The sequence below is a fragment of the Nuphar pumila genome, chromosome 2 (genome assembly GCF_984573655.1).
Source record: "Nuphar pumila chromosome 2, dmNupPumi1.hap1.1, whole genome shotgun sequence".
Classification (NCBI taxonomy): Eukaryota; Viridiplantae; Streptophyta; class Magnoliopsida; order Nymphaeales; family Nymphaeaceae; genus Nuphar; species Nuphar pumila.
In genome coordinates, this window is record NC_143250.1 from 128,236,565 (window position 1) to 128,480,357 (window position 243,793).

The window sequence follows — 243,793 nt, forward strand, 5'->3', positions numbered from 1 at the left end:
ACAGGGTAAAATTTCTAATGCTTTATGTGTTTAATTCCTAGATGTGAAATTGCATTCTTGATTACTGTTATTTCTGTTTAAAGTCTATTGTGAAGGCCTTTTGCTTTGTTGTTCTGTGGAGTTGTTCCTACTGCCACTAGCTAGTCCTATGCTTGCTTTCATAAATTCTTGGTGTATGACTGCCAATTTTTAATTCTGATCTTACTGGACAAGTTCTGGTCACAGTCTCAAAAAAGAAACCTATTGTTCTTTACATCAGAGATATTGAGAATCTTATCTTTAGATCCCAGAGGGTCTACTCCTTATTCCGAAAGATGTTGAAGAAACTCTCAGGACCTGTTCTCATCCTTGGCTCCAGAATGTTGGATCCTGGTAATGATTACAGGGAAGTGGATGAGAAGTTATCTCTGTTGTTTACTTACAACATTGAGATTAAGCCACCTGAAGATGAGACCCACTTAGTTAGCTGGAAAACTCAATTGGAAGAAGACAAGAAAATGATCCAGTTTCAAGATAACAGGAATCACATTATAGAGGTTCTGGCATCAAATGATCTTGATTGTGACGATCTGGGTTCTATCTGCCTTGCAGACACAATGATTTTGGGTAAGTACATAGAAGAAATAGTAGTATCTGCGGTCTCTTATCACCTAATGAACAACAAGGATCCTGAGTACAGAAATGGGAAGCTTGTTATATCATCCAAGAGGTGAGAACAATTGCCTGTTTTTGCTTTGTTTTAGTCATGTATCTGTCATTTCACGCTTCATATCTTATATATAACAGTCTGGCACATGGCTTGAGTATTTTCCATGAAAGCAAGTTTGATGGCAAAGACACTCTAAAACTGGAAGCAAATGCTGATGCCCCAAAGGTTGGTTTTTATTTAGAATATGAGGTCCAAAGATTTCTTCCTCCAGCTTCTGTTTATAGCTTCTACTTCTTTCAGGTGAATGAGGAGGAAGATCCAGCGACTAGGATGAAGCCTGAAGCAAAAAGCGAAGCATCAACACCTGAGAACAAGAGTGATGCAGAGAAGCCAGCTACAACTGTAAAGAAGGATGGTGGGAATTTGGAAGCACCAGTCAAGGTTTGCCATGTCGTTAGCCATTTTGCCATTTTTTTTTCCTTTTTCATGTAGCTACTTTTCTTTTGAGGTACTACTAATTTTTTTCCCTTTTTCTTCTCAAAATATAAACGATTTTTTCATTCGGGTGCTTGTTATCTGTATATGTCTCTACATGAAAAGGCTATTTTTTTCTTCTTTTAATCTATGTGTTCTCTGCAGTGTTTGTTTCTTTTCAGAAAAATTTGCTAATATATTTGTTTTTTTCTCTTTTTTGGATGGCATAATAGCATGCAATTGCTTATGTTGAAGGCGATAAATATTATGGAGCTAAAGCCACCATAAACGTCTGGGAACCTACAATTCTACAATCCAACAAGTTCAGCCTTTCACAGCTTTGGATATTAGGTGGCTCCTTTGGTCAAGATCTCAACAGCATTGAGGCTGGCTGGCAGGTGACAATAGATTTATAAAAAAATTGAAAGACTGAACATATTTTAGTATATGCTCTCTGTGAAAATTGTTTTTTCTCATTTTTTATAAGGATTCTGGAAATTCTGAACTGAAAGAAAAGAACAACTTATATCTTGTGTATTTCTGAACATTTGTTTTGACTTTGGCAAATACACAGGTAAGCCCAGATCTTTATGGGGACAAAAACACCAGGCTCTTTACTTACTGGACTGTAAGTTTCTTGAGTGAATGTTTGGCCTTTCTTTTTACCATGTTAATTCCATTTTGTGTTCATAAACAAGTTCCTAATATTTTGGTGTATTGTGCTTTCATTATTTGATTCAAACAGAGTGATGCATATCAAGCTACAGGGTGCTACAATCTCCTATGCTCTGGCTTCATCCAAATCAATAGCAAGATAGCCATGGGGGCTAGCATTTCCCCTATCTTTGGTTTTGGTGGTTTCCAATATGCTATCAGTATACTGGTGTGGAAGGTAAAAAAATATAAATCAGAAAAATCCAAAACAGAAAACACAGAACCAAAGAATATATTTAACATGTCTTTGTTTTATGTTAAAATTTTAAAACCTCCTTGTTCCTTTCTTGGGTTTTCTATTAATTTTTGTTTTTCTTGACTGAAGGACCCCAAACAAGGAAATTGGTGGATGCAGTTTGGGAATGACTATGTTAGGAGTCATCATTTCCATTGAAATGTTCACATCTGAGATGATTCAATTGTAGCTATGGTGGTCAGTTCAAGCTTCATTTCTATTTTCTTTTTCATGGTCAGTTCAAGCTTCATTTCTATTTTCTTTTTCATGGATGTTCTGCAGCTAATGAACCATTCTCCTTTGCTGGTCCAGTGATTTAGAGGAGAAACTTCTGAATTCCTACGGTGCATACTTAGAACACATATAAGCATGATTTCATCACTATAAAATTTTTTGACTACCTTATAACACATATATGCATTATTGAATCACTATAAAAGTTTTTTGACAACCTTAGAACACATATAAGCATGATTTCATCACTATGATTTTTTTTTGACAACCTTAGAACACATATAAGCATGATTTCATCACTATGAAAGTTATTTGACTGCCTTATAACACATATATGTATGATTGAATCACTATGAAAGTTTTTTGACAACCTTAGAACACATATAAGCAAGATTTCATCACTATGACATTTTTTGACTGCCTTATAACACATATATGCATGATTGAATAACTATGAAAGTTCTTTGACAACCTTAGAACATATATAAGTCTGATTTCATCACTATGAAAGTTTTTTGACTGCCTTATACCACATATATGCATGATTGAATCACTATAAAAGTTTTTTGACAACCTTAGAACACATATATGCATGATTTCATCACTATGAAAATTTTTTACTGCCTTATAACACATATATGCATGATTGAATCACTATGAAAGTTTTTTGGCAACCTCAGAACACATATATGCATGATTGAATCACTATGAAAGTTTTTTGACAACCTTAGAACACATATAAGCATGATTTCATCACTATGAAATTTTTTTAACATCCTTAGAACACATATAAGCATGATTTTCATCACTATAAAGTTTTTTGGCTGTCTTATAACACATATATACATGATTGAATCACTATGAAAGTTTTTTGACAACCTTAGAACACATATAAGCATGATTTCATCACTATAAAATTTTTTGACTGTCTATTAACACATATATGCATGATTGAATCACTATAAAAGTTTTTTGACAACCTTAGAACACATATAAGCATGATTTCATCACTATGAAAGTTTTTTGACTGCCTTATAATATATATATGCATGATTGAATCACTATGAAAGTTTTTTGACAACCTTAGAACACATATAAGCATGATTTCATCACTATGAAATATTTTTGATTGCCTTATAGCACATATATGCATTACTGAGTCACTATGAAAGTTTTTTGACAACCTTAGAACACATATAAGCATGATTTCATCACTATGAATTTTTTTTCACAACCTTAGAACACTTATAAGCATGATTTCATCACTATGAAAGGTTTTTGACTGCCTTATAACACATATATGCATGATTGAATCACTATGAAAGTTTTTTGACAACCTTAGAACACATATAAGCATGATTTCATCACTATGAAAGTTTTTTGACTGCCTTATAACACATATATGCATGATTGAATCACTATGAAAGTTTTTTGACAACCTTAGAACACATATAAGCATGATTGAATCACTATAATTTTTTTTTTTGCCTTATAACATATATATACGCATGATTGAATCACTATGAAAGTTTTTTGACAACCTTAAAACACATATAAGCATGATTGAATCACTATGAAAGTTTTTTGACTGCCTTATAACACATATATGCATGATTGTGATACATAACACATTTATTTGACAACCTTAAAAACCATATATGCATGCTTGAATCACTATGACATTTTTTGAACAACCTTAGAACACATATCTGCATGATTGAATCACTATGAATTTTTTTTGTCAGCTATAGAACAAATATATAAATGATTGAATCAGTATGAAATTTTTTTGACAGCCTTAGAACACATATATGCATGATTGAATCACTATAATTTTTTTGAACAACCTTAGAACACATATATGCATGATTAAGTCACTATGATTTTTTTAACTGCCTTATAACACATATATGCATGATTGAATCACTATGAAAGTTTTTTGACAACCTCTGAATTCTGTTAATGTCCTTCACTTTATTGCTAGTCTATGTGTTATTCAGCCATGTTACTTTGATTGCCTTAGATTAGGTGCATTGCATATAATTTATTTCATTATATTTTGTTTATCAATACTAACATTTCAGTTCTCTTGTATGATGCTGGAGATTATCTGGGTAGAGGAGCTGATGGAGGCATGGATGAAGGGGCAGATCGAGGCAATGAAGAGGATGATACTTCGAATCTTGGCGAGGATTAGATTCATGTGTTGAATTTGTTTCACGTACTTGTTGTTTCAAACGAAACTCTTTGTATATGTTCACTTGTAACTAATTAGAACTTGGCGATGATTATACTGTGTATCATTTAATTTGTTTCACTTATAACTTGTGTTAAAGTTGTTTCGCCTGCTTTGTATATGTATTTTTTATGTGTACTTTGTAACGCCCTAAATTTCAAACTTGCGAACCTTTTCAGAAAAACAGGCAAGAGACTAGAAATATCTCTTTCCTTCAGAGTTTGTTTATGAAATCAGCGGAAGATTTTTCTTTTGTTAAATCAGAAGGCAAGCTGACAACTTTGGGCACGTTAGCTAAAAGAACCAAAACTCACAAAATTAGGGTATCATAAGGAAAATCCGTTACAAACCCAAAGCGTCTAGGACGCGAGCTAAGAGCAGGAAGAAGAAGTCTTGAAGCCATCTTGCAATCGCGCAATCGCCCGTAGTGTACTTAATCATCACCTGTACCCATAGAATGGGTTAGTTTCGCGAAAAACTAGTAGGTGCACAAGAGAGACTACAGGAAACTGAATTAAGTACATTTAATTCAGTAAGTTACGCAGTTTAAAGCAGATATGCAGTTAAACAGGTAAGCAATACAACAAGGTAAGCAGTGCAAATGGGTAAATAGTGCAAACGAGTAAGCAGTGCAAACACGTAAGTAGTGCAAAGCAAGTAAGCAGTTCAAAGCAAGTAAGCAGTGCAACTGACAAACGCAGCATACGATTCAAGTGATCGTAGTCTGAGAACCACCACGCAACTAGCTTGATCTCGTTCCTAGAACGAGGTATCTGCACTGAATCAGTATCAGGACATCGTTTGTCGCTCTCACGACTTCTAACAAACGCTTTGTCCTGATCAATCTTAATCTATTCCCATCTCTCAAAGCCTTACGCGGCCAACAGTCACCGGTTATGACTGACTAAGGCGTCATACTTCCTCAGAAAAGCCCACCCTTCCGTAGAAGGTCCAAAACATGATCACTAACTCAAATCGCTAACGATCTGATCCTCACATCTGAGTCCTGCATGTAATCATGCTAAAACAGAAAGTCGAAGCTATAGATTTATAACTGGCTATCTCAAACAATCTCAAAAGAGCATTACAGCTCACCATAACTTTTTATGGTAAGCAAAAACACAAGATCCACGTCGGATCGCTCGGCCCGGGAGATATACGACCTAACAAGGAATTTTTGCCCTCAAGGGTAATACCTGGTCTTGGACCATACACTTCCTCACAGGAGTTCATCGTCTTCGCGGCTACCCGTTCGTGGACAATGTACATCCTCACATAGATTCTACCGCTCTAGCCGGATTACCCGATCTGGGAAATGTACAACCTCACAAGGAATTACCACCCTAGATGGTATACCTGGTCTTGGTCATACATACCCTCATAACGAGACCTTTGGGAAATCGGTCCCCAACAAACGCCATATCCAATGAAAATCATTGGATACTCGCATCAACACAAATGACCGCTCTCAGGGTCGATAGCCACTAATACAATCAACAAGATCAACGTCGGATCACCTGGTCTGGGAAATGTATAACTTCACAAGGAATTCCGCCCTAGATGGTATACCTGGTCTTGATCATACACGCCCTCGCAGATAATCCTTTAGAGATCAGGTCCTCAACAGACACCCCACTCAGTGATACATGCATCATTAATCAACTACTCTGAACCATTGACCGCCTCGGGGCCAGTAGCCACAATATGGGCACAAGCATGTATATCAGCAATATGCGTCGTATCACTCCACACAGAAGCATATAATCCTACGCATCATATTATTGCCACAAGGAATATTGCAATCCTCAAATAGGACCTCAAAGCATGCGTAAACGACACATGAGAACAAGCAGATATGGCAATCCAATTGATTATATAGGCGAAGAGTAACTAACTCTATCTGACAGCCAAACAAAACAACTGAATAAGACAAGCACTCGTAACAATGCTCGTAAAACATACAATTGCCATCAAATAGCTCAGTTCATCAGCAAGTAATTAAATTAATCGTAAGGCACAAACCATTGCATCACAAGCCATTCATAAGCTATACACGATAAGCAATCATACGACAGCACTTATATCACAATATGTAAGCAACTTAGAAAATCATGTCAATCATCGATGCCTTCTAAATGCGGCTCAAAGCAATCCTGAGAACAAAAAAAACAATTCTGTTCTATCAAATTTATTTACTAACTCAGCATTGAACACCATTCCCAATCTATGATGACTGGTTAGGATGAGGAAATGCAGCATTGAATGATCCAAAGTCCAACTCAAGGACAATCCACAAAACAAACATGTAGAGCCAGAAAGAGAAAAACAAAGACCAAATGTCTAAACACATTAACAACTTAAAACAGAACAAAATAGAGATACACTTACCTTGATCAACATACCTGCAGTGAAAACAGAAAAACAATGTTTGCAACAGTCTATAACGGAACACAACTTCGTGAGAGAAATTCCTGCAAGATATTGTTATCATTGTTCTCCATAAAGGATATGCGCTGCCAGCCGGAACTTTGAAATGAAATACAAAATTATCTACTCAACATCAAACTTAAGATAAATAAAATGCAATCAAACCTCAAGACAATATAAAGAACTGTAAAAAAAAGAGTAGAATAAAACAAAAGGTTCAATAGAACACACACAGATGACTTGTCTGAAACACCAAAGATACAAACAATCACTCTGACACTATTCGAGCACAAGCATCCTAATACGATGAGTTTGCAGAAAGTAAAGAAAACATTTTAAATGAAACCAGAAAAGTGCCACTGGTATTAAATAGAATCATTTTTTTGGTAGCATTAGTATGTACACAAAATTATATGGCTGATGTCATCCATATAAAAGTACAAAATCACCTTAAAGCCCATAGAAAGGATTAAATAGAATCAATACATGTTCAGCAAGTTTAAAGCAATGGGTCTGCATGTATTCCATCCCCAAGTATAGAATGGGCAAATGACACCTATAATAGGAGTTCAGATCAACGAAGTTATATTTACTTTTGATCAAGATGAATGGTTTTGAACACAAGTATCACAACAAAACAGCCAATACTGAAGCAAAAATGATGAATCCACATTAATTTCAAACAAATTGGGAAGATAGACATTGTCAAGCAATGGAACGTAGCACCATCAATGGCAACAGTTGTACAATATTGCATGAAAGAAGCCATATCACATAAATCAAATTCACCAAATAAAGCAGCCCAACAAGCTTTTGCGCATTCTGGACAATAGGTCATGTAAAAGGCTACAATCTCTACAACCTTTTGCAAAATGATGCAGGAATAATGACTTAACTGCCCAGAAATGCATCTCATCAGCTACAAATAGCTATAATCCAAAGATATTCAACTATAAAGACTTGTTAAAAATAACAGAACTTGAAATTTTTCATGTTGTCAAAAACTAAAGTCATTGATAAATCAAGGTAATAGCAGATCCCACAGATGGATTGAATGACATGACGTTATTAGTAAGTGAAGTCTCTTAATAACATAATATTATGCATAAGTCCGTATGTATAACCCATATATGGCATAGCAGCTCCATAAGCTGGCATATATCCATCCAAACCAAACTGCATCCCAGGCCAATATTCAACATAGGCAGCAGGACCAACATGCATGACAGAGTTCTCGGCACCAAAATCTTGAGAAAGTCTTCATTGCATGTCCATTGCTGCAATAAAAAAAGAAGGTAAAATTATACCACAAGCCATACAACAATGTTTGGTTAATCAGGTTTGCATACTAAAATATAGAAAGATAAACATGAGAACTTATGATTGGAAGGTGGTCTGAGTCACTTTTTCTTATTTTTTCATGTACCATGAAATTCACAAATTAAACATATTCACAAGCACACACTTCACCAGCCCATGATCTAAAATCATAACATTCAAACTTAATTACAGAACAATCATAATGAATGTGTAGGGAACAACATCCACGAGAATCCAAACGTTCAAATGCATAAATGAATCAGACAGTTCTACAGAGAGATTCTGTTGGACTTTCTCCTCTGGCTGTAGAGCACTCTCCTGAGAAATTGGATCCTTCATGCTCATAGACTCATGTGTGACCTCCATTTGATCCACACTTTTCACTGCTTTACTTTTCTCGACCGATTATTGAGGACCACTAATAACCGCTGTTGTCTCAAGGCCCTCGACCACTGTAATGAGATATTGCGGAAATATAAAGAGTGCATACAAGCACTTACAACAATGAATAAAAGAGACAATATCACAAGTCCACAAAGGGACAATACAAGCACAAGCCTTTAAGAAGGCAACAATATAAAAAGCCTCTTATTGAGAAGAGAGGAAGCTCTCAAGAATGAAAATATACAAGGGGTTTACCCCTATTTATACAAAAAGGAGAGGAGCAAAGGGATGGCCAAAAGGCTTCAAAAGGAGAGCCAAAAGGGGGCTCCCATAGAGTCGTTGGGGGCTCCAATGACTCTAAGGTTGGAGCCTCTTTAGGTCCTCAAATGAAATAAAAAAAGAATTTAAAAAATAAAAAATAAAATTACATTTATTCAAAAAAGAAAAATAGTTGTTTTTTAAAACAACTATGTGAAATTACAAAAATACCCTTATCGGGTATTGATGTAATATATATATATATATATTAGATACATTTTAACACCCCCCCTCAAACTTTACGGGGAAATGACGGAAAGTTTGCCAAGAAGAAACATGAAGCGAGGAGCCAGAAGAGCTTTAGTGAAGAAGTCCGCCAATTGATATTCTGAAGTGACATATGGAAGAGCAATAGTTCCTCGTAAGAATTCGTCACGAACATAGTGGCAATCCATTTCGATATGTTTTGTACGCTCATGAAAAGTATGATTGCTTGCAATATAGATAGCACTCTTGTTGTCGCAACATAGTTTTGAGGCTTCGGTAATATCAACTCCCATGTCTTTAAGCAGACTGCGAAGCCATACAAGTTCCATTGTCGTGGTTGCCATAGCCCGGTACTCAGCTTCAGTGGATGATAATGAAACTTTCTGCTGCTTCTTGCATCGCCAGGCAATCAAAGAGTCACCTAAAAAGACACAAAAACCAGTAGTTGAGACTCGATCATTGGGATTACCTCCCCAATCTACATCAGTATAAGCAAGAAGATTCAAATAAGAAGAGGAGGATAGAAATAACCCTTTATTGATGGTATTCTGAATGTAGCGGATGATTCAAAGAACAACACTCATATGCACAGTTGTAGGAGCATGCTGAAATTGGCTAACTGAGTGAACCGCATGAGTGATATCTGGTCTGGTGATGGTTAAATAGGTAAGAGACTCAATGAGTTGTCTGTAAGGTGTGGGATCTTCCAGAAGAACCCCATTCTCCAACCGCAATTTGGCATTAATAACCTCAGGAGTCTCTACTTTCTTATCATCAGAAATCCCAGACTTAGAACATATATCTACAGCAAGCTTCATCTGTGACAAAATATATCCTCTAGGAGAATATGCAACTTAAATTCCAAGAAAATATCTGAGAAAACCTAAGTCAGACATATCAAAATTATTTTTTAACATATTTTTAACATTAATAATACTATTTTGATCATTCCCAGTGATAATCATATCAACAATATAAAGCAACAAAATTACGATACTAGAACCTGCATGTTTAACAAAAAGAGCAGTGTCAGTATAACAAGAGTGAAATCCTAACTTTATCATGATATCACGGAAACAATCATAGCAAGCCTTAGGAGCTTGTTTAAGACCATACAATGCCTTCAAAAGCCGAAGTGTTTGACCTTGCTTAATATTTATTCTGGGTGGCGGATCCATATAAACTTCTTCACTTAAACTTCTATTTAAAAAAACATTTTTTACGTCAAGTTGATAAATAAGCCATTTTTTGGTTGATGCGACAGCTATTAAGGTCCTGACACTAGTCATTCGAGCTACGGGAGCGAATGTTTATTTGTAATCAATGCCATATTCTTGGGAGTATCCCTTAGCAACTAATCTAGCTTTATATCGTTTTAAATAGCCATCGCTTTTAGTTTTAACTTTGAAGACCCAGCGACAACCAATAGGTTTTTTATGTGAGGGTAGATTAACTATTTCCCAAGTATTGGCCCCAATGAGGTATAGATTTAGCTTGATTATAGTGGGCCGGTTCAAAATAAGAATGTAGGGTTATTAAACATGCCTGATAGTTGGGAGTTAAGGAGTCATAGGATACAAACCTATTTGGGGGTATTGATATTCTAGAAGAATGCCTAACCTGTGGTTCCTTAGTGGATTTAGAAATTTGAGAGTATTTTTCGAGGGCACTAATAGGATTTTCTTGATTTCTTCTTGAGTAAACATTTATATTGCTATCACTATCATGAACATTTATATTTGAATCACTATCATTTGGGGGTGTTATGTCAAGAGGGGATACCTCACGAGTATCGTCTATGTTTTCAAGAAAATCTTCTTGTATGTCATCAATAAGATCATATAAGAATATATAATCAATTTCATTTGTTTATTCTATTTTATCAAAACCGTTTTCTTTTTCTAGAAATGTTACATCTTTTGAAACATATAGTTTATCATTCTTAAAATCATAACATCTATACCCTTTTTTATTTTCACCATATCCTAGAAAAACACATTCAATTGCTTTTGGAGATAACTTATCCCTTTTATGTAATAGGACAAAACATTTGCAACAAAAAATACGAAGATGATTGAAATCGAGTGAAAATTTAAAGAGTTTTTCATAGGGAGAAGCATTTTTAACTTAGAAGAGGGCATTCTATTGATTAGATAGGTTGAGGTTAGAACGACTTCGGCCCAAAACTTCTTTGGAATATTCCTAGAAACAAGTAATGTTCTAGCGGTTTCTATAATGTGGCTATGTTTCCTTTTTGCTAGGCCATTTTGTTGAGGAGTCCTAGGACATGACTTTTGATGGCAAATGTCATTTTGGGTTAAATAGTTTTGGAATTCGTGAGATAAGTATTCGCCACCGGAATCAGATCTTAAAACAGATATGTTACTTTGAAATTGATTTTGAACCTTTTTATGAAAATCTTTAAAGAAAGTAAATACTTCCGACTTATGACTAAGGAAATAAATCCAAACATACCGAGTAAAGTCATCAATAAACGTAACATAATATGAATAGCCCCCTTTAGACATAACCGGAGAAGGCCCCCAAACATACGAATGCACCAATTCAAAAGGCCTTGATGAGAGAAAAGTTCTAGTTGGGAATGGAATAGACTTCATTTTTCCAAAAATGCAATCTTTGCAATTAATTTCTTTTTCCTTACAAAATTTGTTTCCAAAAGGAAAGAGATACATTTTGGAATAACTTGGATGACCAAGTCTTTTATGCCAAGTTTCCATGTTTTTTTCTTGGACATAAGAACAAAAAAAGTTTGTAGGGAGATCAAGATGGTCCATATAATAGAGGTCTCCCTTTCTATGGCCTTGCCTAATCCGCTTTACGGACAGGAGATCCTGCACAAAGCAACCATTAGATGAGAAAGATATTTCACATCCATGGTCGGCAATTTGAGAAACCAAAAATAGGTTTAAATTTAGTTTGGGAACAACTCTTACTTTTGGAACACAAAAATTTTGTGAATCTTTAAAAGAGCCAATACTTGAAATTTTTAAAAAGGTTCCATCGGCCGTAGAGACACAAGAGTCCTTTGAATTGGTGCAAACATCACTAAGTGCATTTTCATGAGGGGTCATATGAAAAGAAGCTCCAGAGTCAAGGATCCAAGAATACGTACCGGGTGATGATGTTGAAGCAATAGCCACACCCGATGTGGAGGAAGAAACTTTTAGCATTTGTTGGAGAGCCATAGATATTTGTCCAAGAGTTTCTTTGATGCCATTGTTCTTGTCTTCATCTTCTTTGGTGGTGGTTTCTTCAAGAGAGATCACTTTAGGCTTGAAGGTTCCAATAAGCTTTGGACAAGCGGGTCTAATGTGACCCGGCTCATTGCAATAATGACAAACAATCATTTTTCTTCCTCCATTGTAGTTTCCTTGTTTCCCAAAATGAGAAGGCTTATAGGTTCTAACATTGTTACTCGGTTTTGATACGGCAAGGACTTCATCAACATGCTTACTCATGCCAAGCCTTGTCTCCTCTTGAGTGATTTTGGCAATAGCATCCTCAATAGGAGGAAAAATAGATCTATGAAGAAGTGAAGATCTCACTTGCTCAAATTCGGGACGTAGCCCAAAAAGAAATTGAAACAATCGCTCTTGTTCCATTTGTTTTTGCCTTAAATCAATATCTTCCATAGAAACCCATTTTGGCTCCAAGAGAGCCAATTCATCCCATAGTGGGTTTAGGGCGCTATAATAGTCTTGAATGCTAGAATCACCTTGCTTGGTGGTTCTAATCTTTTCTTGTAAGAAGTAAGCTCTTGCAAGATCCTTTTGGGTATACATACCCTTCATAAAGGACCAAGCCTCATTGGCTCTACGAAATTTAGCTATATTAGCACATACCTTAAGCTCCACATTGTTCATAAACCACGTAAGGATTTTTGCGTGATTGCTTTCCCAATCTTTCACTTCCTTTTGATGACTTTCAATAGCCTTGAGGCGAGCATCTCCTTCAAGGGTCTTTTCTTGACCTTCTTCTACCTTCGTGAGCATAAGCTTAGGTTCCGGAACGGTACCCATGACAAAACCCCAAAGCTTCTTTCCTTTGAGATTATTTTCCATTGCCGATGCCCACATCATATAATTCTTTCCATTGAGCTTGAAAGATAGGTCAATCTTTGTCTCCTTGATGTTGCCAAAAAGTGAGAAGATGTCCACTAAATATGAGATACACGAACCACACCTTTCCTTCAAGAATTGAGTGGCTCTGATACCATGTAATGAGATATTGCGGAAATATAAAGAGTGCATACAAGCACTTACAACAATGAATAAAAGAGACAATATCACAAGTCCACAAAGGGACAATACAAGCACAAGCCTTTAAGAAGGCAACAATATAAAAAGTCTCTTATTGAGAAGAGAGGAAGCTCTCAAGAATGAAAATATACAAGGGGTTTACCCCTATTTATACAAAAAGGAGAGGAGCAAAGGGATGGCCAAAAGGCCTCAAAAGGAGAGCCAAAAGGGGGCTCCCATAGAGTCGTTGGGAGCCCCCAACGGTCACATTTGTGACCATTGGGGGCTCCAACGACTCTAAGGTTGGAGCCCCTTTAGGTCCTCAAATGAAATAAAAAAGAATTTAAAAAATAAAAAATAAAATTACATTTATTCAAAAAAGAAAAATAGTTGTTTTCTAAAACAACTATGTGAAATTACAAAAATACCCCTATCAGGTATTGATGTAATATATATATATATATATATATATATATATATATATATATATATATATATATTAACAACCACAACCTCCTTAAAAACTTGAGAACTTTCTTTAGGGGTGGTTTGCATGTTCTCTTCCTTTGCAGTAGCAGAAAGAGTGAGGGAGATGGTGGTTTTGGTTGAAGGCAGCGAGCAGATTCCATATCTATAATACAAATGAAACTTTCTTATACTTGCCATCTAGTGAAAAAATTATATGCTCATAATCACATAATATTGTTGATCTATAGTTGTGTTTGCATAATCAGAAAAAATAAATGCAAAAAACAGTAAACTATTACTTTAAGCATCATTAACAACAAAAATATCAATAATAATTTACTTACCTTGAACCTGCAACATGTTTTCAGCATTTTCTGCATTGCTAGTATTTTTTGTTTCTAAGGTTTGATTGATCGCCTCCCTAAGCCTTTTATTAGGCAGTAGATCATCTGCAAGTGCATTGGTTGCTCCATAAACACATTTTGATTGCGATATTATATACTCCCTGATACCTGAAGCAGATGCATAATATTATTAAGGAGCTAAGACTTGGCAGCTATAAAAGAAAACAAATCGGCCCACAACTACAAAAACTAGCAAACCTTGAGCTTGGAAAACAGAGCCTAATAAGGAAAGGCACATTTATCTTACACATTCTAACCAAACATTGTAAAATCTTACAGAAAATAATTGTATGTAACAATTTTCCAGCAGATAAATGCCAACTGCCATCTAAATGAACCCCAAGAAAGTTTAACACAAAAGGTCCCTTCACAATGCAAAATGATTCATAGAGCAAAAAAACAATTAAATCCTGCGAAATCCAATCCTATAATCAAAGATCAAGCTTTCTGCATCTCCTCATAAAAAATCCCTAACCCCACTTTCCCCCCTCCCCCAACATCTAATGCTCCTTTCCTACGAAAAGCCCTAAATGATTCCTTCCTTTTCAGGGTGATTAAAGCGCAAGAAGAAAAGAGGATCGAAAAAATAAAGAAAATGTCGAGCAAGGAAAGAGGAGGGATATCAAAGATTACGTGGTTCTGTCTTTAATAGACCTACATTCACGATCTAAAAAGCTCTGGTGCTCTGCGTCTCAATGCAATGCAATGCTACAGAGAACAGGGGGAAAAGTAAAAAAATAGAAGATTCCATGATTTTAGCAGCAATTCAACGATAATCATGGAGTGACAGTTTTGGTAGAGGATTAGTTTCTATCTAAAATCCTTATCCTGGCATAATTACGATGACTGTAATTGCCATCTTTATTTCAGCTCTTGCCATCTTTATCTATATCTTTAGTATCCTCAAGATTAAGCTTGCCTCTGATAATTCAAACTATGCTGATATCTCCAATATCTCCCAGCAAACTGCGTCGTCTATGAAGGCCAAGTTTGGTGTGGAGCAAGTGATGCCGATCTTTGTTAAGCGCTTTTGTCATAATATCAACAAGCTAGAGATGAGAGGGAACATACTTAGTTTTAAGGCTGCCTTGAGCTACCTTTTCACGCATATAGTGATAGTCGATTCTGAATGTGTTTGGATTTTTTGTGAAACACAGAATTGACTGTTAGGTGCAAAGCGCTGAGATTATCACAAAAAAGTGTTGGCGGCTGGAATTGAGAAATTCCAATATCTTGCAGGATAAAAGATATCCAAGTTAACTCGATTGCAGAGCAAGCCATGGCCCGGTATTCAGCTTCGATACTGGACCGAGCAGTTGTGCACTGCTTTTTTGCACTCCAGGAGATGCAATTGCTGCCCAAAAATGTACAAAAGCATGTAGTGGAGTGTCATGTGTCTCAGCACCCAGCCCAGTCAGCATCGGAGAAGGCATAGATATCAAGTGCACTAATAAATTTGCATTCCATTATCAATTTTCCCCTTGACGTATCACAGTATTCGTTTAACAAGCTGAAAATGTCCCATGGTAGGAGCATGCATAAATGAGCTGATGAAGTTTACACTGAAAGCTAGTTGTGGCTGAGTGATGGTGAGGTGTCGAAGGCCTCCAACAAGACTACGATAATAAGTGACATTAGAATAAGATGTCATATTGGTTTCCTGAATGTTAAACTTTTGAGCCATTGGTGTGTTGACAGGTTTAGAATCAAGCATATTAGCTTTGATTAACAAGTCCTGCGCATATTCGCGCTAAGATAAGAACAACCCATGAGAGTTGGTTGTCACCTCAATTCCCAAGAAATAATGGAGGTTGCCAAGATCCTTCATGGCAAAAAAAAATCCAAGATCTTTTGTGAAATCACGGATACGATGTGGGTCATTGCTAGTCAAAATAAGGTCATCGACATATAAGAGAAGTATCACAACCTTATTATTGAAATATCTGATGAACATGGAAGGGTATGCTGAACTGCACAAAAAACCTTGATTAAATAAAAAAGAACTAAGCTTTTCTAACCAAGATTGGAAAGTCTCTTTAAGGCCATAGAGAGCTTTCTATAGTTTACAAACCTGATTAGGATGCTTTGGGTCCTCATAACCAGGTGGTTGTATGTATACAGTTTCTTTGAGGTCCACATGAAGAAACACATTTCTTACATCCAATTGTTAAATTTGCCATTTTTTGACCGTAGCTAAGCTCAAGACAATTCAAATTATAGTTGGATGTATAACAGGAGCAAAAGTCTCATAGAAATCAATACCTTCGATTTGCGTAAAACCATGGGCAACCAGTCGAGCCTTGAGTCTTTGAAGGGAGTCGTCGGCATTAAGCTTAGTCTTGAAAACCGACCAAATTTATATTAGGTTGTTTGTCAACAAGCTACCAAGTCTGGTTAGCTTCTAAGGCTCAAATTTCTTCTTCCATGACAGCCTTCCATCCGGCATGTTTAGAAGCCATTTAAACGGTTTTTGGTTCTTTTGGAATCTCAGCTTAATGGTTATGAAGTAGTGCATATTTGGGGTTGGGTTTGTAAACTCCCATCATACTCCTAGTTACCATGGTTTGGTTTCTAGCATCCAAATTGATGGAAGGTGGTCCTTCCTCTCCATTGTGTTGAGTGAAATCAATGGTATCTTCATGATCAGCAGAAAAATCATGAGTACCTGCAGATTATATTTCTATGTTGTTTTGAGAAATAACATTGGAAGGAATGTCGTTAGGAGGTTCGGCTTCTTGATGTGTAGGTTCAGCTTCTTGATGTTGAATAGAAATGATATTTTGAACAGTGGTAGAGTCTAAAGTATTTTCCTCTGAAGGTTTAGAACTGAACTTTTCCCATTCAAAGGTAAACGGACTGCTATGTTCTGTGCTTCTCTTAAATAAGGAGCTGGGATTGTGATAAGAGAAAAACTTTTCATCAAAAATCACATGCCAAGATATAAAAACTCTTTTTGTAGGAGGGTATAAACACTTATAACCCTTGTGTTCAACACTATATCTGATGAAAACGCATGGGAGCAACTTTGGTTCGAATTTGTTTTGGGTATAGTCCCTTAGGAAAGGAAAACAACGACACCCAAAAAATCTTAAACTGGTATAGTCGGGTGGCTTGCCATAAAGCTTGTTGAATGGTATGTCCATGTTTAGAGTGATTGAGGGAAGCCAATTTATCACAAAAAATGATGTGGAAATGCTTTGACCCATAAATATTTTAGAATTCAACCATGATGCATCATATTTATCCCTAATTCTGTAATATTTCAGTGTTTTCTCTCGAATACTCCATTATGTTCGTGGGTAAGCGACCAAGATATTTGTCATTTGATTCCATGATCAACAAGATATTATAGAAATTCGTTGCTTGAAAATTTGCCTCCTCCATCACATTGAAAGATTTTAATTTTTTTATTGAACTGGAAATCAACATACTTATTAAAGTGCTCAAAAATAGTAGACAACTCAGACTTCCTTTTGAGAAGATAAAACCATGTAAATCTCAAGTGATCATCAATAAAGATGGCATAGAATCTAAAATTTTCTTTGAAAACAATAGGTGTCAGACCCCAAAGATCCGCATGAATTTTCATAAAGGGTTCTTCACAAATACTACCATTGGAAATGAAAGGAAGTTGACATGCTTTTCCCATTTGACAACTAGAACAAAGAAAGTTTTTATTTTCTCTACGATCAACATCAATAAAATTATTCTTGAGTAAATAAAAAATTGTGCTCATTTGTGGATGGTTGAGAGGAGCATGCCACTTTTTTGTTGTGGCACTCTTAGATTGATTGGAGAATAAGGCTGCTAATTCCTCGTTTATAGCATATAGATTTTTCTGCCTACTCCCCTTGGCAATCACTTGTTGACTTCTCTTGTTCTTAACAAAACAACCAAACGAAGTGAACTCCACATCATATGGAAAATTGGATGTCATCTTGCTAACAGATAAGAGATCTTTCTTTAATCTTGGAACATGTAAGATATTTTTTTAAATAATAAGAGAAGGGTAAGATTGAACTTTAGCATCTCCTACATGACATATTTTTAGACGTTCTCCACTGCCAATGATGATAGAGTCATTACCTTTGTAAGGTTTGAGATTGGATAGCTTACCTGCATCATTTGTCATGTGAGATGAAGCCCCTGAATCAATAAACCATTCGGATTCCTGTGAGTCTACAACTGACAAAGAAGCTAAAGCTTGAGAAATATCCTTAGCTTGGTAAGAATGGTTAAATCGATGGTAACAGTTTATGGCAAAATGATTTTTTTTCTACATATTTGACATGTCATACCAAAATACTTTCCTTTAGCAGAGTTTTGATTTGAAACTTGAGATCATTCGTCTTTCTGATTCTAATTTTTTTGTTGTGTCTTGTTTTGATTGGGATTCCCTTGAGTGAATCCTCTTTCTTTAGAAGAAAAATTAGAATATGAGTTTTTCTTCTTGCTGCCATAGTTTCTTTGGTTGTTGAAATATGCCATTTGAGTCGGTGACTCATTAACATGAAGAGAGTTCCTAGTTTCGTGGCTTTAGAGAAGAGGGACAATATCACGATAGTTGGGGACAGGCGGCTTCAATATACTCGTGACAAAGCTCTCATACCCATGGTTGAGCCCTTGTAGCAACCAGAAGACTTTAACCTTGTGTACGACAGGTTTGCATATGATGGCAAGATCGTCGCACAAGTTTATAAACTTTTTGATATAGTCGTTCAAAGAATCAACAACTTTCTTTATAGTGGAAAGCTGCTGGATTAAACAAAATTCTCTTTCTTGAGAATCCTGAGCAAAAAAATTGACTAAAAATTTCCAGATTTCCATAGAGGTGTCGAGACCAACAATAAGTCCCATAACTGATTCTGAGAGAGTGGTTGTTATCCAGCCCTTCAGTAGTCACTCTGATTTCTTCTAAGAGATATAGACACGATTTATGATCTTGCTCTTAACAACCTCAATACTGCTGGGATCAGGCGACATCCTAGTACAATCGATTAAGAAACCTTCCATATATTGGCTTTCTACAAGAGCCAAGACCTGTGTTCTCCAAAGAAGGAAGTTTGAATGATTGAGCTTTAATGAAACAAAATTGGGATGTTCAAAGATGCAGGATATGGGTATGAAGTTGTTGATGACTGAGCCATGACAAAGGGTAGAAAGATGGATCGATCAGTAAGAAAATGAAGCTTACTGAAAGTGCTCTGATACCATGAAGAAAATACTGAGCAGGGAAAGAGAAGGGACAACAAAGATTGTGTGGTTCGATCTTTGATAGACCTACGTCCATGATCTAAAAAGCTTTGGTGCTCTGTGTCTCAATACAATGCAATGCTACAGAGAACAGGGGAACATAAATACAGAGAGAAAGTACAAAAATAGAAGACTCCATGATTTTAGCAACAGTTCAATGATAATCATGGAGTGAGCATTTTGGTAGAGGATTAGTTTCTATCCAAAGTCCTTATCCTTGTGGCAAGATTACGACGGTTGCTCTTGCCATCTTTATTTCTGCTTTTGGCATCTTTATCTATATCTTTAGTATCCTTAGGATCAAGTTTGCCTCTGATAATGTGAACTATGCTAATATCTCCAATAAAAATCACTCACCTCGAGAGAACACCACGCGAATATGTTCCCTTTGAGATCTCCTTTATCTATGTCTCTTCTACCTTCGACGTCTGAGTTTTAAACACCTCCGACATCTTCAGCTTTTAGAGAGTCTCTCTCTCTCTCTTCTCCCTCTAGCGTCCGAGTGTTTTTCCTCTGACATCTTCAACTTCAGAGAGAGAGAGAGAGGATGTGATATGTTGTTGCACCAAAGAGAGAGATAGAGCAACAAAGAATGGGGGAATGAAGATGAAAAAAAGGGAGATAGAGAATGGGGAATGAAAGGGAAGACAAGGAGAGGAAAAAATAAAAAGTTCTCTCCAGCAAAAAAGAAAAAGCGTACGAGATGAAGTTGCGCCAAAAACGGTTAGGGCTCACTGATGCTAGGTCAAACTACGCCAAAAAATATAAACCATTTATGGTGTGTTTATCGGTTGCACCATTGAAACCCTATAATCTATCTAGCGCACACCTCCAACTGTGCCAGTAAAGTCTATTTTCACTGACATTGGGGTTCTTGCGTCAGTGTTCATTTTTCACAACTCATTTATGTGCCAGTAAAACACGTTTTACAATGATCCTATCACCAAGGTGTGCCAGTAAAACACATTTTACAATGACCCTACCGCCAAGGTGTGCCAGTAAAACCCTGATTTCTTGTCATTTTCATAACCGAGTGTGCTTAGAGTTATCCCTTATAGACTAGAAGTCTATTTCTGAGCTTTAATAAGCTAGGATAGACAGCTAAGAGAAAGAGAGACCCATCATGCCATTAGATGTCTAGCAGCAAGACCACTTTTTTCACCAATCATCTGATGGCAAGACCCATCTTTCCATCAGAACCGAGCGACATGACCACTTTTAGTATTGTAGAGTAGCACTATAAAAAAGTTCACCTTTACTGGCATCAAAATTAAGCCAGTAGTAGTAAAGATCTTTACTAGCATTATGTGTTGTCTTATTAGTATTGTCTTTACTAGCGTGATTTGTTTGCACCAATAATCATTGTTTTTTTTTGGCACAAAATTTGTGCCAATAAAAACTCTTTACTGATGCAAAATTCTTGTCATATTTTTAATCAAAAAATATCTTTATTGGCACCAATAAATAATTTTTTCACATTTTAATTAAAAAATATAATCTTTACTGACACAAAAGATTTTTGCACCAGTGTTTTCCAATATTTTAAATAAAAAAAATATCATCTTTATTGGTATGAAAATTATTCACTTCAATAAAGATTTATTTTCTGGCACAGTTTTTATACAAATAAAAATGATATTTTTTTATCAATATGTTTATATAAACATTCATTCATTTGCTTATAAATTCAATACTATATACGTTGTTTATACATTCAACACTAGCACTGTTTTTCTTAGCGCGTAGTAAAATTCATTTTTAGCCAGCGAAGACTAATGTTTCCTAGCGTACTGAAAATATGCGCCAGTGAAAACTAGTGTGCCACTGAAGACTCAACTTATGGTGCTCCATATTGTCACGTCGGTCAAGCTGAAAGCGTTTGGCGGAGGGAAACAATTTTTTTCCCTCATTTTTCTTTTCATTCTCTCATTTTCACTGGACGACCTTCCCCACAAAACTCCATCGTCCTCTTCTCCTTCATTCTCCTCTGCATCGTCGTCTCATCCTTCGAGCCAAATTTTTTATCCTCATCTCTCTAAGGTAATGAAATCTCACCACTCTCTTCTTCCTCTTTTCTTTTGTTTTCTTCATGAGCTACTCCCCATCTCATCTTTCTTGCAGGACCGGACTATGCGAGGTTCATCTTCAATGCGATGGAGTCTCTCTCTCTCTCTCTCTCTCTCTCTCTCTCTCTCTCTCTCTCTCTCTACGCAGTAGCATATTCATCCATGAGGTCACTTTCGGGGAGGTCATCTATGAGGTCTCTTTTGAAGAGGCATTCATTGGGTTCTTGAGTTCAAGAAGGGATGGGCAAGTAGGAGGAAATAAAGGATTTACAAGGGATTTCTTGGGTGTCGGGGATCCTTCTGGAATTTCTGGTTTTAGGGGTCTTTCAAATAGAGATATGCATAGAATGGCTGATATAGGTCAGTGTGTGAACCCCCCATTTGGTGATGAGAATGCAGCAGCCACCAACCACTCCAACCTTAATTACGACATTGCATCCGGTGCCCACTTCTCCAACCCAAGACCATGGTAAGGTTATCACAAAGCCCAGTAGTTCCTGATCCCTTTAAGCTATTTCTTCTTTTTTCTTGTTTTTTTCTTCTTTTTTTGTTCCAAAATTTTTAGTTTGTGATTTGGAGACCGCCAAAGCCTAGACAGTATTTTTTTTTCTTCTCTTTTTTCACCCACTCTTTTCTTTACTCCCCCTTTCTTCTCTTGCTTCTCTGAAAGGGAGTCTTTTCTTTGTGTTCCTTTTCTCCAATTTATCTTCTTTACTATTGTTGTATCCCTACTGCTTGCTTTCAAAATTCTTTTATGCATTATATATTTCATTCATTGCATCTTTTGAGCCATTTTGGAAAATATACCATCTGGGAACAAAATTCTTCAGTTCTCAACAAATCAAAAACAATCATAAGGTTATGCTCTAATAGTCTCTGTGTATAGCAAACTAAGCATATCTTATGAAGTTTAATTAACATATTTTGTTTTTTCTTATTTTTGTTTTACATTTAACATGCATTCAATAAATAAATTATAAAATAGATAATTAAAATATAAAATCTTAACAAATTTAAATTATATATGAAAACATATATTTAACATGTATTCAATAAATAAATCATAAAATAAGCAATTAAAATGTAAAACTCTTAAAATCTAAATCATATATGAGAAAAAAACATTTAACATTCATTCAATAAGTACATATTTGTAGGTTGACATTTGGTCAGGTTGTCATGACTTACAAAAGAGTTATTAAGTAATTAATTAATTAATTTTTTATTATTTTTAATAAAACTAACCTTATGGATGTCATCTGCAAGGTTTACTTGGTGGGAATCAGCTCTTAGAAGGTCTGATTACAACTTATGATCCACCATTAATCCCCTACAATGGTCTAATTTTGGATCCATAGTTGCAGGTAGCTTTTCCTAATTAATCACGACAAATTTTTGTTAATTATTTCCTAATCCCATTGTGGATTCAGTTTTTTAGGATCTGACATTCAGACCTTGTTGAATCATTGCATCAATAGTTCTTGTACCAGACACAACGCATACACACAAAGGACGCAAGATAGTCCATGAAGAGCAAATTCACAATCTCTAAAATGTTTTGATAGTCAATTTTAGAATTACAAAAGTAAATATCTTCAAGGATTTGGATATAATACATTGTCCACACTTTGTGGGAAAGAGTAGTTTCCTGTTAAGAAATGCCTGGACATCATTTGAGGGCATATAAGTCATAAATACCACCGTACTGCATCAAAAGTGGCCTTTTGTACTCGGCGAGCCCAAAGGATCAGGCATTGAAGAAATGCACAGCCGAGGACAACACTAATAAGCCACCCAGTCCGTTGGACAGCATGTCCCTTCGAGAAAAAACCAACTTTTAAACCATCATAGAGCAAAACAGTGGTTATATATGCAAGGATAATGAAGAAGATGGCATTGTAAAGATTGCTCACACCTTCCTGTACTATGGCTAGTGCAGGCTTAGAGAAGGGAAACTTTGGGCGACGACCCAAAACCATGAGGAACAAAAGCAAAGCATAAAAGGAGCTGCCCACTGATAAAGTGACTGCAATAATGAAAACAGTGAATCGGACTTTGTCCGCGAACTGGGGGGAACCTGTCTTTTCGTTGGAGCCACCAGGGATAGCATAAAGGGAAGCTGAAGCAACGCTGGCCACAAGGGCAGCAACCACTGAATAAGACGTAGCTGATTGCTTTGCCCATTCATCATCATCCTTCAAGGCAGCCTTGTGGCTGCTAACATACAACATTTTGGCTGTCTCCCCATTATTGTTTCTGTTTTTAAGTAGATCAGAAGGCGTGATATTCTTCACAGACTGCATCATGGTCAAAGAGACGGTAATATTGCAAATAATTAATTAAATATCACACACACAGATTTTATATATATATATATATATATATATATATATATATATATATAGAGAGAGAGAGAGAGAGAGAGAGAGAGAGAGAGAGAGAGCATGCAATTTATGTTTGCACTGAATTGAATCCAAGACTCTTTGGTAAGAACGTCCTTTCCTAAGAAGAGATATAGGCACAATGTTAAAACTTTGGGTCTCTCTATAGTTGACACCGAATCTAAGACCGTAATCGCAATTGCCAAAGCCATGGATGCTTGGGTGATGTTTGTCATGGTAATCAGCAAGATTCACAGGTGTTGATGTGCATGCTATGCATTGCATGGAAACTTGTAGGAATGGAAAGTGGTGCTTTCACCTTATACCATCGATGCTCCCAGTACATTGAGTGTTTAGTTGATACTTCAACTCCTTGTTGAGCAGGTGGGCATTGCGCAGCATGGTGGAGGACCGTGTTTCCACTCTTGTCAATTGCCTTGGCTAAATTTTCGGTGCGGTTCGTATACTTCAAGAAATTGAAGATGAGCCTTTGGCGGTGCTTTATTGCCAGATGCAACAGGTTCTCACCTCTATCGTTCACATAATATGTTTGATTCGTGTCCTTCTTCAGGATCTCCTTCACGACTATTATCATGCCATGTTTGACGGCCATCTCTAGTGGAGGTTCTACGCAAGCACCCTTGTTGGTAACTGTGTTCCTGCTGACGTCAGGATCATTTTTAAAGATGGCATTTCGGTTATTATTATTCACCAAAGCCTTCACTAGTTCTTCCAGAGATGCATCTGTAATTAGAAAGCTCTTCAATTAACAGAAGTCTTGACATGCTTAGTAGTGCACCATAAGAAGGCTTGAAAAAGCTTGTAATGTAATGTAATGGCATAGTGGAGTGACATCTTGTCATTCCTATTGTACTGATTTCCATTTTTATGAACGACAAACTTAATATTTTTCTTTCAAAAACAAATAAAGATTTATTTCATCAGGTCAAAGTGTTAGGCTGCTTGGTATTTGAATGAATAGATTACTCTGCAACCCATGTTGTTTTGTTCAGTGTGATATCTCATCACTCACTTATGTTGGAGCCAATTCTTCCGATCAATAAAATCCAATTATTTTTCTTTAAAAAGAGTTATTTCCCTTGAGTGTACCTCATCACTTAACCTTTAGTACTGGTTAAATGTTTCCCATCATTTGAATAATATTTATTTTCTTTCAAAAAGAAAGAAAATTGATAATTTCATATGACACCCCAACCTAAGCATGAATCCACATTATGATGCATTTCTCTCTTATTACGCCATGCGTTCCAGTATCTGGAAGATTAGAGCATTCTTAGATTAGAACTTTAAGTACCGATTTATCTTTATGCGTCATGCGATGAAAGCATAATTGTGTCAGTCAACCTTGGAAATAACCTTCTTAATTATGCCCATCCTACTCCAATGTTGAAGGCACTATAATTTTTGTTATATTTTCTTGAAAAAAATAGAATTTTATAAAAATCCTAAAGATAGGTGTAAAGATGATCAGTTGTCGGATGTTGATCCAAAGGGTAGCTTCTCCATTCCAACGGGGACGTTGCCGATCTTACCTCCAATCCACATCATTGGTTAGATCATAGAGCCTTGGATTATGCCCGCTGTAGGTTTCAAACTCATGACATCTCTTCAACTTGATGATGTTCACAAGCCGGCCCTACTAGATTAGTGGAGCCCTTCACGATCCTTTCTTTCCAAACCACAAATAGCCAGCCATAGATGACCTCCCAGTTCTTTGCCACAAATGGTTTGTGTTTGTTGCTCTCAATAGAAGGAGCATCTAAGGTAACTGTTAGATTATAACTAATTGTCATAGCAATTCCTTCTTCAAAAATGCATGCAATGCTAAGAGCTAATCAAACTCGAGAAATGATCCTCTCCAATGACATATGAATGCCTTGCATCATATATTGATCCTAGCCATCCAGCAGATGCATCTGGACAGCTAAGATTATTCCCCATTCTCGGTGAGAATACGGAATAAACCTAGCCATGGTTAGACAGCTAGGACCGACATGTGTTGTGATGGTTCCCATCAAATGTCGTATGATGGAATCCGTGTTCATCAAACTCAAGCATGCTTGTCTCACCTATTTTGTCAGGAGCATCACATGGCTAGAGATTATGGCGAAGTAGTGGGTCCAAAGTTGATCTAATAGAGGCGTGGTCCAGTGTTCGGGACGAACACTTTATAAGTGTTCAGGGGGACACTACGCGACAACCTCCACATTGGAACGAACACTTTATAAGTGTTTGAATCTAATAACCTGAAATGGCAATGAATAAATAAATATATACATATATTACTTTATGTACCAGTGTTTGCAGAAACAGCCTTGAAGATCATTCCACGTATTGGGTCACGTACAATATGGAAAACGAGGCTCCAGAAATGCTCAGATAAGAAACCAAACTCTACGTCTTCTCCATGAATGATGTCAGTGTCAGTCTGCGAAAATAGAAGGAATGAGCCATGGTGAGCATGATGGCTATTAGGCAAGAAGTTTAATCTGACATTTACATTGACGCACGCATCGAAAAGCACAATTTCTACCTGTTCTAGCCTGAGAAATAGAAATCTATGGGGCATAATGGCCATTGATACGCTTGCAATCAGGTGTAAGGCTGTCATGCCTTGCACATTACGCTCTTGAATGAGATGGGAATACAAATTGGTAATCTTCAATGCTGTACCTGCTTTGCAAGAAAGAAAAATCAAACTTTTTTTTTTGTTGTTGTTAAAGGATGAAGAGAGACTACATTTGTTGCAAAAGAGATAAAAGAGGGTAGAAGAGATCGAGGAAACAAGAACAATATATGTGGTTCGGTCAGGTTCGACCTACATCCACGATAAAGGAGATATGTATTTCATATATCTCTCACATATGATGAAATACAAGCTGAATATATAGACTTCAACAGAATTCTAGATAGAACTACCTAACCACCAAATATATAAAGTCAAATCTTAGCAAATTTGAAAGATAATACAAAAGGTAAAAAATCAAGCCATATGAAAGGTAAGTATTCAGCTAGATATCCAACCGTATGAAAGATAGTACAGTCAGGCGTGAATTCTTATCTCCAACACTCCCCCTCAAGTTAGAGTGAGAAGGTTTAAAGCTCCTAACTTGCTCGTGATCGCCTTAAGCTTTTCTTTAGTTACGGCTTTTATGAAAATATAAGCAAGTTGTTCTTTACTTCTTACGAATGGAGTAGATATGTCCCCACTTTGAACTTTCTCTTGGATATAATGACAATCAATTTTGATATCCTTGGTTCTTTCATGAAATATTGAATTTGCGACTATATGAATTGTTGCAGTGTTGTCACAGAATAACTTCATGGGAGTCATCACTTGAAATCCCATTTCAGTTAGAAGAGCCTTCGTTCAGACCAATTCACAAGTTGTGGAAGCCATGGATCGATACTCGGCTTCAGCTCTGGATCTTGATATAACCTGTTGTTTTTTACTCTTCCAAGCAACAAGATTGCCACCAACGAAAACACAATATCCACTGATGGATTTTCTGTCCAAAGCACTTCCTGCCCAATCAGAGTCTGAATATCCTTCTACTTCAATGTGTCTTAAGCGCTTCATCCATAGTCTTTGTCGTGGACTGCTCTTTATATATCTGAGTATGCGATCTATGGCTTTTAGATGAGAATTTCGTGGTGAATGCATGTATTTGCTCACTTCACTAACCGCATAGGATATATCTGGTCTAGTAACAATTAGGTAAATCAATTTACTAACTAACTTTTGATATTGCTTGATATCTGTAAGAGGTCCATCTTGAACCACATCAAAATGATGATTAACTTCAATAGGAGTTTCAATCGGTTTTGCCCCCAACTTGCCAGTTTCTTTTAGCAAATCAATGGCATATTTTCTTTGTGAGAGAAATAAGCCTTTATTTGAGTGCCCAACTTTAATTCCCAAAAAATAGCGGAGTTTACCCAAATCTTTTATATCAAACATCTTATGAAGATAGTTCTTGAGCTTTTCAATTTCTTGAGAATTGTCACCAGTAACGATAATATCGTCCACATAAATAAGAATAAAAACTTTTGATAGTTGATTTACAAATAGTGAATTGTCAAAGGCACATTTCTTAAAACCAACCTTTTTTAGAGCACTACTAAGCTTAGAATACCATGCCCAAGGAGACTGTTTTAGTCCGTATATAGCTTTTTGGAGTTTACAGACTTGCTTTCCTTCGGTGTGAACGCCAGAAGAGACTTCCATATAAACCTCTTCTTCAAGGTCACCTTGAAGAAAAGCATTCTTAACGTCCAATTGATACAATTTCCAATCGAAGTTACATGCGACAGAGATAAGAATTCTCAAGGTGTTCATCTTTGCTACTGGGGCAAAAGTTTCGGTATAGTCAATACCTTGAGTCTGAGTGAATCCCCTTACAACAAGTCTAGCTTTATACCTTTCTAAAGTGCCATCGCTCTTATATTTTAGTCGATAGACCCACTTACATCCAATGACCTTTTTTCCCATAGGGAGAGTAGTAAGAGTCCAAGTCTTGTTTCTTTCTAAGGCTTGGATTTCATCTCTCATGGCCTGACACCATTCGAGAATGGAGTTAGCTTCATCAAACAATTTTGGTTCCTTTAACTCATCTATCTTGGTCAGATAAGCACAAAACTCCTTAGATAGATGGTTGTAGGAAATGTGAGATTCTATAGGATACATTACCGCTTGATAAGTAACAAAATCCTTAAGTTTGTTGGGTGCTCTTATCTCACGAATGGATCTCCTCAAGTTTGGAGCCATGGGTTGTTCTATCTCTTCTTTTGGCAGAGTAGAACTAGTTTCAGGCTGGGGTTCAGTGTCTTGAACCATCAAGGGTTCATCATGAGTCAAATTTGGAAGAGCAACTTCTGACGTGAACCTTTTTAACTCCCCCTGAGTTGTATATCCCTCATAATACATGCGGTTTTCATCAAACTTGACATCTCTAGAAATATGAGTTTTATTGTTTTTGACATCAAGGCATCTGTATCCTTTTTGTGATGGGGAGTAACCAAGAAACATGCATTTAGTGGCTCTTCGACCGAATTTGTTTCTAGAATTGGGAGGGTTCCAAGCATACACTACGCATCCAAATATGCGAAAGTGTTCAATGGAATGATGTCTGCCCTTTAAAATATCAATTGGAGTTTTAAAACCCAATTGTTTGCTAGGAAGTCTATTGATAATATAGCTAGTTGTAGCAACAACTTCGCTCCAAAAAATTTCACACTGTTCCTCTGAATGGTTTTAATTACCTCACTAAACAGTGAGAAATCAATGAAGGCAACCTGGCTTTGATACCATGTTGCAAAAGAGATAGAAGAGGGTAGAAGAGATGGAGGAAACAAGAACAATATACGTGGTTCGATCAGGTTCGACCTACTTCCACGATAAAGGAGATACGTCTTTCATATATCTCTCACATGTGATGAAATACAAGCTGAATATATAGACTTCAACACAATTCTAGATAGAACTACCTAACCACCAAATCTGTAGAGTCAAATCTTAGCAAATTTGGAAGATAATACAAAAGGTAAAAAATCAAGCCATATGAAAGGTAAGTATCCAGCTAGATATCCAACGGTATGAAAGATAGTAAAGCCAGGCATGAATCTTTATCTCCAACAATGTTCCATAATTCCAACGGGAATAAGAGGTCGTAGGGTATTTGAAAGTGCCTATCATATCTTGACAAAACTCAGTATTGTTTCAGACTAACCGAAAGATATATTTTGGGGCCTGCAGTTTTGCCAACATTTTGTAAGAACTCGTGTGCAAAAAAATGTAAACTACAAATTTTGAGATCAGCTTGCGAACGTGTAGAAACATAGTCCATTACAACCTCAGCTCTGTTTGTGTACAGTTTGTTGCAAGAACTTGGCCTACTGCATTTTCACATCTTCAGCTTAGTAACTCAGGTTTTGGCTTCTATTACACTATTGTTCCACTGGACTCTTGCTTTACTATGTAACACATTATCGCGATATATAAATATCACCAAAAATGGTAATATAAATGACTGTAAAAGGCTGATATTTTTTTACGTAAGATATATAAATATGAGCAGATCATTACAATCATGATGAGGGGTGACAAGTCAGGGGTGGTAATGTGATCGAGTCAAGAAAACTCATGTAATATTGGGTTGCCAAAAAGGGGTCCATTTTTTGGCTTGATCGGGAGCTGGGGTGAAAATCTTCATGAGGTAGTTTAGATAGGCCTCTGACCTTATAATAAGACCTTTGAGGGTTCACTCTTCTGTAAGGAAAATGGCATTAACGCTTTTGAGGTATTTTGATGAAGGAGTTCCCGGTAAGAGCTCTTCTTCTGTTAGGGGAGCGGCAGCAAAGGCACTCTCGGGGAGAGGGCCGAGCTAAAAGGTATAAAGTGTTTTTGAAAGATACCAAAGGATGGCATTCATGCAGTCTATCGGCATTATAAGAAAATCAATCTATCTGTACTTCTGTCTCATAGACGGTAGGCTTTTCTTCCTGATGAGTAGGTAAGAGCTCTTATCTAAGTAGTCACTCACGAACAATTGTTGTTTGAGGGAGTTGGAAAAAGGGAGCGCTTAGATGGTCTGATATTCCCCCCTCAAATGAAAGGGGGGTAGGGAGCAAGATAAAGAGAGCAACGTACCCCTCTTTGTCAATACAGTCTACCACCATTTTCTTTGAAAGAGGTTCATAGTGATCCATAGTGAAAGAAAAGTAGATTGACAGATTGAGCAGAAAAGCCCACAAAGATGTTCATTAGGAAGGATTGGTCGGCGAAATATGAACTAGAGATGGAAGATTGATATATCCCATAACAAGACATTTTTGTTACCACGATATGTATTGGTTGTTGCCGATCATTTGATCGAAATGAAAAAAAGAATAGGTACACTTGATGATATTTATCACTTGAAAAAGAAACTTATTCATTCTGTAGAAGATCTATTACAGGATCAATTCGGATTGGCTTTGGTTCGCTTGGAGTAGTTCGAGGAAAAGTGGAGCAATTCGCCATTGATATCGACTCCTCATAAAAAGGTAAAAACCATTCCATTAACAACAACTTAGGAATAGTCGGCCTACACCTACTAGGCTCAAGTCTTGGATCAAACTAATCCTGTAACTTCTAGTTCATGGGCAAAAATTGAGTTCTTTGGATCCCGAGGGATTGACAAGATGAACTGCTAGTTAAAGTATAAGAGATATCCATCCATTTCACTATGGACCTCTTTCAAATGCCCAATTGACACGTTCGAAGGAATCCATGTTGGACTTATTGGGTCCTTAGCTATTCATGCAAGGGTTGGTGATTGGGGCTTTATAGAGAGCCATTTTTATGAAATATTTGGGAGATCAAAAAAGGAACAAATGGTTTCTTTATCACCTTTAAAAGATTCATACATTTTGGTGGTGGCGGGATTCTTTGGCGTTGAATCGGGGTCAAAAAGAATAAGTAGTTGGCTCGATACCATCAAGAATGATTGACTATTGCATGGGAACATATGCCTCTTCGAAACATTTCTCCCTTCCAACTACTTCACTATGTTTGCTTACCTCATTCCTTTTATCGATCATAATGATGTGAATCGGGCTTTAATGAGTTCTAATATGCAGTGTCAAGCAGTTTCGCTTTCTCCATCCAAAAAAATGTATTGTTGGTAGAATGAAAAGCATTATTACAATCATTGGCAATTCCCTTATCGTGGCATGACTAAGTGAAATAATGATGGCTTCTGTAAAGGAAACATGGGCCATGTAGGAGGGGGTGGATGAGTGCGAGATAGCAAGGGCGTTGAGCTCTTACTGGCGCTCTCTCACTATTCTGGTGTTGCTCAAAGTATTATAATTGAAGTATGAGCGATTCTGGATGGACTATGTTACTCTCTGGCCAGTGAAATAAATGTGAATTATATTGAATCTGATTCCCATATAGTAGTGAATGTTCTCAAGAATCAATGTGTGGTCCCATGGAGGATTTCACACTCGATTAGCAAATTTTGTCCATTTTAAAATCTGCGATCTCACATTTCCTAGGGAATGCAATGTCGTAGTTGATTGATTGGCTAATTCCCTAGCTCTAGCCCCTGCCTGCTTCGGAAAATGCCTTGCTGGTGAACTATAAAGAGTATAGCGGTATCGTATAATAGATATAGGCTCGTCGTCTCTTTTCTATTGATTTTGCAGCTCCTTCTGTCCCTCAATCCTCTTTTGGGCATGCATGTCTTATAGTTTAGTGGAATCAGTCCCTTGCTTTCATTCCCCACTGTCAATCCCTTCGCCTTATTTGGGCAAAAAGTTCCTTAAAAGATATGCCTTTGGAATTGTAATTGGATGCTTCCTCAACTGTAGTTGATTCTATAGCAACCGTTATTCACCATCAACCATGGATAGGGTAAGAGTTGGTATTTACTCAACAACGGCTAGTCTTGCAGCAACAACAGAAAGAGCTGGAACTCAGACTCATATTGTAACAACGACAACTGGTTGAGCTGCTACTCTCACTGCGGTTACAAAGACAACAACGAATATTTCAAACAGGGAGCACAAGAGCTCTTAGTCATCCAACAATGGTTACTGGAAAAGAAAAGACTAGAACAGGAACATCATCAGTCCCAAAGCTCCTTTTCTTGCTAACTAGTTGTCCAATAACTATGCCAGTTGCTGGTCTTATTCCTTATACTATTGGATTCACTCTAGCTGCCTATTCAATAGCAATTGATCCAAAAAGTCCCACAACTGATTCAATGGTTGTCTATTAACGCTCGGATTCTGATCCCTATTCATGTGCATATTCTTCTCTATGGGTGGGATATCTAAACTATTGATCCTTCCTCTCTAGCAACAGATTTCTTTGTCAACTTCTCTTACGAAGCATTTGATTCTTTTTTCTCTATTTAAAAAAATTCCGCAAAGACCGAATAAGGCGCAAAGTGACCCTATATAGATGCAAGATGCCTAAGAGCCTATTATCGAACAACGTAAGATAGGGTTTATGACAAGAGATATTTGAATTCGATAGTAGCTACTTCTGTCCATGTAAACTATTGATTAACGTGCAAAAATCAATAATCCCACATCTAAAACAAGAGCGGATATTCCCATACATAAGAAAGGAAATGGGGCATTCTTCCTTTTCTGATTCACATGAAAAATGCATTCTAACAACTCCTTCCTTGTCCTCCTCTGAGCATGATGAATATGAGTGCCTTACTTTCTTTTTAAAGCTAAATGTGATCAACTACATGTGGACATTCAAAATAAATTGAATTTATGGAGGATTTTAAACCACAACTGATGATTCAAATCTTTCAAACCTGACACCAAGATTATAAACCTTGTCTTTCCCACTTCCAGGCATGAATCCCATCTCTCAATTGACTTTTATTTCCTACTTTTAGTAGTTGTATTATTTACCTCTTCTTCAATGCTTTCTTTTATATTATAAAGAAAGAGAGATAATACAAATTTCTTCCTCTACTGAAGGAACTGTTGGAAGGTCTAGTTTGTTGCGAAGAAAGCTTTCAATCAGTTCTTACACCAATCAGAGATCGGCTTTAAAAAGCACTTTTGACATTGGCTTCTCGAATATGATTCTTACTCATCTGAAGATGATTACAGATGGGTTCCAAACCGGAGCAGAGTCTCTTCTAACAAAAATGGGATCAAGTAAGGACGCAACTACAACTGATTCACAAAAGCCAAGATGATTTATAGCCACATTCCCTCCTTCACTTTAGCTTCAAGTCAACAAAGGAGGATTTCATTGCTTGATCATTTGGATCATGCATTACTTTTCTTTGGTTTGCCATAACATCCCAAAATAAGGAAATGTCATCGATGGTGAACACGAAAAGCAAGAGTGGCCCACCAGTAATAGAAGGTGACAAGGCGAAAGCAGACATAAGAAAGATCAGATAAAGTTGATTTGCAGGTAGCAGTTAAGTGCATTCTAGGGACATTTTCCTGTCCTTGGAATGCCAAAATCTAGCACACGAGGGAGAGTAAAGTTCTCCATTTGCTGGGTTCAGATCAAGTTTGACGATGATGTATCCGAATGATGTTAACGATGTTATGCCATTAGATAAATGTTGGTGCATCACTGCCTCACAGGTGGACATGTCGGTGTGGATGCTACTGCAAGGAATCATTGTTTGGCAGGTCTATCTATGGTGCCAACGTTATTTTAGGAAAGAATTTGTGCATTCCTGTGATGCATGTCAACAAACTGGCAAAGCAAGGATATCGAACCCTGAAAGGAGTTGTGGCTGATGTTGGGAAAGCTTATTTGATGCTATGTTGTTGCATCCATCCATGCCACATGGAATCTTTGAACTTTGGGGATTCTCTTTGATTTGATCCTATTACACCCCCTTCGTGTGGAAATCGATAGTTGTGGGTACTTAATCTATGAGTCAATGAATGGAAGCCCGTGGAAGGATCACTGGGCTAATATGCTCGCTTTATCTGAATAAACGTGGATATTCTTGTCTAATTTTTTTGTCCATTAGAGATCACAAGTGCCTGAGGTAAGATGAAAGGCCCTTCTATTAATAGAATGGAATGAATACATGATGCTGGGAGTTGGGAAGTTTTTCATCACTCTGAAGACAACAAGAGTGGCTTTGGCCTTACCCAAAAAGCAAAAGAACATGTGTTTGTTCCTTCGGAAGGAAGGATGGAAGGGGTTGGAGCGGAAGGAAGATCTATAGTTAATTCAGTGAAGTTCCCCACTCATGCTCGGTTGGAGCGAGCGACACCCACCCAAAAACCTTGGTTGGTGCTTTTAAAAGGGCACTATATGAAGAATGAATTTCTTCTTTTTTCAAAGCTTTGCGATCCCCCGTAACAACAAGTCGGGTGCGACGAGACTAGCCTAATATGTGTAAAGCTCTGGTTTGAACTGGCAGGGTCTTTTTCCCGATCCACCATTTCATACAGTTCTAATCCACATAGACCCAGAGATATGTAAGCAAAATGGTCGAGGCCAAAGGATAGAAAGAGTGGCTAGTTTCTGGCCGGTTGAACCGGAGTCCTATGGATTGTAGGAATTGGTATGTTCCAATTGAGTTGAGTCAAAGTGGATGTGGGTAGCTCGATCGATCGCATGGCTTCGATTGGTTTCGGTCCACTCGATGGTTAGGGGTCCATCGTCTCTTTCTGTAGGTACAACCTAGATTACCACATTCCTGTTATGGGGCCTAATCAATCCAGCGAGAATCTTGCTTCTGCCCGTTCTAGTCCCGATTGATGACCCATCATATCCTTCTCCAGTCTCGTTAGAGAGGTAGATCCATTCCAGTACATTCGAAAGGTTCTGCCTCTCGCGCCCTTACCAGTTCCATGTCCAGGGATCGTGTGCCACCAATAGCAAATCCACTTGCGGTCGGATCCAGTGTCAGTCCCCGCAGTAGACTCAATTGACCGAGTCTAGGCGCCATCATGCCCTGCCAAGAGACCCGTTGTTTCGGGAAAGGGGAGAGGAGTTGTTGCGAAGAGATCAGGGATTGGTTGTTGCTGAAGAGACAGAGAGACTGAGCTTGATTGATGGACAAACCCCCGTGCGTGGGATGAGAAGCGGGAACCTCCGACAAAATGATCGAAGGGGAAGGAGAAAACCATCTTTGGGCCTTTTTTTCTGCCCTGCCAATAGTGGGGCCTTCCCATCAATAAAATACAAAAAGAATAACATCTAGTGTAAGCCCTACTTAAGAAAGAAAGAGAAGAGTTGGAAGAGCGGTTTACCGTGTTTTCTTTTTTTTCTTTGTTGAGTCCAATAGTGACCTCGCTTTTGTTCAATTATAAAAAAAATCATTCAATTCATCTATTCTTTGATGGAGATTTGTAGCTTACTTTAATTCATCTATTCTTTCCAGCAACCCAATATTACATGAGTTTGCTTGACTCGGTCATATTACCACCCCTGGCTTGTCACCCCTCATCGTCATCTATGTTATTGGCTACCCATAAATCATATATTTATCGTCCCTAATAACCTGTTTTCTTGTAGTATCAGATGTTTCCCACAGATACAATCATAGATGTATACCTTTCTTGAAAATGGGTCAAATGGGTTGGTGGGTTGGCATACCCCTAACACGAACACGACCCGTTTAATAAACCGGTTAGGCAGGTTGACTCGTTTATGACACGAACCCATTTAAGCCAAAACCCTAACCCGGCTAAGAAGAGGGTTGGGGTCAGATTTTGCCACCCCTAAAAAACCGATACTAGACTTCACATGTGCCACAACTTTACCCACTATGTGCACGGTACACATCTTTGTCACTTTTCTCATGCTTATGCTGTCCATATAATTTTTTTTGTAAATGCTGCCATTTCCTTAAAAGACTCTACACATGACTCTTTTACCAAATTACCCAAAGCATCTAATTGCAACCCAAATTTGACACTTGACTTTGACTATTAAGCCGAAATGGGTACAACACCCATTAATCTCGTTTTGGAGAGCGCTTAAGAAGAATTCTTACATGACAAAAGGTTTTCATCTTCAATGGCTTTTTAAAGACATTTACCACGTGCTCTTTCAAAGGCATCTTGCTTTGTGAAATTTGTTTGAATGATATATTAGTTTTCTTTGCATGTCTTTGTTCATGAGGTTGAAGAGAGTTTATGAGTTTATCTATAATAGTTTTTAGATATTTAAATTTTTTTATAGCTATAATAATGAAATCATATTTTGTATCAAAAGATCATAAAAAAAAAAAATCATAATCTGAATGTCACTCTAATTTGTACTTCTTTTTAAATGATTAAAAGCTTCCATAATTCTTGAAAAGTAATTCAAATTGACTCATCTTCTTCTATTGGAAGTGTTGTGAACTTGGCTCTCAAAGTTTCAATTTGAAACTTCTTTACTTTTTCAACTCTTTTGTAGTAGTTTGGAAAAATCTCCTACACTTGTTTTTAAATTGATTACCTATACAATCATCTCAAATATAAATCCATCTGCACCTTAGTAGACAAAGAAGTGGTTGGACTTATGTATAATGAGTAAATAGGCCCATCGTTGCTCAGAGAAATGTACGACACCGGGTGGCAATTGAAAAATACGGGTAATTTTTCATTTAAAAATAACCTTTTTACCTGATACTGCAAAAAGAGCCCATTTTCTGAGAAGACCTTGGACCGAAGTTTTCTTTGAAACTATCAAATAAGAATCTCAAGTGTGATTAAGTTCTGCATAAAGTGCCATTTTTAACCTTCAGTTTGGGAAGGTGTGTAGCTCATAGTTATCCTGAGTTAAACCATTTGAGGTCTCCCATTGACAATTTCTGTGAAAAGAAGGGTTCTAAAACGTATAAAGATGTGCTGAACCAAGCCCGAACCCGTTGACACACCTAATTTATTGTGCAAATGGTGGGGCCAACAAAATGTGCTGATGTCATCATTGTATAAAGATGAAGGTTATGGACGGTGGTGATTTGAAAACACAAAAAAATTGTGTTTCTCAAAATGCACACAAGCAAATTAGCGAAGAAGAATGAACACGTGTGTGGACTAGGGGTGGCAATCAGGTCGGGTTGGCGGGTCAACATACCTCAACAGAACCCGACCCATTTATTAAATGGGTCGGCTGTGGCAAACACGAACCCGACCCATTTATTAAAGGGGTAACCCGTTTAATAAACGGGTCGGGTCGGGTAAACGGGTTGGCTCTCCGCCAGGGAGAACTCCGTGAGACGGCCGAACCCCTGCCACAGCTGCCCGGTGAACCTGTTCCTGTTGAGGTCGAGGGACTGATGCCCGGCTAACCCGTCGAAGCAGCCGAGTATATCGCCGAAGAAGTGGTTAGACGAGAGGTCGATGGTGATGAGGCTGCCACAATTGGGTGGAAAGCTCGACTTGATCCCCCTGCTGAGTCGCTTCACTGAAACGTCAAGCGTCTTGAGGTTCAACCAGCCCGGAGACGTGGAGCTCTCCCTCGAGGATGTTGGAGAGGTTCAGTTAGCGGAGGGCGGCGCACTGGCCGAGATCGGTCAGAATTCGTCTGCTAAGGGCATTGTCGGAGAGGTCGAGGAAGTCGAGCGAGGTAAGCGAGAAGAAGTGCGGGTAGAGCTTGCCCCGAGACATGGAGTAGGAGAGGTTGATCCCAGTCACACGTCCCCCTGAGCACGTGACTCCCTGCCAATGGCAAGAAGACATGTTGTCCTCCTTCCATGCCTCATACTTCCTGTGGTTCACCGTGTTATTCAGGCTGAGGAACCTCTTGAGGCTTAACCCGTTTATTAAACGGGTCAGACGGGTTGGCAGGTTGGCATACCCCTAACCCGAACCCGACTCGTTTAATAAACGGGTTAGGTGGGTCAACCCGTTTATGACACGAACCCGTTTAAGCCAAACCCCAACCCGGCTAAGAAGTGGGTTGGTGGGTCGTGTCAGATTTTGCCACCCCTAATGTGGACCAGTTTGAGAGAGAGAGAGAGAGAGAGAGGGTGAAGCAGCATCTGTTAGGCAGTGATACAAACCGTAGAATTGGCCGATGACAGAGAGATGAAGGAGGGTGCTCTCATCCTGCCTTTGCGTACCATCGTTGGAGTTGGCACCTCCTCTTCTCGTACTCATTTCGTCATGAAAATACTGAACCAGCTCTGTCTTCCCATTAGCCGCAGCACATAAGAGCGGAGTCTCACCCTTGTTATTGCGTCTGAAGAGAAGAAAAGGCCACTTGACCACGATCTTCTGGGCCATGGCCTTGTTACCGAGCAAGGCGGCTTGGTGGAGGATGGTGTTTCCTGCTGCTTCCTTGTCCGCTTCATACAGCTGCCTCATCACCTGGGTGTCGTCGGCCTGTCCTAGATCGTAAAGCATGTCTTCCAGACCTTGAGCTTCCCCCGCACGAACGGTCTCGTGCAGCCCATCTCCCGTGGCAGCCCTAACAGGTGCTGCCCTGCTATTCCCTTCCTCGACTCTTTCCCAGAGTCGTGGATGGACCATTCCCATTGGCTGCCGGTGCCCTTCACCACCTACCCTTAACTCTCTCCCTTTCTCTAATCTCTATCAATTAAGACTGTGCTGCGTTTGTCTAGGGTACCCCGCTGAAGTGTTGGCATTATTAGTAGCGTAATTCATGTGTTTAGAAAAACAGTATATATATATATATATATATATATATATATATATATATATATATATATATATATATATATATATATTATTCTTAAGAAAATTAACAATACACTATTCAGCAAGTAAATGGTCAACTCTATAACATATTCCATGCAAGGATATTCACATCTGGAAGCAGATCAGGTCATGCTGGACATGAGCGTTTTTGCTCATGCTGACATCGTGGCCATCCGATTTGCATTTTAAAAAGCTCAAAAGTCAACAAAACCACGTGGCATTCATCCAAAATGCAAACAGACGGCCACGATGTCGGCATGAGCAAAAACGCTCATGTTCAGCATGGCCTGATCTGCTTCCTATTCATCTACGTTAGAGAGCTGATGAGTGATGATCCATTCTCTTGAAAACAGGACATAGGGGACGAGTGGAACCGATTTGAGTACAAAGACTTATTTTACTTGATCCACTATTTCTTATGCGAATGTCATTTAGGGTGCCCGTTTGCATGACAGGACGTGGGCACGTTCGAGACACCTGTATTCTGGACACCATAGCCGACTTTGGTCTCCCTAGTTTCTGTGACAAATCTGCCCCAGCAAGGGCCGTTATGCACTTTGCTAATGCAGATAAACCATCCACGAGAACCGCTTTGTCCACAAGCACGCAGCATTCAATGCTGCTATCCGTGCAACGCAAGCCTAAAATGCTGACTGACTGCTGTGTGCTGTGCATCATTCAATGCAAAATGAGCATTGAATGAAAAAAAAATAATTTATCAAAGTATGGCCTGAATTTTTCGTGTTTTTAAAAAAAAAATGTGAGAAATTTAGTTTGAATGATATTTTTTAAATATCCTGATTTATTCGGTTAAATCGTGTTTTGTAATTTTATCAAATTTAATTTGTGAAAAAATCAATAATTCGGATGCAAAAGTATTTCTTGGGAAAGAGAACCTGGCAGGTACGTACTTTGCAAACTAGGGTCAACCCCATGAAACTTCATTACTTTCAATGGGAGGAAAATAAACAGGGCCTTAGAAAATGAAAGCGCTACTATACCAAAATCAGGAATTGAATGGAAAAGCAGTTACACAGGCCATATACAAATACCACAACTCAGGTCAATGATTAGGCCTTCAACTAGGGCGCATTTACTAATTAAGGTTGGGTTCAACGGTTAGCCCTATGTCATCCCCGTCGTCATCTATGCCACCATTTATGATCTCATCGATGCAACTTGCTTCCATAGATGGATTTAGGAAGGTCAATTTGATAAGAATTAACATGTGGACTGGTTTTTTTTATCAAAAATGTATGATTCTTTTAATTAACAAATTTTGGCATTTTCATAGCTGTTGACTTTTTAATTAATTAAAACAACTTGCATAATAATCTTTTTCCTTTTTATTGGCAAGCAAGCGTTAGGTAGGCCCCAATCACATCTCATGTTGCGTATCACTTAGGAAGGAATAGGGATGGCAGTGGACCGGGGGGAAAGCAGGGCCCTGCCCCGCCTCACCCCGTTTGGACCGGAGATGGAGGCGAGGATGAAGGTTAAAATTCATCCCCGTGTGGGGATGGACTGACACTTTCCCCCTCCCTGTTAATGATATTATTAAAATACCCTAAATAAAAAAATAAAATTACAAAATAACTGCATTCATAAATACCCTTTTCTTATTAACCCTAACCCTATATTTCTTTATTCTATCATCACAAAAAATCAAAATGCAAGATCGCATGCTTTGTTATGGGGTTTAACTTTCGATTGACTTTCATTGCTAGATTTCTCCCCCAATATCCCTTAAACCGTTATCTCCCGATGATCGTTCGTGGATTTGGCGTCTAATCATGATTCTGGGGCTCCAATTCTTATGGTGTTTCATGGTTCTGATTCTTTGTCGTCTGTGGAATTAGGGTTTTAGTCGTTCGGTGGAAAGGAAAGTTATGGTTCTGGGCATGTCGGTGATGGTTGCTTTAAGGTTTTTGGTGTCTTGAAGAATCGTGATTCGGGTTTCTTTCTGAGTGTTTGGTATCGTCGATGATCATCATTGGGCGAAATTTGATGAGTCTTGTGGAATTAGGGTTTCTTGTTGTTGTTGGTAAAAATTTAGGGTTTTCTGGTTGGAACAAGAAGGGAGAACGTGTGGTGGAAAAGAGGGTTTAGGTGTTTTGAGCTATTTGAATTGGGGTTTTATTTTCAATTGAGATACGGAGCATGCGATCGGTGGTAGGTTTCAGCTCGGCCCGAAGATTGGAAGCGGATCCTTTGGTGAGCTTCATCTGGGTATGGCTTCCATCCTTGTTCTTTAATTATGCTTCTTTTGTATTTCGTTCTCTGTTATTGGAGTTGTTAATTTTGATTTTCTTTCTAATTTTGTTTCAATTTCTGATTTTTTCTATTTGTTTAAAAGCGCGATTTTTTCTCTGGGATGAAAATGCATTCTTAGATTATGAGTTTTGCAAAGATTTTAGATTGTTGATCATTCAAAAGACTGATATTTTTGGGATTTGTGCGATTGAATTTGTTACAAGCCTTAATACTCAAACAGGAGAAGAAGTGGCTATTAAACTGGTACGTCTTTATTCATTTTTCATTTTTTTTGTTCTTGTGTGCTTGTCGTAAAGTTATATGAGAGATGTCTTATTGCTTGTGCTAATTACCTTGAGTTTTTTGATGGGGCGGGGACGGAGCGGGGATCGTGGTGGTGGCGGTGGTGGTGGCAGTGGCAAGGCGGGGGTGGGGACGGGGATGGGAATTAGGGATGGCAGTGGGGCGGGGCAGGGCGGGGGACAAGGTCTCTAGCCCCGCCCTGCCTCAAGATTAGAACCTCCAATCCCCGCCTCCATCCCCGGTGGGGATGGATTTGAACCTTCATCCCCATTTCACGTCCTCCATCCCCGGTTCAAACGGGGATGAGGCGGGATGGGGCGGGGTGGAGAAAAGTATACGCCCATCCCTGCCTCCATCCCCGGACGGGAATGGATTTTAACCTTCGTCCCCGCCTCCATCCCCGTTTCATACCCTTCATCCCCGGTCCAAACCGGGCGAGGTGGGGCGGGGCCCCGCTTTCCCCCGATCCACTGCCATTCCTAATGGGGATTCATATATTGAGACGGGGCGGGGGTGGAGGTCCAAAGTCTCCTCCGCCACGGGGATGGATCGGGGATGAAGGTTAAATTTTTTAGATGGGGCAGGGGTGGAGACCTTGTCCTCTGCCCCACCCCGCCCCGGTCCACTGCCATCCCTAGGAAGGAAAGGTGTCTCGACTTTCTCAATAAGATTTCAAGATAAGAGTATGATGATAGGGATGAGGTTGGCGATAAGTGGAATAATTAGGCGTTCGGGTTAGACACTTGAGCTATTTTATATAATTAAGTACCAAAGGCTTATTTTACTTGATCCGCTCTTTTTTATGTTGCGAATGCCATCATTGATGAGAGGGTGGTGTATGTTCCCCCCGGATGATTCACTGAATCCCACGTCTGTGTTCGAGGCTTTGAATGAGCACCACGTATACAAGCACATGGGGCTCGTATTCCCGTGTATGTTGACATAACTTTGCATCAGACTCTGTTGTTGTTGCAAAGACTTAAGTACCCTTTCTTGTTATTCTTCTCATAAAGTGATGGTTTGAGAAAATGACAAAAATTCCCTTTATTCAAAAAAGAAAAAATAAACAGTTCAAAAAAAGGACAAACATGTCCTCCATTCAGAAAGTCGAGGATGATGTTGACTCTTCAAAGTCTTCTTCTTCTTTCTCCGTTCAAAAAAAGGACAAACATGTCCTCCATCCAGAAAGTCGAGGATGATGTTGACTCTTCAAAGTCTTCTTCTTCTTTCTCCGTTCAAAAAAAGGACAAACATGTCCTCCATCCAGAAAGTAGAGAATGATGTTGACTCTTCAAAGTCTTCTTCTTCTTTCTCCGTAAAACACTGTAAAACCCTCTCTCTCTCTAGAGAAGAAATCAAGGGAGACAAAGAGTTCTCCCTGAAGAAGGCCATGAACATCAACTCTCTCACTCTCTCTCCATTCTCTCTCTACTTCTGTGCACATCCAACAGACGATCCTACATTGCTCCATCAAACACCGACTCATTTGCACACTGACTATAGCATCGTTCAACTTGAAGAGTTGTGGAGTCTGATTCAGAGTTTTTGCCCTTACAGAAGAAGGATTTGGAAACTCCTCCCAACGTGGGTAGCATCGTTCAACTTGATTCGTTGTGGAGCCTAATTTAGAGTTTTTGCCCTTACAGGAGGGGGGTTCAGGGGCTCCCCTCCGGCGCGGATCCCGCTGAGCGGTCAGCGGGCGGGGGTCCAGGGGGGGCGCATCTGGCGGGGGGCTCGGGGGGCAGCGCCTTCCGGACCAAATTTTTTTGGGGCCTTCCAACAGCAATTTGTAGTGTTATCGGGCTTTCCTACAACGATTTGTAGTATTTTCGGGTCTCCAAGGAGCCCCACAACGATTTATAGTGTTATTCGGCTTTTCAACAGCGATTTGTAGTGTCTTCCGCAAATCGCTATAGCGATTTATAGTGTTTTTGGATCTCACTATAGCGATTTGTAGTGTCTTTCGCAAATCGCTATAGCGATTTATAGTGTTTTTGAATCTCACTATAGCGATTTGTAGTGTCTTTCGCAAATCGCTATAGCGATTTATAGTATTTTTGAATCTCACTATAGTGATTTGTACTGTTTTCCGCAAATCGCTATAGCGATTTATAGTGTTATTTAGTAAGCAAATCGTTGTAAATCGCTACCCGAATTAGGACCAACTTGTTAGGGCCATATCTCCTTAACCGGAGGTCATATTTCAAATCATTAAAAAATGGTGTCTTTGTTATTGAGTCTAGTTTATTCTTGTAAATTTTAAGCAATTTCTATTGTCATTTCATTCTCCATTTTAACTAAAAAACAGACCCTTATTATTTTGTGTTATTTGAGTTGCACAACACCATTCTCGCTTGACATCCACATCTTGATTCTGACATGCTCCCTGTTGGATTTTCCATTGATTTCTTCCAACCTTTCTTGGAACAAACATATGTCTTTCTCACCACGACACCTTGTGCATTTTTTGACCATGACACCCAGGACCTGTGTCGAGGGGGAGCCCCTGGACCCCCCTCCTGTAAGGGCAAAAACTCTAAATCAGACTCTACAACGAATCAAGTCGAACGATGCTACCCACGCTGGGAGGAGCCCCCAAACCCTTCTCCTGTAAGAGCAAAAACTCTGAATCAGGCTCCACAACGAATCAAGTTGAACGATGCTATCCACGTTGGGAGGAGCCCCCAAACCCTTCTCATGTAAGGGCAAAAACTCTGAATCATGCTCCACAACGAATCAAGTTGAACGATGCTATCCACGTTGGGAGGAGCCCCCAAACCCTCCTCCTATAAGGGTAAAAACTCTGAATCAAACTCCACAACTCATCAAGTTGAATGATGCTGCCCACGCTGGGAGGAGCCCTCAAACCCCCCTTCTGTAAGGGTAAAAACTCTAAATCAGACTCCACAACTCTTCAAGTTGAATGATGCTACCCACGCTGGGAGGAGCCCTCAGACCCCCCTTTTTTGTAAGGGTAAAAACTTTGAATCAGACTCCACAACTCTTCAAGTTGAATGATGCTACCCACGTTAGGAGGAGCCCCCAGACCCCTCTCCTGTAAGGGTAAAAACTCTGAATCAGACTCCACAACTCTTCAAGTTGAATGATGCTACCCACACTGGGAGGAGCCCTCAGACCCCCCTTTTCTGTAAGGGTAAAAACTTTGAATCAGACTCCACAACTCTTCAAGTTGAATGACGCTACCCACATTGGGAGGAGCCCCCAGACCCCTCTCCTGTAAGGGTAAAAACTCTGAATCAGGATCTACAACTCATTTAGTTGAATGATGCTACCCACGCTGGGATGAGCCCCCAAACCCTCCTCCTGTAAGGGTAAAAACTCTGAATCAGACTCCACAACAGTCAATGTGCAGGTCAGTCGGTGCTTGATAGAGCAATGTAAGATCTTCTGTTGGATGTGCATAGAAGCAGAAATAGAAGGGAGAGAGAGAGTGAGAGGGTTGATGTTCATGGCCTCCTCCAGGGGAGATTTCTTTCTCAGATAATCCTGCAGTGCAGAGACTGAGTCTTAAATAATCATCTTCGGGGCACTTAAGTCTTTACAACCACTCCTTTTCAACAATCGTCATTTTTTTTGGCACCAATGGAGGAGAGGGTACTTAAGTCTTTGCAATCACATCAAACTCCAACGCTAATTAATGCTGACAAACATGGGGATACGAGACGCACATGCTTACATACGTGGTGCTCTTTAAGACCCCCGAACATGAGATGTAGCTAACTGCCCTGTTCGGGGGGGGGCATATAACCTGCTTCGATCATTGATGGGGCCCCAACTGCATGACAGGATGTGGGCACGTTCGAGACACCTGTGTTCTGGACACTAGAGCCAGACTTTGGTCTCCCTAGTTTCTGTGACAAATCTGCCCCCATCAAGGGCTGTTTTGTCCTTGGTTATCAACTTTAAAAATGCAGACAAACCATCCATGGGAACCGCTTTGTCCACAGGCAGGTTTGTCCCCCGCCGCTTAATGACATAGAGTAGACCGGATGATTGTGTTGAACCTTTGACCTTTTCTTGTGAGAAATTGAGGCCATTAGGTCCTGTTTGTTTCTTGCCACTTCTATGGCCATTGAAAGTTCCAAATTGGCTCAGCTGGCCCTAACCCTTTCCCGCCTCCCTCTGCCTCTAGTTTATATATGTGTAAACGCGGTCATAAGGTATTTTCCTGGGAAAAAGAAGCTGGCAGGAGCTTTGGAAACTAGCGCCAGCCCCATGAAACTTCATTACTTCCCATGGGAAGAAAATAAACGGGCCCTTAGAAAATGAAAGCCCCTACTATGCCAATATCAGGAATTGCATGGAAAAGCGGTTACACATGGTAATATATATATATATATATATATATATATATATATATATATATATATATATATATATATATATATATATATATATATATTGGCAAGGAGGGATTAGGCAAACCCCAACCAGTGTGCAAAGGAATCAACTTACATGTCACTTGCGGAAGGAAATCACTCAGGTGGCTTGTCTTTCTCAATGAGATTCCAAGATGAGCATGATGATAGGGATGACATTATTGGGGATGAGTGAAACCAAAATGCAATAATTAGGCCTTGGGTTGGAGACTTGACCTAGTTGGAATGATCAGCTTCTTTGAGATCTTGTGGGAAATTGAGTTGAAGAACCATTTGAAATATTGAATGGTCTACTAACTCACGAATCATCCAAAAATAGGGAAGTATAGATGGGACCACATCCATGCCTCGTATTAGAAAAGAAAATGTCAACTTAGTCAATATCAAGAATTGCATCCAATAGTAGGAATACATTCTACCTTGGGCTGGCAACTGGCCAGCGTGGCCCATCCATTAGATGGGCCAACCCATGCCTCGTATTTTTTATATTGGAAAATTGTGAATCTTAGTTGGAACTTGAGTCGGACATGGGTCTAGTACGAAATTTCACAAACCATGCTTCGCTCCATAAACTAATTGGATTCTATAAATCCAACCCAAATTCTAATAGGACCCCCTTTACCACCAAACAATCCTTACCCTACAGGTTCTGTACAGGTCAGGTCTGAGTCAAACCCAGCACATTGACACCCCTTTTTTCCACCAAGATATTATTGACAAGCCGTGAATTTACGAACCATCTGGTCAGCTTTCCAAATTTCACCAGTTTCTAGTACAATAGCACTATTGCATGCCAAGGTTTTTCGTATCCAATTTCTACCACGACGACCATCGTTATATTTTAATTTTTTAATATTTCCATGTACATCTCGTCCAGCAAGTAATCGTGAGCATGGTCTTATCTAAAAAAAAAAGTAAACGTAAGCATGAGCTAATCAGGCTATATGGAATATAATAACCGGTCGAGTGGTTATATTCAGGGAGTGTTTGAATCCCTGTCAAGGTTAGGACAAAACAACTTACACAGAAAGAACAGGTCAGTGTTCTTGTCAAGGATACACAGTCAAGTTTGTAGTGGACAGTTTTTTTTTTTTTATCATCCCCACCGTTCCAGGGGGTCGGTACAAAGAAACAGTGTTCCCTGCATCCCACAGACATGTGTAATGCTGTCTGTGTGTTCGCTGTTTGATAGTGGGCGTGTGACCAACATCCACAGCACCCCGTGCAATGAGCAATCAAGCGCACCCCATTGCCTACTGTCCATCTCTCTTTCGAAATGTGAAGTGGGGTCATGCACTTCTCGATCAAGTGAGATGTGCAGTGGTCATTGAATATACAAAAAATAACAGTATTGTCCTTATAAAATAACATATTCTTCAAAATGCCTCACAATTTACCGAAATCCTCCCCATGTCCAAAATTTTTTATTTTCGATTTTTGTAGGACATTCTAATTCTTTGCATAAGCAAACTTGTTGATGTGCACGCGATATATACATATGTTGTCCAAAACTTGCGACATCTCAATAAAAATAAGATTCACATGAACATTTCATGGACCTGATGAAATTCGCATAAACAAATTTGTGAACCTAGCTAACTTGAATCCCAACAAAAGAGGTTCGCATATCAAATGTGTGCATCTTCTGAGGTTTGCAACCCTTATGCGAACCTTTTAGAATTAAAAAGTTATTACTCGACAAGTTCACTTCATACATTTATGATTGTCCTGACATTCGTGAAAATGTCATGTGAACCTCCTTTAACTGAAAACTTGCATAAAGTCAAAAGGTATGTTTACAAATATATGTCTGGCATTTGCAAATCATTTTTGTGAATGTCCCAACCTTCCAGCAAATTAGGTGTCATTGGAAAGATCGTTTGTCTAGTTTTTCTGCCCTTTTGAGTTTTTTCAAAATCTGCAAGGGGGTCCAAAATCAATGGCAAAGTCTAACATAGATATTGAATTTCAGAAAATCCTGGTGAAAACTCTAGTTCTGGATCGAATTCGCCTTTTTGGGTCTCGAAATCTCATGATTCCATTACCCACTGAGTTCTTGTTTGCTTGTGTGTTGCGTGTGAATCCGGAGAAGTCTTTGGGTGAAGGTTTCTTTTTAAATCCGATATCCAATCCAATTAGAGGTCTAGTTTTCTCCAAAAAATCGGTTTTCTTTAAAAACATAGTGTTTATTTGTCTTACTTTATAGATAGATACCTTAGGTAGACTCGGTGTTTATTTACTTATTTTAGCGTTAGGAAATATAAACTTAAAAATCCTTGTTGAAGAAATTTCATGACAAGCTAGAATTGCATCTTATAATACCCTGTTTGCATCGTCTTTGCTCTCTCTTATTTTATCTTCATATTATTAGGACTTTGATTATACAGCCATCATTTTCCTATTTGAATTTTTCAAAACCCTCCATCTTGTTTTATATTTTGAATCTTTGAATCTCCCAGAAGCCATCAACTTGGCTATATCGTTGGAGAACCAAAGAGACTCGAAACCTGCTTGCATGTACCAGAAGCCATAGCTCAAGTATATACCTAAGGTCCAACAAGAAAAAACCTTTACCTATTATAACCCATTTTAAGTGGCCTCATATATCCATAGAGCACTCAAAGAGACTTAAGAAGGCTGATTTTAAAAAAAAAAAATCTGATATGTTGATTTGTGTGCTCTTCTTTGTTGGTAGATCTCATTCCATAGTTCATGAGAAGAATTCTCACATGGAACCTCTTAAGAACCTATCATATTTGAGCCAAAATAGGGTTTTGAAAACCCCTACACAAACATGCAACCTGAGTTTATGCCTCAAAATCTACCTATAAACAATGGAAAGAAACCTAGGAGAACCAAAGAGTTATAGGCCCTGTTGGTCAGAGCCCCGCTTTAAATGAAAGGAACCAAGAAAAAAAAGATACCCTGAGAAATTCAAGACTTCATCTTAAGTCAATACATTAAACCTGAGGCTCTCACTGCTCGAAAGTTCATCAAGTTCAATAGGATAAGGAACCACATACTCACTGTTTAGACTGTCTGAAAAATGACTGGGTGTTGATTTGATGGTTCTCAAGGAGTCTTGAGGGAGAAGCTTTGTCTTAGTTCTCTATCCTAGATGCTTATCGAATAAGACAGATTTAGACCCTCATAAACTTGTTCATTGAGCGGTTTAAATTCAAGATGGGCGATCAGTCAGCTTTATGATCTTAGGCAAAAGAAGGACGATAATGTTCAAGACTTCATAAACATATAGAGATCAGTATATCATTACATGAATGACTTAATCTGGGAGTCTCATGGTATTACTCTCATTATGAACAACTTCAATCAACCTCTCAAAGTTCTCTTAGCTACATAGAGGTGTATCTGATTGATGTTATCACTCAGATGGAAGAAAACCTTAAAAGAGACATGTATGATGGGATTCTGGTTAATACTGGGTCTGAAAATGATAGATCCCAAAATGATGAATCACCTAGGAGCCAAGTTAGTGTGGCTACTCCTCAAAGAGTAAACAAAAAGTCTAAGTCTCTCAAGTAAAACCAAGGACAAACCCAAAATCATAAATGGCAACAGAGAGTTCATTGTGATCCAACAGACTTCATCTCAAGTCTTGGATACTTGTTGCAAAATCAGGATTTTGAATTGCCCAAAGTGTCAAATCCACTTCAAAAAAAAAGACGGTACCTAATAAAATTATGTACATATCATCAGGCCCTTGCTCATGATACTAAAGACAGCATTCACCTTAGGAAAAAAATTTGTTTCCTTTTCATCCCTCACCATTGTCATCACCAATTTATCCTCATTATTTCAAGTTCAATAGCCCATGTCTTATTATTTTTTTCAAAGTTTTTGGAAAATGGTTGGTTACTTGAAAATATTCAATATGGATCAGTTTGATACAAAGCCTTGAAATGAGGAGTTTAAAGTCCATTGGAATGGAAAGTCTCGGGCTTTGATGCACTTAGAGCTTTCATTTTCAAACTTAGATGGCCAAGGATGTAACACCCTTATTTTTTAAACCAAAATTTTAGGAAAAAATTTAAATTTCTTTACACGATTTTCAAGAACATAGCAAAAACTCTTTTTAAGTTTAGTTCAAGCCTTGGGTGGGTTACGAATACAACATACATGCAAGACTAAAATAACTGAATCAAACCATCAGAAGTATTAAACAAATCAAATGCTAGTCTAAAAAATTATCAGAGTTTACAGGACTTAATAAAATAACCAAATAATAAAATATCATATCATCTCAATAGCCTAAAGAATTGTGACCCTCTTGGCGCCACCCCGAGCCTTCCTTGTCATCACCCTCTAGCCTACTTATTACTTGAAATATTAAAAATAGAGGCATTAGACCACAACCTCAGTAGGTAACATCAAAACACATGAATACAAATATATTTTAATCATAGAAATAAGCATTAGCATATTTTCAAATTAACATCTAAATCATGAAATAGTTGTGTTACATAACAGAAATAAGCATAATTTACATTTACATACATGCTTACATTCATATTTTCAGAATAAACATGCTATCTTGCATCATGTCAATAAAATAATAATTCATGCACAAATTGAAACATGCAATGATTCCATTCTTGATTCTTTTGTTCCTCTTTTCCTTCTCTGAAGGTACACTCAGGATTCTAACTCTGATTCAATAAATCCAAATGAGGGGTTTATTATGCCATGTATTTTATTAACCTTATTAAATTGAAGAATTTGTAATCTCCCATGAAAGTTTCACTGAAGCAGTCCATGACCGAGTGAAAATCTAGTGGTCCAACATGAAATTGATTTCTACTCTGCAGAGATTCTGGACATACCACCTAGGACACTAGGTAGTCTGGCCCCATACGATTGAAGATTGGGGACCAAGGGAGATGTCATTGCCCTCAAAAAACCAACAATGGTCAACCAGTTGTGTGTATCATCATTCTCTCTAAAGTGATCTCAAGTCCAATGAACCAGGTTTGAATGGGTCAGGAGTGATATTTAATTATTAGGCTCATCAATTAAATTCCATGTGCTTGCTGCATACACACTCAGGCTCACAAGCCCAATCTCCACACCGAAGATTCCATAACAAGTCTGTTTTGACCCATTCAAATAGCTCGCGGTTCACACATTGACCACAACCTTCACGAGGCAATTATGCAATTATGTGTATGGATACATTTCCTTTTCTTCGTGCACCATAGGCACCCATAGGTTCCATTGAACTCAGACTCACACTTCAGCCACACACATGCTTATATCACACATCTTTATCACCATATCATATGCCCTCATGTATACATAAAGGTTGCATACACATGCTATTATGATCATAATTTAATAAACCAACAACATGTGTAACCAATTATTTTACATTGATTATGCCTTATAATTCATCGTACTCTTTAACATGCTTGTCATATGAATGGTTATCAATCAAGAATAACATAAAATGCATTCAGTTTACATGCATATTAGATCAAATTCCAATATAAGGATCCATAATCATGTTGTAAAAAGTAAAACACAACTAGACACCAACACATGACATACAGTACAGTTCAGATCCCTGTTAACTCAATTTTTAAAAACCCATTAAAAATCATAAAAACCGTATTTCACTCTCAAAATTTGACTAGGACTGCCCCAACATCTCAGGAACACAGTCCAAAAAATGAAATTGCAAAATCAGTCATAATAAAATCAAAAAAAAATTGGGACTGAACCCTCTTCAGGAAAAATATATGACAGATTCTGTCAACTACAGAAATCCATCCTGAATTGGAGAATTTCCCAAGACTTACAGAGAAAACTTTTAATAAAAACCATTTTAGAGAATCTTCTTATACATATTAGCTTTCACCCATATTTTTCATAATTTATTTTGATCAATTTTGATTGGGTTTTTTGAACTTCTAAAATCTCTTATCAGAACAGTCTTGCTGATAGGACAGAAAATATACACTTTGTTGCAATAGATATTTTGACCTCAAAACTGTCCCAAACATAATAAAACAATATTTTCATATCAAGCCCTGGATGTGTAGAACACTCCAGTATTTTTTTTTTATTGACTTTGGTTTCACAAAGTATCGATTTTTTTCAAAAACTGGTCAAAACTAGAAATGAAGACAAAATATCTAAGATTTCAAACCCATTCAAGATTCATTAAGCAATAACAAGAATCATGGTATAATCCATACAATCATGATTTTTTATGCTTTAAACATATTTACAACATCATACCACATCTTTAGTCATATTTATGTTAATCTTGCTAAAACATTAACATTCATTATCCAATAATCACAAAACTTTCATGAAATATCTCAAATACAATTTCATCTTTGTAAAAATCACAAGAAACCTTAAACAACATGAAATCATTATTTATTTATACAGTAACATATTGTTTAATCATGCTACACATGAACTAAACTGCCATATATACTCAAATCAATTTTCTTTATCATAAAACATTAAAACCCTAAAATGTTTTTGTCAAAACCTTCTTCAAAACGATTTTTCATATAAGAACATGGATTCAATCATATATCGAATTTTCAGAACTTTTAGAACTTATATTTCATCAATATAATCTAATATGACCTTCGTCTCTCATTTTCAAACCTTGAAGTAGCTTCAATGACTGCTGAAAATGCTTCAAAAAGAAGGAAGAAGAAAGAAGAAGATGGTAAAGTGAAACATTAAAGAATTTTAAGGAAAATGGTAGATGGAGGGAGAACTAACCTTGTTAGTCCTCCTCATGAGGGTCTCCATTAATAGATGAGCTTAGACAAGAGTGTCATCTCTAATATAAGAGGTTAATATTTATTAATCTTCTTTTATTGATAAAACAAGTAAATAAATTATAAGTCTTATTTCATTAGATTTCAAAATTAATTAAGCTAGAAAAGAAATGTGTGGACTTATTACCCTAGCTTGAACTCTAGTAACATGGTAATCTTTCAAGAGGCCTACAGACCCAAAGGCTCAACAGAATTTGATGTTTAAATAGTTGATTCGATAGCCCTTGAAATGTAGATCATTGTGGTGGTTTTCTATTTAATTATATGCACAGATATCGACATAAAAATTTAGTCGATGTCAAAAAAAATTGATTTTTGACTTAAAATTAGGCATGAACTTCGGTCAATGATAAAATGTCCAAATCAACACCAATTTGGTCATGTAGATAGTCAATTTTGATGCACTCGAAATGAAAAATGGCAAGATCAACTCTGATTTAATAGATGAGTCACTGATTGGCCAATATTTATGTTGAAGTAATAATGATGTTGTTCAGAGAGTTTCACCCTACGAGTCCAATCCAACGAGATTGGTTCCAAAGATCCTAAGTTATATCCAATCCAATCTATCTCTAATTAAATCCAAATGTCATAGATTATATTTAGCCTAATTGGGTTGGATCCAAATACCATTAGTTGAATCTGCTACCCAATTTAAGGTCTAAATTCATATTGGACCCGAATGCTAGGATTTAGATCCAAATCAAATATCTATAATATAAACATATACAAATTATTTACTTTCTTGTTTAGTCCACATACTTTAAATTTTATAATTATTTTTGCAATGTTTTTCATAACTTAAGACTTAATTTCATAATAATTTGAAATCAAAAAAATCAAGAGTTTCAAGAAAATCAAAAATTGCACTCATATCATAGATGCAAATAAAGTTTATCATTTATTCATTTTCATTCCTAAAAAAAATCTTAAGTTTTACAAAGGAGTCTTGATTAGTTGGAAGTTTTTAAAGTTTCAATCTTTAAGAGATTAGATTGAAAGTTATTAAAGCTTGAGCTTATACATGCGCTTTTATGACTAATTGCTTTGAAATTTAAAGGTCAAACAAAAGATTTATTCTACTGAAGAACATCGAGCTTATCTATTTTATAATAACTTCAATTAAGGGCAAAAACTAGAAAGTGAAGGCATATCATCAACATTGGAAAAAAATCAAATTGCTACTAAGTAATGCAAGTTGCAAACATCCATTATGCACCATATCTACAACACTTTTCATTGCAAGTATCTGGTTAGATAAAAAAATTCATTTTCAGTATTTATTTTTATAAATTATAGCAAGGGAAAAAATCTTCTTTTGAAAAAAAAAAGAGCATCTTTTTTAGACTTAAGTCATTATTCACATTGCATTTCATAAGTTCCGTTGTGGTATTGAGCATTATGTCATGCACCCTTGTTAGTCATAAATGTTATATTTGCCTTGTCATTTATTTTTCATAAAGTTCTTTAATGTCATGATTTGATTTTCTTATTAATAACATTCATATATCATTCAATCATAAGTTGTCTCATTTGACCCACAATGGTCTACAAGTTGATCCTACAGTAAGATTTGTTTTGACAAATTTTTTCTACAATCGTTTATGATTTTTATCCAAAATTGAGTTTTTCACAATACACAAGTCATTGTCATAGCTTTTGCAAGATGTATCACTCTGAGCCAATTTTTAAAATTAGGTTTTTGTCTTATTGCATTTCATCTTGCTTGATTCATTTTGAAACTGATGGTTGGTCATCGAAAAGACATCCAACCTTGAACGGCTACTCATTATGCTGAGAGACCCTCGCTGAAAACAAGGCTCTTGCTTTGTCTTGAGAACTATGGTTGGTGAGCGGCAAGACCCTCTTACCTTGAATGGTTGATCATTAAGCCAGGGAATGAGGAACATCTGAAGATGCATTTTGTCAACATAGTCTTTTTTCATCAAAGATGACAATATCGACTTCAAGCAAGCTAAGATCAAGTATCTTCTACATTGTTTTCTCAAAAAATTGATCTTTCATGCATTAGAAAAATTTCCTTAAGAACTTGCTTGGTGATCACCTTGATCAAAATAAGTCAAATCATATTATTTTATTATTCATTATTATGTTATATAATATACATTTTTTTCATGTTACTAACCAATTTTCTTGCAGTTGACATAGTTTTTAAGAACCCAATTCTTCTATTAAAAAAAGTCTATCCAGACTTATCTTAGGATCATCATGTTGATAGATGGAGGTTAAGTTCATAGACTGTCCCACAAATTGATAGAGTAATCTGAAACGCATTTGACGAGCGCATAATCCATCTCATTAACCTATATCTCCAAGGCATGTTCAGACCAGGAATGTCATTTCAAAGGTCACTCATATTTTGATATTTTTTGTCTAAAAGTTTTTTTTCTATATATCTTTTCAAAGATTTAGAATGACTGTGGTTCACAAAAGAAAGATTTTCCTACCCAAAGAGTCTAAACTCATCTTTAAGCTCATGAAGCACTTCTATAGCTCTCTTTTAAATAGTCATGAGGGATTTGAAGACGAGGAGGGAAAGAAGAAGAATATCATATGTGAGCCGGTGTGACATGCAAACGTATAAAGTATAAGACCGCTTCCCTGGCCAGTTAGCTTCATCCATTGCCCATTCCCAAACAAGTTTAGAAAAAGATATCCCTAGACTTCATTGACAGATGGACTCGAGTTATTGGGCACGCATCTATTCTTGTGGTGGTCAACTAACTCACCAAACATGGCTAGATCGGTAGCCAAGTCATTCATGAAGCATGTGTTCAAACTCCATAGGATGCCCAAGATCGTCGTGAGCAGAATATCTATTTTATGAGTTCATTTTCAGTGGAATTCTTCAAGTTTCAAGTCACTACTCTTGCCATGAGTACTACCCCCAAACAAATGACCAAACTGAGGTGACAATTTGAAGCTAATTCACCGGTTCACGTGAGATTTGGTTGAACCCGTACTGCCTTACTGTAACTATTCCTAACCAGTTGGCCTAATGACTCTAGTCCTTTGCAAACTGCACTGGTATCTGCTTTTTGAGTGATATAGTTACGTCAAGAGTATCCATGCGAGCGTATCAACTGAGGCAAGTTCTTTTTCGTCTAGTGCATGAGATATGGAATCCCATGTTGGACACCATCCTTGAAGATTTCTAGTTGCAATATCATGGTCATAAGGAGACCTAAGTGATGGGCATATGGTTAGAGACAAGGCCTAATCAAGAGACTTGATTCATCCGATCAGACAAGGTTCCACTGTTGGTTCCTGACCTCACACCAATCGTCTTTTTGCATCCAGGAACCTTGGGTTAAAAGACCCTCAGAACTGGACCCATAGGGCAAGAAGTGGCAACAGTATTTAAATTGCTAAGCTAGTGCTTAGCGCCTAAGATATTAGGCAGTTATTTTGGAATAGGTGTTGCTAACTCATATGGTGCTTTTAACCTTCTGCATTGGTTATACGGCTCTTCCGGATCCCACCATGCCAACAAGTTGGCTGAGACCAACATATTTTTGTAGTTTCATTTCATTCTCTAACACTGTACACAGCGAAGGCTGGAGACCAGCAAAGCTTGATATTATCCGTCCCAGCCAAGTCGTAGATGTTTGTTGCAGGGTTATGTAAATAGTAGGGACCCTTGCTACAACAGCATAACAATTAAGCGTATGCAGTAAAGATGGCAATGATGAAAAAATACTAAGCCAGTACACTCTCCAAGGTTTTTTTTTGGATAATCCAATGAAAAAAAAAAAACCATCACTGACGGCACATTGGCTGGCCTCAGGTTGATAAAACCCTTGAGGCTCCCACAGACCACTGGGGAGTACACCCAGCTTCAACCTTGCGGCAAGGGCTGCCACCCGTGGTTTTCGAACTTGTGACATCCCGTCAACTTTGTCATTCATAAGTCGCCCCTACCAGATGAGGGGAGCCCTTGTGGACACTCTGAATTTGACCGCTATAGATTAGGACCAATTGTAGGTCATGAACATGGTAGGTTCCTCGTCATATATATATATATATATATATATATATATATATAGAGAGAGAGAGAGAGAGAGAGAGAGGCATTTCTCGTCACATGGAAATTGAAATATGCAGCTTCATTTCCTCAAATCTCTGCTTTAATCATCAGAGATAAAGCCGGTATTCATGAGTCTTGCACTTAAGCCCTAAAAGTAACTCAGCCAACCCAGAACTCAAAAAAAAAAAAATCGGTCCAGGTCAAGATGAAACAAAGGAAAAATCCCTACAGCAGCGTGAGAAACAAACCACAAATACAAAACCAATTTTAGCAATAAACATTCAATCAAATCACAGAACCTAGAGGGTAAGCTCTTTGGGATCCTCAATGATCTTTGCCAAAGTTTGCAGGAATGAAGCCAAATCAGCGCCATATATTACTCGATGATCAGCAGTGACATTAACCTATAAGAAATCAAATAATTGTCACCTCAGGGTAAGCAGTTAATTATTCTCCTCATGTCTGGTCAAGATGCTAACAGACCACGCAATTACCAGTCCCAACTGGAAGCTAGTCCATGTGGGACTTGAGTGATGGGGTCATGCTGAGCAGCTAACAAACTTGACGAAAAGGGATGGCACACACTCATATGGTATTGGCCCATTGGGTCGAGTCCCCAATCAGTCTTTGGAGCTTAAAGACTAGCCGGTGGAGATATTCTACTGGGGAATCCAAACCATGCAATGGAGATTATCTCACCTGCATCTGGCTCTTCACACCAATCCGGCCATCCTTGGTTGCAACAACAGTAGGCTCAGATGCTCCCACTGCCATGATTGCGCCCTGCAATCAATTAAATTCAGTTCAGCGGTCCAAAGTTCTAAATATTACAAATGAGTCATGTTAATAACTTAATGAACAGATAAGTAAGCAGAATTATAAGCTGCTTACATTTCCAGGAGGCAATATTGCATCAAAACGATCTACACCGAACATACCCAGGTTTGAGAGAGTGAAAGTCCCTGCAAGAGCAACAGATAGTCATCAGCATAGTATGAACATAGGTAGTTAAAGCTATTTGACAAAAAGAATAATAATAGACTTAAAACACAAAGGCTCATAGATCAGCAAGGTTCTCCATGTCTCCTCATTGCTGAATGGTTTGTTCACAAACAACAATACTTCAGAAATCAAAACTCTTTTCTTATTTTTCTTCAGAAGCTGCTGAGCCAATTGTTAGTCAAGCTGTGACAAAATCGAGTCCTTTGTCAAAAGTAGACCAAGTCCAAGTAGGATTTAACTGGAAAACATATACCAACCTTGGCTTGTGCTCATTCTAATTCAGGTCAGACTGCCAGATCCCATATTTGCACTATACGAGACTTGGCCCATAAGCCTGCATTTATCCATGACAAGACGTTTCCTGCCTTCACATTCTAAAACATCACCAAGATCTACAGTATTGATTACTTCTGACACTATCATGATAATTTTACATACAAAAGAAAAGCACCAATGTGTTTTTCTAGAGAACAGATCCAGACTGTCTTTAAATGAAGGAAAGGGTACAATAGTCTCATCTGAAACATCTTTTTTAAGAAAACACACTGGCTAAGAAAACCAAGAAAACAGAGTCAAACTAGCCTATGAATCCTCAATCTTGCACCTAAGAATGGAAAAATATTTTGTATGGTTGGAAGATCAGACAAAAGCCAACAACTGCATACAACAACAACAACAACTACGCCTTCATCCCAAAACAATTGGGGTCAGCGATATGAACCAAAAAAGAAATTCATTTTGGGTCTTCCACATGAATCCTTTTCCTCCAATCATTTCTATCCAACGCCATGTCCTCGGTGAGGTTCAAAGCATTCATATCCTTTCCTATCATCTCCATCCAAGTCTTCCTAGGCCTACCCCGACCTCTTTTAACTAATATATTTTCCCATTTCTCCAACCTTCTAACTGGAGCATCATTAGGCCTTCGCCGAATATGTCCAAACCACATCCAAGTCCTACTAATGTTTATTTGCTAGATCTCACTTCCATGATGGTTTTCTATTGGTATTATCTTCCTTTTGGTTAGGTTGCTATATCATGAATTGGATGCAAAGGACATGATAATGTGGGTGGGAAGTTATACTGAGAAAGGCATTTTAGAGAACATGATGTAAATGGAATTACAGAAACCCTGAGTGTTCACAAGCATCAACTGACTTTACGATACAACTTAACAATACAATAATTTGTGCAGGTAGTTTTATTCTAGGGCTGCACCATTCATAAATTTGTTTCACAGGTTATGTTTTCTTTGAGAGCTTGCTGAATTGTTTCATTGGATACTTCTCCCTTTTGATTCTTTTACTACTCGGCAGTGCAACTTCCCCCTTTTTATGACATCCTACTTGCTAATATTTTATAAGCATTTTTCTCTTTTTTTATAAATATACAAGTAAATAAGCCTTTTCAATGTCAAGAAGAATGGATTGAAGATGCTGTCATTAGTAGCAACTTTGACTTTCCTATTCCAAATGAGATCCACCTGCTTCAAGAAAGCTTCTAATAACATATGCTATCTTCTAGCTTCCACTATCCATCCCCATGGGTTCTAACAATTTCAATCAAACTCGATACTCATTATTTTGAGAAAATAATTGGTTCTACCAAAGACTCTTTTTACCTAACCTCCTGTAAAGAAGATTTTACGTTGTATGATATTTCTTTAAAAAGATACAAACAACTAAAGTACTTGAAGAAGAGATATTCAGATTTTTTTCCTTTTTCATAAAGGCTAATGCGACAGTGCATCAAGACAAAGAAGCCTGAAATTATGACTTCACCCTGTATCAGTGCAAGTTTCATATCGTTGTGATAAAAAGAGAAATCCTTGCATGCCAAAATTAGAGAAGGCAATGCATCATGTTTTTATTATAAACAAAGTGATTGGTAGGGCTGGGAACAACATGAGCAGCTCATGGTTCGATTCTGCTCAGCTCATCCAAAGCTCATTCAGGCTCGTAAAACGGCCTCTGCCAGCCAAGCGGCTAGTTGATCATCAAGGGTTACTGAGCAAGAACGGTTCATGTAGGCTCATTCAAGTTACTGAGCGAGAACGACTCGTAGGCTCATTCAAGTACACATTATATAGATGGTATTATATGTCACACACTGGTATGGGATATTTGGTGGGGCATATGCCTTGGAAATAGGAGATCCAGTGCCTTGATTTCTACCATTGACAATGTAAAATAATAATATTTTTTAGAAGATACCAACTTGAGATAAGCTCTACTCATTACGAGCTCAAGCTGGGTTTGGCCTAAACAACTGAGTATGAACAAGCCAAGCTGATCTTGCTCACCTCTAATGATAGGATGTATTTCATGAAGGCAGATATTCACAGTTTTAGGAATCCATATACATCACCTTATATGAACATAAAATTACATATGCATGCCATACATATATACTTACCTTTTAGAGGATAAATACTTGATTAAAATGCATGACAAGTTAAGCAGTTTCTATATGCTTCATATACTGTAAAACTATACAACTGGCAATAACTTTATCTTTTTTCCAACTGCGCATTGATGGCATTTTTCAGGTTTCTTTACTTGAGAGAAAATCTGAATTATATCATTGTTGTTATGGAAGAATTCAGGCCAAACATGCAAAATTTGCTATTTCTTACAGTTCATGTGGCCCATGCTGTTTCTTGGCAAGGCTTACAGTTTATGATGGTTTTCTCATTGGATCTTGCTTTGTCCTCTTTTTTTCTGAAAGGTGAGTAGCAAGAAGTCAGCTGATGACTTCTGGCATGTTTGCTTTGGTCACAGGTGGGGATGAACAATCACAGTTGAGAAAGTAGTTGTGATTGTTGGTCACAAGGTCAATCTTATGATCAACTTTCACAACATTCTAGGCAGAAGCAATCACAGCTGGCAATCACAACCACAACTTGTAGTTTTCCCATGTTTTACTAACCTTGAGAAAGTATTGTGATTGTGATTTACAATCACAGGATCTTGAGAAAATCCAAGAATCACAGGCCATTGCAAACATTCCATTCATCTACATCATAGTGATACGGTCCAGCAAATCTACCATGACGGTGTACAGCGCGATCCTGTTGAATATCATCCAGTTTCATGCAGTAGACAAGAAACACCATGCTCCAGATGCATCATATGTATCTTCCAATCATAACAGCCACCATATTGGTCCAACGGTTTAACATTAAAATTTGGCACTCTTATCCAATACCCAACTAGGAATTCAAAGGACTCTAGATTCTCGCAATCTATCCATTATCCATCATGATGCAATGAAAATCAGGTAAATAAGTCCCTTACAACTGACAAGTGTTTAACTGACCTGACCCCATGCTATCCATGTTGCTTTGCTTACTGGATGATATGCTCTACTGTACGTGTTGGGGACTTATCCCAAGTACTAGCTGTACAAAATTCCTTGCACATCATATGTATCTTGGTCTGACATGAACCATTCCAACTAATCATTCAGTAAAAACTCTACTAACAGATTTTAGACTTTTAGTCAAGAATACATCTTTGATGCTTCTTCTCCAAGGAAAGAATCTTGTTATCCTTCGCTTCTTTTCCACATCTGATACCACCACCAGATCTCCCGCTGTGTTATTATATGAAAGCCTGGTGAAAACCTATACTTGTGGTCTTTGTATAAGGCCCTTCTATCAATTAAACAAGATCACCTCTTCTACAGGTGATCTTGCCTTTGGGGATTTGGTTAAGGACCTCTCTACTTCGATGAGTTTTCCACGAGTAGCGTTTGGATGTACAAGGGTGTGTGTGGATTAAGGCTAATTCTCCCATATATCACCTTAGATAGTTCTAACCGAGTATGGTGACTCAGGGCTAGGCGAGAGAATGCCTAGGTGTCGGCAAACTAATCTAGGCGGTGCTCTTCGTTATAGCATGCAATCATCAACTGGTCTTCGGGCTTGGGGTCGAAAGGCCTTGTCCCTTTGGTGATGAGGTTATACGGGGGGCGTGCCCATAGGGTCGCGATGCGCTCCATGGCACGCAAGGCTAAAGCATCTGTGTGTTGTTTGAAAGTGCTAGCCTATATGAGAATGGCTATGCACGCAAGTGGCATGGACCAGACAGAATACGCATTTGGAGATGCGCTTGATTAGCTTCTACTAGGCAATTGTGCACGGAGTGGTGTGCAGGGCCAATGAAATGATTCAGCACATTACAAAGTGTTGGTGTGCGGCCTTTGGCAGTTAGGCTGGTCAAATTGGGCAGTCTCGCGCATCGCGGGTTTGCAAAAAAATCTATGCCCATGACAATCTCTATGCATTCATAAGAAGACCAATCTTCAAGAATGTTGGTAGGCACGCTTCCTGAGGCAAGGCCCGATCTTCACGCTACCTCAAAATATGCTTGAGAAAAAGTTGAATAACACAAAGGAGTCGACTCGCTCTGATACCATGTCACGAATTGAAGGATATGCTTTTGGAGTGCCACTTATGGGCAAGAGAACACTTTGCAAGTATAGCCTCTTATGGGTCAATACATGAAAACACAAGAATGGGCCACAGTGGGCTGAGAGAACACACATAAAATAAATAATGTTATTGGAGAATAATCCCTTAGAGAGAATTACGAATGAGAGAGAGGGTAGACCCCTTTTATATACACAAGAGGCTCCTATAGAGCCAATGGGACCTACCCAACAGCCAGAATTCTAGCCGTTGGGTAGAGTTCCAACGACTCTATCAACATTCCCAAAAAGCCCATGAGGCTAGGAATAAATACAATAAAAAATAAAAACAGAAAAATAAAATATAAAAATACTTATTTTTGTTGTACATGTGAAAAGATTAAAATACCCCTAAACTCTGAATATACATAAATGCTCAGATATATATATATATATATATATATATATATATATATATATGTTTACGTTTAACAAATATTCCAACCCTTTCTCTTCAAACGAAATGATTGTGTTTTTATCATCCCAAGATTAGGGGGAGTGTTGACAATATAATGTCCATATCACATAATTGTGTGCTATCATCTCACTTGTATATATGTTAATTCTTGAGGGGTAAACTTATAACATAAAAATTAGAGTGTAGTCAACTGATTTTGTCATTTCGAGCATCTAGAAGGATCGAACCCTATTTGTTTTGTATTCATTCATTTCTTTCAAGTTAATGAAACCATTGTTTTTCTTCTCCCTTTGTGACTGTTTTCTTATGCTTTTTGGTTCCTTATGCAATCTGAAACACGTTAACAACTTAACATGGATCATGTTTTTCTTATATATATATATATATATATATATATATATATATATATATATATATATATATATATATATATATGTCAGATTCTACAAGGGTTGAGAAAACAATGGCCTACGATGTACCAAATTTTTAAACTTCAAGAAAACATATTTTTACATCAAAAAACTATGATCCAAGAGTGAATTCCTACTATTTTGGCCATGTTGAACACAACCATGAGGTCAGATTTGGTCAAAACAACCTCTTTCTACGGGTTCCAACCAGGGGGTCCTTACCCACGAGGATAGCAAATACTATCCCTATATATATCACAAACACAGAAGCAAGTGTAGTTGCAAACATCATATTGCATACTTTACCTACATCTGGCAATCCTTTGCATATATATCTAAACTTAATATTCACAAAGATTCTGATTTACTAATTAATGAAGGTGAAACATTGACAATATCCAATTTTCAAGGTCAAGACTCAAGACCTCCAAAGAAAGCATAGGCACCAAAAAAGGTGGGTCAAATAGGGCTTGTGAAATGAAGACAGAAAAAAGGATTTCAAGGTCGTAATAGTAAAGTTATATACCCTTTAAGTGAGAGGGAGGATCAGGTGCAATATGATTGCACACTTTTAGTGTGTTGCTGCACCTGATCACCCTCCATCTTTGGGATACAGCTTGGCAGCTGTGGGGCCCAGACAATGACGGAGGGTGATCATGTGCAACAGCACAATAAAAGTGTGCAATAACAATGCACCTGATCCTCCCCTCCTTAAGTGAGCAAGATCATCATGCATGGATCCCAGAGGGTTTTGCAGCCAACCTTTACCCTACAAGTGATGTCACTTCTAGCATCAGGTAATAGAAATGTGGAATCTTGATAAAGATGATGACGATTGCAGATACGGAATACGGATGACATATAAAAGTCAAAGTGCTGAAAATCCCTGACATACAGGTAACTCTTTTTAGGAAAACCAAAAGAAAGTATGCAAAGAATCTCTCTCCATGTTCATAGCTTTCTACAACAACTAGAAGTACTATTCATTAGTCCTTTTTCTGCAAGCTCAAGGGGAGTATTGCATGTTTCAGGTTTGTTAGTGGCAGCTCACTAGAATTTTATCCTAGAAAGCAACATCTACATCCACAACATGCATACATTGCAAAGCTGCAAGAGGTCGAGAAAATATGTCCTTTGACAGCATATTTATTGAGGTCTTTGTTGCAAATAGGAAATAGAATCTCATATGAAATTAATTTTACACGTCAAGGCTTTCGCAGCCAACCTTTACCCTACAAGTGAATTCAATTCAGGCAATTGCGATGCAGAAAATTTGATGAACATGAGTGTTGCTGATAGAGAACAAGGGTGACATAAAATTTAATGGTGCCGGAAGACGAACGTTGCTATCAGGCAGAGACAGATAGATGGTCTGGTAGTCTTCAAATTCATCAAAATATGGGAAGATAATATGCCAAGAATTTCTCTCATGGATCATCACTATCTTCAACAACTAAAAACCAGTTATCATGAAGACTCAAAGATGATGTTCATAATCTAGCTGCAGACTTGAAGGGACTATTGCTAGTGAATCGCTGGTCGCAGCCCATTAAAATTTTATCCTAGCATGCAAGCAACATCTACAGCCATCACATACCCATTGCAAAATTGCCAGAACATCACAATAAACATGTTCCAAGGAAAAGATACACGCTAACAGCACAGAAAGATGTAGTACACAATTGAAAACATTATGTAGAAATACTGATTATCACCATCCTCAATCAGAACCACTCTCAACTTAATCGGAACCACTCCTAATATGACTGAAATTAGTCACAGGCATCCAAACAGTACCAAGAAGCTTAAGCAAGAAATATTAGGAGGCAAAGAAGGATGGGTGCATTTAGTGAAAAGATACCTGTGGCGTATTCGTGTGGCTGCAGCTGCAGCTGCTTGGCACGAGCCTTATCAACCAATTCTTTCCATTTCCTGGACAGCGAGTAAATATCAACCTAGCAGAGCCACAAAATGCAAGCAGCAGATATATATCAGCATTAACAAACCAAAGCCAAGCCTATTCATCTTCCTTACCCACAAAGCATTGCCCTCACAAAGACGACCAACAATGATAAGAGAACGATTTAGCGACACAATTAACTCACTGCTTATGTTATTCAACTAACCTTGTCAGCATCCTGAAGAACTGGAGTAATCAACCCACCATCAATAGCAACGGCAACGGCAATGTTAATGGAGCTATTGTACGTGAAACTCTTCCCGTCCCTGCAGCAAGAATTAACGACCGGGTGCTTAACCAACGCAAGTGCAGTGGCCTTCGCAAGCAACGCTGTCATTGTCACGCCCTTCGACTTGATCTGTTGAAAACACCCATTTTTTGGCACCAATTAAGTAATGCACGCATCGTCAATTGTTGCACAGTTCTATCCTCTTTCCGCTCAATAATCAGTCAATTCACATATACGTGCAAAATCAATTTAAAATTTAACCGTCAATAAGCACGATTAGGACTACACCAATAACCATTTACAGAATTGAAGTCCACAAGCAACAAGAAAAAAATCCACATTTAATACGTTTTTTTAGGCATTATCATTGAGAAGAGGATCAAGAAGAAGAATGAAGGAAAATCAAACCTTTTTGTACAGGCTATCAAGAGCGTCGGTGGTGATGGTGTACCCAACTCTAAAGGTCGGCACGGAGAGACTATCCACCATATTCCGGCTCACCGCACCCTGCATTGTCGTAAACGGAACAGTCGTCGACAAAGCGGGAGCAGCAGCGGAAGCAGAAGCAACAGCAGGAGCAGGAGCAGCACGCGCTCCAGATGCAGCAGCAACTGAAGCGGCATCCTCCACATCCTTCGCTACAATCCTTCCCATGGGCCCGCTCCCGACGACAGATCCCAATTCAACCTTCAATTCCTTAGCAAGCTTCTTCGCATAAGGCGTCGCTACGATCCTCTTTCCCCCTTCCGAAGCGGGATGCAGCGATGCGCTAGGGCTCGGAGCTGAGCTCGAAGCAACAGGCGATGGAGGCGGCGCAACCGGCTGGACTTCCGGTTCCCTCGAAGGAGAAGCAGGGGGCGGCATCGAGGAAGAAGGCAAGGCCTTTGCGGCCTTCGATCTCGCTTCCGGGATCTCGTCCTCCGTCTCGGCGAGCAGAGCGATGGGGGATCCGACGGCGGCGACCTCGCCCTCCTCCACCATGATCGCCGCGAGGTAGCCGTCGTAGAAGGTCTCGACTTCCATGTCGGCCTTGTCTGACTCGACGACGACGACGCTCTCGCCCTTTTGCAGCTTGTCGCCCTCCGCCTTCACCCAGGAGACGACCTTCCCCTCTGTCATGGTGGAGCTGAGCGCCGGCATGAAGATCTCCCGGACCTTCGCCTCCACGACGCATCGCCGTCCGCGGTTAGGGTTGGGGTTTCGGTTGCAGAGACGCAGGAAGTGGCTTCTCCTGCCGAAGGACGAGCCGGGCGTTTGATTTCCGAGGAATGGGGAACGAGAGAGCGCGTTTGGGTTCCTGGCGTTGATGATGATGCCGCTGCCCACCATCGAGAAAGGTTCAGGAAAGCGGAATTCCGATTCCCTACCTTTTCCTTTCTTCTCTTTGCGACGACGATCCCCAAGAAGATGAAGACGAAGAAGAGGATTCGCCCACACAAGTACAGAAAGAGAGAGAGAGAGAGAGAGAGAGAGAGAGCGTCTGTATAAGCGACACTACGTAGATTTCTTTTTTAAATATCGAAAATGTCCTTTCTACCCTTGTTTTGTGCTTACTTTGTACTGCTATTAGTATGATTTTTTACCTCCCTATGTAAATAATTAATTTTTTATATTTTATCTTTGGTTGTTAATGTGATTATTACGTCCCCATTGTTTTTCCTCAGATTATTAGTTTTTGCAACCCTGCACTAAATAGTTGTGCTTACTCTTAATGGTTTTAATATGATTTTTTATGTCCCGGTGTATTTGTGTAGGTGTAAGTGTCGCTATATATCAAAAAATGATTTAAATTTTTATTGTTCTTTAATATGTATATTGGTGCGAGTGTTTTTATTGAAAAAAGTTGGTAGTGTCGGGTAGGGATGGCAGTGGGGCGGGGCGGGGGACAAGGTCTCCACCCCCGCCCGGGCCTCAAGGTTTTATCCTCCACCCCCCCCCCCCCCCCTCCATCCCCGGCGGGGAATGGATTTTATCCTCCATCCCCGCCTTCATCCCCGTTTCATGTGTTCCATGCTCTATTCAAACGGGGATGAGGCGGGGCGGGAATATTGCGGGGAAAAGTGGTCGGGCGGGGGGGGGATGAGGCGGGGCGGGGAAAAGTGCACGTCCATCCCCGCCTCCACCCCCGGACGGGGATGGATTTTAACCTTTGTCCCCGCCTCCATCCCCGGTTCAAACGGGGATGAGGCGGGGCGGGAATATTGCGGGAAAAAGTGGTCGGGGCAGGGTTGGGAGGGGGGGGGGGGATGAGGCGGGGACGGGGTGGGGCAGGGAAAAGTGCACGTCCATCCCCTCCTCCACCCCCGGACGGGGATGGATTTTAACCTTCATCCCCGCCTCCATCCCCGTTTCATACCCTTCATCTCTGGTCCAAACGGGGCGAGGCGGGACGGGGCCCCACTTTCCCGGGTCCACTGCCATCCCTAGTCGGGCAGCAATGGGAAATTTTGAATAATACTTAAACATCTGAATATTTACCAATAAGAGGAGAAGAAATTTGCTTATAGGTGGCCAAGTACTTGGTCCTCGGGCTTATCGAAAGTAGGTCCAACCATACATTGGGCATGTCGCCTCAAAAAGAGCCACGATGCAAAAGCGTTAGATCCAGTGGGTCCGAACCTGGACCATTGTAGCCGATGAGCTTGGGTCGGGTATGACTTAATTGGGTAAACCCTCTTTATTATGTAAATGCATGTAAGATTGTAAGGTGGTAGACGGTTCAGATTCGGGTCAGATGTATGACTGAACAAGAAGCCCGAATAGTAAACAGCATCTCGCTATAATCGGATTCGGATTCAGTAGATAGCTTCACATTGGAAGAGGACGGACCACATGTACAAGTTATCAGATGCGGATCTAATATTTGCTTTTTTTTCATTCAAATAAGAATCTAACTCTTTGAATCTAATTTGGCAATTTCTAATTAGGTGGATTCAGTAATGCTTAAACGCCCGGCCCGTTTAACATTGCAGACAGTGAATTGGACTCGGATTACTTACGTCTCACTAGTTTCTAAAGAAAATTTGGATCGAATGGTACCCCAATAAGCTTATTGAGCCACAACGGTGGGCTGGATTCATCGTCTAGTTGGACGTGGTGACTGAGAGATCAAGGTTCAAACAAATGAATAATGTGGAAATGCACGCCATAACATGTTCTTCCTTTAAAAGCTACACGAATCCCCCAGCCAAATGGCAAGGTACAAAATGAAGAAATAGTAGGAACCAACTACCAAGTTTGTCAGTGTATTGTGACCCGTATCGGTTGGCGGAAATTAGTATAGTAAACTTATTATAATTTTTTAATAAAAAATTTTAAAAATTATAAAAAGTCAAGAAAAAAATCTATAAAAATTATAACACATGAAACAATGATGAATTTTGCACAGCATACAACCATAAAATCACATATGAAGCATTTATGTCTCTATAAAATACACAGGACTCATACTTTCATATTACAAAAACAAAAACAAAAATATTATAAAAATCTCAATAATCATAATCATCGTCATCTTATTATTATTATTATTATTATTATTCTAAAATTAATAATAAACCATGCAACTGACAATGTAAATAAAAAGCTACATAATTTAAATTTTGAGCACAATTAAGGCAGTAACTAACAATATTAAATTCACATCCAAGTCATACTAAAATGTCATAAGGCATAATTAAACTACTAAGAGTACATAATAACTAAAAACATTACATTTAACCACTGTCTTACATGTCAATATTCATCTTGAAAGTTTTGAATTGTAAAGATCTTAAAACTAAACTATAGTGTTGCATTCAACTATCGTGCGATGATCTTTTTATCTTTGGTTAATTTTTTGGCAAGTGGGTCATCATTATCATCTTCAGAATATGAAACAATGGTTGGAAGTTCTTCTTTACATTTTTGCAAAATTCTTCTTTTTAATTTTGTCTAGTTCTGCAATATCAGCACTAAAAGTTGTAGGAATATATGGATAATCATATGAACGTACATTTTAACGATGACTTGCAATATGTTGCTAGAATCTATGCATTATGTCTCTAATAATAGCACCACAAAATAGACATCTCCATGACGACTTAGTCATGGTACATCATTTATGCTTATGTAGTATTGCCATGCAGGATCATCTTGATAAGATGAACGTCAAGACGACATCGAAAGATCTAAATTAAAACTCAACCAACTAACCACCAAATAAAAATATAAACATACAAATATTCGACAATAAGTTTACACACATAACAAACTTAAGTCCTAGTTGTATGAATGTCAACAACCGCAACATTCGCTTACCCAACAAAATGCACTTTTGCTTGAGAAAAAATGCAAAAGTCCTCTCGCTTACGCACGAATCAACCCCCAAATCGCTCTCATGGCTCCTAGGGTGTGTGGGTTTCCCTTTCATGGCCTTTACACAAATGAGGGAGTCGACCGTTAAGAGGTATTTAAAACTCACAAACTAAAAAAAGTAACTTTTTTATTTTTTAAAGTGCATTAAAGGTGTATCGATATAGGTCGATACAGGGTTGTATCATAAGATACACCCGATACAGATATGATACATACTCATATCGCAATACAAGTGTGTGTCATGTCGGTTTCTCCCAAATTTATGATATGTATTGTACCATATCAATGATACTTACAACACTGATAGGAACCCAAATGACAAAAAAATGGTCAAATATTTGATTAGGACTCGACGCAGTATTTTGACGCATAGATCTTAAAATAAAATTTCAAAACTAATGTTGGAGTTTGCCTTACACATGTCTTAAACCAAAATTGATGCATTTTGCACTTTTGTTATGTCTTAAACCCTTGTTTTAGCATTCTTTCACTAGATCTATAAAGTATTGTACTACTACATTAAACTCTGCTTTAGACGTTGAAAAGCAACATCCAAAATATATATTTTGGAAATGACCTATTGTCCTAAAAAATAGCATGTTTTTGCTAATGCCTAGAAATATGTCAAATTTTTTTACATACCTAAAATCATCAGTTCCTAACTTATTTAATATCATTTTGAGTTTCACATTTTTTATATTTACATGGAGAAACCACTCCCATAATCAGAGACCTAGTTGCATTGGTTTTGCCTACTGTACTAACGATTGTTCTGGTTGTTTAAAACTTTATGGCATTAACCCTTGCCCCCAGGGAGTCGCCATGCTTCTGTTTGTGCAAGGGGTGATGCCCATAATATTTAAACCTATACCACCTGCTTAACAATCTAGGTCTCATCCCATTGTGCCAAACCCCTTTGGAGCTTAACGTTCACATATAATTTATGTTGATTTGAAGATAATTGTACAAATGTCTTTTGAACATCTGAAAAATTAAAATCATAACTAAGGAAATTTGTCTATTATTTGTGTGGACTTTTTGACACTCGCACAAATATCTTGTGAAACACTAAAAGACTAAAATCAAACTAAGGAGATCCACATGATATTTGTATAGACCTCCTAACATTCACACAAATGTCTTGCAAACCTTTGAAAAACGATAATCAAATTAAGGTGATTCACTTGATATTTACACTGATCTCTTGACATTTGCACAAATATCTTCTAAACCTACAAAGACTAAAATCAAACTAAAGAGATTCACTTCATATTTGTGTGGACCTCCTGACATTAGTATAAATATTTTGCAAACATTCAAAACATAAAAATCAACAAATGAAATTTGCACGATATTTATGCAGTCCTCTTAACATATAGACAAATATCATGTAAACCTTCAAAAGATTAAAATCACAAAATAAGAAGATTGACATGATATTTGTGTGAACCTTCTGAGATTCACATATATATCTTGTGAACCTTTGAAAGACTAAAATGGCTAAATATAGATATTTGCATTGTATTTATGTGGATCTCCTAATATTGTTATAAATATCTTGTGAACCTTCGAAAGATTTAAAATCATAAATACAAAAATTTGCATTATATTTGTGCAAACCTACTGATATTTAAAAAATTATTTTATAAACTATCTTAGTGACACCCCAAAATTGAAAACCCAAAAAAATGATTTTTTTTTAATATTGACAGCGGAAAATGATTTAATGTTGTGTCTAGGTTTCGACAATTTTGAGTGGGTCATACAGATGAATCAACACTAAACATTATGAGAGTAAAACCAAAATATTATTTACAACATCTTTGTCAAAATATATAAAATATTCAAAACACAAAACTTGTAAACTAGACATTATGAACAAAATCCCAAGTTCGGCCTTGGATCCTCTGAAGAGTGCTAGTCCTTGACGTTGCACCTGCCTCATAGCATTTAGTATGCTAAACTTGAACAAAAACCCTTGAAAGGGTCAAACTTATGATAGTCTGGTAAGTTTGGATCTTAGGTAAGATCCAGATCTATATCCATATAATCCAACTAGATTTAATCTGGTTGGTCTTTAGTTAGGTTAGTTAGTTTAGTTTAGTTACATTTTGAATTTTTTGTTACCAACTAACTTACTAGTTATTTTTTCTTAATTTCATTTTGCAACCAAAATCAAAACTTTCAACAAAATTTTTATGAAAGTATGAATTTTAATAATTGATTGAGCTTGGTCAACTAGGTCATGGACAACTATAACCCTTAGGTCTTGCTTGCCCCCACAACTTTTCTAAAATAATCGAAATGCCTCCAGAACTTGTCGGGCATGTTTCGAATGCATTTCAACTCCGTTTTTTATGAAATCACTTTCCTTTTTGTTAAATTTTTAATGGAGATGTATCCACGCATTCAAAAATTAGTAATAAGTTATTAAAAATATCCCAACATTAGATATTTGTAATTGATCAGAAATACCAAAAAATTATTGATTATTATATTCTACCCCTTTAAAGAAAAATTTCATCCTCAAAATTTCCTATACAAAGTCCAGATGAACATTTCAGGGTACTCTTGCATACTAGATTCAGGCTCTCAAGTGCATTCCTCTATTCTGTGATGTTGTCACTTTACTTTTATAAGAGGAATCATTTTTGTCCTCAAAACATGATCCCTTCAATCGATGATCTTTATTGGTTTCTCTTCCAAAGTCATATCCTCTCGAATGTTCATGTCTTTGTATTGGATGATATAAAAACAATTAAAAAATGATATAAATTTACAATATTATTGAAATTTGAAACTACTGGTTAAAACAATACAAAACTTTTAATTTCATGTTGAATGTTAGGAATGTTGAGCACTTGTAATTACCTTGTTTTAACTTTAGTTTCATTCACAATCGTCATCTTCTAGTTATAGTTTACAACTATTATTATGATTTGTATCATAAAAATAGTTAGAATGAATTGAAGACAAAAAAACAAGTCTTATAACTGAAAGTCCTTGCATGGTCAAATTAAGAACATGTTGGCACAAATTTTATAACTATTTAATTGATTAAAAGTTTTTTTTATATATAGTATCTATAATACAATACATATATATATATATATATTTATTAAATATATTATTAAAAGTTATTCAAAAATATTTTAAATGGACAAAACATTATAGCACGTCATAATGTGTCATGTGTCATTCCAAAAACCAACAAATAGAAATAAAACAAAGAATCAATATTTGGAACAAGCATAATGTGTATATAGTTGGGCTAATATATGCCCAAAAAAATTGACTCATTCAATTTTGAAATATTTAAGAAAAATGCTTACCTTTTCAAGAGATCCATGATTGACTACTTGAGTTACTTGTTTGGTGAAGTTGGTAACATGAAGAAACAAAGTTTTTGGATATGGGTTCTGCCAGTTCGGGACCCAAGCCAACTTGTTTTCATTCATTCTCTTATTGTCGTGTGATACGGTGCTTGTGACGATTCACCTTCCAAAAGATAAATATAGCATGGGGCATTCATCAATAGATCTCTTGTTTCTGAATAACAGAAAGTGATACAATAATTTCATTCATTAAATATTTATCCAAAATGTTATGGTTAATAACTACTTTTCATTGAATACATTCCCAAAATGCAGAGATTAATTTATATTTATCCCTGTAGTAGTTTCTAGAGAAAGCAACAAGTAGAAGTTATTGTGAATTAAATAGAGTACCACAGTGCGTCACACTGAGCCACCACTTTATGCATATTATCAGTTTGATTAGAAATACGATGATGACATATCTCTTCGATTCAGAATAAAAGACGGCTATACAATAACTTCATTCGTTGAATATTTATCCAAAATACTAAGGTTAGTAATTACTTTTCATTCAATATATTCTTAAAATACATGTTTATGTCTATCCCTTCAATAGTTTCTTGAGAAAACAAGAGTTCAGTAACCTCTTGAGAAAGCAAGAGGTAGAAGTTATTATGAATTAAATAGAGTACTGAGTGCATCACGTCTAATCACCGCTTTAAGCATACCATCATTTGATTAGAAATACAATGACAAGCTACATGGTCCAAAGAAAAACTAATCAAATGATCTACTCATTAACAACAATATCGAAAGCATATGGGGAGAACCACATGCTAGAACTCACACATGCGATACAGACATATCCAACAACAAGAACAAAGGTAGAAAATGTTGAAGTACTTTAATCAAACACAATAATTATCCAATCTTGCCAACTCATTTGTACATAAGCACTAATATCATAGCTATAAATACCACTTGTGTACACACACATTGTTACATTCCTCGGGCCACTGGGTTGGTTTGGGTTCAAGCCTAGTTTTGGGTTTGGTCAAGTAAGCTAAGACAGAGTCAAGTTCAATTTGGGTTTTGACATGGTTTATAAAAAAATTTGGTTCTCACAAATTACAGCATATAAATTGCTAAAAATTTATGAGGAATTCTAGACAAATTAGGCTAGCTTGGGTAAAAAAATTAAAATTTTAAGACTTGTCTTTTGAGACCAACAATGAAACCTTAGATAAAAATTTGCTATTAGTTGCTCTCAATAGTCTCAACCTGAAGTAGAATGAGCAGGGGATATGTTACATTGACTCAAGGTCAGCCAACCACATCAATAATGATATTGGTAAGTTTTCTGACTTAATTCCTTATCATTTTAAAGTCAATGTTGTGACTGAAGATGGAACTCAACACCCCATATCTCATGTTGGTCAAGTATTCATTTCCATTTTTGGCTCTAAAGTGCTTTCCTTATCAAATATTCTTTATGTTCCTTATATTAAGAAAAACTTGATTTTTGTTTCTAAACATGTAGATAATACAAATCCAAGCATCTCATTTACCCCTAATTTTGTTTATGTGAAGGATCTTTTCACGAAGAAGACGTTCACTGAAGGAGAAAGATGCAGAAATATGTATGTGTTCAGGGAGAATCAAGTTAGAAATATAATCATCTCAAGAGTGCTGCCCAAATTGAAGTTGTTGTCGTCCTCTTTTATTTATGTCTCTAGTATTGATAAGTCAAATAAGCCTGAAATATGACATGGACGTTTAGCTCATTGTAATAAGTCTTTTGTTGAGGAACTTGTCTCTAATCATCTTATTCCTAAGTTCAGTTTATGTCAAATGTCTAAAGGTTCTTTATGCTCAAGTTGTCAAATATGTAAGTCATGTTTTGCCATTTTATTAGTAAAGTAATAATACTTCCAAATCTTTTTAAATAATACATTATGATGTATGGGGTCGTGCACCCAAAAATTCATTATCTGGAAGTAAATATTATGTCATATTTGTGAATGATTTCACTCATTATACCTGAATATTTTTCATTAAACATAAATATGAGGTATTCAATATATTTTGTAAGTTTAATATGTTCATTAAGAACCATTTCCTTAACCCTATTATTAGTTTTCAATGTGATAAGGGTGGAGAGTTATGTTCAAAGCAATTCATTGATTATTTGAATAATAATAGAATAATCATAGAATAACTTATCCATATACACCTCAATAAAACAGTGTTGTTGAAAGAAAACATCATCATATTGTGGAGAGTAGTCTTGTGATGATTCATGCTAGCAATATGCCCTTGTTTTTATGGACTGAGGTCTTTCATTTTGTTGTTTTTGTGATAAACAAGATGCTAATGAAAAGATTGAGAAATAAGTCACCATTTTATAAGTTATGTGGGAAGAATTTAGATTATGATGAATTAAGAGCTTGGGGATTCGCATGTTATGTGCACATAGATAAGTCTTTGAGAACCATGTTCAATAAAAAGGCATATATATGCAGGTTTGTTGGGTATGCAGATAACTATAAGGGGGTACCGTTGTTATGATCCTGTTAAAAAATGCATTAGAATATCCCAAAATATGGTGTTTGATGATTTATTTTTTTAGGACATTATCAAAGATAAATCTTTTCAAAATATGCTCAAATTTGTAGTACATACAAAGTATTATCACCTGTGGTTGAATGCTAAACTTTTTGTCCTTCCCAACCTTGAAAATTATACATAGGGGAGTATCAAAGGCCCGTCCAACTTAAGTGTTGAAGAGTTATAGCCTAATGTATTGAATAGTGGTTCTAATGATGGACAACCACCAATTGAATTTCAAAAATTCAAAGAAGGTGTTGTATATACTAGAAGGCCTAGAGAATCAAGCACATAGTCAGTTTTAAAAGAAACCCCACATGTTCCAACTGATATTGTTGAGCCAAGAAAATCGGCAAGGATTCAACATCCAATTGAAAGATGGGTAAGTTATGACAGTTTTTTTGCATATCAATTATTTTTAACTGAAATAATTAAACATGAGGAGCCCAAGTCTTATAGTCAAGCAACCAAACATAGAAGATGGGTAGAAGCCATAAATGAGGAGATGACAACCTTATAAGAGTGCTAAACATGGGAAATAGTACCAAGACCAAATCATAAAAATGTTGTTGGTTCAAAATGGGTGTATAAAATAAAATATAAGCTTGATGGAACAAGTAATAAAAACTTTAAAAAAAAAATCCTAACTTTATGAGGAAACCCCTAACCTACTACTTAGTGGCAAGCTTAACAATCACTGGAGCATGAACCTTGTTAGTTTTCCATTTTCAAATAAATACTCGAATTATGAAAACTCTTGCCAGGTCATCAATATTGTCATTATAAATTGAAATTTCAATGTTAACGTAAATATAATATGTTTTATACATTTTAGATATGATGGCTTATACAATCTAATAAGCCCAAATTTGAGTTTGCCATTCAGAGTCATTAACGTTAGTGAGATAAAAATATGGGAACACAGAAAATGGGTTTGAGTTTGGTCGAGTTCTGGACAAAGATTTCGTAAAAATGGGTTTTGGTATAAGATTTATTTCTCCTCATTGAGATTGAGGATTGATCCAATTTTTGTTAGGTTGAATAAGGGTAAGTAGGTCTATGGTTAAATACTGAGGCTCTGACTAGGTAAGGCTTGGGAGAAACATTCGAGTGAATTCTGGTCAAATTTTGCTAGTTATAACAAACATAATATGGGCTAGACGGGTTCAATGATTTGGGAGAAAATTGGGTGGTCTAGGCTTAGGTACAAAGTTAGTTGACTTACTGGGACTTACAAGGAGGTCAGACCAAGCTTCGGTTGGGGGTAAGGTGTTGTTGGACTCCAGGTTTATGGTGAGTTCACGAGCTTAGCCGTTGTTCTTATGGTTCTACCACATGTTTAATTCTTAGAGCTTGTTGTGAGCAGCAACCTAGAAGACCCCTAATTTCCATACCTAGGTTTGATCTTCTGAGCCTTAGAGACATCAACCAAGAATGACAAAGTCACTTTAAGAGATTGAGAGAGAGAGAGAAGAGGGCCTAGGGCCAAGGGGCAAGAGAGAGGGAGGGAGAGACATACCTTAGAGAGAAAAACATTCTAAGAGAGAGTGAGAGAGACAAGCATTCAGTTCTTTCATTTCATATATGATTCTTGTTCATCCTACAAAACAGTGGCCCTATATAGCCCTTACAAAAATATTAACCCCAAATTATAATTGACAAGAAATAATAACTCAAATGCTAAAACCTAAGAGACACACAAGTAGAACCTCTAGGGCCTTAGATAACACCTAACTCCCAACTTAAATGGCTAGGGATGCCCAACCATGCAAATTCAAGAGGGGAGATCGACCGTCCTAGGTGAGGCCTACCTAGCTGGGTGGCCCTTCATTGCTTCCTATATCTGAGTTTGTCCAAAGAGGTATGGTTTTTCTTGCTTTGTCCTGTCCAACACTGAACTGGATTTGGGTCCCAAATGCAGAATGAAATGATGCCCCAGATCAAATCTCTCATGGCTAAAGATGTTGCAAATGTTGATGTGGCACCTTAGGGATAGGTCCCGTTGTAGGATGAAACTTGAATTTGGATCTGCAGGGAATGGCTCCTCGATATTTGGTTTTGCTATAATGCTTGGATCCACCCTAATCACTTGGTGTAACAGATTTGAATATGAGTATACCATACATGGATCAAATTGGGCCAATATATGTTGATCAGGGTCTTCTATAGTGGGATCCACTTGGCTTGACAGGGGCAATGGAACTAGAGTAAGGTTGTCTAGAATTTGAATTGTATCATCCCCTCTCCCTTGCGAATTGCCTAGTCCATTAGGCAAGGTTGCACTACAAAGGTTGGCATCCATCTTTAATGTTGGCATGATCCTTCACAGTGTTTGGCAAACTATCTTCAAGCCTTGAACACCACTCGACACTGATGCATTCTTCTAACACACGAGCAATCTGCACTTGTGAGCCTCAATAAGAGAAAGCTTTGTTCATCAGTGGTGGATTCGATATTGGCCTCCACCCAGATCTAAAATAGTAATTGAGTTTGATCCAAACACTATGAGCTGCACTTTCTTGTTGAGGGCACTTTCATTGAGATTCAAATTCAAGTCACGATTTGCGCTTGCCCATGAGAAAATTTTAGGATAGGGCATGACAAAGTTGACCATTCACTTCATCTTCTTGAGATGACACCTCAGTGGTGCATAGGCGATTGCAACCACATTATCAATAGTATATATTATAAGATACGAGACACGATTCATCGAGAAACAACACAAGCATCAATGTTTCCTTCTATTGCGCCACCTTGAATCCAACAACTACCATGCCATAATACCGTGTTGTGGTACTTGTAGCCTTGAGGTCTTTGGCATATTGACAATCAGGGTGCGAGACCCTAACACTCGACCATATCAAATACTGCACACAAAGAAGTCAGGTGGCCATGTACAGGTGCAACACACAACAAATGAGGTATTTCTTTAATAGTGCCATCGAGTAGGCACCACTTCCAATTGGTTGAGACCTCCAATGTACAACAACTTGAGTCACAATGCCCCAATGAGTTGAGAAATTCTATGACCTAATTTATTTGTAGCAGAGTCGAGGTGTAATACCCGTAAAATTTGAGTGATGTTATACATGTTGGGCCAGGATCCGTTAACCGGATCCAAAAAAAAAAAGAAATATAAATATGAGTATTAAAAATATATATGTAATAGTAATGTATAATAAATAAATAATTAAAAAGTAATATAATAAAAAATTTGAGTAAATGGGGTTTGGATCCATATTGGAGCCAACCAGATCCAATTTATAGATCCATTAACCGAATTAAGGTGGATCCATGTGGATATGTCAAATGGCGGCCAACCCGGATCCACATTAGAGTGGATCCATAACTTATTATTGACCCGGATCCACGTTAGAGTGGATCTGGTACAGTGGCGCCGCGGGTCGCGAGACCCGTACCGGACCCCATCTTAAAAGATTTAAAGATGAAGAATCGTGCAAGGGGCACGATTCTTGCCCAATACAGAAAGAATGGGGAAGGGTTACAGAGAGGCTACAACCCAGTTTTTCTGTCATTCTCGGAGAAGGAGGGAACATTCACTCCATAAAAGGGGAGAAGAGGACCTCACCCTTCGGCAGATCCCCTTTCCCCTCTCATTGTTCTCTCGTCTCTCTCTCTCTCTCTCGGCTTTTCCCTTCCACCTCGCTGGAGCATTCTCGTTGGCAACGATCTTGCACTTGCCTGCAAAAGAATTGGCATCAGAGGAAGCCGACCACCTGCAACTGCTATTGCCGGCGACCTCTTTCTCACAATGAGGAACTGACGCCAGAAAACCTCCTCTCGCTACGGCAACCTCCTTCCGTCGTCGGAAAAAGGTAGGATTCTGTGCTTTTTCTGTAGGTATCGAATGACATTGGTTTGTGAATGGGTCTGTCGCGGAAAAAGGAACCGAGTGTTTGACTCGATTCTTGGCTGTTGGAGAACCCCAAATCTGAGTTGAGGGTTTCGGTAGCTACAAGATCCGAGCCGTAAGAATCATGGAAGTATTTCTTGATTTGCGGGGTTTAGGTTTGCATACTATGTTGGATATCTGAGAAACTCCGAATCCATCTGCTAATTTGGGGATTTGTGGTGTTATGGAAAGAAACCCCAACCGATCTTGCAAATTGGAGATTTTTGGTGTTGTGGAAAGAAACCACAACCGATCTTGTTAAGTTTGGGGATTTTCGGAGGACCTGCAACTGTATTCAATTAATGAGTGTTGGTATTTTCTTCAACTTCCAAATGAGAGCATTTTGATTTTTCTCTTAGAGGCAGATGTTCAGAAATCTTGGAATCAAAGGTACATGTCTGATTGCTCTGTGTTGGGGTTACGGTTGAATACTTGATGTTAGCAGATTCGTGTTTGATTTATGCTGAGAAACGCAATATGCCTATGTTAAATCATGTTATCGGATTTTTTATATCTGCTTCCTTTAATAGTACATTAGCATGTTTACTTAAATTCTGGATTTAACCCTATGTATGTTTCATTTAGCCAATCCTATTATGTTAAGTAAATCTCTATTAGCCAAACGGGTCTGCTGTTAGTCTATTGTGCATCGGTATCATGTATGTTCATTTTAACATCTGTTAGTAGATTTTTTTTGTATGTTTCATTTAGTAGTACACAGCATGTTTATGTAACCTCTTGTTAGCCTAATATGGGTTTGACTCATTTAGTAAAACTTACCATGTTTTAGGTGAATTTCTGTTAGCTGAATGGGTCTATTCATTCTGAAAATTTTAAACTGGCTTATGTTAGCAGGTTGAGTCTGGTCCATTATGGACAATATGGCCGTGAAGTTTGCACACCCCACTAAGTAGATGACCAGGGAAAACTCCTGAATGAGGATACATATCTGACTTAGGAGCTTTAAATATGGCAAATGCCACAAACATAAAAACAATGGAAACTTATGGTTTATATGATGGTCTGTCGACAGTTTAAATACTTGAGTAATATGATAATTTTATGGATTGTATCAAATCTGTTTTCCTGTTAGTTAGTTGACGGTGATTATACGATATCTAGAGTTTTGTCATCAAATCGGATTTCTATATTATTAGGTTGACTGATATCCAAGATAACTATGTCATTTTACTGCCTATATCAAATCTGTTTCAATGTTGGTTTAACAAATGATATCAAATCTGAACACATGTAATCATATATAATCTTATACAAGTTGTATGCATGATATTGTGAAAAATCAATATCAGTTTAATAAGCTTCTTCCTCATAAATTCTTACACTGTTTTTTTTTGTCAGACAATTTGTGATGTGAGTTGGCCATATACAACACGTTATCTGTGTTTGAAGAATGAGAATGTTATGTTAGTTTCAAATATATGAAGGTGCACTTAGTGACATATAGAAATGTGTGTTGCCAAAAAGGGGCAATATGAATGGATTACCCAATGCGGGTACTTAGACTATTAGCTTGTGCTATGGCAATCAAATGATGAAAACTTAACTGTAAATATTGGGTGCTTGACTGGTTTAAAGGCACTAAAATATTTTAAGTGGGTTTATAAAATCAATACTATAAATGATTGAGACTGTTTTATGAACATTGGTAAAATTACTAAGGTTGTGATTAACTGCTAAGGTAGTAAGAGAGAGTGGGGAAATGCCCTGAACTTCGGAACAATAACTAAACAATGAAACAAGTTTATGAGGCTTACCTTGGAGAGGGTACGTGGTACAAAACTTCGAGGACTTGTGTTGTGTTTCGAGCGTGAAGCGGCTCGTTGGTCCCCGTCCTCGGAGTTAGGGACCAGGACTACCTATGTGTCCTAGGTAGTAGTTCCATGTCTTCTGCAGAAGTTAGGGATGCATCCTGTCTTAAGTTGAGCCCTTGGGAGATTCTCTCGGCTATTGGTCGCTCCCTTGGGGATTCAGTCTCAGTTAGAATGTTCGGGTTAATAAAATACTTTTGAATAATATACCCCTGAACGTTCTCTTCTGCGATGGTCACCTGTGCTCGTGTGTACCCGCGGAGTAAGATAATTTAAACAAAATTTAGTACAGTTAGGTATCACAGTGAGCGGGGTTATTAAAGAGACATTGGCATATTCTTTCAGCATGCTTTATATTCTGAATTTGTAATGAACTGAAATCCTGAAATGTGCAGATACGAGATAATTGAACTATTACATGAAAGTTATGCATGTTATTATTATTTGTTGTTGCATAACATACCTCACTTGCTTGTTAACGTTGTATATTATGCTTTACTTGTTCAATTATGGTTGTTGGATAACTATTTACATGCTTATGTATATGGATGTTGGTTTTTGTGGCATAAACTGCTTACTTGCTTAGACATATGTCGAGAATCACCTTTAACACCCACATCACATGCTTGATTCATGATATACTTGCATTTAGAGTTACAGTTTTCCTACTTAGACGTGGTAGTCTAATTCCTATAATTTTTACCATTTTTCAGGTAAACGAGTTGACCGATGAGCGGTTGCGGGATTAGGCATTGGATCACGATTGTTGATATACTGTTCCAGTGATTCCTTGGGTTGATGGTAAGTTAAATGTTCATATCATAAGGAAATGAAATGCTGTTAGGTATCACAGTGAGTGGGGTTATTAAAGAGACATTGGCATATTCTTTCAGCATGCTTTATATTTTGAATTTGTAATGAACTGAAATCCTGAAATGTGCAGATACGAGATGATTGAACTATTACATGAAAGTTATGCATGTTATTATTATTTGCTGTTGCATAACATACCTCACTTGCTTGTTAACGTTGTATATTATGCCTTGCTTTCTCAATTATTGTTGTTGTATAACTGCTTACATGCTTAGGTTTATGATTATTGATTTCTGTTGCATAATTTGCTCACATGTTTAGATATATGTTGATAATCACCTTTGACACCCACATCACATGCTAGATTCATGACATACCTACATTAAGAGTTACAGTTTTCCTACTTAGACGTGGTAGTCTAATTCCTATAATTTTTACCATTTTCAGGTAAACGAGTAGCCTTATGAGCGGTTGCGGGATGAGGCATTGGATCGTGATTGTTGATTTACTGTTCCAGTGATTCCTTGGGTTTATGGTAAGTTAAAAATTCATATCATAAGGAAATGAAATACATGTGTTGAGTTTTATCTCAAAAGTAATGTTCCGAAATGCTTAACCCTATGTTGGTTAGCCTTTCCGCTGTTATATATAAAAAAAAATCTACATAAATCTGGGTTAAAATTTCAGGGCGTTAAAAAAATCCACATAAAATTTTGGGGCGTTACAAATAGATCCAACCTGTGGATCCACCATCCACTTTAGACCCGGATCCACGTTTCTTGTGGATCCAGCATCCGAAAATCGACCCGGATCCATGTTAGAGTGGATCCGGTACAACAGCACCGCGGGTCACAAGACCTGTACCCGGACCCGGTGCGATAATTATAAAACATTATATATAAGAATCGTGCCTGGCACGATTCTTGTAACGAAAAACAAACAGCCAGAAATGAAACAGGGAGGAGAGGACCTCGCCTAACCCACCTCGCTCGCCTCCATCTCGACTCTTCCCTCCCACCTCGCTGGAGCCTTCTCGCTATCGACAATATTGTGCTTGCCTGCAGAAGCACCGACGTCAGAGGAAGCCGACCATCTGTGTTGCCGACACCTCCAACAATTTTTCATCCGGAAAGAGGTAGGATTTTGTACCTCTTTGTGCTAGGTATAGATTGATGTCTGATTGTGGTTGGGTCAGTCATGGGGAAACACGATCTTTCTCATTTTCTGGGTGTTCCGATGGGGTTTTGGCTACCGAAAAACTCAGATCTGTGAGTTAGGGTTTCCGGTAGTCGTGAGTTTAGATTTGGGGGTTTCCATGCCTAACCCTAATTTGTTGAATCCCCAAATCCAGTCGATCTGGGGTTTCGGCTGATGTATTGGATAGCCTCAGCCATAGGGTTTTCGTTTTCTTGAAATGGATAACCCCAAGTTCAGGGGGTTTTCCATTTTGGGGACTCGATAAACCAGATAAGGAAGGGGGGGGGTCGATTTTCAATAAAATGATGTTTCCGATTAAATGAGTTTCAGCATTCTTGACTATAAATACTGTATTTCTTGACATTCGGGTTCTAAGAAGTGGATCTGTTTATAACCATGGTCGTTATTCTTTTTCTAAGTCTTTTGTCGTTGATATCCATAATACTGCATTTTTTTCAAACTGCACCGAGTATGGAATATGGTTTAGAGTTTGCACTGGGTGTTTTGTTGCCTCTGTTGCACATAGCTCTGTGGATGTGAATATTGTTAGTTTTCAAGAAAATAGATTAGAATCTCTGTTTTCTGTAAAGTGTATTTTCATTCTGGCGTTTTTGTTTCTCTTATTATATGGAAGATATTTATGTTGTTCAGTCCAAGGAAATGTTGAATTAAACTTGGGTTGTTGTTGTTGTAATTTTTCATCTTTTCCTTATTAGTATGTTTCTTGAGCTGGAGACTTTGCACTTGTGTTGAAAAAAAACTGCGTATATAAAGCCAGAATTTTTGTGAGATAAATGGTTTGCCAGAAATATTCAGCAGATTAGAGGAAGTCTACATGGGGGATATTAGGGCTGTATTTATTTACATCAATCGGTCATTATATGTGTAGAATATGTCCTGCTTAGTATAAGAATGCACATGATTGGGTATTTTTAAATAATTGAAGTTGTATGAGTGTAAAACACGCAGCTCACGATAGTTTACTTGTTACAAATTGTTGACGTAGGGGTGTTGTGATTCTCCTTGCTAGGCCATGGATTTAGTCCAGGTGTGGTTGGGTTAATCACGTAGGGGAAAAAGAAAAAGATATCCTACTTATATGTTGCACTCTAGATTATGCAAATTGTTTATGTTAGATTTTATTTAACTTAATGTATACGGTTTCTTTATTGTGCTTGCTTCCCTTAAATGTATTGCTCTGATACCATTTGTAATGCCCCGAAATTTTTAACCCACATTTATGTAATTTTATATATATATATATATATAACAGCGGAAAGAATAAGCAACACAGGGTTAAGCATTTTGAAACATTACTTTTGAGAGAAAACTCAACACCTGCATTTCATTTCTATATGATATGAACATTTAACTTACCATCAACCCAAGGAATCACTGGAACAATAAATCAACAATCGCGATCCAATGCCTAATCCCGCAACCGCTCATAGGTCTACTCGTTTACCTGAAAATGGTAAAAATTATAGGAATTAGACTACCACGTCTAAGTAGGAAAACTGTAACTTTAAATGCAAGTATATCATGAATCAAGCATGTGATGTGGGTGTCAAAGGTGATTCTCGACATATGTCTAAGCAAGTAAGCAGTTTATGCCACAAAAACCAACATCCATATACATAAGTATGTAAATAGTTATCCAACAACCATAATTGAGCAAGTAAAGCATAATATACAACGTTAACAAGCAAATGAGGTATGTTATGTAACAACAAATAATAATAACATGCATAACTTTCATGTAATAGTTCAATCATCTCGTATCTGCACCTTTCAGGATTTCAGTTTATTACAAATTCAGAATATAAAGCATGTTAAAGAACATAAACATATCTCTCCAGTATTTTCACTCACTGTGATACCTAATTTCACTAAATTGTGTTTAAATTATCTTACCCCGCGGGTACGCACGGGCACAGGTGATCATCTCAGAAGAGAATGTTCGGGTTAATAAAATATTCTTGAATAATATACCCCCGAACGTTCTCTTCTGATATGGTCACCTGTGCCCGTGCGTACCCGCGGGGTAAGATAATTTAAACACAATTTAGTGAAATTAGGTATCACAGTGAGTGAAAATACTGGAGAGATATGTTTATGTTCTTTAACATGCTTTATATTCTGAATTTGTAATGAACTGAAATCCTGAAAGGTGCAGATACAAGATGATTGAACTATTACATGAAAGTTATGCATGTTATTATTATTCGTTGTTGCATAACATACCTCACTTGCTTGTTAACATTGTATATTATGCTTTACTTGCTCAGTTATGGTTGTTGGATAACTATTTACATGCTCATGTATATGAATGTTGGTTTTTGTGACATAAGCTGCTTACTTGTTTAGACATATGTCGAGAATCACCTTTGACACCCACATCACATGCTTGATTCATGATATACCTGCATTTAGAGTTACAGTTTTCCTACTTAGACGTGGTAGTCTAATTCCTATATTTTTTACCATTTTTCAGGTAAACGAGTAGACCTATGAGCGGTTGCGGGATTAGGCATTGGATCGCGATTGTTGATTTACTGTTCCAGTGATTCCTTAGGTTGATGGTAAGTTAAATGTTCATATCATAAGGAAATGAAATGCAGGTGTTGAGTTTTCTCTCAAAAGTAATGTTTCGAAATGCTTAACCCTGTGTTGCTTATTCTTTCCGTTGTTATATATATAAAAAAAAAAATCACATCAATTTGGGTTAAAAATTTCGGAGCATTACACGAGGAGTGTTGATCCATGAGATTTTGGAAGCTCATGTAGTGCCTCCCACAAGGATTTGATCTTCTTTCCTCACGTGCCAACTTGTAGACATTTAATTCTTTCACGTTCATCAGGGGCCTTGGCACAATTAGTGATGTTTTCAAAAGCCATTGGTTGGCCTTCAAGTATTAAATGGGTTCTTCTTCTGATGTCACACCCATCAGAATCCACAATGCACACTTTGGTCACTCCGAGCAAGGTGAGCATTGAAGTTTTGCACATGGTTCGCTTGAGCTCTCCAAAATCGAGTTAAGCTCCTTTTGACTTTGCTTCCAAGGGTCAACAATACTTTCATTATACACCTTGCACCCTTGACTCTCCATGATGAATCCAAAAAATCTTCTCAAGGCCTCGAAGGGTGCAGGCTTAGGCCAAGAGGTCATGGAATCGATTTTCTCAGGTTTAATTCATATGCCTTGTTCTTTGACATCATGGTAGGCAGGACATTATAGGGTGTCCTAATTTGCAGGGAGCCCATAGGGCCAAGAACATACACTCCTTCAAGGTGATAGGATGATTTTGATATCCTTGGGAATGTAGGGAGGTAAACATGTATTCACTCTTGACATGAATCACCTCTTTTAGATTGCGGACCTTCGGGGGGTCGACTAGGCCTCTTTACAAAGGCTGAAATTCGTTGTCGATCATCCTCTACTCCAAGCTTGGTGAAGTGTCCTTCTAGGAGTTGGGGGTCATGAGTCATGGGCTCGATCAACCCTTCTTCCCTAGTTTTTTCCCACTTGCATTTACCGAGGTGGGTTTGGACCAAACCTCATGCATGGTACATGAGTCTTTGCAAGTCAAGGGTCCAAACTCCCTTAAGAATCTATTATCATTGCAAAATTTTACTTTTGCAAGTCAAACTGACATTTGCAAAAGATTTTGAAAATAACTCACCTCTGTTTTAAAATGCATGATAATTCCGAAGAATGGGACTCGTATGTCGGTACGAGGTTCAACCATTCCTGGCGCCATAACCAGGGTTTGAACCAATGATCAATCATGTACTTTGCTTTGCTCAACTTGTCTAAATCGATGTTCTATTCCTAAATGCACAAAGAATCATATAGGTGCTATGACTTTCAAAAAATGCATATTGAAAACATGATGTTTGTTTGGAATAATTTAAAAATACTTGGACAAAGAAATACTTTGAAAATCGTGAATCACATTGGGAGAGTGTTTTTTAAGAAAAAATAGTGGATTTCTGAAGAAATCTTAAATTTTTGAGGAAATCGATTTCTGAGAAAACTCAAAATGACTTAGAGAAAGTTGATTTCTCTGAATTTGAGCTTTAAAATTGAGAATATAACTTGGAAAATCGTGAATTGAGTTTGGAAAATACTAAAAAAACTAAGGGTTTTTGAGAAAATCGATTCTGAGGAAAATCAAGGCAAATTTAAGGAAAATCAATTTTCTGAAATGAAGTTGAGAAATAAATCAAAAGAAGGGGTGTATGGCCCTGTTAAATATGTTCATGATGCAATCTAAACCTAGATGGTGCATGAATGCTACTTGAAAAAATACTTTTCTGAATAATTTTGAGAAAATTATTTAAAAATGGAAGTTTAGGTGCCTTATAGAACTTCAATAAAATAAATTCGCCTCATATCCCTGACTATGGCCACGAATACGTATTGAATAATATCTCATTTGATTCTTAAAGGATAAAATATTTGGAAAAGTTTAAAAAATATGCTATGGTTTTTGAAGATAGCCTAAGAGTGTAGGTTGATTGTGACTTAAAACAAGATGATAAATCTGGATCTTGTTCGTATTCTGACTATGGCCATGAATATGAACTCAATCGAGTTTGTCAACTCCTTAGAAGTTAGTGCACGTGTCATTCCTGTAGACCATGGTGAATTTGAACATGCATGAATCACCATCCATCACACATTAACATTATTAAAAAAATTAAACTATATGCACATGCAAACCTATTCTAAGCATAAAGAGTAAATTTTTATTCCAAATTTATAATTAATTTTACATCACTAATTGAATTGAAATAAAGGAAAATAAATAAAATACAGTCTTGAATATCCCTACAAAACAAGAAAACAGTTTAGTAAAAATATGTAGGCTTTTCTGAATTTATCCAACAATATTTGGAAATTGAGGGATTTATCCAGATATAAGCCTTTTTCCATGTTTTCCTAAGATAAATGTAATATAAAATAATATAAAATTAAATAAATAATAAATATAAATAACTTTAAAATTCAAAATTTTGGGAAAAATGACAAAAATACTCCTGAAAATAAGACTATGGCTTTGAAATCAGGGTTTTCAGAAAAGATTTTTGTAAAACTTTGAATTTAGGGATCAAATGGATTCAAATCAAAGCCAAATCAGGTGTGAGGTACCCTAACATGATCAAACCCTAAAAAAAAAAATTGCATAAAAATTTGAAATATCATAAAAAGAGCACTTTTTGCCAATGTTTTACTCGAATTGGGACACCCCGAGCATCCTATTTTTTTAATTTAATCAAATAAAGTCTCAAACGAATTCCAAAATCTGTAAAAATTAACATGGATATTGTTGATAACCCCAAAATTAAACTGGAATTGAAAAACAAAATTTTTGAGATTATTCTAATACAAAAATTGAAATAAAACAAGGAAAATAAGTGATTTTACCGATGGTCACGAACCTGTCACAGTCTTAGACCCGAATCAGATATCAATACACCATAAAAATTCATAAAATTTTATACAGAGAAGCTAGACATAATGAAAGAGATTTCCATTTTTACATATTAGAAAAATCATCTTTGGTTAAACAGATATCACTCTGGCAATATATGCTTAGTTTTGACGAACATGTAACGACTCAAAAATAAGCAGTTCTGGTTTTGGTTTAATAAAAAATAGCACACAATATTCAAAAATTATAGAAATTAGACTAATAAAACTAGACATGCTACTGAATCTGTGATTTTTTATGGATCATAAACCGGATCTTTGGTTAGGGCGGTACGATTTACACAAGTTGGCCTAGGGTTCAAAGAATGCGTAACAACTTGACATAAATAGATTCTAATTTCTGACAAAGGAAAAATAGTAAAATAATACATGAAAATATAAGAACTTTACAGTAAATACTAAATATCAATACAAAACTATTGAAACTTACTGATCGTCAATCAAATCTTTGACTAGGGCGATATTGCCTCTGCAAGTTGTTCCTGAATCCCAATAGCGATTTCATGGTTTAAAAATCATGGTTCGGTTTCTTATTTTTTTTGTTTAGTTACATAACCCAAAATAATCTGATTTTTTAATGGGAAATCACTGACAAACCCTTGAATCAACCCTAAAAAAATCATATTTTTTGACAGAAATTTAAACATCAAATAACGTGTTTTCAGCATGCACAGGATTGAAATACATGGATATTACAATAAAGCATGAATAAATCTAATTTAATCATGTAAAAACCCTAAACAAAATATTAAAAGCATAACGAATCATGATTTGATGCTTGAATACATGAAATAAGCATTAACATGGTAAAATAAATAAAAGAAATTAGGGTAAGCATGGTTAAGATTTGATTTATCCATTAAAAGAAGGATTTGACCCATTGAACGGGCAAATCGTAATCTTTTCCGAGCGTTTAGCATAATAAATAAAAAAATAAACATTGTTAATGGATCAAAATGTGTAAGGCACCATCAAACATCAGATTAACATCATCTTGAGGTCCTCACATGATTTTTTTGAAATAAAAGAAAAGGAAAAGCATGCTAAAAGAGGCGATAATGATGATTTTAATGAAATACAGTAATAAAAATGATTAAAATAATAAAATAAATTAAATAAAACCTTACCTTGGGGCTGCCACAATGGAAGAAGGAGAGGAGGATCCTAAGGAGAGAGGGAGCCATGAATTTAGGGAGGGAGAAAGGAGAAAAAAATATGATATGACCCCCTGCTTTAGAGACCCTATTTATAGTTTTTTCAAAACCCTAGAGTTAGGGCCTAATTAGTACCTAACTTTGACTTTTCAACCCTATCTAGAATTAACCACCAAGGGGGATGATTTTTCTAGGGAGTTTCAATCCTATCTAAACCCTAAGTAGCAACCCTAATTGACCTAAAAACTCTAAATGACTTAGGAGACTTCCCAAATGTGGCGCCACTTTGTTTTTCAGAAAACTCTAATTTTTAAAACTTTAAAATCAAAGTTAAAAACTAAAGTGAAAATAGAAGTTTTAAAATTAAATGTTGACTCATCTAGACTCCTAACCTAATCAGAACTCTAACTAAATCCTAAACTAAACCTGACTCTTTCAAATGTGGCGCCACCCAAAGTGGGCCCCACTTGATTTTTCAAAATGATTTTGAAAGTTGAAAATGAAGGTTTTCAAAAAGGAATTAAAAATTAGAATTGAAATTGAAGGTTTTTAATAGAGTTCTGACTGAATCAGAACTCCTCCAGATGTGGGACCAACTGAGTGGGTCCCACATTAGGGTTTTGAAAAAGTTAAAATAAAAACTCAAAGTGGAGTTAAAATCGCCACATGAAAATCAAAAGTTTTGAAAAGAGAATCCTAAATAAACTGAAATTTGCAGCTAGAATCCAAAACCAACTCAAACTCTCATATTTAGGTTTTTGAAATCTAAACAAATAAGTTTTTGAAAGATTTTATCAAAACTAGTGAAAATGAGTCATAAAATGCAGTCAGGGTTAGAGTCCTAACTCAACCGAAACTCTGAAATAGAGTTCTGAATCAACTGGAACTCTGCAAAATGGATTGATTTTTGAAAAACAGGTGAAGAGAATAAAAATAGAAGTATAAACAGAAATCAAAATGGAGTCCTAACCATATTAGGACTCTGGGACAGAGTTCTGATTGGACTGAAACTCTAGATTTTTTTATTTTTCTGACAATAATTGAGATAGCTTTTAGAAAACAGGTGGAAATAGGATGAAATTTAAAATCAGTATTAGAGTCCTAATCCAATTGAAACTCTAAGAAAGAGCCCTAGTTCAACTGAAACTCTAAAATTTTGGGTTTATTTTCGAAAAATAAGTAAAATAAAAGTAACAAAAGAAATCATGGTAGAGTTCTAAACTGATTGGGACTCTGGAACAGAGTTCTGATTCGATTGAAACTCTAGAATTTTGCTTATTTTGAAAAACAAATGAAAGGATTTTCGAAAACAAGTGAAAATAGCAACAAGCAGTGAAATCAGAATAGAGTTCTGACCCGACCGAAACTTTGGAGACAGAGTCCTAATTCGACTAAAACTCTAAAATTTTGCTATTTTTGAAAGATGAATAAAGGAGTTCTTTAAAATATTTTCTCAAAATTTGTTAAAATGAGTTGAAAAAAATGTAGTATCAGAGTCCTAGTTCAACTGAAACTCTTGAAATAGAGTCCTAAGTTTACTAAAACTCTACAAAATTGATTTTTTTTCAAAAAATGGGCGAAAATATTTTAAAAACAAGTGAAAATGGGAGTTAAAACAGAAATCAGAACAGAGTCCTAATCCAATCAAGACTCTTAGACAGAGTCCTACTTCAACTAGAACTCTAAAAAATTTGACTTTTCGGAAAATAGAGAAGAAGATTTTGAGAGCTTTTCACGAAAACAGGTGAAAACAAGGTAAAAATTGAAATCAGAATTAGAGTCCTGATCCAACTGGAACCCTAGGACAGAGCCCTAATTCGACTAAAACTCTCAAAATTTTGAACAAACAAGGAGATTTTAGAAGTATTTTCGCAAAAATATATGAAAATAAGGTGAAAACTAAAATCATAATTAGAGTCCTGATCCAACTGAGACTCTAGGACAGAGTCCTAATTCGACTAAAACTCTTAAAATTTTAAGGTTTTCTAGAAAACAAATGAGGGGTTTTTAGAAAATAGGTGAAAATAAGATAAAAATTGAACTCAGATTCAGAGTCCTAATCTCACTAGGACTCTCCGAAAGAGTCCTAAATCGACTAGAACTATGAGAATGTTTGGTTTTCTAAGAAGCAAATGACGAGATTTTAAAAAGGATTTTTGAAAATAAGTGAAAATGAAGTAAAAAATAAAATCAGGATAGAGTCCTGATTCGAACGAAACTATAAGATTTTTGTCTTTTTTAAAGTCATATGAGAAGGCGTTCGAAAACAAGTGCAAAACATGAATAAGGAATGAAATCAGGATAGAATCCTAGTCCGACTGAAACTCTGTGATAGAGTCCTAGTCTGACTGAAACTCTACGATTTTGGCCAAAACGAAGAAAATGGATGAGGGATAAGACAATCTCTGGTTTAAAATCAAAATAAAATTTTGAAAAGGATTAAAAAGATGAAAAGACAGAGTCTTAATCTGACTAGGACTCTTGAAAATAACTGAAATTTTGAGAAATTTGGATAAAAGAGGTGATCCAGAAGCGACACCAGCTAGATAAATTCCGTTTGAGATTTGAAACCAATTAAAAATTGAGTTTAAAATGAATCCAGATTATTTTTCTGAAGAAATGCTTTTGAAATGAAGCTCTGAGGGTTAGCCAAATGGCAAATGTCAATTTAAAAACCCAGGTTTTTTAAATTACTTTCAAAAGAAAGGTTTTAAAATTGAATTTGGATTAGTTGTTTAGAAAAAACAGAGTGTTGGATGTCAAAAATGAGATAAAATATAATAAAGTGATATGAAATGATGAGAAATGATAAGAAATGATGAGATATGACATGGAATATCATGTGAAATGCAAAACCTGGATAAAGGATTTTTGGTATTGGACCCTGATCGACATTTATTCTAGTTTAAAAAGTGATAAAATTGACAAAAATGAACAAAATGATTCAACAAATATTTTTTATCCCGACACGGCCAAGAGTGACACTGAAAACTGGGGTTTTAACTGGTTTGAACTGAATTTTGGGGTTTCAGAACTCAAATGAAGTGACTAGACACTGACTCAACTAAATTCTTAAACTGAACGATCGAGAAATTATATCATTTCTTAGAAAAATGGTGAGAAATAATCACTGGAGTGAAGTGAGTTACGAACAAGAATTGGATTTGAGCTTGAACAAATATTAATAATACTAAGATGAACTAAAATTGAAGCTCAAACACTAGCTCAACTGACTGGACTTAGCTCATTTTCAGCTGAAATGAGCTAAAATGGACTTCTAGACTATGGAAAATGGATTTGAACTGGAATTGCATGTTGAACTCCTGGTGAGCTTAAGTTAGACTCAGAAAAATATGGTCGACTGGATTTGACTCACCTAGAAACAATTAATTGGGATTCAAGTTAAAAATAAACTCACTTCTTAGAAAATGAACCAATTTTGGCAGAAATGGTCAGAAATGAACATGATCTGCTCATCATGAGCTCAGGTGAGCTAGAAATGACTGACATTTTAACTGTTTTGAGCTTAAAAATGAGCTTGGTCGACTCTGACTCACAAGGATCTAAGGTAACCTAGGGGTAAAATGGAAATTTTACTAACAAAATGGGGGTGAAATGACACTTAAAAAGGAGACAGACCTAGGGTTAGACTCCTACACTGACCTATCGGTTTGGCATCTATGGCAGGGGGTGTCTAAAAGTGAACAAGGAAAATTTGGGGTGTTTACAGAGTCCCTTTTTGTAGGTGACCCTAATGGGTGTCCCAAGGAAATGCTTGTTCCACTGGGCCCACTTTAAATCCTCATCATTGAGGTGTTCTAAGGTGCACCATAATCTATCTTTGGGGGGATACATTAGGCTTATTGATGGCCTTTTTATATTGCATAACTCGTCAAGCGAGTTGGAGAGAGGGGGGAGGAATTTTTTCCACTTGCTAAAGTGAAACACCCTTTTGTTGCACTTGTGGGTCTGCTTACGTCTCCTCTAGTAGTTCTTTGGGAACTGCATTGATGTTGGGAATGATGACAAGTTTATTCATGCCAGTTTTGTCCATAAGCAGTGACAACGAGGTTAGTTCATATGTGTGATTGTTGCAAAAATTTTATAAAACTCTCAGAACTCCACTTGACCTTTTGAAAAAAAGATTTTGAATACTCACCACCGTTTTTGAAGATTTGCGGGAAAATTGAAAAATGAGATTTGCTTGTCGGTACAAGGTCCAACTCTTCCCGGCGCCTTTACGAGGGGTAATCAAACTAAGGATTTAACTCTATGCCTTGCTTTGCTTAAAATAACTAAGTAATTATTCTAAGTTCTAAAATGCATGAAAAATCATAAATATGCTATGATTTTTTAAATTTATTGTTTTTTAAAAAGAAACATGATGCATGCTTTGGAAATTGCTTTGATTTGAAATTGCCTTAGAATATTTCAGAATTGAATTCCAAGTGATTTCGAAAATTGCTTTGGAAATATACTTTGAAAATATCTTAAAATTGGCTTGAAATGATTTCAAAATTGATTCGAAATATCTTTGAAAAATCTTAAAAAATCATTTGGAAAATATCTTGAAATCATTTTGAAAATGATTTGGAAGTATTTCGAATATCCTTTGGAAAATATCTTGAAATTGATTAAAAAAGGACTTTGAAAATATTTCAAAAATCACTTAGAAATGACTTTGAAATGGCTTTAAAAATGTTTGAAAAAAAAAGATACTTTCAGAAAATCATAATGCCTATTTGGAATCACTTTGAAGATGCTTTGAAATGGGAAACTGAAATGAGCTAAAATGGACTGCTAGACTATGGGAAATGGATTTGAACTGAAACCGCATGTTGAAGTTCTGGAGAGCTTTGGTTAGACTCAGAGAAATAAGGCCGACTGGATTTGACTAATCCGGGAACAATTGATTGGGATTCAGGTTAGAACTAAACTCACTTCTTAGGAAATGAACCCACTTTAGCAGAAATGGTCAGAAATGAACATGATCTGCTCATCGTGAGCTCAGGTGAGCTAGAAATGACTGACATTCTAATTGTTCTGAGCTTAAAAATGAGCTTGAATGACTCTGACTGACAAGGATCTAAGGTAACCTAGGGATAAAATGGGAATTTTACTAACAAAATGGGGGTGAAATGACACCTAAAAAGGAGACAGACCTACAATTAGACTCCTACACTGACCTTCAGGTTTGGCATCTATGGCAGGGGGTGTCTGGAAGTGAACGAGAAAATTTTGGATGTTTACAGATGCCCCTTTTTGCTACTAAGCCGGTTGGAAGCCGAACTTAGTGGCAAAGAAAAATATACCAAATTTGGACTATAAAAATGCCTCAATTAGAAGAATCTGACTGGATGTGAAAGATTTGGCTCTAGTGATAGTGGTAGATATGAAAAGGAGAATGAAAAAGCAAATTCACCTCATCGAAATGAGGCTCGGGCTTAGCCCTTAACCTAGATGAGACGAAAAAATACCTCATTGAAGAACGAGGTTCAAGCTTGACCCTTGACCTGAATGGGAAAAGATGGAATTCTCAAAATGAGAAACCATGATGGGACCTTCAAATTTTACACAATAAATCCAAGTGGGGTTTGCAAAAGGAAAAAATGAGGTTCCCTAAAGCTTGAAAAGGGATTGATCTTGGGCATCTCATTGCTGACACTGAATGGCTTCTAAAACAGATGACCTTTCGCAAAAATAATTCAGGTTTAACCCTTACTCTGAACGGGAAAAATGAAACAGAATCCTCGAAAGAAGAAACCATGTTGAAACCTTCGGATTTAGCACAATAAATTTGAGAGGGGTTTGCAAAAGGAAGAAAATGGGAGTCCCTAATGCTTGAAAAGGGATTGATCTTGAGCGTCTCATTGCTGAGACTGAATGGCTTTTAAAATAGATGACCTTCTGCAGAAATAATTCAGGTTTAACCCTTACTCTGAACGGGAACTGTCTATGGTGGGACAGTGGAGTATACAGGGAAGTGTGCAAATCTGAGAGCCTAGGTGCTCAGATTAAAACAAGAAAGGAAGGATCTTGAAAACTCCCATTATCAAGTCCTAAAAAGGGATAAAAACAACGCCAGGATACATTAAAATAGACATCACGCTCTCACTTCATGTCGTGATAACTTAAAATGATTGTTGAAAAGATAAAAATTATAGTTGATTCAAGATAATTGAAAATAAACATATTTGTTTGAAATATATTCCCTCTTCTACCTAGAGTATTACCTCAACCTAGGCTAACTTCATAGAATCCAGAATCAAAACCAAATTTATTGTTGTTGAGTTTCTTCAAGAAAGCTATCTATTTCCTTGATATGAAAAGAAAGAAATTTGTTCTAAGTATCATAAAAGCAATTGATGAAAGTATATTGATAAAAGAATTTCACATAAATAAAGACAATTCTTGGCAGTTTGATATCTGGAGTTTATTCATGATGATCTTTTTGCACTCTTTGGAAACATAGAGATTAAGCTTTCTTGGGATTTGGCAAGAATTTCATCACATCAGCCTTCAACTCGCCTATGTTCTGATTTTCCCTAGAAGGACACATCACAAACTCCTTCAATTTGGAGATGTGTTGAGTCTTCTGCGGTCCCAAGAATTATATTAATGATGTTGTCTCTTTAATTGAAATCTTTTGATAATCTTTTACGCTCTTTTGAGATATGAAAAGTAAGATCTCTTTGGGATTTAATGAGAATTTCATCACATCAACCTTCATCTTGGTGATGTTCTAATTTTTTCTGGAAGGGTACATCACAAACTTCTTCAACTTGGTGATGTCCTGAGTCTTCTTTAGTCCCAGAAATTATATTGATAAAATTGTCTCATTGGATTCAAATTTTTTTATGATAACAATGATCAAATATCTTTTAAGGATTGGCGGGAGGTTCATCGCATCAACCTTCAACTTGGCGATGATTTAAACTTTTTCTGAAAGGACACATCACAAACTTCTTCAACTTGGAGATGATCCGAGTCTTTTTTGGCCCTGGGGGTCTAACTCATTCATCAGTCTTTATCTTGACGATGATTGAGAGATCCCTTTTGCAGATTGTTGATTGCAGCTTGATTGATTGAAGATATATTGAAGTTGAGATTGAGTGAATTATTTTATATCGCCCAGTATATTTTTGTTGCCTTATTGCCAGAAGAACAGTCTTTACAAATGTGTCATAGCTATGATCAATATCGATTCACTTATGACTTTTCAACATCAATTAAATTTTTTCTTTGTTGGTCATATCGAGGATTTTCTTCATCCTTTTTATTGACCAACAGACAAAGTTTGAATTTTCTTCTTTATTTGCAAAAGTCTTGTCTTTTTGGAAGCAATACTGAAGCTAATATGATGTAAAATTATTGTGCAATAAAAATTTTGAGATCAAAAACTATTTTTTATGACAAATTGGAAAAGTAATCTTGAAATCCTTGGTGAAAAAAATTGTTTGAGGTATAAATGACGCATTCATGGCTAAATTCTCGTCTACTTTCCCCAAAAGAGATACTCAGGCTTGACCCTTACCAGAACAGGTAATAAAAAAATACTCCTCTTTTTCCTGAAGAGAATGTGTTTGCAAAACGAACTTTCAAAGAGAAATAAAGTTTTCGTCAAAACTCTCTATCTCTAGGCTTCTCTTATGAAAATGTGGTCGATAACAAAGGTTGAGAAAAATATCATAGAGGAGCGAGTCCATCACACTCTCCCTGTAAAAGGGCCCTCGATAACGGGATGGCCTAACAAAAAATATTGAGGGGCCACAAGGAGAATGAGCTTCCATCGAAGCTCTTCCTAGAAACAGGGTTCCTTGTATGATAATAAAAAATTGCTTTGCAAACTGTTGGCGAAACACGAGTCCCTTCAAACTCTCCCTAAAAAGGGGTTCAACGAACCAACAAAAATTGCATGAAAAAAGAACTAGCTTCCTTGAACTCTCTCTATGAGAAAGGGTCCCTCACAAGAGAAATGATTGATAATTGATTTTGAGTCAATTGGCATACGAGTTCGATACAAAGGTCAAATCTTGGATGACCTTGATTGGCAGATGCAACCCGAAGGTTGGAAAATGATTGACTTTGATAGAATTGATAACCCGAAGGTTTGCTTGATAAAAATTGATGACCAAAGGTCTGACAAAATGGATAAATTGGGGACCCACAGGTTTGATTGATACAAAATTTGATTGATAAAAATTGATGCTAAAAATTTGGTTGATAGATATTGATCGACTCAAAAGTCTGAAAATGATTGATTTTGACAAAATTGGTGACCAGAGATCTGATTGATAGACTAGAGTGACCCGAAGGTCAGATTAACAAAATTGATTGACCCGAAGGTCAATTGATCAAAATTGATTGACCTGAAGGTCGGCTGACAAAAATTGATTGACTCAAAGGTTTGATTGACAAAATTGGCATTGGTCTTGATATGGAATAAGTAAAAATATTGAATTGAAAAGAATGACCAATACGAATACGGGAGTTGGTAAATGAACCAATGCGAGGTTGGATTTTGTCAAAGGACCAATTTGAAATTTGGATTTAACCGGACCGATGTTAAACTAGGTTCAGCAGAAAGATTTAAATTGGAACTCAAGTCTTCAAGGGAAAACTAGACGAATTGGATTTTAAAAGAAAATTTGAGTCGGAACTCAGATCTTCTAGACCAATTCCTAAATTTGAAGGAAAGTTCGGGTAGACATTTGAATCTTTAAAGGAAAGCCAAACAAATTGGATTTGGAAGAAAAATTGAGTCGAAACTCGGATCTTCTAGACCAATTCTAGAGTCTGAAGGAAAGAAAAATAGATGAATTGAATTTGAAAGAAGATTCTAGTTGAAACTCGGATCTTCTAGACCAATTCTTAAATTTGAAGGAGGGTTTAAGTAGAGACTCGAATTTTTAAAGGAAAACTAGACGAATTGGAATTGGAAGAAAGTTTGAGTCGGAACTCGGATTTTCTAAACCAATTCTTGAATTTGAAAAGAGATTCGAGTAGAGACTCGAATTTTAAAGGAAAAACTAAACAAATTGAATTTGAAAGAAAGTTTGAGTTTGAACTCGGATTTTCTAGACCAATTGTTGAATTTGAATAAAGGAAAGAAAATTTGAGTCAAGACTCAAATTTTCAGAGGAAAATTAGACCAATTAGGATTTAAAAAAAAAGAAAATTTGAGTCAAAACTTGAATTCTGAAGGAAAGACTAAACCGAATTAAGATTTTAAAGAAAGAGAAATTGAATCGGGACTCGAATCCCAAAGGAAAATTAAACTGATTAAGTTTTAAAGGAAAGAAAAATCGAGTCAGAACTCGAATCCCAAAAGAAAACCAATTCAGATTTAAATAAACGAAAATTCGAGTCGAAACTCGAATCTTGAAGGCAACAAGAAAATTCGAGTCGAAACTTGAATCTTTGAAGGAAAACTAGCCTAGTGTGGACGGGGTTCAAAAACATTGATCAATAAAGATCGGGTTTAGAGAGTTCAACCAGTAAAATTAGATTTAGGAGAGTTCGACCAGTAAAAACCAGATTTAGAGAGTTCGACCAATGGCAACCGAATTTAGAGAGTTCGACCAGTAAAAACCGAATTTATGAAGTTTGACCAATAAAAATCGGATTTAGAGAGTTCGACTAGTGACAACCGGATTTAGAGAGTTCGACCAGTAAAAACCGGATTTAGGAAGTTCGACCAGTAAAAACCGGATTTAGAGAGTTCGATCAGTGAAAACCGGATTTAGGAAGTTCGACCAGTGAAAACCGGATTTAGGAAGTTCGACCAGTGAAAATCGGATTTAGAGAGTTCGACTAATAAAAACCAGATTTAGGAAGTTCAACCAGTGAAAACCGGATTTAGAGAGTTTGACCAGTAAAAAACGGATTTAGGAAGTTCGACCAGTGAAACTGGATTTAGAGAGTTCGACTAGTAAAAACTGGATTTAGGAAGTTCGACCAGTAAATATTAGAGTTAGAGAGTTTGACCAGTGACAATCGGATTTAGAGAGTTCGACCAATGAAACTGGATTTAGGGATTTCGACCAGTGAAAACCGAATTTAGGAAGTTCGACCAGTGAAAACCGGATTTAAGAAGTTCGACCAGTAAAAACCGGATTTAGAAAGTTCGACCAGTGAAAACCGGATTTAAAGAGTTCGACCAGTAAAAATCGGATTTAGGAAGTTCGACCAGTGAAACTAGATTTAGGGAGTTCGGCCAGTAAAAACTGGATTTAAGAAGTTTGACTAGTAAAAATCAGATTTGCAGAGTTCGACCACTGAAATTGGATTTGCAGAGTTCGACCAGTGACAACCGGATTTAGAGAGTTTGACCAGTGAAATTGGATTTAGGGAGTTCGACTAGTGAAAACCAGATTTAGGAAGTTCGACCAATGAAATTGGATTTAGGGAGTTCGACCAGTGAAACTAGATTTAGGGGGTTCGACTAATGAAAACTGGATTTAGAAAAAGGCTTTACCTCGAAGGTTGATTTTGGCAAGACCGACAAAAATGGTTTTGATAAAAGACTCGGTCTGAAGATCAGGTTGAAAAAGATCGGTGTTTTGAAAAGTGCTTATTGATTGTGATGGGAGATTTTCAATCTTCACCCTCACGATGACTTGGACAACTACCAAGAGTCTCAGGATTATCCCTTATCCTGAATGGGTAAATACATTTGATGCAAATGAATGCAGACAAATGCAAATGAATGCAGATAGATGCAAATGAATGCAGATAGATGTAAATGAATGTAAATAAATGCAAATGAATGGTGAAAGATTTTGTTTGATCCTGCTTGCATACAAGACGTTTTGAAGTAAAGATAATTTTTCAAAAAAATGCCCCAATGTAACTGGGGAGTAAGATATTGGACGAAAGGATAAATAATTGATATTTAAAGAACGTTCTTTGAAGATAACAATGGCAAGATTGACGATGTGCTTCTTGATGGATTCGGGAGGCACTCTGAAAGAGGTCAATCCCTACAAAAAGACATTTTGTAAAGAAGGATAAATACAAAAGATGACACCAAGTTATGAGGAAAATTTATTAATGCAATAAAGAAGAGGAATATCAAATCGATAAGAGAACTGGGACTACATTACCCCTTCAAAATGACAAAAGCAAAATGAAAGCAATGATATGGAATTGGCATCAGCCTTTTTCTTCTCATCCCAAAAGAATGTTGGCAGGAAAGTTGATTGATTCTCTAACTGCCTCAAGAAGTCCTCTGTCGATGCAATCTTGCACGATGTTCTTAAAGTCAAAGCAATGTTCTATGTCATGCCCCAATGCTCGGTGATATTTGCAGAATTGATCTTTCCATTTTCCCATAGTGACAAAAGGATCAGTGACCTTCGAAAGTGTGACCATATCTTTTGTGAGCATGTGTGCGACAATACTCTCGAGTGTTTGATCTAATGGGGTAAACTTGCGGTCATGGTTCTGATTGTCATGCTTTATGTTTTGCAGAATGCTTGATTAAAGTCGAGACTTGACCAGGATAGTCAACTGGTCCTCTTTTTCATCCTCAGCGAAGAGATTCTTGTTAATATAGTCTTAGACGATGTTCTTGAAGGCAAAACCGTGGTCGGTATTGTGCCCTACTGCCCGATGGAATTTGCAGAACTGACTCATGAATCTTCCCATGATCGTGGGAGGTCCGTGGCTCTTGGGAGCTTGACTTGTCCCTTGGTCAGCATGTATTCAAGGACTTCTTTGAGCGACTGCTCTAGGGGAATAAACTGTCGGTCATAACTCCAGCTGTCTCGCTTTATCTTTTCTTTCTGCTGGGATTTCTGGTGAGAACTTGACTGAAAAGGCTTATTATCTTGCTTGAAGGCATCTCTCTTTTTGCCTCCATTGTTGCTTCTGTCGGACTTAGAACCTTTTGTGCTAGTGATGTTCTTGAAAAAGGTGGCAGATGTCTTCTTCTTGGTGGGAGCCTTTCTAGGATTGTCCTCAGTTTGTTCAGACATCATTTTAATCATCATTTTCTTGAACAACTGATGTGCAACAGGATCAATGTCATCCCTGTTAGTCTGACTCTGTTCTCTGGCAGATCTTGGATAATTCATCTCTTCTTTCTTGCTATTGAAATCACCGATGGTGGCTTCTTCTTGCCTGATCTGATCTGAACCACTTGGGAATATCGATGCTCTCTGCAGCATGAGATGGATGATTAGAATTTGATGATGACAATTCATGATAAAAACGAATAGAGGAAAAATATTTGATGAGAATCAGGTTGGCAATTTGAAGAATATCATGTTACCAGAGATTGGGTCATTACTAGAATCACAACGATTGCGCTGTTATTCTTGTAAATAAAATAAACAACTAGAATATACCTTGTTACCTAGGCGAGGTCGTGAAACCTTGACAAAATGAGAATTATTTGAAGGAAGATGATTTTATTAATAATAAACTCGAGAAAAAGGAGGCAAACAAACAATTTGTCACCACTCATGATAGTCAGAAGATACATGAAGACCAGGAAAGACAGTAAGAGTGCCAAAAGAATCTCAGTTATACTTGATAGAATAGTATGTCCGGACCACTAAGTAGACTTCAGATCAAATTTTGGCACAATGCCTGACAATAATCGAGTTTCAATGCGCTTATGTCTTTGTGAGAACTATCTGACACATCGCTCTGGCTGATAATAAACAGAGAAGAAAGGTCTGAGTAACTTGAATCGCTTGCCATATGCATAAGTGTACCGTGAGAGTGACTCATGATGGGCGAAGTAATCCCACACAATTTCTTCTTCATGTAGGTTCTCGATCAAAAATCTATACTGAGGTTTAGGTAGTGGCTTCTTGCTATTATATCTGAATGAGTTGGCTCGAATTGGTACGTGCCGAAGGAACCAAGACTGTAATACGTAGATGCACCCTTCTACTAAGATGAAATCTTTAAACACAAAATGGGTCAATCCACAGTATAAAAAGGCAAGCGTCGCCATGGTAATAGAGAGACGGTTAGTCTGTCGACCTTCTTATCTTCGCAAAAGTTGTATTGTTCTGATATCAACGTAGTTTTGTCCGTCCTGAAATAAGGCTAGCCCTACGGTGCACAAGATCATTGCATGTTGAATCCTTTCTCGTGTTGCTTGGTATAAAGAGTCAACTTCTTCAAATGCTCCATATTGTTGGTATATCTCAAACAAGTCGACATATTGGCTCTCATATGCCTCTATCAGTGGCCAGGATATGCGTCCAGTTATACGGGCTAAAGCATCTCGGGAGTCAAGTCCCTTGACGTTGATCAGAAATTGTTGCTCCATGGGATCATCTAGCTGGCCAACTGGTTCAGGTAGACCCATGATGTCTGAGAATTCGTTCAGTAGTAGAGTCATCTCTCCCCACAGGAATCAAAAGGTACAGGTATGCGGATTCCATCGCTCTGCTAAAGTTTGAATCAAATTGTCATTGACGACCTGTTCTCTCACTGCTTATGTCAGTTTCAATCTGCAATCACTCAAATGATCCAAGAACATACGAAAGAAGTTCTTGAGCCAAGAATAGTTCCACCGGGGAATGAAAGATTCAGTATTAAGAGTCTGATGATCAGAGAGACCTTGCCGCACCTCATAAGAGATATGGCCCTCAGAAAAGATTGAATCAAGTTGGTTGGATGCTATCAGGATAGGCTGAAAAATAAAGAAGGACAATGCTTGAAAATTATACATGATTTTTGAAAAAAAATGCAGGTAGGATAAAAACAAAGCTGGAAATTCGAGATCCAGAGGAACGAAAGGATATGAAATCGCCTGAAGTTTTGAAGAAAATAGAGGATTTTGGGAAAATCGTCCAGGGTTTGAGAAGATCTTTGTAGAAATAAAGAAAATATGAGAAAATAAGTTTTTTTTTTTAAAAACCATTCAGTATTTTTAGAAAAATTAAGAAAAATATGAGAAAATAAAGAGAATAAAAAGAAATAACCAAAGTACCTTCAATCAATCATGTACAAATAGGTATGCATATACAACATTCCCTAAAAGCTGACTCTAAATGCACAAATTTTGAAATAGTTGTAGGACCCTAACCCTAACTCTAAGGCTCAAATCATCTCTGTTCAATCATGATATACTGATATACTCGAGTCGAGGCTCGATGTATGTGGCATAAAATCAATTTATTCGGTTTTAGGCTCACATTTTCCAACATCCTTAAGCGTCTGCCAATATACTTTGGACTATGGCCCTTGGTACGTGGCAGAGGGGATCAACCCAAATGGGCGGCCCAGTTGTGAGGCTTTATCCCGAACTATGGTTCTGAAAGAAAGCCCAGCAACGTGGTGGTCAGGTAAAAGCAGATGGGGTTGTTTTGAAATATGATCAACATGCAAGAAAATAGAAGGCTCTAATGACCTAAAGAAGTAGAATTTTTAAAAAAATTGAGAGAAGCAAACATTACTTCCAAGCAATTCCTAGATTGAGGAGGATTGTATTAGTCCTAAGTCTATGTGAGCATGAATAATGCCTCATCAATCAGTCCTACCAAACCATGCCTAAGTCTATATGCAATCCATGTCAGCTGGGTTTGATTATACGCTCCTAAGTTCACATAAAATTGAGTTGATATTGTACAACACAATTTTAACAAGTAAAATATAGCAAGGCATAAGATTGATCAGACGAAGACAGGTCCCACCATGGTTGCCAAACCTGTTATTATTGCAATATTTTACTTTTGCAAGTCAAACTGACATTTGAAAAAGATTTTAAAAATAACTCGCCTCCGTTTTAAAATGCAGGATAATTCTGAATAATAAGACTCGCCTGTCACTACGACGTTCAACCGTTCATGATGCTACTTTGCTCAACTTGTCTAAATCGATGTTTTATTCCTAAATGCACAAAGAATCAAGCAGGTGCTATGACTTTCAGAAAATGTATATTGAAAACATGATGTTTGCTTGGAATAATTTAAAAATACTTGGAAAAAGGAATACTTTGAAAATTGTGAATCACATTGGGAGAGTATTTTTTAAGAAAAGAAAGTCTATTTCTGAAGAAATCTTAAAATTTTGAGGAAATCGATTTCTGATAAAACTCAAAATGACTTAGAGAAAGTTGATTTCTTTGAATTTGAACTTTGAAATTGAGAATATAACTTATAAAATCGTGAATTGAGTTTGGGAAATACTTAAAAAACTAATTGTTTATAAAAAATTCGATTTTGAGGAAAATCACGGCAAATTTAAGGAAAATCAATTTTCTGAAATGAAGCTGAGAAATAAATCAAAAAAGGGGCATGTGGCCCTGTTAAATATGTTCATGAAGCAATCTAAACCTAGATGGTGCATGAATGCTACTTGAAAAAATATTTTTCTGAATAATTTTGAGAAAATTATTTGAAAATAGAAGTTTAGGTGCCTTATAAAACTTCAATAAAATAAATTTGCCTCATATCCTTGAGTATGGTCACGAATACGTATTGAATAGTATCTCATTTGATTCTTAAAGGATGAAATATTTGGAAAAGTTTGAAAAATATGCTATGGTTTTCGAAGATAGCCTAAGAATGTAGGCTGACTCTGACTTAAAAGAAGATGATAAATATGGATCTTGTTCGTATTCTCACTAGAGCCATAAATACGAACTCAATCGAGTTTATCAACTCCTTAGAAGCTAGTGCATGTGCCATTCGTGTAGACCATGGTGAATTTGAACATGCATGAATCATCATCCATCACACATTAACATTATTAAAGAAATTAAACTATATGCACATGCAAACCTATTCTAAGCATGAAAAGTAAATTCTTATTCCAAATTTACAATTAATTTTACATCACTAATTGAATTGAAATAAAGGAAAATAAATAAAATACAGTCTTGAATATCCCTGCAACACTAGAAAAAATTTTAATAAAAAATATGTAGGCTTTTCTGAATTTATCCAATAATATCTAGAAATTGAGGGATTTATCCAAATATAAGCTTTTTTCCATGTTTTCCTGAGATAAACATAATATAAAATAATATAAAATTAAAAAAATAATAAAGATAAATAACTTTGAAATACAGAATTTTGGGGAAAATGACAAAAATACTCCTGAAAAGAAGACTATGGCCTTGAAATCAGGGTTTTCAGAAAAGATTTTTGTAAAACTTTGGATTTAGGGCTCAAATGGATTCAAATCAAAGCTAAATTGGGCGTGAAGTACCCTACCATGATCAAACCCTAAAAATACAAAAAAAATGCATAAAATTCTGAAATATCATAAAAAGAGCACTTTTTCCCAGTGTTTTACTCGAATCAGGACTCCGCGGGCATCTTGTTTTTGTAATTTAATCAAATAAAGTCTCAAACAAATTCCAAAATCTGTAAAAAGTAACATGGATATTGTTGATAACCCTAAAATTAAACTGAAATTGAAAAACAGAATTTTTAAGATTATTCTAATGCAAAAACTGAAATAAAACAAGAAAAACAAGTGATTTTACCAGTGGTCACGAACCTATCACAGTGTTAGACCCGAATTGGATATTAATACACCATAAAAATTCGTAAAATTTTACACAAAGAAACTAGACATAATAAAAAAAATTCCTTTTTTACAGATCAGAAAAATCATCTTCGGTTAAACAGATATTGCTCCAGCAATATATGCTTAATTTTGACGAACATGTAACGAATCAAAAATAAACAGTTCTGATTTTGGTTTAATAAAAAATAGCAGACAATATTAAAAAATTACAGAAATCAGACTAAAAAAACTAGACATGGTGCTTAATCCGTGACTTTTTACAAATCATAAACCAGATCTTTGGTTAGGGCGGTACGATTTACGCAAGTTGGCCTAAGGTTCAAATAATGCGTAACGACTTGACAGAAATAGATTCTCATTTATGACTGAGGAAAAATAGTAAAAAATAAATAAAAATATTATAAATTTACATTAAATATTAGACATCAAGACAAAACTACTGAAACTTACGGATTGTCAATCGGATCTCTGACTAGGGAGATATCGCCACTGCAATTTGTTCCTGAATCCCAATAGCAATTTCACGGTTTAAAAATCATGGTTCGGTTTCTTATTTTTTTGGCAGAATTACAGAACCCAAAATAATCTGATTTTTTTTATGGGAAATCAGTGACAAACCCTTAAACCAACCTTAAAAAAATCATATTTTTTGACAGAAATTTAAACATCAAATAACATGTTTTCAACATGCACGGGATTGAAATACATGGATATGACAATAAAGCATGAATAAATCTAATTTAATCATGTAAAAACCCTAAATAAAATATAAAAAGCATAACAGATCATGATTTGATGCTTGAATACATGAAATAAGCAATAACATGGTAAAATAAATAAAAGAAATAAGGGTAAGCATGGTTAAGATTTGATTTATCCATTAAAAGAAGGATTTGACCCATTGAACGGGCAAATCGTAATCTTTTTCGGGCGTTTAGCATAATAAATAAAAAAATAAACATTGTTAATGGATCAAAACATGTAAGGTACCATCAAACATCAGATTAACATCATCTTGAGGTCCTCACATGATTTTTTTGAAATAAAAGAAAAGGAAAAGCATGCTAAAAGAGGCGATAATGATGATTTTAATGAAATAAAGTAATAAAAATGATTAAAATAATAAAATAAATTAAATAAAACCTTACCTTGGGGCTGACACAACGAAGGAAGGAGAGGAGGAGCTTAAGGAGAGAGGGAGCCATGAATTTGGGCAGGTAGAAAGGAGAAAAAAAGATGATATGCCCCCCCCCCTTTAGAGACCCTATTTATAGTTTTTTCAAAACCCTAGAGTTAGGGCCTAATTAGTACCTAACTTTGACTTTTCAACCCTATCTAGAATTAACCACCAAGGGGGTTGATTTTTCTAGGGAGTTTCAATCCTATCTAAACCCTAAGTAGCAACCCTAATTGACCTAAAAACTCTAAATGACTTAGGGGACTTCCCAAATGTGGCGTCACTTTGTTTTTCAAAAAACCCTAATTTTTAAAACTTTAAATTCAAAGTTAAAAACTAAAGTGAAAATAGAAATTTTAAAATTAAATTTTGACTCATCTAGACTCCTAACCTAATCAGGACTCTAACTAAATCCTAAACTAAACCTGACTCCTTCAAATGTGGCACCACCCAGAGTGGGCCCGACTTGATTTTTCAAAATGATTTTGAAAGTTGAAAATGAAGGTTTTCAAAAGTGAATTAAAAATTAGAATTGAAATTGAAGTTTTTTAAACCAAATAGAGTTCTGACTGAATCAGAACTCCTCCAGATGTGGCACTAACTGAGTGGGTCCCACATCAGGGTTTTGAAAAAGTTAAAATAAAGACTCAAAGTGGAGTTAAAATTGCCACATGAAAATCAAAAGTTTTGAAAACAGAATCCTAAATAAACTGAAATTTGTAGCTAGAATCCTAAACCAACTCAAACTCTCAGATTTAGGTTTTTGAAATCTAAACGAATAAGTTTTTGAAAGATTTTATCAAAACTAGTGAAAATGAGTCAGAAAATGCAGTTAGGGTTAGAGTCCTAACTCAATCGAAACTCTGAAATAGAGTTCTGAATCAACTGGAACTCTGCAAAATGGATTGATTTTTGAAAAACAGGTGAAGAGAATAAAAATAGAAGTAAAAACAGAAATCAAAATGGAGTCCTAACTGAATTAGGACTCTGGGACAGAGTCTTGATTGAATTGAAACTCTGATTTTTTTTTGTTTTTCTGACAATAATTGAGAGAGTTTTTAGAAAATAGGTGGGAATAGGATGAAATTTAAAATCAGAATTAGAGTCTTAATCCAACTGAAACTCTAAAACAGAGCTCTAGTTCAACTGAAACTCTAAAATTTTGGGTTTGTTTTCGAAAAACAAGTAAAATAAAAGTAACAGAAGAAATCATGGTAGAGTTTTGAACTGATTGGAACTCTGGGGGAGAGTTCTGATTCGATTGGAACTCTAAAATTTTGCTTCTTTTGGAAAATAGATGAAAGGATTTTCGAAAATAAGTGAAAATAGCAACAAGCAGTGAAATCAGAATAGAGTTCTGACCTGACTGAAACTTTGGAGACAGAGTCCTAATTCGACTAGAACTCTAAAATTTTGCTATTTTTGAAAGATGAATAAAGGAGTTCTTTAAAATATTTTCTTAGAATTTAATAAAATGAGCTGAAAAAATGAAGTTAGGATCAGAGTCCTAGTTCAAATGAAACTCTTGAAATAGAGTTCTAAGTTGACTAAAACTCTACAAAATTGGATTTTTTTCAAAAATAGGCGAAAAGGTTTTAAAAACAAGTGAAAATGAGAGTTAAAATAGAAATCAGAACAGAGTCTTAATCCAATCAGCACTCTGAGACAGAGTCCTACTTCAACTAGGACTCTAAAAATTTTGACTTTTCTGAAAATAGACAAAAAGATTTTGAGAGCGTTTCACGAAAATAGGTGAAAACAAGGTAAAAATTAAAATTAGAATTAGAGTGTTGATTCAAGTGGAACTCTGAAACAGAGTCCTAATTCGACTAAAACTCTCAGAATTTTGAACAAACAAGGAGGTTTTAGAAGTTTCTTCGCAAAAACATATGAAAATAAGGTGAAAACTGAAATAAAAAATTAGAGTCTTGATCCAACTGGGACTCTAGGATAATCCTAATTCGACTAAAACTCTTAAAATTTTAAGGTTTTCTAGAAAACAAATGAGAGTTTTTTAGAAAATGGGTGAAAATAAGATAGAAATTGAAGTCAGGTTCAGAGTCCTAATCCCACTAGGACTCTAGAGAAGAGTCCTAATTCGACTAGAACTCTGAGAATTTTTTGTTTTTTTATAAGGAAATGACGAGATTTTAAAAAGGACTTTTGAAAATAAGTGAAAATGAAGTAAAAAAATAAAATGAGGATAAAGTTCTGATTCGATTGGGACTCTAGGGAGGAGTCCTGATTCGACTGAAACTCTAAGATTTTTGTCTTTTTGAAAGTCATATGAGAAGGTTTTCAAAAATAAGTATAAAACATGAATAAAGAATGAAATTGGAATAGAGTCCTAGTCCGACTGAAACTCTGGGATAGAGTCCTAGTACGACTGAAACTCTACGGTTTTGGCCAAAACGAAGGAAATAGACGAGGGATAAGACTACCTTTGGTTTAAAATCAAAATAAAATTTTGAAAAGGATTAAAAAGATGAAAAGATAGAGTCCTAATCTGATTAGGACTCTTCAAAATAACTGAAATTTTGAGAAATTTAGATAAAAGAGGTGATCCAGAAGCGACACCACCTAGACGAATTCTGTTTGAGATTTGAAATAAGTTGAAAATTGAGTTTAAAACAAATCCAAATTATTTTTCTGAAGAAATGCTTTTGAAATGAAGCTCTGAGGGTTAGCCAAATGGCAAATGGTAGCTCAACTGACTGGACTTAGCTCATTTTCAGCTGAAATGAGCTAAAATGGACTTCTAGACTATGGAAAATGGATTTGAATTGGAATTGCATGTTGAACTCCTAGTGAGCTTAATTTAGACTCAGAAAAATATGGTCGACTGGATTTGACTGACCTAGAAACAATTAATTGGAATTAAAGTTAAAAATAAACTCACTTCTTAGAAAATGAACCCATTTTGGCAGAAATGGTCAGAAATGAACATGATTTGCTCATCATGAGTTCAGATGAGCTAGAAATGACTGACATTTTAACTGTTCTGAGCTTAAAACGAGCTTGGTCGACTCTGATTGACAAGGATCTAAGGTAACCTGGGGGTGAAATGACACCTAAAAAGGAGACAGACCTAGGGTTAGACTCCTACACTGACCTATCGGTTTGGCATCTATGGCAGGGGGTGTTTGAAAGTGAACAAGGAAAATTTGGGGTGTTTACAGAGTCCCTTTTTGTAGGTGACCCTAGTGGGTGTCCCAAGGAAATGCTTGTGCCACTGGGCCCACTTTAAATCCTCATCATTGAGGCGTTCTAAGGTGCACCATAATCTATCTTTGGGGGGATACATTAGGCTTATTGATGGCCTTTTTATATTGCATAACTCGTCAAGCGAGTTGGAGAGAGGGGGGAGGAATTTTTTCCACTTTCTAAAGTGAAACACCCTTTTGTTGCACTTGTGGGTCCGCTTACGTCTCCTCTAGTAGTTCTTTGGGAACTGCATTGATGTTGGGAATGATGACAAGTTTATTCATGCCAGTTTTGTCCATGAGCAGTGACAACGAGGTTGGTTCATATGTGTGATTGTTGCAAAAATTTTATAAAACTCTCAGAATTCCACTTGACCTTTTGAAAAAAAGATTTTGAATACTCGCCACCATTTTTAAAGATTTACGGAAAAATTGAAAATTGAGATTTGCTTGTTGGTACAAGGTCCAACTATTTCTGATGCCTTTACGAGGGGTAATCAAACCAATGATTGAACTTTATGCCTTGCTTTGCTTAAAATGCCTAAGTAGTTATTCTAAGTTCTAAAATGCATGAATAATTATAAATGTGCTATGATTTTTTAAAATTGTTGTTTTTTAAAAAGAAACATGATGCATGCTTTGGAAATTGCTTTGATTTGAAATTGCCTTGAAATATTTCAGAATTGAATTCCAAGTTATTTCAAAAATTGCTTTGGAAATATACTTTGAAAATATCTTAAAATTGGCTTGAAATGATTTCGAAAATGATTCAAAATATCTTTAAAAAATCTTGAAAAATTATTTGGAAAATATCTTGAAATCATTTTGAAAATGATTGGAAAGTATTTCGAAGATCCTTTGTAAAATATCTTGAAATTGATTAAAAAAGGACTTGGAAATATTTCAAAAATCACTTAGAAATGACTTTGAAATGGCTTTAAAAATGTTTGGAAAAAGGAGATACTTTGAGAAAATTGTGATGCATGTTTGGAATCACTTTGAAAATGCTTTGAAATGTGAAATTGAAATTGAAGGTGAAATTAAAATTGAAATTCGACTGAAATTGAATTTGTCTTGAATTTGAATTTGAAATCGTGATTGAAATTTGAAATTGCTTGGAAATTGAATTTGAATTTGAAATTGTGGCTTACAAAAATTTAATAACGAGAATTTGCCATATATCCATGATAATGAGCATAAATATGTTTTAAATACATCTTATTAAATTTGGAATATCTTGAAAATCTTTTTAAACATGCAATGATTTTTGAAAATAGCATAAGAGTATAGGTTTTTTGTAACTTAAAAGAAATTAGTAAATCTGAATTTCATTCATATTCTGACTATGACCAAAAATACGAATTTCATTAAGTTCATTAACTTCTTAGAAGAAGGTGCATGTGTCATTCGTGTTTCACCATAATTGAATTGAAAAATGCATATGACAAACCATAGTAATCAATATTGGAAAAATAAACTATATGCAAATATAATCTATCTAATGCAAAAATGAAAATTTCTACTGTTTTTTATATTTGATTACAATTTTCATTGAATAATTAAATAATAAAGTAAGAAAATAAAGGAGAATATCATCTTAAGCTTTTCTTACAAAATTAGTAAACATGTTAGTGAAAAATGTAGGTTTTTCTTGATTTATCCAACAACATCCCAAAATTGAAGGATATTTTTTAGAAATAAGCTTTTTTCATGCTTTTTTATAAAATCAAAATCATAAATGAAATAAAGGATGGATGCATGATTTGATAAACTATCAAAATTAACCTATTTTGGAAAATAAATTTCGAAATTAGGCGCAAAATGACAAAAATATTCCTAAAATTAAGACTATGGCCTTAAAATTAGGGGTTTCTGAAAGAAATTTTGAAATATATATCACACAGAAGCTCAAAAGTTTATGAAATTTATTGGAGGGCTTGTTAATGTGATTAAAAATATTATCAAAATTTTGAATCATGAAAATAATTTTCTCAATTGATAAATTAAATGAGAAAATACTTAATTTACCCTTGATTTAGCAAAATTATGATTTTTTATAAAATCGATTTTGAAAAATGTAATGAATGAGATACCAAATGACCATGGAAATTTATGAAAATTGGTATGGAGACTCCTAACAACCTTAGGAACAACTTAGAATTGAAAATTTTGAGAAGTCATTGAAGGAAAACTCAAATTAGGGTCTTTTATCAGACTAAAATAGGATTGTGCATAAATAAAATTTATAAGAAAACCTATCAATGGATTCAGTTAAGACCCAAATTGAGGGTGAAAAAGGGTGAAAACCTATCAATGGATAACTCAAATTAGGGTGAAAAAAAGGCCTAAAATAATTCAATTAAGACCCAATTTGAGTCCATGGATTCAGGATACATCAGATAAACATCTCTTTTTTATATAAAGTGAAAATCATTTCGAAATCTTGAGATATTAATGAAATATTAAAGAATTAAATTTTGGAAGCAGGAGATTGAATTTAACAAACAAGTTTCTATATTTTATATGTTTTAGAAACTAAATCGACTTAATTTCTCCTAAATTTGTGGAAGAAGTTACTTAAAAAGATAAGGAAACTACTCCAATTTAGAGAAATGAAAAATCAATTTTGGTTTAGGCGTGGTGACTCTGTAAAGTCAATGTTCAATCTTAGGAAATAAACCTGTTATAAAACTTGATGTTTTGTAACCAGTCACATTTTTTAACAGAAATGAAATAGCAAATGATTATAGAAATTTTTAAAAATTGACAAAGATAAACTAAACATGTAAATGAAAAAAACCCTTTTACATATCTAGCAATTGACCTTCCATCAGAGAGATATGACTCAGACAAAATAAACTAAGGTCTGAGCAAACTCAGGTGATGCATAATGATAGAATTCTGGTTTCTGATCAAAATCCAGTATGAAATGACCATGAAAATTGCTACAAATTAACATGAATAAACTATATTCAATCACAGAGATACCTCATTTTGCGGATCAGAGAGATCATCTTTGGTTAGTGAGATATCACTTTGGCAAGTTGCTCCTGATTCTGGACATCATTGTAGCGATGCAGAAAATAGGTTTTGAATCCTGGTTTTTTAAGTGAGTCAACAGATCCCAAAAAATCATAAAAAAATTCACAAATTCATGGAGACACAATCATGAATCAGTCATAAAAAATTTATATTGAAAAGATAAGTAAAATCCCCCAAAATTACAGAGCTAATATGAGGCCAGATTGAAAATATATGCAAAATGTAAAAGAGAATGAAAGCATTTAATCTAATAATGCATAAAATGAAAATAAAAGCATGGATGTTATATTTTGGATTTTAGATTAAATAAAACAGTAATCTAGAACTAAAATAACATCTAATATATAATTTACAAAACAAAAATCAAGATAAACAAAGGCACAGATCAATTGATATAGTCGATTGAAGAGGAATTTGATCTATGAAAGATCAAATTCCATCTTCATGGTGCCTTTGATAGAAATAAAAATGCAGCAAAATAAAAGCAAGAGAGAATGAAATGAGAGTGAGGAGAAAAAATTTACCTTCTATGGAGGTTGGCTCTTCAACCTTTGCTGCAAAATGGAGAAGGAGCCAAAGGGAGGGGCAACTAGTTGGAGAAGAAGAGGAAGGAAGAAGAAGGGAAGAGGGAAGAAGAGAAGGGAGAGAGAGGGAGGCTGGATTCTTGGGATTGGCGCCCCCTTGAGGAAGGGGAATTAGGGTTGGGATTTTTTGAAAATTCCAACCATACCCTTGAGGAAAAGACAAAGGGGGGCAATTTTGGATTTTTTTGTTTTCTTTTTCTTTTTCAAATAACCTAATTAAGGTTTGTTTTAATTTTCGTAATTTTAAACTAACTAAAACCCTAAAAGGAAGCCTAATGTGGCACCACCTAAGTGGGTCCCACATTGGATTTTAAAAGCAATTAAAATTATTTTAAAAGAAAGTTTTAAAATCAAGGTTAAAAAACAGAGTAAATGTGGAAAACAAAGTTTTAAAACAAGACTAATATGAAAGGGGTGATTCAAAATGACACCACTTAAGTGAGTCTTTTGGATCAAATCGGATCTAGGATCCATTTTCAAAATACAAGCTTGATAAAATCCAAATCAGAAATCTGATCCAGATCCATATCTGATATATTGAGAAAGATATTTTTCTAAAAAGCATTTTAAAATATCCAATGTAAGACACTAGGTTTTGTATTTAAAACGTTTGAAATCAAAAGGCAGCTTGAATTCAGATCTGATTCAAAGTTTCAAAAATGATAAATAGATTTGGATCTCAGATCCTGAGTTATTATATATGTTTGAAAACATTGAAGGAATCTTGTATCGAGGATGAAAACACTCGAAATGGATCTTGGATTATGAAAAGAGTAAGTTGGATCCGAGATGTGAAGATAGAATTGGAAATTGGACCCTAATTAAGATGAAAATGGATCCTGGATTCTGAGAATTAAGGAATAGATCCGAAGATTATTGATTGGATCCTGGATATCTAATGAGATAATCTAGGTTCAGAAAGTAAATTAGACTTTGGATGTAGATAATAGAGTGAATTGGATGAAAAATCTAGGTTCAAGATAGAAAATGGATATCAGATTCAACATTGGATCCAATATCCGAATCAAAATTTGGACTGGATTGGTTATAGATGAAATAACAGATAAAGAAATTGATTCGAGTCCAGATTGGGAATTGTCCCAGTTTGGAAATTGCCAGAAAAGATATTCTGAGCAAATGACCAAGAAATTATTTTTTATTTTTGTTTTGCCCTGCAGGGTGTAGAGTGATACGGTATTGGACTGGTTTGAACTTGATAGTACAAAATTGGAAGTCAGTCATACTGATGTGAACTAAATCTGAAGCTAAAACACTAGTAGGGCTGACTAGGGTTAGCTCAATTTTGACTGAAATGAAGGTCTAAGAATGTGAAAAGTGACTTTGAACTAGAATTGGACCATTCTAACTATTGATGAGCTCAAATTAGATACTTGAGAATAGGATCTACTGGGATTTAACTAACTCAGAGATAATTAGATGAAATTCAAGCTAGAAATGACACAATTGGAACCCAATTTTATTCTAGGACACCTCCTAGATGTCTAAGAGGTACTCATAAAAGGTTTTGGCCAAAAGTTGTTTATTTGAGAGTTATGATTTTTCTATCACAACCTGTCAGTTAGGAAAATCAAAACAACATGTGTGTAATAAATAAAAACATACTTAATATAAAGAAAACACATATTTTAACATAAAAAACTAATTCACAATCATGCATCAATCATATACATGGTACCTAAGCAGTATGTAGGCTTATTGCAAGCATCACATGATCATAAAACATGCATAAGATCCTAAACTATATATGTATGTCATGATTTATGCATAAAATATGTAGTTTAAGCTGCTAGCATGCTAAATCATCATGATATACATAAAATAAACTTACAAATTTATGATTCATGTTGTACACACATAAAATACAACAAATATTCATTTGATCATGCTGAACCAAAACAAAATCTAGCATCCTACATAAAGATATGGCATAAACTAGGCATAAATGTGTGGTTGTCATTTAAAGCATGCATTTTTTTTCTATCATACAAGAATACAATAAATTATGAAAGATAATTTATGGAACATAATACATGCTCAATACATTGAGGTTCATGCGAAAACCAATCTAGACTTACATAGGATCACGAAACTATGCATTCTATACTACTCAGTTTCTTATTTTGGACGTTTGAGAATAGTTTTGTCAAAATCGTATTTTTCAATCATTTTCAAAGCATGATATTGATTTAAAAGCAACTTTAAAATACTTTTCTAACTTGTTTCAAGTCTGATCTACCATGTATCGACCCATAAAATTAGCAAGGCACACGATCTATGTGTCTACACTCGATCTACAACCATAAGGTGTATTCTACCTTAATCGCTTTCCTGGATGCATTCCCGCCTTCGTTTTTTATCGTAATACTTGGAGTAGCATTAATGACTGTTAGAATAACCCTCCAAGGTTTAAAAAATGAGGAAGAATAAAGAAAATACGAAAATAGAGATGGAGAGAGAGAGAGAGGTAGGGGTGTTGGAATAGGAAATATAGATAGAGAGATTAAAGCGAGAGTCTTCTTATTCATAATGGAGAGGTGGTTGGTCCCACTAGGGGACATCCAAGAGTCTCCAAAAATAGAGGAGAAGTGGTTCCCCGAACCACCTCCCTCTCTATCGCGTATGGAGCCCACTAGGGAGGTTGACCCACATAGTTTTCAAAAATTTAGAAACTACTATCTAACCCTACCAACCTAGTAATTTAAACAACTAATCTAATTCATATGGTGGGGTTCACTATAGGGGGATAGCACTCTCTTCTGGATTCCTCTAATAAATAAATAAATAAATAATTATTTCCTAGTTTTGTTACTTGATTAAAGATCTTCAGAACTTACCACTATGAAAATGAGAGAGTTACTAAACTCTTGAAGCTTTATAGGAACTTTTTTATTTATCTAAATTCTCTAATTATTTTTATGTAGACAATTACCCAAAATTTCAAGTGTCATGGGACCCACTTGTAGAATCTCTATGTATTATGGAATTGTCACTTGGTGTAGAGAGAGTGTAAAAGACTACAATACCCCTACCCACCACCACAACCCTCAATGGCCCCTCACATGGACACATGGGACCCCACTGGTCTGGGCGTGACCCTCTGAGCCCCATAAGCCACTTGTGGCATTATACAGTGACTCTTAGCTGGGTCCATACGATGGTCCGGTCATTTTTTAAATTTTTATTTTTTTTATCCAATCCAAGTTAAAAAACCCAAAATAGATGTTAGTTTATTTTGAAAAACACATTTTTTAAACCAACCCAAATCCAAATTCGTCAAACCGGATCTCCTACGAGATGAACGGATCATAACGAATCTAACTAGAATCTAATTCAATTTAAACTCTTGAATTTTGCTTGAATTTTAACTTGATTTTAATCTAATTGTATAAGTTAAAAATAAACAAAATTTGTAGGCATTACATGCATACCCTGGCTCCATCTCATGGTTGCAACCATACTTAACAGTTAAAATAATCACTCCTAAAAAAAAGAAAAGAGAATCTAAAAGCAAAGAAAAACACTAACCTTTAGTCGAGAGTTTCTTCTTGAAGATGTTCATCTTATGATCAAAGGGGAAACATCCACATATTCGTTGGGGTCTTGCGAAAACAAATGAAATATTGTTTGTTTATGCTAAGACCCCTAAGTTTCTATGACTGCTTCTTCTCTCTGGCTTCATTGCTCACACCATATGGCCTCTCCATCTCAACCCTTAAATTAGACAAATCATCCCACCCAACCTGCATCATGTACGATTGGATGAAGCCTTACCCCTCCCCCTATCAGTAGACTAGCATCATTTGCATATTTGGTAAGGTCATGGGTCCTACTGTGGAAGCCTCTCCAGTTATATAGACATCTTTCTTTTTCTTTTCATTGCTTGGTTAGTTTTGATGGGTTCAAGAGTATAAAGGTGATGTTCTTTTTTGTGAAGGAGCCAAGTTTAAAGCGGTTGTTATCATTTTAAATATTATCATTTTAAATAGTAGAAGTTGCCACATATGCTAGGTGTCAACATAATACCCTATAAATACTATCCCTCTTTTTTCTCAGTATCCGCGTGGATACATACTCAACACATACTGCAACACCACAATAAAACTAGGGATGGCAGTGGATCGGGGGAAAGCAGGGCCCCGCCCCGCCTCCCCCCGTTTGGACCGGGGATGAAGGGTATGAAACGGGGATGGAGGCGGGGACGAAGGTTAAAATCCATCCCCATCCGGGGGTGGAGGCGGGGATGGACATGCACTTTTCCCCGCTCCGCCACGATCCCTGCCCCAACCCCGCCCCGACCACTTTTCCCCGCAATATCCCTGCCCCGCCCCGCCCCGCCTCATCCCCGTTTGAACCGGGGATGGAGGACATGAAACGGGGATGAAGGCGGGGGTGGAGGATAAAATTTTGAGGCGGGGCAGGGGTGGAGACCTTGTCCCCCGCCCCGACCCACTGCCATCCATAAATAAAACCTCAACAAAAGAAAAGAAAAACTATCATATGTATAAGGTGAAGCTGCCATGTGTATCACGTATCAACATAATACCCACAAATACTATATCTTTTTCTTCTTAAAACCACGTGGATACATATACACCACATACTACAACACTATAATAAAGCCTCTGCAAAAGAAAAGAAAGAAGACATAATAAGTTGCTATATGTAACAGTGTCAACATGATACCTACAATCACTATATTTTCTCAACATCCACGCAGATATATACACACCACATACTACAACACCACAATAAAGTTATATGTTAGAAGAGAATTATGATCCCTTTGCAAAAAAGGAAAAACATATATACCCTCGAATGCACGATGACAAAAGAATAAAGAGACATCGCTAAACGACAACAAAACTTCATAAAAACATGTAAAATTCAGAACAACAAACAACAACAACAACTACGCTTTCATCCCAAAAAAATTGGGGTCTGCGATATGAACCAACAAAGAAAATCATTATGGGTCTTCCACATGAATCCTTCTCTTCCATTCATTTCTATCCAATGCCATGTCCTCGGTGAGGTTCAAAGCATTCATAAAAACATGTAAAATTCAGAAAAAACAAAAAAAAAAACAAATACCCTCACAAGACCCAAAACTTATGCACGATAAAACAAAAACATGACATGTGAGATGATGCCCGCGTGAAAGAGTATCTGGAACAAAGCAACAAGCAAATGTATCACCTAAACATTAGAAAACAGGAAGCTTCTAACGGACAACCAAGGAGGGTCTCATTCAGCCTAGTTATATTGTTAGAAATATCGAGACAATTGAAATTTGTTTGTCTCTCATTTTCACAAAGAAAAGGTCAACAAAAAAACAAAAACAAAAACAAAACAAGAATGTTAAAAAGTACAAAAACCTCATAATTTTTACAATATTTTCAAAATATCACGATATATTTAACGTTTTAAACAATGACAATAAATATCACGCTTGTTTGGGATATTTCCCAATGTAGCCTATATCTGTTGCGGCTCTCTCCGTCATGGCTATATCTCCGCGAGCATAGCGTGCGCACACTCTCATTCGTAAAGTATCTATGGAGAACGAGTTTGCCGTCTGAATTTTAAGATACTCGTGGCCACTGAATCAGGACAGTGGGTTATTCCCCCCCTCTCTCTCGTTTGCCAGCCCATGACGACGACGCTAAGAACCGATTTCTCTCAAACCAACAACACCAATCGCCGTCTAAGCAGCACCCATCTCCACTCGTCTCTTGGACTCCTCCCACCACAACCATCCCAAGTCTCATGGAAGCAGGCGCCCCACAGACGCTCCACCACCACAATCAAGCCATACATCCGTTGCAAGAAAAGCGCCAAGGAGGCGAGGGAGAGAGCAATGACGAGGGTGAAGACGGGGGCCGTTGACTACGACAAGGGAAAGTACAGAGTCACCACCCAATTGAGCGGCTACCGTCGGGAGGACACCCCGAAGCGATACAGAGACCGGTCCGCCGGTGAGCACGATTGGTGCATCACCGAGGTGGTCGATATGGTCCTGAAACGGAAGCATTGGGAGGACGTCGAAGGGATTCTCAACCACTGGATTGGGAGGTTCTGTCGCAAGAACTACCCTCTTCTGATTCGGGTATGTACCTGTCAGTCCTCCTCATTCTTGCTCTTGCTTGGCCGGCGGTGCTCGATTCTTTTCTCCAAAGAACTTGCGAGGGTTTTTTCCACTGCCTCATCTTCTGGAACCTCCTGCAACATGGTAGCCATCTCAATAGCTTGGTTTAGATTCTGGGCCGCCTGTTAAGGACTCTACTCCTCAAACCATCTCTAAGACCATGAATACATTTTCGAGCCTCTTTCGTGGATTATGTTCGGACAATATTTCTCCTGTACTCAAGCTCCTTTACTTGAGATCAAGGAATTTAAGCTTTTTGCGATCTTGAGTATACTGGGAAAATATGTCTCCATGAACACCTCTACGAACTGCACCCATCTCAAAAATTGTCAACACGTGTTGGCGAGTAGCAGACCTCTAGAATGGTCTTCCACGGGAGGGTGGTGTATGTTCTCCCCCGATGATGCACTGAATCCCACATCTCGTGTTCGGGTCCGAATGAGCACCACACATATGTAAGCACATGGGGCTCATATTTCCATGTTCACTTAGCATCGTCAGTTGCAGTTGCAAAGACTTAAGTACCTCTTCTTGATATTCTTGCCATAAAATGATGGTATGAAAAAAATGACAAAATGTCCTCCCTTAAAAAAAGGGGAATAAATGGTTCAAAAAAAAGACAAACATGTCCATCCAGAAATACGAGGATGATTTTGACTCTTTAAGGTCTAAACAATGAAACAAACCTGAGCCGACGATCCGACGGTGATCCGGCGAAATGAACCTATGCCATAAAAAATGTCTGTTTGAACTTTTCGTCGTGATCCGGTGATCCGAGTGGTAAACCCTCTCTCTCTCTCTCTAGAGAAGAAATCAAGGAAAGCAAAGAGCCGACGATCCAATGGTGATCGTCATCCTCTTTCTACTAGCAGTGGTCGGAATGCTGCTCTCGTCCAGCGGGCAACCGACTGCGGCAGCTCCTCCTCCGCTTTCGAGGGACACCTACAACAGAATCTTCCTCCAGTACACCTACAACGGAGTACAGCCTCCGACTTCCCCATCATGAACCTCAAGACTGCCATCTGGATGACAGACGACTACAACCTGATCACTACGAAAAAAATGACAAATCGCTAAATCGAGTAGCGATTTACGAAAACCGCGCAACAAAAAAAATGACAAATTGCTAAATCGAGTAGCGATTTACGAAAATCGCATAGCGAAAAAAAAAACAGAAAAATCGTGGGAAAGTTACGAAAACCTCGAGCAAGAAACAACCAAAGGAAACATGAGCACCACGATTAAACAAAACACTTTATTGCTCTTTTTCGATAGTTACAAGAGGGAAAGAAAAGAAAAAATTTATACAAGGCCCAAAAAAAAATTTGGTCCGGGGGGCGCTAGCCCCCGCCAGGGGCGCCCCCCCTGGACCCCCGCCTGCTGACTGCGCAGTGGGACCCGCGCCTGGGGGAGCCCTCAGACCTCCATCCTGTAAGGGCAAAAACTCTGAATCAGGCTTCACAACTCATCAAGTTGAACAATGCTACAGTCAGTGTGTAGGTCAGTCGATGCTTGATGGAGCAATGTAGGATCGCCTGCTGGATGTGCAGAGAGAGAGAGAGAGAGAGAGAGTTGATGTTCATGGCCTTCTCCAGGGGGGATTCCTTTCTCGGATAATCCTGCAGTGCAGGGACTGGGTCTTAAATAACCATCTTCGGGGTACTTAAGTCTTTGCAACCACTTCTTTTTTAGAATCGTCGTTTTTTTTGGCACCAATAGAGGAAAGGGTACTTAAGTCTTTGCAACCGCATCAAACTCCAATGCTAAGTGATGCTGACAAACATGGGGATACGAGCCGCACATACCTACATACGTGGTGCTCATTGGGACCCCCGAACACAAGATGTAGCTAACGTTCGTCTTTGGGGGGGGGGAACATATAACCTGCTTCGGTCTTCCACCAATTCTTGACTTATTTCAAACGGTAAATGCCAAAGGTCACCCTTCAATCCTCCGAAAACTCTAGCACTAGAAAAATCTTCCCAATCTCCTAAATCAATTTCTTAGTGACATTAGGATCATCTTTTCCCGATGAAGGATGGAGGATCCATATCCATAAAATACTTATAACTCACTCCACTTCCTTGGTTCCCATTTTGGTTACCTCCATTATTCTCATTGTCATTACCTCTATTATTGGTGAGGTGTTGACTCAACCCAATTTCTGTAGATGACCTGCAACCATCTGATGCAGATAAAATAAAATAAAATCCTGATCAAGAAACAACTTTTCTAATCTAACTTAACTCTGATACCAAAACCTTTAACGTCCTCAATTTATAACTTGATTTTTAGAGTAATTATTTTTAGCAAGGCTTCATATGTAAAACCTACAAAATTTTATTGAATTGTTAAATCAATAAAAGCAATTTCTTTTTATTCAATTTTCGGAATCTAAATTTTGATAAATAGTTGAAGAAAATGAAATTTTGAAATCAATTTTTATACTTGAATGAAATTAAAGGTTCAAGGAATTCAACCTGAAATTGGAACTCTGTAACTTAAATTATTGAATCTAGTATTTGGATATGGATCTTTGATAGATCCAGAATCCATTATGAAAGTGGATTGGATTCGATCCAATTACATTGAATTTGGTGTCTGGATAGTAGATCTTGGATAGATTCAAAATCTATTCTAGAATTGGATTTGAATTTTAATTGACCCAAATTGAATGCAATTCAAATAAGATCCAAAATCAAATAGGAAACCCAAATAAAAAATTTGATTAGGATGTTAAGAAATTAAATATATTTTTTAAATTAGTATAGGATAAGTTGACTCGACCCTAGTGGGTCCCACCTACCAAAGAGGGTAGGGTTGATCCCCCTTCCCTCTCTCTTGGTGACATGTGTCACCCAATTCAAAAATAATAATTATATATACTATAGGAAGAAGAAGAAAAAAATACATTAGGCAAGTGAGGGGCGTCCCTCCAAAATGGGGCCTCTTTCTTAAATAACACAAAATCCACCTTAGGTGGACATAACATGTATGAAAGCTAGAATAAATAAGAGTGGGTCGACCTCCCCTATTCTCTCTATGGTAATGAATAAACAAAGAAAAAAAATAAAAAAATAAAGGAAAGATAAGAAGAAAGAAACAAAGAGAGAATTTTGAAAGAAATACTTACCTTTGAGCGAGAGCCTCAAATGATCATGTGGTAAGGACAAATAATTGTGGCCATTTATAGTTCTGGGTTTATTCTCATTTTGGTATGTTTAATTCGAAGGTATGATGCGTTTCGTAAGCTTTATGATGATGATGATTGTTTATCCTCCTTCTTCCTTTTTTATGCTTTTTGGCAATAAGGACGAAAGATTTTGTCCGACAGTAATTTGTGTGATGGTGGTTGTTTCTGTGTGTGCAGGAGTTGTCCGTAACCGGTTCGCTTGAGCACTGTGTCCAAGTCTTCCGTTGGATGAAGAACCAAAGGAACTATTGTGCCAGCAAGGAGATTTTTAACACGATGATCAGGCTGTACGCTCGCCACAATCAAACCGATCAAGCCCGTGGCCTGTTTTTCGAAATGCAAGAGTGGAGGTATGCTCTCTCTCTCTCTCTCAATAAAGCATGGAGCGTTACACCCATGAGCAGAAACTTAGCTTGGACCAGCCTACATCACAATTCAACACTACTCTTAAACTTGAAGAGAATAATTGATGCATTATTAGATGAAACATGGTCTTCAACTGTTGATTCTCTTGTGTTACCATGATCCTTCCTATCCTAAGTATTTGATACTGCAGACCCTGGCCCAGTGGATGCTGGTTCGCTAGGATCTTTAGCTGGTAAAGTGGCCATCCTTGTTGAGTACATTCACTGGGGGATGTGTGTAACTTCTCTATCAGAAAATTCTCTGTAGAATATAAGAGAGCATGGAAAAAACTTGATTTTTTCTTCAATCGATAGGAATATCTCACATTCTGAAAATATCCGGGTATTTGATATTTTCAACTTTGCTTTTATGAATATCAAATATCCAGAAAACCTCAGTTTCCCAAATTTCTTGGCAGTGAAATGGAGGGAGCAGTTTAAAATGTTGGAGATGTTTAGTGCAATATGCTGATTGATGAACACATTGATGCAAGTATTTTGCAGTCCTGTAATATGTTAATATTTTTAGAACGTCAGGTGAAAACCAGCAAATGATGGTCAACCCAAGTCAAAGAGCTGTCCTAGTATTGGGAATGATGGTGAAAACCATGAGTCTTTTTTTTTTTTGGGTAAAAGGTTTGACATTCTTCAAACTTGATGTGACTATAAGAAATTAACCCAAGGGGTAGGAGGACATGCATATCTCCTTTTGAGTTATTTCTTTGTCAACTTGGGTAATAAATAATACTGCTCTGCATAAAATGTCATTGGTATTTTGGAAATATCATGATATCTGAGAATGTCCTGATATTGTAAGATAACAGACGAATGGATCTATCATGGTACCATTGCAGGATCATGATGTTTATCTAGATATTGTCTGAAAAATTTAACGGTGAAATTTATCTTGTTTCATATTTTCTAATCCACGGGGACAGTTTTCTTTGAGTACCATCATTATTGGCGTTACAAATGACATTTCTCTTGTGGAAGGTGCAAGCCAGATGCTGAATCCTACAATGCTTTGATCAATGCTCATGGTACAAAGGGTCAATGGCATTGGGCTATGAACATAATGGATGACATGCTTCGTGCAGCTGTATGTATCTTTAACTCCTCTGTGATGCTAGTTGAATTGTTTTACTTGTTCCATGCATTTTTTTTGTTCTTTTTGAATGTAATGGTTGTTAGAAAACCTCATTCAAGGTTTATATAATACTTGTGTTACAATTACTCTATGCTGCAAACGGAAGAGTGTAGAAGATATTGGAAACAACAACAAGACTAGCCATGAGAGTTTGGCTCTTGTTGGTAGTGCGAACTAGTCCAAGCATACCATTGGGAAAGGAAGGAGGGGCCTCAAGTACATAAACTAGAGGTAGAGTTATGGTTGGTGATTAAAATAATGAGTTGCAATGTTCACAATATGGAAATATTCGACATATGTGAAGCATGTTGAGATCATGTTGTTAGGTGAAACATTAGAGGAAGCTAGGCATTTCACGTTTCACTTATCAATGATTGCTCTCTTGAGAAGAATGTTGAGCACGACCATCCTTTTGAGATTTATATCTACCCCATCTAGGGATGTCAATGAGTTGCATTTAGTTTGGATAACTGAACAACTGAAAGCCGTTTGGTCAGATTTGGTAAAAGGTTCCATATCAAATTATTGATTAAATTTACATGTGGATCCAATCTGTTTTACATCTGAATCCCAATACATGGGGTGTATCTGATGAGCTTAAATAGCTATGGATTAGGTAAAGTTTTGCCCATCCATATCCAAATCTGGCACTCAATCCAGTTGGGGCAGATCTGATTATGATGGACCTAATACTGCCTATACCTGAACTGAATCCAACCCCTTTACATCCCTGACTTCAACTCCATCCTCATTGTCTGAACTGTAATTCTAACATACACATGAATGTACATAAGGGTCCTTCCCATTTAGCCTTTACAACATGGATGATAGACTGCGGAGCTACAACCATGTCTTGTATGAAAAATTCTCCTCTAGCTACATTCTATCTTCTCAACTTGGTCATATCAAATTTACTATGGGGCTCCAACTCCTTTTATTGGGAGTGGAAGAGTAGAAACTCTTATATTTCCTGTGAGTTCTGTCCATCTGCATAGTTTTCATGTAAATCTTTTTTTCTATTAGTTTCGCGAGTAAAGCCACATTGTGTTTTTTCAAGTTCTAAACTGGAAAGGGACCTGTGGCTGCGGTTGTGGGAGGAGAGGCCTATATAATTTAAATGGAAAATATAAATGGTGTTAGCAAGATCCATAAGAATTTCATACCCTATATTTCCCTATATAGTTGGGCTTGGCCATATGCCCTTGTCTAAGGTGCAGTTTTGGTGTCCAGCTAGCTTAGAGTTTCCTCCAGCTTCAAGTGCCGCTTTTTCAACGGCTCCATGTTTTCTTGGGTCTGCTTGTTGCATCCAACTCCTTGGTCATCGTCATGAAACTCGACTTTAGTTTTATTTTATGGGAGATTGATGACCTGCCTATGGCCCAACCCAAATTGGTTAAAACTCCTTGGCCGCAACCACGTGGTCTGTTGCTTCCCTCTTGCTTCAGACATGTTTGTTTCATGATTCTGCAGTGCACATTGTTGAACCTGTGTGCTTTAGCATGATTTTTAAGTAGACATTGTTGGGCCTATGTGTTCTTCAGGTTGCTATGTTCTTACATTTTAGAAAATCTCAGTGAAAATGTTACTAAAATTTTAAGTTGTTACTCAACATGTAATATTTTCTCCACTGTTCAATTATAGTGTGCTTAATGGAGAAAATCATATTTGGAGAAAGAGATTAGATGGCTATTTGCGTAGTAGTTTATTTCGAACTTTGAGTACTTGAATGTTAGTTTTGTAGATCTAGTTTGTGTATTGTTCGTTTTGTTTCCTTTGTATTGTAGTTAGGGTGTTAGGTTTTTTTTTCTTTCATTCCAAGCAGCCTAATATCTGTGTTGGGTAAGTACTATTTTATTATTTCTGTGCATGCTTTTGATATTCTTTCATAGCTTATTGATGCAGATACCTCCTAGTCGGTCTACTTACAACAATCTAATCAATGCTTGCGGATCCTGTGGGAATTGGAGGGAAGCTTTAAAGGTTTGCAAAAGGATGACAGACAATGGGGTTGGGCCTGATCTAGTAACACACAATATTGTTTTATCTGCTTTAAAAAATGGGGCTCAGTATTCAAAAGCACTTTCATACTTTGAACTGATGAAGGGAACAAATATACGACCAGATACAGTCACCTATAACATAATCATCCATTGCCTTGTCAAACTGGGGCAGTATGCAAAGGCACTAGATATTTTCAATTCAATGAAGTTGAAAAAGGAAGATTGCAGTCCTGATGTTGTGACATTTACCAGTGTGATTCACGCATATGCTGTTTGTGGTCAAATTGAAAACTGCAAACTAACATTTGATATGATGATTGCTGAAGGTCTGCAACCAAATATTGTTTCATATAATGTGCTTATTGGTGCATATGCTTCCTTTGGGATGTATCACAAAGCACAGAAAGTTTTCAACTTGCTCAAAAACAACAGCAGACTTAGACCGGATGTTGTGTCATATACTTCTTTGCTTAATGCATATGGGAAATCTGGACAGCCTGAAAAGGCAAGAGTTGTATTTGATATGATAAAGAAGAACTCATGGAAACCAAATTTGGTCAGTTACAATGCACTGATTGATGCATACGGATCTGCAGGTTTGATAACAGAGGCTCTTGAAGTGATGCATGAAATGGAAAGAGATGGTGTCGAACCAAATGTTGTTACAATATGTACACTTTTGGCTTCATGTGGGAGGTCTGGTGAAATCATGCAAATTGATAGCATCCTCTTAGCTGCAAGTTCTAGAGGTATTGCATTGAATACAGCTGCTTATAACTCAGCGATTGGAAGTTTTATGAATTTGGGGGAATATGATAGAGCCTTAAGGTTATATAGATCTATGGAAGACAAGAAGGCCAAGCCCAATTCGATCACTTTCAATATATTAATTAGTGGGTGTTGCAAGATGGGAAAATATTCAAAAGCCCTCAATTTTTTTGAGCTGATGAAAAGTTTGCGAATTCAACCATCCAAAGAAGTGTATTCTTCAATTATACATGTTTATTGCAAACAGGCAAGTTATAGATCTGGTATTGCAGTGTAGTCTTCAAATTCCAGTTTCTTACCTATTCATCTACTTGCATGTGTGTTCAGGGTCAACTGGCTGAGGCTGAATCCATATTCACCACAATGAAAACATCTGCCTGTTTCCCAGATGTTGTTACTTACACCACTTTGATCCATGCACATAGTGCTGCAGGTAATGCATTCCTGTCTGACTGAAGACTGAAGTTTGAGTTATAAAAGTTATGGTTTTGTTTTGTGCCTATTCACATTTTTCATACTGATGCAGGAAGCTGGGAGAAAGTATGTGATCTGTATGAAGACATGGGAATGAATTCCATCTTGCCAGATTCTATTGTTTTCTGTGCTCTTATGTCAGCTTTTAACAAGGAAGGTCATCCAGAGAAGGTTTTCCAACTAGCAGAAGTGATGATAGAGAAAAAATTATGTCTTAATGAATCCATCTTTTATGAAATTGTATCGGCTTGTAGCATGTGAGTTTTTCACACTTAAAACTATGTGTGCATTCACTTTAAAGAGGTCTTCAGTCATAATCTAGAGATGGATAGCTTAGAAATAAAATGGTCAGCTGCTTGATGATTATTCATAGATTCATATGTGAGCTAACCAGCTCAATCATAGACCTCATCAGGAAAAGACAAAAAGTATAGAAAATAGTAATGTACTATGTAAAAAGTTATAACATAATTTGTAGACGCAGCTATATAAATAGCTAAAATCACGGGATTAAATTTATGGCAGGAAGTTGTAATAGGTCAACGTGTATGTCTGGTAACTATTCAATTGACTTACGTTTCTTTAAGAACACTTGGTGAAAGTTATTGAGCAGCAATGTGAAAACCAAGCCAAGCACCTTAAATATAACATATGCTGAAGGCTACTGTGTGTGTATATTTGGTGTTTGCTTGGGCATGTCTATGTCACATGGATATGGATGCTGGAGTGGGACATGATGCCGATATACTTGGTATGATATAATAATTTTAAAAAATTAGGACATGGTTGTAATGACCCCCAAACTGACCCTAAAAAATTTGCGGATTTTTTTATTTTTTTTAAAATCAATTACTGAAAACCTCCCAAGGACTAGGGTTACATTATAGATTTAATATTCACAATCCATCAACCATTTCAGACATAAAATCAATTTAAACCATTAACTGAAATTTCATTTACTAAATCAAATGATGTCAATTAAGTTTAAAATAAATCTTCAAATCAAATCCAGCTGATCCAATGTACGTCAGAACCCGGGCCACCAGACCATAAACCTCCAATCGTCCAGCTAGCCAGTCCCATCTATTAGATTTCATAAAACAGAGTTTATCCTGCGTGAAGGGTGAAGAACAAAGAGAGAGAAGGAGCTGCAGAGAAAACCTGATTCCTCAATACAGGAATCGGCTGCTACTAATGATGTCATTATATATGTTACTAATACAAATTTAGGGTACTAAAATACCCTTTTACAAAGAGAAGAAAATACATGTGTGCCATTAATGAAAGGATACATGATCACGAGTCTGGACCCGGACCCATGATCCAAACACGTTTTTCACCCTCCCTCAAGTTGTGCATGGTTTTGAACCATGAACAACTTGCCTTTTAACATCCAAAACCTGTCTTTAGTCAAAAGTTTTGTGAATATATCAGCCACTTGATCGATGGTTCGTACAAATTCAGGCTCAATCTCCTTTTCTTCTACCTTTTGTCTCACAAAATGTTGATCTATTTCGATGTGTTTGGCATGACTGTGATAAATAGGATTGAAGGACATATTTATGGCACTTTGATTATCACATAAAAGAAGGGATCAAGAGATTGATTCTCCCACTTCTGTCAGTAAGTGCCTAATCCATGTAGCTTCAGCAGTAGTAGCTGCCATTGACCTGTATTCGGCTTCTGTACTAGATCTAGCAACAACCTTTTGTTTTTTACTGCTCTAGAATACTAAATTCATCTCAACAAATACACAATGGCCTGATACAGATCTGCGCTCGTCTGAATCTTCCACCCAATCTGCATCAGTATAGACAATAATTTCATGTGCATTTTGTCCATTTATCCTTTTTCTGTACAAAAGACCATCCCCAACAGTTCCTTTCAAGTACCGAAGTATCCTCTTAACCGCCTCCATATGCCCTTCACACGTCTCATGCATAAACTGAGATACTTGATTTACTGAGTAAACGATATCAGGTCGAGTGAAAGTGAGATATTGCAAAATGCCGATTATATTACGATATCTTGTAGGATCCTTATACAAATCTCCATCTTGAGAGTTGAGTTTCTGATGGATACTAGGAGTTCTCAAAGGTTTGCAATCCTTCATACCTACCTTGTTGAGAACATCAATAGTGTACTTATGTTGTGTGAGAGTCATTCCTTCAGAAGTACTGTCAACTTCAACCCCAAGGAAGTATTGCAGTTTACCAAGATCCTTCATTTTGAATCTTTGATTCAAGAGATGCTTAATCTCCTCAATATGAACTTTGAAGTTCCCTGTGATGATAATATCATCTACGTATATCAATGGGAGGGTAACTGTGTCTTGGTTCTTGAATATAAACAGAGAATGGTCAAGGAGAGAGCGCCTGAAACCATATTTTTGTATTTTCAGAGAGAAACTATCAAACCAAGAACGAGAAGCTTGCTTCAACCCATATATTGCCCTTTTTAATTTGCAAACATATTTTGTAGAATTGCCTTCTGCATATCCAGTGGGTTGTTCCATGTATACTTCTTCCTTTAAATTTCCATGTAGAAAGGCGTTTTTGACATCAAGTTGATTGATTGTCCACTGATGTTTAATAGCTAAAGATAATATGATTCTGATTGTTTCCATTTTCACAACTGGACTAAATGTCTCATCATAATCCTGTCTCTGCTCTTGTGTAAATCCTTTGGCGACAAGTCTCGCCTTATACCTTTCTATAGTGCCATCCGGTTTGTACTTTATTTTGTACACCCATTTCGACCCAACTACATTTCTATCAGGTGGTCTGGGAACAACATCTCAGGTACCACACTCATGTAGAGCCTCTATCTCTTAATTCATTGCTTCAATCCATCTTTTAGAATTTGCTGCTTGGGAAAATGTTGTGGGCTCATCTTCCTTGCCCAAAGCAGTTAGAAATAGTTGAAAGTCTAGCAAAAAATTCTCATAGCTGACCCATCTTTCGATCGGGTGACGAGAGCGGGTTGATCTTCTAACATCTAAAGTAGAAGTTGATGTAGAGGGTGTATCCATTTCCTGATTAAAAATAGTGTGTGCCTCGCTTCCTCGTCGGGTATAGACAAAACCTCTATACCTTTCTGTATTCAAAGGTGGCTATGTGCTCTCCTGTGCAATCAACCTATCAGCATGCATAGTTTCCTTATCCTTCTGATCACAATCTGAAGAACAAATATTGTTAGTACTGGAGAAAAGTTCAAAGTTCAACCAAGGATAATAGACCTCGACTTTGGAATTTGATTCAGAATAATTGATGTGACGATGATCAAAGTTTAATTCATCGAAGATAATATTTCTTGATATTTTGATGCGCTTGCTCATGGGATCATAGCACCTGTATCCTTTATAGTTATCTTCATAACCAACAAACCTGCACTTCAAGGCCTTCTCCTGAAACTTATGTCTCATTGAACTGTCAATATGAACATAACATACACAACCAAACACAGGCAAATCATGATAGTTGGGTTGAACTTCAAATAGAGAAAAGTAAGGAGACTTGTTTTCCAAAATATCCATGGACAATCGATTTATCACATGGACTGCTGAATGAAAGGCTTCTGTCTATAGAGTAATCGGAAGATTACTATCATTCATCATGCTCATTGCACTCTCAACAATATGGCGATGCTTCCTTTCGGCAATTCCATTCTGCTGAGGCGTATGAGGGCAAGATACCCTTCTCCTTATTCCATTACTTTGAAGAAAATTAATAAAGTCACTTGAAGATTATTCACCTCCCCCATCACATTGGAAGCAAAGAATATTTTCAGAAAATTGATTCTTGACAAAGGAGTGAAAATTTTGGAACTTGAAGGTCTCAGACTTGTGTTTCATAAAGAAAATCCAAGTATAACGAGAATAACTGTCAACAAATATAAGATAATATCTAGTTCCAGACACAGAGGCAACTGGGACTGGCCCCCAAACATCAGAACATATAATCTCAAAAGGTCTTGAAGCTCTTTTATTGATAGAATGTAAAGGTAAAACATGACTCTTGCATAAGAAACAACTAGAACATTTGTTGTTATTGACATTCATTCCCAAACTAGACTTGAGAATTAGATTGTTTGAAACAAGCTTCTGAATAAAACTACTACTGCAGTGACCTAAACGACCATGCCAAAGATTTGGCTTATTGGACTCAGAAACACTAAAAACACATAAAGGAATCTCTGAAGATGATGATGAGGAGAGCTTCAAGTTGGAATCAATAGAACGAACACGAGTAGCAGGATCTTCTTGAAAAACATACATATTGCCTTGTCGTTTTCCTTTAGCGAACGTCTCCCTCGTGCAGAGATCTTTGATAAGGACAAAATAGGGAGTAAATTCAACTAAAGCATTAATATCATCGACAAACTTAGAAAAGGAGACAATGTTTTTCTTGATGTTAGGAGCATAAAGAACCTTTGAAAGACTGAGAGAGGACTTTGACATAGGTATGACGAAATTACCAATATGAGAGATAGAGTGGTGGGATCCATCCCCAGTGACTATACTATTTTTACCAATGTAAGGAACAAGGTTTAAGAGCTTACCAGCATCACCAGTAACATGAGCCGTTGCTCCAGAATCCACATACCAAGTACCCTGTTCATTCTGTTTCAGATTTAATCATGCTAAGGCTGACAATAACAACTCTTTTACTTCTCCACTGACCTTTGAGCTATCCGTTCCTCTTTTTGCTTCAGTCTGGGTTGATTTTCCTTTATTCAAGGGATTAAACCAACAGTTAGCTTTGATGTGCCCCTTTTTATTACACAGAAAACAAGTAGGAATTGGCCTCTGTCGCTGTGAGTTGGAAGCTATGTTGGGTGTAGGTAATATTCCATGGCCTCCTTGTCCTCCTCTTCCCTTAACATCATAACTTCCTCGTCCTCACCCATAAGCTACCCCTGTGGCAAGAACATCTTTCGTGCCTGTATGCATATATGGTTCTTCAGAGAACCCTTTTAAGGCCATCTCATATTGAAATAATTTTGCACGTAGGTCTTTAAATCTGGGCAGATCAGGTAAACACAATAAAGAAGTAACAATCATATGATATTCAGACCCCAATCCACTCAGAGTCTGTTGTACCATATCCTTATCACTCACTGCACACCCAACAACTGTTAGTTGATCTGTGATGATCTTTAATCTGTTCAAGTATTCTATGATAGTCATGGACTCTTTTCTTAACATCTGAAATTCTCTTTTAAGAAACATAATCCTGACCTGAGAAACTTGTGAATATGTTTGAACTAATCTATCCCAAAGTTGCATGGCTGTACAATCATCTGGAATTGCCACAAGCACCTCTTGTAACAACGTAGAAGTAATATAAGCCATCAACGCCTGGTCTCTTTTCATCCAAGTTACGAATTCTGAATTTCTAACATATACTGTGGTATATGCTCCTTTACTGTCCTCTTCTTCACGTGATATAAACTCTGGAGGGATTGGAACAAATCCATCCAGATGTCCAGAAAGATCCTGACTCCTAATAAAAGGAATGATCTGCCTCTTCCAAGTCAGGAAATTAGAATTGTTTAATTTTTCAGACACGAGTTGATTAAGAAAGCTTGATGAAAGACCAGAAGAAGAAGAAAATGAATCCATGTTTCACAATAAGAATAATATGTCTAGCACACAGCCTAATAATAACTAAAGAATGAGGATACCGAAAGGCAACTGTCAACTTCAAAGAAAATCCTGCAATCCTTTTTTTTATAGCAGTTATGCAGGTGAACTTGCTGTTTCCTTCCTTTTTTTTTTTGCAGAGAGACAATATCAAGCTATGTGAAGATTTGAAAGAAAGAGTCAAGAAGACAGTTGATTGCGCAAGTGAGGCTAGATCTGATTCTGATCAGATCTAAGGAAATCTAATCAAGAAAGCAAATCGATTACGTGATTAGACCTAATTCTGATCAACAAGAGAATATAGAACAAGGTTGAGAGCACGGCATGAAGTGTATTAATAACAGAGAAATGCGATCAGATCTGATCAAGAAGATGATGTAGAAGAAATAATTAGGGTTTAAAAGTCAAGACAGAATTGGCTGGAGTCGATTTCTAATCAGAGAAACGTGATCCAATCTGATTCTGATCAGGTCTGATCAAGAAGATGATGCAAAAAGTTTTGGAGTTAAGAGGGAGACCGAAAAGAGAACTCGTCGTGCTCAGATCTGAGTATTCAGAAAAATGTGATCAGATATGATTCTGATCAGATCTGATCGATAAGATAATGCAAAAGGTTTTGGGATTAAGAGAGAGACAGAAAAGAGAACTCAGGTTCTTGTGCTCAGATCTGATTTTGATCAGGTCTGATCAAGATTAAGAATCAGAAAAAAATGTTGGAATTCGATTTTCTGACTGAAGAAGAAGAATCTTTCTAGACATACCTTTTTGGAAGCAGTCACGAATCCAGCTCTAGCGTGGCTCTGATACCATGTTAGATTTCATAAAACAGAGTTTATCCTGTGTGAAGGGTGAAGAACATAGAGAGAGGAGCTGCAGAGAAAACCTGATTCCTCAATACAGGAATCGGTTGCTACTAATGCTGTCATTATATATGTTACTAATACAAATTTAGGGTACTAAAATACTCTTGTACAAAGAGAAGAAAATACATGTGTGCCATTAATGAAAGGATACATGATCACGGGTCTGGACCCGGACCCGTGATCCAAACACGTCTTTTCACCATTGTCATGGAGCCTCAGTGTAACGACCCCAACTCATCCCCATTGAAAAGTGTATTTTTTTTTTATTTTTTTAAAAACAATTGTGAAAACAATCCCAGAGACCCTGGGCCTTCCAATCATAACATATCTACAACCACAAGGGATCTTACACTACCATTATCCAAACCACCGTAACTTTATTCATTAATCAATAGAGTTTAAGGACAATAAGTAAAAGAAAGACAAGACAATATATAGAGCTACTTTGTCTCAAAATAGAATGTCAAGTAGTCTCGTGGTCCTCGTAGTTCTCTATAGCAGTCCGTCTCATCACTGGGCATTAGAGGCCATGAAAAACTCAAAAAATTCGGTGTCAGAATCATAAATCATGCGTATGAATTTCTTTAATGAATCAAATAGGCAAGAAGAATATAAATCAAATTCATGCAACATTTTTGAAGCAAATATAATAACTATATCTAATAATTTGAATAACCATTCATGCATTTAAGAACAACAATCACGCAAAAACAATATATCACATGCAACAACGCAAGTAAAGATGCATGATCTAATGTAGAACAATAAATATGCATGGAATCAATGCACATGCATGAATAACTTATTAAGTTATTATCAGAGTCTTCTTTTGTATGCATGTCCTTATTAAATGCATACAATTTTAGTTTTACTTTCGTTAAAACCCGCGAATACTAAAAAACAGGCACAACAAATTCTCGAGTTCAAGTTATGTTCCTAGTTATAGCTTAACACACAAGTTGTATTTTATTACTGTGTTTCACACTTGACCTTCGATCAATATCAAGAATCAATACTATTCATCGGAACATTAGAAATCAACATCTAATATCGGGACACTAGAAAAATCAGCATTCACTGATGCCACTTTTTTGGTATACCAATAACAACAGCTATGTCTACACACCACCTCAAGGCAAAGTGGCAAAATCTTCCCAAAGGTATGGTCGGGAGGTGAACCACCTAGTTGGGTTCAAAGGCACAATTGCATACAGAGTTTTAGTATCATCATGGTTCTCCAAAACCGAAGTCCAGGATTCCCACATTGAGGAAGGGACATCTAGGAAGAAACATTAATTACATTGTTTTCTTTATTATATTTTTTTATAAAAAGACAGGTTCTTTACACAATATTTGTTTTGCAAAGCAACATGTAAAACACAACACGGGACCTCCTGCATTTAACCATGTAATTTGTTTAGAAAACCAATAAATCTTTATAAAATTTGCAATGCATTTAACAAAAGAACTTAGAGCAACACATGCTCGTGGCCCACATGGCCTACAATGGTTCACATTAGACCACTGATGCATATTATGCAAAAACCACAATGAGCATGCCACTTATGCAATCATTCAACATGCTCTCACATGCACATTCATACACACAAAATAAGAATGTATATGAATAAATTTCATATGCATATAAACACATCATGTTTTATCTTATGCATGTTATTCAAGTATGCACGTGACTATGTCGATGCCACATTCAACTAACATTCGAATTCATATGTCATGATATGCACATATATACTCACATGATATTCTATTTCAAGAGCATGCATAACCAATAAACATCTTTACTAGTTTGAGCACGCTCGGGGTGTAACACATACCCATCGAGTCCAAGCCATGCTGCCCGCACACTTGACGACATCGGTGATCACATGAGAACATTCAAATGCTCATGTGCAAGCATGCAAAATAATCCAGTCACAAGAACACTCAATTTGGTCATGAAGAGACACACTAATGTGAATATTACACATGTACAAATCTAAACATTTGACAGGTATAAAATCTCTACTTGTAACTTGCATAAATCTAGCACTTATCATGTGGAAATTTTGCATCGGTAACACTTACAAAAATCTGAATATTTAAACATGTAAAAATTTGCAGATTTGCATAAGTATACTTCTAAGCAGTTAACATGTGAAAGTCTGCATATTCATATATATAACTTAAGCTTTTGGTACGCAATATATATATATATATATATATATATATATATATATATATATATATATATATATATATATATATATATATTTGACAGGGACTGAACAACACACTGTTCTGCCAGCCGACTGTGTCGGCTGGGGCTGGACAACACACTGTTCTGTCCAAAATGAAAGCATTTTTTTTATTTCAACTAGACATTTCATACATTAAAATTGTAGCAGAAATTCTACAAAAGAGGTGATTTCCAAACTCAAATCATCTTGGTCATATATATTATTTGCTTTATGTCATAACAATGAGAAGCTTCTGACTAACTCAAGGCCATCACATATGCATTTAAATGTGTATATACTATACTATTCTTTGTTGTAACAGGTAATACCCATCTGGGTGTTTTTGTTAGTTCTCTCTGAAATAGGGTGTGTACAATAGGGATAGATTTATTTATTTATTTTTTTTCTTTCTCTTTTTATTGAATGTAACTCGGCCTAGAATATATATATATATATATATATATATATATATATATATATATATATATATTTGTTGATAAGCTCTGTTCCGACTGCACCAGTCTGACCCTTTTTATTATTTTGTTTGATCCTGCCCAGCCGACTGGGCTAAAAAATGAATACAACTGCCCAACCGACTGTGGGTCGGCTGGGCCTGACAGATTTCAGCACAGTCGGCTGGGCCTGACAGATTTCTAGCTGATCTATAGTCGTCTTTACTGACCCAAAGGCTTCACCTTCCTAAATCTATATATATATATATATATATATATATATATATATATATATATACCATGCGACAGGACGCCCGACTTGGGTCAAATCTGGCACAAACCGCGTTTGCAATTCAAATAGACAATTATATATATATATATATATATATATGAACACACGAAAATATGCATGAATCTTAAATAAAGCATGCTTTCATTTCGAAATCCGATCCTAAATCTGAAACGTACATAAACCACCATGAATATATCAATTTTTCCAAAATTGAACATGGGAAACCGAACCAGATTCATGGTTTCCTTAAAAAAATATCACCTAAATTAGATTTAGGCTCTTTTTCCCTATTCGAGTCAAGAGAACGAACCCGTATCTTTTTTGAAGCTTGAAGAACGACCGAAAAAATTTCAGATATTCGGAGAGGAAGAAGGCTTCTTCCTTCTTCTCTTTTCTTTTCCTCTTTCTCTCACTCCCACGATTTCTCCTTTCTTCCTCTCTTTCTTTCCTTCTTTTCCTTTCTTTATTTTTTTTTTGAGTTTATATAGATGCATCTAGGCGGTGATGCCTCCCCTTTTCAAGCACTTTCTAAAGAGGGCTGGAGATTGGACTTCCCATATGGGAGTCTATCTCCAATTCTTTCCAAATTTTTCAAAACTCTTCTTGTTGACTTTTTCATTTCTTTTTTTTTTTCCAACTCTATTAGAGTTTCCTTATTCTCCTACCTTATCCTTTCTCATAACTATTATAGACTCTTCTAGAGTCCCCACCATTTAACAACTTATGAAATTCGGAATTAGATAATATTTAATATTAATTTAATTATTAATTAAATATTTATTATTAAATAAATATCCAAAAACTTCCAGAGGGTGCCTTATCCCTTTGGGAGTCTTTTTAACTTTAAAATTCTTTAATTTAAGCATGTATAATGAATTTAAAGTTGTATTTTTGTTGGATGTGAATTTTAGATATGAATTTGAATCCAAATCCATATGGATCTTGAGCTGGATCAGATCCTAATTAATATCGGTCTTAGACTGAGTCCAGATCCATATTAACTTGGATCATATGGGTTGGATTCAGTCCGATCCAATCCAGTCCTAATCCCATCGATGCAGGCCTTTTTTGAAAAATTATGATTTTCGGGCCAACAGTAGCCCGAATTCAGAAAAGTAATATACCGTTGAACTCAGAATTTTGAGGCGCATCTATCGATATATAATTCGAATTTCGCCTCCAAAATTCGCCTTCGAAATTCGCCTGAATTTAACTCGAATTTCTCTTAAATTTTGTTTGATTTTAAAGGTTCAAAATAAAACTTTTTATCATGTCCTGTTTGGCTCGTTTAGATCTTGTCAATGAGACCTGGGCCCAACACAAACTTAAACATTATACTCTAATATTGAGAATTTATCGATTCTTCTTCAACACTTAGCCAAATTTTAGAAATCTCAAAATTTAACTAAATATAAAAATACATGATATTACACTCAGTACCTGAAAAATATTTTTAAAAAATGGTTAAGAATCGAAGTTATCGTATGAGACCCTCTAAATTTTCAATAGTAAGGAAATAGTATAAAGTAAATAAAAAACAAGTTTAAGAGGGATCACAAGTAACATATCATCAGAACAAACTTACCATCTAAGCAGTTCAAGCAAACAATCTACAATTTCATGCTAAATTAAACATTTAGAGATGCATGAAATTAATGCTAAACATTTAGGGATGCATGAATCAATGCAACATGCATGAATAACGTTTTAAGTTAAATTATCAGAATTGCTTTTGCATGCATGTTTCTATTTAATGCATACAAATTTAATTTTTACTTTCTTTCAAACTCGTGGATACTCAAAACGAGCAAAGTTTTTGAGGTTCAAGGCAGTTCTGAGTTATAGATTAACACACAATTTGTATTTTAATTACTGGATTATATACTTGTTCCTCGACCGATATCAAGAATCATCACCATCAATTGGAACATTAGAAATCATCACCTAATGTCGGAACATAAAAAAAATCATCATCCATTGACACAATTTTCTTGGTATACCAATAACTAGAACTTAGTCAACAACACTACCTCCAGACAAAGTGGCTGAAAGTTTTCTATAACCGGGAACATGAACCACATATCAGGTTTTTGGGAAAAACAAATGTACACGGTGTTTAGTATCCTCACGGTCCCCCATGACTGCCATCAATGGTTTCCACAATTTCAAAAGGACACCAGGAAAGAAAATTATTATACTGTTTGGTCTCTTTTACCATCTTAATTAATTAAGAGTTATTTACACAAAAACAATTATGCAAATCAACATGCAATAACGAATTTGAGCCTTTACTCTATCAATTCAACAATGTAATTAATTCAACGAACCAATTTTTGACAAAATCATTTTTACAATGCAAAAATCATAATTTAATATTTCGTAAGCAACACATGCTCACAACCCTCAACGGATCGTCACTAAATGAACATTTACCATAATAAATTAACATTGCAAGATTTTTCAGTGAACACGAAACACACACAAATAATTAAAATTTCATGTTTGAATGCAAATAACATATTTATATTGCTACGAAGTTGTCAAAAAAGCAAACATATATGTATTTTATGTTGTGAATCTGTTCAAAAGTAATCAACATATATATATATATATATTATACTGCAAATCTGCTCAAGAACACACATAGCATAATATAAACAACGTATGCAAACAACATACCATAGACAACATAATGCAAACAACGTATGTGGACAGCATGTGCAAACAACACATGCGTGGACAACATATGCAAACAGCACATGAGTGAACAACATATGCAAACTGCATATGTATGACAACATAACGTAAATAGCATATATATATATATATATATATATATATATATATATATATATATATATATATATATATATATATATATATATATATATATATATACACTGCTGAAATCTGTCAAGAACACAGAAACCACATATGCAGAAAATTGCAAGCATGCTGAAAATCAAGAAAAACATCAAGAATGCTGAAAATACATGTTTTATGTATGCAGAAAATTGCAGACATGTTTAGTGATTCAAAAAATCAGATTTGAGCATCAAGAATGCTCAAAATACATGATATATTCATGAAAAAAATTTCATACATGTTCAGGGATGCAGAAAATCAGTTTTAAGCATCAAGAACATAAAAAATACATGAAATATATATGCAGAAATTTGCAGACATGTTGAGGGATGCAAAAAACCAATTTTAAGCATCAAGAACACAAAAAATACATGAGATATACATGCAGAAATTTGTAGAGATGCAAAAAAATCAATTTTAAGCATCAAGAACACCAAAAATACATGGGATATATATGCAAAAATTTACTGACATGTTCAGAAATGCAGAAAATCAATTTTAAGCATCAAAAACACCAAAAATACATGAACTATACATGCAGAAATTTGCAGACATGTTCAGAGATGCAAAAATTTAATTTTAAGCATCAAGAATACTAAAAATGAAATGAAATGGGGATCTTCGAAACACGAGCTTTGATTAACAAGAGCAAGTGTCAAGAATGACACTAAAGCATAACCCTTAAAAAGGGTATAACTGGAAACAAAATAAAAATAAAAATGTATTCTTTATTGATATGAAAAACCAATTGCTTAAGAAGCATTGGAGTAAAATACAAGAGGGGCTGCACCCCTTTATATACACAGCTGAAAGAGGACTCAATAGAGCTGTTGGGCACAGTCCAACAGCTCTATTTAGAGCTGTTGGAATGTGTCAGTCCAACAGCTCTATTAAGAGCTGTTGGACTGTGTCAGTCCAACAGCTCTATTGCTAGTCAAGTCTGGACAGGACTTGACTAGCAACAGTCATTCTAGTTCAAACTGAACTAGATGACATAAAGACAAAAAAAAAAAATAAAGGAAAAAAAATACAGAAAAGAAAGAAATTAAAAAAGTATTTATATATATATAATAATATAATATTATTATATATATATATATGTACAGTTTTACATTTTAACACTCCCCCTCAAACTTACGGTACAATGAGCGAAAGTTTGTCTAAGAGAAAGTGAAATCGGGGAGCAGCGAGAGGCTTTGTAAAGAGGTCTGCTAACTGATATTCTGAAGTGACATATGGCAGATCAATTATCCCGTGTAGATATTCCTCTCTGACGTAGTGACAATCCATTTCGATGTGTTTGGTGCGTTCGTGGAATGTTCTGTTACTGGCAATGTAGATCGCACTTTTGTTGTCACAACACATTTGTGAAGCCTTTGTTGCTTCAACTCCCATGTCAGCAAGCAGTCGTCGGAGCCAAACTACTTCCATGGTCGTGGTTGCCATGGCTCTGTATTCAGCTTCGGTGGATGAGAGAGATACCTTCTGCTGCTTTTTACACCTCCACGAGATCAATGATTCTCCTAAAAAGACACAAAAGCCAGTGGTTGAGTGTCTGTTATTGGGATCACCTCCCCAATCAACATCAGTATATGCAATTAAATCAAGAGAAGAGGAGGAAGATAAGAAAAGTCCTCGTGAAAGAGAGGACTTGATGTATCTGATAATACGCATGACTGCTCCCATATGAACAGAAGTAGGAGCATGTTGAAATTGACTTGCTGTATGAACAGCATGTGCTATATCTGGTCTGGTAATGGATAGATAGGAAAGTGCCCCGACAAGCTGTCTGTAAGGAGTAGGGTCTGCAAGAAGTTCTCCATCATCAATCTTCATTTTAACATTAACAACTTCTGGAGTGTCAACTTTCTTATCATCAGTAATACCAGACCTGAAAACAATATCAAAAGCAAATTTAGTCTGAGATAATAAATATCCTCTAGGAGAATAAGCAACTTCAATGCCTAAAAAATATCTCAACAAGTCCAAATCAGTCATTTCAAAATGAGATTTAAGAAGTGTTTTGATTGTTTCAACTCCCTGTTTATCGCTTCCGGTGATGATCATATTATCCACATAGAGAAGAAGCACAATGATCCCTGCATCAGAATTCTTAATAAACAAAGCAGTGTCAGTTAAACAGAATTGAAAACCAATATCAATCATAACACGACTAAACCTATCATACCAAGCTTTTGGTGCTTGTTTAAGTCCATAAAGAGCTTTTTCTAAGCGAAGGACTTTACCCTTAGGAATACTTAGACCAGGAGGGGGTTCCATATATACTTCTTCAACTAGCTTTCCATTTAAAAAAGCATTTTTGACATCCATTTGAAAAATAGACCATTTTTTGATAGAAGCTAAGGCAATTAAGGTTCGGACAGTAGTCATACGAGCCACCGGAGCAAAGGTTTCTTCATAATCAATCCCATATTCTTGGGCATAACCTTTGGCTACTAAACGAGCTTTATATCTTTCAAGAGTACCATCACTCTTGGTTTTAATTTTATAAACCCATCGACATCCTATAGTTTTCTTCCCTGGAGGAAGATCTTGAATATTCCATGTAGAAGCCTTTTCAAGTGCATCTAATTCAACTTTCATGGCTTCTATCCATTTGATATCATTTTTTGCTTGAAAATATGTGGATGGTTCTTCATATGAGTGAATTAATGCAATAACTGCCCTATATGTGGGTGAGAAAGACTCGTATGATACAAACTTTTCTGGAGGCCTCGAGATTCGGGATGATTGTCTAGTTGGAATGTTAGAATATTTCTCAAGTGCACATGGAGTATTAGACTCTTGTCGCCTGGAATATTGAATACTAGTATCTCTATGAACTTCTTCATTTTCAACATTTAGATCAATAATTCTTGGATCATCATCAAAGTTACAATCAAGGTCATATTCATCAGATGTTGATGTTAGATCTAGCAAAAAGGAGTACTCAGTGACGTCTTTTAATTTTCTAAAATCAAAGAAGCTCTCCTTTTCAAGAAAGGAAACATTTCTAGACACATATAGTTTATTATTTTTGAAGTCAAAACATCTATAACCTTTCTGGTTTTCAGCATATCCTAAAAAGGCACAGGGAATCGCACGAGGGGAAAGTTTATCATTTTTGTCAGTAAATATGAAACATTTGCACCCAAATATTCTTAATCTAGAGTAGTCTGGAGAAATGTTCATAAGTTTTTCAATGGGAGTGATATTTTGTAACGAAGAAGATGGCATCCTATTAATGAGATAGGTGGCAGTTAAGGCAGCTTCTGCCCAAAAGTCTTTAGGGACTTGATTTGCTATTAATAAAGTTCTAGTGGTTTCTATAATATGGCGATGTTTTCGTTCTGCCAATCCATTTTGTTGAGGTGTATAAGGACAAGATCTTTGATGTGTGATGCCATGCAATTTAAGATAATTTTGAAAATCTGTGGATAAAAACTCTCCCCCTGAATCTGTGCGAAAAATAGTAATATCATTTTGAAATTTGTTTTTAACCATATTATGAAAAGTTTGAAAGTATGAAAATACTTCAGACTTATGTTTGAGAAAGTACATCCACGTATGTCGGGAGAAATCATCGACAAAAATAACATAGTAAACAAATCCTCCTTTAGAAATTACTGGTGCAGGACCCCAAACATCCGAGTGTATTAATTCAAGTGGTCTTGAAGAGAAAAAGGTTCTGTTCTGAAATGATAATCTTTTCATTTTCCCGAGAATACAATCTTTACAATCAAATGATTCAGAGTTACAAAATTTCCCTAGATTTGGAAAATGTTGGATTTTGGCTATATGTGGGTGACCAAGTCTCTTATGCCACAGTTCCAACTCTATTTTTTGAATATTATAACAAAAAGCTTTCTTCGGCATTTCCAAAAAATCCATGTAATAGAGTCCTCCTTCTCTATGGCCTTCCCCAATCAGCTTGCCTGACTGGCGATCCTGTACCCAACAACCATGAGAAGAAAAAGAAATATTACACCCATAATCAGAAATTTGAGATACAGATAAAAGATTTAAATTTAATTTGGGAACATGTCTAATTTCTGGAATAAAAAAATTTTTTGTTTTATAAATTTTTTCAAAATCTCCTATTCCTTCTATTTCAAGAGAAGTCCCATCAGCAGTAAAGACCTTTGACACACTTGTTTTATTTTTAACACATTTGGATAGACTTTGATTATTTGGGGTCATATGAAAAGATGCACCAGAGTCAAGAAGCCAAGAAATTTTACCTAAATCAGAAAAAGATGAGGCTGCTGCGCCGGTTGAAGCTTCAGATGAGGAAGAGGCACCTTTGATGAGAGGCTGAAGAATCTCCATTAGTTGGGCCAGGGAAACTGGTGCATCCTGATCTTTAGGCTCCGATCCAGCAATTGCAGCTCTTTTTTCTCTCAGCTCCTTAAGTTTGGGACATTGTGGCCTGTAGTGTCCCGGTTCATGACAGTGATGACAAATAACTTTCTTCTTATCATAGTCACCATTTTGTCGGTTAAAGTGAGGAGGCCTATATGATCGAACATGATTCCCTGGTCTAGACACGGCTAAAACGGAATCATCTTCAATTTTTAAAGAACCTTTCCGGAGACGATTTTCTTCCATTGTTAACTCTTCAATAGTTTCAACAATAAAAGGAATTTTTCCCCGGTGAAGTAGGGCCGATTTAGTGGTTTCAAATTCCGGCCTTAATCCAGTGATAAACTGGTAAAAATGTTCAACATCGAGTTGTTTCTGACGAAGCTCGATGTCTTCGGCACAATGCCACTTTGGTTCTAAAAGGGAAAGTTCTTCCCAAAGTTCGGACAACCCATTGTAATATTCACGAATAGTTTTGTCTCCTTGTGTCATCATTCGAACTTTTTCTTGGAGGTTGCACACGTGTGCAATATCTTTAAGGGAATACATATTCTTAAGGTATTCCCATGCCTTATCGGCATGATCAAATTTGGCAAGACTTGAGCATTTTTTAATGTCAACGCTATTGATAAGCCATGATATTATCTTCGCATGAGATATTCTCCATTCTTTCCATTTCTTCTCGTATGAGGCAATAGCCTTGATTTTCTCTTCTTCCGATAGAGGGACGTCTTTATCTCCCTCCTTTTTAGTAGGAGATAGCTTAGGTTCCGAATCGGAACCATCCACAATCCCCCATAAGCCTTTTCCCCATATATGGTGCTTCATGATTGAAGCCCATGTTACATAGTTCGTATCGCTTAGTTTCATAGGCATGATGGTGACTTTATCATTGTCATCCATCGATTACAAGGAGAGAAAGAATAGGGATAGAAGAGAAACAAGAAGGAAAATGAGAGAAAAAAAAAAAACAATACAACAAGATGTGAAATCTTCTCCAATGAAGTGATAAAACACTTCTCTTCAAGTGGCGAACACTTTTGCAAACGGGCACGGAAACCGAGGCAGCTTTTCCTCAAGATTTAGTACTTCCGCGGCTCTGATACCATGAAATGAAATGGGGATCTTCGAAACACGAGCTTTGATTAACAAGAGCAAGTGTCAAGAATGACACTAAAGCATAACCCTTAAAAAGGGTATAACTGGAAACAAAATAAAAATAAAAATGTATTCTTTATTGATATGAAAAACCAATTGCTTAAGAAGCATTGGAGTAAAATACAAGAGGGGCTGCACCCCTTTATATACACAGCTGAAAGAGGACTCAATAGAGCTGTTGGGCACAATCCAACAATTCTATTTAGAGCTGTTGGAATGTGTCGGTCCAACAACTCTATTAAGAGCTGTTGGACTGTGTCAGTCCAACAGCTCTATTGCTAGTCAAGTCTGGACAGGACTTGACTAGCAACAGTCATTCTAGTTCAAACTGAACTAGATGACATAAAGACAAAAAATAAAAATAAAGGAAAAAAAATACAGAAAAGAAAGAAATTAAAAAAGTATTTATATATATATATAATAATATAATATTATTATATATACATATATGGTTTTAAGTTGAGTAAGAGTAAGACTGAATATATGGAATGTCGGTTTAGTAAGCAACGAAGTAGTGATGGGAGTGTAGTGAAGCTTGGTGAGCAAGATATACCGGTGAATGATTATTTCAAATATTTGGGATCCATCATTCAAAAGTATGGAGAAATTGATGGAGATGTAAATCATAGGATAAAGGTTGGGTGGATGAAATGGAAAAGTGCTACTGGAGTGTTGTGCGATCGTAGAATGCCATTGCGGTTGAAGGGAAAGTTTTATAGGACGACTATTAGACCCGCTTTACTATATGGTACGGAATGTTGGGCTGCCAAGAGACATCATATTCAAAAAATGAGTGTAGCTGAGATGCGGATGCTTAGATGGATGTGTGGAAATACAATAAAAGATAAGATTCGGAACGAAGAGATACGTAAGAAGGTAGGTGTTGCACCCATTGAAAATAAGATGCGAGAGAATCGTTTACGGTGGTTTGGACATATTCGGCGAAGGCCTAATGATGCTCCAGTTAGAAGGTTGGAGAAATGGGAAAATATATTAGTTAAAAGAGGTCGGGGTAGGCCTAGGAAGACTTGGATGGAGATGATAGGAAAGGATATGAATGCTTTGAACCTCACCGAGGACATGGCGTTGGATAGAAATGATTGGAGGAAAAGGATTCATGTGGAAGACCCAAAATGAATTTCTTTTTTGGTTCATATCGCTGACCCCAATTGTTTTGGGATGAAGGCGTAGTTGTTGTTGTTTTGTTGTATATATACATATATGTACATTTTTACATTTTAACAAAAAATACATGTGATATACATCCAGAAATTTGCAGACATGATTAGCCCTTAAATTCATACGATTTAAGTCATGCTAAACCCTCGTTTTATCGAAAAAAGAGAGGAACCCGTACCTTACTACAACAAAAATGCGAAAAGAATAGAAAAAGAAGAAGAAGAGGAAGAAGGTGGAGAAGGTGACACCCTTCTCTTTTTTCTCTTTTTCCTCTCCCTCTCTCTCTTTTTTTTTTCCAACGTTTTTGAGAGAGAGAGGCTTAGCTTCTCTCTTTATAGAAGAAGGGGCTTCTAGGGGGTGACAACCCCCCCTTCTGGTATATTATTTGGGGTAGAGTTCTACTATGAGTAGAACCCTTCCCAAATCTGAACTTCTTCTTTAATATATATATATTTATAAATATATATATATATATATATATATATGTTTCTTACAGTTTTAAATTCATTCTTTATTTTTTAAAGTGTATGGATGGATTATGGGTTTGGCCTGAACCCATGACCCAAATCCAATTCCATTTAGATTTTATCCTGGACCATGTTCAGATCCATATTGACGTCAACCTATATATATATATATGTATATATATATATATATATATATATATATATATATATATAGGTCAGTCGACTCTAATCTAAGTGAAAAAAAACCCAAAATAGAGATCAGTGCAATTTTAAAAACGCATTTTCTGAACTAACCCATATCCAAAATCGCGAATTCAGATCTCCTATGAGATCTATGGCTCATAACGGATCTAACTAGAGTCCTAGTTCAACTTAAACTCTTGAATTTCACTTGAATTTAACCTGATTTTAATATGAATTTAACTTGAATTTTGCTTAAATTTAAAAGTTAAAATGAATAAAATTCACACGTGTTACATTTCATATATATAAGTCGTCAATGGGCCCTGGACCATGTCCGGACCCATATTGACGTCAGCCCATATAATAATTTATTATTTTCAATTTTAGATGTATTAAATATAATTATTTAATTAAAATTATACTTTTAAAATTTAAAAATTTAAAAAAATTTACGAGATATTACAATGGTGACAAGGCTGTATACATAGATTATGTATGCGTGTGAGTGTGTATATAAAACAACAATTCTTAATCACTATAATTAGGAACATCAAATAATGAAACTAAGTTGAAATTGAAATGTAATGTAATTGATGACAAATTTTAAAAGAAAAAGAACTCAAGTGAATACAAAATAAGTGAATAAGATCATAAAAGAAAATAAGTAAAGTTAATGACATAATGTTGACCATGTGTGAAACTGGTTTGATCGTGTCATGTTGTGTCATGTAGACACGGGATACACATGCTAAGTGAAGTGTCGGTGTGGCATAGGTGCATGTGTGCGTGCACATGTGTGTGGGTGTGTTTCTGTGTCTATGCCTGTGTGTTGGGTGTCTTCATGTGTCCATGTGAAGGCACACACATGTGTGTGTGTGTGTGTGTCATGACCAGAAATATCACTAATATTTCATAATATTATGATAATATCATGATTGCGATAGTATTTTTGTAATATTTTTTAATTTTTGTTGCTCTAATTTTTTTCCTTATTCTAAGAACTTTTCTACCTTTTCTCTACAGTTCTACCAAAAAAACAAACCACATCAGTTTTGGTTGTCTTATTCCAATGACCTCATTAAGAGTTTCATGGGTGGCACAATTAACTCATCATGCTGAGCCTTCTTACCAGATCCTAGGATTGCTCCAAATGTGCCTATTCTTCCGATATTGTGAGAATCTGAGTTTATTTTTTATGATCGAGACTCCCTATAATCCTCTCTCCCTCTATCCTAGCTGCCCCTCTATCTCTTTCTCTCTGAAAGCTTGATTTGGGGAAGCTATTATCACCTGAAAGGATTGACCTTTCCGTGCTTGATTTGTGAGGGATGATCAAAATTCTCCTATTCTGTGCTCTTCATGTGAATGATTTATGCAGGTCCAGGAAGGGAATTTCTTAGGTCTCATAATGTTGGACCTAATGTCCTTGTATTAAGTAAGTCCCAAAAGTTGATAAAAGAAGTCTTCCTGTCTCTCTTTTCTTTGCTTTTTATATGATATTAGCACATATCAGTGATTTTGAAAATATTGGATTTATAATTTTTTTTTTGTTAAAAATAATTTAAATGGTAAAATATCACATCAATTGTATTTCTTTTCTACATTTTAAATATGTTGTTTTCTTCATTCTTTTATATTTCAAAATGTTTACAACTTTTGTTTCTAGAAACATAAAAACTTTATTATCTAAACATATTCTTTTCTTACTCATTTTTGCTATTTTTATACATTTTAAATTTTTTTAATGCCGAGCTTTTCCCAAGATTTATCAAGAAAACCTATTTTATTGTGAGATTTGCCTTGTGGAGATTAGCCAAGATTTATGACTATGGATTATACTGACTAGGGTCATTCCGTAACTATCTTAATTTATTGGAATGATCAATTGCAGGTCTACCTCTTCATTTGCATCTGTGAATCTTGTCCATGATGTTATGTTTCTTAGCTATATTTGTTTTCCTGTTTTAATAATATCCTTAGTTGCATCTTGTACTTTGTGATTTCAAGGCTCATGAAGGTTTGTCTATTGACTATACCATTGATTGAAGAATTCACACCATCAACAAAAATAGCTTTAACTATCCATTTGAGAATATAGGCCCATTATGTCACATTTTTTTACTCCCTTGTTAACATGTCCTTTCTTGCACAAATGGGAAATTTTAACAGAATGGTACCATGTGTCGTTATTTTTTCTTTGAACTTAATGCTAAGATGTTTGAAGTTTCACTATGAATGATAAAGCTATCAGCTTTGCACGAAGGATTAGAGATGCTTGAGGACTCATCATGGACCGTTAGCAGCTATGTTACCGCAACACGACACTTAGGGTGCCGTACCCATATCGGCACGTGTCGACATGGGTACTAGTACCTGAACACGGCATTTGCTGTGTCCTATATTATATAATATTTTCAATATATATATATTTTAGTTATATAATATATATTTTTAGTATCTATTTTAGTTATATAATATATATTTTTCAGTATATATTGAGCTGTGTCCCCGTACCCTCATTTTTTTTGGACTTGACGTGTCATACCCTCCATACCCGTAACCGTACCCCGGTGACATAGGCTAGCAGCTTATTGTAGCCATTCGTCAATCTCCAATTCTACCCCATTTATGTACAGTGATTATCATTCACATTGTAAGCACCCGGTATGCACCTACTCAATTACTTAATATTCATTTATATTAACTTTTATCTTAAAAAATTACACACATTTGGACTGATTGTTTTTTAGTAGATGAGTGAAAAAGCACCCAGAAGAATAATGAATAGCATTCTACCAGCAACCCTCAAGGACAAACTGTCAAAGTGAAAGCATGCCCTGAGTGTTATTGATGTGGACTCGATAAGCACCGATCCACGATCCAAGATCCAAGATCCAAACGGATCTTGACACGTGCGAAAGCTCTTTTTTTTTTAAATGGGTTCGAACAGGGTTTTGGGAAATAGGTTTTTTGGGACCCATGCACTCTGTTTCGATAAAAGCGGTCCAAAGGAAAGTTGTGCGCGATTGACACGCCTTTTCAACGAATCCGAAATCACTGGATTCAGATCAGCGGTGTCCGTTCTACGGACTCAAGACTGAGACTCACAAACAAGCCTATGATAGACTTCTGGACTCCGCGGACAGTCTGTTTGAAAGGGTTTTCGACCCTGCAGATAGGGGAGTTTGCGAAAACCACCAACTGAGAAATCGAAGGTCAGATCCAGACCTTTCTAACGAACCAAGATTCAGAATTTTTTGAGTTTTCTACAAGGCTTTACGAATTTTTGAATTCTGGAAATGGTATGAGATATTATCAAATGGATTAAAACTTCAAATATTCGACAACAGCATAAAGTCTAATATTTTTGAGACACTTAAACGAAGATTCAGTTAAAACTCAAAACATGAAAGTTTTAAATCTAGGTTCTAGCTTTCCACAAAATCAAACAAAACAAATTTTCATGCAAGGAATCTCCAGATCATTGTTATTAAAAACGCGCCTCAAGGCGCAAAAAGCGCGCCTTGCCTCGAGGCGCACTTAAAAAGCGTAAAACCCTCAAGGCGTATGCCTCATGTGCCTTGAGGCGTACGCCTTGAGGCAAGGCGCGCCTCACCGTGAGGCACACATTAAAAAATCCGATGGGCCCGGACCCGAGTCCAACCCGGACCTGGACCTATATGCTCGAAGGCTCGAGAGAATCCGTGTCTTTAAAAAGACACAGACGCCTCTCTCGAACCTTCTCTCCACTCCGTCCCCTCTCGTCCCCCGGCACCGCCGGCCACCACCCGCTGCCGGTCATCGCCTCTTCCACCTTCTTCTTTCCTTTGTTGAGAAGGCGTCGGCGACCCACCGACCACCACCGTCTTCTTTTCTCTGTTGCGAGGGCGCCAACGACTCACCACCACCGCCGTCCGTTTCGACGACCTCTGTTTCTCTGCGTTTTTCGGTGACGTCGAAGTCTCCGCCGCCAGGTAAGCCCTCTTCTTTACTTCTTCTCAGTGAGGGGTCAACCGACAGGGGGGCAAAGCCCCCGTCGTCGCCTCTCGTCTGCAAGGGGTTACCCCCTCCTCTGCTTTTCTCTCTTGGTCGACCAACAGGGGGGCGGAGCCCCCTGTCGTCGCCTCTCGTCGGCAGGGCCCCTGCCTTTCTTTTGGGACTAACCGACAGGGGGCGGTGCCCCCCTGTCGTCGCTTCTCGTGGGCAGGGGGTCCCCCCCCCCCCTCTGCTTTTCTCTCTTGGTCGACCGACAGGGGGGCGGAGCACCCTGTCATCGCCAGGGGGCTACCTCTGTCTTTCTATTGGGGTCGACCAACAGGGGGGCGGTGCCCCTCTGTCGTCGCTACTCGTGGGCAGGGGGTCCCCTCCCTCTGCTTTTCTCTCTTGGTCGACCGACAGGGGGGCGGAGCTCCCTGTTGTCGCCACGGGGTTACCCCCTGCCTTTCTATTGGGGTCGGTGCCCCCCTTGTCGTCGCTTCTCGTGGGCAGGGGGTCCCCCCCTTCTGCTTTTCTCTCTTGGTCGACCGACAGGGGGTCAGAGCCCCCTGTCATTGCCAGGGGGTTACCCCTTGCCTTTCTATTGGGGTCGACCGACAGGGGGGCGGAGCCCCTTGTCGTCGCTAGGGGGTTACCCCCTGCCTTTCTATTGGGATTGCCCGACTGGGGGGCGCCCCCCTGTCGTCGCTTCTCCTGGGCAGGGGGTCCCCCCCGTCTTCTTTTGTCTCTTGGTTGACCGACAAGGTGGCGGAGCCCCCTGTCGTCGCCAGGGGGTTACTTCTGCCTTATTGTTTTGCTTGCATTTGCCATCATTTTCTTGTTACATTTTCTTGTTAAGTTTATTTTTCAATTTCAGAAATTTTATTTCCTGCATTTAGATTAGAATTTAGTTGTTAATTTACTAATTATCGTTTTTAGATACATTAATACTTGTGAGACTAGTTAAAAAAAAACTGCACTACATTAATACTTATGTTGAAGTTTTAGTGTAATACAATATGCTGATTTTTAGATTTCTTTAAAAATCTGACTAAACTTGACAAGTTTTGAATGTGGTTTACATTTTTTGCATTTGTTTTCATGTAATGTGGTCAGCAGAATGCATGATGTTAATATATATTTTGTTATATGTATTTTTGCAGTTGAACAATGGGAAAAGATGTGTGATGGGATCATGGAGTTAAAGTTCCAAATCCCACTAAAGATCCCAAACTCGTAGGACATGTAATTTGTAATTACTGTCATAAAGAGAGTACAAGAGGCATCTATAGGCTAAAACATCACTTAGCTGGCCCAAAACATGGTGTAAGCATGTGCGAAGCAGTTCCACCTGACGTGAATAGATTTTTTCAGAATCATCTAAAGGATCAGAGGCTAAAGAAAGAAGAGTTAGAACAAAACAAGTTGAATATCAGGAAAAGTGTTTATTTTGGATCATTAACCGACGATAATGTGAATAAAGAAACTAATGGATCATGTAGTGATGTAAAAACAAGTACAGGTGGTCCTATGGACCTTTTTGTGAACAAAGAAGCACGACAAACCACAATAAACACTGCTTTCAAAAGGGATGAAAGAAAAAATGTATGTCGTGCCATTGGTAGATTTTTTTATGCAAATGCCTTATCATTTAATCTTTGCAACAGTCCATATTTTGGTGTAATGATAGAAGCTATTGCAAATTATGGGCGAGGGTTCAAACCACCTTCTTATCATGAGATCATAACGTGGATTTTGAAGGACGAGGTAGATTGTACTCATAAAATTGTGAAAGAGTTCAAAAAAGAATGACCAAAGGTTGGTTGCAGTATTATGGCAGATGGAAAAGGAAGAAACTTAATTAATTTTCTCGTGAACAGCTCATCTGGGACAGTATTTTTGAAGTCCGTTGACATCAGCGACATGGAAAAAACTGGTGCAAATTTGTGTAAGTTGTTTGAAGAAGTTGTTAAAGAAGTTGGTGAAAGTAATGTGGTGCAATTCATTACAAATAATGCACCAAATTATGTGGCAGCTGGAAATATGTTAACAGCAGGAAAAACATATTTTTGGACACCATGTGCAACGCACTGCTTGGATCTTATGTTAGAAGATATTGGAAAGATATCAATTTTTAAAGATACAGTAGAAAAGGCAAAAAAAATTACAAGATACATTTATAGTCATGCATGGGTATTAAATTTAATGAGAAAATTCACAAAGAAGAAAGAACTTTTGCGTCTTGCCATCACTTATTTTGCCACAACATATCTTACACTTCATAGTATTGGATGTTATAAGAAAGAGTTAAAGTCGATGTTCTTATCTTCAAATTTTAGAACATCTAATTACTATAAGAAATCTGATGCTAAGAACATTTCTTATATTGTTCTTAATGATCATAAGTTTTGGGCTGCCATATCATATGCAATTAAAGCTACATTACCTCTCGTGAAAGTGTTGCGACTCGTTGATGCAAACGAACCTGCTATGGGATTTTTGTATGAGGCAATGGATAGAGCAAATGAGGAAATTGCTTCAAACCTTGACAATGTCAAAATAAAATATAAACCTATTTGGGATATCATTGATAGACGATGGGACTTGCAACTTCATAAGCCTTTGCATGCAGCTGCCTATTATTTAAATCCATATTTTCATTATGCTGGCAACTTCAACCTTGGCTTTTATGATTGTGTTGAAAAATTAGTTTCTGGTGCAAATATTCGGTTGAAAATTACAACACAAATCGATGCATTTAAAAAAGCAAAGTGCTTGTTTGGTAGAGAGGTAGCTGTTACAACAAGAAAATTAAAAAATCCTAGTAAGTTTGCAATTATGTTGTTATTTGTCAATATTTTTTTATGTTTTTGTTAATTATGACATTCTTAATGTTTTTATCAATTTTTTATTATTTTATTTGAATGCAGCTGATTGGTAGAGTTCATTTGGGCACAAATATCCTGAGTTGATGAATTTTGCAATTCGAATTTTAAGTTTGACATGCAGTGCATCGGGTTGTGAGAGGAATTGGAGTGCTTTCTCATTGGTTTGTAACTTTGTATTTTATTTTTGAAATACATTTTTATAAGTTTAATTATCTTATATTTGATTATCAATGATTTGAAATTATAGGTGCATACAAAACGAAGAAATAGACTTGAACAAGATAAGATGAATGCATTGGTTTTTGTAATGTACAATATGAAATTAAGAGAGAAAAATATGAAGAGGAGGGCTACCAAAGACCCTATATGTCTAGATCATATAGACTCAGACGATGAGTGGATTGTGGAGAAGGAAGATCTAGTGTTGCCAAGTGATCCCAATTGGTTAGAGGATTCATGGTTGGATCCGAACTTCGACATAAATGCCATTGAGCATGTGCGTATTGAAAAAGTCATTTCACCTCATGTTTCACAAAGTGGTTCTAGGCAAGACATGTCTTCAAGAGATCGGGGTAAAGTTATATTCCTTTTACCTAGCTATGAATATAAATGTAGTTTTTTAATTACATAACATAAATATTTAATACATGATTTTTTATTGAAGGAAAAAGAAAAGCAAAAGAAGTAATTGAGGACGTGGATGAAGAAAGTGTAGATGATGAAGAGTCAGAGAATGAAGATGAAGAAGAACCTATTTATATGGATTCTTCAGATGATGATATTGAAGACTTAAATATTGATGATGACGAGACACAACAAGAGCCTATGCCCTAATTCATATCATAGAGCTATTGGCCATTTATATGTTTTTTGGGATTTTCAGTTGTAATTGTGAATGTTAACACTCTCATTTTGAAGAATTCTGGACAAATACATTAACATTTGGTTGTTAATGTTAACATGCATTTTTTAATTATGTCATGATGTTGTTAGTGCTAATATGCATTTTGTTGTTAATGTTAGTTTTTTATTGAATGAATGCTCATATTTATGCAATTAGATACTTATATAGATCAAGTTGTTGCATTAATGTTACTTTTACATGTTAATCTCATATTTTTTTAGTATTTATTTGAGATTTTTTATTTCGTGTTGGTTGGCGCTTCATCAATAAAACATTTCTTATTTATTTATAATTTTAGATAATTTTTATAGTTTTTTTTAAGTTAATTTTTTTTTAGGTTTACGCTTTGCGCCTCGAGGTTTACGCCTCGCCTCAGATTTTGGTGGAGCGCCTCGCTACGCCTCAACGCTTTTCAAACACTGCTCCAGATAATTGAAAAATACCGAACACCACTAGGAGTGTTCTGAAACAAACAGGTGACAGTGGATTCCTGTCAGTCTGACACTTTAACAACACTTTTCAGGGACTCAAACGGCCGATTCACGAAATGGCCTCAACTACAAAGTTATAGATAATCGTTTTAGCTTTTCGGGAAGCTAAAGAATGTCAGAAACTGATCACTATCGAGGCCGATACAATCGTTTCTTTGGAGTCGTTTCAGACAACTCGGGATTCAGGAATCCGGGTTTTGACAGGAAAACCGAATTATGTAAAATCACAACGAACTGAAATTTCTTGTGAACAATAGAATCAATCAACATAAATATTTCAAAACATTCATGCCAACATTCAGCAAATAATCGACTTGCAACTACAAGCAACATTCAACAAGAAACATAGAAAAATAACAATGGACTCTAACTAATGAACCAATGATTTAGTTATCCGGATGAAGGTAGCAATGAATGTCGTTGGGAAGCAACCGACATCAAACGAAGTTTCACAAACAGCAGATCGAGCACCCTCTTTGAAGCTCAACACTCACGAACAAGATGCTTATACAACCACACGCCAAGATTGATCCTCTCAAGAGCGCCTTCCACACTCAAATGAGTTTTTTTTCTTCTTTCACTAAAAAACGTTTTTCTCTCTCTAGCACCAGCCACACTGCAGAAATTTTGAAAATGAAGAAGCAACCTCCTCCCCTTGGTTGACCTCCCTTCATTAATAGGTTTGGGGCTTGGGAAATAGCCACATTAAAGAGCAAATTGGTCTTCCCAAGCCTTGCTCCAAAAACGAGTTTGACTAAGCTATATTTGGCCAAGGATTATTAAATGGTTCAACATCCATATTGACTTGGAATAGTCAAGGTTGGATTTTGAATGAAGGCCAAGATGATCCACTCCCAAATGATGCCAACTAGGCCCCCCTTGGAAATAGATCTTGATCCAGATCCAAAACATGCAGCGAACTGGATCCTGCACAAAAATGCATTAGAAAATGCAATTACGAAAAAAATAAATAAAAACTACCCTCGTTCCTCATACACCCTTTAATGCCACAAAAGAAACCTACAGGGCACCAAAACTATCCGGATCTGTAGAATCCGGCTTCTAAAAAAAAATACATGAAATAAATATTGCCGATACAATATCCAAAAATATGATTCCACGAAGACGCAATGGAATCAAAACAACTAAAGAAGGAGCACATCGAGCATCGACTAAATGGAAGATCCACTAGGACAAGGAACGTCCTGCAAGCATGTGGATCGCCTTGGGTAGCGATGCTCGAATCGGGTCTGGAGAGTTGGATTGGGATCCAACTCTGCTTCTACACTGTGAATCTTTGGATGCTCTGCATAAGTTATCTAACACATTCACATCCATTCCTATATTTTCTTGGACACCTTTGGAGAAAAATGACAAAATTACTAAAAATATCTTCTAGTTAGGGCTATACAACACGCTCCTGTAAGAGGCTTCGGTCTGCTCAAGCTCATTTACTCAAATGAACCAAGCTTGATCCTTGAGCTAAAGCTCATTAAAGCCGGAAGGTGATACACACACACATACAATAATCACAAATATCAGTCTCGGCTATATCTCTGCAAGCCTGCAAGGCCAATCTTGTTATAATATAGGTTTAGTTGAAAAATATTAGAAAAATCTCAGCACTTAAAAAATATAAAAAATTGCAAAAAAAGTTGGTTGAGGATGATGTAAAATAGTCATTTTTGTTTCTTGGTTTTTGTTATTCGAATAGTGTAGCATCTGCTGTCACTGCATAAATACAATGTAATGAAACATGCTCATTTACACTTTATGAATGCATGCTAACATAATTGTTGTTTCATGTAGATTGAGAGACTGGAAAACAGTGCTTGACCTAGTAAAAAAGATGGAATCTTCAATTCCAATCCTTTCACAGGGGTTTTTAAACCAACTTTTGCTCTTCTTGGGGAAAAGTGGGAAGATAGACGCAATGATGAAGGTATAAAGTTCTGCTCACACTTTTTAGCACCTGAGGTGCTTCGTTTAGAAAGTGTTATTTGACTTAAGCCTGATTAGTTTGGTTATCTTTTTGTGTTAGTGGAAGTTTAAGAGATGTGCCTTGCTTTCTCAATTCTAGATTCAGACGTACTTAGGGATCACCAAGTCTAATGAGTAACTGTTTCAACTTGTCTCAGAGTGGGGACCACAGTAGTGTTTTGAAAAACTCATTGATTGAGCCAAAACTGAAAACCAGTGCATTGCTGGCCTCCACTAATTTTCTCCAATAAATTTAAAATAGAAAGCCTAGGGAGTTGGCAAAAGCTTCTTTTTGAGTCCATGACATGTTTGGAGGTTGGTGAACTAGCAAGTTTGTGACCGACTAACAGATGAATACCACCAGGGGTCAATAATAACTTGGTTTGCACCTGAGTACTGGTTTTTGCCCCACTATGTCACATCATTTGACCCTATAAAACCTGAGTGGAATTGCTTTGTGGCCATATAAGTTTGTAACTGACTGAAAATATCAAACACAGTCAAAGGTCCATAATAGCCACGTCTACTCCTGAACAATTGGAATTTTCCCATTCTGACTTGAGCAAATAAATTAACCTTATAAAAACAATTGAATGGAGTTTCCAAGGGCCATATGCATTTTTGGTCAATCAGACTTCTCGATTATCTGATCCTTGGGCCACAAATGATTGATGTAAAGTCAGTTCACATATTATTCCCAAGTTTTCAATATTGAGTTATGTAGCTTGAGTGTGTGAAGTATATATTGTTAAATTATATATATATATATATGTGTGTGTAACAACCCCAACTCATCCCCGTTGAAAAGTAGAAACTTTTTATAAAAAAATTACGGAAACCAAAACCCAAGGATCCGAGGCCTCATAGACTTAACAACCATAAGGTATCTCTACATTGAACCATCCAAACAAAATAACTAACTTTATTACTCAAGAATCAAAGTCTCATAACAGAAGTAAATTAAAATTTAAAATCATTGAGCCACACAGTCGTTCAAAACTAACAGAAGGTAAGTCACACAGTCTCGTAGGCTCCCTGTGACAGTCGTTCTCATCACTGAGCTTTAGGTCCTGTTAAAAACATAGGAAGTACTGGGTAAGAATCAAATATTTTTTGTACGAATTCCTCTAGAAATCCAAATAGGAAATAAAAAACATAAATCAAATTCATAGAAGTTTTCAGAGGAACATATAACAACAACAATCTTATAAACCGTTTCTCATTCAAGCATTTGAAAACACTTATCATGCAATAACAATTTCTCACATGAAACAGAGCAAGTAAGAATGCATGAATTAATGCAGAACAGTAAATATGCATGATTCCAATCCACATGCATGAACAATTTATTAAGTTAATATTAGAGATCTCTTTTGCATGCATGTCCTTATTAAATGCACACAAGTTTAGTTTCACTTTTCATTAAAACTCACGTATACTCAAAACAGACACCACAAATTCTCAAAGTCCAAGATAGGTTCTCAGTTGTAGCTTAACACATAATTTGTATTTTATTACTAGGTTCCATGCTTGTTCCTCTGAAATGAAATGGGGATCTTCGAAACACGTGCTTTGATTAACAAGAGCAAGTGTCAAGAATGACACTAAAGCATAACCCTTAAAAAGGGTATAACTGGAAACAAAATAAAAATAAAAATGTATTCTTTATTGATATGAAAAACCAATTGCTTAAGAAGCATTGGGGTAAAATACAAGAGGGGCTGCACCCCTTTATATACACAGCTGAAAGAGGACTCAATAGAGCTGTTGGGCACAGTCCAACAACTCTATTTAGAGCTGTTGGAATGTGTCAGTCCAACAGCTCTATTAAGAGCTGTTGGACTGTGTCAGTCCAACAGCTCTATTGCTAGTCAAGTCTGGACAGGACTTGACTAGCAACAGTCATTCTAGTTCAAACTGAACTAGATGACATAAAGACAAAAAAATAAAAATAAAGGAAAAAAAATACAGAAAAGAAAGAAATTAAAAATGTATTTATATATATATATAATAATAATATAATATTATTATATATACATATATGTACAGTTTTACATTTTAACACTCCCCCTCAAACTTACGGTACAATGAGCGAAAGTTTGTCTAAGAGAAAGTGAAATCGGGGAGCAGCGAGAGGCTTTGTAAAGAAGTCTGCTAACTGATATTCTGAAGTGACATATGGCAGATCAATTATCCCGTGTAGATATTCCTCTCTGACGTAGTGACAATCCATTTCGATGTGTTTGGTGCGTTCGTGGAATGTTCTGTTACTGGCAATGTAGATCGCACTTTTGTTGTCACAACACATTTGTGAAGCCTTTGTTGCTTCAACTCCCATGTCAGCAAGCAGTCGTCGGAGCCAAACTACTTCCATGGTCGTGGTTGCCATGGCTCTGTATTCAGCTTCGGTGGATGAGAGAGATACCTTCTGCTGCTTTTTACACCTCCACGAGATTAATGATTCCCCTAAAAAGACACAAAAGCCAGTGGTTGAGTGTCTGTTATTGGGATCACCTCCCCAATCAGCATCAGTATATGCAATTAAATCAAGAGAAGAGGAGGAAGATAAGAAAAGTCCTCGTCTAAGAGAGGACTTGATGTATCTGATAATACGCATGACTGCTCCCATATGAACAGAAGTAGGAGCATGTTGAAATTGACTTGCTGTATGAACAACATGTGCTATATCTGGTCTGGTAATGGATAGATAGGAAAGTGCCCCGACAAGCTGTCTGTAAGGAGTAGGGTCTGCAAGAAGTTCTCCATCATCAATCTTCATTTTAACATTAACAACTTCTGGAGTGTCAACTTTCTTATCATCAGTAATACCAGACCTGAAAACAATATCAAAAGCAAATTTAGTCTGAGATAATAAATATCCTCTAGGAGAATAAGCAACTTCAATGCCTAAAAAATATCTCAACAAGCCCAAATCAGTCATTTCAAAATGAGATTTAAGAAGTGTTTTGATTGTTTCAACTCCCTGTTTATCGCTTCCGGTGATGATCATATCATCCACATAGAGAAGAAGCACAATGATCCCTGCATCAGAATTCTTAATAAACAAAGCAGTGTCAGTTAAACAGAATTGAAAACCAATATCAATCATAACACGACTAAACCTATCATACCAAGCTTTTGGTGCTTGTTTAAGTCCATAAAGAGCTTTTTCTAAGCGAAGGACTTTACCCTTAGGAATACTTAGACCAGGAGGGGGTTCCATATATACTTCTTCAACTAGCTTTCCATTTAAAAAAGCATTTTTGACATCCATTTGAAAAATAGACCATTTTTTGATAGAAGCTAAGGCAATTAAGGTTCGGACAGTAGTCATACGAGCCACCGGAGCAAAGGTTTCTTCATAATCAATCCCATATTCTTGGGCATAACCTTTGGCTACTAAACGGGCTTTATATCTTTCAAGAGTACCATCACTCTTGGTTTTAATTTTATAAACCCATCGACATCCTATAGTTTTCTTCACTGGAGGAAGATCTTGAATATTCCATGTAGAAGCCTTTTCAAGTGCATCTAATTCAGCTTTCATGGCTTCTATCCATTTGATATCATTTTTTGCTTGAAAATATGTGGATGGTTCTTCATATGAGTGAATTAATGCAATAACTGCCCTATATGTGGGTGAGAAAGACTCGTATGATACAAACTTTTCTGGAGGCCTCGAGATTCGGGATGATTGTCTAGTTGGAATGTTAGAATATTTCTCAAGTGCACATGGAGTATTAGACTCTTGTCGCCTGGAATATTGAATACTAGTATCTCTATGAACTTCTTCATTTTCAACATTAAGATCAATAATTCTTTGATCATCATCAAAGTTACAATCAAGGTCATATTCATCAGATGTTGATGTTAGATCTAGCAAAAAGGAGTACTCAGTGACGTCTTTTAATTTTCTAAAATCAAAGAAGCTCTCTTTTTCAAGAAAGGAAACATTTCTAGACACATATAGTTTATTATTTTTGAAGTCAAAACATCTATAACCTTTCTGGTTTTCAGCATATCCTAAAAAGGCACAGGGAATCGCACAAGGGGAAAGTTTATCATTTTTGTCAGTAAATATGAAACATTTGCACCCAAATATTCTTAATCTAGAGTAGTCTGGAGAAATGTTCATTAGTTTTTCAATGGGAGTGATATTTTGTAACGAAGAAGATGGCATCCTATTAATGAGATAGGTGGCAGTTAAGGCAGCTTCTGCCCAAAAGTCTTTAGGGACTTGATTTGCTATTAATAAAGTTCTAGTGGTTTCTATAATATGGCGATGTTTTCGTTCTGCCAATCCATTTTGTTGAGGTGTATAAGGACAAGATCTTTGATGTGTGATGCCATGCAATTTAAGATAATTTTGAAAATCTGTGGATAAAAACTCTCCCCCTGAATCTGTGCGAAAAATAGTAATATCATTTTGAAATTTGTTTTTAACCATATTATGAAAAGTTTGAAAGTATGAAAATACTTCAGATTTATGTTTGAGAAAGTACATCCACGTATGTCGGGAGAAATCATCGACAAAAATAACATAGTAAACAAATCCTCCTTTAGAAATTACTGGTGCAGGACCCCAAACATCCGAGTGTATTAATTCAAGTGGTCTTGAAGAGAAAAAGGTTCTGTTCTGAAATGGTAATCTTTTCATTTTGCCGAGAATACAATCTTTACAATCAAATGATTCAGAGTTACAAAATTTTCCTAGATTTGGAAAATGTTGGATTTTGGCTATATGTGGGTGACCAAGTCTCTTATGCCACAGTTCCAACTCTATTTTTTGAATATTATAACAAAAAGCTTTCTTCGGCATTTCCAAAAAATCCATGTAATAGAGTCCTCCTTCTCTATGGCCTTCCCCAATCAGCTTGCCTGACTGGCGATCCTGTACTCAACAACCATGAGAAGAAAAAGAAATATTACACCCATAATCAGAAATTTGAGATACAGATAAAAGATTTAAATTTAATTTGGGAACATGTCTAATTTCTGGAATAAAAAATTTTTTTGTTTTATAAATTTTTTCAAAATTTCCTATTCCTTCTATTTCAAGAGAAGTCCCATCAGCAGTAAAGACCTTTAACACACTTGTTTTATTTTTAACACATTTGGATAGACTTTGATTATTTGGGGTCATATGAAAAGATGCACCAGAGTCAAGAAGCCAAGAAATTTTACCTAAATCAGAAAAAGATGAGGCTGCTGCGCCGGTTGAAGCTTCAGATGAGGAAGAGGCACCTTTGATGAGAGGCTGAAGAATCTCCATTAGTTGGGCCAGGGAAACTGGTGCATCCTGATCTTTAGGCTCCGATCCAGCAATTGCAGCTCTTTTTTCTCTCAGCTCCTTAAGTTTGGGACATTGTGGCCTGTAGTGTCCCGATTCATGACAGTGATGACAAATAACTTTCTTCTTATCATAGTCACCATTTTGTCGGTTAGAGTGAGGAGGCCTATATGATCGAACATGATTCCCTGGTCTAGACACGGCTAAAACGGAATCATCTTCAATTTTTAAAGAACCTTTCCGGAGACGATTTTCTTCCATTGTTAACTCTTCAATAGTTTCAACAATAGAAGGAATTTTTCCCCGGTGAAGTAGGGCCGATTTAGTGGTTTCAAATTCCGGCCTTAATCCAGTGATAAACTGGTAAAAATGTTCAGCATCGAGTTGTTTCTGACGAAGCTCGATGTCTTCGGCACAATGCCACTTTGGTTCTAAAAGGGAAAGTTCTTCCCAAAGTTCGGACAACCCATTGTAATATTCACGAATAGTTTTGTCTCCTTGTGTCATCATTCGAACTTTTTCTTGGAGGTTGCACACGTGTGCAATATCTTTAAGGGAATACATATTCTTAAGGTATTCCCATGCCTTATCGGCATGATCAAATTTGGCAAGACTTGAGCATTTTTTAATGTCAACGCTATTGATAAGCCATGACATTATCTTCGCATGAGATATTCTCCATTCTTTCCATTTCTTCTCGTATGAGGCAATAGCCTTGATTTTCTCTTCTTCCGATAGAGGGACCTCTTTATCTCCCTCCTTTTTAGTAAGAGATAGCTTAGGTTCCGAATCGGAACCATCCACAATCCCCCATAAGCCTTTTCCCCATATATGGTGCTTCATGATTGAAGCCCATGTTACATAGTTCGTATCGCTTAGTTTCATAGGCATGATGGTGACTTTATCATTGTCATCCATCGATTACAAGGAGAGAAAAAATAGGGATAGAAGAGAAACAAGAAGGAAAATGAGAAAGAAAGAAAAAAAAACAATACAACAAGATGTGAAATCTTCTCCAATGAAGTGATAAAACACTTCTCTTCAAGTGGCGAACACTTTTGCAAACGGGCACGGAAACCGAGGCAGCTTTTCCTCAAGATTTAGTACTTCCGCGGCTCTGATACCATGAAATGAAATGGGGATCTTCGAAACACGTGCTTTGATTAACAAGAGCAAGTGTCAAGAATGACACTAAAGCATAACCCTTAAAAAGGGTATAACTGGAAACAAAATAAAAATAAAAATGTATTCTTTATTGATATGAAAAACCAATTGCTTAAGAAGCATTGGGGTAAAATACAAGAGGGGCTGCACCCCTTTATATACACAGCTGAAAGAGGACTCAATAGAGCTGTTGGGCACAGTCCAACAACTCTATTTAGAGCTGTTGGAATGTGTCAGTCCAACAGCTCTATTGCTAGTCAAGTCTGGACAGGACTTGACTAGCAACAGTCATTCTAGTTCAAACTGAACTAGATGACATAAAGACAAAAAAATAAAAATAAAGGAAAAAAAATACAGAAAAGAAAGAAATTAAAAATGTATTTATATATATATATAATAATATAATATTATTATATATACATATATGTACAGTTTTACATTTTAACATCCTCGATCGATATCAGGAATCAACACCATCCATCGGAACATTAGAAATCAATATCTAATGTCGGGACACCAGGAAAATCAACATCCACTTATGCCATTTTCTTGATATACCAATAACAATAGCTGATGTCTACAACACCACCCCTAGACAAAGTGGCAAAAAACTCCCTAAAATCGTGGTCGGGAGGCGAACCACCATATCGGGTTCAGGGACACAATCACACATGGACTTTTAGTATTCTCACAGTTTTCCCAAAACCGCTATCCAGGATTTCCACACTGTGGAAGAGATATTTAGGAAGAAAAACATTAATTATACTATTTATCTCTTTTATCTTTTTAACAATAATCAAATTCTTTACCAAAACAATCATTTTGCAAATCAACATGCAAAAACACATGAGACCTTAGTCCGTTACAATATTTAACAGTGAAATTAATTCAGAAAGCCAATAATTTCAAATGGATTTTCCAATGCATACAACAAATCTTAGAACAACTAATGCTTGTGGCCCATATGGCTTACAATGGTTCACATCTGACCACCAGTGCATCTTATTCAAAAATCTTATACCCAATTATTCAAACATGTCCACAATGCACATTTATTCATACACAACAAGAATACATATATAAAAAGTTTACACATGTATATAAACACTTGCTTGCAACATTAAAACTAATGCATAATATCCAAAGATGCACATGATCATGTTAATGCAATATTAAAACTCACTTCAAAATCACGTGTTCATGATATGCACATCTATGTCAACATGATATTTATTTGCATGAGCTTATACAACCAATAAACACTTTTGCCAATTCGGGCATGCTCGGGGTACATAACATAATTATGCTATTGGTAACATGTTTCTCATGTATAAACATGCAGTCAATGGTAGTGGACAACGGACAGTCTTGCACAAAAATATGCAGCACTACCCTGCTCTATAACAGCCCACCAACAATAAAAAACAAAACATATTTAACAACATTGTAACAACTCATATCGCAACAACAAAAACAAATTAATATTCAGCCTAATCATGACAGCATATAGAAAAATTTTCTAACATAATGCTAACATAGATCAAAATTGAAATTTCAAGGTTGTTTCAATGACAACCCATATGACAGCATCAAACAACTTCATAATAGCCATATCGTAGACAAACCGAGCATGAGCAGCTTGCTCATGACCCTCACAGGGGTTGGCTATGAGCTCGGCAATAAACATCATGTCATAAGACAATATTAACAACACTTTTGACCAACCTAATGACATCAAATGCAATTACGATATAAAAGCAACTATGACAGCCTCAAAGTAGCTATGCTATGCAACATTAGCTGGGCTGACAAATATAAATTATCGTTGCCATGCATTATAACAGAAAAATTGGCTCTAAAGGTATTTTTACTTTGTCCGACCAAAGGGCAAGTACATGGCATATCTAGACCAGATTTGTGTCTGCAAAAACCCTAGCAGATCTACATCAGATTTGCATTTGCAAAAACACCACAAATCCGACCGAAACAATGAGTCTAAGCTCAACAGATCAGCACTGGATTTGCCTGCTAGAGTCTTGGCAGATCTGGGCCAGATCGTGTGTGTGTGTGTGTATATATATATATATATATATATATGTGTGTGTGTGTGTGTCTGTGCGCGCGCGTGCGCGCGCTCCAGATCTGCACACTCATATACCTGGTAGATCTGGTGACAACAAATTTTTTTTCAGCTGCATATGTATGTAATACTAACCGATCTAAACATGTAAAAAAAAATACATGATAAAAATAAAAAACTGCATATGCATTAAATCTGAACAAGCTTACTTAATTAGAAATGATACTTGATAAACCGAAACTGCATATGCATTTAAATCTAAACATGTTTCCTTAATGGAATCGATACATGATAAAAAAAACAAAACTGCATGTGCATTAAATCTAAACATGCTTTCTTTAAACAGAAACTGCATATACATCTAAATCTGAACATGTTTCATTAATGGAAATGATACATGATAAACATCAAAAACTGCTTGTGCATTAAATCTGAACATGCTTTCCTTAAACAAAAACTGCATATACATTTAAATTTGAAAATCGGAACCCCATTCTGTTAACAACCAACGATTTTTCGGTGTGTATATAAAGAATGTTTTGATGACAGTTTTAAGCACAGTCTGATAACAGTTTAAAATCAGCAGATCTGGACCAGATCTGGGCATCTATGAAAATCGGCAGATCTGTTCATATGCATAGTCAAATAAATCTGTCCACTAGTGTTGTCGGACAGATCTATCCACATGTACCTGTGGCAGATCCGAACTTGAGAACATGTCCATTACATCCTTTTGTACTTTTGCTATGTATATATAGAAAAATCGATAGGTATACAAAGAGAAAAAAAATCAGATTTTTGATACATAGAGAAAATGGTCCTTCGTAGAAATAAATCTGCACATACACACATATATATATGTACTCATAAAAAAAATTAGATTTCTTTCTTTCTTCCACCAAAAACATCACATAAACTTAACTTAGGCTATTTCTCTCCGTTCAAATTGATAGAAGAACCCGTACCTTCGTTTAGAAACGGAAAAAGACCAGAAATAACGTCGGACGATCGGGACGGAAGGAAGTCCTCTTCCTTCTTTCCTTCCTCTTTTCTCTTTCTTTCTTTTCCCCTTCTTCCTTCTCTCTCTCTCTCTCTAGAAAACAAAATCTAGAGAGAGGGGCGAGTTAGACCCTTTTATAATTTTTTTTCTTTTTTTGGTCTTCTAGAGAGAGGGTGACGTCCCTTCTTGAGTTTCTCATCCATTTGGCTACAAGATAGAGTTCTAATTTTGAACTCTATCTCTAACCTCTTCCCTTTTTAATTACCTTTTGATCCATTTGGTGTTTTATTTTGTTTTACTATTTTACTTTAACCTTATTTGGGCTCTTCTAGAATCCCTACATATTATGTTACTGTCATATCTAAAATAAAAATTAGAATTAATTAATTTTTAATAATTAAATAATTATTATTTATTAAATAATAATTTTTCAGAAAGTTTCAGAGGGTATCTCTTCCTTCTGGGAGTCTTTTTAACTTTGAATTTCATCAATTAAACCTTTTTATTAAATTTAAAACTTTAAATTCGTTGAACCTAGATTTTGGATCTGGATCTGAATCCAAGATCCAAATCTATATCCAATATTCATATGGATCTCAAATTGGACTAGATCCTGATTAATATGGGTCTTGGATCGGGTCCAGATCCCTATCAACTTAGATCATATGGATCTAATGCGATCCGATCCAAAACCGGTCACATCGAGGCGGGTCATTTTTGAAAAATGCGATTTTCGGGCCAACTGTAGCCCGAATTCAGAAAAACAAAATATCAATGTTTTCAAAATTTTGAGACGTATCTAATGAGATATTACTTGAATTTTGCCTCCGAATTTCACCTGAATTTAACTTGAATTTCGCCCGATTTTAAAAGTAAAAAATAAAAAGTTTTTACCAAATCTTAATTGGCTCATTTAGGTATTGTCAATGGGTCCTGGGCCAAGCCCAGGCTCAGCTCATGCCACCTAAAATCGAGGATTTTATCAACTTTACCAAAACACCTAGCCAAATTTTCTGAAATCTTAGAATTTAAATTAGTAGAAAAACACACGATATATATCCTTACCCCCTTAAAAGAATTTTGTCCATGAAATTAGAACTTACCGAATAAATGTGGGTAGTGGTCACGCATGTCGGCCTCAGGCTCCCAGGTGCACTCGTTCAGTCTGTGATGTTATAAACGTACCTTCACGAACGGGATCGTCCTACTACGTAGTGTCCTCTCTTGGCGATCCACAATCTCCACCGGCCTCTCCTATGCCATCATGCCAAGCTGTACCTCGACCGCCTCGTAGTGGATCACATGTGAGGGGTCAGACACATACTTCCTCAACATTGAGACGTGGAAGACGTTGTGAATCTGGAAAAAATGAGGAGAAAATACCATAGGTTATGCTGACTTGCCAACACACTTGAGGATCTCGAAAGGTCCAACATACTGAGCACTCAACTTTCTCTTCTTCTCGAACCGAAACACACTCTTCGTAGGCGAGATTCGAACAAATACATGATCGACCACGGCAAAACTGAGCTCCCTGTGCCGTTGATCGACATAGCTCTTCTGCCTGCTCTGTACTGCGACCAACCTCTGCCGGATCAACCGCACCTGGTCCGAGTAGTGCTGAATGGCCTTTGGAGACTCCACTGCTCTCACTCCAATTTCATCCTAACACATTGGAGATCTGCATGGTCTGCCATACAGAGCTTCGTACGGGGCCATACTAATACTGGCATGATAACTCGAGTATCTTGCCTGTGAAGGCGATCATCACCATTTATGTGATTTCTTTTTTATCATTGTGCATTTGCACACTAAGAGGTTACCATAAACCTCTCATCCAATCATCGTAATACTAACATGCTGTGTATGTCTGATAGTACCACTACGATGAGAGGGTTATCGGTTTCTCAGAAAGAAACCCCAACATCATTTTTAGAAATTTCAATGTTTCGTGCTTTAGATCAGAGAATATACGAGTCATTTTAGATACCAAAACAAAAGACTGAACATACGTACCACTTACGTCTACGTAGTCAAAGCCTTTCCATTATGCAAGTTTGAGGGAAAGACTCGGTTGCGAATACACAAACACCAAATACTTGTTTTTGCTTTTCGAGGCAACGAATTTTACGAGCTTTGAAATCTCGCATTTGAAAACCTTTTAAAAATAAAGACTTGGCGACTATGTCACATGGGTGCGGGTGTGGGTGTGACATAATTTTAAAAATTTTGGACACGGGGACTCAGTTATATATATATATATATATATATATATATATATATATATATATATATATATATATGGATATTGTCCTCTAAAGTTTGGCACCAGCATGAGTGTTTTTACAAACTTTGCAAATTGTACTTCTGCCCTTGCAGAAAGGGGGGTTCGGGGGCTCCCCTCCGCGCGGGTTCCATTGCACGGTCAGCGGGCGGGGGTCCAGGGGGGCCGCCTCTGGCGGGGGGCAGCGCCCCTCGGATTTTTTTCGGGGCTTATGTTTGAGACTCATGCTATATATATATATTTTTAAAAAATATATAAAAAATTCATTTTTTTTGCCCTAAAAATGGATATTTTTGGACTCAGTCAACGTTGACCGAGTCCAAAACAAGGACGGACTCAACCTCGACTCGTTGTCCGAGTCCGGGCCGTGTCCGAAGCCGCACTTGTGTCCGCACCCGTGCCAGGGCATGTCGACTCGGGTGCGGTGCCTCCGTAGCCGAGTCCGTGTGACAAAGCTTGGCGAGGATGTGCAAATCTACGTCTTTTAATGGAAGCGTAATACAAAGTAGGCAGGAGTATGCAAAACTTCATACTTTATAAAGTTATATATATGTGTATATAGAATACATATATATTAAAGCATAAGCCTGTGCACATTGTAGCACGACGACAAAGTAAATGACATAAAGCAAGGCCCGATGTACGAAACCACACATCGAGCTAAATAAACTCCGTAAGCGATGCACGATGTATGAAACCGTACATCGGCTAAATAAATTGTGTAAGCGACGCACAATGTATGAAACCGTATATCGGCTAAATAAATTGTGTAAGCGACGCACAATGTATGAAACCGTATATCGACTAAATAAATTGCGTAAGCGATGCACGATATACGAAACCGTACATCGGCTAAATAAATTGCGTAAGTGATGCACGATGTACGAAATCGTACATCGGCTAAATAAATTGCGTAAGCAATGCATGATATACGAAATCGTACATCGGCTAAATAAGTTGCGTAAGCAGTAGCCTGTACACATAACGACGTGGCGACAAAGTAAATGGCATAAATTTTAAATGGACATGAATACGCAAAACTGCATCTTTGAGTTAAAAGCATATATATATATATACGTATAAGTTAGAAGTATTCTGTCATTTATCCTCGTATGCAACTTTTTCTTACCTCGAAGATGGTCGGACTTGCTGACGATTCCAAGCATAGGTTTTTAAAAGCTTGTGCCTTAGTAAACATGTCACGTCCGTTGTGCCGTTGTGGAGCGCTAAAAAGATTTCATTGCGCTGCATAAAGAATGGTATTAAAACCTTATCTTGACGATGATTGCATCGTAGGGGTCAAACTTGAACCTAATTCGAGCCGAGCTCGGTACAAGAGGCAGGGGGTAAAGCTCGACTGAGCCAGGCTCAGTTTGCTAATTGAGTCGGCTCAGTCTGAAAGCGGAGATCAAGCTGAGATCGGTTCTAGCCGAGGCTGCGCGACCCATGGGAGAGGGGTGGGCTCGGTGGTTAGGCCTGTAAGGAAGTGAAATTACCCTACAAAAATATCTCTCAACAAGTTCTCACAAATACACCACAAGAACCACAAAGGTTCACAAAGAGAAGTCAAGAACATAAACTACCTGAAAATGGGTATACAAACATGAAATAAATAAATTTATTGAATTGGGATAAAATCCCATACAAAAGGAATGAATTACAAAGGGGATTAGTCCCTATATTTTTAGGGAATGGGAGAGGAGCCTCAAGGGAGTCTTTGGACTCCCAAAGGCTCTATTAGAGCCGTTGGGAGTCTAACGGCTCCCTTGTGGCTGCACCATTTTGACTAGTCAAAAAGGTACTTTTTGATTAGTCAAAAGTTGAAGGTTATAAGGGTCCTAAAATGGACTGATTTAGCTAGTTCTAGTTAGGTTTCAACTAGAAAGAACTAAACCAAATACTAACTAAAGAAAAAAAGAAAATTACATGCCTATGAGATTACATATTTTAACAAGACCGAGCCTGGCTTGGTCCCAGTCTTGCGACAGGAAGGGTGCGGCTGGGGCTAGCCTCGTCGGGGCTCAACTTGGCTGAGAGGGGTGTGAAAGGGGGGTGCCTGCTCACTTCCGGCCTGCTGGAAAATACACAGAGAGGAGAGAGGGGGTAGCAGTCATCAGGGAAATAAAAGGCTCGGCTACCAGGCCGAGCGGGGTTTGGCCCCCAAACCAGACAGGACCGAGCCTAGGCTCGGTCCTCCAGCTGAGAGAATCGGGTTGGGCTCGATTCAAACCGATCTCAGCTTGGTAAGGTGACTTAGGGGACAACTGCGGCATGATGCTACAACTGTCACTAAATAGAGAGAATTGGCGCAGGGGGCAAGGGAGGCCCACGACAAGTGGGTTTGCCGAAAATCAAAGAGGAAGGAGTGCTCGAGGTGAGCACAGAGGCATTGGGGTTCAGGGTTCTCAGGGAAGAAAACAAAGGGCCGGAGGAGAATGGTGGAGGTACTTAGCGATTGGGTGGCCCCCAGTCAACCATAATGGCGGCAGCTGCTGCCGCCCTCCATGGCCACCAACAAAGGGGCGACGACAACCACCCATCCTAGCCGACCTTGCTGTGGTAGCAACAGTTGTACGCTGCTGCTGCCTTCTGGGAAATAGAGGGGGAAGAAGGGAGCAACAACACCTGTGTGGTGCCGTTGCTTCTGGCAGGGCGGCGACATCAGGCGGTGCCACCATCACCGAGAAGAAGGGAGAGAAGAGAGGAGGAGGATGGCTCGGGTGAGCCGGTGAGAGGGTGAAGACGAGGGAAGAAGAAGAGACGGGGGAGGATGACAACATACCTGAGGCTTCGGGCGGCTCCGGTGAGAGAGAGAGAGAGAGAGAGAGAGAGAGAGAGAGAGAGAGAGAGAGAGAGAGAGAGAGAGAGAGAGAGAGAGTAGCGCCTCCGACGATGCTCCGGCGAGAGTCGGGAGGGTTGGGGTTTGCAGAGGAGAGTCGGGAAGGTCGGGGTTTGCAGAGGAGAGTTGGGACAAGAGGGCTTCGTTCCTTTTTTTTATAAAAAGTAAACCCCTTGTGGGGGGTTTAAATAGAACGCAAGGGTGGGGGGGTAAGGACCCAGATCCAACTTGGATCCAAAACACTTTTTTTTTTAAACCACGAGTCTTACAATATATGTATTTATATCTATGTCACAGGGATTCGGCTAGCAGGGTGCCGCACCCGCGTCGACGCGGGTGCGGGTGCGGCATCGGGTGCGGTCAACCCGATCCTGGGTGCGTTGACCGCACCCAGGATCATTTAGGTCCATTTTTTTTGGATTTAATTTGCCCTATGAAATGGGTTGAGGATTTTTTTTAAAAAAATTCTGCTGACAGCTGCTGCTGCTGCTGCTCCTGCCTTTTCAATCCTGATCCTTCTTTTTCGTAAAAGATTTTCTCTCTCCATAATAAATGACAATGATGGTGGTAGCCTTGCTGATCCTTCTTTTTCGTAAAGGATTTTCTCTCTCCATAATAAATGATAATGATGGTGGTAGCCTTGCTGATCCTTCTTTTTCATAAAGGATTTTCTCTCTCCATAATAAATGATAATGATGGTGGTAGCCTTGCTGGCTATTAGTATTCACTGTTCTTCTGACGAGATGGGTGCGCTATCGTGCAACTGTATATAAAATGAAATTTGAAAAAACCCGCGTCGGGGGAACCCCCGACCCCCTTATATATATATATATATTTTACATTTTTGCCCCTGCCGCACCCCCGCACCCGGGTTTTTTGGAAGTGCCGAATCCCCGCACCCGCACCCGCACCCGCACCCGCACCCACACCCGCACCCATGTGACATAGATTTATATGTATACATACCAAAACACTTTTTTTTTAAACCACGAGTCTTACAATATATGTATTTATATGTATACATACAAATAGATGTATATGTATTATTTACATATATACGTATATATATGTATATATATATATATATTTTGTAAATATTTTTCCTTTATTTTTTATTCTTTTCTTTTTGTCTAGTTCATTTCGAACTAGTCAGAATTCTATTTGAACTAGTCAACACAATGTTGACTAGTTTGAATAGCTGCTTGGGCTAGTCCAACGACTACAAATAGAGCTGTTGGACTAGCTCCAACATCTCTATTTGGGACTCCATGGTGTTTATAAATAAGGGGTAAACCCCTCTCAATGTAATGCTTCTTGCATCTCGTGTTTCAATAAAATATTATTTTTTTATTCTTTGTGCATGCCCAATGTGGCATTTGTGATTGTGCTCTTTGTAGCATTTGTGAGCCGTTAGTGGCATTTGTGCTTGCACACTTTGGACTTGTTGGTGGACACTTTGTTCGTGGTTAAAGGTGCCTCACCTCTTCTTACATATATATTTAAGTTTGAAATTTTGTGTAGGACAAAATGATCAAGAACTCCATAAGGGAGATCTTTAAAATGCAGTACAAGTTGAAATTTTACCTTTTGTTGATAGTCCTGATGAAGCTTGATGACTATCTCCAAAGAGTTCTTTGGAGAAAGCAGCTTCTGTAGGATTTTAGCTTTTTCTTGAAGATAGCATACTAAATATGACAAAACTTTTGAGGTTGCATTGCAACTGAATATAGGATTGCTAGTTTATGAAATATTCTGCAAAAATGAACCATCAATATTTTCTCCCAAAGTCTTACATATGTGGTATATGAAAACAATAAACAAATACTATTTCAGGATAACCTTCTCTCTTTCATGTAATTTGGCTACCTATGCTCATTAGAAAATGGCCCATGACCAGTTGCATCGAAGTATCATTCATTAGACTGGTCAAAGCAAGCAAGCAGGCTTTCCAATAATTCCGGGGGAACAAATGTACAATGAATTGCATATATAGATGACTTTCAATCAACTGGCACATTATAGAGAATGTCATTTAGTTTTAGAAGGTTTCTGCATACTTTATGAGTTAGTCATTGTGAATAACAAAGGGTAAACAAGTTTATGACCAAGACCTTGGTTTCTATTTATCTTTTGTTTAAGGTATCATCATAGGCTTAATGTTTGATTGATATTTTCTTACGAGTATAGGTTTTTCTACAATGGATTTTCTGTTTTTGCTATTGCATATTTTATCATTTTAAATGCCCATTGTGCTTAAGAACACTATGCAATGGTATCACAGTCATGCTATAACAAGCTTGTTAAAAATATTTGTTTAACAAAAAGGCATGTACATTCACTTTATCAGCTGTGTTATGATAGTGGCATATAAAGTAGCGTGCCTTGCATACTTTTTGAATACAAATCAAATACATAGAGAATTGTCAAGTATACATGCTAAGACACTTACATTTGAAGCATGTGCTACCAACATGAGTGAGATATCCTCATATACATTCTTTAATATTTGTTCTGCACTTTTTAGGGATGTGAAATAATGTTTACGGGTTATTGCTTTCCATCTATAGTTACTCTATATGGCGATGGCATCAAGTGTGGAGGTCTCATTTCAGACATATTCGATTGTACTAAAAGGTCTTCTGGGTGTTGGTAAATGGAAGAAGTACATAGAGGTATACATTACGATACTTTATCTCTTATCTAGCACATACTTTGATTTAACTAGCTTCAGAAAAATACAAGAGCTCAAACTTTCCACATCCTTTTATTAGAAAGCATGCACCAAGAAATAACTTAAAGGGGAAGCATGATCTCCGAGCCTGTGAATTATGTATTAGTTATTGCATGTTTAAATTGATGGCGTTCTTAAATTTATGAATTTATAGTTTTTTGTCACATTCATAAGATGAATTTGCATGGGATTAGATGCTTGAAATGATCCCTTTCAATTGCTGTCTGCACTATTGTTTTTTAATTGTTGTGTTGCCAGTCTATTCCAAGTTTTGCTTGGTTGATTATAGATGCATATGATTGGTAAGATTGCATCAGTGTTGAGTGTTAGAGATGTCATTAGTTTATATTCAGTTGGGGTATTTATGTCATTTATGTATTATTGGGTTCTGTTGTATTATTCTCTTATATACAGGGGTATTTTTGTAACTTATCATCATCACTTAATATATACGAGTACATGACCTAGAGAGGAAGGCATGATCTATCTTCCTTTCCCATCTTCTTTCATTGTTTTCTTATTCTCCTTTCTTCTCCTTCAAGAAAGATGCACACACACATCTCGAGGCAGCGGATTTGTCATGGTATCAGAGCCCAGGCATGGGTAGGTCCTCATCGAGTTAAGACTGCTGATTTCTCCTCCAAGATTCTATCTTCTGTCCCTCTGTCTTTTTCATCTCTTTATTATCCTTTCTTTTCCTTATTTTCTCTCTTCCTTTTATGGGTTTTCCTTCCATTGACGTCATATATATTGCATATTAGATTCTCCTTTGCTTCTTGTTTAGATCTGCCTGCATTACCACTTATTGGGTCGTCATTCTGCCTTTAAAAAAAAACAGAGGAGGAATATATCAATCATAAAAAAAAGGAAAAAGGAATGCACATTAAAAAAGGTCCTTTCTTTGCATATGTTGCTAAAAAAAAAAGGCTTCTGCTGGCGTTAGCCTTTCCACGATCTGAGGACCAGATGTCTTTGGTGATCAGATTCAGTGTTTTTGATCTTCTCTTTTGAGTATTTGACGTCATTATTGATTCTTTTGAGTATTTGACGTCAATATTCATTCTTTTGAGTATTTCAATCTTCTCTTTTCTTTATTTAATATTCAATCGATATTCTTTGCCCTTTGTTCTCTTCTGCATATATATATATATATTCTTGTTTTCTTCTCCTTTATTTTGTCTTTCTTCCCTTTTGTTTCCTTAGATTATTCTCATTATTCATCATGTCCTCAAGTACCATAAACTCTTCCTTTGTGAACTTGGAAAAGCATATAGTTCCTTTTATCAGCAGCTATGACTTGATGGGGCACCTTGATGGTTCCGAATTTGTGCCCTTAGAATTCGTGTCTAAAGTTAGAGAAGTCAGCAAAGATGGGATAGCTGAGAAGACCACTATGACCGAGAATCCGGATTATGTTATGTGGCATAAAAATGACCAAGCTGTGGTAGCATACATTACAACTACTCTCTCCCAAGAAGTGCTCTTGCACATCCCCACGGGTGTGACTGCACGTGACATTTGGCTCACCCTGCACAACAACACAATTGGTTTAAGCGGATCTCCACTCCAAAAGGTTTATCATCAAAAGTATGAGTTTGGGGCCCTACTGTAAAATCCGTAGATTGTTAAGGGTTTTTCAAAAAAAAAAAAAAGATTTAGATCCAGGTTGGATCCGATCAGATCAAACCCGGATCCGGGTGGAATGTCGACATACCAGTAGAAAATAGTGAGTAGACATTCAAATAATCATAGGTTAAGATTTTTTGTGATACGGTAAATTGCGAATTTTGTCAAACAAAATTAAATCACGTAAAAATTTTGTTCAACCAAGTGGTTAGCCTAAAGCTTTTCCCAGGAACTCATTGTGAGTTGTCTGGATCACTTTAAGAGCTTATGGGTTCAACCAAGTGATTACTTTGTCAGAGGTCTGACTATTTTGGACAAAAATGAGCAAATTATGTTTATGCAAGGACATTTATGTTTGTGTTTTCATATGTGTTCATGTGCCTTGTGCTTTGTGTGAGCTCATGTGTTGTGTGTTTGCAAGCATATGTGCAGCTTCATAATGCATATGTACATGTGTCTGTGGGTGCTGGTACTCACATGTATGCAATGTATATATATGAGTCTCCTTGTTATGTTTTTCCATCAAACTCTACTCATGTCTGGAAATGCAATTCAAATGGTAGATTTCAGTCCCTTTTTTTTCCTTTGATAATGAAGCTGAGTAGATTTGAGTCTGTTGGAAATTTCTTGTAATGGGCCATTAGCCTGCTGTTATGAATTAGTTTGTGTATAGTTATTGAGGAATTAGGATAAGCAAGGTCTGTTAAAATGTATTGATATATATATATATATTCATATTTGTATATATTATATAATTTAAACTGTTTTTCTTCCCTTTGTAATTGGTAATACCCTTTAGGGGTATTGTGGTAATTTTGTACATGTAATAGGCTCAGCCCATTAGGGGCAGAATGATAATTCTGTACATGTAATAGGCTCTGCCATTTAGGGACAGAAGCCGCAGAATTGACGTCTTTTTTTAATTCTGTCCTTTACACTTTTGTAAAGGGTAGTTTTATCTTTTAGTCAATATAGTTGCTGGGAATATCCAACGGTTATATTCAGTTTTATCTTTTAGTGAATATAGCTGTTGGAAATCTCCAACAGCTATATTTCTAGTTGTTGGGGCCTTTCCCAACAACTATATGGGTCTTCTTGGCCCTCTTGTTTGTATATAAATAGGAACCTCTTTTCCCATCAGATGTAATGCTTTCCTAAGCATTCTATCTCAATAAAGGTTATTATTTTTTATGATTTTTGTGTTCTTATGTGTATGTTCTTTGGTGCTTCTTGTGATTTCATGTATTTGCCATTGATTGATATGTATTTTGTCCCTTTGTGGGCTTGTACTTGTGCACATTTAGGCTCTTTGTAGCCATTGTATGTATCTAAGTGCTTTTGTATTGCCTTTGGCATTTGTATTGTCCCTTGTAGGACTTGTTCCTGTGCTTATGCACATTATGATTTTGGTTTCCACTTGATTTTATTGCAAGAACCTGTATCCTTTTCCTTCATTTTCATTAATATCCTACCGAGATTTATCATACTTTGGTTATATGTGGAAATTATCTATTCTATTCATTTGATGGTGACCTTTACCAGCAGCATCTTCAACTGGCAGAACTGAAATAAATAATCTCTTAGATTAAATAAGCATATTTATGTCATTATTGAAGCATTTGGGTGGTTGGCAACAGCCAAAGCATGCAGTGCCTGGTGTAAAATCACACATAGGAATGTCTGAATCAGTCAAGTGTACATGTGATTAAGCAATATATTCTAAGACAGGTGGAATTCGAACAGTTGTCTTTTCTTGTCTTGAACTTACTTTCCCCCCTTATATTTCAAGCTATTACATAAACATTAAATGCTCCTCAATCATTAATTCCTATGGTATTTGCAACAGGTACTGCATTGGGTAGAAGATGCCAGCCTACAACCATCACTTGAGATGTACCAAGTGGTTCTTCCTTATGCTTATAAAAATAAGAGTGTGGAATATGCGACAATCCTTCAGCAAAGAATTGGTATTCATATTTATTGAGATGTGACATAATCTGGATCTGTACCAGAATACCCAATCTGTGTTTGTTTTATGTGTATTTTCCTTTTTACATTATTTACCCTGTTATGAAATTCTGTGTGTTTGTATCATCAGGGGTAACTTCGTCATGTAAATTACTTAAGCTGCAATATATAATGGAAAGGCATAGAGCATGACCCACATTGGGAATCATGTCTTCATTTATCCCTAACTGTCTATCGTCTCTCTCTCTCTCTCTCCTTGTTGAATAGTTCTGGTCCATCAAATCTCACATGGTATCAGAGCAGGTGAGATTTTGGGATTGGTTGCCATTGATCTGAATGACCATTAAGATCATCGATTGCTGTCTTCTCCCTTAAGGTATTTCCCTCTTTCTTCTTCCGTCTAATATTTCTCTCTTTTCTTTCTTTTTTCCTGATCGTTTTCTTCTTATTCTGCTGTTCTTTTCATCTTATTTCCTTCTATTTTCTGATATTAAAGATTCCCAGTTGTCCCATACTTCTCTTTCTTGAAAACATCATCCTATCTAGTTTTCTCTAAATTGTTTCTAATATCTTGGGTGTTTTGCTTTGGGTTTCTCCTAAATACTTCTCATATTCAATCTTGTTCTTCGTCTTGTCATTCATTGATTTCTTTGGTTATATTGTCACACTGATAGATTGGCTGCATTGTTCCCGGGTTTTGTTTTTGTTTATTGGGCATCAGATTTGATTCTGGTTTAACTTTGATCATCAAATCAAAGATTTTGTATTCAAGACCGAATCATGCATTAGGGTTTCAAATGAGGCACAAAGAAGAGGTGAAGAACGACTTCATATTGCATTAAAGAGGAGAGTCCCTTATATGGGTCGACTCTCACTAAGAAAACTACAAGACAAAATAAAAATAAAACTGTACGTGACAAAACTACCCCTGATAATTGTATAATGTACAAAAGAATGCTTAACATAAAAGGGGTAGCACATGACTAGTAATACACTGTTTTACACAATTCTTATCACTCCCCTTTAAACTTGGGATGATGCAACTAAAATCATCTTGAGTTTGGAAAGGAATGAGTTGAAATGAGGAGCAAGTCTCTTAGTAAATACATCTGCAATCTGATTCCTTGAGCCCACATGCTCTAAAGCAATAACTCTATCTTCATAAGCCTTCCTTGTATAGTGACAATATTTCAATGTGTTTGGGTTGCTCATGAAACCCTAAATTCTTTGCAATATGAATAACACTCATTTTATCACAATACAAATGAGTCTTATCCATAATGGAGACTCCCAACTCACCCAATAACCATTGTATCCAAATAACCTATTAGTATTGACTTGAGCCATAGCTCTATATTCAATTTTCGCTGTGGATAAGGCAACTCTCTGCTATTTCTTGTTGTTCCATGAGATCAAGGAGATTCCAAGAAAAATACGGAAACCAGTAGTAGAGAGATGATCCCAAGTAGTCTCTAAAATCAGTATCACAAAGGCTCTCAGCACTGTGGAAGATGATAGTGAAAAGAACATACCATAGTGCATAGTGTCTCTCACATATCTGATAATCTTGAGTATTGCGGCTAAATGAATTGTCCTTGGGGCACTCATAAATCGACTTACTGCATGAACTTTATAGGTAATATCTAGCCTGGATGTGGTCAAGTATATAAGATTCTCTACTAGCTATATGTATACTACATGATTCTCTAACTCTACACCATCTATGACTCATCTTTAAATTTGCTTGCATAGGAGAATTGACTCTTCCTGAATCATCTGCTAGCCTTGCCTTTACCACCAAATTTGTTGCATACTTATGTTGGGACAAGTACAATCCCTTTAGTGAGTATGCTATCTCCAACGAAGAAAATATCTCAAACACCTCAGGTCTTTCATGTCAAACATGCTAACCAACTACTTTTTGGTCTCCTCAACTCTCTCCAAGTCATCTCCTGTGAGAATCATATCATCTACATAGAGAAGTAATATGCATTTCCCGCTTACAGAGGAAGATACAAACAAGGGAACTTTGCTCAAATCCAAAAGATTTTGTTGCTGAACTAAACTTCTCAAACTAGGCATGTGGTGCCTGTTTGAGTCCATATAGAGCTTTATGCAGTCTGCATACCCTACCCTCTGGATCTTAACATTCTTGTGGCAGTTCTATATACACCTCATCTTCTGGGACTCCATTCAAGAAAGCATTCTTGACATCCAACTGCCACAGAATCTACATTTGTACTGCAACCACAATGAAAAATGTTGGAATAGTTGTCATATGAGCTACTGGGGCTAAGGTTTCAACAAAATCAATTCCAAACTATTGATTATAAACCTTTGCTACTAATCTTGCCTTATATCTTTCAATTGACCCACCTGTCTTAGTCTTTATCCTATAAACCCACTTGCTCCCAACAATATTCTTCCTTTGTGAAGGTTTTATCAATTCCCATGCCTATATCTTTTTAAGTATGCTCATTTCTTCAACCATATCTCTCTGCCACTCTTCTTTTCCTGCTCTTTACATAAGACTCAGGCTCAACATAAGAAGGAATTAATGAAAAAAATGCTCGATGTTGAGGAGAGAGACTCATAGGGTACAAATTGAGGATGAGAAATCAAAGTTCTAAAGCTTCTACATACCTGAAGAGGATTAAGGAAAGAAGATGACAACTTAGACAAAGACTCTAAATTTGGGTGTTCGAATTCAGTTGACAAAGGAATAGAATTAGAATTCGCCTCTTCTCTTCTCTCTGGCTCTGCCTCCACTTGATTCAAGAAGGGGATTTCAACAACATTTTCATGTCTTATTGATTTGGTTTTTGTCCAAACCAACCATCTCTTGGCTGCACCTAATCCCCTTTATTGAAACGTGAGGTTTCGGATTTGGATAAGAATCTGGATCTAGACCCATGATGAGGTCTTTATAATGCTTGTAATAGTCATGTGTTTAATTAGTTTTATCTTTCCTTTATTGCCCCTCTCTTATTTGTATTCACATGTATATTAAATGAGGGTATTTTTGTAACAATTCAATATTATTGATATATAGCCATCCACGATCCACAATGGGCTGCATGGAATCAGTTTTGCTGCAGCCCCTAATTTTCCTTTCTCTCATCTTTCCTATCCCCCTCCTTTGCTCTTGGTGATATGCTCCGTTCTTACATGGTATCAATGCAACGATTGGGTCTCGATTTTCCACCACGGTAAGTCCAAAAATTACTTGGCTCTTCCTTCGTTTCTTGTCCTCTTTTATCTGGTATCTCTTCTCTTTTTCTAATATCTTCTTTCTTCTATTCTTCATCTTTCTTTCTATATTTTATTTTTCTATTTTCTTTAAAGAAACCCTATTCATATTTTTTTAATGATCATCGTAAATTCAAAATCAAGTTTTTCTTGATCTCTTCTATATTGATGTCATTCAGATCTTCTTCAAAGGACGTCAATTTTAAAAAAAAGGAAACCCAATATCTATTTGGGTTTATTCTGTTTCTTTAAAAAATCAATATTTTCTTTATCTGAATCTAATTATTCAGATCTGAATCGAATCTTTTATTCAGATCTGAATCGAATCTTTTATTCAGATCTGAATCAAATCTTTCTCATTATCCCAAAGTTTCATCATTTTTCGTTACAATTCTTTTCGTATCCGTTTTATTATCGTCTTACCTGTTTGCTGCTGATAACATTTATTATTTGCAGTCATCTCTGATCTGAAAAAAATGTAGTCAGACTTGTGGGTGTCAACAACAATTTCTACTTTCCTTGAAAATTCCAGACATGGACAATTTCTACTTTCCTTGAAAATTCCAGACATGGATTCTTCATCTTCATCTATTCTTTCAGCTAGCTTTCTTAATCAACTAGTTTCTGAAAATTGACTACATCAATTTTTTTGACGTGGAAACATCAAATAGCTCCTTTTATTCGTAGCCAAGATCTCTCTGGATACCTGGATGGATCAGTCAAGATCCCACTGGAGTTCATTTTGTGGGAAGAAAAGGATGAAAAAGGAGTTGTGGTTGCCACAATGCATATTCGAAATCTATATTTTGTTACTTGGATGAAACGTTCTCAAGCACTAGTTGCTCATATCGCGTCTACATTATTACAAGAAGTTTTCGTTAGCATCCTTGATGACTTCACAACCATGAAACTATGGGGTAAGCTTGTGCAGACATATTCACAAGTTTCAGAGGCAAGGGTGATGTTTTTAAAGAAAGAATTTCTAAATCTTAAGAAGGGCTCTATGTCAATTATGGAGTACCTTAATAAGATGAAAGAAATTACAGATCAACTTGCCATGATCGGATATGAGGTCCCCGATAAGGACAAGGTGCAATAAGCCTTAAATGAATTAGGACCTAAATGTAGTGTAACACCCCAAATTTCAAACTTGCGAACCTTTTCAGAAAAACAGGCAAGAAACTAGAAATATCTCTTTCCTTCAGAGTTTGTTTATGAAATCAGCGGAAGATTTTTCTTTTGTTAAATCAGAAGGCAAGCTGACAAGTTTGGGCACGTTAGCTAAAAGAACCCAAAACTCACAAGAATCGGATATCCCAAGAAAAATCCGTTACAAACCCAAAACGTTCAGGACGCGAGCTAAGAGCAGGAAGAAGAAGTCTTGAAGCCATCTTGCAATCGCGTAATCGCCCGTAGTGTACCTAATCATCACCTGTACCCATAGAATGAGTTAGTTTCGCGAAAAACTAGTAGGTGCACAAGAGAGACTACAGGAAACTGAATTAAGTACATTTAATTCAGTAGGTTACGCAGTTTAAAGCAGATATGCAGTTAAACAGGTAAGCAATGCAAGCAGGTGAATAATGCAAATGCGTAAGTAGTACAAGCGAATAAGTAGTGCAAGCGAGTCAGCAGTGCAAGCGAGTAAGCAGTGCAAATGCGTTAGTGCAAACAGTAAGCAGTTCAAAGCAAGTAAGCAGTGCAACTGACAAACGCAACATACAATTCAATTGATCGTAGGCTGTGAACCACCACGCAACTAGCTTGTTCTCGTTTCTAGAACGAGGTCTCTGCATTGAATCAGTATCAGGACATCGTTTGTCGCTTTCACGACTTCTAACAAACGCTTTGTCCTGAACAACCTTAATCTATTCCCATCTCTCAAAGCCTTACGCAGCGAATAGTCACCGGTTATGACTCACTAAGGCATCATACTTTCTCAGAAAAGCCCACCCTTCCGTAGGAGGTCCAAAACATGATCACTATCTCAAATCGCTAACGATCTGATTCTCACACCTGAGTCATGCATGTAATCATGCTAAAACAAATAGCCGAAACTATGAATTCATAGTTTGCTATCACAAACAATCTCCAAAGATCATCACAGCTCACCATAACTTTTTATGGTAAGCAAAAACACAAGATCCACGTCGGATCGCTCGGTCCGGGTGATATACGACCTGACAAGGAATTACCGCCCTAGAGGGTATACCTGATCTTGGACCATACACTTCCATACAGGAGTTCACCGTCTTTGCAGCTACCCGTTCGTGGACAGTGTACATTCTCACAGAGATCTGCCACTCTAGCCGGGTACCTGGTCTTGATCATACACGCCCTCGCAGATAATCCTTTGGAGATCAGGTTCTCGACAGACACCCTACTCGGTGATACATGCATCAATACAGTCGACTGCTCCAAACAATCGACCGCTCTTGGGTAAGTAGCCACAATATGGGCACAAGCATGAATATCAGCAATATACATCGTATCACTCCACACAAAAGCATATAATCCTACGCATCATGTTATTGCCACGAGGAACATTACAATCCTCAAATAGGACCTCAAAGCATGCGTAAACGACACATGAGAACACGCATATATGGCAATTCAGTTGATTCTATGGGCGAAGAGTAACTAACTCTACCCGTCAGCCAAACAAAACAACTGAATAAGACGAGCACTCATAATAATGCTCGTAAAACATACAATTACTATCAAATGACTCAGTCCATCAACAAGTAATTAAATTAATCGTAAGGCATAAACCATTGCATCACAAGTCATTAATAAACAATCATACGGCAACAGTTATATCACAATATGTAAGCAGCTTATAAGACAAGCGGCCACATCAATCCTAGTTGCCACCAGTTCGTAGATTACGAGCTGTATGCAATCACATCAATCATAAGAGATACAAGCCAACAAGTGTTACGCTACAATAAGCACCAAACAGTTCGACCAAGGGATAAAGCAAGTCACATGCTATTATGTAACAACTGACATAATGCTATTATTATAAGCATTTAACTAGTATGAGAAGCTCCTTATTACTCCGCAAAGAACTGCGTAAGCAGTTTAACCAACTAGAGTAACGCCTTGACAGGCGTGCACAGCTCAACGAGTAGCATACTAAACTACCGAGCAAGCAAGCAATCGACCAGTGTGAACAGACTTTATGTTTCGATATTACTGGCCTGCGGGTACGCGCAGGCAAAATGTTGAAACAACTGAGACTAGTTCGGGCGTCTGTTATTCTATTTATTTTCAATAACCCGAATAGCTAGTTGAGTCCACTCCAAAGGGGACGACTTTAGCCGAGAGAGGATTCCCCAGAGGCTGAAAAGCAGTGCCACAAATGCATCCAACTTCTGCAGAAGTGTTGAGCTAACTTGTGTAGCCCCTTCCCCCTTAACTCCAATGACTGGGGAGGTCGGATCATTGCTCGTAGGGTGGTTATTAACAACCTGTCCATTGGTGTTTTGTACCGCTCTGTCCTCTCTCTTGACAGAACAACAAAAAATGAATGGGTGCGTTAGGGGTTGCTTAACTAACGACCCATCCTATGTTGTGGTCTTTAAACCACTCGAGCATCTTGCCTGTGAAGGCGAATGTGAGGCCATTCATGTGATTACAACATTGTGCATTTAGCACTGTTCGAGGTCGCACGATCGGCTCATCCGATCATCGCAGTACTAGACGTGTCGTGCATGACTACAAGTACTCTCAGATGAAGGGGGTATAACTTCTCAATAGAAGCCTCAAACATGAGTGTTTCACAAAGATGTAAAGTTTATCAACTTTACTTTATCTTTTGAAACAACAGTACCTTGTGCCAACATTATGCATGTGATTATCTCGAATCACATCCGCTATTGGGGTATTTACATGTCTCGCATGACTCGATACCGGCCTAGATAGACGGGATACGGGTTTCTCAACAGAACACCCGCTAAGAAGTTCGCTCGAACCCCCAATTCAGGATCACCCGAGATATGCCAAAAAGGCGAGCAGAACCAACCAATCACATCCTTCTAAATGCTTCGATTTGGGGCAGTCTTTGATGCATTTGCGCAACTCCCTAAAATCTCAAGTCGACTCTACATGATTGCGCACACGAAGAGCCAGGATCCTTGCGATGTATCCCTATCCTTAAACGGAGGTGTATCACCAGCTCCTGACTGAACTCTTGTCGCAAGAGGGAGTGATAGATGTCTCTTGCATCCTCCACGAGGATGCCTCAAACGCGTATGCAATGAGCAAAAACCTGAGCGTCATCTGCAATAGCAAGGCAGTAGCAACACATATGCAAAAGCAAGAGCCTGGCGCAAAGCGCGACAGCAAAGTAAAGACTGTAAGCAGGAGTGCAACGCAAAACCTTTGCGCGATGCGCAACGACAAAGTAAAGACTGTAAGCAGGAGTGCAACGCAAAACCTTTGCACGATGCGCAACAACAAAGTAAAGACTGTAAGCAGGAGTGCAATGCAAAACCTTTGCACGATGCGCAACGACAAAGTAAAGACTGTAAGCAGGAGTGCAACGCAAAACCTTTGCACGATGCGCAAAGGCAAAGTAAAGGACAAGGATCGCGAAACCGCATCCTTGAGTTAAATGCGTACTCGTATACATATATATATATTTCTATATATATATTTATTTAATGGTCCATTTTTAGTTAATTGAACTCAATTCAATTGTCCAAGTCTTCTGTGCAATCTTTCCCTACCTTGAGAGGTGACGGTCCTCGTATGCCAGCTGCGTAGGTAAGCACGAGCTCAAGCCATGAAGAGCAAGCAGGATCCACCGTTCAACCTGTGGTGCTAAAAAGGTTAGCATGCCAAAATACAAATGAGAAGTGGGTCTGGTAAGACCTGCAGCAATACCAGACCCCGATACGAGGGTAGGCAGGGAGCTCAACTCTCTGTAGAATGCAGAAGAGCAACAGAGGCAACAAGATCAAGGTAGAGGGGCGAAACCCCCTACCAAAAAACAAACAAGGTGCAGGGGGCAACGGTCCCCGCCAACCTTGAAGAAATGTGAGGCAGGGTCCAATAACCCTTATTGCCGAAGAACAGATGCAAGCGACAGGGGACGTCGCCCCTGTTGACAAAGGACAGGCAGGGCTCCAGCCCCTACCGACCTACCAGAAACGACAGGCAGGGGCTTTAGCCCCTGTCGATCCAAAAGTTTCAGGCTACAGGGTCGATGCCCCTGTCGTCCTGGCAAAAGACGTTAGGTAGGGGCCACAGCCCCTACCGGCCAACGGTAACAAAGAGAGAGTGAGGGGCAGGGGCTGGAAACCCCTGCCAGTCGATCAACAACAGGCGGCAGGGGGGGGGGCATCACCCCCTGCCAACCAGTCAGACACAGGCGACAGGGGACATCGCCCCTGCCAGCCTGCCGACTGAAAAGGAGGAGAGAAGGAGAAGATGATGGTGCAGGGAGGGGGCTCGACCCCTCCCCTGACCAAAAGAGGCAGCAGGGAGGGCTCAACCCTCCCCTGCCGTCAAAGGTAGTAGGGAGGGCTCGACCCTCCCCTGCCGTCATGAGATGCAGGGAGCAAGGAGGAGGGGCTCGACCCCTCCCCTGTCGTAACAGAAAGCAGGGAGGGGTCGTGCCCCTTCCCTGCCGTAACAGGGAGCAGGGAGGAGGGGCTCGACCCCTCCCCTGACGTAACAGAAGCAGGGAGGGGTCGTGCCCCTCCCCTGCCGAACAGAGGGAACAAAGAGAAGGGGGGCGAGCCCCTCCTCTGCCGTAACAGGAGGCAGGGAGGAGGGCTCGGCCCCTCCCCTGCCGTGATAGAGGGAACAGAGAGGAGGGGGGAAAAGTAGGAGGCGAGGGGTCGGCCACAGCGACAGCGATGGCGGCGGAGGGATCCGAGCTGGCTCGTCGGAGAAGGGTGGTCGCCGGTGGCGGCAACAAACAAGCAAGAGAGAGAGCTTAGTGAGGGAGACGAGAGACAGTGAGGGAGAGAGAGTCGGGAGAGCGTAGAAGAAAGGGGAGGTTTCAAGAACCTCCCTCCCCCCCTTTGCCTCGACCTTAAAAGGCACGGGAGAGGCGGTCGGGGTGCCCGACCGCCTGTCCCCCCTTTGGATCCGGGTCGGGTCCAAATTTGGATCCGACCCGATCCAAACCTTTTTTTTTAAGGTTGTTACATGTAGTGTCTTTTATACTACTTTATCTTGTTTTAATACTCTCCTTACATTCAAAGCCTTGCGGCCAAAGCTTCCTCAATTTGAAATGAGCTTGACATGTATAATCGAAAGTTCATCAGGTCCTGCAGATAATCATCAGGTGCTTATGTCAGAAGAAGAGATATGAGAGGAGGACGAGGCGCAGGGTGTAACGCCCCCAAAATCCTTGACTTGTAACTTTTTAGGAAGATTTTTAAAGCCTTGTAATCGTTCCTTTTTTAAAGTTTAAAATAGCCGAAAAATGGTGTTTGAAATGACAAGTCAATGGACCTTGGGCGTTGATAATGCATGATAATGTATTTATTCGTAATACATAAAATCTTGCATCTAAGCATCTTTTGTTGGTTTACATTTCATGCTTATGATGTTTCAGGAGCAAAAAAGCCATGGTTCGAATTTCGTGCGATTCAGAGTTAAAACGAGGAAGTTACAGTCGTTTTACGGTTTAGAGCGAACCCCAAGGCAATTCGGATCTTGATCCAGTCTAGAACATGTTAATTGGATCATGGATCCAATTCAAACATGTTCAACACACACTCCAACCAAAATCCACATTCAAAAATTCAAGAAAACCTCTTTGAATTGGCGCTAACCCTTTTTTGCAAATTTTTTACTTAGGAGGTGTGTTTTGGAAATTAGAAAGCAACTTAGTAATTCTTTTAAACCTATTTTTTACTATAAATAGTCACTATAGGTTGACGAGAAAGGAGTCTTCAGCCCCTTTCATGCCACTCTCTCTTCTTCCTCTTTACCCCTTCTATTCAATTCCAAATAGCTCTCTCTTGCTCCTTTTTCCCTTCTTCTTTTCTTTTTCTTTTTCGAGCAAGGGAGATCTGCTTGGAAGTCACTTCGTAAGAGATCTGGACATATGCAACTCGTGTTTGTCTGGTTTTCTTTCACTTCTATTTTTTTTACCAAACCCATCACAACACTCTTGGATGCTTTCAACATTTTAAGCACTTCCTTGTCTTCAACCTCTTTTGAATGGTTTGCTTTGAGAATGCCACATTCATTTCCTTTTTTATACGCAACTCCATGTTGTCAAAATCCCATGTCACTTTTCCCAATTGTTTGAGCCATGTTATTCTCAATACCACATCTATTCCTTGGATAGGAAGTAAGTAAAGATCCACCATAAATTTGGATTTGTTGAACATAAGTAGAGCATCTTGGCAAACTTTGAAGCATTGTAAACTTCCTCCATCGCCAATAAGGACTTGGAACATTGGGTGTTCCTTAATTTGGCAACCCGTTTTTAAAGCTATCTTTTCTTCAATAAAACTCTGTGTTTCCTCGGTATCCACTAACACTTTCACTTTATAGCCATTAAGCTTGCCTTCAAACTTCATCGAATTTGGACCCGTAATCCCGTATAATGCATGGTAGTCTTTACTAGCTTCTTCTAGTGCTTCCTCCTCTTCGGATTCATCACTCTCCTCTTCCTCTTGGATTTGGAGAATTTTTAAACTTTTACACTTGTGACTTGGATTCCATAAAGCTGCCACACACTCCTCCCCCTCCTTTCTTCTTCTGTTTTTGCCAGACAGGAGGCACAACCACCTCCTCTTGTCGCTCTGCATCCTTCCTCTTCCCTCTTGGGGACGAAAGACCACCGCCCTTCATCTCCTACCCTGCTCCTGCCCTCTCTCTCGTTTCCCTGTTGATCCCAGGCAGGAGGGTGCCGCTCCTCCTGCCCTCTCTCTCGTCTCTCTGTTAATCTTGTGAAAGTATCTTCAATAAGATACTAATATCAAGACCTTAATATTCTTGACATTAAACCCACCACGAAAGCACAATAAGAACACTTTAGAACACTTGTGAACAAAAAGCACAACCCACAAATACCTCACAAATGCACAAAGGCATAAAAACAATGGAATCGATTTATTGAGAACTTGGGCTTTGACACAAAGCCATGAGAGAATACAAGGGGAGAGCCCCTATTTATAACCATTCAAAAAGGAGCCTTGGAGGGGCTCCACTCATAGACGTTGGAGCCCCTCCAACGGTCACAAATGTGACCGTTGGAGGGGCCCAACGTCTATTTGAGTGCCCCCCCCCAAGGTTCCTTTAAGTACAAAAAAATAAAAAGAAAAATAAAGAAAAAGAAAAACTAAAAAGAAATTACAAACACATTCAAAAAGTGAATGTGCGTAAAATGAAGGAAAAGACGAAACTACCCCTACGACTAAATAAGAAGAAATATATATATTTTATATATATAATAAGTAGATACATATACATATATATTAATATATGTATATGTATTACCTTATATATATAAAATCTATATATATATTACATTAGGTGATAAGGTACATAATTTAACACCCCCCCTCAAACTTAGGGCAGGATGACCGAGAGTTTGCTAAGAAGAAAGTTGAAACGCGGAGCACACAAGGCTTTGGTGAAGAAATCCGCCAATTGATATTCGGACGTGACATATGGAAGGTCAAGGATTCCTTTAAGGTACGCCTCCCGAACGTAGTGACAATCCATCTCTATGTGTTTGGTCCGCTCATGAAAGGTGTGATTTTTAGCAATATAAATCGCACTTTTGTTGTCACAGCAAAGCTTGGTAGGCCCTTCAATAGTGATCCCCATGTCTTCCAATAACTGATGAATCCAAACGATTTCCATGGTAGTAGTCGCCATGGCACAATATTCTGCTTCAGTTGAGGATAGAGACACCTTTTGCTGCTTCTTACATCTCCATGAGATTAATGAGTCTCCTAAGAATACACAAAAACCAGTGGTGGAGTGACGGTTATTTGGGTCACCTCCCCAATCAGAGTCAGTATAAGCAATTAATCTCAACTCAGAAGAAGAAGACAGAAAAACTCCCTTATTAATAGTGTGCTTTAGGTATCTTACGACACGTAAGATAGCGCCCATGTGAACAGAAGTTGGTGCATGCTGAAACTGACTTGCCGTATGCACCGCATGCGAGATATCTGGTCTGGTGATACTTAGATACATCAACGATCCTACTAGTTGCCTGTAGGGAGTAGGATCAGAGAGAGGAACACCATCATCAATCTTCATTTTAGCTCCTACTATAGCAGGAGTTTCACAAATTTTATCATCTGTAATGCCTGACCTGTCAACAATCTCAGATGCAAGCTTAGTTTGAGACAAAAAATATCATCTATGAGAGTAAGCTACCTCAATATCCAGAAAGTAAGTTAGGAAGCCTAAGTCAGACATTTCAAACTTATCCTTTAAAATGGATTTTATGCTTTTAATCCCTTTAGAATCGCTCCCAGTTATAAGCATGTCGTCCACATAAAGTAGTAGAATAACAATTCCTGCATTAGATTTTCTAACAAACAACGCAGTATCAGTAAAGCAGGATGAGAAATCATTTTCTAACATTACAGAGTTAAACCTATCATACCAAGCCTTGGGAGGTTGTTTCAAACCATAAAGTGCTTTCCGAAGACGAAGCACTTTTCCCTTAGGATACTCCATTCCAGGAGGAGCATCCATATATACTTTTTCGTTTAGATCCCCGTTTAAAAACGCATTCTTAACATCCATCTGATAGATGTTCCATTTATTAATTGAAGCAACAGTTATAAGACATCGGACAATGACCATACGAGCAACGGGGGCAAAAGTCTCCTCATAATCAATCCCATATTTTTGACCATATCCCTTTGCAACTAAGCGAGCCTTATACCTCTCAAGAGACCCATCACTCTTAGTTTTGACTTTAAATACCTATCTACACCCTATTGCTTTCTTGTCTTTAGGAAGGTCTTGAAACTCCCAGGTCTTTGCTTTCTTAAGGGCTTCAAGTTTATTATTCATAGAGACTATCCATTCTGGACATGTTCGTGCTTCCTCGAAATCCCTTGGTTCTATGTATGAGTGAATGGCGCTTAGACAGGCTCTATATTTTGGTGAAAAGGACTCATATGAGATGAACCTAGAAGGGGGTCTTCTTGATCTTTCGGTCCTACGAAGATTTCCTTCACTTGAAGGGGTAGACTCACTATCATACCTTTCGAGAGCACTTCTAAAAGTATTCCTATCTCTATGAGAATAGGTTATAGGATCTCTATGTTCTTCATTGATATGTTGATCAGAATGAGTTTCATTATTATTCAAGTCATTTTGATTTGTTTCATCATCACTAGTATCATCATCTTCAGTTAATAAATCAAACAGAAAAGAATAGTTCATATTCTCGTCATTGGTTTCAGGTTTTTCGAAACCACTAACATTTTCCAAAAAGCTCACATTTCTGGAAACATATAGTTTATCACTCTTAACATCATAACAGCGAAAACCTTTATGAGTTTCAGAGTAACCAAGAAAGGCACAAGGAATGGCCTTAGGAGAGAGTTTGTCATTTTTATCAGTAAGGACAAAACATTTACATCCAAAAACCCTTAACCTGCTATAATCAGGTTCTTTTTCATATAATTTTTCAAATGGGGAAATTTTGTTCAAGATTTTAGATGGAAGTCTATTTATGAGATAGACAGAAGTAAGAGCGGCCTCCGCCTAAAGTTTTTTCGGAATATTTTGGGAAATGAGCAAAGTTCGTGTGGTTTCAATAATATGCCTATGTTTTCGTTCAACCAACCCATTTTGTTGGGGGGTTTTAGGACAAGACTTCTGATGAAGAATTCCATAGTTTTCAAGATAGCTTTTGAATTCATTGGAAAGGTATTCACCACCCGAATCGGTTCTAAAAATTTTTAAATTTCCATTGAATTGATTTAAAACCATCATATGAAATGTTTTAAAAGTTGAAAAAACTTCATGTTTATGTTTAAGAAAAAATATCCAACTAAACCTAGTGAAATCGTCCACAAAGATAACATAGTAAGAGAAACCTCCTTTGGATATTACCGGAGCCGGACCCCATACATCGGAGTGAACAATTTCAAAAGGTTTTGTTGTAAACATGGATCTTTGAGGAAAAGGGAGACTTCTCATTTTTCCAAGAATACATTCATTACAAACAAAATTTTCATTACAAAGATGCTTAATAAAAGGCAAATAAGAGATTTTAACAATGTTGGGATGACCCAATCTCTTATGCCATACATGAATATCTTTGTTTTGAGCAACATTACAAAATTGATTCTTGGGAATTTTAAGAAAATCAACATAGTAGAGGTCTCCTCTCCTAGAGCCTTCCCCAATCAATTTCCCGGACTGGCGATCCTGTATCCAACATTTATTAGAAGAGAATTTTATATCGCAACCACAGTCCGAGAGTTGAGAAACGGAAAGTAAATTTAAGTTTAGTTTTGGTATAAGATGAATTTTTGGGATAAAGAAGTCTTGTTTTTCAAAATTGCCCATTCCTTTAATTTCAAGAGGGGTTCCATCCGCCGTTGAGACAAAGGATGGAAGACCATTTTTAGAATAATCAGAAGGAAAGCAATGGCTTGGAGTCATATGAAACGAAGCACCAGAATCAAGTAGCCAAGATGTCTTACCAAGAGAGGAAGAGGATGACATAGCGGCTCCAGAAATGCCTCCTTTGAGAAGAGGTTGAAGAGCATCCACAATTTGATGAAGCGAAAGAGGTTCATTTGAAGTTGAAGGCCGTTCCTCCGATTGGGATGCTAAAGCCGCGGCAAGAAATTTCTTCCATTTGGGACAATTGGGTTTGATATGTCTCGGTTCTTTACAAAAATGGCAAGTTAATTTGCTATAATCTCTCTTGCCATATCGATCATTTTGCCCTTGATTTTTGAAATGGGGCGGTTTGTAGGTCTTCAAATTATTTCCGGGTCTTGATACGGCATTAACCACTTCATAGTCATTTTGAGAAGGTGTAGCAAGAATGCTTGGGTTATTTTTACAAATCCCCATACGTGTTTCCTCACCACTTAGCTTGGTGATGACATCTTCAATAGATGGGGAGGTGAAAGCCGATAGAAGAGAGGACCGAATTTGCTCAAATTCGGGTCTAAGACCATTTAGGAAGTTGAAAAATCGATCTTCCTCTAGTTGTTTGTGCCCTAATTCAATAGCTTCTCCGCTCCATTTTGGTTCGAGCATGGCAAGCTCATCCCAAATAGATGACAATTCGGCAAAATATTCCCGAATAGATAAATCATTTTGTTGAAGAGTCAAGGCTTTCTTTTGGAGATAGTATTTGTGAGACAAGTCCCTTGAAGTATACATTTTTTCAAGGTATAACCAAGCTTCGGAGGCCCTTTTAAATTTAATGATGTTGGCATTGATCTTGGTTTCTACGGACGAAAAAATCCAAGACAATATTTTGAAGTTCTTCATTTCCCACTCATCATGCCTTTTGGAATATTCTTCTAAGGCCTTTTGTCTATCTTCTCCTTCAAGAATCTTAATTTCCCCTTTCTCTATAGTAGAAAGCTTGGGTTCGGGTTCCGATATGGAGCCTTGAACGTAACCCCAAAGGCCTTTCCCTTTGATATGGGCTTCCATATTGCCGGCCCAAACATGGTAGTTCGAACCGCTAAGTTTAAACCCAAGGGAGAAATGGGAGTCTTTTTCACCCATTAGAGAGAAGAGAAGATGGAAAATAATGCGTACCTTAACGTATTTTCAACCTTTTCTTGACAAAAGTTGCTTCTAAAATATTGCCCGAAGTAAATGCTTCACTAAAAAACTTCACTAGCTTGAGGGCACGATTTTCGAGGTGCTTCACAAGAGACGAGATGCACGATCCTCTTTCTTCCAACGAGGCTCTGATACCATGTGAAAATATCTTCAATAAGATACTAATATCAAGACCTTAATATTCTTGACATTAAACCCACCACGAAAGCACAATAAGAACACTTTAGAACACTTGTGCACAAAAAGCACAACCCACAAATACCTCACAAATACACAAAGGCATAAAAACAATGGAATCGATTTATTGAGAACTTGGGCTTTGACACAAAGCCATGAGAGAATACAAGGGGAGAGCCCCTATTTATAACCATTCAAAAAGGAGCCTTGGAGGGGCTCCACTCATAGACGTTGGAGCCCCTCCAACGGTCACAAATGTGACTGTTGGAGGGGCCCAACGTCTATTTGAGTGCCCCCCCAGGTTCCTTTAAGTACAAAAAAATAAAAAGAAAAATAAAGAAAAAGAAAAACTAAAAAGAAATTATAAACACATTCAAGCGTAAAATGAAGGAAAAGACGAAACTACCCCTACGACTAAATAAGAAGAAATATATATATTTTATATATATAATAAGTAGATACATATACATATATATTAATATATGTATATGTATTACCTTATATATATAAAATATATATATTACATTAGGTGATAAGGTACATAATTTAACAAATCTCAGGGAGGAGGGCACCCCCCCCCCTCTCTCTACTTGTCGCTCGACAAACTGCGGTAGTGGCAGTAGCGACAAAGTTGTTGTTGTACCTGTCTGAGCTCGGGTTGCCTCAACTTAGGTGGCCATGAGCTCGGGTTGCTCAGGACACCCCAAACCCGGATAGGGAGGAGGACAGACCTAGTCGAGCCCTCCTACTCCCTCTCTCTGCGCTTTTTTCGGCAAGCCGGAAGTGGCCAGGTCAGGCTCGGCCTGACCACCGAGCACACTCCCTCCCCTTTGTTTCCCCTCTTCCTCCAGAACCGAGCCTGGCTCAGTTATGGCCTTCCTAGTCGTGGGCTGGCCACTGCCTACGCCAGTGGCCCAGCTGTGCTGGGTAGGCCCGATCGAGTTGAGCTCGGTCAATATCGAGCCCAACTCGGTCCCCGCCTTCAGCCTAGTCACTTTGTGGGCTTGTTCGGGCTCGATTCGATCGAGCCCACTGGCCGAGCCCTGTTGGGTTACTAGTTGGCTGGGTCGAGCTCGACTGTGTTGAGCCCACCTACCCTTTTTGGTTGCCAACTCGGGTAGGCTGGGTTAGGCTTGACTCAGTCGAGCCTGCTAGAGCCAGGGCACACCCATGGTCTCAAGTTGGGCCTCGGCTCGGTCCGGTCAGCTCAAACTAGGTTCGAGTTCGACCCCTTCAACACAAACATGGCTTTCTTCATTAAATTAAAATGGTTGCATCATTTCTTTCGTAGCACGATAAATATCTTATAGCGCACCACATCAGCGCAACAGACATGACACTTACCAAGGCACGAGCCCTTGAAAACCTACGCTCAGAATCGTCAGCGAGTCTGACCATCTCTGAGGTAGGAGAAAGTTGCATACGAGGACAAATGACATAATACTTCTAACTTATATATATATATATATATATATATGGCTTTAACTCAAGGACGAAGTTTTGCGTATTCTTGTCCATTTAAAATTTATGTCATTTACTTTGCCACCGCGCTGTTACGTGCACAGGCTACTGCTTACGCAATTTATTTAGCCGATGTACGGTTTCGTACATCGTGCACTGCTTACGCAATTTATTTGGCCGATGTATAGTTTCGTACATCGTGCATCGCTTATGCAATTTACTTAGCCGATGTACAATTTCGTACATCGTGCATCACTTATGTTGTTTATTTAGCTCGATGTGTGGTTTCGCACATTGAGTATGGCTTTATGTCATTTACTTTGCTGTCGTGTTGTTACATGCATAGGCTACTGCTTACGCAATTTACTTAGCCGATGTACGGTTTCATACATCGTGCACTGCATATGCAATTTATTTAGCCGATGCACGATTTTGTATATTGTGCATAGCTTACACAGTTTATTTAGCTCGATGTGTGGTTTCACACATCGAGTCTGGCTTTATGTCATTTATATTGCCACCGCAAATGTGCACAGGCTTATGCTTTGATCGAATTCAAGGAACAGGTTGATAAAACTTCGTATTCCACAAATGCCAATTGTTTATTGCCTTAAAAGGAAAAATTTAAATTAGCTAAAAATGTAAAAATAAAATGTAATTAGGAATTATTACAAACCCAAGACTTGAATTAAAATTAATTACAAATCCTTAATGTGGCAAAAAATGCCCTAATTAACTAGAAAAAGAAAAATACAAAAAAATTAAAAATGAAGCTTTTTTGCCCTTTGCCTCTTGAAATCCAAATACACTTCACTTCAACATTGTCAATTCAGTAAAATGGCGCCTCTCTGCAAAAACAATCAACAAAAACACAAAAATACGAAATTGTATACTAATTTGAATTAATACGTGAAATTACAATTCTGCCACTGGTTATTACAAAATTTACTACCAGAACAAGTTTCTGTAATTTGTCCAAATCAGGTATCAATTGGATTCAGATCATTCTTAAAATTTTCAGATATGTTCTCAACATGTAAATTAAGAGAATTCAATTTACAGAATTGTAAAATTCAACGTAAAACTTAATTTATTAACAAATGAACAACTTCGAAACTTTAGAAATTGCTGTCAAATTTTCTGACAGCTTCCGGTATTTAACAGATTCAGAATAGTAAAACAGATTGAAAATGAACGAAAATTTCACAACAGAAATTAGATTCGTTCAGGAATCCAATCTATTTTACAGATTTGGATTTGGATTTCGGAAGCTCCAGATATATGAAAAACAAAAAGCAGAAAAAATGCAGGAAATAAAAATTGCAGAACAAAGTTGCTAGAATATACTGCCGGAAAAAGCTCATAACGGACCATGAAACGGAGTCCGATCTTGTTGATTTTTTCTAGAGAGCAAGAGGACTCAAGCAAGAATCAAATCTATTTTACGGATCGTGATTTGGATTCCAAAAACTCCATTTATGGTCAAAATAAAAAGCTACAGAAAATCCACAAAAACGAATTTCCAGAATTTCGATTTTCACACATTGATCTATTGAATTAGATCAAATAATGAAAAATTCGAGATTCATGGACTAAGATCTAATTCCTAAATAATCTAATTGCAGAATTAAGAACAAAAACACAAAATTTAAAATACAATTAAAATAAAGAAACTAATCTAACTCACAAGGGACAATTGATCCATTGAATTATGCAAGAGGCAATTCCATTGATCAATTTATCTCTTGAAATGAAAATTGATCTAAAAGCAATGCTAGAAAAACTAATTGAATTGCTAAAATTCTGAAATTGCAGAATGATCAAATCAACGCAAAAACAAGAAAACAAAAATCAAAAGATGAACACATGCAATTCCTTGCGTGAAATAAAGAGAGGGATAAAGAGAATCCACCAAATTTCTTGTAAAATCCAATGAATTCGACGAGTGGAGGTGAAGAAGAATGGTCTTCCAAATGATTTGGCTAAAGTGTTGGAGGAATTCCATATAGTGTTTCAAGAACCAAAGGAATTGCCACCACAAAGGACACAAGATCATCACATTGTGTTAAACGACAATTCAAAGCCCATAAGTGTACGCCAATACCGCTATATAGTCACCCAAAAAGAGGCCATGGAAGAGATTGTTAAAGAAATGTTAGAAAGTGAAATTATTAGGCCAAGTTTCAGCCTATTCTCTTCTCCGGTGTTGTTAGTAAAAAAGAAAGATATCACTTAGAGGTTTTGCATTGATTATCGAGCACTCAATAATATCACGATCAAGGATAAACATCCCATACCAGTTATTGAAAAGTTACTTGATGAATTACATGGGGCTAAGTACTTCTCCAAGTTAGACTTGAGAGCGGGGTATCACCAAATAAGGATGGCTGAGAATGACATATATAAAACCGCTTTCCGAACTCATGATGGCAATATGAGTTTCTTGTTATGCTTTTTGGTCTTCCAAATGCCCCGACAACATTTCAAAGAGCCATGAATGATATTTTTAGACCATTCTTAAGAAGATATATTTTGGTATTTTTCGATGATATACTCATCTACAGTAGAAGTTGGGAATAACATCTACTACATGTAAATGAAGCATTGAGGATTTTAAAAGAGAACCCTTTATTTGCTAAAAGGTCCAAGTGTGAGTTTGGTTTACCACAAAGTCATGTACTTTGGGCATATTGTCTTTGTTAAAAGCAATATTCATAAATTTAGGTGGTTATACGTAATTTAGCAAAATTACCTATGCCTACTTGTAAATTTTCATTTTATTAATTCCTATTTAAATAGGTGATTAGGGTTAATGAATGGCGTGCTCTCTCTCTCTCTCTCTTTCTCTCTCTCTCTCTCATCTCTCTAAAATAGATCAAAGGTTGATAGTCACAACATGGTATCAGAGCAGGTCTCCCTTCTAGGATGACACTGCTGCTGATCGTGTTGAAGAGGCTGTTGTTGATCATGAAGCGTGAAGAAGGATTGGATGTCGTGGATTGTGATCTGCTCGTGGATCTTAAAAAAAATCAGATCGTGTCTGATCATCGTGACACATAAGGAGAAGCAAGCAGATCTGAAGCCGTCGATTGGATCTGAAAATAAATAGATCATAATTTAGATTTGATTGGTGTCGTCTTGGTTTACATTTTTTTTAATGAAGGTTGTTAAACTATATTGCAGTCAGCGATCAGACCTGAAAATAGTGATCTGACCGAGAAAAAAAAAATAGATCGCTGTTGAATGTCTGTGATCAGATCATTCCCGTGGAGATTAAATGGTAGGTGTTTCAGTCTTGAAGTTGGTAGTCTTTGCAAAAAGAAAAGTTCCAGTCTTGAAGTCGATAGTCTTTGCTTAAAAATTTTTGTGGTTGTGGCGATGATCTTATCGCTATTCAGATTTGGAAGCAAATTATGCAGGAGACTCTTGTTGCGCAGAAATAGTTGGGTTAAATTTTTTTTTTTGGTTGTGTTTAGTTGTTGTCCTTGGTGAGCAAATAAATTTTTTATGGCAGAGTCACGTGCTCAAGATAACGACCAAAAAACAGAGGTCATTGGTGAACATAAGGCCTTTGCGAATCCATTTTCATATGGATCTTCAGTTAAGCTAGATACTAATTATGCAAGGTGGTCTCGCACCTTCATGATGTCGGTTTTTGGTCATCGAAAAAAGCACGTCCTATTGGAATTGGCGCCTACTGAAAGAACCGAAAAATATGTCACCTGGGACGAAGACAATGACATTGTGATGTCATGGATAATGAACAATGTACAACCTCGTATAGCTGATGGACTAATTTATTATACCTTAGCTAAATAAATGTGGGACAATCTCCATGATACATATTCTCATGAAACCAATGTGAGTCGTATTCTACAAGTTGAGCAGAAGATTTACCAGTTGCAGCAAGGAGAACAGACTTTGGCCCAATACTATGCCTCTATTAAATCTGCTTTTGAGAGGCTAAATGCACACAGACCCCTTATGCTGCACCAAACAGAAGACCCATCAGGAGCAGACTATGGTTGCTCGGTTCCTTAAAGGGTTATCATCTGAATTTTCAGTTGCCAAAGTTCAAATGCTATCTATTTCTGATGTTCCTACTCTTGCAGAAGCCTATAATCGTTTGAGTAGGCTTGCCATCACTCTTCCTCAAACCCAATCTGAATCACAGGCATCAGCCCTAGCAACCACCTCAGGTCGTGAAAGAGGTACTTTCTTGAATTTTTGAGGAAGAGGTCGTTGTCGTAGTATAGGAGGAAGAGGAAGGCTTCAATGTACATATTGCGGTAAACTTGGACATCTTGAAGATAGGTGCTGGGATAAGACTGGTCGACCTCCTATCCCATCACCTAAACCGAATGTGTCCAAGGCTCAAGTTGTTAAACTCGAGGCAAAGACTCCCACTACCTCCTCCAGTGATTCAGTTATCCTCAGCCATGCAGAATACGATGAATTATTATCTTATCGGCTCCCTAGTTCGAGTGCTCCTATGCCTGTTGTTGATGTTGCATGTTCTACAGGTGATAGCCTGAGTTATCAAGGTAGTAGATGGATTATTGATTCAGGTGCCTCTAGACACCTGTGTGGGACTCCCCATAAATTTTCAAAGTTAAATCCTATTGCTGAACCTCGTAATGTTATACTTGCTGATGGAAGGTCTTCTCCTGTTGTAGGCCAAGGAAACATTTCCATATCCCCCACACTTTAATTGACTAATGTCCTTCGTGCTCCTTCATTTCCTCAGAATTTACTGTCTGTTAGTCATATTGCTAAGGAGCATAACTGTAGGGTGATATTTGATCATGTGTGGTATTTTTTAGGACTTGTTGATGGAGAAGAGGATTGGTGGAGGCTATAAGGAGGGTGATGTCTATTATCTACATCAGCCAGTTGGATCCATGAATTCTGTGTCTGAGCCATCTTCCAGTACCTATCAGTGGTATCTCCGTCTTGGTCATGTTCCTTTGCCAAAGCTCTGTAGACTTATTCCTTAGATTTCTCCGTCTGATTCATTCCAGTGTGACGCCTGTCAATTGGGCAAACATCACAAAAGTTCCTTCCCTTCTAGTCAGAGTCCATTGAGTCAAGAAATGTTTGAGATTTTGCATGTCGATGTATGGGGACCTAGTAGAGTTCCTAGTAGATCTTAGTGTCGTTATTACTTAGTTATTGTTGATGATTTTTCTAGATTGTCATGAGTTTTCTTAATAAAAGAAAGGTCGGAGGTTGCCTCCATTCTTATGCCTTTTGTCATTGAAATAAAGACTCAGTTTCATTCTTTTGTCAAGATTATCCGCACTGATAATGCTCTCGAGTTCAAGTCTAATGAATTGTTACAATTTTATTGAAATCGTGGCATCCGTCCTCAAACCACTTGTGCCCATACATCTCAGCAAAATGGAGTCACTGAGAGAAAACATAGACATCTTCTAGATGTAGCTCACACACTTATGTTGCAATCAAATATGCCACCCTCATATTGGGGGGATGCCATTCTCACTGCTTGTTATATCATTAATCGTATGCCTTCTTTATCATTGGAAGAATAAATTCATTTTCAAATTCTCTATCCAAATGCTCCACTTTTCCCGATTTCTCCCAAAGTATTTGGATGCGTCTCCTTTGTTCATAAACTTGAACCTAACCGTGATAAATTATCTGCCCAAGCCATCAAGTGTGTCTTCATTGGATATCCAAAAAATAAAAAAGGATACCGGTGTTATGATGCCATCTTCCGTCAAGAGTATATTAGCGCAGATGTATCTTTCTTTGAATATGCTCCTTATTTTTCTACCACTGCATCCAGACTACATGTTGAACAAGAGACTACATGTTGAACAAGGGGATGCCATGCCTCTTCCCATTCCTCCTTTTCCCTTGGAGTCGTTTTCACAGACTATTACTCATTCATAGTCTCCCACAACTGCTCGGTATCGTGATCCTCCTCTGGTGTACACTCGCAGATCACCACCTGAATCAAAACCTACATCACCGCCTTCTTCAGAAGTAAGTTCTCCTAAAAATATTGAGATGTCTAATGTTGATGATGATAGATCTATAGCTATCAGGAAAGGTAAAAGACAATGCACATTACATCCTATTTCCGAGTTTGTTACTGAGGCAAGGCTTTGTAATGAAACGGTGGTCTTCAACAAATGCACAAATAACTCACAAACAAGTGTCTATTGGAGACACTATAAGCATGACCGTTGAAAGGGTATAAAAGGAAGAACATTTGAAAAATAAATAATACTTTATTCATGAACAAAATGCTTAAGAAGCATAGTAATTTACATTGAAGAGGTTCACCCCTATATATACAAAAAAGTGGAAGAGAGAGGAGAGCTCATTTTGAGCTCTCCAAAAGAGACATTGGATTCCAACGTCTCTTAATATAGCTGTTGGACTACAGTCCAACAACATTTATTATTATAGCTGTTGGACTATAGTCCAACAACATTTATTATAGCTGTTGGACTACAGTCCAACAACTATTTGCACAGTCAAGTTCCAACAGGAACTTGACTGGATCAAATATCTAGTTTCTATTGAACTAGATGCTAAAAAAGAAAATAAAGAAAAATAGAAAAAGAAAATAATAAAAGAAAATATAATAATATTAAATAATATATATATTACAGTTTACATTTTAACACTCCCCCTCAAACTTACGGTACAATGAGCGAAAGTTTGTCTAAGAGAAAGTGAATCTGGGAGCAGCGAGAGGCTTGGTGAAGAAGTCTGCTAATTGATATTCTGATGTAACATATGGCAGATCAATGGTTCCATGTAAGTATTCTTCTCTGACATAGTGACAGTCCATCTCAATGTGTTTAGTGCGCTCATGGAATGTCCGGTTGCTTGCAATGTAGATCGCACTTTTGTTGTCACAACACATCTTTGAAGCTTGCGTTGCTTTAGCTCCCATATCCGCTAGCAATCGTCTGAGCCAAACAACCTCCATAGTGGTGGTTGCCATGGCTCTGTATTCAGCTTCGGTGGAGGAAAGAGAGACTTTTTGCTGCTTCTTGCACCTCCACGAAATTAAGGTTTCACCTAGGAACACACAAAAACCAGTAGTTGAGTGTCTATTATTGGGATCACCTCCCTAGTCAGCATCAGTATATGCAATTAAATTTAATGAAGATGAAGCAGACAAGAAGAGTCCTCGTGAAAGAGAGGATTTTAAGTATCTAATAATACACAAAATCGCTCCCATGTGCACGAAGGTGGGAGCATGCTGAAACTGACTGACTGTATGAACCACATGAGTTATATCTGGCCTAGTAATGAAAAGATAAGAAAGAGCTCCAACAAGCTGTCTATAAGGAGTAGGATCATCAAGAAGTTCTCCATCATCAATTTTCATTTTAACATTGACAACTTCTGGAGTGTCTATTTTCTTATCATCTGTAATTCTAGACCTGGAAACGATATCAAGAGCAAATTTAGATTGAGATATCAAATACCCTCGAGGGGAATAAGCAACTTCAATGCCTAAAAAATATCTTAATAAACCTAAGTCAGTCATTTCAAAGTGAGTTTTAAGAAGAGATTTGATATTTGCAACTCCCTGTTTGTCGCCTCCGGTGATGATCATATCGTCCACATAGAGAAGAAGAATAATGATGCCTGCATCAGATTTCTTAACAAACAAAGCAGTGTCAGTTAAACAAGGTTGAAAACCAATATCAAGCATAACATGACTAAATCAGTCATACCAGGCTTTTGGAGTCTGTTTAAGACCATAAAGAGCTTTTTCTAGACGAAGAGCTTTACCCTTAGGGATACTAATATCAGGTGGGGCTTGTTAAATATGTATATGTAAATGAATATATTTCTGTACTGTATTGTACTACTGTACTGTATTGTACTGTATTGTACAGCATACTGTACTGTATTGTACTATTGTACTGTATTGTACCACTCGTACAACATATAAATATCAATGGAAAGGGGAGAAGACATCATTGCCGCCCAACATTTTTTTTTCTCTCTTCCCTCTTACCTCTCTCTCTATCTCTTGCTACGATAGTAAGGTGACTCCCACATCTGATTTCTCACATGGTATCAAAGCCAAGGCGTGGTAATCACGATCATCTGGAAGGCCCCTAAGGACCTTGACGTGCGTTTTTGGGCGTTCTCAAGGAAAGTGTTTTTTTTTTCCATCTTTTCTCTGTTGTTTCTCCGTTGAATCACTATATTTCGACGTCGTTTCTTCATTTCCTCATATCGTGCATCTTTTCCTTCTTACATATTCTGTTATCCCCAATTTTATCAACCCTAATTTCTGTTTTCCCCAAATTTGGGAACCCTCATTTCTCAAAAGTGCCTCTTTTCTCAAACTTCTTGTGATTTCTTATCTATTTCTTGCAATATAGTTGATAAATCGTACATTCTGCACGATTAACTAAAAAAAATCGTGATTTCCAAAACTCAAAAATTTCTGTCCGTACGGTTCTGTCCGTACAACCTACGAATTTCTGTCGTGCTATTTGATTCATCTTTGATCTTCCTTATGGATTCTAAAATCAGCCCTGGATTTCTTTCTCAACTTGTTTCTCACAAATTAACTCATGATAACTACTTACTTTGGAAACGCCAAATTCTGCCGTTTATCCGAAGTCATGGTCTTTCCGGGCATCTGGATGGGGGATCACTCGCCCCACCTATGACTATTACGCAAGAGGTAACTGGTAATGATGGGAAGGTGAGTTGCATTGCTATTCCAAATCCTGCGTATGATGTTTGGTTTCAGAAGGACCAATATGTGGTTGCCTATTTGACTGCCACGTTATCTGATCGTATATTACAAACTATCTCTGACCATTTTACTGCTGCAGAACTATGGAGACATCTTGCTCACTCTTATTCACAGGTTTCTGAATCACGTGCACTTCAACTGAAATGACAGTTCCAATCTATGCGAAAGGGAACTAAGACCATTACTGAATTTCTAGGGGATATCAAAATTATCATTGATCAGTTGGCCGCTATTGGATATCCTGTTTCTGACAGAGATGTTGTTCAGCAGGTATTGGGAAGCCTTGGGCCCCAATATCGTATGTTTTGCACTGCATTACAGGTTGCCTCTACACTTCCATGCTTTGAGGATTTACAGGCCAAACTCCTACAGTATGAAGTTAGTTTGACTCAAGATCATCTTATTGATGATCCTCATCCTGTCATGTTTACATCTGGGTCTACCTCATTTCGTCCACCTGCTGCTCATATGGGCCGTGGAGGACTCCTTCCTACTCCTACTGCTCCACCTGCCACTAGAGGTACCCGTGTCCCTACTTGCTTCCATTGCAACAAGCGTGGCCATGTGAAAGCAGATTGTTGGCACAACCCACAGAATCGCAACAAGGCAGGGAGGCCAGGACCAAGAGCTGGACAGATGAATGTTAGACAGTTTCAGGGGCAGCCGCAGGGAAATTTTCGAGCACATCAGGGTACTGATCAGGGACAGAGTGCAGGGTTGCCACATGATGTGCAACAAATTCTGATGACTGCATTTAACAACATGAATTTGCGTCAGAATGATGATGGAGTTTGGTATATTGATTATGGAGCAGCCGCACATGTTACTTCTGATGCAGGTAAACTTTCCAACATGGTTCCTTATATTGGCACTGGCACTATTGTCACGGGAGATGGTTCCCACCACCCTATTTCTCATACTGGAAATGCATCTCTCTCTTTGTCACAATCTACACTACCATTGAAAAATGTCTTACTCACTCCTGCCATTGAGAAAAACATTTTATCTGTTTCTAAATTGGTTGATGAAACAAATTCATCCATGGAATTTACTCCGTCTTCTGTTTGTCTTAAGGACCTTCGAACCAAGAAGATGCTCGCTAAGGGTGAACGACGCGGAAACATGTACGTCTTCGAAGCAGCCCCCGGGACTTTGAAGACGTCATCTACCGTGTCTCCATCTTTTCCTGCTTATTTGAGTCAGTCTTCTTCTGTTATGCAATGTAATAAGCCAGTTTTTTGGCATCGTCGGTTAGGTCATTGTAGTCAAGGGTTCCTTGACAAATTATCTTCTCAGGGTTTTATTCCCAAAGTCAAATTAGATCATAAGTGTCCTAGTTGTAATGTCTGCAAGAGTCATGTACTTCCCTTTCAAAGTATCAATAAAAGAGCTTCCAAGCCATTTGAAATTATTCACTCTGATGTTTGGGGCCCAACTCCTGTTTCATCTCTATCTGGCTCTCGTTATTATGTGTTATTTCTTGACTCTTTCACTCGTTACACTTGGATTTACTTTATGAAATCTAAATCTGAAGTGTTCAAACTTTTCAAACAATTCCATGCTCTTGTTCAGAACCTTTTCAATTCAAATATCACTTATTTCCAGTGTGATGGTGGTGGAGAATACATATCTCATGATTTTAGTGAATATTTAAAGGACCATGGCATCACACGTAACTCCTCTTGTCCTTACACTCCACAACAGAATGGAGTAGCAGAACGTAAGCATCGGCATATTGTTGAAACCGCGTTAAGTATGATGCACAATATTGATATTTCTTTCTCTCTTTGGACTGAGGCCTTTCACACTGCAGTGCATATCATTAACAGGTTGCCTATGGAATTATTAGGAGATCAGTCTCCTTATTATTTGCTTCACGGTTCTCACCCTTCTTATGATGATTTGCATGCTTTCGGATGCATTTGTTATGTCCATGTGGATCATTCTTTACGTAACAAGTTTCAGGACAGAGCAGTTCAGTGCAGATTTCTGAGATATGCCGATGGGTATAAAGGATATAGATGTTATGATCCTATTTTGGGTAAGATTAAGGTGTCTAGAAATGTTGTTTTTGATGATGACCATTTCAGCACTTGTGATACTTCTCAGGTATATGAGCAAACTACTTATGATCCATGGCTTTGTGATACTTTGCTATATGACTCTATCAGAGATCCTGTTGTTGATGAACCAATTCAGTTTGAAGCAAACAACTCCATCATCCAGGATGCACCTTCACGGTTTTCAGGTTTGGTTTATGCCCGTCGAGGAGCCCCTTCAACTCCATCTCACGAGGCTCCCCCTCTTCGACGATCCACACGTGAAAGGCATCCTATCCATCGTTGGGTTACAACAATTTTTCTCTTGACTTTCAGTTGTTTCTAACCAATGTGGCCAAAGAGAAAGAGCCGTCTACTTTCCATCAGGCAGTCCATTCTCGAGCTTGGGTTGAAGCTATGAACGAAGAAATGGCAGCACTTCATGAATGTCATACATGGGATATTGTTCCTCGACCTGTTGATAGAAATGTTGTTGGTTCCAAATGGGTTTACAAGATCAAGCGTAAACCAGATAGTAGCATTGAAAGATATAAAGCTCGCCTTGTTGCACGCGGATTCACACAACAATATGGGCAAGATTATGAGGAAACTTTTAGCCCTGTTGTCAAAATTGGCACCATTCGTGTGATCCTCACTTTGGCACTTCAGCATGGTTGGTCTCTTAGCCAGTTGGATGTCAAGAATGCGTTCCTACATGGGGACTTGAAGGAAGAGGTGTATATGGAGCAACCTCCTGGATATAGTGAACATGATGCGGCTACATGGGTTTGTAAATTGAGAAGGTCTCTTTATGGTTTAAAACAGGCATCTCGGTCTTGGTTTGAGAGTTTCTCCATGGAAATTCAGCAGCATGGCTTTTCTAAGAGTATACTTGATCATTCTTTATTTATGTATAAGAATGATCATGTTACTACTTGGGTTCTTATATATGTTGATGACATCATTATCACTGGGAGTGATGATGCACATATTGCCTTGGTCAAGTCTTTACTCATGGCCAAATTCAAGATGAAGGACTTAGGCCCATTGCGATACTTCTTGGGAGTTGAAGTCGATAGACAAGATGATCGACTCACTCTAAGTCAACACAAGTATACTCTTGACATTCTTCACACCACTGGTATGATTAATTGTAAACCTCTCAGCACCCCATCTGTCTTAAATCATAAGTTTAGTGCAAAAGAAGGCCAATTATATCATGATTCCACTTTATATCGCCGCATTGTTGGTATGTTGCAATATCTTACATTTACAAGACCTGACATTGCTTATGCTGTAAATCAAGCATCTCAGTTTATGCATGCTCCCACTGATTGTCATATGGAATGTATTAAGCGTATTCTCAGATATCTGAAAGGGACTATTGGAGATGGATTGCTCTATCACAAAGATGAAAGCTTCACTACAGGACACCGTTTACTTACATATTGTGATGCAGATTGGGGTGGGGACCCTGATGAGCGTAGGTCGGTTTCAGGATATTGTGTTTTTATTGGCCCAAATATTGTCACTTGGAGTAGTAAGAAACAAAAGGCCATTGCTAAATCCAGCACTGAGGCAGAGTACAGGGCAATGGCAGCAGGGACAACTGATGTCACTTGGGTACGACATCTTCTTCAAGAGTTGAATGAACCTATCTCTTCCTCTCTGCTTTTATGTGATAATCAAAGTGCCATTAATATTTCTTTTAACCCTATTCATCATTGTCGCACGAAGCACATTGAGATTGATCAGCATTTTGTTAGACAAAAGATTGAAACAGAAGAAATTGAGGCTTCGTATGTCAGATCAGAAGACCAAGTAGCAGACATCTTCACCAAAGGATTGGTTAGTCATCAATTTTGGTTACTTAAGGGCAAGTTGAGCATGATTGAAGATCATCCTCAACTTGAGGGAGGCTGTTAAATATGTATATGTAAATGAATATATTTCTGTACTGTATTGTACTACTGTACTGTATTGTACAGCATACTGTACTGTATTGTACTATTGTACTGTATTGTACTGTATTGTACTGTATTGTACAGCATACTGTACTGTATTGTACCACTCGTACAACATATAAATATCAATGGAAAGGGGAGAAGACATCATTGCCGCCCAACATTTTTTTTTTCTCTCTTCCCTCTTACCTCTCTCTCTATCTCTTGCTACGATAGTAAGGTGACTCCCACATCTGATTTCTCACAGGGCTTCCATGTATACTTCTTCAACGAGATTCCCATTCAGGAAAGCATTTTTGACATCTAATTGAAAGATAGGCCATGTTCTAATGGAGGCCAAGGCTATTAAAGTTCTAACAGTGGTCATACGAGCCACAGGAGCAAATGTTTCTTCATAATCGATGCCATACTCTTGGGCATATCCTTTTGCTACTAAACGGGCCTTATATCTTTCCAGGGTCCCATCACTTTTGGTTTTGACTTTGTATACCCACCTACAACCTATAGGTTTCTTACCCGGAGGAATATCTTGTATCGTCCAAGTATTGGCCTTTTCTAGTGCATCCAATTCTATTTTCATGGCTTCTATCCATTCTATATGATTTTTTGCTTGAGAATAGGATGATGGTTCAACATATGATTGTATTAATGTAATGGCGGCCCTATACGTGGGTGAAAAAGATTCATAAGACACAAATTTTTCTGGAGGTTTAGAGATTCTAGACGTTCTTCTAGGTGAGACTTCAGAGTATTTTTGTAATGCACATGGAAGATTTTGCTCTCTACGTCTTGAATATTGTAGACTAACATCCCTATGGATTTGCTCTTCATTATCATCATTTTCAACAACAATAGGACTTTGATCATTGTCAAGGTCACATCCAACATCACATTCATTGAATTTTGAAGTTGGATCAATTAAAAACGAGTATTCAGTGACATCCTTGGATTTTTCAAATTCAAAGAAGCTTTCTTTTTCCAAAAAAGATACATTTCTTGACACATATAATTTGTCATTTTGAAAATCGAAACACCTGTAGCCTTTTTGATTATCAACATATCCTAAAAAGGCACATGGGATTGCACGAGGAGAGAGTTTGTCATTTCTGTTGGTGAAAACAAAACATTTGCATCCAAAGACTCTTAATCTAGAATAATCTGGAGTTAAATTAACAAGCTTTTCTATTGGAGTTGTATTCTTTAATGAGGTAGGTGGCAGTTAGGACCGCTTCAGCCCAAAAACTTTTTGGAACTTGATTTGCAATTAGCAATGTCCTAGTAGTTTCCATAATGTGCCGATGTTTGCGTTCGGCTAGGCCATTCTGTTGTGGAGTGTGTGGACATGATCTTTGATGTGTAATACCATGTAAATTGAGATAGTCTTTGAATTCGTTGGACATAAATTCTCCCCCTGAATCAGTGCGAAAAACAGAAATATCATTTTGAAACTTATTTTTAACCATTTTATGAAATATTTGGAAGTTAGCAAAGACATCAGATTTATGTTTAAGAAAATAAATCCAAGTATGTTTAGAAAAGTCATCAACAAAAATGACATAATATGTATAACCACCTTTGGAAATAACTGGTGCGGGGCCCCAAACATCTGAATGTATTAACTCAAGTGGTCGTGAGGAAACAAAAGTTCTACTAAGAAATGATAACCTTTTCATTTTGCCAAGAATGCAGTCTTTACAAGAAAAATTTTCAGAAATTACAAAATTTTTCCAAACTTGGAAAATATTGAATTTTAGACATATGAGGATGGCCAAGCCTTTTGTGCCATAAATCCAATTCTAATTTCTGAATATTATAACAAAATGCATTCTTGGGTAATTCCAAAAAGTCCATGTAATAAAGTCCTCCTTCTCTTTGGCCTTCCCCAATCAACTTCTCTGACTGGCGATCCTGTACCCAACAACCATGAGAAGAGAATGAGATATTACATCTATAATCAGATATTTGCGAGACAGATAAGAGATTCAAATTAAGTTTAGGGATATATCTAACTTCTGGGATAAAAAATCTTTTGGATTTTTGAAGATTTTCAAAACATCCTATTCCTTTTACTTCAAGAGATGTGCCATCGGCTGTAAAAACCTTTGACACACTTGAGTTATTTTTAAGACATTCAGATAGACTATTAACATTTGGGGTCATATGAAAAGAAGCACCATAATCTAAAAGCCAAGGAAAGTTACCTGGACCGGAGAAAGATGCAACTGCCGCTCCAGTTGAGGCTTCGGTTGAGGAGGATACCCCTTTGAGAAGAGGTTGAAGGATTTCCATCAGTTGAGCCATAGACACAGGTGCATCTTGATCTTTTGACTCAGATTCAACAGATGCAACTCTTTTTTCTTTTCTTCTTTTTAACTTTGGACATTGAGGCCTATAGTGCCCCGGTTCATGACAATGATGACAAATAACTTTTCTTTTATCAAAGTCGCCGTTTTGCCTTCCAAAATGAGGCGGCTTGTAAGTACGAGTATGATTCCTCGGTCTAGATACAGCTAAAACGGAGTCATCATCAACTTTTAATGTACTTTTTCTAAGTCTATTTTCCTCCATAGTGAGCTCTTCTATAGTATCAACAATAGAAAAAAAATTTCCATGATGTAAAAGGGCCGATTTTGTGGATTCAAACTCCGGCCTTAGACCATTCACAAATTGATAGAAATGTTCCGTATCGAGTTGCTTTTGGCGAAGCTCGATGTCTTCGGCACAATGCCATTTGGGCTCAAGAAGAGTCAACTCTTCCCAAAGTTCGGACAACTCATTATAATATTCTCGAATAGTTTTATCTTTTTGAGTCATTGTCCGAACTTTATCTTGTAAATTGCATACATGTGCAATATCTTTAAGGGAATACATGTTTTTGAGGTATTCCCAAGCCTTATCGACATGCTCAAACTTAGCTAGACTAGAGCATTTTTTAATGTCTATGCTATTGATGAGCCATGACATAATTTTTGCATGCCCTATCCTCCATTCTTTCCATTTCTTTTCATAAGTGGCTAACGCCTTACTCTTCTCTTCTTCCGTTAGAGGAACCTCTTTATCACCCTCTTTCTTGGTAAGAGATAGTTTAGGTTCCAAATCGGAACCATCCACTATACCCCATAAACCTTTTCCCCAAATGTGGTGCTTCATAATCGAAGCCCACATTACATAGTTAGTATCATTTAGCTTCATAGGAATGATGATGATCTTATCATTGTCATCCATCTTTTACAAGGGTAAGAGAGGAATAAATAGGAGGAGAGAGAGAGAAAAATAAAAAGAAAAGAAAAAGAGTAGACAAAGGAATAAGAGAGGATACAAAACCAAATTTTTTTGTAGCACAAGTTCGCCTTTCTTCAAACAAATCTTCTTGAGACAAGAACAAGGTGATGAAACACCTTTTGTAAATGTGGCACGAAAATCGAGGCGGAAGCACTTCAAGATCTAAGGATTTCGTAGCTTTGATACCATGTAATGAAATGGTGGTCTTCAACAAATGCACAAATAACTCACAAACAAGTGTCTATTGGAGACACTACAAGCATGACCCTTGAAAGGGTATAAAAGGAAGAACACTTGAAAAATAAATAATACTTTATTCATGAACAAAATGCTTAAGAAGCATAGTAGTTTACATTGAAGGGGTTCACCCCTATATATACAAAAAAGTGGAAGAGAGAGGAGAGCTCATTTTGAGCTCTCCAAAAGAGACGTTGGATTCCAACGTCTCTTAATATAGCTGTTGGACTACAGTCCAACAACATTTATTATTATAGCTGTTGGACTATAGTCCAACAACATTTATTATTATAGCTGTTGGACTATAGTCCAACAACATTTATTATAGCTGTCGGACTACAGTCCAACAGCTATTTGCACAGTCAAGTTCCAACAGGAACTTGACTGGATCAAATATCTAGTTTCTATTGAACTAGATGCTAAAAAAGAAAATAAAGAAAAATAGAAAAAGAAAATATAATAATATTAAATAATATATATATTACAGTTTACATTTTAACAGGCTTGGGGTTCACATGAAGAATTTTATCTGAGCTTTATCTGCCACATCTGTTCCACTTAATCATCATCCGACATTGTTAGATCCTAAGTGGAAGCAAGCTATGCAGGTTGAGATGGATGCCTTGCTCTCATGCGACACATGGGATTTAGTTGTTCTACCTACTAATGCAGATATCGTTGGATGTAAGTGGGTCTACACCATTAATTACAACTCAGATGGCTGCATTGAAAGATACAAGGCCCGGTTGGTGGCCAAAGGGTATACTCAAACATATGGAGTTTGTTAAAATGTAAAATTGTACATATATGTATATATAATAATATTATATTATTATATATATATATATATAAATACATTTTTCATTTCTTTCTTTTCTGTAATTTTTTTCCTTTATTTTTATTTTTTGTCTTTATGTCATCTAGTTCAGTTTGAACTAGAATGATTGTTGCTAGTCAAGTCCTGTCCAGACTTGACTAACAATAGAGCTGTTGGACTGACACGTTCCAACAGCTCTGGGAAAAATTCCTTCTATTGTTGAAAATATTGAAGAGTTAACAATGGAAGAAAATCGTCTCCGGAAAGGTTCTTTAAAAATTGAAGATGATTCCGTTTTAGCAGTGTCTAGACCAGAGAATCATGTTCGATCATATAGGCCTCCTCACTTTAACCGACAAAATGGTGACTATGATAAGAAGAAAGTTATTTGTCATCACTGTCATGAACCGGGACACTACAGGCCACAATGTCCCAAACTTAAGGAGCTGAGAGAAAAAAGAGCTGCAATTGCTGGATCGGAGCCTAAAGATCAGGATGCACCAGTTTCCCTGACCCAACTAATGGAGTTTCTTCAGCCTCTCATCAAAGGTGCCTCTTCCTCATCTGAAGCTTCAACCGGCGCAGCAGCCTCATCTTTTTCTGATCTAGGTAAAATTTCTTGGCTTCTTGACTCTGGTGCATCTTTTCATATGACCCCAAATAATCAAAGTCTATCCAAATGTTTTAAAAATAAAACAAGTGTGTCAAAGGTCTTTACTGCTGATGGGACTTCTCTTGAAATAGAAGGAATAGGAAATTTTGAAAAAATTTATAAAACAAATTTTTTTTTTTATTCCAGAAATTAGACATGTTCCCAAATTAAATTTAAATCTTTTATCTGTATCTCAAATTTCTGATTATGGGTGTAATATTTCTTTTTCTTCTCATGGTTGTTGGGTACAGGATCGCCAGTCAGGCAAGCTGATTGGGAAAGGTCATAGAGAAGGAGGACTATATTACATGGATTTTTTGGAAATGTCGAAGAAAACTTTTTGTTATAATATTCAAAAAATAGAGTTGGAACTTTGGCATAAGAGACTTGGTCACCCACATATAGCCAAAATCCAACATTTTCCAAATCTAGGGAAATTTTGTAACTCTGAATCATTTGATTGTAAAGATTGTATTCTCGGCAAAATGAAAAGATTACCATTTCAGAACAGAACCTTTTTCTCTTCAAGACCACTTGAATTAATACACTCGGATGTTTGGGGTCCTGCACCAGTAATTTCTAAAGGAGGATTTGTTTACTATGTTATTTTTGTCGATGATTTCTCCCGACATACGTGGATTTACTTTCTCAAACATAAGTCTGAAGTATTTTCATACTTTCAAACTTTTCATAATATGGTTAAAAACAAGTTTCAAAATGATATTACTATTTTTCGCACAGATTCAGGGGAAGAGTTTTTATCCACAGATTTTCAAAATTATCTTAAATTGCATGGCATCACACATCAAAGATCTTGTCCTTATACACCTCAACAAAATGGACTGGCAGAACGAAAACATCGCCATATTATAGAAACCACTAGGACTTTATTAATAACAAATCAAGTCCCGAAAGACTTTTGGGCAGAAGCTGCCTTAACTGCCACCTATCTCATTAATAGGATGCCATCTTCTTCGTTATAAAATATCACTCCCATTGAAAAACTTATGAACATTTCTCCATACTACTCTAGACTAAGAATATTTGGGTGCAAATGTTTCATATTTACTGACAAAAATGATAAACTTTCCCCTCGTGCGATTCCCTGTGCCTTTTTAGGATATGCTGAAAACCAGAAAGGTTATAGATGTTTTGACTTCAAAAATAATAAACTATATGTGTCTAGAAATGTTTCCTTTCTTGAAAAGGAGAGCTTCTTTCAACAACAACAACAACAACTACGCCTTCATCCCAAAACAATTGGGGTCAGCGATATGAACCAAAAAAGAAATTCATTTTGGGTCTTCCACATGAATCATTTTCCTCCAATCATTTCTATCCAACGCCATGTCCTCGGTGAGGTTCAAAGCATTCATATCCTTTCCTATCATCTCCATCCAAGTCTTCCTAGGCCTACCCCGACCTCTTTTAACTAATATATTTTCCCATTTCTCCAACCTTCTAACTGGAGCATCATAAGGCCTTCGCCGAATATGTCCAAACCACCGTAAACGATTCTCTCGCATCTTATTTTCAATGGGTGCAACACCTACCTTCTTACGTATCTCTTCGTTCCGAATCTTATCTTTTATTGTATTTCCACACATCCATCTAAGCATCCGCATCTCAGCTACACTCATTTTTTGAATATGATGTCTCTTGGCAGCCCAACATTCCGTACCATATAGTAAAGCGGGTCTAATAGTCGTCCGATAAAACTTTCCCTTCAACCGCAAGGAGAGCTTCTTTGATTTTAGAAAATTAAAAGACGTCACTGAGTACTCCTTTTTGCTAGATCTAACATCAACATCTGATGAATATGACCTTGACTGTAACTTTGATGATGATCAAAGAATTATTGATCTTAATGTTGAAAATGAAGTTCATAGAGATACTAGTATTCAATATTCCAGGCGGCAAGAGTCTAATCCTCCATGTGCACTTGAGAAATATTCTAACATTCCAACTAGACAATCATCCCGAATCTCGAGGCCTCCAGGAAAGTTTGTATCATATGAGTCTTTCTCACCCACATATAGGGCAGTTATTGCATTAATTCACTCATATGAAGAACCATCCACATATTTTCAAGCAAAAAATGATATCAAATGGATAGAAGCCATGAAAGTTGAATTAGATGCACTTGAAAAGGCTTCTACATGGAATATTCAAGATCTTCCTCCAGGGAAGAAAACTATAGGATGTCGATGGGTTTATAAAATTAAAACCAAGAGTGATGGTACTCTTGAAAGATATAAAGCTCGTTTAGTAGCCAAAGGTTATGCCCAAGAATATGGGATTGATTATGAAGAAACCTTTGCTCCGGTGGCTCGTATGACTACTATCCGAACCTTAATTGCCTTAGCTTCTATCAAAAAATGGTCTATTTTTCAAATGGATGTCAAAAATGCTTTTTTAAATGGAAAGCTAGTTGAAGAAGTATATATGGAACCCCCTCCTGGTCTAAGTATTCCTAAGGGTAAAGTCCTTCGCTTAGAAAAAGCTCTTTATGAACTTAAACAAGCACCAAAAGCTTGGTATAATAGGTTTGGTCGTGTTATGATTGATATTGGTTTTCAATTCTGTTTAACTGACACTGCTTTGTTTATTAAGAATTCTGATGCAGGGATCATTGTGCTTCTTCTCTATGTGGATGATATGATCATCACCGGAAGCGATAAACAGGGAGTTGAAACAATCAAAACACTTCTTAAATCTTATTTTGAAATGACTGATTTGGGCTTGTTGAGATATTTTTTAGGCATTGAAGTTGCTTATTCTCCTAGAGGATATTTATTATCTCAGACTAAATTTGCTTTTGATATTGTTTTCAGGTCTGGTATTACTGATGATAAGAAAGTTGACACTCCAGAAGTTGTTAATGTTAAAATGAAGATTGCTGATGGAGAACTTCTTGCAGACCCTACTCCTTACAGACAGCTTGTCGGGGCACTTTCCTATCTATCCATTACCTGACCAGATATAGCACATGCTGTTCATACAGCAAGTCAATTTCAACATGCTCCTACTTTTGTTCATATGAGAGCAGTCATGCGTATTATCAGATACATCAAGTCCTCTCTTTCACGAGGACTTTTCTTATCTTCCTCATTTTCTCTTGATTTAATTGCATATACTGATGCTGATTGGGGAGGTGATCCCAATAACAGACACTCAACCACTGGCTTTTGTGTCTTTTTAGGAGAATCATTGATCTCGTGGAGGTGTAAAAAGCAGCAGAAGGTATCTCTCTCATCCACCGAAGCTGAATACAGAGCCATGGCAACCACGACCATTGAAGTAGTTTGGCTCCGACGACTGCTTGCTGACATGGGAGCTGAAGCAACAAAGGCTTCACGAATGTGTTGTGACAACAAAAGTGCGATCTACATTGCCAGTAACAGAACATTCCACGAACGCACCAAACACATCGAAATGGATTGTCACTACGTCAGAGAGGAATATCTACACGGGATAATTGATCTGCCATATGTCACTTCAGAATATCAGTGAGCGGACTTCTTTACAAAGCCTCTCGCTGCTCCCCGATTTCACTTTCTCTTAGACAAACTTTCGCTCATTGTACCGTAAGTTTGAGGGGGAGTGTTAAAATGTAAAACTGTACATATATGTATATATAATAATATTATATTATTATATATATATATAAATACATTTTTCATTTCTTTCTTTTCTGTAATTTTTTTCTTTTATTTTTATTTTTTGTCTTTATGTCATCTAGTTCAGTTTGAACTAGAATGACTGTTGCTAGTCAAGTCCTGTCCAGACTTGACTAGCAATAGAGCTGTTGGACTGACAAAGTTGACTTCTTTGAGACTTTTTCTCCAGTTGCCCGTCTTGGGACTATTCGTCTGTTCATATCTGTAGCTGTTCATTATAGGTGGAGTTTATGTCAGTTAGATGTGAAAAACACCTTCTTGTATGGGGATCTGTCTGATACTGTGTACATGCAGCAACCTCCCGGGTTTGAGGTTCAGGGGGAGTGTAGCAAGGTGTGCAAACTAAAGAAGGCCATATATGGTCTAAAATAAAGTCCCCGTGCATGGTTTCAGAAGTTATTTGAAATTATGTATGCATTTGGCTTTAACAGGTCAACATCAGATCACTCCTTGTTTATCAAGAAAACCTCCGCTGGTATTGTGGTTATGACTGTGTATGTGGATGATATTATTCTTACAAGGAGTAGTGCGAAGGACATCTCAGACAAAAAAATTCATCTTCAGAAGCACTTTGTCACAAAAGATCTCGGTTCTCTCAGATATTTCTTGGGCATAGAGGTGACCAGAAGCAGTGAGGGGTTAGTTCTATCACAGAGAAAGTATGTGCTTGATCTGTTGTAGGAAACATGGATGTTAGGTGCCAAACCGGCCAATATACCAATGGATCCTAAACATCATATGTATGATGAACAAGTTGAACCGATTGCCAGTAGAAGTTTTAGATCCTTGATTGGTAAACTTTTATATGTTACTGTAACAAGGCCAAATATCTCCTTGGCCGTGAGTAAGATAAGCCAATTCATGGACAAACCAACCGAGTGCATTGACAGACAACTATGATGATTCTCTGGTATTTGAAATCCTCTCCTGAAAAGGGATTGCTATATAAACAAAGCTCCAACCTTGATATAATTGCGTACTCCGATACAAACTATGTAGGGGCCATCGATGATAGAAAGTCCACCACAAGGTTCTGCGTGTTTGTAGGAGGAAACTTAATTACTTGGAGAAGTAAAAAATAGTCTGTGGTAGCTTGTTCAAGTGCTGAATCAGAATATAGAGCTATGGCTCAAACAACTGTTGAAATGAGTCCATTATGAGAGATCTACAAGTGATGATTCCATCCTCAATGATGATGATGCATGATAATAGAGCAACCACCTATATAGCTAACAATCCAGTTTTTCATGAGAGAACAAAACATATTGAAGTTGATTGCCACTATATACGTGACTTAGTGCAGTCGGGGCATATTTCTACTAGTCATGTGACTTCTTAGGACCAAGTTGTAGATGTCTTCACCAAGCCTATCGCAAGTGCAGGTTTTTTAAGATGTTGCAACAAGCTAAGCATGATAGATATATATGCTCCAGTTTGAGGGGGAATGTTAAAAGCAATATTCATAAATCTGGGTGGTCATACGTAATTTAGCAAAATTACGTATGCCTACTTGTAAATTTCCATTTTACTAATCCCTATTTAAATAGGTGATTAGGGTTAATGAATGACGTGCTCTCTCTCCCTCTATTTCTCTCTCTCTCTCTCTCTTTTATCCCTCTCTTTCGTCTCTCTAAAATAGATCAAAGGCTGATAGTCGCAACAATCTCTAAAGAAGGGGTTATGCTGGATCCCGACAAAATAAAGAGCATGAAAGAATGGCCCGTGCCAAAGACTACCAAGATGTTGAGAGGTTTTCTTGGGTTAACCGGGTACTATAGACAATTCATCAAAGGTAATGAAACTATTGCTGCCCCCTTACACAATTATTGAAAAAGAATGCTTTTGAATGGAATGAAAAGGCCAACCAAGCATTCACTCTCCTTAAAGAAGTCATGGCTAGTGCCTTTGTGTTGTCATTGCCTAATTTCTCAAACGAATTTGTAATTGAAACCGATGCAAGTGACTATAGAATTGGGGCAATTCTTCTACAAAATGAGCATCCTATAGCATTTATGAGCAAGGCTATACCAAAAAAGGTGAATACTATGAATGCTTATGAGAGAGAGATGCTTGCTATAATATTAGCTATTGAGAAATGGAGACCTTATATACTTGGGAGAAGGTTTAAAGTAAGAACTGACCATCACAGTCTCAAGTATCTTATAGAACAAAGGGTAACTACAATGAGCCAACAGAGGTGGATTGTTAAGTTACAAAGTTATGACTTCGAGATAGAATATAAGAAAGGATCATGCAACAAGGTAGCAAATGCATTATCTCGCATGGGGGAATACACACATGATGAAGACAAATATGCCTTTGAGGACAAAGGGTAGGCGGAGCATGGTGGACTGATGCGACCCACAGTAAATTCGTTCGGTTATTGGGTATGCAATTGTATCAGTCAGTGCAACTAAAGGCCTCACTTGCCAGCATGGGTTTACTTGTACAGGGCATGCGGCCAGCACATGAGGCCACTTCAGCTAATTGACAGCAGGGCTTAACGGCCAGACCAAGTGCGTAATCTGTTGCGCCACGACCAGGTTCAGTGCATGGGAGCCTTGGGCGCCACTTCAGCAGTCCAGATTCAAAGTATGAAAGCCCTAGGCGCATGGGACCACTTGAGGCAGTTAGATGAAACAACTAGTTTATGGTTTTGTATGGCCTATAAATAGACACCTTTGTCATTCCATTTGTATCTTTTGAATCATTTGAAATAGAATTTGGAGACTGCGGTCTTTTGGGAAGAGAGCTTCTCTCTTTGGTGCCTTAGGGCATTCAGATTCTCTAATCGGGAATATTGGAGGATTGTGCTTAGGCATGTTCCTTTTGGCCAAGGTCGATTAGTTTAAGGCTAATCGGATTGGATTCGAGCTTGATCAAGTGCTTAGTGCCTAGATCGAGTTCATCGCACGTCCGACAATTTGCGGATTTCCTTGAAGCCAAGTATTGAAGTAAGGACGTCAAGATTGCAGTGCTGACCTTCTCATAAAGGTGAGTACTTGACGATCCTTTGCATTTTCAATGACTTTCATGTTCGGCGCACACATTGATGCATCATCTTCTACATGTGCCACATCTTAACCTTGGACGATTGCTGACGGCTACCGCATAAGAGGATCAACTCTGCGTACTGTAGAGGCCTTTCTCATTCTATCCAGGCGAAGGGAGGTTTCTTTGCCCGAGTTGCCTCAACGCATGGAGATCTGAAGGCTGATCGCCTTCAGCACATCAGCGCACAACCGTGGGCTTACACAGGCCCAGGATCATCGCCCTACGCAATCTGCTTGTGCGCAAGGGACAAGTGCAACGCACCGCAGCACTTTCGCATCTTCACGCGTGCGTTCACCCACACATCGCTTGACTGCGCACGCCTTCTGCGTTATGCGCCAGATTGCACGCATCAGCTTCCGCACCGGCTCCTGCGACGCGTATACACGCACACACATCATTTAGTGTGCACTCTCCGTCCGTGCGCTCCGCCGCACCAAACACATGATGACTCTGTCAGCATGCACAACGCAGTCTGAAGGAGATTGTGAACCTCCCTCAGCCGAATAGCAGTGTTATGAGTTTGGACTGCCGAGTATGAAGTAGAATTGTGTATTTTGGCTGAGTGTAGCCTATGAAGGCAGTGGCCTCTCTTGTATTCACGTTGTGAGTGAAGCTCATTTAATTTTGGTTTTAAAACTTCTAAGCTAGCCTAAGGCTAGACGAAACCCCTTCCAACCTTGTAATAGTGTAGTGCTCATAGTGGAGAACAAAACACAAGCACACACTTCACAAGTGGTGCCACAAACATGATAAAAAAGAAGAGAAGAGCTAAGGAACATAGCTCTACAAGACCAAACTTCTGCGCTAGAGGAATCTAGAGACCAAGAATAAGGTCTTTTGCCTTCGAAAATGAATCCTAAATCTAAGGTCCCACCAGCTGCCTCCCCTCACGCTCCCTCTTGCTCGCCTCACGCCCCTACGCACCAGGGCAACACATCTCACCTCCGCGCGGGCTGCTGTTGCCTGCGTGCAACCCACCGTGAGCAACAATGCGCATCTCTACCGCAGCCCCGTGCACCTGCTTCCACATGCGCCCGTGCACACATATCTTCACTGCGTGCCTGCGCTGCATGCCCTAGCGAGTGACCGCACGCGTCTGCGCACCAACGCTCGCGCCGCACATGCCCTCGTGCCTGCGCGCCCTTCTCCTACCAACATGCTGCAATCTTTTGACAGTCTTGACGCAGGTTGGGCTAGGATAGAGAAGGCCCTCCGAAGGCTGAACGAAGGCGATCAAACCCAAGCCTACCAGGTGCAGCTTGATTTGCCTAACTTTGATGGGGGCTACGCCATGGGCTGGCTGACAGAGGTTGAGCAACACTTCACCGCGCATGGGATCCACACGGAGGAGAGAATGGTGGCAGTCATTCCCAAGCTCCAAGGGAGAGCCTTAGCATGGTTCCAATGGAGAGAGTTGGTGTGGGGTGCTCCCGATTGACCAACATTCAAGGAGCTGATCGTGGAAAGGTTTGGGGCTGCAACAAAATGGCTTGATGAAGATGAACACCCTTGTCCTCCACACTCGGCCATCGCGTCGTCGTGTGCCGGTCCCTGCTCCTGCCCCTCTCCCCGCTTGAAACTCCATCGCGTGCTTGCATCGCACGCAACCGCTCGCTTGCGCCGCACGCCCCTACACTTACGCCGCTCGCGCCCGCAGGCATGCGCAGCACGCGCCTGCAGGGTCGCATCACATGCGCCTGTTCGTGCGCCTTCGCCCACTGAAGCCTACACACCCCTATGCATCGTCGTCTGCACGCCACTGCGCGCCTACCCTTGCATCTTCGCCTTTCCTCCACGCACCGGCTCCCTCACGCACTCGAGCGCACACCTCCTCATCATGTGCTTGCATCGTACGCCCTCGCTTGCTCCAGCATGTCATCTCCGTGCGCCACCACGTGGACTGCTATCTGCACGCGTACCTCCGTGATCAGCTCAGCGTGCGTCTCCGTGCACGAGTTTCTATCGCGCCCTGCAACATGCACACCACAAACCTCACGGTATCCCCTACACACCCTCAACCCTGCGCACCTGCTCCATCACTGCGTGCCTGAATCACTGCACCCCCGTGCGTCGAAGTGTGTGCACCCCTGCGCACCAAAGCTGCGCATCGTGCCACCATGCCTCATGCTGTCTGCACGCGTGCAACCCAATGCGAGCGGGCCCCTAGCCGCGTGGTCTCCCTTGCGCGCGGTGCCTTACGTGCCCTTGCAACTGCACCACCACGCCCCTGCACGGGAGAGGCAAGAGTGCACAACCGAGCTCACGAAGGGAACCATCGAATCTCGGGGTGGAGAGAACCACTTCCCCTTTGATCCGGTCAGTTAACCGGGTGAACGGGGGTGGCAAGGGGTGAAGGGGACTAGATGATGCCAACCCTTCCCCTTGCACGCTCAGGTCCAGGTGCACAAGCTCCAAGTGTGCATTGGATTGTGAGGGTTGCATGTGCAGACAGTGGTGGGAGGCAGCAGACTAACTTCAGCACTCCGGATGCTCGCGCACTCGTCACCGCGCGCCAGCACAGCACGCCCTGCACATTGCACGCCCATGCAGGCACCCCCTGCGGTTGCTTTTCTCGCGTGCGCACCTCACCGTCGCGCACGGGCTTTCGCTCGCGTCCATGCTTCTGCACGCTAGAACTTCGTGTGCCCACCTATGCGCGCATGCACCCGCACGCGCCCACTCATCAGCAAACCAGGGCATTGAGGAAAACCCCGCGACAGACGACACATCGCGCAGAAGTCTGCAGCAGTGCACAACCATGGCCCTGCAACATGCACAACCGTCCCCGCCTTGGAACCAAGAGTGCGTATTATGCCTCTCAGCATCTCCTCATGCTGCGCGCACATTATCGCACGTGCCACACTCAACTGTACGAGACCAGCGAACAACAAAGCAAAGCAGTGCCGCACCCTAAGGACAAGGTTGAGTGGAAGCGTAGTGGAGTTGATACGACCCACAACTGAAGACCCACTCGGCTAGCCCGCATGCGCATGGTCACACCCACCAAGGTAAGAGAGCAGCAGGCCCTGCACAGGATGCTAAGCCAGTCACCTCTGACACCTTGTCCCCTGCCAGGGCCGTGCTATGCTGTTTGCAGGGGGGTCACGACAGACAACCCCTGCAGTAGTAGGGTGGCGTCCCCTACCTCCGCTCACCGTCCGTCCCTTCCGCTGTCCCAACCTCCCCTACAGTCTTCCGCAACCACCGCAGCAAGGGTGTGTTTTTAAGGTCCTGAAAATCTAGGCCTTATCAAGCGAGAGGGGGCTGAGAGAGATGGGGGTCGGGTCGGTTTTCGCCGGCATGAGGAGGGCCCCCGACGAAGGGGAGCCCGATGAGAGGGGGAAGAAGATGAGGAGGGAGGAGGTTGGGGTTCTCAGGGAAGAGCGGGGCAGGCTCGGGGGGTGCGGGTTTGCGTTAAAAAGAACCCCCCTCCCCCCCTGGGGGGTTTAAATAGCATACAGGGTGTGGGGAGTAGCTGTGTGGACCGGATCTGGTCGGATCCAACTTGGATCCAAAACAAATCTTTTTTTAGAAGCATGAGTGTTACATACAGAGTATTATCAGCCGTGGCTGAATGCTGAACTTTTTGCCCTTTCCAACCTTGAAAATTATACACTGGGGAGTATCAAAGGCCCGTCCAACTTAAGTGCTGAAGAGTTGTAGCCTAATGTGTTGAATAGCGGTTCTAATGATGGACAATCACCAATTGAATTTCAAAGATACAAAGAAGGTGTTGTATATACTAGAAGGCCTAGAGAATCAAGCACAAAGTCAGTTTTAAAAGAAATCCCACATGTTCCAAATGATATTGTTGTGCCAAGAAGATCGACAAGGATTCAACATCCAGTTGAAAGATGAGTAAGTTATGACAGGTTTTTTGCACACCAATTATTTTTAACTTAAATATTTAAACATGAGGAGCCCGAGTCTTATAGTCAAGCAACCAAACATAGAAGATGGGTTGAAGCCATGAATGAGGAGATGACAACCTTATAAGAGTGTTAAACATGAGAAATAGTACCAAGACCAAATCATAAAAATGTTGTTGGATCAAAATGAGTGTATAAAATAAAATATAAGCTTGATAGAACTATATAAAGATATAAATCCAGGCTCGTTGCAAAGGGTTATACACAGGAATATGGTTTGGACTACGATGAGACATTTAGTCCTGTTGTTAAAATGTGCATTGTCCAGTTAATTGTCGCTTGCTGTTGATCATAAATGGGCTCTAAATCAGTTGGATATAAAGAATGCATTTTTACATGGTGACTTGAATAAAGAAGTTTACATAGAACAACCAACGGGTTATAATGTGATGGATTCACATACTCATGTTTGTTGATTAAATAGGGCTATATATGGGTTAAAGCAAGCTTCAAGATCTTGGTTTGAAAGTTTTTCCTTAGAGATTCAGAAACATGGTTTTCAAAAATCTTCATTAAATCATTCTTTGTTTCTTTTCAAGAAAGAAGGGATAATTGCTCTCTTATATATGTTGATGACATTATAGTTACAGGAAATTGAGAAAGTCATATCAAAGACATCAAACTCCTTTTGAGCATGAGGTTTCATATGAAAGCTTTTGGGAAATTGAAATATTTCTTGGGTGTTAAGGTAGACAGTCCAAGTGATAGTGGTCTTATTTTGACTAAGCACAAGTACATCATGGATCTTCTTGCCAAGACAGGTATGAAAGACTAGAAGCCAATAACAACTCTAAGTCTCATACATCAAAGATTGAGTAGTGCAGATGGGGAGTTGTACAAAGATCCCACTGAATATAAAAGTATAGTAGGTATGCTTCAATACCTTACTTTTACTCGTCCTGATATTACATATGTTGTCAATCAAGTGTCTCAGTGTTAGAAAGTGACTTTGAATATTTTAGGTTCGATAATGAACCCATACACATGCGCATTAAGTGCGAATATACCCACTTAAGGGAACAACACAAACACATCAAGTGCTAATACATAAACCCATAAAAGGGATAAATATGACTTAAAGTCATAAGTTGAATATTATTGAAGAAATAGGAAGAAGAGGGTAAAAACCCTATACAATGGAGCATAAGCTCCTCCAAGGAGTGAAGGAATTATAAGGGGAAAACCCCTATTTATAATACAAGAGAGGAGCCACATAGGGGGCTCCCAAAGGAGTCGTTGGGAGCCCCCAACGACTCTTTGGGGAGCCTCCCTAGGTGGGCAAATGCACTCATATGATTCATAAACAATAAAAGGTTGGGCAATAATCCCCAAAACCTTGATTTTAATATACCTTAAAACATTTTAAGGTTTCAAACATCATATATCCATCACATTTATATATAAATAAGAGCATCCATAAGATCAATGGCCAACATTAAACTAGTGACACACTCATATACCAAATAATTCTAGAGTCTCAAGGTGCCCAGAACTCACCTCAACCACCATCTATAATATGGCAAGTGGACAATCTAAAATGACATAACAAAGAGTGACACACTCATAATTAGAGATCATATACCAAATCATTCTAGAGTCCCAAGGTGCCCATAACTCACCTCAACCACCATCTATAATATGGCAAGTGGACAATCTAAAATGTCATAACACAAGGTGTCCATAACTCACCTTAACAACCATCTCTAATATAACAATAAGGTCATAAAAAAAGAATTTGATGCATCATATAACATGTGATGGATAAAAGATAAAATGTCATAAAAAGGCAATGAATTCTTAGGGAATACATTTTCCAAATATGTGATTTTTACAAAGAGGGCCGATTCAAAGGTCCAACATAATTAATCACAACAATATGCCATATAACAATAATGATGCATATATACGAAATTATGTTCAATCATGATCATTATACAAAAAAAAAACTTTAATAAACACAACATGAAATATTTAAGCTATATCATGTGTGAGAAAGGATTTAGAATAATCCAAGAAACAAATCAAGCCTTTATAATTTGCAATTATATGTATACCAAGATGCAAAATGGCAATAATCTTAAACGTGCAAATTTAGGACATGTATTAAGATATTACAGAAGCATTTTAAAAGAAACAATCTTACAAGTCCATTAAGGGATACAAACAAATACAAGCCCTAAAGAAGGCAATACGAACATCTCTTTATTGAAAAGAGAGTACTATGTGAAAATGTCTATGAATAGACAATACACATACAAGCATAAATATTTTATAAAAGAAGTGTACGAAGACACTCTCACAATACTTGAACAAAATACGAAAAAAAATCGTAATAATATCAAACATGCAATAATGCATGTATTTCATAAAAGATGCAAATGCTTGAGACTCTCAAGCTTTAATGCAATTTAAGACAAAGAAGACCATATTATGGCCAATGTAGGCATCCTTAGAGATACAATCAAGAGGTTTTTGAAACCATATGTGAAAAATACAAACAAATACGTTTGCATCATTAGAAGAAAATCAAAAAATAAATGAAATTTTTTATACCAAAGGATGCAATAGATACACTATGCATTCTATATAGTGTGGGAAATTCTTTTAAAAGATCTTTTACAATGGTTCGAACAACCTATTTATCACAAACAATTTTTCAAAAATCCTTTAAATAAACCAAAAACATTGAAACATCTTTTGGAGTTCTCATAAATAGTTATCATTAACAGGAACTACTCATGATTCATAACAAAGATAAAAAATGAGAGATTCTTATATAATAATTATATCAAGATTTTTCAAAAAAACATGCACTAAAATCCATAAACAAGAGAGGAACAAATTAGACTTTATATGAGAGAAAAGAGTTTTAAATAACGATCATTAATCAAGACATCATATATAATTTTTAAAAGGTAATTTATAGGTCAATCATGAAATACTTATGTAAACATCATAAATCCCACATAATTGAAGACAATTTTAACAACATAAATTACTATTATATGTGATGAGGAATCGATAGCCAAGAATTATATATTTGAACAATAAACAAGTTCATCAAATTTAAAAATAGATATTTTAAAATATACGAACACACAAAATGTGAAAGGAAATGATTCAGCTATCAAAAAACACTAAATGTGCAAGAAAAATAGTTTCATAATGCATAATATGTTAAGAAAATAGATACATACCGAAAACTTCAAAAAAAGAGAAGGAACAATGAATACTTCACCATTTCTTGAGCATCATGCTTTCCGTTGCGCCAAGAGACAACCCCATCGTAACCGGGCTCTGATACCATGTTAGAAAGTGACTTTGAATATTTTAGGTTCGATAATGAACCCATACACATGCACATTAAGTGCGAATATACCCACTTAAGGGAACAACACAAGCACATCAAGTGCTAATACATAAACTCATAAAAGGGATAAATATGACTTAAAGTCATAAGTTGAATATTATTGAAGAAATAAGAAGAAGAGGGTAAAAACCCTATACAATGGAGCATAAGCTCCTCCAAGGAGTGAAGGAATTACAAGGGAAAAACCTTTATTTATAATACAAGAGAGGAGCCACTTAGGGGGCTCCCAAAGGAGTCGTTGGGAGCCCCCAACGACTCTTTGGGGAGCCTCCCTAGGTGGCGCAAACCACTAAAAAAGAGAAAAATAAAAAAGTAAAAATTACAAACATATTCCAAATGGAATATACGTAAAACTGTGAAATGACTAAACTACCCTTATGCTTATAAATAGAGAAATATATATTTTATATATATAATCAAGATAATACATATGCATATATACCATATATGAATATGTATTATCCTTTATATATATAAAATATATATAAGATTACATAGGTTGAATGATACATTTTAACACTCAGTTCATGCATGAACCAAAAGTCACTCATATCGAGGTAGTGAAACAAATATTAAGGTATTTAAAAGGCATAATGGGAGATGGCTTGGTGTATAAAATGAGATTACAGGGATAAAATATGTTGTCACTATTAGCATTCTCTGATGTTGATTGTTTTGGAGAGCCAAATGAAAGAAGATCCATTTGTGATTATTGTGTGTTTATTGGCAGCAATGTGATCTCATGGAGCAATTGAAAACAAAGAGCAGTTGCCAGGTCAAGCACCAAAGCCAAATATACGGCTATGGCTGCAGTCATTTCATAATTGACATAGATCAGGTTCCTCTTAATAAAATTGAGAGAAAAAATCTAAAAGTCTGTTTTGTTTTGCCACAATCAAAGTGCAATCCAAATATCAATGAACTCGGTCCAACACAACATAACCAAACATATTGAAATTGATCATCATTTCATTAGACAAAAGATTGAGGAAAAGGAGTTGGAGATCAGGTACGTTGGAACTGAAGATCAAATTGCAAATATTTTTACAAAGGGCCTGCCAGTTCAGAGATTTTGGTATTTGAAGAACAAGTTGTCCATAGTGAATACCATGTACAACTTGAGGGAGGCTATTGAGACGTGAATCTGAAGATCCAGATCCGGATTGGTTGAGAGTCCAGATCCATATCACGTTGTAGAGTCACATATGTTGTAAAGCTTTTGTGTTATTGCCCCTTATATTGTATTATGTTAAAGATAAACATTGGGGTCAAAATTGTAAAATTTGAAACAATTATTATAAAAGGAGATCAGGCCACACATTTCCCATTGTGGAGGAACGTTTTACACGAAACATATCCACCTACTTCTTCTCCTTTATTCTTGCAGTAAATCTATTTCATAAATCGTGTGCTTGCTCTCTTCCACCAAAACCGAGTATCGGGCAATGACAACTACCACTTTATAGATTATTTGGCTAAGGAGTCTATTTAAGGATATGGGTGTTACCATCTCTACTCCATCGAATATGTGTTGCGATAATAAGAGTGTTATTTACATTACTAGCAATCACACCTTCCATGAGCATACAAAGCATATAGGGATGGATTGCCACTATGTTCAAGAAGAGTTTCTCAGAGGCACTATGAACTTCCCTATATAACATCCAAATACCAAATTGCGGACTTCTTCCCCAAAGCATTGTCAACGTCTCGTTTTTCCTTTCTTCGTAGCAAACTTTTGGTGATTTCACCGTCAGTTTGGGGGGGGGGGGTTAAATATATCTGTATACATATATATATATCCATGTGAATATATATAATATATATATGTTTTTTATGTATACATATACTTGGTATTGTATATACATATAATTGTATTTTTTGTTCTTATTATGTATTTTTTGTATTTTATCCCCTTTTAGGGGCATTTTGGACTTTGTGTGCTAGCCGTTAGGCTAGGTCTAATGGCTAGCCGGCTAGTTCTCTCCCTCCCATTTTGTATATATATATATACATACATATGGGGTTAAACCAGAGTTACCGAAAGCGCCTAGGTAAGTGGGGAAGCGCGAAACGTCGCGCTTTCGAAACGCGCGGGGAAGCACCCTTTTTAAATTGGAAGCACACTTCCCTTTTATGGGAAGCGTGCTTCCCCCTCACTTCCCAGGTCGCTTCCGAGACGATTCCCGATTCGCTCTTAAGTGGTCCCACGCTTCCCGCTTCCTAAAAATTTGGAAGTACCTCGCTTCCCGCTTCCTCAATTGGCAACCATGGGTTAAACTCCCCTTGTATAGGTATGCTTCTCTTGAGCATTTTATGTTAATAAAATAATAATTTTTATATTGTGCCTAAGCCTATTAGTGGCTTGTGTGTACTCTTGAGTTCTTGTTCTTGCCCTTAGTGGCTTATGCGTATTGCCCATAGTGGCCTTGTGTTTGTGCACTTCTTTGCTATCTTCATTACATGATCATCCCAGTTAATAAGTTCATTCCTTGTTCCATATCTTTGAATTTGTATATGGTAACTGACACTATCTATATTTTGAAGGAGTGATCTGCAAGTTAGAGCATTAGCTGAGGAAAATACCTCCATTATTCAATTTGTTCATTTGGAACTTTGGATTTGGAATTCAATAGTGAAATTGAGGGAATATTATAAGCCCTAATTCCTGCATGTGATTTAACATCCTTTACAGATGAATTGAAGCAAAGAAAAGAAACTGGCAGTTGTTGATGGGACATTCTCGAGTTTTGTTCGTTCTTCAGTGGTGGGACAATTGACCAATCAATGCTGATAACTGGAAAATAGGTATGTGCCAAATGTAGTTGTCGCATTAAATGTTTATTGTGCCATTCAACACATGACCATTTAAATAAAGCATGTTTTTTTTTAATGTGTACATCAGCTCTGGTCATCTTGGTTGATTTTGAATTTCATGTTAGTAGACAATTTCCTGAAAATAATCTTGCACCTGGCAAAATGTAACCTAACCTACTCAGAGGGTCTATGGTGTTGATTCTGGAAGCTGATGCTTTTGATTGGCACTATGGGTTCCTCCTTCCATTCATTAACCTGAGCAGCATCTCTGCTGATCCGAAGCATTGGATTTGGGAAAGCTTTGGATGAGCAGTTTAGAACTTCTCATCTGCCAGGTATAAGATCATTTCTCTGTGGCTTCTCTAATATAAAGTTTTCTTTCTATGCTATTGTTACTGTTTATATACATTTTACTTATTGTCAAGTATTTCAAATACAAAATTGGTTCAGGGTATGATAGATTCTTGACAGACGTTTGCATGTCTTAGAAAAGTTGATCTTTCATTCGTACTTAAACACTGGATGAAATCTTCAGTCTCTCTGTCTTGACAAGTTTATTTTCAAATTGCAAGGAATCTTATAAATATGATTTCTCACTCATGTTGAATACTTGATGGCATCAGCATGCATTCTTGATTTCTACACTTGTGTTGCATTTTCCTTCCTGTTGGTTTTTTCTACCCATTATTGCAAAACCCCCATTTTACTATCCATTGATGCAATTTATAACTTTATAGTGCCTGTTTCATCATCTCCCCTGTGAAAATTTTGCAAATATCTTAATTGAGGTCAGTCTAGGTTTGATAATGGAAATTTGTTCCCCAAGTTGCTTTGTTTTCATTTTTCCCTTAACACTTCCTACGTCTATCCCTCAGTTATATCCCTTCTGATGTTGGTTTTACATTCTTGGGCTTAATTGTGGACCTCGGTAGATGATGATTCCTCAACTCTTCCCCTGAAATTAGCGACATAAAATATGTTCCATATAACGCGTAGCATAGGTCCCGGGGACAGTCAATTGATTTTTGTGATTAAGAAAAAGATATATGAGATTGTGGAAATCATAGCCACTGTAACGACCCCAACTCATAACCCTTAAAAAGTACAATTTTTTTTAAACAATTGCAAAAACAATCCCAGAGACCCGGGGCCTTTAGAGTTAAACACAACCACCACCACAAGGGATCTTATAGTCATCTTTCATACTAAACCATGATCAAACCAAACTTCATTTATTCAAATGCAAAGAGTCTGAGACATAATTAATTAAAAGTAAAGAAAGCAAAAGGAAAGATAAAAGCAAAGAGCCACTCTGTCTAAAGAATCTGCCCTATAGTCGTGTGGTCCTCTCGTGACTCTTCTCAGAAGCAGGTCCCCCCACTAGGCATCCGAGGCTGCGAAAAACACAAAAAGTAGGATGTCAGAATCCAAAGAATTCTGCGTACAGGTCTCTCTAATGAATCAAATAAGTAAAAAGAATATGAATAAGATTCATGCAATATTTTAGAGAAAAATATATCACATTAATAATTCAAATAACCATTCACGCAATAGGGAACATTTATTAAGCATGAGAGAACAATTAAATAACAACAATGATCACAGTTTAAGCATTAAAGACATTTAACATGCATTAAGGAACAACGCTAGACATTCACCAATATATTACAGTTAATGAAACAAGTAAATATGCATAATTTAATGCATAACAGGAATACACATGATTTTAATACAATGCATGAATAATTTATTATCTTTAATCAAGTTTTCTTTTATATGCATGTCCTTATTAGGATGCACACACATTTAAGTTTCACTTTTTATTATTACCATTACTTACGGATACTTAAAACAGATAAAATCTCCGAGGTCAAGTTAGGTTCCCAAGGTAACTTAACACACAAGTTGTATTTTATTACTGGGTTCCAAACTTTGCCCTCGACCGATATTAGGAAACAACACCATCCATCGAAATATTGGAAATCAACATCCAATGTCGGGGACACCATGAAAATCAGCATCCACTGGCGCCACTTTTTTAGTATACTAAAACAACAACTGTGTCTACACACCACCCCCAAGCAAAGTGACAGAATCTCCCTAAAATTGTGGCTAGGAGAAGAACCTCAATATCGGGTTCAAGGGCAACAACAACGCATACGAAGTTTTAGTATGCTCACGATTTTCTAGACCGCAATATCTTAGATTCTCATACTAAAGAAGGGACATCAAAGAAATATAAATTACACTGTTCTTTACTTTCTTTTATCTTTTTATTAATTTATCTCTTTTACATTTACAAATCAGCATGCCAAATTAATAACATAAGCTTGTAAATTAACATGCCAAGCTCTTCACGGGACTACAACCCGTGGCATCATGGAACAGTGCAATACAAACAATAATATCAGAGTTGTTTTTTGCAATGCATAGGACAACCAAACAAAGAGCAACGCATGCTCAAGGCTCACACAACCCAGGATATTTGATCGTCAATGCATTCATATGCAAAAATCTTGAATAACATGCTACCATGCATACCTTTCCATGCTCCTCAATGCACACTCATTTGTGACAACTTAAAGTTATGCATGAATAATATACATTTACATATGCACGAGTTCACCAATTCATTTTAATTGCATGCTTTCATTTCGTTCGCATGTTCCTGTCAAATGCATGCTCAAATTCATGTATTCATGTCACATGCAATGCTTTCGTACAACACACACTTTAATCAATCATGCGAGCATTCAAGTAATGCCTGCCAAATACATTGATTTAGTGTGTGTATGCATAAGATGCAACCTTGGAAATATTGCTTTGATTAAACATGATAAGTTAAGCACAAGAAAATGAAGCTTATTATTCTTTTACATGCAATGGACTGAATGTCATATAAAAAGAAAATCTGGAAATTCACAAGGATTATGCTATCACATCCATCACTTGTGCATATGCTGAAAGTCCAGTCACATATGAAACCCACATACTTTGGAATGCACACGTCAATGTTGCCTTGATTAATCATATCATTCCATTCATTAGTATGTCTTTAAACACCCCCGCCTAACATGAAATCTGAGACACATATATATCATTTTTTTTTTTTTGAGAACAAGTGACCCAGCCAAACCTGGGTCTAGCACACAGCCAGACCCTCCCAGCCGACCCAGTCGGTTGGGTCAGGTACTCAGCCCAGCCGACTCAGTCGGCTGGGGCTGACTGCCCCAGGGCAGTCAGCTGGGGCCAAACACACCACAAGAATTTTAGACTTCGTTTTTTTTTTCTCTTCAAACATGCCCAGCTGATTTCTCAGCTCGGCTCAGCTGCCCACAAGGCTCGGCCTGTCAGGCCAGCCGAACTGGGTTCTGGGTTCAGCTGGTCTGCAGCCTGCCAAAAAAAAAAAGAATACATATAATTTTTTTCTTTTAAGACTGCCCCATGTTGAGTGGCTGGTCTGGCAGTGACTGCCAGCCGAATGGCTGGTCTGGCAGGTCTGCCAAGCCTGCACCAGACCTGCCAACAGGCTGGCCTGTCAGGGCCGAGTCCTGCCCCAATCGAGCCCAGCTCGGTTGGACTGCCAGGCCGCCGCTGCAACGCATATGCATAAAAATTTTTTTGTTTGATATTGTTGACAGCAAGCCCACAAAAACACAACCAAAAGGAACTTCAAAACAGTGGGCATGCTTAATGCATGAAAAGAAAATCCAGTATACCTGTGCATGAGGCATACATGCATAAATCAATTATACTCAAATTCATAAGGTACACCACCTAGTTATGCAATAAACATCATTTATTATCATACATAGACATGAAGCCACATTTTTTTTACTTGGTTACGTTCAGACTTCTCATACACTAACAGCCCATACCTTGGGTCTTTTATAAAAATCAGAAATACTAGAGTGCACACACAAAATCCACTATGTTTTCCATGGATTAAAATTCTGTTTACCATATACATTACTTCCATAAGTATGTTATTTCATAATAACTTTCAAGAAAACGAAAATACATGGATTCCATTCATGGATTTTAGAGTAAACGTTTAAATTTACTCATTCACATGGTTTTACACTAAAATATCGCATGAAAATCGAATCTATATTCCTTTTCTCACTCAAATCAAAAGAGAAAACCCGTACCTTATATATAAAATAAAGAAAAACAATGGTAGATGTTGAAAAACGTGGATGGATGACTGTAAAAGATCAAATTTCCTCCTCTTCTTCCTCCTTTTTCCTCTCTTTTCCTCACTTTATTTATCCTCCTCTTTTTTTCCCTTCTCTTTCTCTTTTTTGGGGTTTTTTTATAGGCCCCGTAGGGGAGGTCGCCCCTCCATTTTTCTCCAGCCCGCTCTACGAGAGTTTTCAAAAAATGGAACTCTCTCCCTTAGTTTTTTAATTTTTTGAAACACTACCAAATGTTGATTTTTCTAAAAAAAAAACTTTCAATCCTTTTAAAACTCGTTCTAAACCTCTCTTAAGCTGAAATAAGGACTCTTTTAAATAGTCCTATTCAGCCCCAAAAATAAATTTCAAATTTAATATTAATTAATTTTTAATGATTAATTAATTAAAATTATCTAAAAACTTTCAAAAATAACAAGATTAACCCTAAGGGCTTCTTAACCTTAATAAACACCAAATTAAGGCTTTATATTGAATTTAAAGCTGGAAAAACGTTGGGCTTGGATTTGAATCCGGATCCAAGATCCAAACCCATATTCAAAACGAAAATGGATCAAGACCTGAATCAAATGCAGATTTAAGTAGGACTTAAATAGGACCCAATTTCATATTAGTTCGGATCGTAGGCCTTGGATCCAATCCAATCCAATTTCGGATCTAGTTCGACAAACTGCTCAATTTTCAGAAAAATGCGATTTTCGGGCAAACCAAACACGAATTCAAGAAAACAAAATATCATTGCGCTCAAAATTTTGAGACGGATCCAACAATATATTACACATATAAAATTTCGAATTTCGCCCGAAAATAACGTGAATTTTGCTCGAATTTTGCTTGAATTTAAAGGTAAAAAATAAAACTCTTTCTCACGCTTCGATTGGCTTGCCTCGACCTCGTCGATGAGACCTGGGTCAAGCTTAGATTCAAAGGCATTAGTCTAAAAATTGAGCCTCAAACGATTTTTCTCTCGGGCTTAGCCAAATTTTTGAGAAAGATCTCAAAATGGCTAAGTGTAAAAATATGCGATATTATAGCCACAAATATGGTCTCGACTGTAACGCCCCAAAATTTCAACTTGTGATTTCAAAAACATTATCGAAAAACTTTTAAAAGATTTAAAGTTTTCACTTTTAAAAGCGACAACGGAAGACATTTAGAAATGAGCACAAATTAACAAATCATGGGTACGTTAGTTGAAAAAACATCATTTCACATGAACAACTACTTAAAGGAGTCGAGGAAATAAAGCAATAGATCATTAATAAAATCTGCAGTTTATTACAAAATGAGCACTTTCCCAAAGTCCAATAATCTAAAGAAAACTCCAAAACTCAAAGTCAAAACGCCAGCAGAAAGAAGAGAAATCTTAAGCCAGGTTGCACCACGCCATCGGCCTCTTGTGAAGTCCTACTCATCACCTGCCCATGAAATGGGTCAGTTTCATAACAAACCAATAGGTGCACAAATAGGCAATGTAGAATAAAATAAATCAGGACATTCATGAGATAAACAGTTTATTACATCAAAACAACAAGTACAATTGTAATCTATTCTAGTAAGTGTAACATATGCAAAGCGCTATTGTTTGAAACAGGTATACCGACAACATTTCAAGTACTATAAGTCTTAGTCATCTACAACTATTTAAAAAGAAATATTCTTTAGGTTCTGATAATAACTGGCCTGTGGGTACACACAGACGCGAAACGTAGAAACAACCGAGTCTGATCCGGGGGTTTATTATGTCAGGTGTTTTCATTAACCCGGATGGCTGACTGAGTCAGTGACCAAGAGAGTAAATCCCCAAAGGCATTCGTGGCCTATGGATGCATCCAACTTCTACAGAAGTACCTGAGAGTTACCACCTAGGATAATTTATGGTAATCCTAATTCTCCTAACTCCGATGACTGGGGAAGCCGAGTCTTTTGCCCGTGGGGTGGTTGTTAACAACCTGTCCATCGGAGTTTTTGTACCATCCATCCTCTCCCTTGATGAACTGTGAATGTCAAATGGGCACGACGGGGGTTTCTTAACCGCCGCCCCATTCTACATGCTCTGGTCTGTTAGGCCCACTTGAGCATCTTGCCTGTGAAGGCGAGTTGTCACCTTTTATGTGATCTCACCATTGTGCTATATGCACGCTTCGAGGTTGCCACAACCTCATTTTTCAAACATCGTAACACCCAGGGACGTACTTGTCCAAAAGTACGGTCGTACCTACCTGGAGGCACGACTACGATGAGAGGGCAACATATAAGGTCCTGTGATTCTTTTAATTCATACATGACATGTATTACTCTTTGAGCATTTGGCCTGTGGAGGCCGACATTATTTTATTTATATCAATAAAGTGTTGATTGTTCACTTCGAGGTACTCAATGACCTCTTGTACTATTTGTACCGTACCTGTCTTGAGGTCCGGTTACGATAGCAAATTCGTGGGTTTCTCGATGGATAACCCATCGCAGTATTTCATAAAATCAGTAATATACTTGGCCTGTTCAAATACTAAGAAACAAGAAGTCTTAGACAAGTCCTGGGATCGTTGTGGATCCAATCATTTCTTCCGAGTAACCGACTCGTGATACACTTAGTTGCATCTAGCAACACATAACTAACTCACAAGCTTTATAAGCAGACATTCATTCTCGAGGAGTCAGCCTTGCATGAGGAAACACCTCCTCTCAAGCTTTTAGTGTTTGTACCCCATTTCACACCTTTTCAAAAGGACAAAATGTGACACGTACACCTGCACACCCTATGAGGCTTGCCTGGGGGCGGCTACAAGTTTCATCACGAAATAATAACACATCTATAGAAAAATCACAACAGTGAGCAAGTACATAGACAGAGTCATAGGCATTTCTGTAAAAATGAGTCCACCCGTATTGCATACATCAAGCATGAAATTCCAAAGGAACAAGAACGGGGAAAACACTAACCAGACAATCATAAGTTAAATAATTCTTCAGGTAAGTAGGTATGTAAAATAACTATTCTATCTTAAAAGTCTTATATTTTATTCCATTCATCCAAAATCTTCGTGTGATTTTCCCCTACCTCGGAATGTCGTGCAGCTACGTGTGTCTACGAGTGTAGATGATACGAGGCTCAGGCCGCGGAGCCAGAGCGGGGTTCAATGTGAAGTCTGCAAAAGTGTGGGCATTCAACGCTATATTATTTATTATGTCAAGAAAAGAAAGGCAGGCATGGCATCGCTCCCTGCCTGTTGGTCGAAAACAATGAGAGGCGGTAGGGGTATGCCCCTGCTTGTAGAAATCAAAGAAGCGACAGGGAGTGAGTCCCTGACTGCCGACGACAGGGGACGAGCCCTTGCCGATAACACCGAGGCGGCAGGGGTCGAGCCTCTGCCGACAACAACGAGGCGGCAGGGGGCGAGCCCCTGCCTGTCGGGAACACCCTGGTGGCAAGGCGAGCCCCTACCCGTCGGTGATTGAGCGATGACAGGGGAACGAAACCCTGTCGGAGAGAGAGAGAGATCGGGGAGGCAGGGGCCACCGACCCCCTGTCGACCTCTTGGCAGGTCACGGAGGAAACGGGAGGGCACGACATGGTTTGCCGGCCTCCTGTCGTCTTCTCTACCAGAATCAGAGGGGAAGGGAGGAGAATGGAAGGGCGTACCTGGGAGAAGCTTGACAGCGTCGGCAGTGCTGTCGCGCTCCGGGAACGAGGGGATGGTCGGCACGAGGAGAACGAGGAGGAGGAGGCTCGAGAGGGAGGCGTGCCTCCCCTTGCCCTCCTGCGATGCTCTTAAAGAGCTCGAGGGGGGCGAAAATCGGGGAAACCCCGATGGGTTTCCCTTATCCGGTCGAAGGCGCGGGTGGGGTGCGACGCTCGGGAAGAGGATTTCTTTTAAAATCCTCTTCTTAAGTCTGGTTTTAAAACCCTAACGAGAACGAGCCTGGGTTGGGTCTAGACCCGGCCCGGGTCCAATAATTTTTTTTTTGACTTGGGTTTTACATCGACTATATCTCAGTGAGGAAAAATCTTGGGATATTATTGTTTTTCTATAACTATCGGAAAAATCTCGGGAAGATATTGAAAAAAAAGTTGGAAAAAAAGAAAAAATACATGTTAAGTAATGAAGTAATAAAACATGAATATAAATATAAATAAGAAAAATATATGTTAAGCAAAGAAGAAATAAAACATGAACATAAAAAGAATAAATAAAAATTCTTGAGTTTTCCCGATATTATCATGATAAATATAAGTTCCTTATATTTTCAAGATATCATGAGATTTTTCCTGTAAAATCATTTTTGTATTTTACAGTGATAATATCGCAATATCTTGAAATATTGCCGATATCTGTGACTATGGTGGAAAGTGGAAACTACTGATGAACCTTTACACTTTGCAATAAATAATTTGGGCTTGGTGGGCAATATATTATATCGTGACCAAAAAAATGTTTTCAATAATTTTTCCTATTTAGGATTTGGGGGCCCATGAGCTTCATGTTGATAGCATTTTTTCCCCTTTTGAGCAATATCTCGAGTATGTGCTACTAATGATTAGTCTGATTGGATGTTTGCAGAATGTACAGAAAAGAGACTTTTGTAAATTCATCTATTGATGCACAATCTAACAAAAGTTGCAAATGTTCGAAAATCTGTTCTTGGCAACCAATTTTTTATTATGTATTTATTTTTTCAAGGGCTTGGTGCAAGGATCTGGGGAAGAATTACTTGCAAAAGTAAATTTTGAAGGCAGTATTGTTACAAAATAAAATCAGTCCTTTGTAGCTGGCAATTGATCCCACAGTACCTGAGTGCAATGCAACATTAACTTTTGAAGAATGATCATTACATCTCAAAGCAGCTGAAGAGAACTGCATTTATTTGCAAGTTGTTGGAAAATAAAATTTCCGATTCTGTATGTGTAGATATAAGAATAGGTGTACCAAAGCATTGTAACTGCTAGTAACATTTGTTTTGGTAAATTGTACTTGCTAGTAACATTGTAAACAAGTGCTAGGCCTCTGGAAAAAGGTGATGCCAAATGTTTCAACTGTTTCATGGAAGAATGGTAGCGATGGCACAACTTTGCAGATTCAACAGTCGGCATTTGACCGTAGCAGAAGGTACTTCTAGGCAGTAATCTTATATGGAGTTACTGAAAAATGGAATCATACCAAAAAGTTTGATTGGATGAATGTCATTGGGTTGATGCTAGGAGGAAACATATATACAAAGCCCAGTCCTGCCTCCCGAAACAGTTAATTCTTTTTTTTTAAAAGCCCAGTCCTAACCCAGCCCTGATTCCATATGAAATAGATTTTTATCCATTTTTGTAGCCCAGTCCAGTCCTAGCCCAGCCCTGACTGCAGCAAATAGTTTGATTTGTCCATATGAAATAGTTTTTTATTAATAATTGTAGCCATTTTTTATTTTATCTCAAAAAAAAAAAAAAAACGGGGGCGCTGCCCCCGAACCCCCGACTATGGCACAAATAAAATTTTTTTTGCTACACCCCTGTTTGCCCCCCCCCCTCACATGAATCGTAGCTACGCCCCTGCACACACACACACACACATATATATATATATATATATATATATATATATATATATATATATATATATATATATATATATATATATATATTGGCTATAAGGAACTAATGAGTAAAAATCACTCTTTTCTTCAAAAGGTTCCAATTTTTTGTAGATCAAATGTTAAGGCTGTGATCCACGTGGTTTGTTTAGTAGGAAATTTGTTTTGAAGCATGTGATTATAACAAGTAATTAGGTTTTTAAAAGGGTTCGAAATTTCATAACTCAGAAGATCACTTTTTTACATCAGAAAATCACAATCCAAGGTATGATCCTTAACCAACAAACCATGCTATACACAGCTATGTAGTTAGATTGAGTCGATATAACTTGCACCTGTGATTTCTAGCTCATTAGTTCCTTACCTTCATTTAGCAAATATTTTTCATATATATATATATATATATATATATATATATATATATATATATAGAGAGAGAGAGAGAGAGAGAGAGAGAGAGAGAGAGAGAGAGAGAGCTTGCTAAAAGACTGTCCATAATCTCCCCTTTATAAAACCCCCTCTCTCCCTGCTCTTCTCCTCTCACCCATCTCCTTCATACCACAACCTTCCTGCAGCCCGATACCTTCCCTTTTCACCCTCTCCCTATCCCTCTGTGGTGACAGCCACCCAAACCTCTGGTGACGACGAACTGTGCTTCCAACAATGCATCTCGTTGCTCCCCTCCGATGACATGCCATACCTGACCTCCCCTCTCCCCTACTTCCTCTCTCCTGCATGGTGATCTGCGAGCACCACAAGCTCTTGTGATGATGAGCACAAGGGATATCATTCGAGGGGCTTGTCAGAGAATGGGAAGGGAGGTGGGAGATAGCGAGCACCAAGGAGATCATCCAGGGTCTTACTGGAGAAGGAAAGTGGGAGGGAGAGGAAGAGAAAGAGGAAGAGTAGGCTTGACAGGAGGGATTGGTTTAGGCCTGAAAAGAGAAAAAAAGGGGTTTATCTAAGGGTTCAATCAGAACCGTCATCAAAACACGATTGGATGACTCTGGTTGATTTAGCAGTAAGTTCTTATTTCTCATATATATATATATGGAAGTAAGACCGTCCAACCAAAGAAAGGTCCAAAATCTACAACCAACAAAAATAAGACGACTCTCTTTCTCTAATGCTTGAGCATCTCATCGATCAGACCTTATATATTTATTCTTTATAATTTATTTAGTAAGAAATATGCTTTACTTGAAGACTTTATGACATATAGGCATGTTTTTTCAAAATGGCTCATAATGCATTTAAAATTTTTCAATACAAAGTATTGTGGGCTTAAAAAATGCATAGAAAATTTATAATCCAAAATGTCACTCACTAAATGAATGATAAAAATCCAATATATTAAGTTTGATCAATGAAAAACTTGATTGGAAGAGAAGGAACGTTTTATGTATATATACATTATATGTCAGTAAACCAGCCACATGTATTCTTGACATTTTGAGATTTAGTTCTTTTCAAAAAGATTCTGGTTATGATAGTATTGATGTGGGTTGATGATTATCGTAGACATCTATTGCTAGTTGAACAATGTGGAAATAATCTCAGTTCAGAATAATGGGCGGTTGCTTTTCACTAACCACATGGTTGATGTTCGTCATAATATCCAGCACATATAAGGACTTCTAACTGTCGTGCGGTAAAGGGAGTGAACCCTGTCTTTTAGTATATGCCAACTTTTCACTTCTTCAACGTTTGCCAAAAGCCATTGCCGTCATCACTGTGTAACGTGCCCTTTCTATTGTTAGGGTATACTAATGGCGCCTCGTTTTCATTGTGCATTTAATTTTCGGAAAATGACCATACAATATGACTACTTTGACGTGTTTTCTTAAAATCTATACAATTTTCGATATTCTCTCCATGTTTAAAATCACAAATATTTGAATTAAAAAATTTATTTTTACCCTTCGCACATGCGAACTTTCTCCTACATATGCAAACTTCCTAAATAAGTAACT

At 37.6% G+C, this 243,793-nt stretch overlaps 4 protein-coding genes across 8 annotated transcripts; 2 read left to right on the top strand and 2 right to left on the bottom strand.

Annotated features, from left to right (window-relative positions):
• The first annotated feature begins 314 nt into the window (after positions 1-314).
• LOC149847077 (uncharacterized) lies at positions 315-2,231 on the top strand. The gene is made up of 7 exons (XM_089993141.1): positions 315-709; positions 787-874; positions 950-1,090; positions 1,357-1,521; positions 1,698-1,751; positions 1,869-2,015; positions 2,163-2,231. The coding sequence occupies exons 1-7, from the start codon at positions 315-317 to the stop codon at positions 2,229-2,231; spliced, it is 1,059 nt and encodes a 352-aa protein (XP_089849267.1).
• A 20,996-nt stretch (positions 2,232-23,227) lies between these two features.
• LOC149847078 (uncharacterized) lies at positions 23,228-24,955 on the bottom strand. The gene is made up of 2 exons (XM_089996788.1): positions 24,349-24,955; positions 23,228-23,945 (listed from the first exon to the last, which is right to left on the bottom strand). The coding sequence occupies exons 1-2, from the start codon at positions 24,640-24,642 to the stop codon at positions 23,337-23,339; spliced, it is 903 nt and encodes a 300-aa protein (XP_089852914.1). The 5' UTR covers positions 24,643-24,955; the 3' UTR covers positions 23,228-23,336.
• A 32,116-nt stretch (positions 24,956-57,071) lies between these two features.
• LOC149847079 (dihydrolipoyllysine-residue acetyltransferase component 5 of pyruvate dehydrogenase complex, chloroplastic-like) lies at positions 57,072-66,953 on the bottom strand. The gene is made up of 6 exons (XM_089998285.1): positions 65,923-66,953; positions 65,452-65,643; positions 65,187-65,280; positions 57,917-57,987; positions 57,725-57,808; positions 57,072-57,429 (listed from the first exon to the last, which is right to left on the bottom strand). The coding sequence occupies exons 1-6, from the start codon at positions 66,841-66,843 to the stop codon at positions 57,325-57,327; spliced, it is 1,467 nt and encodes a 488-aa protein (XP_089854411.1). The 5' UTR covers positions 66,844-66,953; the 3' UTR covers positions 57,072-57,324.
• A 53,307-nt stretch (positions 66,954-120,260) lies between these two features.
• On the top strand, positions 120,261-241,129 carry EMB2654 (Tetratricopeptide repeat (TPR)-like superfamily protein). Of its 5 annotated transcripts, none has more exons than XM_089996790.1 (12): positions 120,261-120,831; positions 124,241-124,413; positions 125,461-125,566; positions 127,517-128,629; positions 128,710-128,815; positions 128,909-129,113; positions 158,629-158,761; positions 176,024-176,128; positions 179,660-179,780; positions 231,923-232,035; positions 232,133-232,379; positions 240,923-241,129. In XM_089996790.1, the coding sequence occupies exons 1-10, from the start codon at positions 120,376-120,378 to the stop codon at positions 231,958-231,960; spliced, it is 2,556 nt and encodes an 851-aa protein (XP_089852916.1). In that variant the 5' UTR covers positions 120,261-120,375; the 3' UTR covers positions 231,961-232,035; positions 232,133-232,379; positions 240,923-241,129. The 5 variants fall into 5 exon arrangements, with proteins under 5 accessions (XP_089852916.1, XP_089852915.1, XP_089852918.1 ...); XM_089996789.1 differs by having other exon boundaries at positions 232,173-232,379; XM_089996792.1 differs by having other exon boundaries at positions 232,227-232,379.
• The last annotated feature ends 2,664 nt before the right edge of the window (positions 241,130-243,793 follow it).

Coding starts and splice junctions, on each gene's coding strand:
- LOC149847077 (XM_089993141.1), top strand. CDS start 315: ATGTTGAAGAAACTCTCAGGACCTGTTCTCATCCTTGGCTCCAGAATG. Junction 875..949: donor CAAATGCTGATGCCCCAAAG/GTTGGTTTTTAT, acceptor TACTTCTTTCAG/GTGAATGAGGAGGAAGATCC. Junction 2,016..2,162: donor TCAGTATACTGGTGTGGAAG/GTAAAAAAATAT, acceptor TCTTGACTGAAG/GACCCCAAACAAGGAAATTG.
- LOC149847078 (XM_089996788.1), bottom strand. CDS start 24,642: ATGGCCGTCAAACATGGCATGATAATAGTCGTGAAGGAGATCCTGAAG. Junction 23,946..24,348: donor GGGAGCATCGATGGTATAAG/GTGAAAGCACCA, acceptor ACCATGATGCAG/TCTGTGAAGAATATCACGCC.
- LOC149847079 (XM_089998285.1), bottom strand. CDS start 66,843: ATGGTGGGCAGCGGCATCATCATCAACGCCAGGAACCCAAACGCGCTC. Junction 65,644..65,922: donor TTGATAGCCTGTACAAAAAG/GTTTGATTTTCC, acceptor TGTTTTCAACAG/ATCAAGTCGAAGGGCGTGAC. Junction 57,430..57,724: donor GTGTGAAGAGCCAGATGCAG/GTGAGATAATCT, acceptor GATTTCTTATAG/GTTAATGTCACTGCTGATCA.
- EMB2654 (XM_089996790.1), top strand. CDS start 120,376: ATGACGACGACGCTAAGAACCGATTTCTCTCAAACCAACAACACCAAT. Junction 158,762..176,023: donor AGATAGACGCAATGATGAAG/GTATAAAGTTCT, acceptor TTCCATCTATAG/TTACTCTATATGGCGATGGC. Junction 176,129..179,659: donor AATGGAAGAAGTACATAGAG/GTATACATTACG, acceptor TATTTGCAACAG/GTACTGCATTGGGTAGAAGA.